This window comes from Homo sapiens, chromosome 8, assembly GCF_000001405.40.
Source record: "Homo sapiens chromosome 8, GRCh38.p14 Primary Assembly".
NCBI lineage: Eukaryota > Metazoa > Chordata > Mammalia > Primates > Hominidae > Homo > Homo sapiens.
In genome coordinates, this window is record NC_000008.11 from 41928817 (window position 1) to 42215536 (window position 286720).

General features: G+C 42.4%; 3 protein-coding genes, 2 long non-coding RNA genes, 1 other non-coding gene and 2 pseudogenes across 11 annotated transcripts, besides 26 other annotated features; 3 read left to right on the forward strand and 5 right to left on the reverse strand.

Annotated features, from left to right (window-relative positions):
* On the reverse strand, nt 663-123171 carry KAT6A (lysine acetyltransferase 6A). 2 transcript variants are annotated; one of them, NM_006766.5, is made up of 17 exons: nt 123085-123171; nt 119562-120486; nt 58639-58747; nt 53023-53138; nt 52030-52111; nt 49826-49961; nt 48192-48511; nt 45888-46006; nt 26480-26595; nt 20406-20547; nt 18935-19096; nt 17775-17868; nt 14932-15163; nt 13977-14184; nt 12026-12628; nt 8440-8752; nt 663-6051 (listed from the first exon to the last, which is right to left on the reverse strand). In NM_006766.5, exons 2-17 carry the CDS (start codon nt 120159-120161, stop codon nt 3389-3391), a joined length of 6015 nt encoding a protein of 2004 aa, NP_006757.2. In that variant the 5' UTR covers nt 120162-120486; nt 123085-123171; the 3' UTR covers nt 663-3388. The 2 variants fall into 2 exon arrangements, with proteins under 2 accessions (NP_006757.2, NP_001292807.1); NM_001305878.2 differs by lacking the exons at nt 663-6051; nt 8440-8752; nt 12026-12628 and having other exon boundaries at nt 13233-14184.
* Nucleotides 2255-2549: a silencer, noted in NCBI's record as "tiled region #1046; HepG2 Repressive non-DNase unmatched - State 14:Gen5'". NCBI's record gives its function as "represses a minimal TATA promoter and a strong SV40 promoter by Sharpr-MPRA in HepG2 cells {active_cell/tissue: HepG2}" and the evidence as "EXISTENCE:reporter gene assay evidence [ECO:0000049][PMID:27701403]".
* Nucleotides 28172-28221: an enhancer, noted in NCBI's record as "active region_27296". NCBI's record gives its function as "activates an Ori minimal core promoter by ATAC-STARR-seq in GM12878 lymphoblastoid cells {active_cell/tissue: GM12878}" and the evidence as "EXISTENCE:reporter gene assay evidence [ECO:0000049][PMID:35858748]".
* LOC124900271 (small nucleolar RNA SNORD112) lies at nt 114688-114759 on the reverse strand. The gene has a single exon (XR_007061209.1). It is a non-coding gene; the product is annotated as a small nucleolar RNA SNORD112 (small nucleolar RNA).
* Nucleotides 122265-122734: a silencer, noted in NCBI's record as "silent region_19150". NCBI's record gives its function as "represses an Ori minimal core promoter by ATAC-STARR-seq in GM12878 lymphoblastoid cells {active_cell/tissue: GM12878}" and the evidence as "EXISTENCE:reporter gene assay evidence [ECO:0000049][PMID:35858748]".
* Nucleotides 122835-123464: a silencer, noted in NCBI's record as "silent region_19151". NCBI's record gives its function as "represses an Ori minimal core promoter by ATAC-STARR-seq in GM12878 lymphoblastoid cells {active_cell/tissue: GM12878}" and the evidence as "EXISTENCE:reporter gene assay evidence [ECO:0000049][PMID:35858748]".
* Nucleotides 122835-123814: a biological region, named in NCBI's record as "H3K27ac hESC enhancer GRCh37_chr8:41909597-41910118".
* Nucleotides 122934-176171, forward strand: KAT6A-AS1 (KAT6A antisense RNA 1). The gene is made up of 2 exons (NR_136589.1): nt 122934-123169; nt 175248-176171. It is a non-coding gene; the product is annotated as a KAT6A antisense RNA 1 (long non-coding RNA).
* Nucleotides 123263-123784: an enhancer, noted in NCBI's record as "H3K27ac hESC enhancer chr8:41909597-41910118 (GRCh37/hg19 assembly coordinates)". NCBI's record gives its function as "activates a minimal SCP1, AML or CMV promoter by ChIP-STARR-seq in primed H9 embryonic stem cells {active_cell/tissue: H9 hESC(primed)}" and the evidence as "EXISTENCE:reporter gene assay evidence [ECO:0000049][PMID:30033119]".
* Nucleotides 123655-123814: a silencer, noted in NCBI's record as "silent region_19152". NCBI's record gives its function as "represses an Ori minimal core promoter by ATAC-STARR-seq in GM12878 lymphoblastoid cells {active_cell/tissue: GM12878}" and the evidence as "EXISTENCE:reporter gene assay evidence [ECO:0000049][PMID:35858748]".
* Nucleotides 123785-124305: an enhancer, noted in NCBI's record as "H3K27ac hESC enhancer chr8:41910119-41910639 (GRCh37/hg19 assembly coordinates)". NCBI's record gives its function as "activates a minimal SCP1, AML or CMV promoter by ChIP-STARR-seq in primed H9 embryonic stem cells {active_cell/tissue: H9 hESC(primed)}" and the evidence as "EXISTENCE:reporter gene assay evidence [ECO:0000049][PMID:30033119]".
* Nucleotides 125775-126069: a silencer, noted in NCBI's record as "tiled region #9305; HepG2 Repressive non-DNase unmatched - State 24:Quies". NCBI's record gives its function as "represses a minimal TATA promoter and a strong SV40 promoter by Sharpr-MPRA in HepG2 cells {active_cell/tissue: HepG2}" and the evidence as "EXISTENCE:reporter gene assay evidence [ECO:0000049][PMID:27701403]".
* RPL17P30 (ribosomal protein L17 pseudogene 30) lies at nt 172502-173024 on the forward strand (annotated as a pseudogene).
* On the reverse strand, nt 199342-200493 carry LOC101059972 (myosin light chain 9 pseudogene; annotated as a pseudogene).
* LOC107986939 (uncharacterized) lies at nt 210645-212789 on the reverse strand. Its single transcript, XR_001745885.2, has 2 exons — nt 212295-212789; nt 210645-212161 (listed from the first exon to the last, which is right to left on the reverse strand). It is a non-coding gene; the product is annotated as an uncharacterized LOC107986939 (long non-coding RNA).
* Nucleotides 210892-210951: an enhancer, noted in NCBI's record as "active region_27297". NCBI's record gives its function as "activates an Ori minimal core promoter by ATAC-STARR-seq in GM12878 lymphoblastoid cells {active_cell/tissue: GM12878}" and the evidence as "EXISTENCE:reporter gene assay evidence [ECO:0000049][PMID:35858748]".
* Nucleotides 210962-211041: an enhancer, noted in NCBI's record as "active region_27298". NCBI's record gives its function as "activates an Ori minimal core promoter by ATAC-STARR-seq in GM12878 lymphoblastoid cells {active_cell/tissue: GM12878}" and the evidence as "EXISTENCE:reporter gene assay evidence [ECO:0000049][PMID:35858748]".
* Nucleotides 211945-212172: a silencer, noted in NCBI's record as "fragment chr8:41998279-41998506 (GRCh37/hg19 assembly coordinates)". NCBI's record gives its function as "represses an EF-1alpha promoter that drives an FKBP-Casp9 reporter gene in an ReSE screen in K562 erythroleukemia cells {active_cell/tissue: K562}" and the evidence as "EXISTENCE:reporter gene assay evidence [ECO:0000049][PMID:32094911]".
* Nucleotides 223203-223322: an enhancer, noted in NCBI's record as "active region_27299". NCBI's record gives its function as "activates an Ori minimal core promoter by ATAC-STARR-seq in GM12878 lymphoblastoid cells {active_cell/tissue: GM12878}" and the evidence as "EXISTENCE:reporter gene assay evidence [ECO:0000049][PMID:35858748]".
* Nucleotides 224153-224762: a silencer, noted in NCBI's record as "silent region_19153". NCBI's record gives its function as "represses an Ori minimal core promoter by ATAC-STARR-seq in GM12878 lymphoblastoid cells {active_cell/tissue: GM12878}" and the evidence as "EXISTENCE:reporter gene assay evidence [ECO:0000049][PMID:35858748]".
* AP3M2 (adaptor related protein complex 3 subunit mu 2) lies at nt 224247-242367 on the forward strand. Of its 3 annotated transcripts, NM_001134296.2 has the most exons (10): nt 224247-224289; nt 225662-225720; nt 225800-226144; nt 229125-229296; nt 233465-233602; nt 236255-236340; nt 236611-236744; nt 238348-238555; nt 238850-238994; nt 240145-242367. In NM_001134296.2, exons 3-10 carry the CDS (start codon nt 225872-225874, stop codon nt 240243-240245), a joined length of 1257 nt encoding a protein of 418 aa, NP_001127768.1. In that variant the 5' UTR covers nt 224247-224289; nt 225662-225720; nt 225800-225871; the 3' UTR covers nt 240246-242367. The 3 variants fall into 3 exon arrangements, with proteins under 3 accessions (NP_001127768.1, NP_006794.1, XP_047277231.1); NM_006803.4 differs by lacking the exon at nt 225662-225720; XM_047421275.1 differs by lacking the exons at nt 224247-224289; nt 225662-225720; nt 225800-226144 and adding an exon at nt 227238-228056.
* Nucleotides 242835-243129: an enhancer, noted in NCBI's record as "tiled region #3603; HepG2 Activating DNase matched - State 12:CtcfO, and K562 Activating DNase unmatched - State 12:CtcfO". NCBI's record gives its function as "activates a minimal TATA promoter and a strong SV40 promoter by Sharpr-MPRA in HepG2 and K562 cells {active_cell/tissue: HepG2 | K562}" and the evidence as "EXISTENCE:reporter gene assay evidence [ECO:0000049][PMID:27701403]".
* Nucleotides 242835-243410: a biological region, named in NCBI's record as "Sharpr-MPRA regulatory region 3603".
* Nucleotides 242909-243410: an enhancer, noted in NCBI's record as "H3K4me1 hESC enhancer chr8:42029243-42029744 (GRCh37/hg19 assembly coordinates)". NCBI's record gives its function as "activates a minimal SCP1, AML or CMV promoter by ChIP-STARR-seq in primed H9 embryonic stem cells {active_cell/tissue: H9 hESC(primed)}" and the evidence as "EXISTENCE:reporter gene assay evidence [ECO:0000049][PMID:30033119]".
* Nucleotides 243411-243910: an enhancer, noted in NCBI's record as "H3K4me1 hESC enhancer chr8:42029745-42030244 (GRCh37/hg19 assembly coordinates)". NCBI's record gives its function as "activates a minimal SCP1, AML or CMV promoter by ChIP-STARR-seq in naive H9 embryonic stem cells {active_cell/tissue: H9 hESC(naive)}" and the evidence as "EXISTENCE:reporter gene assay evidence [ECO:0000049][PMID:30033119]".
* Nucleotides 244558-244637: an enhancer, noted in NCBI's record as "active region_27300". NCBI's record gives its function as "activates an Ori minimal core promoter by ATAC-STARR-seq in GM12878 lymphoblastoid cells {active_cell/tissue: GM12878}" and the evidence as "EXISTENCE:reporter gene assay evidence [ECO:0000049][PMID:35858748]".
* On the reverse strand, nt 245902-278749 carry PLAT (plasminogen activator, tissue type). 3 transcript variants are annotated; one of them, NM_000930.5, is made up of 14 exons: nt 278678-278749; nt 264298-264395; nt 262556-262598; nt 260118-260255; nt 259090-259200; nt 258582-258756; nt 256265-256356; nt 253903-254074; nt 253121-253206; nt 251674-251869; nt 251426-251562; nt 251110-251250; nt 250081-250247; nt 245902-247335 (listed from the first exon to the last, which is right to left on the reverse strand). In NM_000930.5, exons 2-14 carry the CDS (start codon nt 264367-264369, stop codon nt 247177-247179), a joined length of 1689 nt encoding a protein of 562 aa, NP_000921.1. In that variant the 5' UTR covers nt 264370-264395; nt 278678-278749; the 3' UTR covers nt 245902-247176. The 3 variants fall into 3 exon arrangements, with proteins under 3 accessions (NP_000921.1, NP_127509.1, NP_001306118.1); NM_033011.4 differs by lacking the exon at nt 260118-260255; NM_001319189.2 differs by lacking the exons at nt 256265-256356; nt 258582-258756.
* Nucleotides 250582-251406: an enhancer, noted in NCBI's record as "H3K4me1 hESC enhancer chr8:42036916-42037740 (GRCh37/hg19 assembly coordinates)". NCBI's record gives its function as "activates a minimal SCP1, AML or CMV promoter by ChIP-STARR-seq in primed H9 embryonic stem cells {active_cell/tissue: H9 hESC(primed)}" and the evidence as "EXISTENCE:reporter gene assay evidence [ECO:0000049][PMID:30033119]".
* Nucleotides 251623-251952: an enhancer, noted in NCBI's record as "active region_27301". NCBI's record gives its function as "activates an Ori minimal core promoter by ATAC-STARR-seq in GM12878 lymphoblastoid cells {active_cell/tissue: GM12878}" and the evidence as "EXISTENCE:reporter gene assay evidence [ECO:0000049][PMID:35858748]".
* Nucleotides 253880-254159: an enhancer, noted in NCBI's record as "active region_27302". NCBI's record gives its function as "activates an Ori minimal core promoter by ATAC-STARR-seq in GM12878 lymphoblastoid cells {active_cell/tissue: GM12878}" and the evidence as "EXISTENCE:reporter gene assay evidence [ECO:0000049][PMID:35858748]".
* Nucleotides 258247-258818: an enhancer, noted in NCBI's record as "H3K27ac-H3K4me1 hESC enhancer chr8:42044581-42045152 (GRCh37/hg19 assembly coordinates)". NCBI's record gives its function as "activates a minimal SCP1, AML or CMV promoter by ChIP-STARR-seq in naive H9 embryonic stem cells {active_cell/tissue: H9 hESC(naive)}" and the evidence as "EXISTENCE:reporter gene assay evidence [ECO:0000049][PMID:30033119]".
* Nucleotides 258819-259389: an enhancer, noted in NCBI's record as "H3K27ac-H3K4me1 hESC enhancer chr8:42045153-42045723 (GRCh37/hg19 assembly coordinates)". NCBI's record gives its function as "activates a minimal SCP1, AML or CMV promoter by ChIP-STARR-seq in naive H9 embryonic stem cells {active_cell/tissue: H9 hESC(naive)}" and the evidence as "EXISTENCE:reporter gene assay evidence [ECO:0000049][PMID:30033119]".
* Nucleotides 279250-279768: an enhancer, noted in NCBI's record as "H3K27ac-H3K4me1 hESC enhancer chr8:42065584-42066102 (GRCh37/hg19 assembly coordinates)". NCBI's record gives its function as "activates a minimal SCP1, AML or CMV promoter by ChIP-STARR-seq in primed H9 embryonic stem cells {active_cell/tissue: H9 hESC(primed)}" and the evidence as "EXISTENCE:reporter gene assay evidence [ECO:0000049][PMID:30033119]".
* Nucleotides 279769-280287: an enhancer, noted in NCBI's record as "H3K27ac-H3K4me1 hESC enhancer chr8:42066103-42066621 (GRCh37/hg19 assembly coordinates)". NCBI's record gives its function as "activates a minimal SCP1, AML or CMV promoter by ChIP-STARR-seq in primed H9 embryonic stem cells {active_cell/tissue: H9 hESC(primed)}" and the evidence as "EXISTENCE:reporter gene assay evidence [ECO:0000049][PMID:30033119]".

Sequence of the window (286720 nt, forward strand, 5' to 3'; positions counted from 1 at the left end):
GAAGTGTGGAGGCCGCTAAAACTTGAACCTGCCTCACTGCCTACCACCAGAAACTAAGGCCAATTTCCCAAAGTGAAATCAAATTTTCTGGACTCTGCCTCCTGTCCACAATTCTAAATGATGAGAGGCAAACACAACCCAAGAGACCACCAAAAAGTAATCAGCATTCAGGGCCTTGAATTCTGGCAAAAGGAGAATGACGAATCTTCCTAGATTACCCAATTAGGTAAAATGAAATGAAAAAAAACCCACAACGCTTTTAAAAATACTGTTACATTATAAAATAAGATCTATAAAAATTACTCCTCCCATTTATCACAAGTCTAGGAGCTACTTGTTATTGCAATTGCTTTTTTTTAGGGGAGTGGGGGGGACGGGAATTAAAATCCCTTTAGGAGGTTTTTATATGAATGCCCCTACAAAATCCAAAGTAGGGTTACCGTGCCATGTTCCTTGGAAATGGAAAACCCATCCATATTGTTGGCATTTAAACACAGACATAAATGAAAACTGGAATTTCAAAGCAAAGGCCATGGACTTGTACTCCTATAATAAAGAGGAAAATGAAAAGACTAATGTTTATAGGTCTCTGGGTGTAGAACAAGAATTGAAGAGTTCTGACATACTGGGAAGGGAGAAAAATTCCACATGCAAGACAGACATCCAAAATGGCTCAACATAATTTATTTTTTATGTTAAAATGTACAGAGTTCTTTTGAAAGTACTTGCTAGAAAGGGGAAAAAAAGGTATTACATACAAGGAGAGGAAGGGAGGCCGGCTGGCCCAGGAGCGCGTGACATGGAGAGATACAAAGGCATCTAGGCACCCCTTCCCCTTAGCTTACAAGTCACCATGAACAAAGTACAAAGAGGTTACAAAACAGGAAAAGCAAATATAAACAGACAGGATAGACGTGGCTTCCTTTGTACATGCGGCTTTTAGAGGCATCTGGAGCTCTATTCACACACGCTAGAGATCTCTTTAAAGAGAATTTATCTTTCTTAAAATAGTTTTTAATATTCTACAACAAAGATAAAAAATTTTAAAGATGGAATGAAATGAAAAAGCTCTTATTTTAAAAGGCATCAAAGTCACTAACAGTGAGTTTTTAAATTTCTTTTTTAGAAGATTACCCAAGTTATCTTGCTAAAAATACATTTTTTTTAAACAGAAGTGAAAAAATGACAGGTACCAATATTACTGTGTTGGATAATTTCTTTTATAATATAGAAAAGAACTTTTTTTTTCTACAATAGTTCTACAGTCACAAAGAGGCTTGTGGAAAAGGGAGCTGCCCGATTGAATTTTTTATAAAGAAACAAACAAAACCAAACACAACCGCAAACCAACAGAAACTGATTTCACGGCCCTCATTTCAACAGCTTCTCCTTCTGCCTTGACCCACCCTCCTCCCAATATACCTCCCTCCCGACCCACCCCGTCCCCACCCCAACCAGGAAGCAATGACACAGCTGAAGATGTAGGGCGATGGCAGCACAGTGCACTTTCTACATAGATGACTGGGAACTGGAATAGTATATACAGAGAAACTGGGTCCTACACAGCCTTGCACATGCTCAGAGCTGAGAGCGGGAAGATGTGGAATTCTGCGTTTCTACCTAGCACGCTTGAGAAAGTCAATTAAAGTGTATTAAAAAAACCAACAAACCTGTGCATTTGAAAAAAGTTAATGCCTAATTAGTACTTTAAAAATTTATCTATATAAAATGTACAAATAAAGGAGAGAATTTAATGCTTACAGATATTTCTCTAAGCAGTACTTCCCCCTTTTGGATATTTGACTGCACATACCAAGTGGTATAATAGTTTCCATCTTCTAATGATGGAATATATATATATATATATGTGTGTGTGTGTGTGTGTGTGTGTGTGTATATATATATATATATATTTTTTTTTTTTTTTTTTTTTTTTTTACCTATCCCTGGAGCAAGTAATAGGAAGAGAATGGGCAAACTGGTTGCACGAGAGAAAAGAGAATGGAGTTGGGAGCAACACATGAACTTGCGTTATAACATTCTGCTGTCCAGATCTGCCCTACTGTGCTGGTGGTCGGTCTGTCCCTCTTCTCATTAGCCACTCACAGGAGAGGTGCTTGTGCACTCTGATTCACAGGGGATGAACTCAGGATCTCAAAAGACATACAAAAACTAGAGGTATGTATCACTTAAATAGCTACGAAACTCACACCGTGATCTCCCTTCTGACACACATCTGCGCCATCTCTTCCAACATAAAATAAACTGTTTCAATGGTTTGTCAGTTATTTTTCAAATCACTAAAATGTACAGTCATCCACCAACAATTTAAGAAAGAACCTAAGAGGCAAATCACTGGGGACTGCTATTTGAGTTTTATCAGTCAAAGGCTCAAGCATCAAGACCCTCAGTTAGCATTTCAAAGTACATACTAGAAACAAGAGGCTGGGTGGCGTGTGTGTGCGTTATGGCTGATTCACCAGGTGGTAAAAAAACAAGAGGTTAATCTCCTCTTTTTGATTGTTAATTGACCATCTCTATTCCTCCAAAGGCTGGATTTGGATTGCAAACAGCTTTTCTCTGAGATTCTGCTGTTAATTGAGACTTACAGTATTTTTGTGTCTCTGAGTGCTGAGTGGGAATATTTTAAAAAAGAAGAAAAAAATTATATTACACTTGATTCAAGAACAACAAAGATTTCAATGAAGTCCGTCTATAAAGAAACATTCTTGGGGAAGGGTTTCAAGAGGTGTGTGTGTGTGAGGAGTGGAGGGGATTTTAAAAGGAGAAGCATTTTCCTGCCTCACTTTATTAATAATAATAATAATAATATTAACAATAATAATAAGTTTAAGGAGCTTGGGTTGTTCTCCATGTCCCCATCCGAGTCTCCCCTAAGTGCCTCCTGCTGGAATGAAGTAGGAAATGAAAGGTTGGGTTTGGAGGAAAGGGTCTGGTTAACCCTTGAGATGTATATAACATTTAAAAATGACAACATTGGGAGCTGCAAACAGTGAGGGGAAACATACATTTTAAAATAAAGATAATTCACTTTTACACAAATTCTGTCCATGTGGTATGTAAAGAAAGTAAGGCTCTTTTTAATTATGAAAAGATTTTGTGCATGTTTCCCCATCCCCAAATCCATTTTTAGATGAGTTCTACTGTAAAATGTTCAAGATTGTGAAGAAAACCAAAACCCAGAACAAAATGAACCCAAAAAAAGAGAAGATCAGGTTTTCTAAAAAATAAAATAAACCAAAGAAAAATTCCTCTAAATCTACAGCAATATTTTAACTGGAAAAAGGTCCATTTTTCTCTGGTTTGTCAGTATAAAAGGTTCCTTTATTTATATATATTTAAGTTTTTGATTGCAAGTTCATCTTGCTCATCTTCTCATGTAAGGTCCGTTGAGTGACTGCTTGGGCACGCCAGCAGCGTTCATGTAGCTGTGATGGGAGGGGCCTGTGTACATCATGTTCCCATGAGGGTTAGGCTGCATAGGCTGCTGGGTATAGGCCTGGCTCCCCATCATTCCCATCTGCATCTGCATAGGATACTGTGCTGTCTGGTTCATGTAGGCAGGGTTACTATGGTAACTGCTGTTCATCATGGGCTGTGTCATTCGATAGCTGTTCATGGCATTCAAGGTGTTCATATTCATGGAATTGACATTATAGGCGGGAGTAGGCATCAGATTAACCCCCATGTTCATGCCACGCTGAACAGCCAGTGCGCGAGGGCCAGCCTGCATGGCAACTGCCGATGGGCTACGGCCATACAGCTGCTGCTGGTGAGCAGCCGCAGAGGGCAGTGGCGCAGACTTGGAGCGGATGGAAATGTGCCCCTTCACTGGCATTTGCCCTTGCAATCTCTGCGTGTGAGGAATGCCAATGTTGGTGGCAGACATGTTGCACTGAAGCAGAGGAGATGTGAGGTTCATGGTAGTGGATGCCAAGTTTGGGGGTGGCGTCATGGTGGCTTGTGCTTGAGGAGTCCCAGCTAAGGGATGAGATGGAGCCAGCTGAGCCAGTCCTGTATTGGACAGAGAAACACTGGTTGCATAGGAAGTCACAGCAGGAGAATGGCTATAAGGCATGGCATGAGGGTCCATAATGGTGTTGGTCAGCTGCTGCAGCTTGGCTAGGCTGAAGGTGGCTGATGGTTGAGAGTAGCTGCCGGCACCAAAATCCCCTGGAATCCTCTCATAGATACTTATGTTCCCAGTGCTTCCAGATTCTGGTATCTCCATGATCATAGGAGCTGGGGTGAAACTGTTATTCATACTACACTGTGACAGCGGGGGCTGCTGCTGGGGAGGGGGTGGGGGTGGAGGCTGCTGGGGCTGAGGCTGCGGCTGCTGTTGCGGCTGCTGCTGGGGTGGTGGAGGCTGTGGTGCTGGTTGTGGTTGTGGCGGCGGCGGCTGTGGCTGCTGTGGAGGCGGTGGTGGCGGCTGCTGCTGCTGGTTACTGGGAGGCCTCTCCACCACGCAGCTCTGAGGTGACTTGATGCTGCAGTTGGCAGCAGGCTGGACGCTGCTCTGCTGCATCATGCTGCAGCTGCTGCCCATGCTGGCCATCTGCTGAGTGACCACACAGCTGCTCTGGGTGAGGCTGCTGGAGGACGACAGCCCACCGTAGGAGCAGCTGCTCTGGGAAGAGCTGTTCCCACAGATGCTGCCGCCCATCGTGGAGTCGTAACTGCTTGGGTTCTCATAGTTTTCAGTGGTGCTCTCAATGCTGCCCAGGTCACTGAAGCCGCTGTCCACCACCTGCTGAGAGTGGTCTGATACGGAAGGCACATCCATCATGGGGCTGGTCTCCATGTTCTGCATAGAGGGTGCGGACAGGGATCCTTGTTCTGGGCTGATCTGGGTGTAGCCACTCTCAAGGGCAGGCACGTTGGGACTGCTGACCGAACGGACTGACTGGCTGGGGTGAGACTGAACGGAGGAGATAGGGCTATTATGTTCTGACGCATGACAGTCTTCAACCATGGACATCTGAGGGTCCTCGTCAGCCTGGGTGTAACTCTGCAGGGTCTGACACGCCGCAAGAGTTTCCTCACAGTCCTGGTAGGCGCCCTCATGCTCACTGCTTTCTTCTTGAGTCAAAGACTGCACTGCCTGTACAGTTTCCAGATCCAGCTCACTATGAGGAATCTCTTCCTCCTCTTTTAATTCGATTAACTCTTCCTTAGTGTGGGAGTCTTCTTCGTGGTCGTCCTCAGACCCAGCCATCTGCTCTGACACCACGGACGTGTCATGGGAAGGCTGCTCCTCTTCGGAATCCAGCTCGGTTTCCTCTTTATCCTTTATCTTTTCCCTACTCTTCTGCATATTAGCATCTAAAAAAGACTCTTGAACACCAGGCTCCTCCTTGACATCTTCCCTCGTGGGCTGTTCCTCTAGCTCCTTTTTCTTTGTGGACTCCAGGTGGCCATCATCCTCATCATCAGCGTCGTGGTCGTCATTCTGGGCAGTCTCTGCAGCTGCATCTTCCTCCTCCTCTGGCTCTGGCTCCTCTAATTCCTGCTGCTCCTCCTCTGACTGCCTCTGCTCCTCTGAGACACGGGGCTTCTCTTCTTCCTCCTCCACCTCAGGCTCCTTGGTTTCGGTCTCAGGACTATTGCTGCTGTCTGCTGGAGAGGCTGCTGGGACTTCACTGCTGGCTGCATCCTCTTCCTCACCCTCTTCAGCCTCTTCTGCCTCTGCTTGCATCTCCTCCTCCTCCTTCCTCTCCTCGGGTAGGGGCATGTCTTCTTTTGGCTCAACAGTTTCTTCACTCTCCTGGATCTTGGGTTTACGTCCAGCTTTAGGAATGGAAACGATGGGCTCAATGACGCATGCTTGAGTAGAAACTGGCATGATTTCCCGACTCAACTTAAATCCTGGTTTTCGACCAGGTCTTTTCTTCCAGTGGATTGGTTTGCGGCTCTTGCCTTTGGGCCATCCCTTTTTCTTTTTCAAAGGTGTGGATGTATCTGGCTCAAGAGGAGAATTCTTCACATCACGTTTTCGCAAAAGAGATACTGGCTTTAAGATAGGAGTGTCTATACAGGAAGGAAAAAAAACAAAGACAGGTTACAAGGTCTTACATTTTCTAGTTCCTTCTTCCAAGACTAGCATATACAATAGAAATGACTTTATTAATCATTACTTTTATAAACTCCTGATTGTCTTCATTTTAAAGTTAAGAACCTAGAGGATAAAACTAATTAGTGACATATTCTAAGTCACACAGTGAATTGGCAGAACTATGAAAGAATCCTGGTCAACATTATGTTATCAGACACTAGTCAGAACCAATTCAAGACTACCATCATCAGCTGCATGTCTGTGGGAAGTTACTCTACATTTCAGTTTCATCATCTGTAAAATGGAGATGAACTTTATAAAGAGGCAAATAAGTAGTAAGCAGTACTTTTATCAAGTTGTCTCTACTAAAAGTTACAAATTAGCTTATTTCCTCTTTTTTTTTCTGCTTGTGATTTACTTTATCTCTCGGATTTTCTTACTTTCCACAAATCATCACTTCAGGTAGTATGATGAGCCAATTACTCTAGGCCATGACTGAGCCATCGTATGTGAACAGTTGTTCAATTAATGTTGTGTTTGTATGGGAATAGCTGCAAAGCATTTATTTAGTCCTAGACAAAAACTGACATTTAGACTTAGACAAACAAGAAAAAATTAAAGCACCAATTACATTCATTAGAAATAAATTTTATATTATTAGCATTTTAAAAAAACTATGGTAAACTATACGTAACATAAAACTTAAAATTTTAACCATTTATAAGTGTTAAGTTCAGTGGCATTAAGTACACTCACATTGCCTATTAATTTTTAAAGAATAAGAATACCAAGACAAGAACATGATGCAGTGGGGGCACGGCTAAAAAGGCACAGTTAGTAGTAGTAACTTGAAAGTCAACAAAGGAAATGGCTGCATCAGCAAAAATCTAAGTCCATGGGAACTTAATCAGGGGTACTATTTTAGTGTACAATGATCTAAGACAGAATATAAAGTGCTAAATTTACAAAATAAATTTTTAGTTTCCTAGTTATGTTATTTCAAAACATAGCAAGTTAAACTCTGTAGAATCATTCATGATAGAGCAAAGAACACATTCATCTTATCACTATATTAAAAGTATTTGTTGGCCAGGCAGGGTGGCTCACACCTGTAATCCCAGCACTTTGGGAGTCCAAGGCGGGTGGATCACTTGAGGTCAGGAGTTTGAGACCAGCCTGGCCAACATGGTGAAACCCCGTCTCTACTAAAAATACAAAAATTAGCCAGGCATGGTGGCGTGCACCTATAATCCCAACTACTTGGGATGCTGAGGCACGAGAATCGCTTGAACCCGGAGGTGGAGGTTGCAGTGAGCTGAGACTGTGCCACTGCACTCCCACCTGGGTGACAGAGGGAGACTCCATCTCAAAAAAATAAAAAATAAAAAATAAAAAAGTATTTGTTATATAGAAAATATGAGAATGGAGAAAATGTAAGTTTATCTTCTAGACTTGAAACTGACTGAATTTTTAAAAGAATTAAAAAGTTCAACCAGTTAATGCATAAAAGCTAAAGGTTTATGTACCAAGACTGGACAAGTAGATTTCTTCAAATTTGCCCAACAAAGTAAAAATGCTCATTCTGAGCCCATGCGAGATAAACACACTGCAGATGCAGGCAGCATGAGACACTGGCAAAACTTTAGGCTAGGGTGAAAAAGACTTGTTTCTGACCTGGCTCATATATATGAGACCTAGTTTCAGTGTCTCTAGAGAAGAAATGACAACTAGGCTGCTTTAAAAGTAAATAGTTGGATTTGTATCTATACTATAAAATTTATTTTGAGTTATTGTTACCATTTGTGAGAAATTTACTACTAGTTGGGTAAGACACATTAGAGATACAATTCAGGAAAGACTCCTGAACAGATGTGACACAAGTTCCAATTTACATGAATCTGCTCTTTCTGGAGAATTGTCTTCTTAGCATTCACTCATTTAACACTACTTACTGAGCGCCGGGCTTAAGCACTCAGCATACAGCAATGAGCAAAACAGACTAAGTCTAGAGAATGCACATTCTAGTGAAGGGTTATTACATCTTCCTGATGCTAAGTCCAACTCTCCCATTAACTAAAGATTCTGATAAAGGCTTAGAAAGGATTGGGCAAAAAAGAACAGTTGCCTAATAGTAAGATATTTTCTGCAGAGGCAAATTAATAGAGGTTCTGAGTTGAAGGGAAAACACATTTAAAAATCAAGATGGATATACTTGATACAACTTTTTAGAGATTGCCAAACGTTCCTTTTCTTGCTTAGTGGGTTGTGTTCATTTTTCAGCCTTTTTACTGAAGGGTCTGTCACTGCTACTGCTATATATCTGAAGACAATAAACCACAGTAAGTGAGTTCTGTAAAACATACCATCAGCATCATCTGACTCTTCATCTTCTTCTTCATCTTTAGACTTCCTCTTAGAAGAGGACTGACACCTGAGTACATCCTGCGAAGACAAACGACGGAAGTATTCTCTAGGGAAAAGTTCATTTTCATCCTCTTCCTCCTCTTCTTCATCGATCTCAAACGTGGGTTCTAATCTTGGCATTGGCCTCTCGGAGTCAGAATCTTCAAAAGGTTCATCTAACACTTCAGTGGTCTCAGAAATAGTTTCTGTGACTACACTGCTATTGTGGTGTTTGCGCTTTCGGACTCTCCTCCTTCGGTGGAGAAATGGTTTCTGTTTAATAGAGAAAGCAAGTATTTACAGTTATGAACACTATCTTTTCTATTAATAATACGAAAACAGTTTTAAAACCAAATAGAATTAGCACATATAAAATGAGGATGTTGTTTGCCAAAAAATATTTTGAATATTATTTCAAAATACTATAGTAAGATAATACACTTATTATAAATACAAAGGTATTAGGCAATTGAACACAACTTTGTAAAAGAATAGGCAGCCATCTCCAAATAGCAGACATTATAATTCTCTTAATAGTTCAGTTAAATTTAGCACCCTAGAGAGTTGCCCTGTTTTAATACTGAACTGACCCAGAGGCTAATCCCTTAACTTTTCCAACTTAAGAGCAAAAGAGAAATAAAAACACTTTGTCTTATAGCACTACTGTGAAGGTTTGCAGAACTATCAGTAAAGTTGTATGCCATTTTCATGAACTACTCATAAAAAGCTGTGGAATGTAGAAATATGGGGCTGAAATGTATTTACTCAGTGTTAGTGAAATATTTCAAAAGTAAAATAAATCTGTTACTGAAATTTGGGCACACTGAGCACAACTTTGCACTGGACTGACCAAATAGCTAAAATTATACAACTAATATCACAAAATAAGAGATGATGCCCCAGAGATTATCTAATCCAATCCCTTCATTCTATAGATGTCAGAGAGGGTATAGGACTTGCTTAAGTTCACACATCCAGTCAAAGCATTTATTCATTAACTTCAAAATTACTTTGCATGTGAGCTTACTGCCTGTTCTTTTTCTTTTTTTAACATGATTTGTTTTACTTCATAAATTGGCAATACAAGTGCTAGGATGACAAAGATCTATTCTTCATGATCATGCAATGAACAGCAGTTAGTCAATGTTCAATTTTTCTCTACTTCAAACTTAATAGTCCCAATCGAGAATGTAATTTTCAAATTAGATTAAAAATGGCCCTGGTCCTTGGAGAAAAGGCTGATTCTAGGACAAGGGCATGAAATATACAAGATGAACTTGAAGCATCTTGTAGTGCCAGAAAGGAAATGCTTAAAAACAAACAAAAAGACCCCACAATGACAACAACAGTATATATGTTAAACACAGGAGGCCAGGCGCGGTGGCTCACACCTGTAATCCCAGCACCTTGGAGGCCAAGGCAGGTGGACCGCCCAAGCTCAGGAGTTCAAGACCAGCCTGAGCAACATAGCGAAACCCTGTCTCTATCAAAAGTACAAAAAATTAGCCAGGCGTGATGGAACATGCCTGTAGTCCAAGTTATTCAAGAGGCTGAGGTGGGAGCGTTGCTTGCATCCCAGGAGGTGGAGGTTGCAGTGAGCTGAGATCATGCCGCTGCACTCCAGCCTAGGTGACAGAGTAAGACCCCATCTGGGGAAGGAAAAAAAAAAAAAAAAAAAAAAAGCAGCAGCAGCCCAAGAGGGAAACTAAAAGAAGGAGCTTCTAATGGTCAAAACTGGAACAATCTGAGCAACAAATTTTAAAAAGCAGTAGTATTGGATTATAAAGTGAAGTATCACGTAAATATCTGGGCCAATAATGATATAAATAAATGCTTGGATAAATAAACAGATGAGGGAGAAAGGACAAATCTCCCAAGCAGAAATTCAAATAATTTATGCTGAGCCTCCACTCTGAGGGGGTAGAAATCTTAAGTGTGGCTATGCACAGTGACTTCCTTCCAGTAAAGGGAAAAGAAAAGTAGAAACCTGACAAACAATATCTTAAGCCAGGTCATCAAAGTTAACTTCAATAGGGAAAAATCAAATTGATAATACCCTTATATTTGATACTTGCTTCTTTTTATTTTTACAGACGGAGTCTTGCTATGTCACGCAGGTTGGACTACAGTGGCTATTTACAGGTACAATCATTGTGCACTACAGCCTCCAGCTCAAGTGATCCTCCCGCCTCAGCCTCCCAAGTAGCTAGGATTACAAGAGTGACCACTATGCCCAGCTTCCCTATACATACTGATAGATATATGCCAACAGGTACCCTTTAATTATGTGATGAGAATGGCACTTTACCTCTATGGTCTTCCTCTCAAGAATATATTACCCCATTCTAATATCATGAGGGATCATCTACAAAATACCTGACCAGTCATTCTCAAAACTATGAAGGCCATCGAAACTAAGGAAATTCTGAGAAACTACCACAGCCAAGAGGAACCTAAAGACACATGACTACTAAATGTAATGCGATATGCTGGGTGGGATCCTGGAACAGAAAAAGGACGTTAGGGAAAACTATGGAAATCTGAATAAAGTATGAACTCTAGTTACTGATGTATCTACACTGGTTCAGTAACTGTGATAGATGTACCACACCAACGCAAGGGATTAATAATAGAGGAAACTGGCTGGGGTATGCGAGAACTCTCTGTACTTTCTTTGCATTAATTCTGTAAATGTAAAACTGCTCTGAAGATATTATTCTTAAAACAAAACAAAACAAAACAAAAGATCCTGTCTTGCTTTTTAAGACCCTGTAAGGAAAGGAACGATTGTGCTGCTTTGGCTGGAAGCTGGCTGAGTGGCTCTTCCAGGGAGCAGCCTCGCTTCAGTCTGGCTGCCTCCTGGCAATGCTTAAAATCCACTCCATAGCCTGGGATGTTTCTGGTAAACGGCTTAACAGAATTCATTATCATCATTGTACATTATTTAATAACTAATTGGCTATCATTATGATGGAATATAGTTTAGAAAATATTTTTAAAGCAAGAGAGACCACGTTAAACCACTGGAGGGATGTGTGAGAAGTGGGGAGAGTAGAGAGAAAACAATAGCACCCAAGATGAGCTACTGTACTCTGAGTACCCCAAAATATAGGGCAGCACTATGTTCACTTTCCAATTAATTATGTAATATTTTGGCCTCCTTTTCTAATATAAACACTTCTAATCTGTACATACTTTAAAAATATCTTTTAAAGATATTTTAGGGCTTTAAGCCCCTAAAAGTCATGATTTGAACATCAAACCAGTAAGCTAAAAAAAAGTTTGTTTGCATCCCAGGAGGTGAAGCCCTTAAATAAGCTTATGATTTCTAAGTGAATTCCCATGAATCAAAGAAGTCAAACACACACACACATCTCAAATGTTCACTGGGAAGATCTTGAGCTACAATATACAGAGGCTTAAGGTTTATAAAGCAATGCACTAGGAATTTCTAACTTATACTCTTTCAGAACTGTAAGCTAAAACGAGAAGGTGTAAGATAAACTGGAATTGGAGGAAGAGAAGACCTGGAAAGAAATGCGTTACCTTTCGCTTCAGCGTGGGCTTTGTGAGAATTGGTGGCGAGCTTGACCGAGGGCTTTCCGGCTCCTCCTCCTCCTCGCTGCTCTCACTGAAGCCCCTGAGGACAGCCCTGTCACCCTCACTGTAGCGACGGGGCAGCCTCTCACTTCCTTCTGTTAATCTGCACTTCAGAGCCTCAGGGCTTTTCTTGAGCTGTCCTCGCCAGGGCTCAACCCCCTCACTGAGTCTTCTCTTGGGAAGGTCAGGTTTCCCGTCCTGGCTTGGCTGCTCCTCAGAAGCCACCAGCTGTTCTTCACTTTCAGTGTATTGTTCCTGGGTGGCTTCTGATTTCTCCCCACATTCTCCATATTGTTCCTGAGGAGCTGAAGACGTCTCTTCCAAGAGCAGTTTAGAATCTTTATCACCAAAACGTTCCTGGGTTTTTCTGTTCTTCCTCCCCCAGCGGCCCCTCCGAGATGGCTGGCTATTTGCAGGAAGACTATCATGAGGAAGGACTTGTTTGCTCAAACGTGTAGAACTGACTGGAGCCATAACTTCTGGTTTCTTTTCACTTTCTACTGAATAAGAATCTTGTTCTTTGTTCTCATGAGACACAGACTTTCCCACCTGATTTTAGAAAATAAAACAATGCTGGTTAATTTTTCAGTCTTGTTTGCTTACATTTACCTATTCTGACCTTTTAAGTATTGAGAGAAGAAAAGGAAACTGAGCTTTAAAAAGAAAATGATCAGTTATTTAACATGGATATTTCCTGTTTCAGCACTGCTTTAAATTCTGTATATGCATTATTTATTTAATCTCCCCAACAATCATATGAAGTATTACCACTACAACTCCACTTTACAAATGAGGCATGTGGGGTAGAAAAAAATTTAAGTAATCTGCCCCAGGTCACGCAAGAGCAAGAGAAGATGCTGGGATAGAAAGCCTGGCAGTCTGACTCCAGAGCCTATGTTCTGAATCTTTCTGCAGTACCACCCTCAATAAGCAAAGTGAATACTATTGTTCTTTTAAATGTTAAATGAGATTGTTTAATAAAATTTCTCAGAAATAAAAATTTGTAAACAGGGTGGAGGAGACAGGATCTTGAGACATGGGCAAGAGGAAGGAGGCATTTGAGAAATATGAAAGAAAGTTTATGTAGTTTTTAAATTTACTTTTATTCTGAATAATTTCATTTTGAAAAATTAAACTGCACTAAAGAGAGGCATGGGATTTTTTATGTTTATTAAAGGAGGATACCGGTGTTGAAAGGATGAAGCACTGCTTAAAAAAAAGAGCTATAAAAGTATGCATCACATGAAGAAAAATACTGACAATGACACATGCACTACAGTTCACCAGCAACCCTTTAACGGCTAAAGAGATCTGTGTGTCCACAGGATGTTTTGGTGCCCCATCAGAAAACATACACAAGTTTACAATAGTTACTTAATATTCTATTTAAGGAAAATGTATCTCCATTTCATTTTGTTGTTGGGTTTTTTTTGTAGAGATGGGGTCTCACTATATTTCCCTGGTTGTCCTGAACTCCTAATCTCAAGCAATCCTCCCGCCTGGGCCTCCTAAAGCGCTGAGATTACAGGCATGAAACACCACACCCAACCTCCATTTCATTTTTAAAAACTGTCAGATTTGGATTCAATTCAGATTTCTCAACTACTATCCAGCTTAAAACTGAGCTGCTTCTTGGCACCCTGGTAACAAATATTTTTCTCACAAGTAACACATTATAAGAAATTTGATGGTCTCCTCCTAATTGTCCAAGGCTTAAAAATACTTAAGTAAACCAGGTCCAGTCTTCTTGAAATCTCTACCACTGAAATAAAACTCTTGACATTCTAATGTGAATTTACTTTTCTGTGAAAGATGATCATAATACATTATTATAAATACTCATGAAATCAAAAATATATCTTCTGTCATCAAAAATAGAGACTATTCATGCCCTTACACTGATCTCTAATTCTCTTTCCTGGCACTGTGGCTCTTCGTTTTCTCCTTCCTCAGCCTCCTCTTCTTCCTCCTCTGAGACCACAGAGTTGGACACTATGACTGGAGTCCAGCGCAAACATTCTGGATCTACATCTACAGGTCGCAAATTCAGCTGAAGCTTTGCCATGTGATCCTGGATAAGTTTTTCCCGGCGGATAATCACAAATCTGGAACCAGAGAAAAGTTTATAGCAATCAACAATGTACAAGGTGTACATAAAAATGAATGTGGAGATGAGACCCCTGGTGAAGCATGTAAGATGATAGGTGCTGCAAAGATAGCCTGCCTGGGACGATGGAATGCAGAAATGTGCCACCACATGAGACGGCCAGGAGTGTGAAGCAGGACAAATGCTTCGCTCTCTACCGTGGCCGCGGGCTGTTTTCACTGCCTGCTGTCTCACACGTCCCGCTCCAGAAGTTCTGCTGCTCTTCTGCACTCTCTTTCCTATTCTCCATTTATTTGGCTCAAATGCCTCCTTTCTTTGTGACCTTTTTCTGACCACTTTAGTGAAGGGTGAACTGTCTGTTCTTCCTTTCAATCTATATTTACTTTGTGCCATTTATATGAAAATTTAACATGGGCATTTTATTTAATGACTGTTTCTAGAGTGGTTACTTCTTGTATTGTGAAAGAGCTCCCAATACTAGAAGATGAAAGATTCAGTAGCTTAGGTCCAAAAATTAGGGGTATCAGAAAAACAATTCAGTTTAAAAAGCATATATATAGACTATATATAGACCATATATATAGTCAATCAAATAAAATATCCTAGAAAGGAAAATGATATCTCATTATCACCAAGTATATCATTTATATTAGTTAATGCCCTTTCATCAATAATCTGACTGGCTGATCCAAAAAACTTCAACCTAATTATCTTTCAAAGGTATACAAAAAGATGTGATACTCACTGGTCACTACGGAAGTCCAGCATTCGTAGGTGGTGGAGTGTGGAAGTGATGTCTTGAGGGCAGATTCCAGTCAACTTGCTTAACTTCTTAATGCTGATCTGCTTGTCATTTTGGTGATAAAGGCACTCCAATATTACACTTTTCCAATATGCCATGTAGGAAAGACGACCCAGATCAGATAACGGTTTCTCTGGAGACCCTGCTTGGCCTTCACGCTTTGATAACAAATAACCTAAAGAATCACAAATAACTCAAATCAGAACTAGGTCAGCAACTCTGAAAAACTGGATTCACCAAAATAACAATCCCCTCTTCTACAACCAAGAATAACTCCAAAGGTAAATTCCTTCCAAAAAAAAAAAGAGAGAAACAAATTGCAAAACTACTTCAAAACAAATCTGCAGAAAGAATACATAATTTATATATATTGAAGACTAAGTTAGTATTATTATGTCTACAGTTAATATCAATCACCTTGTTAAAATATTCGAAGTGTTAAAAATCAGGACTGTTAACAGTTTCGTTCAACGTCCTGGGGAAAACAAGCCTTGCATGCTTTATTTGGACCACTAGATGGCAACTGCTGTATCTGAACTGAGAAGTACAAAAGAATGCCTTCATTTTCACATAATCCTATTAAAATTGTAGTTCTGTCAGTGAATTAGATGACAATCTTTCACTTCAACCAAAACTCCTCACAATTACCTATCATTCTAACTCTAGGCAAGCAGGACTGCCAATATAAGTGTGGAACTGTGGACTCTGTCCTCTATAGTGCACAACTCTCAAGAACTGAAAAACAAAGGCCTAACTTCTAAGGAAAAGCAACGAAAATGGAGATGGCAGAGAAAGGTATTTTTACTGTCATTAAAGAAAACATAAAAGCAGTCTAAGAATGTTAATTTGGAAACGTATTACATTAGGAAAAGTAAATACAAACAATACTGTTATTGCACGGACTGTTTGTATACCATACACACACACCCCCAATCACCAAAAGTAAAATATTTTCCCTAACTTTGCAATTTAATGGCATATATAACATGTCTAATCATGAGTCCTATTTCAAAACAATATATTAACATTAAAGGAAGTAATCTGAGTTCCATCCCCTACTGCTCATCTAAAAAGACCAGAAAATGTGTAAAACAACCAGTAGCACAAGCTTCCAATAAAATATGGACAGAAGGACAGTCTAAAGCTAAGAGAAGGCTTAATTAACATCTCAAGACTAGAATCAAAATCCTTTGTTTGAACCATTAGTTCTGCATATATTCATCTAAATATCATTGTATAGCAATATCTGAGGTAAAATATTCCCTCAAATTACACAGATCCCACAATGATCTCTTTAGAACTGTGAGCTATCACTTTTGAACTCAGATTAAACAATTTTCTCTATCATTCACTTCTTCAGATATTTAAAGATGTGTTGCAGATGTTTAACCACTAGGTAGAGCCTAACTAAAAAAAATGCACACATTTTCTCAGATAACTGGATAACAAAAATACGGCAGGTATAGTACTTTTTTTTTTTTTTTTGAGATGGAGTTTTGCTCGTCACCCAGGCTAGAGTGCAGTGGCGTGATCTTGGCTCACTGAAACCTCCACCTCCCGGGTTCAAGCAATTCTTCTGCCTCAGCCTCCCAAGTAGCTGGGATTACAGGCGCCCACCACCACACCCAGCTAATTTTTTGTATTTTTAGTAGAGACGAGGTTTCACCATGTTGGGCAGGCTGGTCTCAAACTCCCGACCTCATGATCTGCCCACTTTGGCCTCCCAAAGTGTTGGGATTACAGGAGTGAGCCACCACACCCGGCCCACAGTACTTCCTTATTAGCTCTAATTGAAGTAGTTATACAATGTTTTTAGTATTATTAGTATTACTGCATGAAACTGAGTTCCATTGTAAATGAACAATAGGAAATTAAAGGTATGTGCTACACATCACACAAAATTTTATTCAATATTAGCTGTTTAAAAATATTTCGTGTCCAAGGCCACGCATGGTGGCTCACGCCTGTAATCCCAGTACTTTGGGAGGCCAAGGCGGGTGGATCACGAGGTCAGGAGATCGAGACCATCCTGGCTAACACGGTAAAACCCCGTCTCTAGTAAAAATACAAAAAAATTAGCCGGGTTGTGGTGGCTGGTGCCTGTAGTCCCAGCTACTCGGGAGGCTGAGGCAGAAGAATAGCCTGAACCCAGGAGGCAGAGCTTGCAGTGAGCCGAGATCACGCCACTGCACTCCAGCCTGGGTGACAGAGCGAGACTCTGTCTCTCAAAAAAAAAAAAAAAAATTCGTGTCCAACCAAAATAAAAGGAACGTGTGGCTTTAGGTTTTATTTATTTCCATTTTTATTTTGAGACAGAGTCTTGCTCTGTGGCCCAGGCTAGGGCCTGCAATGCAGGGGTAGCATTGCTCACTGCAGCTTCAACCTCCTGGGCACTCAAGTGATCCTCTCACCTCTGCTTCCTGAGTAGGTGGAACCCTAGGTACATGCCATCATGCCCACCTAACTTTTTAAATTTTTTGTAGAGACAGGGTCTTGCCATGTTGCCTAAGCTGGTCTTGAACTACTGGGCTCAAGCAATCCTCCCACCCCAGTTTCCCAAAGTGCTGGGATTAGAGGTATGAGCCACAGTGTCCAGCAGTGGCTTTAGGTTTTAAAGAATCATATAGCTATATGACAAAAGATACTAGCAGCCAACAAAGCACCTACAAATCTTTAAATATATATATATACACACACACACACACACACACACACACACACACACACACACACACACAGAGAAGGTCCACTGGAAAAGACCAATGAGAAATTAATATAATCCTTACTGAAATCGATGAGAAACCTGCCATAGCCCTTACGCTGGTATTGAGGAAGAATCATTATACAGGAAACATTGTACTTCTGTTGGCAGTGCTTTTCCTGGTGGAGAAAACACAAGTCAAGTTTGAAAACAGGCTGGTAAAAGTGAATAATAACGTGAATTAAGAAACAAAGACTAATGGCCAAAACCCACAGCCCTGGTCCTTTGGGAATAGCAACGTACATCAACAAACAACTACCCAGCTGGGAGAAGATAGGATAATGTCAAGTCACTGCCATTACCCACAAAGCAACCATCCCAGGAGAGTAAAAATATATAACAAAACAATGCCATCCAACACCATCTGCAACTCAAACACAGTACGCCAATGCCTAAGGATCAGCACCGGAATCTGAGTCCCAAACAATCCGTAAAGCTACAAATGATGAATCAGTGTGCCACTCTAGAAGTGAGAAGACTCATTAATTATGTCAGAGTTTTCTTTCTCTCCTGCTCTGGTGCTCCTCAGAGCAGTCCTATTAGTTGTATCTAACTTTACACAAAATAGTCACTTTTATAATTTTATAAATGAGTGAATATATTTTAAGTCACATCTAACTAATGAAGTAGCCTAAAGAATTCTTATAAATGCTTATAAAAAGCTAGTACTTCCCCTAACTGTTTTATACACTTGGATTTTACCACAGGCTTGCTTAAATAAAAGTATATCTTTTATGTTCTCTGACTAGAAATAAACTTTCTCCCTCTAAGGGAATGGAAGATTAAAAAAGGAGAAAATATCCTTTAACCAAAATGCCTTCTTACTCTTATTTCTATGCCTAAAGTTCAAATAAGGAAGAGAAGATTGAAGCTGAGACAGAACTCAGAGAGCTAATGACTGTTTATTTCAGAAGTTCCATGTTATTACCATGGGAAGAGAAGCCATTTAAAACCTTCCCCGTGAGTATTGCCAGCAGTCCATAATCCTAGGAGAATATAGGTTGTTGAATGTTACTAAGCACCTTCTAGCACCTGGTAAGTTTCCAAATGTTCCTTCTATTCTTTCCAAACAGCTAGATGACACCTAGGAGGTGCTGCATCTTGTTGTGTCCCCGAGTGAGAACCAGCAAAGATTCTTTCAGATTTCTATATGAGTTCAAACAAACTTTAAGCTGACATACTTACCTTAGAAAAGTAGCCAACAAGGTGGCAGCCCTTGACATCATTCTGTGTTAGTACATAAAAAAGAAATGGCTCCACATCGTAATAGAGGGTTTTGTGGTCAAGAAACAACTTTGCCAAAAGACACAGGTTTTGACAATAAATGGTACTCACATTCCCATCAACCTAGAGAAATAAACAGAACAAAACAGTCAGTAGAGGGTCTCTTTAGTTCTAGAATAATATGTATCAGTTAAAAGCATCTCTAGATATCCACAGTCCAGACTAGGAGAAGGTGTCCATGACCAGAACACTTTGGAACCTGGAAGCCATCCTTTGAAATGGCAGTATTATGCTATCTGCTGTTTTAAGACAACCAAATATATAAAACCTCATACCTTCAACATAGCAGGAACAGCCAGATAAGGAAGTGATAATCTGGTTTTAAAAGAGCAATTTTTGCTTTAATAAAAAGATGAATTGTAGCAATCCTTTAGATAGCAAGTTTCGTTTTCAAAGTACTTAACACAACAAAAGATCTAAATACAACCCTTCTAAAATACATTTATTAGGTAAAAGAAGATGTAACTATGTAGTCTAATCTATGCCAGCTGCCTGAAGCAATGCAATCTGACTACCATGATCGGGCTTGAACCCAGATAAAACTACTTAAGGGGGTACTAACTATTGCCACGCAGAAGCACCAAGCGGGTTCCTCAAGCAATCATGTGGTAAATGAGGCTCCAGGTTGGCCAGGCCCAGGAGCACTCTGCTGCTCTTTTGCTCCTGGCAGCCTTGTCTGTGTTCATGGAGTTGCCAGAGCTTTCTATCAAAACGCCAATGGATGCCCACATTAGCTCCCAAGACACTGTCTGCGATACTAACAGAACTCCTCAACAACCCAGGTAGTTTAATATTCTCTTCAAACAGTATATACCACACCTACCCCAGCTTCTCCCAAGGTAAAGAACTCCTCTACTGATCACTTAAAAGAGTCTTAGGGAGGACCAAGAAAAGTGAGAGACTGAGGGGATCCTGACAATCTGAAATTTTACTGTTACAGTAAGTAAACGGCACATAAGCAAGTACTCAATTAATACTTGGCACGAAAACCACAGAACTGAGGATCAAGAGCGCTACTAACAGCAATAGAGAATCACAGAGCAGAGGTCACACATCATCATCATCATCATCATCATCATCAAGATTTACTATTAAACAGATCTCTGTGAGATATTCCTTTTAAATAAGTGATAGAAATCCTTTCATTTAAATGCCATATTTCATAGATTCTAAGATGTACTTTTATCACATCTTAATATATGCAAAATCAACTGGCATTTTATAATCAAATGAAGTTTTAAAAATTATAATTAGTACTTTTTCCATTTTAGTGATACATAAAATAGACAATAGAAAGTTGCACAATAGATGCAATATAGGTGGCCCTACTTATGAAATGGATGAGAGGACAATTACTAAGTATCTACCTTACCTCAAAGACAGAAATATTATTCTTTCTGTAAATCTCATTGGCAGGAGGATGGAACCAACCACATTTCTTCATGTGCTGCTGCAGAATAGTTCTACTTTTCATATATTTTAGACAAAATTCACAAAGATACAATTTGGGCAGCCTGTAAACGATAATTAAACAAAAAAGACAGGGCTTTATATTTTAGAGTACTTCAAACTTCCACAATTATCATCTTTTTGCCTCTCATTACTACCCAGGTAACAGGTTAAAAAAAAAACTGCATATGCAAAAATACTGGACGGTAAAATGACAAAATATATAATTCAAATAAATTACTGTATCTTGTCTCATATTTAAGTACTGAGATGAAAAAATTAATTTAGTTGCTATCAATTTGGATAGTTATGCTTAAAATACTATCCTAGAATTAAAGAAAATAATATTTGCTAAGTAGATTAACACACACAAAAATGTTTGATTTGTGTGAAGACCATAACCATTTTTTCAAGTTCCCATTTTGAAAGCAGCTTTTGAAATATAATTTATCTGAGAACATCTAAAATTCTACTAAAGCTTTTCCCAAGGTATATTTATGGAACACAAATCCTGCAGGTACTAAGGATTTCGTGCTCAAATAAGGGCAAGAGGGCACACGCTTTTTCCCAACTTTCCTGGGGGACTCACAATGTGCATTAATTCTTCCCATATAACCTCACATCTTATTTTTTAAACTGTCATTCAATTCAGCACACTGAAAGTTTCCAAGGAACTTTTGTAGTATACTATTACTAAACATCTATGGTATACAATATTGTTTTTCAAAATCTCTCATGTTAGCCACACCAATACAACTTGTAATTATATTATTAGTACAACCCTTCCAAAATCAAGCACTAAGTGAAACAAATAATGACTGGCACTATAAATTAGAGTCAAGAAGCAGGAGCTAAGAGCATGGAAAGCAGTGTGTTGTTGGCTACTTTGTTTCCACTGCATTCTGCCTCAAGCCCCACTATTCAAGAGGAACCACTAGATAAAGAGGTTTTTCCTTCTTCACCACCACAGCTACAAATCACAGAATGAAATGGCTTGTTATAAACTTCATCATCTAATATGAGCACTAAATGTATTAACTAAGCCTTACAGGTGACCTACAACTGCCAGACCACCTTCCTGAATACCTGGATTCTGAGTAATTTCTTCTTCAAAGGAAGAGGAAGAATGAGTCTCCTTATGTAGATACAACGGGTGGCACCTCCCTCCCTAACTGTTTTACTTACCTCTTACATGTGCTAAATTCTCAGTGAGCAATCTTAACTTGTCACAGCATGAAGATACAGAAGTAACACTATCTGAGTACAGTTTCATTTTGAGAGCTAAATATTACAACTAAATACTTCCTATAATACGAATCAGAGAAACCTAAAAAATTTTGTGCTTTTTAAAGTATTTTTGTAAAAATGATAGAGTAAAAAACAGTGACAGACCATGAAGCTTTCCAAATTATGGTAAAGATAAATGCCAACTTTAAGGGCATCCAATCCAACTGTTAGGTCTCAGCACAGAGACATGAAAATAAAGTACCATTTATGTTAGCTAGATTTAGTCATATTTCATAATGTGTATATTTCAAAACATCATGTTGTACATGATAAATATATACAATTTTATCTGTCAATTAAAAAATCGAAAATATTCAATAAATGCTAATTACTTTTCTGGAAACAGAAGGGAGAGGGGAGAGAGGAAGGGAGGGAGGAAGGGAGGAAAATAAACTACAATTTATTTCCTAAGATCTGTGAGAGAAGGCCAAAAATGTTTAAAGCTCTTACAGTAACCAAATTGCTCAAGAAAACATCAGGAGAAATAAAATCTCTGAGAAAATTACTATCAAGTCTTCTCCAGTAAATGAAGAGTTCATGCCACTTCCTTAGAATGGCAAGATGTATGGCATTTTATTGATGATTAAAAAAAAAAAAACAAAACTTTAGTGAACCTTATTATGTGAAAAATAGTAAACTGAAAACAAGCATTATGATCTACTTTATTCCAATCTAGTTCTCACTGAAAACATTTTAAAAGCTCCTTACTTTATTAGAACCAAGCCCACTGGGATGATACTGCTAATCTAAAGGGAATCATCTAGAAAAAAAACTACTGGAAAACCAAAATATTTCTAGAAATATTATAAACAACTGCTGTTCTCTCACAGAAAAAAAAGATCTATCATATAGAAAGAACATGAGACTACAGGAAATGAAATGTAGTTATAAAGATTATGAATACTCCTAGCCCTAGAGAATCTTGTTGGGGGCTGCTTTTAGTGATCTTCCTGGCAGGACCTAGGTCTCAGCTATCAAACAGGTAGCTGTACGGTGGCTTTGATCAACTGCACATGAAGTGTCACCTCCACACTGGAAGTTGATTCTAAAGTCTGCCACAATGCTGATAACCCAGCCCATGGAATCAGGGCTGTGCTGCAGCTGGGCATGCTTCTCTAACTTCTAGAATGATGCAATTATTATTCTCAGGAATTTCTACAGTACCTTCTGGCTTCTGAACATGGCCCAACATAGTAGCAGTTTGTGCAGTCAACTTGTAGCAAATTTTTAATGTAACAATAAAAATTATACCAAATATTACTTAAATCTAAGATTATGGTACAAGTCAAGTGAGATCAACCTAGATACACATGCTACATGGAGCAGCGTAGGCCCAGTGATTAATGGTTATGGCTATGCAGTAAGAGAGAAGTGAGCTTCAAGTTCTGCCACTTATACACTGTACTGTCTGGGACCAGGTCTGCAAAATGAATACAGTAATATTCATCTCACAGAATTACACCAGAGATGCTTAGTCCAGTACCAAGCTCAATGGATGGTAATTACAGCTGCTATTACTTAACGATTATTATTTGTATTCTTCTTCCATCAATTTTACTCAATAATTTAATAGCCAAAGGCATTAGGGATTCTATTTGGTTTCTTCTTCAGTAACTGGGATGACGAGAATAATCAAACTGGTTCTAGTGACAATCTCATAATCTAAGCATCAAATAAAGTCCAGAGGAGAATCAAAAGGCAGAGGAATCTTCCTAGGCTACTCTATCACCTAGGAATCTACCTCTTTAGGATCTCAAAGCTAAGCTCAAAGCAGCACAGGAGCAGAGGGCATCCAATGATCATAATTTCTTTTGCCTTAAGCCCATCTATGTCATGCTCTTAATGGCAGAGTAGGTTTCGCAATGAACCTACTGATAAACCAAATGAAACAGTATTATTGCTTCATTGTTTTTGATTTTTAAAGACAGGGATACAAGATTACTTAATAGGCAATGCATACACAAATATCTGGATATGAAAGAACATTCCGTAAAGTATAATCCCACTTCCCAAAAGACGTTTTTCTTGTGATCTTTGCATTTTTGTTTGCTCCTATTGCCCTGTTTTTGTACGTTACAGTGTTTGAAACCTTTAATAAGAAAATAATTTATAAGCAGTTTAGCACGAAATAATAAATAGGCATTAACAAAATTAAGAATAGAGGTTTATTATTTGGAAAATGTAAGATCTCCAAACATTTTAGTCACCTCAAGTTTCAAGCTCATTTAAGTAAATATAATTTTTTTAAAAAATGTAACCAAGAGAACTACGAATATAAAGATAGAAAAAAAGTCATAATTACTCAAGAACCTATTAAAAATTACAGGATATTTTCTAATTGAAAACTCAAAGAACCCTATCCAATGGATGAAAAAATATACAGAAAATGTCTAAAACTGCTTAAGGAAGTTGATGAATTTTACAAGTTCCTATCCTGTTTCTGCTTTCTACTGGTTCCTATTATACTTTTTTTGGTTATTTTTTGATGGCATTATTTATTCTTTCACTGATAACTAGTCTCCTCACACCTGTTTCTAATGAAAATCTCATCAGAACAAAAGCTACATTTTCAATAAATCCTTTAAATATCTATCTTAAAAGAAAACAGTTTATGATTCCATTCTCATCATTCTCTTGAACAAAAGTAAATGCTAGCCCTCTATTTCCATTCCTGAATCTATTTCCTCTCCCCACCTTGAGTAGACAAGGGGCCTGTGGTTTCCATCTATCTGTACTATAGTCTCCGGAACAGTTGACAGACATGTGGAAAAGCTTTCTTTTCTAAGTTGAGTGCTCTTGTGATTTGGGCAGCTTGCAAAGAGCTCACTTAAAAAATGATCATAACAACTTATTTTAAACCTGATGAAAAAATTAATTCCTTGGCATATTTATTTTCTTTTCTTTTGAGATGGAGTTTCGCTCCTGTTGCCCAGGCGAGAGTGCAATGGCGCGATCTCAGTTCACTGCAACCTCCGCCTCCCAGGTTCAAGCGATTCTCCTACCTCAGCCTCCTGAGTAGCTGGGATTACAGGCACCCACCACCACGCCTGGCTAATTTTTATATTTTTAGTAGAGACAGGGTTTCGCCATGTTGGCCAGGCTGGTCTTGAACTCCTGACCTCAGGCGATCTGCCTATCTCGGCCTCCCAAAGTGCTGGGATTACAGGCGTGTCCTTGGCGTATTTCTTCTCGGTCATAAAAGATCTTGGCTATTCAGAATTCCTGAGGAATGAGTTAACTTGAACGCTGAGTTCTGTAGGTAGTTGAGGAAGTTCCTGCCTTCCTTTAACATATATACATATACAATACATACATGTATAATATATATGTATAATATGGAAATGCAAATACAATGTAACCTTATCTTAAAGTCACATTAATTGTTGTCAGCTCATGAAACAGTGTGCTTCCTTAAAGATACACCACAGTGTTTGGGGCTAACTGATCCCACAGTAAATGGCCCTCAATTGCTGTGTTTCATGAGCTTGTGTGTTAGTTTCCTGGGGTTTTGCTTTTTCTTCTGTTTTTGTTAGCTGTCACTTTGAGGTCAGTGTCTGAAATGGCATTCTTACCCCTATTTTTCTACTTCGACTGTAGACTAGAGAAGCAAGTTATTATATGGAAAGAAAAAGTAAAAAGATAAATAAGTTTTACTGGATGGCCCTTTTAACAACTATACTGGCCTATTCCTAGTTTCTTGGCAACAACCCATGTTAAGGCACTCAACATATTGTAAGGTACTAAATAAATTTTGCTAATATTTTGGCCAGGCAATGTTACTACATGGGTGAAAACTTACATGATGAGAATATTCTGAACATGTATTTAACCCACAAAGCACCATGATGTATTATTTCTTGTAACACCCTACTAAATGGGAAACTGAGGCATAAGTAGTTTATAGATTAGAGAGCATTAATGTCACTACAATTAACTAGTATTTAATTTTTTGATCTCATTTCATCTTTTAATTTTAACCATAAAGAAAAAATATAATAACTGACATTATTGAGCACTTACCATTTTCTAAGTGATTTACATGTTGTAGCTCATTTAATGTCCTCAATATCCCCACGAAGTAAGTACTATTACTATCTCTGCTTTACAGATGAGGAAACTGAGGCACAGAGCAGTTGGGCAGCTTTTAAGGTTACACAACTTACCAATTTCAGAGCTGAGTCATGAAACCACTTTAGCTCCACCAAGCTGGTGAGTGATCAATGTTTATTAATATATCTGGAAGCCCAAACTATTTATATATAATTTTTACACCAATTGTCCAATTATTTCTGGGAAAACAAACCATTTATTAAGTTTGTCAAATTATAAATATTTATTTACATCAAAGACTAATCAACTGAAACTTTATATTAATTTATATATGAGTTCTTCTCTTTTTCAAAATTCTTAGTGATAGGAGTGAAGACAAATTTCTCTTAAAAAAAAAATAAAAAAGCATTCCCCTTTTATTGTGACCATGCATTCGGGTTTCTCATTTTAAACATCAGCGTCTGAGAGGTTACAGAAGAGAACATCTAAAGCAAACTGGGATGAAGTGGCTGCCAAAGCCGCTGCTATTATGGACATTTAAAAGCCCCCAGTTTCCTCAAATGTAAAGGATAAGGTGGACTCAAACATCTTCAAGATCCCTTCCAGTTCCAGACTTCTATGGATCTCAAAACAGAAGGTCAAGGGTCTCTCAAAACATACCTTGAGTATTCTTGAGGATATGGGGAGGAGTACCAGGTGTGAATTTCATACTTCCCAAACTCAATGACAGAGGGACAGCGGACTTGTGGATCAGGGGGACCAGTCACTCCAACTTTCTGTGCAGTCAAGAAATACATTCAAAAGTTAGCTAAATTAGACACACTGAGATAACAAAGAAAGTTCTGAATCTAAATGTTGTCTTCTCAGGACTCCAAAGGAGTAAAACAAAAACAAAAGCCAGAACAAGCTAACATATTTTGAAATAAGTTATATTATTCCTTAAACAGAGCACCCAGATGAAAAATAAAAATGCTAATAAATCTCTTAGAACCAAATGCATTGGGTGTTGCTGCATTTCTACATTTAATAACAGTAAAAATATTTTCCTCAATTAAACTCACTCTTAATGACTTAATATTAAAGAGAAACTGCTGATACTTGGTGATATAAGATAAAGAATAATTTACAAGTGAGGGAGGGGGACACTGCATATTTGCTGAAGTCCTACCACACTGCCTCCGCTGACAACAATGGAGATGCCCTACTGAATATGTAAGCACACAAAGGATGATTTTTTAGTTTGGGAAAGTAGATATTTAAGAGAAATACAAAAAGAATCTGACAAAACAAGTATCAAGAGAGTCTTCATTTCATACTATGCCTAAAATTCCCTTCATTAGTAGCTCTGCATAGATTTAACCAAAGAAAGACACTCTGTTATATACAGACCTTCTCTTTTTTCTGCCTTCTCTTTACAATGAAAACAATCTCTATACCCCTCATCCCTGCAATAGTCTGAACTACATTATCTAAACAGAGAATAATTTTTAAAGCCTTTATGACTTCCCTGACTTTCCAGATCAGAAATTCAAACATAAGTACGTAGCTCAAGAAAATAAAGGCTGTTAAGGGTCTTAACATGTTAACTCAAGGGCAACATGACTTGCTCTGCACCCAGTCTAGCAACAGATGCATATACACACTCATGTCCATGTGTGTGAGTGCAGATATATCATGGATGCTCTACAAATACTAACTGACAAGAAAAAGACAAAAGAGTTTAGCCTAACCAAAAACAAGCATTAATAACTCTTCCCCAAAAGGATAACTGAAATTATCCTTCAATTTTATGCTTTAAAGACCACTAAGAGACTAGTAAAAATCCCTTGTTGGAGCATGCAGACACACATACATATTTTATAACAAAACTAAAAGAAATTTTTATTCATTGGTTTTATATAAATCCGTTTAAAGAAGCCTCTTCACCATAACTCATTAGAGACCTTCTGGTCTTTCTAACCATTCTCTTTTATAAAAGGCCAAGGGACTTATCTCAGGTTTCATACTGGAATGTAGCCAAATGAAACCTCAAGCTCTTCCTTAGACACCTCAAAACAAAAGACAAAGATCTGTTTGTGGGATGAATTGTGTTATAACACCACCAAGTACTGGGGCTCCTCCAAATACAAAACCAAAAACAATGAAGAATACATAATACAGGGTTAAAATAAGATTTCTTTCATTTCTCAAAACCCAAACAGAACTTTGTAAAAAGATTTTTTAAAGGCTGTTTTTAAACTACATTCTAGAATCAACTACTCTAACTCATAAAGTACTATCTTTTCATCTATCTTCACAACTCAAAGTAATAACAACAGTATAGGAAACTTTCAAAATAACTAAATACCAGAAACCAGATCTAACTTCCTGAGGCAAGGATCAGATAGAAAGCCCAAAAGCTGAAGTCATGCACCTGCTGCGGCACTGTCTGTTGTTTGAGGGTCTTCCCATCAGCTGCCCGCTGCTCTTCTAGGCGGATGCCCGATGTGAAAGTGGATATCCAGTTCCAGTACAGCTGTTTGCACATCACCACAACTGCGCACGTCTGTCCAGAATGGGACCTGTGGTAGGTTCCCCTCTGCCCACACCCGCCTTTAACCTTTGCACCGTGAAACGTTCCTGCACATGCGCTCATGTGTGAGCCCGCCTCCACTCCCAGCTCCCCTGAGCAAGCCTCCACAGCAAGGGTGTTTCCTTTTACGAAGATTTAGAAATCAGCAAGGCTCTCTACACAGGGAGGAAGAAATGGCTACACAGAAACCACTCATTCCAGTCCTAGCCAAAATCAAACTGTCATATCTGAACTACAAGGTTACCTTTGCTAGGTCTTTTTATTTTAACATTTCAACCAAAGTACGTTTTCGCTAAACATGTGACTTTCCAAAGCAGCAGGTGTCTAATATAATCAAGGGCACAAAATATATTTAAATGTTTAACTCAAATTCTGCCACTTCATGTCCTCCTAATTTAAATATGCCAAATTATTTAAAAGAAGACGTATGTTCCAGGCTAGAATTGACCTTTTAATCTAAGATAACTAACAGGGGGTAGCAAGGGGGTGGATTAAATACACTAATAATTGGGCTAAACCAAAAGAAAACTTTATGCCTACTGCTAGATAATAAAGCTTTTATTACCACCAGTTTATATGAAAAGAGTATTACTCTTCTACAAAAACTTAAGCTTCAATTAAATGACTCATCTAATTCCAGTTTGTAACATAAAAAAGGCCATTCTTGCAGTATCCCCAACTCTGGATCTGGTAGGGACACCAAAATTGTGTAAATAATTTAACAATTTCTGTAAACACAGAGCTGCTGCCTTCCCCCATCTGTCCACTGGAGCGCTCTCACTTGCCCTTCCCTCTCCATTCCCCAAGGGGGTGCAATGTTTTGAGGAGAGAGGGAGGTACCCCTTTATTATCAGTGTGAGGCTGGGAATGTGGGGAGAAGAGATGGCTTTCTGGCATTTGAACATTTTCCCACAGAAACACTACAGTAAGTAATTCCATTCATTAGGGATTAAAAGTTACATGATGAAAGAGGTATGAAAGAATGAATTCACATGCTCCACAACAGAGAGAGCATGAATTTAAGGACTAGAGAAAATCATGTTCGTGGAGCACCTATTGTGCTAGACTCTGACCTGAGCCTTATGTCGTTACCTCCTTTGGTCCCCACAATCCATCCTTCAAAGTAGAAAACAATATACCCACTCTGCAGATGAAAAAATAAGCCTCAGATAAGCCTCAGGTTAAGAGGCAAAAGCACCGGGCAGGAACAGCGAGTGAAGCATAAAGACAGAAAAGAATGACATGGGTTGAGATGTGACGGAAGTAACGACAGCCCTCAACTAATTCCTCCCTAAATTCCCAAAGTTTATGGGTAAGTTTTTAAAAACGGGAACTTGGTTTTCCAAAGAAATGAAGCTACAAGTCCACAAACTTTTAACCCAAAACCCTTGGACTGGAGTAGAATGTGTTTTGGAATTCTGAATTTTTCTGATTTTAGAAAAGTATTAGTACATATATGTGTATAGTACATGCATGTGTATAGCCCTAGTAGGATTTGGAGCAGCACTCCATAATCAGACACACTAAAATTTCTTTAGCAAAGCATATGAATATTCACATTAACTGGCATAAGTAAGGAATACAAATAGTCTCACATCAGCTCAGATCATGTTTTTGTCAGTAACTCAGTTCAGGTCAAGTGGGACTTTATTGCAAAATGAGTTAGAAAAGGCCGGGCGTGGTGGCTCACGCCTGTAATCCCAGCACTCTGGGAGGCTGAGGTGGGCGGATCACGAGGTCAGGAGATCGAGACCATCCTGGCTAACAAGGTGAAACCCCATCTCTACTAAAAATACAAAAAATTAGCTGAGGAGCTTGGTGGCGGGCACCTGTAGTCCCAGCTACTCAGAGGCTGAGGCAGGAGAATGGGGTGAACCCAGGAGGCAGAGCTTGCAATGAGCCCAGATCGCGCCACTGCACTCCAGCCTGGGTGACAGAGCCAGACTGTCTCGAAAAAAAAAAAAAAAAAAAAAGTTGGAAAAGTTTCTTTCCATTCTCCAAAGAAGATATACAGATGGCCAATAAGCTCATGAAAAGATGCTCAACATCACTAATAATTAGGAAAATGTAAATCAAACCACAATCAGATACTACTTCACACCCATTAGGATGGTTATTATTTTTAAATGCAAAACACCAGAAAATAACAGATGTTGGTGAAGATGTGGAAAAATCAGAACCCTTGTCCCATTGCTGGCGGGAATACAAAATGGCACAGCTGCTGTGGAAAACAGTATGATGGTTCCTCAAAAAAGTAAACAGAATTACCACATAATCTAGCAATTCCACTGCTGATTATAGACCCCACAGAACTGAAAGCAGTTCTTTGTATATGGGTATCTATTTGCATACTCATGTTCATAGCAGCACTATTTACAACCCAAGTATCCACTGACAGATGAATGGATAAACCAAATGTGGTACATACGTACAATGGAATATTCTCCAGCCTTAAAAAGGAAGGCAATGGTTGGGCGCTGGTGGCTCACGCCTGTAATCCCAGCACTCTGGGAGGCCAAGGTGGGCAGATCATGAGGTCAAGAGATTGAGACCATCCTGGCCAACGTGGTGAAACCCCGTCTCTACTAAAAATACAATAATTAGCTGGGTGTATGGCACATGCCTGTAGTCCCAGCTACTCGGGAGGCTGAGGCAGAAGAAACACTTGAACCCGGGAGGCAGAGGTTGCAGTGAGCCAAGATCGCGCAACTGCACTCCAGCCTGGGCAACAGTGCAAGACTCTGTCTTTAAAGAAAAAAAAAAAAAATACAAGGAAGGCAATTCTGACACAGGCTAAAATACATATGAACCTTGGGGACATTATGCTAAGTGAAACAGCCAGACACAAAAGGACAAATATTGTATAATTCTACTTATGGTACCTAGAGTAGACAAATTAATAAAGGCAGAAGACAGAATGATGCTTACCAGGGGTGGGGGTAGGGGTGGGGGGTTGGGAGTTGTTTAATGGGTACAGAGTTCCAGTTTTGCAAGATAAAAAAGTTCTGGAAATAGATGATGGTGATGATTGCACAACAAGGTGAATGTCTTTAATGCCACTGAATTGTACACTTAAAAATGGTCTGGTTAGGCCGGGCGCAGTGGCTCATGCCTGTAATCCCAGCACTTTGGGAGGCCAAGGCCGGCGGATCACGATCGAGACCATCCTGGCTAGCAAGGTGAAACCCCGTCTCTACTAAAAATACAAAGAATGGCGAGAACCCGGGAGGCGGAGCTTGCAGTGAGCCAAGATGACGCCGCTGTACTCCAGCCTGGGTGACAGAGTAAGACTCCGTCTCAAAAAAAAAAAAAAAAAAAAGTCTGGTTAAAATAACTTTTACATTATGTATATTTTACCACAATTATTTTTTTTCAAATTTTCAGGACTCCTTAAATTTCAGGATTCTGGATATTGTGACCTATCTTTCCCTTTTCCTAAGCCTTTTTGCTCTACACTCAGACTTCTCTTTATCCATCTCCTTTGCTAATTCTTTTACCATTAAATATTGACAAAATCTAGAATTCTGTCCTCGGCCATCTTACCTTTTCCATCCGGAGGACCCATAATCCAGTGCTTCCATCAGCTTTCCACTCTCCCCACACCCTCCTTTCTCTCTACGCAGCTTAGATTCTAAGGTCTTTTTCCCTGTAATTCCACCCTTTGCATAGACCTTTAACTCTCTAGTTTCTCTTCTAATTTCACAACAAAATCCTAACCCCTGTTAAATTCAACTCTTCACATAATCGAAGTTATTACCTTAATGTGAATATGGGTGGAGAAAAACAGAGAATCATGCTACCCAGTCTCACATTATACACCTACCCACAAACCTCAAGCAGGTCCTGATGCTTCCTACTCCATTCACTCTCCCGTTCTGAAAGACAACTGCACCCTTTCTCCTCTGCTCAAGCCTCCAACACTGCTTACTCCACCTTCACTTTCAGCCAATGCTTTTGCTTCCTACTGCACTAAACTGGACAAAATCAAAAGAAAACTTCTGCAATTTTTCCCACCCACATCTGTCTGCCTCCACCTTTGTGCCACACATCCTGCCTTTCACCAATACTATGGCTAAAGATTGAGCTCCTAAGCCCACGGCTTCCGTTTGTGCATGAGATAACATCTTCCTGCTCCCTAGCCAAAGAACATCACCCAGCAGTTCCCCTCCTATCTTCTGCATCATCAGCTTTCCCTCTACCAGAGCATTCCATCAGCATACAAACAGCTGTTATTCATTCCATATTTTAAAAAGGGGGAGAGGGGTGTGTGGGCATGGTGGCTCACCCCTGTAATCCTAACACTTTGGGAGGCCAAGGTGGGCGGGTCACAAGGTCAAGAGATCGAGACCATCCTGGCCAACATGGTGAAACCCTGTCCCTACTAAAAATAGAAAAATTAGTTGGGAGTGGTGGCGCACACCTGTAGTACCAGCTACTCGGGAGGCTGAGGCAGGAGAATCCCTTGAACCCGGGACGTGGCGGTTGCAATGAGCCGAGATGGTGCCACTGCACTCCAGCCTGGTGACAGAGCGAGACTCCATCTCAAAAAAAAAAAAAAAAAAAAAAGTATCTTCTTTAGCCCTCACAGCTCTATCCAACTCTCCCTTTCTCTGCTCCTAATTACTGTAAAAAACCTCAAAACAATGGCCACATATTACTACTATAACCAATTTCTCCTTCCATTCTTTCTTGAAACCACTCCAATTATCTCTTCACCCTCCCCTGTCCCCATCATGGAAACAGTTTCTCAAGATTACTTCCTTGTTGCTAAGCTGGACAGTCAATTTTCAGTTCTCTTCTTACTTGGCCTATTTGCAGAATTTAAAAACTGATCCTTCCTTCTTACAACACATTCTTCACTTAGCTTCTAAGGAACTACACCTTCATGTTTTTTTTCCTACTTCACTGGCCATTCCTTCTCAGTTTCTCCAATCTCTAAAAGTTGGAATAACCTAGACTCAAAGTTCTTCTCTTCTCCCTTGGTGATCTCATCTAGTCTCATTTTTCAAAAAAACAACCTACTTGCTGGTGAGTCCTGAATTGAAAATTTCAGCCCAGACCTGTTCTTTGAACTCCAGAGACACATATCCCACTATCTACTTGATATCCCCTCTCACATCAGGTTTAACACATCCAAAATCAAACTCCTAAATCTTTTCCCCAAATGTGCTCTTCCTATTTCCCCATCTCAGTAGATGGCAACTCCGTCTTCCAACTGTGTTCTGGCATCGTCTCGGACTCCCTGCTTTCACAATGCATCAACATATCCCAATGGGTCTACCTTCAAAACATACTCAGAATTCCAATTCCACCACTACCACCATGATCCAAACACCATGTCTCTTACTTCAATAATTTCAAGAGTTTCCCAAAGTTCTCCCTGCTTGTATACTGCCCCCCGCCCCCTCAATCTACACAGGAGCCAGAGAAATCCTGTTAAAACCAAAGTCATTCTTCTGCTCAAAACCCTCCCAGGGTTCCCATCTCATTCAGAGTAAAAGTCAAAGTCCTTACAATGGCCAAGAAGACCCTACAAAAGCCAGCCTTCCATTACCCTTCTGTCCTTGTCATCTGCTATTTTGAGCCTTATGTATTTGGCTCTAGTCACACTGGCCTCCTTGTACTTCCTTGATCATGCCAAGCACAAATTGTGACTCGGGTCTTTGCATTTCCTGTTCCTATGCCTGGAATGCTATTCCCCCGTTACCTACATGTTTCATCCCCTCACCTCCTTCAAGTTTTTGCTAAATGTCAGAGAGACAGTCCCCACCTGACCAATTTAATACTGCATACATTAATCCTCTCCCTCTGAATTCTCCCTCTTCCTCCCCTGCTTTTTCTCCATAACACTACCACATGGCATACCATTTATTTTAACCCATTCCAACCCAAACTAAACTGTAAGCTCCCAAGAGGAAGACATTTTTTATTTAATGTTTTGTTCACTGCTAAATCTCTAGTGCTTGGAACATGGTAGCCAGTATTTAGTAATATTTATTATTAGATAAATATTATCTTTGATAAAAATTTTAAACAATCACATGTGCTGGTAACACAGCAAATCTCCCACCCAAGGTCTCCTGTATATACATGTACACAACCATCTACCAAAGTTCTCCACTTTAGATTTCACACAATCCCACAACTGTGTAAGCATGGTCTCTTCTTCCATCTAAATAAGCTTCTTTTCCTATATTCCTACATGTAATACCATCATCTACTCCAAATAGAACACTAGAAGACCTACTTGGTTCTGCCCTCTCCTTCAATCCTAACTCCCAATCCAACAGCAGTCTTTTCCATTCTATCTTAAGTCTTTCTCAAAACGATTATCTATCTCTGTCTCCTATCTATCTCTTCTACCTTCATTTAGGCCCCAGTCACTTTTCATTTTGACTACTGTAATCATCTGACTGGTCCCTTGCTCAGGTGTTCCTCAATCCATTGCTGACAATATCACCAGACTTGAGTTTCTAAAATACAAATATGATGTCATCCACTTTTTAGAAATTCTTTAGCAGTTCCTCAAGAGCTATTTAGCTACTACTTAACTACTTTAAAGAGCTACTTTACCTGCAAGATTAAGTACAAACTCCTTAATATGAAACACAAAATCTTCATGATCTAGTACCCCTCCAATATCATCTCTTGTTTGAACTCCAACCAACTGCACACAGCTCCGAGAATACACGATTTCTCACACCCAAACTTGCTACTAGAAATGCCTTCTCACTCTTCTCCAATAGTAAACTTACTCATCCCTTCAGCACCCTACACAAATGTCACCTCCTCTACAAAGACTTAAAATTTTAGTTAACCACAATAACTAAAAATAGAACAATAACATCCCTAGATGTCTTCCTGTTCATTCTCACTGCAATTTATGCATATCTCCACAGTAATACTATATCATAAATTAAGCAGTTAAGGCCATGGAGTCAGAATACCAGGGTTCAAATATTGACTCTGAAACTTAACAATTTATAACTCTAGGTAAAACAATCCTTCTAATGTTTCCATTTCTTCATTTGTAAGATGAGGCCAAGTAATTAATAATAAAGTTGTATTAAATGAAACAAATTAATATATAATGCTGAATATAGTATTTTACATATAATAAGAGGGTATCTATTACTAACCACATGGCTTTAATTACTTGTTTATTCAATAGTCCCCCTTATCCACCCACTGGGAATACACCTTTCCAAAACCTACAGTGAATACCTGAAAACTGCAGATAGTATTAAATGTTATACAAGTTGAGTATCCCTAATCTGAAAATCTGAAACCTGAAATGCTCCAAAATCTGAAACGTTTTGAGCACTAATGATACTCAAACGAAATGCTCGTAAGAACACTGCAGATTTTGAATTCAGGATGCTCGACGGCTAAGCATATGATGCAAATATTCCAAAATCTGAAAAAAAAAAAAAAAAAAAATCAAAATCCAAAACACTTCTGGTCCCAAGCATTTTGGATAAGGGATAGTCAACCTGTATATACTATGTTTTTTCCTATTCATCCATACCCATGATATTTAATTTATAAATTAGGCACAGTAAGAGATTAACAACAATAACTAAAAACAGAACAATTAAAACGATGTACTGTAATAACAGTTACGTGAATGTGGTCTCTCTCAAAATATCCTATTGCATGGTATGCACCCTTCTGATGATGATGAGGAGGAGGAGACGATGATAATAAAATTCAGACCTTGGCAAGCCAAGGGTAACTGAAACCATGGAAAGCAAAACCACAGATAAAAGGGGGATTACTGTAAATACAGGAGATAGGGTGATTATTGGCCCATCAGATCAACAAATATTTGAGGACCTACTACATGCAAGTCACACTGTGGAGATGATATAGAAAACACAGTATCTGCCCATAAAGGTGTTGTAAGACAGGCAGTCCTTGTTTTTGATGGCACTGTGTTAATGGAAACAGGTACACATCAGAATTGTGTCCGTGCTTCTGAGGTGACAGATTTGACCTTAGTTCTGATATGCATGGGTTTTTTGTATGTTGTAATAAAACTTTATTTACGAACGCTAACATTTTTCACATAATTTTCACATGTCCATAAATATTATTCTTTTTATTTTTGTCCAACTGTTTAAAAATATTAAAACCATCCTCAGCTTGCAGGTCATACAAAACAGGCTGTGGATGGGACTGGGCCACAGGCCATATTTTGCCAACCCTAACACAGGTGAAGCAGTTTCTAAGCTGTATCTATGCCCTCAAAAATGACTTTCTGCATTACCTTTATGAGTCTTTTTATTATTCAAAACATCCTCTTATCTAGCCAAGATGAACTTTCCCAACTGGCTTCAAACCACTTTTTTTATTACAGCGTCAGAGAACCTGGAAGTCATCTTTGATCATCTCCTGTTCCTTCAATCTACTTTAGTTTGATAAGCATGGGTTTCAGTTAACATTGCACCATGCAAAGTGAGGAATAGCTGGAGTTTAGTTTGAGATAAGACAGGGTGGAACATCTGTTGGGCAATGGTAATACACTGAATTACTAGTATTAAGCTGCATTTTGGAGCATTTTGAAAGCTAGTAACAAGATGTCAGTTTCGGCATGACGGGATTTTAAGGTACCCCCATGACATCTTTTTGCTGTTAAGTGATGTCTCCTTGATGCTGCTGAAAGTAGGAATGGTAGGTGGGGCGATGTTTACTGTGTTAAGGCATTTACCCATTAAATATAAGTCACATATTAAAGGCCGCATAGATGTATTTTTAGTTCATTGGATAATTTAGCACAACTTATTAAAATAGTAGTTAAGAGCCTGGGAACTAGAAAAGGCTAGCACAGTTCAAATCCTATCTCGGCTGAATCACCTTAGTTGGGCAAGTCACTATCAGATTTGTTGAAAAGCTTAAACGAGTTGATATTTGCACAGAACTTACAGCACTATGCCATTCATGCAGTGAGTGCCAAATAAATGTGAGCTTCTGCTTGCTATCTCAGTGGCAGGTTCTTGGAATACACAGATAATACGTCTTTGCCCTCCAGCTGGAATTATTTATAGTAGTCTCCCCTTATCCCCAGCTTTGCTTTTCGAGGTTCTAGTTACCTGTCGTCAGCCTCGGTGCAAATTTTATCATCTCACACCGTCAGAAGAGTTAGTACAGTACAATAGTACAATAAGAGATTTAGAGAGAGACAGACTACATTCATGTAACACAATACAGTACATACAGGGTTCAGTACAGTCCACGGTTTCAGGCATCTACTGGGGATCTTGGAGCGTATCACTGGTGGATACGCGGGGACTCCTGTATAGTAGTCATTGCTTCCTCAAAGCTGAAGTTAATGTTGTTTACTCCATCTGATAAGCCCTAGTTCTCTCCATCTACCTAAATCCTCATCATTCCTTAGGACTGCTGCTTCTGTGATCATCTCAGGTTGCGCCAATTCTCACACATCTTAGTATACTGTGAACATCTGAGACAAGTCTGAATCATTTAATACAGCAATGCACTATGTTTCATTGGTACTCTAAGCTATTGTCTGCTGTGTATCTTCCTATGCACCTTTACCTGCCTGCACTTAGCACATGCCTAATGATTTTGCTACCCCCATGACATCCCGTATACAGAATAATGCAGGATGTTATTGTGATTAAGGGTACAGAATTAGAAGTCACATGGCCTAAGTTTTAATTTCGGCTCCACTAACATAAAAACTTACAGGAAGTCACTGAACTAATAGTGTTGGTTTCCTCATATGTAAAATGGGGTAACACCTCTACATCATGGGGTTAATAAAGTTGTTGAAACTAGCTTACTGTATTTTTAATAATGATTTAACTCTTCACGCAAAGAAATTTTAATAACCCGCACAGATTTCAAAAATGCTCTGTAACTTTCCAGAACCATACAAAAACCAAAGGAATCCTTCAGAATCAGAAAGCATTAAAATCTGTATGAAAATACAATGTGCTCTTTGATATTTTATGTAAAAATCATTCTATATATTTCAAGAAGGTGGTCATGCTCCACTGGAATGAACTGAATACAAACGCGTCTTTCTTTTTTTAAAAAAAAAAATTTATTTATTTATTTATTTATTTATTTATTTTTATTATACTTTAAGTTTTAGGGTACATGTGCACAATGTGCAGGTTAGTTACATATGTATACATGTGACATGCTGGTGCGCTGCACCCACTAACTCGTCATCTAGCATTAGGTATATCTCCCAATGCTATCCCTCCTCCCTCCCCCCACCCCACAACAGTCCTCAGAGTGTGATGTTCCCCTTCCTGTGTCCATGTGTTCTCACTGTTCAATTCCCACCTATGAGTGAGAATATGCAGTGTTTGGTTTTTTGTTCTTGCGATAGTTTACTGAGAATGATGATTTCCAATTTCATCCATGTCCCTACAAAGGACATGAACTCATCATTTTTTATGGCTACATAGTATTCCATGGTGTATATGTGCCGCATTTTCTTAACCCGGTCTATCATTGTTGGACATTTGGGTTGGTTCCAAGTCTTTGCTATTGTGAATAGTGCCACAATAAACATACGTGTGCATGTGACAGAGATATAGATCAATGGAACAGAACAGAGCCCTCAGAAATAACGTCGCATATCTACAACTATCTGATCTTTGACAAACCTGAGAAAAACAAGCAATGGGGAAAGGATTCCCTATTTAATAAATGGTGCTGGGAAAACTGGCTACCCATATGTAGAAAGCTGAAACTGGATCCCTTCCTTACACCTTATACAAAAATCAATTCAAGATGGATTAAAGACTTAAACGTTAGACCTAAAACCATAAAAACCCTAGAAGAAAACCTAGGCATTACCATTCAGGACATAGGCATGGGCAAGGACTTCATGTCTAAAACACCAAAAGCAACGGCAACAAAAGCCAAAATTGACAAATGGGATCTAATTAAACTAAAGAGCTTCTGCACAGCAAAAGAAACTACCATCAGAGTGAACAGGCAACCCACAAAATGGGACAAAATTTTTGCAACCTACTCTTCTGACAAAGGGCTAATATACAGAATCTACAATGAACTCAAACAAATTTACAAGAAAAAAACAAACAACCCCATGAAAAAGTGGGCAAAGGACATGAACAGACACTTCTCAAAAGAAGACATTTATGCAGCCAAAAAACACATGAAAAAATGCTCACCATCACTGGCCATCAGAGAAATGCAAATCAAAACCACAGTGAGATATCATCTCACACCAGTTAGAATGGCAATCATTAAAAAGTCAGGAAACAACAGGTGCTGGAGAGGATGTGGAGAAATAGGAACACTTTTACACTGTTGGTGGGACTGTAAACTAGTTCAACCACTGTGGAAGTCAGTGTGGCGATTCCTCAGGGATCTAGAGCTAGAAATACCATTTGACCCAGCCATCCCATTACTGGGTATATACCCAAAGGACTATAAATCATGCTGCTATAAAGACACATGCACACAAATGCTTCTTTCTACTGACAGAGTCTTTTAAGAAAAATAGTTTCTCCAAGCTCGTAAGATCATAGTTGAAATAAAATTCTAGAACAAAAACCTATACTACTAATTTTTTTATGCTTCCACTTTTGTATTCAGAGGTGGCTCTTTTTCATGGAAGTGTATGTTGTATAGCTAATGATGGAACACAGTACTAGGCAAACTACATCCATACTTACCCTACTGCCTGCAATAATTTTTTAAAAAAATTAAAACCAATAAGTGGCTGACTCCTTTTGAAAAAAATCTTGCTAAATATTTCAATTATCTTTGACTTAGATAATGTTCCATGCAAAGTTTGATTATTCAAGATAGTCCCTTCCAGACTATAAGCTCTAAGAGAACAGAAACTATGTCCTTCTGATAGCCCCTCCCCGTACCATAGTTTCTAGAACATAGCAGGCACTCAATAAACAATGTGTTATTAGTTGGATGGATTCTAATATTAATTCCTTTATCATGTCTTTTGCTGATGCTGCTGTAAGACTACCAAAGACACTGTAATAAAATCTACCTGCAAAATTTTTGAAACACAGGTTCAAGCATCATCTAAGCTATATCTATGCTCTCAAAAATGACTTTCTGCACTATATTTATGAATCCTTTCATTATTCAAAATGTCCTCTTATCTAGTCAACATGAACTTTCCCAAGTGGCTTCAAACCACTTTCTTTATTAAATTAAGTCAGAGAACCTGGAAGTCATCTTTGATCATCTCTTGCTTCCTCAAGCTACACATAAAACTCATCACTAAGTTCTGCTGATTCCAACTCCAAAATATATCTAAATCCATCCACTTCTCTCCCATTTCTACCACCACCCCTCTAGTCCTAGCTAACATCTTCTCTCATCCTGATCACCGGAAAAGCCTGCAAAGTGGTTTCCCAGCTTCCACTCTTGCTTAATTCTAAACCACTCTTTATGTAGTAGCCAAGAAAAACCATTTTTTAATGAAACAGATCTTGCTGTTTCCTTGCTAAAAACCATTCAATGTCTTCCCACTGCAATTATGATAAAAACCCCAATTCTAACTTCTGGCCTCAGTCTATTTCCCCAGCTTCACCTTATGCAACTCTTCTGTTCACTGTATTTGAGTTACACTGAACTTCAGTTCCTTAAGTTTATCAACCTCTTTCACACCCTTAGACGTTTACATAGGCAATCCACTTGTCTCTGAAATGTTCTTCTCTAGCTCTTTACTCTGCTGACTTTTGAATACTCTTTTGGAACTATGTATAAATTGTTACTTCTTCAAAAGTCTTCCCTTCTCATAAACACTCCAACCCCAACCCTCAGCAAGGTAGCCCAGCCCGTCAGAACCCCTCACTGCATTCTCATTTCCTTCCGACTATCAGTTTGTAAGTACAGTTTTATTTTTATGAGTGTTTATTATCTGTCTGTTTGTGAAACTAAAAGCTTCATGAAGGCAGAGTCTGTGTCTTTTTGTTTGCCCTATAGTTCTGGTACCAAGGCAGGTGCATGATGCTAAATGAATAAGCCTCATGGAGAAATAGCACCATCATCAGAATTTCAGTGCACTGCCAACAAAAATAAGCATGAACTAGACTTCCAAGATCTAGCTGTTTATTTCCTTGGTGCCAATACACACACAGACAATGCTGAGTTTAATCAAATGCTGGAAAGAAACATAGGATTAGCCCGATTACTGTCAATAAGCATTTACACTGTCTCCCCGAGCCTCAGCAGGGCTCAGCAACCCGTTTAACTCTCTTTGGTCATCCTTCTTGCACCTTTCTATTATTTCAACTCCTGCCCCATTTCTCCCAGAAGAAAATTTCATTCAATATCCATTCATTAAACAAATATTTACTGAGCCTTTACTATATTCCAAGTACTCAGTAGATAGCAGTGACCAAAAAGAAAGGCCTCGTTCTCACTTTTACACTGTTGGTGGGACTGCAAACTAGTTCAAGAATCATGGAAGACAGTGTGGCGAATCCGCAAGGATCTAGAACTAGAAATACCATTTGACCCAGTCATCCCATTACTGGGTGTATACCCAAAGGATTATAAATCATGCTGCTATAAAGACACATGCACATGTATGTTTATTGCGGCACTATTCACAATAGCAAAGACTTGGAACCAACCCAAATGTCCAGAAATGATAGACTGGATTAAGAAAATGTGGCACATATACACCAGGGAATACTATGCAGCCATAAAAAAGGATGAGTTTATGTTCTTTGTAGGGACATGGATGAAGCTGGAAATCATCATTCTCAGCAAATTATTGTAAGGACAAAAAAACCAAACACCGCATGTTCTCACTCATAGGTGGGAACTGAACAATGAGAACACATGGACACAGGAAGGGGAACATCACACACCGGGGCCTGTTGTGGGGTGGGAGGAGGGGGGAGGGATAGCATTAGGAGATATATCTAATGTAAATGACGAGTTAATGGGTGCAGCACACCAACATGGCACATGTATACATATACGTAACAAACCTGCACGTTGTGCACATGTACCCTAAAACTTAAGGTATAATTTAAAAAAAAAAAAAAAAAGAAAGGCCTCGTTCTCAAGGCACTTACATTCTAGAAATAAAAAATTTAAATTCAAGAGGTGGTAGGTACTATGCAGAAAAAGCAGGCAGGTCAGGGGATAGAGTGACACAATGGGCTGTAAGCTATTTTCGTGTGGATATGAGCAAGACCTAAATGGAATGGGCAGTGAACCTACTAAATCATCGACTCTAGAGGAAGGGCCATCGAGGCAAGGTGCAGCGACTGCAAAGGCCCAAGGCAGGCATGCTTGGTGTGTCTGAGGAAGAGGAGGCGGCTGTGGCTGGAGTAGCCTGAGAGCAAAAAGAGCAGCCAAAGAGGGAGGCAGGCACAAAATCATATACAGCCTTGGAGATGAGAGAACAGACTCTTTTTTTTTTTTTTTAATTCTAAAGAAGACTGTAAGACATGAAAGGTTTTCTAAGCAAGGAAGTGGTATAATCCAACCTACGTTCAAAAATAATTACCCTGGCCGCTGTATGAAGAAAATAGACTAGAGAGTGGGGTGGTGGCAAAAGCAGAAGCAAGTTTAGTCTGGAGGCAATTATAGCAGCCTAAGCCAGAGATGACAGTGGGTTGGCAGTAGCAAATACAGACATATTCTGAAGGCAGAACCATTAGGATTTGCTGATGGACTGAATGTGAAGTATGACAGAGAAAAAAAAAATCAAGATGACATCTCTGTGGGCCTAAGCAAGTACAGGATAGAGCTACCATTTACTCTTGTTCACCACTAAAAGCCAGAATCTATGGCTACAACAGTAAGAGCCTAGAACATCTTGCTGTGGCCAGAAGTAAATAAAAATGATGATGATGTGTTAAAAGGACAGAGGAGCTTCTAGAAAGGAGTTCCCCTCTGCCTAAATTTGGAACAATTTAAGCATCAAAATAAATACTAATAGCAATGGATTATAACCATAAAATAATCTATGAGTTTAAACAAAATGAATAAACAAATAGGAAGAAGAAAAAGCTTCTCCTTACAATAGAATGCCAATTAATAAATGGCAAAGAAATGATAGAATTAGAAAATAATGTTTGGCCACCAACAAAGTAAATGATTCAGGCAAAAATCATCTCTGGATGCTAAATGTGGTAGATAAAAGTTTGATGAAAAACAGGTTATCTGCATTTCTGTCTCAAAGTATGTCCCCCCAAGATACTTAATTATAGGTAGAAAGCAATGTTAGAGAAGAAACATGGATACCACCTAAACCAGGTGGTCACTGTTAGCAGCACTTGTGATGAGAACTTGGATATTACATGCCTTCTGATGTGACACACTGAGGAGGACACAGCACACCTGTGGAATTTTCTAATCATGAAAAATAAAACAAGCTCAAAGTGATGACATTCTATAAATGACCTGTGCACTTCAAAACTGTCAAGGTCATGAAAGATAAAGACTGAGGAACTGTTCCCAATTGGAAGGAGACTAGAGAGACGTGACAACTAAATTAGATAATAGTACTTAATTTGTGTTAAATTCCTGATTTGATGATTGGACCATGGTCATGTATGAGAACATTTCTGTTTTTAGGAAATACACACAAAAAATTAGGAGTAAAGGGATATTAACACATTATGTCTGCAACTTACTCGGGAGGAGAAAAAAAAATTCTTTCAGTCAGGAAGAACATAACTACTGCCTCCTTTCAGTTCCCACTGAAGTCCATGTAGATTTCTACTAGAGTACCTATAATAACTCACTAGCATGAAAGGAAACAAGCTTTGAGGGCAACCTGCCCAAAGGAGAAGTTAGTAAATGACAGATCAAGACTTGAACCCAGATCCACCTGAATCAAAGCCAATATTTTGTTAAATCATAATACAGCAGAATGCTGAGTAAATGCGTGCTGAGTATTTGTACTGCTGTTTTATTTTTCCAAAAGTACTCACATAATGACCGACATCAACAGTCTATTCACCACCACTGGGTCTCTTAATATGAAGAGTTTTCCCTAGAACCCTCGGCATCAGCCTTAGAATTTTTTTTTTTTTTTGAGATGGAGTCTCACTCTGTTGCCCAGGCTGGAGTGGTGTGGCACGATCTCGGCTCACTGCAACCTCCACCTCCCGGATTCAAGTGATTCTTCTGCCTCAGCCTCCCGAGTAGCTGGGACCACAGGCGTGTGCCACCGGCTAATTTTTGTATTTTTAGTAGAGACGGGGTTTCACCATGCTGGCCAGGCTGGTCTCGAATTCCTGACCTCAAGTGATCCACCCGCCTCGGCCTCCCAATGTGCTGGGATTACAGGGGTGAGCCACCGTGCCCAGCCTAGAAATTCTTCTTTTCAAGATAAAAGAGAACTTGGCTTACATGGTACATTTGTTGGTGGCAAAGAAGGAAAAGACAAAAAATAAATGAACATAATCTGGAAGAGCCTTTATGATCTAGCCCCTGCACTTTTCCAACCTCACCTCCTGCCATTCTCCACACCCTATATTCTTTATCCTGAGCCATTTTAATTCCCACAATTAAGCATGTTTTCCCCTATCTTCAAGTCTATTCCACCTTCACTTCTGTTCCTTCTGATTATATAAGAACCAACTCCCTACATATCCCTTTAAGGGATATGTACAACTCCTACATATCCTTTAAGGCCCCTCAATGAATCCTCCTCTGACCTCCCCAGGCAGAAGTAGAAGCTGGCTTCCCTATTCTCCCAAAACATCAAGTATTCTATAATTGAACTTTTCATATTAATGACATTACTTATTCACAAATCTCTCCTATAGTTCAGGGAAAGAATTCAGTCATTCACTGGCATCTCCAGCATGTGGCACATAGACTCTGTCTATATATTTACGATCTTGCCATGTGTCACAAAGAATTGCAATTTTTTTTTTTTTGGAAGACAGGGTCTCACTCTGTCACCCAGGCTGGAGTACAGTGGCATGATCTCAGGTCACTGCAACCTCCATTTCCCCAGCTCAAGCAATTCTCCTGCCTCAGCCTCCTAAATAGCTGTGACTACAGGTGTGCACCAACATACCTGGCTAATTTTTCTATTTTTTTTTTGAGATGGGGTTTTGCCATTTTGCCCCAGCTGGTCTCAAACTCCCAGACTCAAGCAATCCACCCACCTTGGCAAAGTGCTAGGATTACAGGCATGAAATACTTCTTGAATTAATAAATATAGGTGTTTTATCACTCATGAGAAGCTTGTTTTTTGTTTGTTTTTGGTCAAATCCCAAATTCTTCTTCATACAGTAAGACAAAAAATAAACCAAGCTTATTTAATATTGATAGTCAAAGCCATGTGCTTATCTGCAAAACCAAAGCAGTTATCATGGGTTTGAAAGGAATATTATAAACAGCAGAACTACATATACACACAAACCACAACTATTCTGAGATTAGGCAAACTGCTGTTACTGCTTAACCCACAATGTAATTAATCTGCTGTTTCTCAGCCATGAACAAGTTGCTTGATTGTCTAACCTGAATATCCAACTTTACCTGCAGTGCTTGTTCTTGGATATCACGAAATAATTCCATATCTTTCTCAGTCATGATTTCCTGGCTCCCAAAAAGTCGCTCCTCATTTTCTTGTTTGCCATCCCAGCCATCCTGATTGTCTACATATAAAAAAAGAGCTCACATGTTAACTGTCCCCAGATTAATACATGAACTAGAAAAAATTTCAGGTCTTTATTTCAATTTGAAGAACTTAATATATAACGAAGAATATAGCATTAAACTGACTCTTAGAAGAATGCTACTCAATAAATAATATTTATGTATTAAATCTGCCTTATAGTGGAAATCCTGAATTGTCTTAAAGCTTCCTAAAAATATTATATAACTAAATTTAAACTTCATTAAAGATTACATTTTAATACACAGAAAGGCAGACAGAAAAATGATATAAGGAATATAAATTTCATTTTGAAATAGTATAAATTTGACACTTTTAGTATAGGTTTAATGCATCAACGTTCAAAAAAACCTCTTGAGTAGCTACCTTAACTGATGTCAGCAGTACTAACTCCCATCACATTCTGGGTGCCCTTTTAAAGTTAAAGCACAAACTTTAAAACACTGTCCTTTTAAAGCACAAACTCTATTTACCCAGATGATAATCATCTGGGTAAATATGAAAACGTATGATAATTATCTACTAAATGATGGAACTTCCTCAAGTTGGCAAAAAACTAGTGAAGAGAGTATTTGGGACTTATGAAGATCATTATCCTTTGCATTTGAAGATGACACTGCTGTTGGGCTCATTTGCTCTCTTTATAAGTATGGCTGAAAAGACCAATTGGTGACAGTTCTCAAGTCAACTGCACATATGGGCCATCTGTTATTAACTTAACACAAGAAGAAAAAAGTCAAGGACTCACTGTTGACAACATTCTCAAACTGGAAGAAAAAAGTACAATCTAAAGGTACTATGTGACTTTAATGCCCCCTAGTGCATGATGCATGCACCTCTCTAATACAGCATTCGGTACTTAAACTTTATAATTCATAAAGAAAATGACAGAGCCTATTAAAGCAAACGCTCACACCACTGTCAAAAATTCAATATTGGTTCTCCATATACTTGATACACTTGCTCTAACAATTTCTATTTCAAAAGCTTTCTAGTAGATTCTTCTAATAAACCGTCTCCAGTACAAATGGTTAATTCAAAAATGTCTTTCATTAGGATTTGCTCTGAGATTCTTTCCTAGTTTAATCTAAACGGATTGCATATTTTCTTAGATAAACATGCTCAGATCAGGAACTTATCTACAGGTTGATAAAGACATGAAGAGTCTTGAATGCTTAAAGAGTAATTAGTTGATCATCACTATGGTAAAAGACCAATCAATAAAGCATACAAAGGGGACTCTGACAATTACAAGGACTTTCTCTCCTGCACTGGACAATCAACCACGAATGAGAGCAGTGAATACACTCTCCCTCACCAAGGAGACATTCAGGGAGGAAACCAAGGTCAGGGAATTCTCTTGTAGTAGATGAGACACTACACCTCTGGCCCTTGTGGTCCAAAAGAGTTCATTCTCATTCTACTTTCTTCAAGCCCTTTCTACTTCCTTCACAGGGTTAGTATCTCTAAATTCAAGGCTCAGCAATAAGACTATTTTAAGCTTTAATTTATTGGACAGTTAATCAAATTCTTCTCCTCTGACTTGAATGATTTGCCACATTATTAAGTCCTCTCCACAGATGTTTTCTACTTTGAAAATTAGGGAACTTAGCCTGATACATAAGCAGCCTGGAGCTGTGGTTCTGTCTCTCCCTTTTTAAGTGCAATCCATGACTTACAACTATATTTGTCAAGATCTGAAGTAGAAAAGTCAATGACCTCATCACATCTGCAAATATTTTGGTCTTTTTTTTATGCTTAGATCAACAGCATTTCACCCAGTTCTATTCTTTCCAGTTTCCTTCCTGGAATAAGCAGGCATCATAACATTCACCATATGATTTCTTTAGTAATTTGTGAAATGTAAAGTAATCCTCAAGGTTACACCCCAAGTTTCTCTAGGCAGATTCTTTGTGGTTCTACAAAAAAGCAGCTTCCTTTTGCCTAAGAGTTCCTACTGTCCCATTCTGCAACTTTATTTCCATCCTCTAAATTCCTGCCACAGTTATCACCTCAGTATCATCTACATGTTTTTTCAATGTGTTCTTATATTCTATAACCAATTGTTAATAATCAAATATAAATCCATTATAGATAATTAGTGTTATCCCGAATAATACATGTACAGAATACTATTTGTTTCTAAGTCTGTTCTAAACTCTTACCTGTGGGCCAATCTGAAGTGCTTGATTTCCTGTTGCCCCTCTTTCTGATTCGATATTGCTCAGAGTAGTCCACCACTTCCCCCCGAGCTTTCCGCCCATCAGGGGAAGGGGTAAAAAATTTGGTAAGGCCATCAATGAGCCCTTTGGTTTTCTTGTTGAACTTCAAGGAGACATTGCTATCTCTGCAGAAGTCCAAGCCATCTATCCGCTCTAAATATCCTTCTTCTGATGATGATGATGCTGATTGGCTGGAAAGAGTGATTTTTCGTTTCCTACCCCTTCCAGGGCCAGTTCGAACTTTGCTGAAGGGACCTTTTGATCTAAACAATTAAACAGGGGAAAGGGTAAGTATTAAAAAAGATACTTGTAAGGTTCCTTTTTAATACATAACATATAATTAGTAAGTAACCTACAGCTTTATTAAAATCTATATTATTAAGAATATTCTGCAAACTATAAATAGTACTCTGTGAATGAAAATTAATATTATTATTAGAAACATCTATTGCCAGGAAGCCTACTTATAGTGCAAAGAATGACAGGCCAGGAGTCAGAAGACTTGTTCTAGTCATAATTCTCTCTTACTAGCTGTACGACTTGGACAAATCACATTTTTTCTAAACATATGTCAGTGCCTTCATCTGTAAAATGAGAACTGGACTAAGAACAACTAAGATCCTTCCAGGTATAAAGTTCTACTACACTGTGATCTCTGCACCAACTGAAAGTTATACTTTTATCTCTAAAACACAAGGATGGGTTATTCTTCGAAGGCCAGGAATCAAAAGATCATTTTATAGGAAAATCAAAGCTTGATTTAAGATTTTGAATATAGACTACAATATTGGTTCTGTACATTTCAGGCTGCTAATGCCCATTCATTTCAGTTATATCACCTTCAAGATAGTCTTACGTGTAAAAAAAGTAAGTAAAACTTTTGATAATAAAGGGAGGTTGACAAGCCTGAAGACGTTTACATATCATCAAAGGTGAGTTACTACAGACATTTTTAAAAAGACAAAACTAGCTACTGAATCTTGCCCCACCTCCTCCAGACATAGCCCAGCTTTCTAGTCCACAATTTCTGATTTCTGCTAATAGATGAAAACATTCAAATTATTTTACATCCAAAGAACACAAAAATGGGACTTAGCCATCACCTCAATAGGAAGAACCTATCCAGTGATTTGTACACCTAATAGATATTAACAACTGAGACAAGATCAGGAGAGTGACATGTGAAATGTCACAGTAACAACTTTTTCTTTCCTGTTTTTATATAAGAGAAGCAACATAAAGCAATGGTTAAGAGTCAGACTTTGGTGCCAGACTACTCGGATTTTCATCCCAGTTCAACATTTACTATGCCTTAGTTTCTTCCTTTGAAAAATGAAAGTAACAGCAGCAGCTATATTTCACTGGGTTGTTGGCAGAATTAAACAATTCAATGCATATAAAGCACTTAGAATAGTGTCTGGCACTTATTAAGGGCTGAATAAGTGTTAGCCATTATTATTATATAAAAGTGCCAGATATGACAATGGAATTTTTTTCATAGAGAAAACAAGTGAATCCTACACTATAGAGAAGACCCTATCCTTTTCTCCCCTCACCTTGCCACAAGTACAACTTACACCGTGTTTTGTTTCTTTAACCTGTTTTTTGGACGTCCTATTGGATTAGTATAGCGCCGTTTTATCTGTGCTGCCTTCTTTTGTAGAAGTTTTCGTCCTTTTTTCCTAGGTCGACATATTTGACATATCCACATGCCTATAAAAAAATAAAATTCCACATAGAAGTGTGACAGACATAAATACACTGAAAGGTTTCAGATAGTCTTAAGTCAGGATCTTAACTTTTTCAGGTAAAAGACTGTCATTAGAAAATCTGATGAATACCCCCTCCAATCCAAAATAAACATTAAAACATATACACACAAAATTCTACAAATAATTGGAAGAGACTCACATACACCTTCAAGCCTGCACTGGAAGTCCACTGACTGCACTTGAAGTCCACTGAGGCTGAGGCGGGTGGATCACCTGAGGTCAGGAGTTTAAGACCAGCCTGGCCAACATGGTGAAACCCTGTCTCTACTAAAAATACAAAAATTAGCTGGGCATGGTGGTACGTGCCTGTAGTCCCAGCTACTCGGGAGGCTAAGGCAGGAGAATCGTTTGAACCCAGGAGGCGGAGGTTGCAGTGAGCCGAGATTGCACCACTGCATTCCAGCCTGGGCGACAGAGTGAGACTCCGTCTCAAAAAAAAAGTTTCCTGCCTAAAGCTGCTATATAATCTCTTTTGTAGAAGTTAAACACACAAGAAAGGAGTCCTAAGGAAATGTTTCTTGACTGGGCACAGTGGCTCATGCCTGTAATCCCATCACTTTGGGGGGCTGAGGTGGGCGGATTACCTGAGGTCAGGAGTTTGAGACAAGCCTGGCCAACATGGTGAAACTGCATCTCTACAAAAAACATTAGCTGCAAGCCAGGCATGGTGGCTCACGCCTGTAATCCCAACACTTTGGGAGGCCAAGGTGGGCTCCAGCCTGGGCAACAGAGTGAGATTCCAACTCCAAAAAAAAAACCTTTCTTAGGACTCTTAGAAGGCCCCTTGCTCAGACTTCACATAAATGGAAAAAGTGGGTATTTATTCTTTAGTATTTATAAATTGAAGACGTTTCAAAAAGTAACAATCAGTAAGTGAATTCAGGCTGGGCGCGGTGGCTCATGCCTGTAATCCCAGCACTTTGGGAGGCCGAGGCGAACAGATCACTTGAGGCCAGGAGTTCAAGACGAGCCTGGCCAACATGGCAAAACCCCATCTCTACTAAAAATACAAAAATTAGCCAGGTGTCGTGGTACGCCTGTAGTCCCAGCTACATGGGAGGCTGAGGCAGAGAATCGCTTTGAACCTGATAGGTGGAGGCTGCAGTGAGCCAAGATCCTGGGCGACAGAGTGAGACTCCATGGGTGAGGGGGTGGAATAAGTGAATTCAAGTAAAAACCTAAAGTGTTAACATGACTACAAAGTACGGTTAAGTCATTTTCTATCAACAGGAAATTTTTTTCCAAACAAATATTATGAAATATCCTATAGGCATTTTACTTAAGAAGCCTATAAATTATAAAATCAGAGTTAAAATGGAATTTGTGATAGGACAAAAAGAGGGGTCTGGCTGAAGTTTTTTTTAAAGAACCTATAAGCATATGAATATGGAAGTCCAACCATGAGGCAACTATGCCCAAACTAAATACCTCTCAATGAACAGGAATCAAAAGAAAAGAGTAACATTAAGCTGCGCCCTTACAATCTGGACACTTATTTGTTCAGAATGTATTTCATTAAAACAACAACAACAACAACAAAAAACCTTTTTATTTCATAAAGTATTTCATAAAAAGGTTTTTTTTTTAAGTTTTGAATAAACCATATCTCTATAGCTCTAGGGCCCTCAAAAGTGCTAAGCAGTGATATAATCAACACGACCTAATACTATTTTATTTCCTCCTTTCAATAAAGAGATATTTCAAGATATATTTAAGGCAAGTATTTTATCTTCTAGCTAGAGACTGGCAAATATGTATAAATGAACCACTTCACCATTGATGGATGCCTAGATATTGAAAATAACAATAAATCCGTATCATGTAAGAATGTTAAGATGCCCACTCAGAAAGACTATCCCCCCACCTTTTAAGGTGACAGTTCTCTTCCTACTTATACAACCTCAAAAAGAAAGATCCAATTATTATTTCATTTAACAAAGTAGATAAAATGTGCTTTCACTAACATCCTCCTTTATATTCCCAGTTTTATTTCAGAAAGTATTTCTCACCTTTTGGCATACGGGTGAGTGGCGGATCACAACACTCCATGTGAAAACCTCGGTCACATGAATCACAAAAGAGCATGTTATCCTATTAGAAAAAAGAAAGGACAGTTTTGCTTAACCTTATGAAGCAGAAACATGTTACGATCATGACTGCATAAAACCTAGAAAGCTTCAGGGATCTTAAAAAAAGAGATAAGCCAGGCGCAATGGCTCACGCCTGTAATCCCAACACTCTGGGAGGTCGAGGCGGGTGGATCATGAGGTCAGGAGTTCGAGACTAGCCTGACCAACATGGTGAAACCCTGTCCCTACTAAAAATACAAAAATTAGACGGGCATGGTGGCATGTGCCTGTAATCCCAGCTACTCAGAAGGCTGAGGCAGGAGAACTGCTTGAACCAGAGAGGCAGAGGTTGCAGTGAGCCAAGATCGTGCCACTGCACTCCAGCCTGGGCGACAGAGTGAGACTCCTTCTCAAAAAAAATAAATAAATAAAAGAGATGAGTGACCATAATATTAAAAGTTTCCTTAATTTGTATTAACTATGTAAATAGAGTTAGCAAAAAGTTATGTTCCAGCCAATCTTTGATAAAGAACTAAAGTTTCATTAGTTTCAAGTATATCCAATAACCAGAAATAAGCTAACCCTGGTCTGCTTTAATAATGAGAAAAGGGCGACTTGTAATTAATATATCAACTGACCATCCTAAATGAATGCCTCTGTACTGCTCAAAGAAATTTGGGGAGTATTTCTTTAATGTGGCTTAGTCTCTCTGCAAATATATAATTAAGTGCTTTACAAATTACCTAGACATAACTGAAGTCTAAATTAGCAAGCATTCTAAACTAATGACATGTAGTTTAAAGAGACTACCGGCTATTCTAAATGCTACTGGACCAAGTGTCTGAAAAATAACCAGTCATACTTAGATGAAAATGCTGGTCGTACATTCTACTACTAAATGAAACACCCATATTAGAAGGCAGAGATACTCACCGCATTTTTGCCTTGATCTCGACAGGAGCTGCATGTTTTACACTCGATGCACTGCCACCGTAAGGCCTTCACTCGAACCGTTAGTTCAGGGGAAAACTTTAAACAGGATGGATGGCCTAATACGAGGGAGAACATTCATGAATGAAACAATCAAGAACTATTTTGCTATTATAGTACTAAAGAAATGATGTAGAAAAAGGCAATCATCTTAAATACAAAATATATATCAAATAAAGCAAGATGCACCAGGAAGCCTGCCACACATTTCTCATCAGGACTTGGCACCACAATTCAGTTTTATTAATGTTAAAGAGAAGTTAGGACCCCTCCCCACAATTTGATTATTAAAAAAAACTTGACAAACTCCAAACTTTTATTAAGCCTACATCAAAGCATTATGTGTGTACATATCCGGTATATATGTATATATATGAATACATATATGTTCATATATGAGAAATGCTCATATATGCATTACTGAATATACAAAAAAGCTGTTTACACTGATAACATCCTAGAAAACTGAGCTATATATATCAAGAAGGATTTTATGTCTCAGTTTATACCCTTTTGTGCTGTCATTTTTTAAATGACAATGTTTTACTTTTGTAATTTAAAAAATACAGTTAGTCCCCTTATCCGCAGTTTTGCTTTCTGAGGCTTTAGTTACCCACAGTCTACTGCAGTGTGAAAATATTAAACAAGCAACTCCTAAGTTTTAAGCCGCACACTGTTCTGAGTAGCATAATGAGATCTGCTGTCCCAGCTGGGCTGCGATCACCCACACTGCATACACTACCCATTTGTTAGTCACTTAGTGGTTGTCTGGGTTATCAGACTGTTGCTGGTATCACCATGCTAGTGTTATTATCATGCTTGTGTTGGAGTCACCCTTATTTTACTTCATAATGGTCCCAAAGCACAAAACTAGTGATGGTGGCATGTTGTTATAATTGTTCTATTTTGTTATCTATTATTCTTAACCTCTTACTGTGCCTAATTTATAAATTAAACTTTATTATATGTATGTATGCACATGCACAGGGAAAAACATAGCACCATATACAGAGTTCGGTTTTATCCAAGGTTTCAAGCATCCACTGGGGGTCTTGAAACCTCCAAGAATAAGGGGGACTCCTGTATATAATAAAAATACCATCACTTAAAGTGAGTTATCTGCTCACAATTTAAGGCATGCAAGCTAAAACTAAAACCAAAAGCAGTATTTCTACTGTGCTCAGAATGAATAGCAAGAGAAAAAAATGCTTCCTCTTCCAAGAGTCAGTTATCAGTCTGATTCTCAAAAATTAAGGGTAGCCAATTTCCCCTCAACTGAAAAGAGCTGTCCCTCTCCTCTAAAAGTTGGTCGTGCTTATTTTTCTTTGGTGAGAGAAAGGGCTTGTTAAATCTTCTCCTCTCTTTTCTATTCCTAAAGGATTTTCTCTTTTATGAGATAGCAAGTTTATTATCAAAACATCACTAACACTGAAGGAAAATCCAAGAGGTGTGAAAATTTCACCCACAATCCTATCATCCTAGAATAATAGCCATTTTTATGTTAGACTTTCCTGTTTAAACTAGCTGAAAGCTCTGCATGACTGTAATTTTAGCAAACATACAGTTTTTGTTTTATTTTAAATTTTAAGTAAACTTTATATTCCTTAAACTGATCATATTCCACTGACTGATATACTATAACCTGCATGAACATTTCCCTATTGTTAAATACTGAGACTACGGAACACTAAAATGAATTATTTCATGTTTACAGATTCTTTACTTCTTTTAATCCCTTAGAATGAATTCCTGAAAGTGGGATTGGTGAGTCAAATGTATTAAACATTTTTATAGCTTGATATGCACTGCCAAAACATTTTCCAAAAACTATGATATAATATGCAGTGCCACCAGCAAAAGAACAAGTGTTTTAGCACAACTACATGAGCTCTAGGTCTGTTATATTTCAATTGTGATTATTATAAACGCTATACAATGATACTTCACTGCTACTGTGGTATGTGTTCCTATTACTACTTGAGTAAAACACTTTTCATAGGCTCAACTATTAGTTTTCTTTCATATAAATTGCCAGTTCACAGGCTCTGCTCTTTGGACTTCATGCTTAGAAATGTAAACATGTTCTTTATACTTATATAGCTTTTGGCCCTTTGCCATATTTAAAGCAGTTATTTTCCCCCAAATTATTCTTGCTCTACTTTAAGCATGTTACTTTTTAATTTAGAAAATATCAACGTTCATGTATCCAGCTATGCCCATGCTGTTCTTCTTTGGCTATTGTGACAGCCAGTCTCCAGGCTGCTCCCTAGGCATTCTTGCCTCCTGCTAGTCATACTCTTACAACTCCCTCTCATAATGAACTGGGTTGATCTGCATAACCAAGAAGATATTGCTGAAATAACACAGTGTGACTCTAAGGCCAGGTTATAAAACACACTGCAGATTCCACCTCACTCTCTCTCAGACACTCATCGGGGGAGGCCAGCTGCCATGCTGCAGGCATGCATGCAGTCCTGTGAAGATGTCCACATGGCACGGAACTGAAGCTTCTTGTCGACAAGCCCGTGGCAGCAGCAACTTGCCAGCCAGGTAAATGAGCCATCGTGGAAGCCTTCAGATGACTGCAGCACCAGTTAAAATCTTGGCAGCAACCTCATGAAAGATACCAAGTCAAAACCACCCAGATAAGCAACTCCCAAATTCCTGACCTACAGAAACAGTATGAAGTAAAAAATGTTTTGTTGCTTTAAGCTGCTAAGATTTAGAGTAATTTATTTCTGCAGCAACAGATAACTAGTAGTTAATTGTTCTACAATTTCTTTAAAAGTTACCGCTACAGGGGCTGGGCACAGTGGTTCACGCCTGTAATCCCAACACTTTGGGAGGCCAAGGCGGGAGGATCACGAGGTCAGGAGATCGAGACCATCCTGGTGAAGTAGAGATGGTGAAACCCCACCTCTACTAAAAATACCAAAAATTAGCCGGGCGTGGTGGCAGGCACCTGTAATCCCAGCTACTCCGGAGGCTGAGGCAGGAGAATGGCGTGAACCCGGGAGGCAGAGCTTGCAGTGAGCCGAGATCACGCCACTGCACTCCAGCCTGGGCAACAGAGTGAGACTGTCTCAAAAAAAAAAAAAAAAAGTTACCGCTACAGTAATAGTTTTCAAATTATGCTCATCCTTAGCTTAGAGAGACGCACAGACCACCTCAAATATAATGCTACTTAGACGGCAGGGCTGCAGACACAACACTTCCTCTCCTCGGTTTCATTCCCACCCCACCTAGAACAACTCATTCTATGTTTTATATATTTGGGTTTTAATTAGGGAATTTGGAAATAACTGCATTGTATGGCATGCCATTATATTTTCATCTAATCTTTCATGATTTACGGTTTATATTTAACTATGAAATCCATCCAGAGTTCATTCTGGTTTGTGACAACACGCTGGATATGACTACCTAGCACTCAAGATCTGTTCTCACCTTCTACTATGCATAAAAACTGAAAAGCTAAAAAATCATACTTCTTAAGACTCCTTTGCAGCTAGGCTCTAAGTTCTGACAAGTGGATGTGTTCTCCAGGGATATTCGAAAGGTAAAAACAAAGCAAAGATCATCCTCCTCCTAGTACTATTTTCTAATGATAAGCAAAGTCATGGTAACAACCGTATCCATGCTTCTCCCTCGTAGGTATCTAGAGCTATTGTAATGATGGCCAAACTTAGCACTTCAGCACCAACTACAGAGCGCAACTGTTGTGCAGTGGACTCCCCCCTGCTTGCACCTCTTCCAGATAGAGGCAGACACAGTAACTCCTCAGATGGGTCAGTTCTGCAGTGACCCCAGAGTCAGTCCTTAAAGCCCAACCTCCAGCTTGCTTCTTCAGCCCTGACAATGATTTCACAAATACCTAATTCTTATACTTAACTTCCTTCCTCTTGAAGTATGTAGTGTGGTTTCTGTTTTCTGAACTAAATCATGGTTGTTATCACTATAAAACACTGAAAATTAAGCCAATGGTCAAAGATAATGCTGGTTTGCTAAGGCCTTCCTGTAAGGTCTTGTAAGTTTTTTTTTTGTTTGTTTGTTTGTTTTAATTTAAGACAGAGTCTCGCTCTGTTGCCAGGCTGGAGTGCAGTGACGCCATCTCAGCTCACCACAACCTCTGCCTCCTGGATTCAAGCAATTATCCTGCCTCAGTCTCCTGAGTAGCTGGGACTACAGGTGCGAACCACCACGCCCAGCTAATTTTTGTATTTTTAGTAGTGATGGGGTTTCACCATGTTGGCCAGGATGGTCTCGATCTCTTGACCTTGTGATCTGCCCGCCTCGGCCTCCCAAAATGCTGGGATTACAGGCGTAAGCCACTGCGCCTGGCCGATCTTGTGAGTTCTTGAAATGTAGAGCAAGAATATCTCTGGAACTGGCAAATTAGGAGATTCTGCAAAATCTTTCTTAGGGCCTAGAATTTCACATTGCTCGCTAGACTGCAGTATCAACACTATTTCCCAATGTGACATATGTAAGTTTCCATCAAGAAAAACAAATCTGTTATCATCCTGGTTCTATTCATCAAGCCTGAGGCATAAATCAAGAAAGACGAAGTAGCGATTATTAAAGAAACCAGCAATAACTTCAAACTGATTGCTGTGATTTAAGCAGATGTTAAATACTGAAATGTAAAGACCAAGAGGAAAAAATAAACCCACAGAAAGTGTTTTATATATATAAAAAAAAACTAAGACCTGATTTAAATTAACTGAATTACACATTTCAGCTATATATTCAAATCCCTCCCTAGTACAGAAGCTCATCTCAGTCACCTAAAACCATAATCAAATTAAAATACAGTCATGCACCACACAATGACGTTTCAATCAAATACAGCCCACATATGGCCGGGTGTGGTGGCTCACATCTGTAATATCAGCACTTTGGGAGGCCAAGGCAGGCAGATCACCTGAGGTCGGGAGTTTGAGACCAGCCTGGCCAATATGGTGAAACCTTGTCTCTACTAAAAATATAAAAATTAGCCAGGTGTGGTGGCAGGCACCTGTAATCCCACCTACTCGGGAGGCTGAGGCTGGAAAATTGCTTGAACTCAGGAGGCAGAGGTTGCAGTGAACCAAGATCACGCCACTACACTCCAGCCTGGGTGACAGAGGAAGACTCTGTCTCAAAAACAAACAACAAAAAACCAGACCACATATGACTGTAGCCCCGTAAGGTCATACTACTGTATTTTTACTGTACCTTTTCTACATTTAGATATGTTTAGATACACAAATATTCACCAGTGTTACAACTGCCTACAATATTCAGTACTGTACGGGTTTGAGCCTATGAGCAACAGACTACACCACATAACCCAGATGTGTAGTAGGCCATCCCTCTTGGTTTGTGTCAGAACACTCGATGATGTTCACACGATGATGAAACCTTCTAAAGACATGTTTCTCAGAACTTATCCCCCATAATTAAAAGATGTATGACTGTATTAATCTCATAAGGATCAAGGATACAAACTCAAGTCAACATACTTTCCGCTTGCCTTCGTAACACATTTTAGAAGAAAAACAGAAGGAAATCACATACCACTGTTGCCACAGTCGGCACAGGAGATGAGTTCCTCTGGCTTCTTTTCTCGGTTTTGTTCTTTTGTACCAAGACAGAAACTACAGATGGGGATTGGTTCAGCAACCGGCTGTGAAGAAAAACACAATTCATTCCAGTACTAATACTTTTATTTAGTATTACTACAAAGACATCAAAATTATAGTTTTAAATTCCTACCAGAGTAAGTTTAGGACAATTGTATTACTCTCCTAAATTCCAGCTAAGTAGGTGAGTTTTTACAAAGCCTGCTCTGGCTGGGCCTTTACAACTGGTCCTTGTTATGACCATTTAGAAACTTTACTCCAAAAAATCCTATCCCAGTCATGTTCATCACTTAGAACCTAAATGATACAGTGTGGATTTTAAAAAGCAAACCCTTAAGATTGAAAAATTCAACTGGAATAAGTTCAAGAAGACACAGTGTAAGCGCTGAAAAAGCATGTGATCTAGTACAAGAGCAGTAAGATATATACAAGTAAACAGACACAGTGACTCCTCGGCAGAAGACATTAAGTGAGAGAAACAGTAAGTGTTTTCTAGCAGTACGAAAAAGAAATTCCAACTGTGGTGTGGAGGAAGGGAAAGGTTGAAAGGGGAAAACAACATGTACTAAGCATCAGTATTATGTTTTGGGATCTTTAGAAACTTGTCCAAGGACAGTAGCTAACAAATGTTAAGAGTGGTTTGTTTAATCTATGTTCCTCCTAAGAGTGATGGAGAGAAGGCAATAGAGGTAGTATAAGTAGCATAGACTTAGGTGTGCAGTCTGGTAAGGCCAATGCTTAAAGCACATAGCTTCTGCTATAAGGGAGGGGAAAAAAAATAAAAGAAAGAAGCTAGATAAGTTCGTGAAGACTGCCACCGAAGGTAAAGAAGTTGGACTCTCAAACTCATTAAAATGTATACATTAAATATTTGCTTTTTATATATCAATTATACCTAAATACAGCTTTAAAACGAAAATAAATTTTTTTAAAATTGGACTTTATCCTATAGGCAAGTTTACAGAACCAGGAGATAATCACTTGGAGAAAAATAATTATTGTAGCAATATCAAAGACAAACGGGGAAAACTCCAAAGATAGGTAAAACATTTAAACAGTGGTTACAATGATCTGGTGAAGACAAGATGAGAACTTGAACCAAAGCTAAGGAAATGAAATAGAAGAAATAGCAATGGGCTTAAAACCAGTTTTGAGAGTAGCAGAAAAACAAAGTGAGTTAAATATGACTAAGTGAACTGAAAAGATGGTGACGCTATCAACTGTGCACAGCAAGTCATTTTAAAGCAGAAAGTTTGGAGGAAAGCAATTTGGAGGAAACTGGTGAGTTCCATTTTAAATGTGTTTAGTTGGAGGTACCCTCAGTCACCTCTCAACTGTTTATGCTAGGCACTGTGCAGGATGGCAATGGAAAACCCTCAAGATGCATTCATTCATTGGTTCATTGATTTGCTTGCTTCCCCAAGGACAAAGTATCGAGATGCTTTTAGTCTACTGGGGAGAACAGATAAAGTACAATAAAATGTTTGTAGGTACCATGATAGAACTATAGTAATAGAAAACAGGAGGAAAGTGGGGAAGGAGGTACTTTCACAAAAGTACCCTTTGACTTAAGTTTTTCCAGAAGTATTTAACAGGCAGCCCCACCAGGTTCAAAAAGGTGTTCAAAAAGGTAGAAAATACACAATCAGGTTTGGGAAGGGAAGGTGAGCTTAGTTTGGGGCTTACTGAGCTTAAAAATGCTTATGTAGCCGGGCACAGTGGCTCACGCTTGTAATCCCAGCACTTTGGGAGGCCGAGGCGGGCGGATCACCTGAGGTCAGGAGTTTGAGACCAGCATGGCCAACATGGTGAAACCCTGTCTCTATTAAAAATACAAAAATTAGCCAGGCGTGGTGACATGCATCTGTAATCCCAGCTACTCGGGAGACTGAAGCAGAAGAATCGCTTGAACCCGGGAGGTAGAGGTTGTAGTGAGCCGAGATCGCACCATTGCACTCCAGCCTGGGTGACAAGAGCAAGAGTCCATCTCGGAAAAATAACATAACGTAACGTGACGTGACGTGACGTGACGTGACGTGACGTAACATAACATAACTAAAATAAAAAATAAAAAATACTTATGTAACATTCATGTAGCAATACCCACTGACAATATAATACAGAGAGATCTGAAATTTAAGACAGAGACTGGTCTGGATTTAAAAATCTAGAAGTCATATACATACAAAATGGCATTAAAGCCATCAGAATTGATGAGTTTTCTCACGGAGAAAGGTATGAAGAAGAGAGCTAAGGTGAGAATACCAATAATTAAGTGGCTGGCAGAGAATAAGCCAGAAAAGCAAACAGATTAATGAGAGAGTTGGGTGGAACACCAATATCAAAACATCCAACACAAATAAGCTAACAGTAGTGCTCAGCCAAGAGACTGAGAGATGAACGGCTAGTTGTCTTAATAATTATGGCTTAATCATAATTAAGACTACCACATCCTTTCCTCAAAAAGGAGTATGAAAAAAGAACTGGGGAAGTAAGTCAGGAAAGACTTTATCCAGCAGTAAAAATCTGGGGAAAAAAAAAAACCCAACAACTCTAAAGAAGGCCTAGGAAGAAGGTAGAAGCCAGTCATGAGATTTGAGCTTTATTCTGTAGCCTCTAAGGTACAACTGGGAGATTTTAGGCAGAGGAATAGTACGGCCAAGATTTAAATTTTAGAAAAGTCATTCTGTAAGCAGTTAAAAACTGATTGCAAGGGATGTGATCTATAATCCAGGCCATGAGCAAAGAAGGACTGTATTAAGGCGCTGAGCAAAGAAATGGAGAAAAGAAGATAAAAGATATTAAAAGATAAAATTGTCAGGACTTGATGGCTAATTGCTTTGGGGAGAGAAGCATAGTAAGGAAGACAAGAGACTGGGAAGACAGCACTAAGAAAATGAAAAGGCAAGCCACAGAATGTAAGACATTAACAACAAATTTAACCAACAAATGGCCCATATCCAGCATAAAGAACTTTTTACATTGCAGTAAGGAAGAGGCGGACAGTTCAACAGAGATGGCAAAGACTTCCACAGGTACTTTCCCACAGAAAATACATGAATAACACATGAAAGGCCAACAAACATAAGGAAAGATGTTCAACCTCATTAGTCACCAAGAAAATAGACTTTCGAGAATGGCTAAAATTATGAAGACCACTGATATTAAGGGTTGATTAAAAAGTGGAACAACAGCCAAGTGCAGTGGCTCACACCTGTAATCCCAGCACTTTGGCAGGCCAAGGCGGGCGGATCACAAGGTCAGGAGTTCAAGACCAGCCTGGCCAACATGGTAAAACCCCGTCTCTACTAAAAACACACAAAAAATTAGCTGGGCATGGTGGCGGGCATCTGTAATCCCAGCTAGTCAGGAGGCTGAGGCAGAAGAATCATTTGAACCTGGGAGGCAGAGGTTGCAGTGAGCCAAGATTGTGCCATTGCACTCCAGCCTGGGTGACAGGGCGAGACTCCGTCTCAAAAAAAAAAAAAAAAAAAAAAAAAGGTGGAACAACACATGCACTGCTGACAGGAATATAAATATAAATTGACAAGACCAATTTGAAAATGTTGACGTTATCTACTAAAATTGAACATGTCCATACCACATGATCCAGCACTTCCACTCCTAGCTATATACACAATTGAAGTACATATTAATAAAACATACACCAAAATGTTCAGAGCAGCATTATTCATAATAATACATTTTATTCAAACAAAATTTACCCAAATAATTAGGTGGTTAAACAGATAAACTGTGCTGTATTCATACAGTAGAATGTTAAACAGTAATAAAAATAAACAAATGCTGCCAACAACATGGATGAATATCACAAACTATATTGAAAGAACAGAAAAAAGAATACATCCTGTACATTTTTTTAATGTAATGTTCAAATATAGTTCTACATTGTTATGTCAGGAAAGTGGTCACCTTTGGAAAGGAAGGAAACAGTAGTGAATTGTAAACAGACTACTGAGGTGCTGGTAATGTTCTCTTTCAGGACCTGGATGGTGGTTTCATGGATGTTAATTATGTGTAGTTAAGGTGTACACTTATAATCTGTGCATTTTCTGTATGTATATTTTAATTAGAGTTAAATTTAAATTAATCAAAAAATATAGTATAGGACCATGGTACCTTTGGAATATTCTTCAAGAAACATCAATAGTGATTTGGACATTAAAGTTTGGAACTTAGGAAACAGGCTGAAGATGGACTGAAAAGATATCAACATACAGGTGATAACTGACAGCACTCAGAACGTGGAGGGGGCAGAAAAGGGTAGAAAGTAAGGAGAGGGGAGTACAGAAATGGGATAAAGACTGAGAGAAGCATACCAACATTCAGGAGCACCTGAGAAAAAAAAGGAGACCACAAAGGACCAATCTAAGAGAAAACAGAAACAAAAGAAGTAATGACACAAGAACTTCAACAAGTAGAAAGTAATCAATAATCAATTTTGGAAAGATAAAGTATCTACTGGAGCCTGGGCAACAAGCAAAACCCCATCTCTACAAAAAATACAAAAATTATCCGGGTACGGTGGTGAGCACCTGTAGTCCCAGCTACTTGAGAGGGTGAGGTGGGAGGATCGCTTGAGCCCAGGAAGTCAAGGCTGCGGTGAGCCATGATCATGCCACTGCACCCCAGCCTAGCAACAGAGCGAGACTGTCTTTAAAAAAAAAAGAAAAAAAAAGGTATTTACTAGATTCTGCAACTGAGAAATAGTTGAAGGCATCACTGTGAGAGAGCCCTTGTCAGTGACAGAATAAGAACTAAAGTCACAGGACCAACAAACTGCCATGAACGGACAGAGAGCAGACAAAAGGTAGCTAAAAAGAAATTGCAATAGGTTTTAATGTATTCTAAGTGTTCAAGATGGGAAAGACTAAACCTATTTAAATGTAGAAGAGAAGACAAATGTAATAAAAGAGATTGGACCTATTAGAGGCAGTGAAGATCAAATGATGTGTCAACTCTTCTTCCTGGGCCTCTCTCCACTACACCATCTTTTATAAAACAGGGGTGAGAGCATGGAAAAGTCATTCTCCTCGAGGGATATGTACACAATTCAATGTAATGACCTATGAATGGCAGGTCACAGTACCAGGTTCACATATAAAGCTCATTGTATCACTTTAGCAGTCTGGATTAAAAAAAGGAACAAAGTTGGGTTTAGAGCAATCACTGAAGAGAAGCCTACTTTAGGACAGGGAAGCTAGAGGGAAGACTGAGAACAGTATCGCAACTCAAACTAAATTACCAAAATTAACATATTTAAGTATAGCAAAGTACTTGGCCAATCTACTATACTTCTCAGGGACAGATTAGATCACTTTATTACTACTTAACGAAGCAAACATAAAAGGGAAAAAAAGGAGAAAGTCTGGAAAACAAATTATTGTTATTCTTCAGCATAGGAAACCTGTCTTCAAACATGTGTCTTTATCATCCAGAACAAGACAGTAAAGTTTCTAACTGCAAAAAAAATGGTATTCAAAATCATAACTAAGAAACCGCTAGCAAAATTGTCCCTCTATGTCCCTGTATATTCCCTGTAATATTACTACTGTTAACACTTCTTTTATATATGATCAGTTTCACATTACTAGACTTTGTCTACCCCAAACCAAATTAGCTTCAGCCATTCAAACCTATTCATCAAAGTGAAGGGTTGAGGCACAGTGATTCAGACCAACTGGCTGTGTTGTTACTTAGAGCTGGATAGACAGTTTAACCAAATTATTCTAGCACTTATCAAATAATCCCAGTCTTAGACCGTGCTTACTCATGACACAAAACAATTTGCTGATTAGTCCCAATAATGACAAGTTTATACAATATTGATATTTACAGTGTGAAAATAAAGCTGAAAAGCAATTTGTTAAGCCAAATAAAGGCGTTATTCCAAACAGAGTCAAGCTGTATAAAAACAGTTTTCAGTCACACATGGCATGCTCCCCACTGAAGATGCATATTCTTTGGCCAAGCATAAAAATAATAAACTTTTCAGCTACCAAACCAAAGTGAATCCACAGAGATATACTATTACTGACAATGATCATGACATTTTAACTAAGTGATAATTTCAGTTTGTTTTTTAAGTGCAATTTGGGAAAGAGTAACAGTACCTTGGGGGTTTAAGTCATTTCAGCTGATGAGCTACAGCAACAAATGGTTTAAATAAATCATCTAGGTTAAGACACAGTCTATCAGTTTTCTTTAATTTATTGGTCAAATAGCACTGCTAATCAGTACACCATGATTTGTTTTACAATATGCCAAACTATATTGTTAAAAGCATTTAAAAATTATAACTCCAGGTCACTCTCATTCCCAAACTATTAATGAGCATGAAAACCAGTGAGGTAGGGCTAAAACTATATTGGGTTCACCATAAGATTTGAATCTGAAATGCACTAAGGTGGTTATAGGAAAAATAGAAGAGATATTCAAAGCATTTTCCAAGAAAAACTCTACAAGCTGATTTCAATTGCTCTGTATCACAAAGACAAAAACTACTGATAATCAGTGAAAAAATCTGTGCAGAGACAGAAAATATGCCATATATTTCTCTCAGACCTATCCAAGCTTCTTTCTTATACCTTATTGTTCCCATGATCTATATAAAGTAAACCTGTTCCTACAACTAATAAAAGAAAAAAGGTTGTAGCAAATGACTTTACACACCATTAAACACAGCAGCCACAGTGAATCTGTTAAAAGGTAAATCAAAGCATGTCATTCAGCTGCCCCCAACTCTCCAGTCCAATTGCTTCCATCTCAGATTAAATGCCACATGAACTACAAGGTACTGTGTGATCTGTACTCCCCTGCTTTCCCCCTCAGTTACCTGCCTGACCTCATCTTCTATTGCTCTCTCCCTCTACACTCCACTCCAGCTTCCTTGCTTAGGTTTTCAAGGCAGTGGTTACAGGCACAGGGCCTTTGCATTTGCTTTCCTTCTATATCTAGAATGTTCGTCCCAAGATCTTTCAGATCTCTACTCAGGAAGTCACCTTCTCAGTAAGGCTTTTTTTGAACACCCCATCTAGCATTTCAAAGCAACCCACCAACCCCAATAATTCACAAGTTCCTTCCCTGCTTTGTTTTTTCCCCTTAACCCTTTTCACTAATTAACATGTGTGTATGTATATCTTATTATTTATTCTTAACTAAATGTAACTTCTATGAAGACTCTGATTTTCACCTGTTTTTTAGGACCATATTCTTACTACTAAAAGCAATGCCTAGGCTGGGCACGGTGGCTCACACCTGTAATCCCAGCACTTTGGGAGGCTGAGGCAGGTGGATCACGAGGTCAGGAGTTCAAGAGCAGCCTGGCCAACGTGGTGAAACCCCGTCTCTATTAAAAATACAAAAATTAGCCAGGCATGGTGGCAGGCACCTGTAATCCCAGCTACTCAAAAGGCTGACGCAGGAGAATCGCTTGGACCCAGGAGGCAGAGGTTGCAGTGAGCCAAGAACGTGCTACTGCACTCCAGCCTGGGCAACAAGAGCGAGACTCCATCTCAAAAAAAAAATAAAAATAAAAATAAAAACAATGCCTAGTATATAGAAGTCACTCAATAAGTATTACTGAATAATTAATTGAATTACCTTGTAGAACTAGATATAATAAGAGTACCTTACATAGAAAGAACAATGAGTTGGGTATGAGCCTGATAAAAAGCCATGTGTAGTGCAGTAATAATCACAGCAGTACAGAAATGCTCTATTGTTTACAAAGCAATCTCACAAAGTGATTTCATGGCCATAACTAAGTAAGATTTCTGCCATAGCAACTCAAAAGCAGAGGGAGATTTGAGGCAGAGGGCACCAATATTGTGTACCTTGTGTCGTCGGTTGCCCTACATCTCCTTTAAGCACCCTGTTGAGATCTCTATAATAATCACCAGATGGCAGTATTGAGGCAAACACAGGGTGGATGATTCGGTAACAAGCAGGCATTCTGACTTGAACTTTTAAAAACAGGAACAGTAAAAATTTTGCCCAATGCTCTCTGTTGAAGTTTATACCATGAAATAATTTTTAATCATAACCATTTAGAATATCTTAAATAATGACATTTTCTAGATACACAGATATATCATCTGAGATATTCCCATCTAAAAAGTCCAATTTTCATTTCTTTTTTTTTTTTTTTTTTTGAGATGGAGTTTTGCTCTTGTTGCCCAGGCGGGAGTGCAATGAGGTGATCTCAGCTCACTGCAACCTCCATCTCCTGGTTCAAGTGATTCTCTTGCCTCAGCCTCTCGAGTAGCTGGGATTACAGGCATGTGCCACCACACCCAGCTAATTTTGTATCTTTAGTTGAGACGGGGGTTTCACTAGGTTGGTCAGGCTGGTCTCGAACTCTTAACCACAGGTGATTCACCCACCTTGGCCTCCCAGACTGCTGGGATTACAGGAGTGAGCCACCACGCCCGGTCCCAATTTTCATTTCTTTCCCCCAATACTGTCTTTAATTTTTTAAAGGCCATAAACCTTATCTCTATTTTCTAATATCTTCTGAGGCACTCAAATCTAACTTTATTTTGTCTCTATTCTTAAACACTGACAAAAAGAACAGTCAAGAACCTGTTTTATTATATGCAATTATTTCTAGTTAAGACTGAATTGAATGATAAATTCTATAATTTGTCACCACTGAAATTTTCATGGAAAAAAACTGCACTTGTAAACTCAAACTCATAACTTTGGAAACCTCTAAGAGATCACTTAATAAGCAATCAGGCAATACAGGTATGTGGTTTCTAAAAGCTACAAAATTTCTCAAGTTTTACAGCCACTGGAAATTACTGAGACACACTGGCATATCCAATTAAAAGAGTATGGAAGAAGTACACATATAATTCATGTAATACTCCCTATAACACTCAAACATGCACTAAGCAACAAAAAAGGATAATGAGCACATCCTACCATAGATTTAAATACAAAACATCTATAAAGTATCTATGGTTTCAATGTCCCCTCCAAGTCTGGTGTTGTTAAGAGGTGGGGGCTTTCGGAAGGTAATTGGGCCATGAGGGCTCCACCCTCATGACTAGATTAATGCTGTTATCAGGGGAGTGGGCTAGTTATCGTTGGAATTTGGCCCCCTTTTCCTCTCTGTCTTGCGTGCTCGCTTCTGTCTTCTGCCCTTATGCCATGTTATAGCACTGCAAGAAGGCCCTCACAGAGAGATGAGGCCCCTTGATCTTAGACTTCTCAGTCTCCAAAACTATGAACCAAATAAACATATTTTCTTTATAAATTACCCAGTGTGTAGCATTCTGTTACAACAGCAGAAAACAGACTAAGGCATACACAAAACTTATGTTCAACTATAATTATTGCAACTCGTTTCTTTAAAATCTAGTAGTGTACCACAAAAGGACATATATTATATATTATATGATTCCATTTATATGAGGTACCTAGAATAGACAAATTCATAGAGACAGAAAATAAAACAGGTTACCAAAGGCCATGGGAAGTGGAGAATGGGAAGTTATTGTTTAATGGATACAGAGTCTGTTTGAGATGATGGAAACGTTCTGAATGGATGGAAAAGAAATTGATGGTATCACGACAGTGTGAATGTACTTAATGCCACTGAATTATACACTTAAATAGTTAAAATGGTAAATTTTTATATAAATTTTACAATATAAAAATGAACAAAACCAATTAGTATAGATTTTTCATATTCTCACAAATCAGATGATTTAAGTAATAGGTCAAAACCCATGCAATGAAAAGCAACTACTATAATTTGTTCTCATCTTGAAACCTGTATTTTTAACCATTCCTGTGGAACCCTAGGAATATGTTAAATCTGGTATGCAGTAAACAGAATTAGAAATATAATTGTAGCCCATCAAAAATGGAAAAAAAAGTTACTAATAACAATTATATTTGGCTACTGAATTTAAATGTTAGCCATTTTATTTTCACTGTACCTACATGGAAGTTAGTTATCTTTTAATCCAATTGCATAAAAACAACTCACTTTGTCTTAAGAAAAATTTTTAAGAATTAAATCTATAGATCAAACACTTTTCAGTCTCAAACAAAAAATTCTTTCTGACCACCATATATCTTATCCATCCAGGTTACTCTGAGCATAAACCACCATAAGCTTCTCTCAAATCTATCCCTCTACAACTACAACCTAGACTGCCTCTCCAGTCCTCTAGTGGCTCCCAGGTACTTCATCCTACTCCCTTCTTCTATAATCAAGTAAAGTAAATTTAACTTGAAATTAACTTTCTTCGGTGGGTATTTGTTTCACAGAACTTGAAACAAATAATTTTCAGCAGAGACATTATCTATAAGCTGATAAACATCTACTGACAAGCACTCTACTATACAAATACCTGAAGGATTAAGAGGAGTTAAGTCTTAAGCTTAGAAGGGTGGAAAATTGGACTATTTTCAGGCATGGTATAGTGAAGGAAACCAAAATGATGCTCAATGACTGGGCATGAGGAAAACGAGTATTGCTAGGTTGTCAAAATATAACCCAATACACAGTAAGAAGTCTAGTAAATGTTACTCCTTGGTGGGCATTTTAACATAACATAAAAATTTGAATCAATCAAAGAAAAGGTTGTACTCACATTTTCAAAGCACTTATAAATGTCAGTCAATTCAAAGACAAAATCCACACAAAACAATTAGAAACCAATTAAGTACCATTCATATTTTCACTCACACACCAAAAAAGTAAGCCTTCTGGAAGAATCTCTGCAAAATTCGTTATTTCCAATATCATAAGAGTAACAAACTGCACACATATTCCCTTTAGGAAACTCATCCTTTGTTGGAAAGTGTTCATACTTTGAGAAAGCTGAATGTTCTAAAACGTATGGTTCTCTTCCACTCAGGCAAGCTCTTCATGTCAATTTTACCAAGTTTTTCATTCTTTCACTAATAATAGCCTTTGATGAACTCATGCTCTGACCAAATCCTTTCTGACAGTTTTGAATTCCATTTTTAGCCACCTTTTCCAAACTGATATCCTAGGTGAGCAGATATCACCACTTAATTCACCTATGCCTTGCACTTAGTATATACTAAGTAAGCGTTTGTTGAAATTAAAATGCAATGAAACCATGCTTAGCTCCATTTATCATTACTTACTCAGAGCCTTTCCTCCTAGATTCTATATCTTCAAGGAAACTATATCTGGGTGGACTTTAATCTCTTTAAATTCTTCAGCATCCCATATACTATCAAGTACTCTATGGCTGCTTATTAAACATTTTTAAGGATAAGCTGTTCTCAAAAGTACACACCTGCAAAAGATTTATAATAATTAAAAAAAAAATGAATGGCCTGGGAAAAGACCTATAATTTCCATTACTTATAGTATATAACTTTCTATAATTTTAATCAATTCCAACATAACCCATTAGCCATTACAAAACTTTAATAGGGATGCTAAATTGAATTCATTTTTATTATGATGAGTTCATTCAATGACTTCTACAATTAGACATCAATAAGATTACTGGTGAAAGTTAATGATATAATTGGATCAGTAATGATAAACTTCAATTTCCACTTTTACTATGTATGTAGATTATTGGAAATTCAGATAAGAAATCAATCATCTATTAAGATACTCTAACAATCTTCTATTTCTTAATCAGAAGTGACATCAAAAATGACAATATCCATATTTGCTGAATTTAAATTCTAAGTTAAGAAACTGCAAAGCGTTATCTTCCTTTCACAGGTTTAGTGGTTATTTGAAAGCTCCACTTTCTATTTGTCAGTGATACATTTCCTCATTCATCCAAATACTGGATGATATTTACAAATTATTATTGCCTCTCCCTTCCTTTGTGGTCCTTTTCTTTCTACTTTAGTTTCTTTTACATGTTTGTACCTCTCTCCTGACTCAGTCATGTCACCATATGCAATCTCCTCCATAGACTGACTCCCTCTACTCTTTCTTTGACTTTTTTCTGCATATTGCTACCAGATTAATCCTCCTTAAATACTATTTTTATCCAGTCATTTGCCTGGCTCAAAACTTATAAAATATATCTCAACTGTCAACTCCCACAGGCTGGCATTCAATTCCCTCCTTTATATACTAAACTACCTTTCTCACTCTATCTTCCTCTATTCCCAATCTACTCATTCATCTTCAGAAATCATACTTTACGCTCATTCTCCAGGGTATTTTACCCCTTCTCTCAAAGTCGTTTGTATCTCCACCTACAAGAATCACCTCAGCAGCACTTAGAAACAAACTGGGTTCTGCCACTGTGGCATCACTTTAAGCAAGTTACTTAAGTGTTGAAAAGTACAACATACCTGCCTTTCAAGTTAATGTGAAGATTAACAGATAAAGTTATGGCTGTGTAATTCAAATGTAAGAAACACCTAGTAAGTGCTAGTTTCTGCTACACCTTTTTCAAAACTGTATCTATCCTTCAAAGCTTATTTTTGTTAACTGACTGATTGCCACTTCTTAACTCAGGGCAAGTTTTAGTTCTATTTTAACTTCCTGAAATAGGCAAGTTCATTAAAATTTCCTGTGGCCTAAGAAATTTTCTATATATGGTATTTACTTATGCAACTGCATTAAGAGTTTTAAAGTCTTTGTACATACACATTTGCCACACTGCATATTACCCACTTAAAAAAATAATTTAGTGGTACTTGAGTATAAGAGCATTAGCAAAAGAATATTTCTATGCTAAAATATATACAGAAGTGATGGTTGCCAGGCCCGGTGGCTCACGCCTGTAATCCCAGCACTTTGGGAGGCTGATGCGGGTGCATCATCTGAGGTCAGGACTTTGAGACCTGCCTGGCCAACCTGGTGAAGCCTCGTCTCTACCAAAAATACAAAAATTAGCGGGGTGTGGTGGCAAGCGCCTGTAATCCCAGCTACTCTAGAGGCTGAGGCAGGAGAATCACTTGAACCCAGGAAGCAGAGGTTGCAGTGAGCCGAGATCACACCATTGCACTCCAGCCTGGGCAACAGAGCAAGACTCCATCTCAAAAAAACAGAAGAAAAAAAAAAGAAAAAAAAGTGATGTTTTAGAAGAAGATGTTCAACAAGACTTTCATGTTCATTAAATTTTTAAAATATTGTTATTGTAGGCATTTATTTCGGCCAAAGGTTTAAGAACACGTGAACAAATCGGCATATAGCATCATTTTCTTCAAGACCTATGAAGAACAATAACTGATACATATCTGATAGAATGCAAGGTTCTGCTATCAGAATCATGATGTTTGGAACTGAAAGGGATCTGCAAAAATCATTATACGCTCCTCAGTTAAACAAAGAAAAAAAATCACTGTCAAACGGTGCACATGACTAGTAAAGTGACAAAAGTGACATTCAAAGTCAGGTAGATATTCTGACTCCAAGTTCATAACTCTAAATACATTATGCAGTTTTCAACTCAGTTGCTCAAGTGAACAATCTATAGATAAAACGTGAGGGAGGGAGAGGAAGGAGGGAAGGAAGGAGGAGGAAGGAGGCTTTACAGGTAGAAAATGCTCGGTTTCTATTATTGGTAAATAGTGATACTAACATAATATAGTGTAGAATGGTTTAAACTTGGATATTTAAAACAAATACTGACCAGAGGTTCTCTGCTGCCTTCCTCAAAGAACAGCATTATTCATAGCAAAAAGAAATCAATCTTTACTCCCTTTTTCCACTCCCAGAGAATTATTAAGAAAGGGGAAAAGATAGACAAAAATATGGAACCAAAGCAGGTTCCTAAATGTAACTAATAAGACCTTTTATTTTAACACAGCACATTAGTGTCTCTGTAACTAAGTAAGACAAAAACTTTTCTGCCTAAGAAACTAAGACAAGGCATTGAGAGGGTCAAGAAAGGTGGAAGGAGGTTGAAATGTAGAGTAAGTGGCAGCTAGTGACAAGTTCCTAAAGGCAACATGGTCAAGGGACTTTTCAAAAAACTGTCTAAGACTACATTCTAAAATTTTTCTATGCTACAATAAAAATCTTGAAACTTGCAGCCCACTAAAAAAACAAGTATGTCATTTTTCAGTAATTTTTTAAAAGGCATGGGGCTTAAGTTTGATTCTGTGCAGTGCAGAGCAGAGGGAAGAGACACACCCAAAGAGCTAGGGCAAAAGTAAGATGAAGGCCTTGGGAACCTAGCCAGAAGTAAGCTTAACAATGCAAGTTCCTGAGGATCTGTACAGATCTTGAGAAGAATGAAATTCTCCTACAACAAGGAATAGGGGCTTGTCAAAAGACAAGCCTCAGTTGTCAGCTATATCTAGGCTGCAGCAGGAAATGCTTGGTTACCTATAAAGAGAGCATCTTAGAGTTCTAGGTCTCCTACATGTATGCAAAGATACTTAGTACGTCTTTGTCTGCTTCATTGTTTTTAGTTTTAATGGAAAAGCTTCACTATTTACCCCAATTATAAAATCGTAACATTCATACTAAAATTTTTATAATAAAACGAGAGATAAGACTAAAATTCTCTCCTAATCTTTTGCTTCCTCCTCTTAATAGCCAGCATCTACTGAGAACTTAATCACAAGCACTGTTCTATATGCTCTACAGGTATTAACACCTTCAGACCTCACAACTGTCCTATGGGGAAGGTAATATCATCACCACTTTCCAGATAGGAAACATCCCCAGAAAGATTAATTTGGGTTACCCAAGTCATAAAGATGTAAGTGGCACAGCCCAGATACAAACCCAGGCAGTCTGGCTCCAGAGCCTGCATTCTTCAACCTGATGTACTGTCTCTTTTCCTGTATATTGTTTTCAGCTTTTTCTTTACATAGATTTAAAACAAAACAAAACAAAACAATCAGCCTGGCAAACACGGCAAAACCCCATCTCTTCTAAAAATACAAAAATTAGCCAAGCATGGTGGTGTGTGCCTGTAATCCCAGCTACTCGGGAGGCTGAAGCACGAGTATCACTTGAACCTGGGGGGTGGAGGTTGCAGTGAGCCAAGACAGCATCACTGCACTCCAGCCTGGGTGACAGAGTGAGACTCTGCTCAAAAACAAACAACAAAAACAGAACGAAACAAAACAAAACAAAAAACCCACACATAAACACAGACGAGTCCACAGCAGGATGGAGTATAATCTGTTTTTTTGTTAAATTTCTATTTCCACATCAACAAATCCAAATCAATATCATCTTTCTTAAGGCTATATAACACTTCACTAAATGCTATAAGGTAATTTGACCAATCCCATATTGATGAACATTTAAATTCTAATTTTTTATTATATGCAATATTGCAGTCAAACAGCTTTGTACTTACATCTTTACTACTTTTTGGATTATTTCCTTAGGACATATTCCTTGAACTGGAATTACTGGGCCAAAAGGTATGCACATTTCTAAGATTTTTGATCCATACTGCCAAAGTGAATTTCAGGGAGGCTGTACTCCTGCCAATAATAGTACCATCTATTAAGCTGCTGTGTCTCAAGTCCAAGTTCACTCTTCTCTACCGGGCCTTATGATGTGGGGCTCAGATTCTGCACACTTCATTTCTCCTGTCAGGCGGCTTCCCATTCATCTCCACCAGCCGGGAACACACTAGAGGAAGACTAGAACGTAAAGGTGACAAAAGAACGGACTTGCTCCTTGCTATCTCCTATCCTGCCACTGGAACCCTAGCATTGGCCCTTTCCGAGGAGAAACGGTTGTTTCCAGTCTTCAGCTTCCTTCAGCTCTCAGAACTAGACTTCCCATGCGCCCTCAGAAAGCCCAACAGCAGCAGGGCAAGACATCTTTTTGAGAGATCTGAGACCCAACTTTGTGGGGCCTCTCGCTCAAGTCTTTGAAAGCAATCAGGCAGCGGGCCTTCCTCCTAAGTCTGAATCTCAGCTCTGTGGAGCCCCTCCTCCAAGCTTCCAATAATTCAAACCTCTTTTTTTTTTTTTTTGTTTCCCCAGCCCATGGGGTTGTAGCTGATTCAGGAAGTTATTACCTTGGTGTTACTTCAATTTTCCATTTTGCATTTCAGTTCTCCAGCATCTGCTTTATCAATTCCCTATACATCATTTTCTTTACTGAAGTATCTAGTGTGGATTCTATTTAATATCTTAGCAACTTGGCATACCTACCTATCTTCAGGAGGTCATTGTTACAGGCTAAATTTTGCTCCCTGAAAAATTCATATGGTGAAGCCCTAATTCCTCAATGTGACTCTATTTGGAGAGAAGGCCTTTAACAGAGGTAATTGAGGTTAAATAGATCATAAAGCTGGGGCCCTAATCCAATAGGACTGGTATCCTTATAAGAGAAAGAGAAATCAGGAGTGTACTCGCAGAGAAAAGCTCGTGTGGACACAGCAAAAAGGTGACCATCTGCAAGACAAGGAGAGAGGATAACCTTGCCGGTGCCTTGATTTGCAACTTCCAGTTTCCAGAATTGTAAGAAAACAAATTTCTGTTGCTTAAGCCATTTAGTCTACGGTATTCTGTAATAACAGCCCTAGCATACTAGTAGTCAGCTAGTGAAATCACCTCATACTATTCATATCCTCAATGTTACCTACACAGACCATTATCTTTAGTATTTATTGTGTATAAGGATATTTAGTTAGGTGCTAGAGAAACAAATATATAATAAAACTAGCTCCCTGCTGCTGGGTCTTATGATCTAGTTGTAAAATTAAGACGTGTGCATTAACATTACAATACAGGATAGCATATGCTAAGTAACAAACATAATGAAAATATTACAGGTAAGTTGCCCAAATAACTGATTCAAATTAATGGTTCCTAAACTGTATAAGCCTGAAGGATTCAGGAAAAAAAGAAGTAGGAGCACACTTATTTTTTAAGTAACTACATAAAGCTTTAGTAAGCAAAGCCCTTTTTTTAGACATGGATTCAAGCACTCTCACCAGACTCTGCAAAGAATGAAAAGCTAATTCTTCCCTCTAAAACCACTGACACATTTTGCAGTCTAGATACTCAACTTTATAAAAAATCTTGAAAATAAGAACCCCAACTTTCAAGATCCTACATTACCTTCTTTAATTCAATAGACTAGTAAATGAGATCATTTTTTCTAGAAATGACTATTCACAATGCTGATCGACAGTTAAAAATCACTACTTCGGCCGGGTGCGGTGACTCACACCTGTAATCCCAGCACTTTGGGAGGCTGAGGCGAACAGATCACCTGAGGTCAGGAGTTTGAGAGCAGCCTGGCCAACATGGTGAAACCCTATCTCTAATAAAAATACAAAAATATTAGCCGGGTGTGGTGGTGTGCGCCTGTAGTCACAGCTACTCAAGAGGCTAAGGCAGGAGAATCACTTGAACCTGGGAGGCAGAGGTTGCAATGAGCCGAGATCACGCCATTGCACTCCAGCCTGGGCGACAAGAGTGAAACTCCGTCTCTAAAAAAAAAAAAGGCACTATTTCTGCATATAAATGGAATCATACAGTCAGTAGCCTTGTAAGTCTAGCTTCTTTTGCTTAGCAGATTACATCTGAAATTCATTCATGTTAATGGCTGTGTCATAGTTTGTTACTTCTCATCGCCAGTAACAATCCATTGTATGACTAGGCCACAGTCCATTCCCCATTTGAGGAACATTTGAATTGTTTCCAGATTTTGATTCTTATAAAGCCATTATAAATATTCGTGTTTAAAAAAAATCAGTACTTTTCTGTCTTCAAAGTCCTTTCAGAAGATATTCTTTTCTACACTACCCTAATGTTGCCCAGAAACACACAAAAGCATACTCTAAGTTAATATTGCATCAAATTAAAATTTCTGACTTAAATATATTTCATCTTCAATACTACCTCCGTAACAGTATAAATAAAGCCTTAAGTGTTTAACGAGTTTGAAGCCTGAGGACAGTAGCTTTCAAAAGAAAAGCCAGTGTGATAAGGGTGGAGAACATAGTGACGTAATGCTCAATAAGGAAAACCCTGACAAATGCAGACTGCACACACACAATAAGAGATCAGGAAAGCGAGGCTGAAGCAGCCAGCTTGGTTTCATGCTGCAAATTTTTGGCAGACATTCAACTCCTTCTGCTGTTTTCCTAGCCAGCACATTTATCTATGTAATGTCACCAGATCCAGAGAGGGAGTGAGGTTGGAAGGAGGGGGAAGAGGAGAAAAACTGTTTTACAGGCTGCCAGCCCTTCCACACATGCTGTTACTATACAAAGGATGTCTAGAAAGCCAATGTGCTGCACATATTCAAATGCTGCAAGCAAATACACACACACACACACACACACACACACACACACACTCACTCTCTTTCTCCCCATCCATCCATCCATCCAAAGAACAACTGCAGAAAAGGGAACTGCCTTTGAAAAAAAGCCCATAATTAAAGTCTTGATCCAGAAGCAATGACTCCCTTCTGAAAATGATTTCAGTTCTTGGGGGAAGAAGGTGGGGATACTAACCCTATGGGGAAATAACCTGTATTCTGCAAAAAAGCCTGAGCTGATCTGGTCCCTGACAACTACAAGCATATGCTACCACAGAAATAAACAAAGTTTCTGTGAAGCAAAAGTATACCATCAAATAACAATTACCTTATTAATACCTAATATACACCCACCACTTTGCCAAGGACTAGGAGGAATAAAAACGAATTTTAAGAAACAGTTTAGGGACCCTAGAAGAGTCTAGCCTTGTCTGCACCTAGGACAGTTTCCTGTTCTTAGCACTCTTGTAAGTAGGTGTCTGGGAGTATGTTATGTGTGTGTGTGCAGGTGCACATGTGTGTACACAATAGTAATATCAAAACCAAAACTGTACCTGGAATGTAAAACTAGAGATCAAAACTCTATAGCTCATAGAAACAGTCAGGCCTATTTGCTTCTATAAATGGACACTCCAACTCCGTAACATCTTACGTTACGTCACCTCAGGTTGGGTATCCCTTATCTCTGAAATGCTTGGGACAAGAAGTGTTTCAGATTTCAGATGTTTTTTGGATTTTGGAATATTTGCATTATACTCACTGGTTGAGCATCCCAAATCCAAAAATTCAAAATCAAAAATGCTCCAATGAGCATTTCCTTTGAGAGTCATGTGGACGCCCAAAGAGTTTCAGACTTTGGAACTTTTTGGATTTGGGATGCTCAACCTGTACTAGCAAGTATAATAAATGAAGATATAAACCAGGAGTATTTATTTAACCTAAGAAATCAGTTGACTGGGCACAGTGTCATGCCTGTAATCCCAGCACTTTAGGAGGCCGAGGTGGGCGGATCACCTGAGGTCAGGAGTTCGAGACCAGACTGGCCAACGTGGTGAAACCCTGTTTCTACTAAAAATACAAAAATTAGCTGGGCATGGTGATGCACACCTGTAATCCCAGCTACTTGGGAGGCTGAGGCACAAGAATCACTTGAACCCGGGAGGCAGAGGTTGCAGTGAGTCAAGATCATGCCACTGCACTCCAGCCTGGATGACAGAGCAAGACTCCATCTCAAAAAAAAAAAAAAAAAAAAATCAGTCAACTTACTCTAATCTAAAACCAAAAATGCCTTTTTCATAATACTGTATCTCCAAAACTATCATGCAATTTGCCCCTAAGAACACGTCATAAGAAACAAATAGGAAATACCGTGTGCTGAAATCAGGAGTTATAAATAACTTTATTATTCTACAATGACACAGTTTATATAGACAATATAGAATCCTCAACATAGAGTAGTGCTGAGAACTTCCTTCAGATTAATTTAACAATCAACCAATAAAGTAGATAGTCTGATGAAAGGCTAGTTCTTTAATCCTAATTCTCCAAATATGGGGAACTGACTTAACCTGCCTGGGTTCTTCATTTGTAAAATGAAAATATTTGACATGACTAGCTCTAAAGTCTCTTTCAGTTCTTAATTTCTAAAATTATAGTATAAAACAGGGTTTCTTACTTTCAAGGACCTCATTATCTAGTTAAAGATAATCATAAATGAATTAGTAAATTATGTAAGACAGTGACTGGTCCAGAGCAGTTACTTAAGAAATGTGTGGACTGAGTTCTATAAGGCACTAAACTGAGCTTTTAAGGGCTGAGGAGTCTAGAGAATGAGAGATGAAGTTGAGTTAACTTTAAAACACAGCAAAGGTTTCTCCTGGGACTAGGACTAGAAAGTTCATTAAAATTTTTATTGTTGGCCGGGCGCAGTGGCTCAAGCCTGTAATCCCAGGGCTTTGGGAGGCCAAAGCGGGTGGATCACGAGGTCAGGAGATTGAGAACACCCTGACTAACATGGTGAAACCCCGTCTCTACTAAAAATACAAAAAATTAGCCGGGTGTGATGGCGGGCGCCTGTAGTCCCAGCTACTCAGGAGGCTGAGGCAGGAGAATGGCGTGAACCAGGGAGGCGGAGCTTGCAGTGAGCTGAGATCGTGCCACTGTACTCCAGCCTGGGCGACAGAGCGAGACTCCGTCTCAAAAAAAAAAAAAAAAAAAAAAAAAATTTTTATTGTTAACTTCATAATCCCAATCAATTAATTCAAATTCCATATAGTCAGTATCTCATTACTTCATTTTATTGATAAGGAAAAGATACTAAGCATCAAGGCTTTAACTACATAAAACAAACATTTGCAAATTCTGTACTACTTAACCCCCCAAAAAAAACCCTCAGCCAAGTATGGCTGATATATACAGAGCCAGAGAGACTAGTAAAAGATTAGGCAGAGTGTGAACATGACAGGCTTGATCCACAGACAGTAACTCACAAAGCTCCCCTCATTAGGATAATCCAAAGCTAACATTTTCAACTCCAAAAATCCTAGAGCCTAAAAACTGAAACCCTATCCTTAAGTAATATTTTCTTTTTTTGAGACAGGGTCTCACTCTGTCGCCCAGGCTGGAGTGCAGTGGCACAATCTTGGCTCACTGCAACCTCTGCCTCCTGGGTTCAAGCGATTCTCCTGCCTCATCCTCCCAAGTAGCTGGGATTACAGGCGTGCACCACCACACCCAGCTAAGTTTTATATATTTTTTGAGTAGAGACGGGGTTTCACGTTGCCCAGGCTGGTCTCGAACTCCTGACCTCAAGTGATCCGCCTGCCTCTGCCTTGGCCTTCCAAAGTGCTGGGATTACAGGCATGAGACACTGCGCCTGGCCCCTCGAGTGACATTTTTTTAACACTGTTCTCAAGAACAGTGCCATCTAGTAGAACTTTCTGGGATGATGAAATGTTCTATATCTCTGTTGTCCAATACTGTAACCACTAGCCACATGTGAGCTAGTGGGTACTTGAAATGTGCTAGTGGTTATCATTACTTTAACTTTAATTAATTTAAATTTAAATAGCTACATGCACCTAATGGCAACTGTACTGGTTTAGTTCTAGAAAGTCTATATATAGAAGACATTTTAAAATTGTAATTTAAAAGTTGGTGAATAAAGCAATATAAAAGATGAAGAGAGCAATTTTTTACCTTGAAAATCAATTTTTAATGTAAACTCTACAGTAAATGACTCTGCATACACAGCACCCCTGTACAAGGCTGGCTTTCATACCAAGTGTCTCAAATCACATATCATCATTCACCTTTTAATATCACGCTCTCAAGTTTTAGTTTAATTCGTTGCGGAAAATACATTAGTGAGAACATTGCATATAAATAACTAGCTACATCAGAGAGAAAATCAGTTAGTTAACTACAATGTGTCTCTTTCCTTGACCATAAAATGGGGATAACAGTAACTAGATCTGCAGAACTTGAATAAAAGAACAGGAACCATAAAGTAATCTGAAGTAAAATATTAAAAGGTAATGCTATTAGTTTATATGAAAATAAAAATTTTAAATATTATCTTATGCTGTTATCTTAGGAAACTTCACAGGAACTGGATTCTTGCTGAACAACCATATACAGCACCACTGTGCTAGGTGCAGATAATCTAGTATGTAAGTTTAAAAAGAAAAAAACACCCTACATAAAAGACCATAACAAGTATCTTCATGGAAAAGGTGACATGTGACCCTGAGACGACTAATGGGTGCATGTGGGTGCATTTTACATTCTTCACAAAACCTTTAATTTTTTTTCTGTTTTTCCACAACATATTAAACATTAACATCCTTTGTCAGGCCAGGTGCAGTGGCTCATGCCTGTAATCTCAGCATTTGGGGAGGCTGAGGTGGGAGGGTTGCTTGAGCCCAGGAGTTCAAGACCAGCCTGGGAAACATATGAAGACCTTGTCTCTACAAAAAATTTTAAGTATTAGCTGGGCATGGTGACATGCACCTGTGGTCCCAGCTACATAAAAGGCTGAGGTGAAAGGATTACTTGAGCCCAGAAAACAGAGGCTACAGTGAGCCATGATCACAGCACCTACAGCCTGGCGACAGGACAAAGCCCTGTCTCAAAAAAAAAAAAAAAAAAAACAAAAAAAAACAAAACCACAATCCTTTGTAAAAAGCACAGGTCTCATTAAAGAAAAAGTACAGATTTACCCAACAGAAAAAAATAAATAAATAAATAAAACAGGATAGTCGCAGTAGCTCACACCTGTAATCGCAGCACTTTGGGAGGCCAAGGCAGAGGCAGATGGATCACTTGAGGTCAGGAGTTCAAGACCAGTCTGGCAAACATTGTGAAACCCTGTCTCTACTAAAAATACAAAAATTAGCTTGGTGTGGTCGCGCACGCATGTAGTCCCAGCTACTCTGGAGGCTGAGGCAAGAGAATCGCTTGAACCCAGGAGGCAGAGGTTGCAGTGAGCCAAGATCGCACCACTGCACTCCAGCCTGGGTGACTGGTATTGTCAATACCATCTATTGACAATAGGCCAGAAGACTGCAGATCAGACACTCTATGTACTTGTTGAGTAAACATTGTATCAGAGCACAGAACTAGTTTCCTATGAGAAAGTAGAAATTGGGTTCAGATTCTAGGACTTCAACTTTATCCATAAAGCAATAACATTTACTAATTAGGGCAGATCTACAGAAATCTTGGGTTGCCTCAAAAAGATTCAAGAAAACCCAGAGCTCTGCCTGGCTTTCTTCCACACACACGTAGGCAAGTCTCTTCACGATTCCAAACCCTCAGCCTCAGGGCGCCCTACTGTGCAACAAGTCTGATTATCACCTCCCCATCACTGGGGTATGTGAGACAGCCCAAGTTTACATCTGTTGTCCTAGTACTTCCCTTCATCTCAAAAGTGATCTGGCTTGTGTAACAAATCTTATGGCCCACACCTTCACTAACCCAGCAGTCACTCCCAGCCAGCATTATAAACTGTTTGTGCTCTACTATGTGCCCAACCATTCTTGACACCAGATTCTTCTTTGCTTCCCCAGGGTTTCCTAAGCCTACTGGCAAAGAAGGTCCCTTTTCTTCCTCTGGGGTCACTAAAATAGAAGGATACGAGTCCTAAAACACCAGCAACCATGATCCCAATCATTTGGAGAAAACTCATCTGAGACAGGAAACAATGTAATCAATTCAAAGAGAGAGCAGAGATAAGAGGAGATAATCCAGGCAATAATCTAATTCCCAGATCAGTTGTCCCCAAAAACCAATTCCATCCCTATCATTCCTTACAGTTTGGTCCTATGCACTAACAAATCGCCCTTTTTACTCAAGGGCTTCAGTCACTTGCAACCCCAGACCTAACATGCCCCTTACATGTTAATTTAGATTATATTTTATTTTCTGAGAAAGTCTATCAAAAGCCAGAAAAGAACCCAAGTCTAATATACCTAGTTTTAGAAACTCAGAATGAAAAGCTAATTCTTCCCTCTAAAACCACTGACACATTTTGCAGTCTAGATACTCAACTTTATAAAAAATCTTGAAAATAAGAACCCCAACTTTCAAGTTCCTACATTACCTTCTTTAATTCAATAGACTAGTAAATGAGACCATTTGTTCTAGAAATGAGTATTCACAATGCTGATCGACAGTTAAAAATCACTACTTCGGCCGGGTGCGGTGACTCACACCTGTAATCCCAGCACTTTGGGAGGCTGAGGTGGGTGGATCACCTGAGGTCAGGAGTTCGAGACTAGCCTGACCAACATGGAGAAACCCCGTCTCTACTAAAAACACAGAAAAATCAGCTGGGTGTGGTGATGCATGCCTGTAATCCCAGCTACGCAGGAGGCTGAGGCAGGAGAATCGCTTGAACCCAGGAAGCAGAGGTTGTGGTGAGCTGAGATTGTGCCATTGCACTCCAGCCTGGGCAACAAGAGTGAAACTCCATCTCAGAAAAAAAAAAAAGAATAAGAAACTCAGAACAAGTTTGTGGCAAGGAAATATTGAGGCATACAGAGGATTATAAAAGCACAAATATCTTCCCAATTCCCTGGAGCCCAAAACTAACTTTAGGAAGAACAGAGGTGTGGGGAAAAAAAGAAGAGGAAAAAAAAAAAAAAAGAATAACAAAGAGGAAATCCAACCCCCTGAAAAAGATAGGCAAACTACTTGAAGAGACACTTCACCAAAGAAGATATGTACATAAAACACATGAAAAGATGCTTCACACAACCAATCGTTAGGGAAATGCAAATTAAAATCACAATGAAATACCACTATCTATTAGAACGGCTTTTTAAAATGACAATATCAAGTACCAGTGAGGAGTCTGAATAAATGAGATACTCATACATAGCTGGTAAGCATGCAAAACAGTACAGCCACTATGGAAAACAGCTTAGCAGTTTCTTATAAAAGTTAAACATACCATTACCATACAACCCAGCAACACACCTCCTAGGTATCTGCCCAAGTCAAATGAAAACCTAGAGTAGTAGACTGAAATCCCCCACAGACAGCTCATCCTAATCCTTCGAACCTGTAAAGGATAATTTTATTTGGGAAAAGGGTCTTCACAAGTGTGATTAAATTAAGAATTTTGAGATGGGGGGGTTATCCTGGATTATCTAAGCAGGCCATACATGTTGTGACAAGTGTCCCTAGAGAAGCAGAGGAACAGGTGACACACACACAAAGGAGAAGACATGATGTGAAGAGGCAGAGATGGGAGTGATGCTGCTGCTGACCACAAGCCAAGAAATGCCAAGAGCCACCAGAAGCTCAGAATGCCTGCAGGGGCAATGTGTCCCTGCCAACACTTTGAGTTCAGTCCAGAAATACTAATTTCAGACTTCCGACCCTCAGGATAGTGAGGGAATAAATTTCTGCTGTTTTAAAGCTATCCAGTTTCGCAATTTTTTACAGCAGCCACAGGAAACTACTGTACTATATTCACACAAAAACCTATATATGAATGTTTATAGAAAGCTTATTCATAATTGCCAAAAACTGAAACCAAATGTCCCTCAATAGGGGAAGAGATAAACAAACTATGGTGTACCTACCACACCATGGAGTACTACTCAGCAACAAAAAGGAACAAACTATTGACAACTACATGGATGAATCCCAAATGCATGATGCCAAATGAAATAAGCCAAACTTAAAAAACTATACTTGATTCCATTTATATGACAGTCTGGAAAATGTAATATTATAGGGAGAATAATAGCTCAGTGGTTTGCCAGGGTTGGGGGAGGGTGATGACTACAAAAGTCAAGTTTTTTTTTTTTTTTAGTGGATAATGGATCTTTCCTATATCTTGATTGTGGTGATTGGTTATATAACTCTATCCATTTATCAAAACTCATAAAAGTAGACACAGAAAAGAATGCATTATTGCATGTAAATTTATAGATAAATAAATATAGCAATACAGAGGGAGGTGGCTCTGTCATTTTTCTTTCTTTCTTTTTTTTTTTTTTTAGATGGAGTCTCGCTCTGTTGCCAGGCTGGAGTGCAGTGGCGCGATCTTGGCTCACTGCAACCTCCGCCTCCCGGGTTCAAGCGATTCTCCTGTCTCAGCCGCGCATGCCACCAAACCCAGCTAATTTTTGTATTTTTTAGTAGAGTTGGGGTTTCACCATGTTGGCCAGGATGGTCTCCATCTCTTGACCTCATGATCCACCCGCCTTGGCCTCCCAAAGTGCTGGGATTACAGGCGTAAGCCACCACGCCCGGCCTTGGCTCTGCTTTTTTTCAATTACAAATGCTCATGCACACATATGTATGGTCACTTCTGTATTCATCAGCATTTAAACACAATATATGGGGTTCCTTGCTCCTATCCTAACCAAGATTAATGGTCCTTCTATAATTTTCATTCAAAACTGTCCTTGATATTTACTTATTTATTAACCTATTTTATCTAAACAGAGGGTGGTTTACTTTCTAAAAAGATCACTCCACTGACTGCAGATTTAAAGGGACAAGAACAGAAGCAAGGAGTTCAATTAGGAGGCAAGAACAATGACTTAGTCAAGAGGGAAGTAAAAAGTGCTAGATTCTGGATATACAACAGAGCAGGGTTTGGCAAACTGTTTGTAAAGACCAGACAGTAAATATATTCAGTTCTGAGGTCACAGGGTCTCTGTTAAAACCACTCAAGTCTGCCGCGGTACCGTGAAAGAAGCCTTGGACAACACAGAAACGAAAACAAGTGTGGCTGTGCTCCAATACAACTTTACTTATGGACACTGAAATCTGAATTACATATGATTTGCATGTGTTTGAAATATTATTTTAATATTTTTCAACCATTTAGAATTGTTAAAAAAAAAACATTTTTAGCTCATGAACTATAAAGAGGTGGGGGCCATAATTTGCTAACCCCTGTTCTAAGGGGCAGAGCCAAAAGGATTTGCTACTGTACTAGACGTGATGTGTGAGAAAAGAGATGCCAGATATGCTATTAAAGTTAACTATGCTTTTGCTACAGTTAATTTTCATACCAAACTGTTCCATACACAGTACAAAGCAAAAGAATTTCTGGGCCATACTCTGTAATCAGCTATTATAAGCCATTCACAATCATCTATACCCATACTATATATATCCAAGGCCAAACTCCACAGAAAAATCAATTGAAGATAAAATACCAGTTAAATGAACCACATTTTTGGCTTGAGATCAAGAGGCTATGCTCTCTTTTAAAACACACACGCAGAAATGCCTCAGGCAACCAGTTTCTTAAAACACATAGATAATTAAGTCAACAAATATACCTTCAATCCACTGTATGATCAATAAGGGGCAGCAGGTTACAGCAATAAGACAAGGACAGATCGGGGGGCTAAAGAGAAGCAAGGAAAATAAGAAAACAGAAAAAGATTAAATGGGGCTCGGAGGACAGCATATTAGCACTTTTTTAATAAATAAAGGAAGAAATTCAGAGATATTACTCAACTAGAATAAGTGACCTCATATACAAGGGAGGTAGAAACTGAAGTAGAAGCTGGAGCAGTATGTGATCCAATGAAATACTTCGGTACATGCAGTTATTACATGTAGTTACAGGTTCAGGATTACTTGAAATACTTCGGTACATGCAGTTATTAAATGTAGTTACAGGTTCAGGATTACGCTAGGAAAGGATAGATTATGGGTTCAGTTCTCTAAGGAGCTGAGAAATCACTGTCCATAACTGTTCAACTACTCCTCATCTTTAAGCCTCCAGAAACACTATTTCAAATGGGATAACCAGTGCATGAAGGGAGATAGTAAGGCAGAAGAGAGGAGAACAATATAACAGAGTAGGCTATAATGTCAAAGTCAGAGGTTGTCTGCCAATGTTATCCACAAAAACTTCTCAAAGCTCACAAGTAATATGTCCAATGTGGTCTCATGCCCCTTCTGTGCTAAAAAGAATCCGGACTACCAAGCTGGCAGCCCTATGCTACAGTAAGCAGAGTTGCAATCTATAGCCAGATCCCTTCAACATGGATGAGCTGGGGGGAAAGCAGAACTAGGAAGCCAAGAGGACAGACAGATAAGGAGGTAACTATGCAAACAACTTTCCAGATACCACGACAGCACTTAAAAGCAGATCCTATACAAAGTCTTTCTTGCCTTAAGTTCAGAATACAAATTACTGCCACTCATAAAACAGCATTTGCCTGTGGGCAATACAAAGATGTAAGAGACACTGAACACTTACCTTCAAGGCGCTTACAAATTAGTGATCTAGAAAGCTTTTGCTGCCAAACCACAACCTCCTATACAGTCGTATAAATTTCAATGTATAGATAAATTTCAACTCCTGGCATATGTACTATTCTATCCTTTCAGCAGAGAAACAGGTAATAAAGGGTGAGCTAAATATGTATGTTGAAGGATATTTTTCATTTGAAAATTTAGGTTTTCAAAAAGCATTTTGATTTCATAATTTTGTAGTAACCATCTTTTTGTCCCATGCAATGCTATGAACAACTGAGCTGAACATCAATTTATCTATTCCTACTGCAATAAGCCAAAACAGCCAAAAAATCTGACGTTCACACAGGGATTTAAAAATAGCAAAGTTTGCTCATGCATATAGACACACTCTAGACATAGACTTTTCCAATTGAAACAGACTAGCTCATTTTTCCCCTTGAAGTAACTCCCACAGACATTTTAATGCAAATGCAGATGAGGCAAAGACTCTTAACTCCCATTAAATAACCAAAAGGCAAGGTACCAGGACATCAGAGCCCCAGAAACTGCACGTTAACAGCAGTGCTTCCCAAACAGGTCTTAAGGGAGGCAAGAGATGAGGGAAGGGAGGTTGTCCTCCCTTACACAAATAAGTTAAGTTAGCAAAGTTAAACAGGTGTAGAGGTGGGAATTCCACAGTTCCTTCGCTATGTTTATGTGAAATATGAATATGTACCATTTGCTATGCTTATTCTGCCTTGGAATCCACTGTTCTCTGAACACATTCAGGAACTGCGTGCCAAGGAAGCAATTTGAGAAACACAACTCTCTTCTTACTGTTTTAAAATTACTATTAAATGCAGGCAATATAAAAATTAATAGCAAAGTTCATTTCAATTAGTTAAACCTTTCCCTTATAACAAATTTGCACACAATGTATATTCTAACAGTTGTTTTCAAAATAATATATTTATATTTGGTATATCCAAGGATATTTGTATAATCATATTTGAAAAACCATCATGAAGTACACAAAACACTTAACATGTCCACATAAACATAAAACAGGTTGAGAGATTAACAGTTGTAAATACAAAAGTCAAACTGTAATATCCATAAAATAAGGGTCAAAGAGAACTGTAATGTGAGAACAACTAAATCTACTGTTTAAAAAAGGGGGACATATATGATACAGAGATATACAAGTAGATGGCTTTACTATAAAGAGAGGAGGGAGATAGAAGAAATTTTTCTCCAAGGGTAGCACTTACAGGTCAAAACTTTGTTCTTAATTAGAAAAATAAAATTTTATCAGCCTTCACATTTTTAAAGATACTAAAAACTTAACAAACACAGTTTTTCAAAATATATTTTATATATTACTAAACTATCCAAATGACTCTGGATCTCTGAGGGATGCAAAAAAAAATTAGCACTACATACACTTTTATTTTCCCCAAATTTTTATCAATATCTCTTCAATAGTTTAAGCCACTACTTCAATAAAAAGATACTCTCAACACTTGTTTAGATACTTGATAGAGACTACTTATTAGTTTTCTAATAAATATATAAAAAATTTAAAAGACAGTATGCTGTGAAAATAAGGAAGCTGTCAGCCTTACAGTGGACTCATCTGAGGACAGATTATCTATGTATCTCTATCACTGGCACATAGTAATAAGCACTCCACTAATTTAAAGGGTTACTGAATGAATCCCCCGCACGTTGTCAGGTTGACAGCATTGAGATAGTAGAAGTCTGGGCTATTCATTCATTTGTTCAATTAATATTTCAAACCACTATGAGCCAGGCCCCTTGAGAGACACTGAAAAATAAACAAAAAAGCAGCCTTTGCCTTTAATTCTAGTAGGACAGGCAGATAAATGAACAGACTATCATAATACAGGGAGAAAAACGTCATAGTATCAGTATGCCTAATGGACCATGAGAATATATTTGTTTATAAAGGAAGGGAGTCATGGCACCAAAGCAGAGAGGTAGTAGTGGGTAAGTCAAAGAGGCTTAAAAGATGAATATTCGCTATTTTTGTTTTTGTTTGTTGGGGTGGGGGGATCTAAAGGAATGAATTTGCAGACAGAAATATATGTATAAAAATGTTAAGACAGTGTGGTGCCAACAAGGGACTACAGTGTGCTGGAAGGCAGAGGGTTAAGAAGAGCATGGCAAGAGATGAAGTTGCAATAAAGGCAAGGAAGCCCGAACCTTGTCCAAAAGACAATAGAAACCCACTCCACTTGCACTTGAGGATTCTGAACACTGGGAGGACATATTTTAGAGATAGCACTCAGACAAAAGTAGAGAGGGAAGCTCTCAAAGTACAGAGCTAGAGTCTGCTAAATAATAAGCTCCACGAGGGCAGGGAGGTTGATCCATCTGTTTACTGCTGAACTCACCGCACTTAGAAGTACCTATCATGTGTCACCACTTATTTATTGAATGACTAAAGGGAAACCATCTGAAAGACAACTACAATAACCCAAGAAAGAAAAGACGAGGGCATGAACCAAGGCAAAATGAGACAGATATAGGAGGCATGACTAAAGCTGCCAAAGAGCAATTACTTTATATTTTTTGCTTGTCAGTATTTAATGTCACCTTTCCTTTCTACTAATACAACTCAAAGAGACTAACAGTATTGTAAATTCTAAGCTCTGTAAAGAAATTCCAAGTTAGTTTAACTACAGAGCTACAAAAATGTCACAGAAAATTGTTCCTAGTGGCAATATTAAAGAAATAAAAATTATTAGGCCAGGCACGGTGGCTCACACCTGTAATCCTTGCACTTTGGGAGGCTGAGGTGGGCGGATCACCTGTGGTCAGGAGTTCAAACCCAGTCTCTACTAAAATACAAAAATTAGCCAGGTGTGGTGGCACATGCCTGTTAATTCCAGCTACTTGAGAGGCTGAAGTAGGAGAATCGCTTGAACCCAGGAGGTGGAGGCTGCAGTAAGCCGAGATTGTGCCACTGCACTCCAGCCTGGGCAACAAGAGCAAAACTATCTCAAAAGAGTAAATAAATAAATAAAAATTATTTAATTTACAGTCAGACCTATGAATAGCTACTAACCATCTCTGTTAAGGCCAGAAAATTATATGTATCAACACTTCCTAAGTATTAAAAACACATAGAACAGGCTGGGCGAGGTGGCTCATGCCTGTAATCCCAACACTTTGAGAGGCCGAGGTGGATGGATCACCTGAGGTCAGAAGTTCGAGACCCGCCTGGCCAACATGGTGAAACCCCATCTCTACTAAAATTACAAAATTAGCTGGGCGTGGTGGCCACCCCTATAATCCCAGCTACTCGGGAGGCTGAGGCCGGAGAATAGCCTGAACTGGGGAGGCAGAGGTTGCAGTGAGCCAAGATCGCACCACTGCACTCCAGCCTGGCGACAGAGCGAGACTCTGCCTCAAATTAAAAAAAAACAAAAACAAACAAACAAAAAAACCATGTAGAACAAGTTGTTCGGTGCTTAAACTGAAACGGATGAATTTAACTTAAATTCCTAACCAAGAGGCAACAGCATCTGGTTAATCAATGAATGTTAGAGAATAAATTCTCCACACAAAAAGGCAACATATCAGCATTTAGGGAAAGTCATTTGATCTCATCTGTAAAAATAAGGGTTTGAATTTAAAGAAGTCCTAAGACTTTTAGTTCTACAACTAAATGATATTTTTACCTGTTTGAGATACCTCTATTGAGAGGCCTTACATTGGTTTGCATGTTATTTTGAAAGTGTTCCTCTTTATTTTTATATACAACTCCAAGAAAATTTTAAGATTCTTATGTGCCAGGAACATTTTTTTCCTCAATTTCCTTCAGTACATTAGTATATTGCTCAATTTTAAGATTCTTATGTGCCAGGAACATTTTTTTCCTCAGTTTCCTTCAGTACATTAGTAAACTGCACTGCAGGCAGGTCAGAAGAGAAGAAAAGTAACATCTATAGAAGGCTCACTATTTTCTAGTGCTATACTAGTTGCTATCAAATATAGTGTGTTTTTTATAATTTTCAAAAGTATGTTGCAGTATCATTATCCCATGAAGAAACTGAGGGCAAAGAGGTTAACTACTCTGCCAAATTCACACGAGTTAAGTGATGAAACCAAAAGGTAAACTCCAGAGCCCAAATTATATTCATTACCCTAAATGATGGTAACTGATTGAGTATCCAGGGATGTCCTCTTCTGGTCTGGGGATTACACAGTTTTCAATATTGTCCAGAAAAAGCAATTTACAGATATGCTTCACTGCATACCTATACTCAAATTCTATAACTCCTTCTATGTATCATGGTTTCTTTCCCCCATATAATAGAAGGGAAAAATGGGCATTTGTGCAGCTCTTTAGGAGTTCTAACTAAAGTTCCAAGCAATAGACCTTAACCCTTTTTTTTCCTCCAATGATATACAAGACAAATGACAATCACATGTATAATATATTCTCAGGGGTATCCTTAGGTATATAAACAACTAATGTTCCAAGATAGCATATTCAAATGCAAATGAATCAGTGATGCAGTGATGTTATCAATGTAATTACCTTCTTTTTTTAAATAAATCATTCCTTTAAACTATTTTCATATCTTATAAGTGAAGAGTGATATGCTGCCAATCTAGAACTATAGCCTGCAAGCCAAATCCAGTCTACCACCTGGTTTTGTAAATAAAGTCTTTCTGGAACACACAATCATTTACATGTTACCTGGTTCGCAGACTTGAGTAATCAGCAGAGACTGTATGGCCCGCAAAGCCTAAAATATTTACTACCCTGCCTTTTATTTACAGAAAGAGTTTGCCAACAACCATTCTAGACTGATATCCAATGAATATCCCCCATTCTACGTCTATTGGGAACCTAGATGTCACGGTATCAGATAAACTAGGTTCACTGTCTTCATAAATCTGTCAAAAAGCAATTTTTGTGCTTAAGATTATCAGCTCCCTGGACTTTCCCATCACCAGTTACATATACTTTGTTGTTATTTCTTTGGCTTCCCCACTTGCCTGACAGCAGACTATCTACCCAGCATCCCTAGTAACCCCAGTACCTAGCATAGTGTCAGGGACATAGACGTTCAGCAGAAATCTGCTGAATGAATGTCTGAAAATAAGCATATGATTTAAGATAATTACTCAAGAGTAAAAGATGGGTTAGTGCTACAGAAACGTGCTACTCAAAACTGTGTTTTGTGCAGCACTGTAATACTGGGGAGCTTTTTAAAAATGCAAAATCTCAGACCTCACCAAAAATCTGGAACTTCATTTTAGCAAAATCCCCAAAGGAAAACTTGAGAAGCAGTGCTATACAACACAGTGCTTAATTACATTACAGTCACTAGTTTCATTCCTAATATGAACCAGGCCACTTTGCATGGGGAAAAAACAGCTCTGTAACTTGATCCTTACCCTAATCTTGAGCTTTCAAGATATAAAATAAAGACTTATTTTAACAACTTAACAATGGGGGGGGTACTCTGCTTGTTGTTGTTGTTGTTGTTTTTTATGAGGAAGTTTGCTGTCCTTGTTACTGTTCTTTTATTGAGGAAAGAGAGATATACTGTTACTTCCAAATAGGGCCAAACTGAGGGGGAATAGGAATATTGTTTAAATATTTTGCCTTTCCCAAAGGAATATGATCCAAAAAATCCATCCTAATTTAAATAGATTATAAAACGTGACAAATGGTTTTATGTTATCTGTCTACTTCTATGTCATATTAAAATTTATGTGTTCATGAAAATTTCAAATGGTCTTAAAATGTGATGGCAATATTTTGTGAGTTAACAAACTGATACTTTGTTTTGTCTTGTTTTACTGGAGAAAAGAGAAGGAAGTCAGCACTATTTCTTGCTCTCTATTTTTGAAACAGGCTAAAAAACCACTGCAACAATGACATGATCAGGCTAAACACAATCTTTAAAAAGGTAAGGTTGCTTTATGAATTTTGTAATTTAGGTACTATTATAATACTATCCCTCTTTTACAGAAAAGGAAACTGAAGCTCATGGAGAATTAAGTAATTTAAAGATCAAATAACAAGTAAATGGTGAGACTGGAATCTCTGCTCTTAATACTCTTAACTCAAGTCCTAAACTAATGAGAATTTGTGTTGTAAAAAACTCAGGGAGTACTTTAGACCAGGCACAGTGGCACACACCTGTAATCCCAGCACTTTGGGAGGCCAAGGCAGGTAGATTGTTTGAAGCCAGGAGTTCAAGACCAGCCTGGCCAACGTGGAGAAACCCCATCTCTACTAAAAATACAAAAATTAGGCTGGCTAATTAGACACCTGTAGTCCCAGCTACTCTGCAGATTGAAGTACAAGAATCGCTTGAACCTGGGAGGCAGAGGCTGCAGTGAGCAGAGATCGTGCCACTGCACTCTAACCTGAACAGAGTAAGACTCTGTCTCAAAAACAAAACAAAACAAAACAAAACTCAGTTAATACTTTTAATTATTGCACAAGTTTAACAATTTCAGTTTATCTCAACTCCAAATGTGTATTTTTCTCTTTTAATGACTCTACCAGCATCTACATTCTAATATACTACGGCAAATCGTTTGACCTCTATGAGCCTTCAACACAGACAATCTTCTTTAAAGAGTTGCTGTGATCTAAATATAATACCTAGCATATAATATGTATTCAAAATTATACAGGTTTTCAAATACAGGTACTACATAATGGGCACTTAAAAAGACTGACAAACCTATCAGTATCAAACCTGATACTGTATCAGGTTTGTAAAATACTGTACGTAAAAAGTTACACTGTGGTAAGGTTAACAGAAATTTATCAGGTCACTGCTTTCAAATCAGACCCAGCAAAAAAACCTAGATATTTCTAAAGCAACATAGTAACAGTTTAAAAAAAAAAATTTGATTACCTCTAAGAACTGTACATTTTTTTTGGAAAATCAGGGTTAAAACAGCCTAACAGTACAAATACAAATTAGATGTTGTCTTTGGTCATTAGGCTGGAAGAGCAAACTCCCCTGTGAGTGAAAGCATGTAGTCAAAAGTGGGTAACGATTTTTCACTTGTCAGACTGCCAAAAATAAAAAAATTTACAGTGTGTTGCAAAGGGTATAGGGAAGCAGTTACTCTCACATACTGGTGATGACTCTCTATGGAGAAAAATACAGGAATATCAAAATTATAACGCCATAACACTCTTTAACCCAATAATTCCACTTCTAGGGACTTATAAGTGAAATGATATACAAATGAGGTTATTAATGCAGCACTATTTGTCATCACAAAAAAAATTAGAAACAAATGTCCATTAACAAGGGGCTACATATAAAAATGTATAAATTATGATACACTCATACAATGAAACATTACTAAGCCTAATGTACTGATATGAAACATCCTTTAAGATACAGTCATGTGTCGCTTAATGATGGGGATTCATGCTGAGAAATATGTCATTAGACAATTTCATCATTGTGCAACATCATAAAGTGTACTTACACATACCTAGACTGTATAGCTTACTACACACCTAGGCTATATGGTATAGGCTACAGCTCCTAGCTACAAACCTGTACAACATGTTACTATACTGAATATTGAAGGCAATTGTAACACAATGGTAAGATTTTGAGTATCTAAACATAGAAAAGGAACAGTAAAAATACAATATATAAGATTTTTTTAAATTAGTACACCTGTATGGGGCACTTACCACAAATGGAGCTTGCAGGACTAGAAGTTGCCCCAAGAAAGTCAGTGAATGAGTGGTGAGTGAACACAAAAGCCTAGCACATTACTATACACTAATACAAACTTTATAAACACTGAACACCTAGGCTACACTAAATTTGGAAAAAAATTTCTATCTTCAATAATGTTAACCTTACCACAATGTAACTTTTTACATTATAAACTTTTTAATTTCTTTTACTTTAAAAATTCTTTTGTAATAACACTTCACTCAAAACACACATTGTACAGTACAGCTGTACAAATATATTTACTTTTTTTTTTAAGACAGGGTCACACTCTGTTGCCCAGGCTGGAGTGCAGTGGCATGATCTTGGCTCACTGCAGCCTCAACCTTCCAGGCTCAAGTGATCCTCCCACCTCAGCCTCCCAAGTAGCTGGGACTATAGGCGCGCGCCACCATGTCCAGCTAATTTTTGTATTTTTGTAAAGACGGGGTTTTGTCATGTTGCCCAAGTTGGTTGCAAACTCCTGGGCTCCAGTGATCCACCTGCCTTGGCCTCCCAAACTGCTGCGACTACAGGTGTGAGCCACCACGCCCAGCCTACTTACTTTATATCCTTATTCTACAAACTTTTCTCTATCCAAAAAAAAAAAAAAAAATTTTCTTTTACTTTTTGTTAAGCATTAAAAAACAAACATTAAACATTAGCCTAAGCCTACACAGGGTCAGGATCATCAATATCACTGTATTCCACTGTCCCCATCTTTCCCCACTGGAAAGTGGGGTGATACCACATATGGAGCTGTCATCTCCTGTGGTAACAATGCCTTCTTTTGGAATACTTCCTGAGGGACCTGTCTGGGACTGTTTTACCGTAAACTCTTTTTAATAAGAAGGAGTACACTCTAAAATAATGATAACAACTATAATAAATACATAAAGCAGTAACAGGTAGTTGCTTATAATCAAGTATTATGTAGTATACATAATAGTATGTGCTAAGCTCTCATAAGACTGGCAGCACAGGTTTACACCAATATCACCACAAACATGCTGAGTAGTGCACACTATGTACACTATAATGTCTATGACATCACTAGGTGTAGAAACTGTTCAGCGCCACTGTAATAATTTTTAATATATTCATAATTGTACATCTTTATGAGGTACACGTGATATTTTGATACCTGCATACAATGCGTAATGATCAAATCAGGGTATTTAGGATATCCATCACCTCAAACATTTATCATTTGTGTTGGTTAACACTTGAAATCTTCTAACTATTTTGAAATATGCAATATATTGCTGTTAACTACAGTTACCCCACTAAGCAATGAAATTAGAACTTATTCCTTCTAACTGTATGTTTGTACCCATTAACCTCTCTTCATCCACCCCACCCCTCGCCCATCTCAGACTTTGGTAACTATCATTCTATTCTCTACCTCCATGAGTCAACTGTTTTTACTCCCACATATAAGTGAGAACGTGACAGCTGTCATTCTGTGGCTGGCTTATATCATTTAAAATAATGGCTTTCAGTTCCATCCGTGTTGCTGCAAATGATAGAGTTTCATTCTTTTTTGATAGCTGAGTAGTATTCCATGGTGTGTATATATACATATACATTTATAAAATTTTCTTTATCCATTTAACAACTCATAGATACTTAGGTTGATTCCATATCTTGGCTATTGTGAATGGTGTTGCAATAAATATGGGGGTATAAGTATCCCTTTGATATGCTGATTCTCCTTCCTTTAGATAAACACCTAATAGTGGAACTGCTGGATCATATGGCAATTCTACTTTCAGTTTTTGAGAAATCTCCATACTGTTCTCCATAATGGCTGTACTAATTTACATTCTCACAACGATGTATAAGAGTTCCCTTTTCTCCCTATCCTCACCAGCACTTATTTTTTGTCTTTTTGACAACAGCCATTCTAACAAGGTAGAATGGTATCTTATTATAGTTTTGATTTGTATTTCCCAGATGATTAGTGATGCTGAGGTTTTTTTTTGTTTTGTTTTGTTTTTGAGATGGAGTTTCCCTCTTGTTGCCCAGGCTGGAGTGCAGTGGCATGATCTCGGCTCACTGCAACCTCCACCTCCCAGGTTCAAGTGATTCTCCAGCCTCAGCCTTCCGAGTAGCTGGGATTACAGGTGCCCACCACCATGCCTGGCTAATTTTTTGTATTTTTAGTAGAGACGGGGTTTCGCCATGTTGGGTAGGCTGGTCTCGAACTCCTACACCTCAGGTGATCCGCCCTCCTCAGCCTCCCAAAGTGCTGGGATTACAGGTGTGAGCCACTGCACTTTTGGCTGGGCATTTTTTTATACACCTGTTGGCCATTTGTATGTATTCTTTTGAGAAATGTCTATTCAGATCCTTTGCCAACTTGTTAATAGGATTATTTGGTTTTCTTGTCTTTGAGTTGAGTTCCTTGTACATTCTAGATATTAGTCCCTTGTTGGATGAATAGTTTGCAAATATTTTCTCCCAATCTACAGGTTGTCTCTTCATTCTGCTGATTGTTTTCTTTGTTGGGCAGTAGCTCCTTAGTTTAATATATTCCCATTTGTCTATTGTTTGTTTTTGTTATCCATGCTTTCGAGGTCTTAACCATAAAATCTTTGCCTGTATCAATGTCCTTAAGCTTTCTTGTTTTCTTGTAGCTTCTTGTCTTATGTTTTCTTCAAGTAGTTTTACAGTTTCAGACCTTACATTTAAGTCTTTAATCCATTCTGAGCTGACTTTTGCATAAAGTGAGAAATAGGGGTCTAGTTTCATTCTTCTGCTTATGGACATCCAGCTTTCCCAGCATCATTTATTAAAGAGATTGTCCTTTCACCAGTGTATGCTCTTGGCACCTTTACTGAAACAGTTGGCTGTAAATACATGGATTTATTTCTGAGTTCTCTATTCTGTCCCAGTGGTCTGTCTGTTTTTATACCAATACCTTGCTGAATTGGTTACTACAGCTTTGTAATATATTTTCAAGTCAAGTAGTGTGATGCCCCCAGCTTTGTTCTTTTTGATCAGGATTGCTTTGGCTACTCAGGGTCTTTTGTGGTTCCGTAAAAATTTTAGGATTGTTTTTTCTATTTCTGTGAACAATGTTGATGGTATTTTTATGGGGATTACATTTAATCTGTAGATTGCTTTGGGTAATATGGTCATTTCAACAACAGTAATTCTTCCAATCCATGAACAGGGGATGTCTTCCCATTTGTTTGTGTCCTCCAATTTTTTTTTAATCACTGTTACAGTTTCCCTTATAGAGGTCTTCCACCTCCTTGGTTAAATTTATAACTAGGTTTTGTGTGATTGTCTTGGTAGCTTTGTAAGTGGGATTGCTTTATTTTTCCATTCTTTTGTTATTGGTGTATGGAAACACTACTGATTTTTGTATGTTGATTTTGTATCCTGCAACTTTATTGAATTTGTGTTATCAGTTCTAAAAGTTTTTTTGTAGAGCCTTCATGTTTTTCTACATATGAGATCATGTTGTCTGCAAAGAGGGACAATCTGACTTCCTCTTTTCCAATCTGGATGCCTTTTTTTTCTTTCTCTTGCCTGAATGCTCCGGTTGGGATTTCCAGTACTACGCTGAATACGAGTTGTGAGAGTGGGTAACCTTGCCTTATTCCAATTCTTAGAGAAAAGGCTTTCAGCTTTTCCCCACTTAGTATAACGTTAGCTGTGGGTTTGTCATGGATGGCCCTTATTAATGTTGAAGTATGCTCCTTTTATGCCTAATTTGTTGAGAGGTTTTATCATGAAAAGATGTTGAATTTTATCAAATGCTTTTTCTGCATCTATTGAAATTATCAAGATATTTGTCCACTCTATTGATGCAATGTATCACATTTATTGATTTGCATAGGTTGAACATGAACATATTTGAATATGCATCCCTAGGATAAACCCCAATTAATCATGGTGTGTTATCTTTTTGATTGTTGCTGGATTGTTTGGATTGTCTATCAGTATTTTGTTGAGGATTTTTGCATGTATGTTCATCAGGACTATTGGCCTGTAGTTTTCTTTTGTTGTTGTTGTTGTATTCTTATCTGGATTTGGTATTGGGATAATGCTGGCCTTGTAGAGTGAGTTAGGAAGAATTCCCTCCTCTTTAATTTTTTGGAATAGTTTGAGAAAAACTGGTGTTAGTTCTTCTTCTTAAGTTTGGTAAAATTCAGCAGGTAGAATTGAGAGGAAAGCCATCTGGTCCTAGGCTTTTCTCTTTTTGGAAACTTTTTATTTCTGATTCAATTGTGTTACTCATTATTGGGTGTTCAGGTATTGTTTCTTCCTGATTCAATTTTGGTAGGTTGTACGTGTCCAGTAATGTATCCATTTCCTCTGGTTTTCCAATTTGTTAGCATACAGTTGTTCATAATAGTTGCTGACGATCCTTTGTACTTCTGTGGTATCAGTTGTAATGTCTCCTTTTTCATTTCTAATTTATTTGGGTCTTCTCTCTTTTTTCTTGGTTTGCCTCGCTAGCAGTTTATCAATTTTGTCTTTTTAAAAAACTTTTCATTTTGTTGATTCTTTGTATTTTTTCAGTTTCTATTTTATTTCTGCTCCTGCCTTTATTATTTCTTTCTTTCTACTAATTTGAGGATTTAGTTTGTTCTTAACTTTTCTAGTTCCCTGAGGTGCAGCATTAGGTAGTTTATGTGATATCTTTCTACTTTTTTAATGGAGGCACTTATTGGCTGTAAACTTCCCTCTTAACTCTGCTTTTGCTATATCCCATTTGTTGTAAGAAATTTTTTTTATTTCATTCTTAGTATCTTCATTGACCCAGTGATTGTTCGGGAGCATGCTGTTTAATTTCCTTGTATTTATATAGTTTCCAAAGTTCCTCTTCTTCTGGATATCTAGTTTTATTCCATTTTGGTCTAAGAAAATACATGATATGATTTTGGTTTTAAAAAATTTGTTGAGACTTGTTTGGTCTATCCTAGAGAATGATCCATGTGCTGATGAGAAGAATGTGTATTCTCTGGCTGCTGGATAAAATGTTCTGTAAATACCAGTCAGGTCCATTTGGTGTAAAGTGTGGTTTAAATCCACAGTTTTTGCTGATTTTCTGCACAGCTGACCTGCCCAATTCTGAGCGTGAAGTGTTGAAGTCCCCAACTATTACCATATTGGAGTTGTTCTCTCCCTTTAGATCTAATAACATTTGCTTTATGTATCTGGGTGCTCCTATATTGGGTGCGTATATATTTACCATTGTTATATCCTCTTGCTGTACTGATCCCTTTATCACTATGTAATGACCCATGTTATCTCTTTTTGCAGTTTTCGACTTAATGTCCACTTTATCTAATAGAAGTATAGTACTCCTAATCACTTTTGGTTTCCATTTGCATAAAATATCTTGTTCCATCCCTTCACTTTCGGTCTATATGTCTTCATAGGTGAAGTAAGTTTCTTGTAGGCAGTATATAATTGGGTCTTAAAAAAAATCAGTTTATCTACATATTTTAAGTGTGGAATTTAATCTGATTCAAGATTATTATTGACAGCTGAAGACTTATCCTGTATTTTGTTAACCTTCTGGTTGTTTTGTGTATCCTTGTTCCTTTCTTCCTCTCTCATTGGTTGTCACTGCAGTTTGGTAATTTCCTGTGGTAATATTTGGGTCCTTTCTCTTTTTCATTTGTATGTCTGCTCTTCTAGTGAGTTTTATGTATTTGCATGTTTTCATGGCGGTACATATTGCCCTTTCACTTTCAGATTTAGAACTCCCTTAAGCATTTCTTGTAGGGCCATCTAGTGTTGATAAATTCCCTTGATTTTTTTCTTATCTGGGAAAGAATTTATTTATCTTTCATTCTAAAAAGACAGCTTTGTTAGGTGTAGTATTCTTGGCCAGTAGTTTCATTCTTCCAGTATTTTGAATATATCATCCCATTCTCTCCTGGCCTATAAGATTTCTGCTGTTAGTCTGATGGGGCTTCCCTTATATTGTGATTCACTGCTTTCCTCCTGCTATTTTTAGAATTCTCTGTCTTTGTGACAGTTTGACTATAATGTGCCATGGAGAACACCTTATGGACTGAATCTATTTTGAAATCTTTTAGTTTTCTAAATCTGTATGTCTGTATCTTTTGTAAGATTCGAAAACTTTTCAGTTATTATTTCAGTAATAATTCTATGCCTTTGCCCCTCTATTCTTCTGGAATACCCAACACTCAAATATTTGGTCACATTATGGTGTCCCTCCCATATGTCACATATGCTTTCTTATTTTTTTGTATGACAATTATTTCAAAAGATCTGTCTTCAAATTCAGATGTCCTTTCTTCTGCTTGATCTAGTCTATAGTTAAAAGCACTCACAGTTGTAGTTTTTTTTTGTTTTTTTTTTTTTGAAACAGGTTCTCACTCTGTTGCCCAGACTGGAGTGCAGTGGCATGATCACAGTTCAAGAGACAGGGGTCTCACCATGTTGCCCAGGCTGATCTCAAACTCCTGGGTTCAAGCGATCCTCCCGCCTTGGTCTCCCAAAATGCTGGGATTGATTACAGGCATGAGCCACCATGACCACCTCAATTATAGCTTTTATTTCATTAGTTGAATTCTTCAGTTCTACAATTTCTGTTTCTTGTTTATGTTATCTGTTAAATTTCTCATTCAGATCATGAATTATTTTTCTGATTTCTTTACATTGTGTACCCTTGTATTTCACTGAGCTTCTTTAATATTATTTTGAACTGTTTCTCAGGCATTTTTCTTTTTTTCCACTGGACTCTTTCTGGAGAATTAATATGCTCTGCACTGCTGGGTCCAGCTGGCATTGTGATGCTGCAGCCCTCTGGATGGACACAGGAACATGTCATCAGAGCACTACGGATATGGAGATTCAAGGGCAATTGGGCGCCAGAGAAAGATGTGGTCTAATAGGGGCTGGACTGTCAAAATGGCACCCTGCTGCAGCTCATTGGGTCTCGGACAAGGGGGCTCCAGGCAGCTCCCTATTTTCCTATTCTAGTATCAGGGCCCATGAAGGCCAAGAAGCTCTCCTGAGGCCAGATTACAGGAGTCCATGGTGGGAACACAGATCACTGGGGATCTGTCTCTTACCTGTTCTCCACACTGGGGACTTTCTCCCGGCTCCAAGCCAATCCCAGCCAGGCCAGCTGTTCACTTCCCTCTCTTCCTGTGCCTCAGAGGTTCCTCATCCTTTCCGTGTTTAATTTCAGTGTTCTCTCTTAAATGCTGCATTCAAAATGTGATTATCTACTGGCTGTTTTGGTCCACCTTTGTGGAGAAGGTGAATGTTGGGGTCCTCTAGTCACCCATCTTTAAGCCTCCTTAATTTCACCTCTCTCCATTAAAATTTTATTTTATTTTATTATTATTTTTTTTTTGAGACACAGTTTTGTTCTGTCACCCAGGCTGGAGTGCAGTGGCGGGATCTTGGTTCACCGCAAACTCTGCCTCCCAGGTTCCAGTGATACTCGTGCCTCAGCTTCTCAAGGAGCTGGGATTACAGAAGCCTGCCACCACACCTGACAAATTTTTTGTTGTTGTTGTTGTATTTTTAGTAGAGACAGGGTTTCACCATGTTGGTCAGGCTGGACTTGAACTCCTGACCTCAAGTGATCTGCTTGCCTCAGTCTCACAAAGTGCTGGAATTACAGGGGTTAACCACTGTGCTCCGCCTCTCCGTTAAAATCTTATGGGACAACTTTTGTATATGTGGTCTACTGTTGACTGCAACATTGTTATGAAGTGCATGAGCATATATTGTTAAGTGGTGAGAAAAAAAAAGTAAGATGCAAAAGAGTATGTTAAGGTATGCTGCCAAATGCAAAAAAAAAAAAGGGGGGGGGGACAGGAGAAATGTATACATAAAGTGATCATTTGTATACACATACAATCATTTCAAAAGGTACAAAAGAAACATACAGCTCACCGGCTGCCTCCCAGAGGGGAGCCAAGTAGCTAGGGAATAAGACTTAGAATAATACTTTTCACAGAATTCTCGTTTTTGTACTTTTTGAATTTTACACAGTGATGAATACATTACCTATTCAGAAAAGTGTTTTTAACTTTTAAAAATATTATATGGGTAATACAAAACAAATACTATCTTGAAGGAAGTGGCAAATGGTACTTTTCAGCTGAGGTATCAAGCATTTCTAGAATACATCTGATACCCTATTTTCTCCTTTTCATCTAGAGGCTATAAATTTTGAGAGGATAAAGAGAGCTGAATAATTTTTTTAATCAACCTAATTTCTATCATCCCCCTTCTAGTTCAAACATGATGGTTTCAATTATAAAAACACTCTATGGGCATCGTTAGAAAGTGCTGCAAGCTGGATCCAAAGATGAATAATACCTATGATTTGATAAATGGTTTCACAGATCTATGAAATAAATATTGAAGGAGCATTCACTTTTTTTTTTTTTTTTTTTTTTTTTTTTTGGAGACGGAGTCTAGCTCTGTCGCCCAGGCTGAAGTGCAGTGGTGTGATCTTGGCTCACCGCAACCTCCACCTCCCGGGTTCAAGCAATTCTCCCTGCCTCAGCCTCCCAAGTAGCTGGGATTACAGACACCCATCATCACAACTGGCTAATTTTTGTATTTTTAGTAGAGATAGGGTTTTGTCATGTTGGCCAGGCTGGTCTTGAACTCCTGACCTCAGGTGATCCACCCACCTCAGCCTCCCAAAGTCCTAGGATTACAGGCGTGAGCCACCATGCCTGGTCGTACTTTTTTTTTTTTTGAGACGGAGTCTCACTCTATCGCCCAGGCTAGAATGCAGTGGCCCGATCTCAGCTCACTGCAAGCTTCACCTCCCGGGTTCACGCCGTTCTCCTGCCTCAGCCTCCCGAGTAGCTGGGACTACAGGCGCCTGCCACCATGCCTGGCTAATTTTCTGTATTTTTAGTAGAGACAGGGTTTTGCCGTGTTAGCCAGGAGTACTTGTTTTTTAATGCTTGTCATTTTCATGAACTGTAGTCTTGCACAACAGGCAGCTTGATGTGGCTCAAGGAGTACTAAGATTGAACAGACCTAGGCTCTAGTTCCATTTATTACCTTAACTATATAATTCTGACTAAGTAAAACTTGGCAATCATAGCACCTGGACTGCCTATCTTTTGTACCTATGTACAAAATTGTTATATCAAAAAATATATGTATGTGAAAGCAAAATTCTTCAATATCTGAAATATTTCAATATTACCATCCATATAAAGTTTTAGGGGAACAGATTTTATTTCCCTTTTTCCTTCTTCTCTAGGTTTGTCCCGATTGGCTAAAGTTATGAGAAACAAAACTGTATTTTTATCAGTCTTCTTTCAAAGTTAATAAATTATGAAGACAACCCATTTGCAAAGCAATCAAAGAGAGCAAAAGGTGAGTTTTTATTTTACTAAAAATTATATAAAGTCTCAAAAAGACAAAAGCAAATATTCAGTAGCAAATTAATAGTTGGAGCTTACACAGCACATTAACGAATGCCACGTTACTCTTACAATGGAGGGCTAATGAGAACAGGAAGTGGGATGGCATCAACAAGAGCAAAAAGAGCCAATACACAGTGAGGCTAAAAAAGTGACAACAGTTGTGGCTGGCACACTGGCTGCCTTCAGCCTTCCTAATGATATGCTTTCTCAATGGTCTAATGCTTATTTAAAACCTTGGCTTTTTTTTTTTTTTTTTTTTTTTTTGAGATGGAGTCTTGCTCTGTTGCCCAGGCTGGAGTGCAGTGGTGGTCATCTCAGCTCACGGCAAACTCTGCCTCCCAGGTTCAAGTGATTCTTCTGCCTCAGCCTCCAAGTAGCTGGGATTACAGGCACCTACCACCACACTCGGCTAATTTTTGTATTTTTAGTAGAGACGTTCACCATGTTGGCCAGGGTGGTCTCGAACTCCTGACCTCATGATCTGCCTGTCTCGGCCTCCCAAAGTGCTGGGATTACAGGCGTGAGCCACTGTGCCTGGCCAAACCTTGGCTATTCTTACTCAATAAGAGTAATGTGTTTACCTCTGTCACCACTGATGTGTTCCTGGCCCTGTGGAATAATTTTCAGACAAAACAAATCCTTTTTTCTGCTTTAAAAGGCAGTAAGTAAAAAGATGTATCCTGCTGGCTTGGAAGTTACCCTATCACACCATAACCATCTACTCAAAGTGTGATATCAAGTATGAAAACTGCTTTAAAAATACAGAAGCATATAAAATGCAATGTTTGCTGGGAAGGGTGATGTCTTCGAAACCGAGAGCTAAGTTAGACATGTGATTTTTAAAATTCATATCCAATTAAACAGTTACTATGTGCATACAATGTTTTGCTTCTAGGCCTTTGTACATGCTGTTCCCTTTTCAGGAACTACTCTCTTTCCCACCGCACCCATTTGCTTCCCCACTTCACTAACTTCACATGTGACTTCCTCTGAACAGACTTCCCTGACTTTTTCCACCCCCTCCTCTGTGTTTCCACAGTGCTCTATTTTACTTCATCAGAGCACTTATCACCATGTGTATTTATTACAGAGACGATGTCTGCTTTACCTACTCTGTCACTCCTAATCACTGTGCCGGCCCCTGGAAGATGCTTAATACATATGAAACAACCCAAACAAAACAGTTAAAAATTTTTTAATTAAAAAAATTAAAAATAAACAAAACAATCAGATACTGCCAGATAGATGGAAATACAAAGACGAAAAACAAGAACCTAAATTCACTAATAGGAGACAGGCTAAAAAAGTACTATGTAAAATGGTCTATGATGCAAGTGTGTACGGACATATGCAGCATGGAGATTAAGACAGGTCTTGAAGTCAGCCTGGGAGCAGGGTGGGTGATAAGGAGGAAGAAACAGAAAGAAACTTGACTAAACTAAGTCTGCAAGGTTGAAGAGCTAATTTATGAGGAAGAAAAAATGGATAACAATCATTCCAGACAGGAGAAAAATATAGGGGCAAGGGAAAACAAGATAGATCTGAGGAACTGCAGGGAGACTGATGCAGTACAATGGCTCTCGAACTCAAGCGTGCATCAGAATCGCCTGGAGGACTTACTAACATACGGGTTGCAAAGCCCCAAATTCAGTTTCTGATTGAATAGGCCTGAAATATGGCTCAAGAATCTGCATTTTAAACAAGTTTTTGGGGGATACTATTGCTGGTGCTGTCCTCTACATCCACACTTTGAGAACTGGTACAGTGGAACACAGAGGGCATTATGAAGAAGTGGCAATTGACAAGTTTGGAGCAACGCACGGGAATGGGTTACAACTCATATATACTATATCGCAGAATTTGGTACTGAAGGATTTTAAGCAGAGAAGTTTAATTTTAGAAAGATGGTAATAACAGTTAACATTTATGGAGCACTTATGTGCTAAACACTATTTCTAAGGACTTTACATATTCTGTACTGTCCATTATAGCAGCTACTAGCCACATGTGGCTATTTCAATTAAATTATAACTAAATAAAATTTAAAATTCAGCTCCTCACTCAACTGGCCATATTGCAAGAGCTCAATAGCTACACATGGCTCTGGCTATCACAGAGGGCAGTACAGATATAGAACATTTCCATCATTGCACAAAGTTCTGTCAGCCCAGATGTATATTAACTCATTAAATTCTCACAACTTCACTATGAGATAAGCACTGTATTATCCCCATTTTATAGAAGAAAATGTGGCAAAGAATGGTTAAGCAAATTACCCAAGGTCATAAAGCAAGTAGTCCCAGTGTGGGATAGAAAGCCCAGATGGTCTGGTCTTTGCGCTTGTGTTCTTAATCATTTCTTAGTAAGATCATTTTGGCAATAATGTGGACTAGACGAAGATGATACTGGAGGAAGGAAAATCAATGAAGAAACTACTAAGGTAATCAGGAGAGAAATGATGAGGACCTGCTCTAACAGAGGACCTCGAATACAGAAGAGGTTAAATAAGAGATGTTAAAAAGTGTAAGAGAGAAGACATGGGATGGAATAGAACTGAATCCAAAAGACAGACAAGTGAGGTATGGAAGATGACACCAAAGTTTCCATTTTAAGCATCAGAATCGATGGCAATGGCTCTTACCACTGTAAGAAATGACAGCCGGTTAAAGGAAGTTGATAAATTCCATCTGAGCCATTGTGAATCTGAAGAGACTGACATAAAATACTACACAATGGAATATACAAGTCCAGAGATCAGAAGAGAGCTCTCAAATTAAGATATGAAATTAGAGTCATCAGTAAAGAACACAGAGGTCTAGAAATAACTCAGGAAAGTTATCTCTAGATAACTCTCTAGAAAACAGTAAGAAATGAGTGAAGAACAGAACCTTAGGGAATCCAACATCTAGATACAGGCAAAAGATAAAACGCCAATAAACTGAAAAGGAATTACCAGAAAGATGGGAGGAAGGGGGAGACATCTAAGAATTATCCCAGAGGAAAGGGAAGAATGGTCAACAAATGCTAAATGCAGCTGAGAACTCAGGTAAAATAAGACTGAAAACTGTCCACAAGAGCAGTTTCAAATAGTGCTGCTCTAGGGCCAAAAGCCAGATTGCAGCAGACGTGGAATGAATATAGACTTTTTTCAAGAAGTTTAAAAATGAATGGAAACAGACAGGGTATACATAGAAAGAAGGATCTGCAGTGGTTTTTTGGTTGTTTTTACTCTAACGGGAGAGTCTTCTGCCTGCTAAGGACTAAAAAGTGAGCGAGAAAGATGATAGAGTCAAAAAATGGGACTATTTTTGATGGCACACGGCCCCTGAGGTAGCAGAGAATGGGGTCCTGAAAAAGAATGGAGAGATGAGCCTTTCACACTTCTTTCACTGTCCTATGACAAGGTAGCAAAGCGGGCAGAAATAAGCACAGATGTATTTAGGATGGCATGAGAGGGGTATAAACTCAATGAGCTCAATTGGACAGATTCCATTATCTCTATGATGTAGCATATGGGAGTATCTACTGAAAATGAGAAAAAAAGGTGGGAAGAAATACTGAATTTCTGCAGACAGAACAGACTATACACAGACATACATCTTCAAGCAGAGGGCAGAGCTCAGATTGGAGGCCACAAATTTGTAAGTGGCATCCCACCACATGGTCATGAGATTTTCCCCAAAGTTAAAGCAGAGAGGTTGGGCACGATGGCTCATGCCTGTAATCCCAGCACTTTGGGAGGCCAAGGTGGGCAGATCACCTGAGGTCAGGAGTTCAAGACCAGCCTAGCCAACATGATGAAACCCCGTCTCCACTAAAAAAATACAAAAATTAGCCAGGGGTGGTAGCAGGCACCTGTAATCCCAGCTGCTTGGGAGGCTGAGGCAGAAGAATCGCTTGAACCCAGGAGATGGAGGTTGCAGTGAGCAGAGATCGCACCACTGCACTCCAGCCTGGGTGACAGAGCAAGACTCCAACTCAAAAAAAAAAGGAGAAGGTGGTAAATGGCTGGAGTTTGCCAACATGATGCAGGAGTAGTGAGTGAGTGAGAATGTGCCATAAGGCCAAGCAATGAGAACAGCATTAGAGTGATGGCAGGGCACCTGTCGGAATCATGCAGGTAACTTTCTCGCAACTATATACCACACAAGATCTTCTTGAGATAAAGCAGTGAGGGTAAGGAGAAAGAAAGGTGGAAGATTAGAGTAGTTATAGCCAGGGAGGACAATAAAACAGAATGTACATTTCCAGAAGTACACTGTCCTGGGTCCAAAGTGTGTTCATGAGGGTGTGTGTGAAGCATGCTATTTCATCATTTGTTTGAATGTCAATTATGAGGTTAAAAAGTACCTGCTTCTTCTGTCTTCTGACTCTCTTAGCCAGTCCCCACTACAGAGATGTTGGTTCTAAGCATTAGAGCAATGGTTCTCAACCCCAGCTGCACATCAGATAAACATTCTTAAAAAAATAAAAAATAAAAAAAACTGAAACCTGGGCCTCACTACTAGTCAAATTTAATTAGTTTGGTATTTATTTTTTAAGCTTCCTCAGGTAATGCTAAAGTGAATTTAGTGCCAAGTACCACTGCTTTCCAAAGAATAAGGCTTTGGATTTATGTTACAGAATTAAAGAAAAACTGAGTGGCATGGAAAAAAGTAAGGCAGGAAAATGGTGAAAGAGGGTTTAAATAGTAAGTTAGATATTTAAAGATGCCCTGAATAGAAAAATTGGGAAACTATTAAAGTACAGAATCACACTCCACACACAAAAATAGTAATAATGTTTCTGAGAGTTCTGTTAAAGGTTCTAGAAAACTCAGGAGTTAAATGCTTCACTGTACCCAATGACTAAGAAAAAAGGAACCTAGACTTTACTAAGCTCAAAGAATTAAAAACCAACACTTAGCAGCTCTTCAGGTCAACTACAGTTCACAATTCCCTGGAGGAAAACGCAGCCCATAGTACAAGTCTGACAACACCTCTAGATCTGCGGAATCACCTATTCTACATAAAAGGTAAACGGCAAAAGAAGCAACTATCTTCTTTAACACATTGAAAGCTTTTTTTTTTTTTTTGGCTGCCAGATTTTATTTCCACACCAGTTATCTTCTTCTTAACAAGTTACACCTATAATCTTAAAATCGCCCAGTTATTTTACAAACATCTGTCCTCAATCTTAATCTTTATTTGCCACTATCCTAATGTACTTGCTAAGTTTTACAGCAAAGCAGAAGTGATGCAGAGATGAAGTGTTAGTCATAAAGACCAATAAAGACAAAAAATGATGTGCTGTCTGCGGTCTTCCCCACACGGTCTGTTTACAAGTAACATTACAAATCTCTCAAGCTCCTCCCAGACACTATGTTTATAGAAGTGCTAGACTATACACTTTTGGTCCACCCATATTTAATGTCTTTGGTAAAAATTACTTCATTAATTAATAGAAAGGTTTGTACCTTGCTATCTCTAGCTCAGTCTCAAGAATTTTAAATTCTAACCAATGATCCAAGTCACTCAGAGGTCATTTGTGTTGCAGACCTACTGAAAATTAGACTTACCTTTAAATGGACTTTTTTTCCCAAAACTCAAGGAGTACTTTTTCTTCCAGCATTAAGGTAGCTCAACATGTTCCCCTTCTAATATTTAGCCAACAACATAAGAAAACCTTGATTCCTCTAACTTGGGCCATAAGAAAGCAGTCTTTTCCCAAAAAGTTGTTTCAAAACTCTAACAAGAGTGTATAGCTATTTTCACACACTGAAATAGCAGATTTATATATTTGTGGTTTACGATACCACCAATATTCTCTAGACAAGGTTTATTCTATGGTTTCCATTAAGGAAGAGAATTCTAACTAAATTATTTTAGGCTCACTGCTCTCTAATACTATAAAGCAGTACTACAGCATAATGAAAAAAGCACAAAATTGAGAAGGGCCTGACCAATTCTTCCAGATGGTATTAACTGGCTGTGTGGCACTGGACAAGACACTTCAACCTCTTTGGCTCTCAAATTTCCCTATTATTTGTGAAATCAGATTAGAATCACTGTGATCCAAGATTGCTACTGGCTGAACATTCTACACAATGCAGAAGATACAAGTCTTTTTTTCTAATAATCTATGTTTCGTAAGCATAATACAATTCAACCATAAAAGATACCTCAATCAACACTACAGCCAGACTTACTTTTCCTTAGCAGTCTTTTTTTTTCTTTAAATTGCTGACAGTTAAAAACTATTTTGACCCAGAATGGCATACTACTATAATCTCTATGCTTAATTTCAACTCCTAATAAAATAGTGCCACACTACAAATGGTTTCTTCACCTGTTCCCTAATGAAGTTGAAAATAATTCCTTGGCCTTGAATTTACAGATACATGTACAGGGCTGATGAAAGCCATCTGCTGGGAACTATGACTTTCATATGAAAGGAAAAAACCAGAAGGAACTGCTTTCATTTTCCTGGGAACCAGCTGCAGCTGAATGAGTCCTAATCCTGCTCCAGCTGGGACAAGCAGAAGGGTGAAGTTACTCCTGGTCTAATTCATTCGCTGCAGATCCTTTGTGAAATGACTCCACCCCTGAGTAGCCAAGTGGTAAATAACTTTATCAGAGTGAAGCTCTTAATAATTCCTATACATAAATCAGAGCATGAAAAGTATTCATTATTATAATTTTAAGAAACACTCTCCAGGTCACCAGAAAAAAATAAATTTTTAATTCTATTTAAACCAGCAAACTCCGCACCTAGATTTAGTCCTCTTACATAGCTAAGAACCAAGTCAGTATGACAAAGATATTTTCTCCAAAACTTTAAATGCAAAGAGAAAATAAATCTAATAGATGTTAAGGAGATTCTTACAGCTTCAGGAAGACTGAATGATATAAATTTTCTTTCCAGATTCATCACAGTTCCTGTTATGTATTTGCTCTCCTAGTATTAAACATAACAAAAAAGTATTGGCCCACAAGTCCAGGATGAACTAAAGAAAAAACAGGCAGCAAGGGTAAAAAGAAATTTAATGTATTTTGCATTTCCTTATATTCATTTTCCATTTGGTTTTCTATAAGACATAATGAAAACTTGTATTATTATTATTAATTTTTGTTTTTTTTTGAGACGGAGTCTCACTCTGTCACCCAGGCTGGAGTGCAGTAGCGCAATCTCGGCTCACTGCAAGCTCCACCTCCCGGGTTCACGCCATTCTCCTGCCTTAGCCTCCCAAGTAGCTGGGACTACAGGCGCCCACCACAATGCCTGGCTAATATTTTTTTTTTTTCTTTTGTATTTTTTAGTGGAGACGGGCTTTCACCACGTTAGCCAGGATGGTCTCGATCTCCTGACCTCGAGATCCGCCTGCCTCGGCTTCCCAAAGTGCTGGGATTATAGGCGTGAGCCACCGCGCCCTGCCGAAAATTTGTATGATTAAATACTATTAAATACCTATTATATAAATATATTATGCCTATAAAATTTAATCATATAGAATTCTTTTGAGACTTCAATAAGAAAGTACATGTTAAAACACTTAAAAAAAAAAGTCCCTAACACATCATCAGCCCTTAACAAATGTTAGCTATTAATAGGTTTCTATAAGCAACTCTTTACGTTCCCTTAGCCTATTGATACAGAGCAAAGAAAAAACGAGGTTAAGACCATTAGAACCTCTGGATTTCTATTCCTGAAGCCATTTGTGGTACCCGATGTCTTCATTAATTCCTTCCCTTTATTTCACCAATTGGAAGGTAGACCAAGAAAGAGTAAAGTACTTATTCGCTAGAAAAATGTCTAGGTTGTAAGCATAAGAAAAATTGGTGGCTGGGCATGGTGGCTCACACCTGTAATCCCAGCACTTTGGGAGGCCAAGGCGGGTGGATCACCTGAGGTCAGGAGTTCGAGACCAGCCTGGCCAACGTGGCAAAACCCTGTCTCTACTAAAAATACAAAAAATTAGCCAGGCGTGGTGGCGGGTGCATGTAAACCCAGCTACTCGGGAGGCTGAGGCAGGAGAATCGCCTGAACCCAGGAGGCGGAGGCTGCAGTGAGCCGAGATCGCACCATTGCACTCCAGCCTAAGTGACAAGAGCAAGACTCTGTCTCAAAAAAAAAAAAAAAAAAAAAAAAAGAAAGAAAGAAAGAAAAGAAAAATTGGTTTGGTATAGAACTTTGGATTAGTAATGGCTAACCCAAGCTTTAGTAGCTCAGTAGCTTTATTTCGAGGTATGTCATGCACTGAAAATTACCAAAAATCATTGTGCTCATAGGTGAACCAGAAGATCAAAAAAATCTGCACAGTTGGCCAGGTACAGTGGCTCACACCTATAATCCCAGCACTTTGGGAAGCCAATCAGGAGTTTGAGATTCGTCTGGCCAACACAGTGAAGCCCCATCTTTACTAAAAATACAAAAATTAGCCAGGCATGGTGGCGCATGCCTGTAATCCCAGCTATTTGGGAGACTGAGGCAGGAGAATCACTTGAACCTGGGAGGCAGAGGTTGCAGTGAGCCAAGGTTGCGCCACTGCACTCCAGTCTGGGCAAGAGTGAGATTCCGTCTCAAAAAAAAAAAAAAAAAAAAACTGTGCAGCTGATTGTACTTAAACAGATACTATTTTACAAACATATCTCTGAGTTATTTTTAAATTTCTGAATTTTTGAAGAATAAATCTGCTAAGACAAAATTAATTCCTAACCAGATTTACAATTAATCCACCTCAATGACTTGTTAGTAACAAATTTTTATTTCTAGGCCACTGCTCCTGGTACATTTGGAGTCACAAACAAATGGTATAAACAATGATGTCAGAAATGTACGGCATGGGCCGGGCATGGTGGCTGACGCCTGTAATCCTAGCACTTTGGGAGGCGGAGGTGGGCGGATCACCTGAGGTCAGGAGTTCGAGAACACAACTGGCCAACATGGTGAAACCCCATTTCTATTAAAAATACAAAAATTAGGTAGGTATGGTGGCACACGCCTGTAATCGCAGACAGCAGGAGGGGAGAGGCAGTAGAATTGCTTCAACCTGGAAGGCGGAGGTTGCAGTGAGCTGAAACTGGGCCACCGCACTCCAGCCTAAGCAACAGAGCAAGACTCCATCTCAAAAAAAAAAAAGAAAAGAAATGCATGTCATAAAAAATGTTTAAATTATTAAATATAACAATTACTGAGATCAATCCATTTCACACTTGATAATAGCTACATTTTCCACGTCACTGTATCCTCAATATTTTATCTTTTGCCTTCAGAAGATTTTTTGTTTTTTTTGTTTTTCCAAAGTGAACAATCATTCTGTCAAGCAGTCCACATAGCCCTGAATTTAATAGCATGGACAACTATTTATTGCCTTTTTATACAGTATCAACGCAACAGAGTAATTGAAATTGAAATTTCCAAGCTTATATTGGTTAACAATTTTCTTATAAAATACCACCATTCTAACATATAAAATGTGCAACTATTCTACTATAAAGGTCATTTCCAAATAGCTAAATCAAAACTTCATCACTCTTAACTTTCAGTAACTTAAAAACATATCCCTGGCCGGGCACGGTGGCTCACGCCTATAATCCCAGCACTCTGGGAGGCCGAGGCAGGCGGATCATGAGGTCAGGAGTTCGAGACCAGCCTGGCCAACCTGGTGAAACCCCATCTCTACTAAAAATATAAAAATTAGCCGGGCATGGTGGCATGCGCCTATAATCCCAGCTTACTCGGGAGGCTGAGGCAGGAGAATCGCTTGAACCCAGGAGGTGGAGGTTGCACCACTGCACTCCAGCCTGGGCAACAAAGCAAGACTCCATCTCTCAAAAAAAAAAAAAAAATCCCCATTTTAATCAGTATCTCTACATCGAAAATTTAAATTCTAAATTCCTGTCAAAGCTCTACTTCCTCTATAATTTAAAATATAAATTCCAATAAAACAAAATAATTTGGACTCTACTAAGAGTTGACCAAATTGAGATGTAACTTAGAGTAGAAGGCAAGAGATTTATCATTGGATCTTTCTGCTCCAGGTTACCCAGCTGGGAGTAACCTGAACAATAACATTAGTTGACAATACCTACTCTTCCCTGTCCAACTGAACGCTTTAGCAAATTATAATTCTGTTCCAAAATACTATGCCACCAAATAACAATACTTTTAATGATCTGGCTGATTACCATGAAAGAGAATATTTTTCTGGGCTAGTAATACAGAACACAAACTATATATATTCAAGTAAATTATGTCAGTGTGTAAAAATGAACTCAGAAGTTTGAAATCAAGGTGAAAACTATTCTTGAAAGGAAATTGAATCTTTCCAAGACTCACTATATAAAGATAATTTTTTAAATGGACCATCACAGTCTCAAATAATTGCCTTGCCCACTAAACATATTATTATTTCTGAGTCATGATACTTAATTGTTATGAAAAAATAATAATGTAAAAAAATTACAGTTCATAAACTAAAAAAGGCTTTCAAAAAATTTATTTTGTATCTCTATTCTGTCTGCTTTAATCCCCTCACAGGACCTAAATCTTAAATCCACTGTTCATGGCAGGCATTCAAATGTTTGCTAAATAAATAATGAATAACTGAAGTAAATGGAACAAATTACCTTACAGTAATATCTATATTTCAAAAAGAAATTTACAAAGAGGAAGATGCTATTTAAGCCAGTTACACACTCTTCTCCTCACCTATAATCCCATGATTCAAGGAAAACAGTATTTCTGTCCCAAATTAAAGCACTCTGGTATAGCAATACAACTGATCCCTACCTTGCCTATCAGAAAATGTTAGTGACAACTGAAATGAAAATTAGTTAGCACAGAAATTATCTTTAAGGGAAAAAAATGGCATGTAGGTGAAACTTTTTTTTAATGGACCTCAGATATACAAAACTAGATTACTCCTAATCTTTGGTTCCTAACACATTCTTATCACTGGTCCAAAGTGAATTTTCAAATCTGTTCTGCAAAAAAAGAAAAATGGACACAATGAAGACGGGCGGGAATTTGTCCTTTAACAATTAGGAAATGTGCTATGAAGTTAACACCAAGGACATTCACGATTCTGTACTTGAGTGCAGTGATAGCCATCATACATTACTGCTCCTAAGAGGTGGTCAGTATGGCTATTACAAAGACTCTGGAGCCAGACTGCCCAAATTCAAATCCCAGCTCTGCCACCTAATATTTGTGTGACTTCAGCAAGTTACTGAAATCTCTTTTATGCCTCAGTTTCTTCACCTGTAAAATAACAGTAGCTATTTCACTGCTGGTACTGTTATGTTATTAATAACTAACTAACCTAACAGTAGCTAGTTATGTTAGAGGATTAAATGAGTTAATATATATACAGCATTAAAATAACGCCTGGCACATAGTAAATAAACACTTTAATAAATAAACTCACCATTAACTACCACACTCTAAAGTTAGCTCAAAAATTTCCCTTATAACATGGGTAAAAACTTTTTTTTTTTTTTTTTTTTGAGATGGAGTCTTGCTCTGTTGCCCAGGCTGGAGTGCAGTGGCACAATCTAGGCTCGCTACAACCTCCGCCTCCTGGGTTCAAGCGATTATCCTGCCTCAGCCTACCGAGTAGCTGGGATTACAGGCACCCACCATCATGCCGGGCTGATTTTTGTATTCTGTAGAGATGGGGTTTCACCATATTGGCCAGGCTGGTCCTGAACTCCTGACCTCAGGTGATCCACCCCCCCCTCGGCATCCCAAAGTGCTGGGATTACAGGCCTGAGCCACCAGGCCTGGCCTAAAAACTTTTAATCACAGTATCCCATGGATTCTCCTCAGTACTTATCAATGTGAAAAGAACACACTAAAGTTCCAATGTCTTCACAAAAACTCCTCTTAAACGTATTCCAACACAGTTGATCTCCCAAAAGGATCAAAACCACTCAGCTGCCGAAAATCTAACATACAGTTCCTTCCAAAGGTTAATATCACCAAAAAAAAACAAAAAGTTAGAATTGATACCAGAAAAAGTAAAGAGGAACTTGCTCGGGTTACTCCACGCAGTCTTTGAATTTCATCTTCACCTTACAGTTGGCCAGGTCAATAGAAATACCTGCATTAGCATCCCAGAGAAGACAGAACTGTTTCTGTTCCAAGCAGAGTGCCTGGCCCACAGTAGGTGCTCAATGACTATATGCTGAACCAATTAATTCCTAAAAGTGAAACTACTCCTGACCTATACACCTTCCTTTCTCCATCACTGTCAAATAAACTCTGGATAATTCTTTTCTTTTTTTGAGAACATCTAGGTTCGTAACAGCAAACTATCAATTCTGCATAGCAACTGACTGCGTAGTTCGAAGGAGAGGAAAGAAAATAGTTAAAATACAATAAAAGGAGCAGACATAATCTGTTCAAAGGAATAATCTCTCATCCTAGAGTTCACTGTATTACGATTTTTAATGTAAACTTTTCATATCTTTGGGGGAAGTCACACAGGAAATTCACTACTGAAAATAAGACTCCATTTAAAAATATAGAACAGAGCTCACCAACTCTAATTGAATAGATACTATCATGAAATTAGTTTTCCAATGAGATTAGTACATATACAAGTCTACCTGAAGAAACAAACTCTATTTTCCAACATGTCTAAATTTAGTTACTTCAGTTAACACTATAGGCAGGGTGGCTCATGCCTGTAATGCCAGCACTTTGGGAGGCCAAGGTGGGCGGATCACCTGAGGTTGGGAGTTCGAGATGAGCCTGACCAACAGGGAGAAACCCCGTCTCTACTAAAAATACAAAATTAGCCAGGCATGGTGGTCAGCATGCCTGTAATCCCAGCTACATGGGAGGCTGAGAAGGAAGAATTGCTTGAACCTGGGCAGCGGAGGCTGCAGTAAGCCAAGATCGTGCCACTGCACTCCAGCCTGGGCAACAAGAGCGAAATTCCATCTCAAAAAAAAAAAAAAAACAAAAAAACACTATATATGAAAGCTATGTAAGCAAATGGGCATTTCTTTTTCATTTTTTCAATTATTAAATCACTTTTGTTTTTCTTGCTTTATTTCTCCAAAATCAAATGTGGCCAGGTGCGGTGGATCATTCCTATAATCTTGGCACTTTGAGAGACCGAGGTGGGCAGGTCGCTTGAGGTCAGGAGTTGAGACCAGCCTAGCCAACATGGTGAAACCCTGTCTCTACTAAAAATACAAAAAAAAAAAAAAAAAAGTAGCCACACGTGGTGGCGCAAACCTATAATCCCAGCTACTCAGGAGGTTGAGGCAGAAGAATCGCTTGAACCCGGGAGGCGAAGGTTGCAGTGAGCTGAGATCACACCACTGCACTCCAGTCAAAGCAAAACAGCACATCTCTACTGAATTAAACTTTTCTTAATGCAAAGGTGCTATGAAATGGTCTCAACAAAGGTCCTTAGCTCAGCTGCAAAATAAGGACTTGGATTAGACGGTTCTCAGGGTCCCTTCCAAAAGTAAAATCTCAGGGTTCTAGGACTTGGATTTGTCTTGCACTGTACTATATTTACTACCTTTTAAAAATATGCTCAAATGACATTTTTATATAGCTAATATTTTTTAAAATTATCTATTGATAATTCAAGCAAGTGTAATTACAATAAAAGCAAACAACAGGCCAGGCACGGTGGCTCAAGCCTGTAATCCCAACACTTTGGGAGGCAGAGGCGGGTGGATCACTCGAGGTCAGGAGTTCGAGACCAGCCTGGCCAACAAGGTGAAACCCCGTCTCTACTAAAAATACAAAAATTAGCCGGGCGTGGTGGTGCATGTCTGTAATCCCAGCTACTTGGGAGGCTGAGGCAAGAGAATCGCTTGAACCTGGGAGGCGGAGGTTGCAGTGAGACTGCACCACTGCACTCCAGCCTGGGTGACAGAACGAGATTCTGTCTCAAAAATAAATAAATAAAAGCAAACAGGTGGCCTAACAGGAACTTATAACATCCAATTCACAGGTATGGCACTGAACTGATCTAACTATAAATTATTTCCTGTTTCCAGGCAGTTAACCTGTTAGATCATTTAATAATTGTAGAAATCCGATAACTGTATTTAAATTCAGCCACATGTGATAAAGTTTCTACAGGTAAGAGTTCTTACAGCACTTAAATATAGAATAAAGCATTTTAATTACTTGTCTACCCTGAATTTTTAATATATACTTTTAATAAATGCTCAAATTACATAGAGCCATTTTATGAATGAGATTCTCTATCAATTCATGACTGTATGAGAATCATTTCAAGGGTAATAACAGTAAGATTATGTTTTATTTCAATGTTCACAGGGAAAATTGAACCCTGAAATAGATCTCTAAAAATTTCATCAAAGAAAAATACCGTTAATTTTCAATTGTTAAAGAAAAATCTACAGGTATTCAGTGGGCTGCTAATAATACAACAAATTGAGATCAAATCTCCAATTTTCAAAATACATTCAATGTTAACTTTACCATCTTTCCACCCTAGGAGTATCCTCCATCATCTTAAGCAAAATGAAGATCATTTTACTTATGTCTACCAAGGTGTGCAGCAACTTAAAGCATCACTGCTCTCCAAGGAACTATAATTCAGAGCACCTTAAGTAAATTTACAGCTAAGATACTAGGTCAATGTAAAAAACAGGTACTAACAAAATTCTCCTAATCTCCAAATATCTATTTAAGCACCAAAATTTACTGTTTAAGAAGTCATAATTTCAACTATATACAATAACATCCTAAAACACAACAGAGTAAAGTACACATCTGGGCATCAAAACTCCCAACTCTCCAGAACTTTACCTTTCTTTTTGTTTTTAGAACAGGGTCTCAGTTGTCCAGGCTGGAGTGCAGTGGTGACAGCATAGCTCACTGGAGCCTCAGACACCTGTACTCAAGCAATCCTCCCCGACACAGCCTCCCAAGTAGCTAGGACTACAGGCGCGCCCATACCTGGCTAATTTTTCTATTTTTGGTGGACGTGGGGTCTCGCTATATTGCTCAGGCTGGGCTCAAACTCCTAGGCTCAAGACATCCTCCTGTCCCAGCCTCCCAAAGCGCTGGGATTACAGGCATGAACTACTGTTCCAGACCCTCCAGAACTTTTCTAGTTTAGGATACTGTATTCCTGTCCCATGCAACTACAGCTGTCATAAATAGCATTTAGGACTTCATCATATGCAAAGCCATAATACATGACAGAAAGCTATAATACAAACAGCAGAAACAAGAATTGCTAAGTTTGCTTAGTTGCGCCTATGGGTCATGAGAATCTGTCTCATTTCTGTCTAACGAGTAATCTGCAACAAAATGGAAAACAGAAAAATGTTCTCAGAGTCATCTGCTTGTTTCAAATTCAAGTCTCCATGATTTGGCTGCTCATCAACTTCCAGTAGTAAGGTGTTCTAAGAACCTTTAGTTAAAGTTTTAAAGTCTCACGCTGGAGTACTCCTCAAGCAAAATAATAAAAAAAAATTTAAAAAAAAGTTTTAAACTCATATGTCACTTTTTCATTGTAATGTAAATAAGTTCTTTTAGTCAGATTAACATTCTACATTTTTAATCTTAGGCTTCAAATATTTCAAAGTACCAGAACAAATCTATGAAGCTCTCATAGCTACAACTCACCAATAAAAAACCAGAGGTGATCACTCCACAGAAGTCCCCAAACAAAAAACTTGAATATAACTTCCCAGAAATGTGAATTTGTAGCATCCTATATCATCAGCTCTATAAACCCCGAAGCATATGCCATTCTTACCTTATCCTTTTCATGTGGAAGAAGGGACACTGGAGGTAAACAGGAAAGAGACTCACAACTCTCTTTCCCATCCACGTTGGTTGCTTTAGTGTTGAGCCGATAAAGAGGTCCATCTTTAAGGAGTCTGCCGTGGCCAATGGCACGTTTGATAGCCAATCGTAACTGCTGGTGAAAGCCAGAGGCAGCACTGCCTCCGAATAATGCAGACACATCCTTCTGACCTTTCAAAAAACGTTCAATGCTTTTCAAAGTTGAGCCACCAGACTCTGCCAAGCCCTCAACTGCCCGCTTTATCAGTTTATTCCAATCCACATTTTGTTTATTATCCAATTTTCCATGGTTCCGAGGCTTAGGAAGTGCTATTCGCCCAGGATTATCAGGATCTTTATAGGAATTGAGTCCTTTATTTGAGACTTTTAAAATTGTTCCATCTTTAACACTCAACTCCAATTGTTCTAAAACAGTTTTACGATCCAAGCCATGGGATGAAGACACAGCATTGCATATCCTTTCTTCTGAAGGACGCTGTTTCTGCTTTTTCACTTTTTTGATGGCCTCCAAAATCCACTCAGTATAAAGCGGGTTTGCGAGTTTTACCATGGTGAAGGATTCTGTATATCCATAGAGTCGTTATCCCTTATCCTGATGCTGAGTAAGTTTTACACCATGGAAAACAAGATTCTCGGAGGCTGGGAACCAGTTAACCATAGCATATGAGTTTTCTGGCCTAAGTCCTTCCTCCTTTCACAAAACAGAATGCCACCCCAATTGTACTATAGAAACCAAAACAACCTGTTGATTGAAATGTCTTCCAACTTCCCAATGAATTTCTCAATAGCACCACACATGGGTCTCGTCATAAAGTTGTAAGAACTCAAGAATATTTCATTCCCGGCTCCAGAGCAGAAAAATGTGCATCTTATGCCTGAAAAGCAATGAAAATAAGGTCAGTTTTCTACCAAGACCTATTTCGAATGAAAATAAGCATCCTCATCATAAAGCAATCAAACAGCAAGTGTTTACTAGGCACCCTTAAGAATTTCCAAACTTATCTATTAATATTCCAAAACAATCATGTATGTAAACCATTGGGATAAAAAAGAAAAAAAAAGAAAAGAAAAAAAAAAGATGAGTAATTAGGATACAATGAGGAAACACGATGACATGTTCTAAGAATGACCTTTAAGCTACCACTAACCAGAGTGGGTGATGGCTATTCTGTACTCCGCAATCTCTGCTCACCAGTCTAGGAATTTCAACTCTTCCTTGACATCTTTCCCCAAGAAACTAGTCAGCACTTCAACAAGTATCTGGATTAGTAGAAAGAATCCTGCAATGAAAGTAAAAGTGAATCTTTCATCTTTCAAAATTCTAGACATTCAGAGTAGACAAAAACAGTCAATAAGGCAGAAAACGACTGAGAAAATTTTAGTTCTTACATGAAAAGAATGAATACAATATGCACACCCAGTTTATAATTTAAGTACAGTATTACCTTAATCTCTCCTAATGGAAACAAAAATACTATTGAAAATAGCCTAGAGTAAAAGTGCTTACTGAATTTAACAATAATCCACTTTCATTCAAATTTTAAGAATTACATGCTGATAGCTTCTCCTAACCCAAACTAAGATGTTTCTATTCATATGCTGAAGAGAGTCACAACTGTCAAACTGCGTGTAAGTAATTCAGACAGGAAAACTAGAAATGAGGAAGGCCCAGAATCACTGGGGTCAACGCACATACTACATATCAAACGGACGGTACAGAAAAAGAAATACACTGGCTACTTGTAGGACTAAAGAGAAGCCCAAATAATAAAGATATAAATTCAAGATTGCTGTCCTGAAACGAACATTAATAAAACATAAACAGAAATGTACTGTCTCTCTGAATCAAAGTCAGTATCCCTATAAAAGAATCTGGTAGATGCAATCTTGTTTAATCACTAAAGTACTGAATTCTGAATCTAACTCTTTTGCCTCCAAAAATAAGTTTAACTGAAGTGTTTTTTAGAACTTCTGCTCTCATTCTGGAGATCATTTGCATTACAATATAAACAATGCTAGACAAATGGCTCCCACAGCAACTATTCTTGGTAGTGACATTAAAATCAAACGGAAAACTAATACACACTAGGAAAGAGATATTACTATTAACTCTGATAGGAAAGAAAAGAGTGAAGCAAACATTCAAACCTGAGCCAAGATTTGTTTTTAAATCAGCTGCCTAAAAAGAAGCCCCCTGGGAGAATCATGCTTCAATTTGGTGAGGGTCTCAAGAGGATAGAAATCAGAGTATCATTACTCCAAGTAAGCTCATTATACAGATATTAAGTCTAAACTAAATGAGAAGCTACATCCTGAGTTTAACAAGCTGGGAACGAACGTCCTAATTGACTAAGCTTCGCAGGTAAAAGAATGAGTGACAGTCACTCATTGTCTTTCCAGTCGGGATTGTCATCAGTCTCCAGGTCTTCGGAAAGTCAAGCGCCTGCAGCCTCGGATCTTAACTCCCGGAAAGTACACGAGCGGCTAGAGCGAGCGCAACTCGCTTCCGACAGTCCTTCCCGTCCCCATTCCCCACCCCTAAACACGTCTTCGCGCTCTCTTTTCAAAGAGCGAGAAACTTTAAAAACTTGGATCTGCACAGCCCGGCAGCTCGCCGACGGGGCGCTGCACCGTTTCCACGCGATGGAAACAGACCCCGAGCACAAGTTAACAATGAAATCACGTGAAGGAGTTCAGAGCGGTGCATAGCCCCGGCCCAGCTCCGCACCCTAAGCTCTGGGGGCCGGCTCGAGGGCGGCGCGGGTTGCTGGGAGCCTGACAGTCGCGCACCGGGCCAAGCCGCGAGGTTGACAGGCGCCCGGCCTCCCCTCGGCGGCTGGGCTGACAGCCCGGCAGACACAACACCACACGTGCTGCGCCTCGCACCACAACACCCGCCGGCCTGTCAGCCCCGCTCGCCGCCTCAGCCCCGCTCGGATCCCCGCGCCCCCGGCCGGAGCCAAAGCCGGAGCCGGAACCCGAGCCCGAGCCCGAACCCGAGCGCCCGCGAGCGCGGGGAGAAGCGGCCCGGCCCGGCACAGCCGGCACGCGCGCGGCGGGCGGGTGGGCGCGCCCCGAGGGAGAGCGGGCTCGCCGGCTCCGCCAGCCCGAGGCTCCGCGGCCTGGGCCGCTCGCCGCCCGCCCACCCGCCGGCTCCCCCAGGGCGGGCCCGGCCGGCGGGATCGGGGGCGCGGGGCCCGCGAGCGCGGGGCCGGGCGGCGGCGCGCGGGCCGCGGGCCGGGGCAGCCGGGCGCCGAACAAGCGAGCAAGCGAGCGAGCGAGCGGGCGGGCGCGAGGGGGCGGCCACGGCGCCCCAGCCCGAGGCCTGGCGCAGAGCAGCGGGAGGCGGCGCAGGCCGCGGCGGGGCCTGCAGCGGCCCGCCGACCCCGCGAGGCAGCGGAGTGGGCCCTGGAGCGGCTCGGCCTCGGGCTGGGCGGCCGGGGGCGGCCGGGAACGGCCCCTCGGCTACTTACCGGGAGGAAGGACAGCCGAGATCCCGGGGCCCCGGGCCGGACCGCGGAGATGCCCCAAACTGACACGGCCGCCATCTTGGAGACAGTGAGCTCCAGCCGGGGGGAGGGGAGGCAAGGCGGCGGAACAGCCGCGGGGGGAGGGGAGCGTCGCGAGGGAACGGCGGCCTGGGGGAGGGAGCTGGAAGAGCCTGGGCGGGCGGCGAGGGGAGGCGGAGGCCCGGCAGCGCGGGTGGGGGGCGGCCGAGAGCGGGAAGAGCTGGGCCGAGAGCCGGGAAAGGCCGGAGGGCGGGGCGGGGCAGCAGGGAAGAGCCGGCCGGCGGGGTCACGTGGGGCCGGTACAAAAGGCCAAAGCCAGGGGAGGAGGAGGACTTGGTGGGGCTGGAGGCTGGGGAGCGGGGGTTCCTCCTCTCCCGTCTCACGCGTTTAAGTCAGACGGCGACCCGGGAGAGGAGGAGCTGGTGCACCCCATGCCACCGCTGGGGAAACTGAGGGCAGGAGTCTGGGTGGGGTGGCTTCAGTGTGGCACGGAAATCCGGCAGCCACGCAGGATGGGAACTCTCGGCGGCGTCTGTTTACAGTTAGTGAGCCCTCCCTCCCCACTCATTTGCCTGCACAGCGACTTTCCGGAGCCCGAGGGCGGGGCCTGGGGGGCGGAGAGGAGGCGGCTTCCCGTCCTCACCCCTGGCAGCTCGCCTCAGCCCCCGACGGCTCTCCTGTGTCGGTGGGAAGAGTTGGGGAGAGGGTGGAACCAGAAGCACCCGTCTTAACCCCTTTCAGCAGTGACTTCATTTCTTCCCTCCCCCAGCAGCTGAGAGGGTTCTTGGAGCTCACTAGAGCCATTTTATGGGAGACTCCACAGACCTGGGTCGTGTGACTTGGACAAGGTCACACAGCTAGTATGTGGCGCGCACCTGAGCCTGGGACTGAGATTTGTCTTATTCCAAAGCCGGTCTTCCCTTCTTGCCCTGTGCGGAACTCTTGTCCATACTTAGGGCGTTGGAACCACGAGCAGGCGGTTCTTCATGGCCTGCCTGTCCACTACTGGCTGTATGGACGTTTCTTTGTCTTGCCTTTCATCTACTTTAAACTCTTTGATGCAGAGACTGAGTCATACTTTTTTTTTTTTTTTTGAGACAGTGTCGCTCTGTTGCCCAGGCTGGAGTGCAAGTGGTGCGATCTTGGCTCACTGCAACCTCCGTCTCCTGGGTTCAAGCGATTCTCCTACCTCATCCTCCTGAGTAGCTGGGACTGCAGGCGCCCGCCACCACGCCTGGCTTATTTTTGTATTTTTAGTAGAGACGGGGTGTCACTATGTTGGCCAGGCCGCTGGTCTCGAACTCCTGACTTCAAGTGATCCGCCCTCTTCGGCCTCCCAAAGTGCTGGGATTACAGGCCTGAGACACTGCACCTGGCCAAGTCATGCATTTTTTTTTTTTCTGCATTCACTAGAAAGACAGTAGACATGAAAAAGACACTAAATGTTTAATCGTTGACATGGACGTGTATCCTGCTGCCTGACCTTTATCTGCCCTGTCCCCAACCCCATACGACACACCCCGCCTAGACTGTCGCCCGCAATACCTCATTTTATCTCAGCTTTAGCTTTTAAGGGCCTCCCTCTCACCCACTGCCTTAACTTCCATGCTGACTTCCTTTTCTGAACTTCTGTAGTAGTATCATTTGCTCTAGTCATTTTGCACTTACATGTGATATATATATATATATATATATATTCCGAATACATTCACTGGTAAATGCTCTCCTATAATGACTCTGCATCTCCAGCACCTAGAATAATGTTGTACAAGTACTGTAGTAGGCGGTTTAAAATAAAAAAATGTTGCTCGTGAATGAACAATTTTTTAAGCCGTTAAGAAAGCCGTTTGTGGCGGGGCGCTGCTGTAGCCCAGCTACTCGGGAGGCCTGCTTGAGCCCGGGAGTTCCAGGCTGCAGTGAACTATGATCGCCACTACACTCCAGCCTGAGAGACACAGCAAGAGGGAACCCAAACTTTTCTATCTATCCCGTCTCCACTCTAATCCATAGCCCTACCCTCCATACGGTAGACTCTGGACCATTCAGTAAGAATAACGTAACTTTTCAGATCATGGTCCAGCCTAATCAATATCCTGACACTGACAGAAACAGAAGTGTAATGTAGTGAGGTTGACTGAGTTGCCATTCATCGCCTACTTCCAAGCCCCATCTCCAAAGCAGTAGAGAAATTTGGAATACATGATAATCCAATAGAAAGGATCTCTTTCATCCTAGATGAATCAGATAGACACATTCTCAGGTAAAATGGTCCCTGTTTGTAATGAAATCACCTCCAGGAAAAAAAAAAAAAAAAAAAAAAAAAAAAATATATATATATATATATATATGTATTTTCTTTTAGTAGAATAGGCAGATTTTTATTTCCCAAAGAGGGCAGATAAAGTCATATTAATGCAAAGACAATGAGTTCTTCATGTGAGACTAGAGTGTGTGGCCTTCAGAAGAAAAATAATACAGAGATGAGTTGTGTTTACTTTTGGATAATTTGGAAGAAAACTAGCCACAGCCATCCTGTGAAAAGACCAAACTGGGGATTAAACAGTAGCAAGAATTTAAAACAATTTATAACAACAAAGCACAGTTGAGCTTTTCACACAGCTTCCATAAAGAGTCTCTGCTTTACATTTGCATAACTAAATGGCACATTCAGGAGGTCTTCTCAAAATAAAAATCTTGCAACAAAGACGGATTAAAGTCCTCATCATTTGCAAGTTAAAAAGCAATCTGCACTCTGAAAGGATAGTTTTTCTTAGCTCAAACTTTACTCACGATTCAGCCCTGTGGAGCTGGCAACTAAAGGTTATTTCCCCCTTGCATATTTTGCTCTAGGAATCCCTGCCTTTTCACTTGTACTTGGTACTTGTGTCTTATACAGAGTCCATGCCAGCCTGAAATTGGAAGTTTGCTCTGTCCTGGTTTCAACAGGAAACATTTTTAGTCCATTTACATTTAATATAATTACTGGTATATGTGGATGTATGCCTACCATCTTACCATTTATTTTGGATCACCTATTTCACATTCCTTGTTCTCTGCTTTTTGCCTTCTTTTGAATTAATTAAAATATTTTAACTATATCATTAACCCCCTCTATTAATTTTTAAATTATACATTACTAGTTTTAGAGATTACAACATTGCTTTTTGACTTATGATCTTATACAAAATAATTACTTTTACCACTTCCCCGGGAATGCTAAGACATTAAAATACTGTATCTCCACCTACCCATCTCCCTTTTGTGTTTATTGTCGTCAAGGATTTTAATTGTGTGTGTATTTTAAGCCACACAAGAATTTATACTTATTGTTCTGTACAATAAGTACTCATTTAGATTAACCTCCATATTTATCCTTATATTGCTCTTCATTCCAATATGCATTTCTGTGCTTCTGTCTGAAGGTTTTCCTTCTATTTGAATAATTCCCCTGTTTTACAGCAGGTCTGCTGATGACAAGTTCTCTCCAAGGTTGTTTGAGTTTTTGCTTTTTGTTTTTTGTGGGGTTTTATTGCCTAAAACTTTGCATTATCCTTCATATTTTTGCTGGGTATAGCATTCTGATTTGGCAAGTTTTTTTTGTTTTTTGGTTTTTTTTTCCCAGCACTTTGAAGATGTTCTTCCATTGTCTTCTGGTTTCTGTCACTCCCTTTTATTCCTTTGAAAGTAATGTCTTTTTTCCTTTGACTCCTTTTAGGATTTTTTCTTGTCTTTGGTTGTCAACAGCTTTACTATGACGTGTGTAGATGTGGTTTTCTTTGTATTTATCCTACTTGGGTTCATGAGTGCAATGGGTGTATGCGGAGTCCCTTGCATTTGTGGGTTTATATCTTTTAGGAAATTCTTGATCACTGTCTCTTCTCTCTCCTTTCCTTTTAGGGTTTAAATTATACATATGTCAGAATTTTTCATTGTTTACCATCTGTATTTCCTATCATCTTTTTTCCCCCATTTTTTTCTCTATGCATGAGTCGGTATATTTTCTATTTAATTGTGTACTTTTAAACCCATTTGTGAATTCTTTATTTTGTTTATTATATTTTTAAGTTCTAGAATTTTCATACGATTCTTAAAATCAAATTCATTTGGAGAAATTATTTATTTATATATGTATTTTCTCTGCTGTTGCCTTTATTTTCTTGAACATATCAATCCTAGATTTTTTTTTAACCCTAGATATTTTAAAGCTCTTTCCAATCATTACAATAGCTGAATCTTCTGTGGATCTATTTCTATTGTATATTCTTTCCATTGGTTTCGGTCATTTTTTTTCCTGGCTCTTAGCTTGCCTGAGAATTTTTAATAGGATGTCACACTTTCAAGTATGAAAAATTGCAGAGGCTCTGGATAGTATTATCATCATCCAGAGAAGGATTCCTACTGTCCTTTGCAAAGCATTTAGAGTGAGAGCTAACCACCTTAATCAACCAGAGACTGAGTTAACTTGGGGTTGGGTTTTGGCAAGATTTAATTCACCTCTTTTTTGCTGCTGCTCCAGTAGCATAAGCCTCCAGGGGTTCCAACTGAGAGTCGTGTGTGTTCCCTGGGACCCTTCATCCCAGTGGATACTGAACTCTAATTCTTGTTTCTGCAAAACCATGAGACGGTCAAAATCTCTTCACTCTGCTTTTCAGAGCCTTTCTGCTAAGCTTCTTAACCTTCTGTCTCATGCATCTTCAGAATTTGGAAAATGACTTGAGGGAGACTGACATTATTGGGCTCAATTATTTACCCCTCCCTTCTCACTGGGAATCTGGCCCCTCTTGTTCTTAAGTTTGTCTCTCCAACTCTGCTGAACTGACAGAATCATCCCTGGTGGTGTCTTTGCCTGTTAGGGCCTCTTTCTATACTCAGAACCAAAACTCAGACTCTGGCCTTATGCCCAGAATTTCCCCAAGGAATGAAGGTACTGCTGAATGTCAGCTCACCTCTATGTATAGTTTCCCCTTCTCTGAGATTGTGTCCTCATAAGTTCTGGTTGCCTCAGCAGCCTTCAAACAGATGTTTTATGTTTTAGCTGGCTCTCCTAATTGTTTTCAGCTGGATTATTGGTTGGCTATAAGTACCCCCATCGTACTCAGAACCAGGAAATGTTTTTCATATGAAATGATCTTGCCTTCCCCCTCAGTAAAAAAAAAAAAATGTCTGAACAAGGCTCTGCTTGAGGTATCAAGATATGGTTTACAACACTCTCAGTGTATCAGAATCATCTCAGTACTTTTTAATAAGTAAAAGAGTCCAGAATTCCACACCAGACCTACTAGATCCGAATTTCTGAGAGATTAATTTGGCTCTGTATTTTAAAATGCTTTCCAGGTATGAACATTTGCTCTGACAACAATTGAGTCATGGGGACTGGATTTATCCTTCCCTCTTAAACATCTGGAAAAAAAATAATAATGGTTTTCTGACAAAATATATGAAACAATGGTTTTTAGACATTGGACAATAGACAGTGTAGGACAGTGATTAAGGTAAGAGAAGTAAACAAGTTGAGCCATCTAATTGCCCCAGCCTACTGCCTTGCAACAGTTTCCAGACCATGGGACAGGCAGTGGCAGAGCCCAAAGCCCAGCAATACTGCTGACTTGAGGAGACAAATATCAGGCTTCAGGGAGGCCGACGTAGCTAAAGTTTGGAGGACAGAGAACCAGAAAGGGGAAAGCTACATATGTATATACAACTCCAAATATCTACAGAGGGGTCCTTTTGCTTCTTTGGATGAGCATTGATTTGCACATATTTAAGAAGAGACTAATTGGAAACTAATTGGGAAAACAAACCACCAAAAAAGGGCAGGAAAAACAATTCCCAGAGCTCCCATATGAATGGAAATTGTGCCTGTTTTCACCAGCCGAATGGAAAGACCTATCTGTACATTTTGTCCTTAGTCCTCAGGAGGGTGTCATCTTGGTACTGAAAATGAATTTGCCTATATTAAAAGGAGCGTGGGAGATTTGAAGAAATAATGGCTGAAATAGTCCCAAATTTAATAAAAACTATAAACCCACAAATTCAAGGCATTCAAAGAACACGAAGCAGAATAAAAAATTGTAACCACAACAAGGCACATTATAGTAAAATTGCTGAAACCAGGCGAAAGTCTTAATATCAGCCAGAAAAAAAAGATAATACACAGGAAAGAACAAAGATAGGAATTACATTAGACTTGTTATTAGAAACTATTCAACCAAGAAAAAAAGTCTTCAGATTGCTGAAAGATTTTTAAAAATCAACCTAGAGTTCTTTACTCAGCAAAAATGTCTTTCAGAAATGGAAGAGAAAAATGTTTCAGACAAAAAAAAAAAAAAGCGGCTGGGCGCAGTGGCTCACACCTGTAATCCCAACACTTTGGGAGGCTGAGGCAGGCGGATCGCCTGAAGTCAGGGGTTCAAGACCAGCCTCTCCAACATGGTGAAACCCTGTTTCTACTAAAAATAGAAAACATTAGCCGAGCAGGATGGCGCACACCTGTAGTCCTAGCTACTTGGGAGGCTGAGGCAAGAGAACCGCTTGAACCTGGGAGGCAGAGGTTGTAGTGAGCCAAGATCACCCCGTTGCATTCCAGCCTGGGTAACAGTGTGAGATTCTGTCTCAAAAAAAAAAAAAAGAAAGAAAGAAAGAAAAAAGCAACTGGGTGCGGTGGCTCACACCTGTAATCCCAGCACGATAAGAGCCCAAGGGAGGAGGATCGCTTGAACCAGGAGTTCAAGACCAGCCTAGGCAACGTAGTGAGACCCCCATCTCTATCAAAAAAAAAAAAATTGAAAAATAGCTGGGTGTGGTGGCGCATGCCTGTAATTCCAGCTACTTGAGAGGCTGAGGTGGGAGGTTTGCTTGAGCCTAGGTCAAGGCTTCAGTGAGCCATGATTGTGCCACTGCACTCCAGCCTGAGTGACAGAGCAAGAACTTGTCTCAAAAAAAAAAAAAAAAAAAAAGGAAAAAAGAAAGGAAGGGAGGGAGGGAGGGAGGGGGAGAGGGGAGAGCAGGAAAGAATAAAGCTAAGATAGTTTATCATGAGAAAACATGAACTTCCAGAGCAAGACCTTGTCAGAAAGAAAGAGAAGAGAGAGAAAGAGAGAGAGAAAGAAAGAAAGAAAAGAAAGAAAGAGCTAAGATAGTTTATCACTAGCAAACATGAACTTCCAGAAATATTGAAGATACTTCTTCAAAAATAATGGGAAAGGATACTAGACTGAAATTTTGATTTGTAGATAAATGTTAAGAACTCTGTAATTGTGAAATGTGTGGATAAGTACAATTTTTTTATTTATAAGATTATTGTGTAAGGCAAATTAATAACAATGTATTATGGGGTTTAAAACTTATGTAATAGTAAAATGGATAATAGGGAGAATATGGAGAAATGGGAATAGTGGTTACAAAGTTTTACACTGTATGTATAGTGGCAAATTATCATTTGAAGGTAGACTGTAGTAAGCTAAAGATGCATATTGTAAACCTTGCAACAACCACTAAAAGTAATAATAAAACTAAAGTAGAGCTACTAGGCCAATCGTGGAAATAAAAGAGTCACAAAAATACTCAATTTAGAAGAAAACAGGAAAAGAAGAAAAAAAAGGAGTAAAAACCAGATTAGACAAATAGAAAACTATAGCAAGATGATACACTTAAACTCAACTATATTGATAATTGTATTAAATATAAGTGGTCTAAACATCAAACTAAGAGGCAGAGATTATCAGATTGTATATAAAAGCAAGAGCAAAATATGTGCTGTTTGTAGGAACACATTTTAGATAAACACAAATATGTTAAATGCAAAAGAATGAAAAATACATGCCAGGCAAACACGAACCAAAAGAATGATGGAGTGACAGTATTACTATCAAACAGACAGATTTCAGAACAGGGAATATTACCAGGAATAAAGATTAATATTTCAGAATGATAAGAGAGTCAATTTATCAAATAGACACAATAATCCAAAATGCTTATGGAACAAATAACAGGCCTACAAAATGCTGAATCAAAAACTGAGAGCCACCAGGGCACGGTGGCTCACGCCTGTAATCCCAGCACTTTGGGAGGCCAAGGTGGGCTGATCACGAGGTCAGGTGTTTGAGACCAACCTGACCAACATGGTGAAACCCCATCTCTACTAAAAATACAAAAATTAGCCAGGCGTGGTGGTGCATGCCTATAATCCCAGCTACTCAGGAGGCTGAGGCAGGAGAATCGCTTGAACCCAGGAGGCAGAGGTTGCAGTAAGCCGAGATTGCACTACTGCACTCAAGCCTGGGTGACAGAGGGAGACTCTGTCTCAATAAATAAATAAATAAATAAATAAATAAATAAATAATAAAAATACTGAGCGCCTAAAGGAAAAATAGAGAAATCCACAATTAAAGTTTAAGATTTCAACACTATGCTAATAATTGAGGTTTTTAAGTAGAAAGAAAAGGAGTAATGCTTGAGCAATATTGTCGATTAACTTGAGCTACTTGTTTATAGGACATTGTACCCAACAGCAAAAGAATCCATGTACTCTGCCAGTGTGCAGAAAATATTCACCAAGATAGACTATGTTCTGTGTTGTAAAATAAATTTTGATAAATTTAAGAGATTAGAATTATATTAAGTGTGATTGCTGATCAAAATGAAATTAGTCTGGAAAACCAAATATTTGCAAATCAAACAACATGAGTCAAACAGAAAATGACAAGAGAAGTTAGAAAACTTCTAAAACAGATGTTCAAGAAATTTGAACAGATGTTTCATTGAATGCACATAAAAAGAAACATATCAAAACTATGGAATACAGCTAAATCTATACCTAGAGAGAAATTTAAATGGTCATATTAGAAGAGATGTCTCAAATCCATTAACTAAGCATCTACTCAAAAAAACTGGAGAAAAAAAGAACAAGCCACATAATAAGTAGAAAGGAGGAAATAATGAAGAGCACCAATCAATGAAATGGAAAGCAGAAAAGCAATAGAGAAAATCAATGAAACCAAAAGACTTCTTTGAAAAGCTTAATAAAATTGATAAAGTTCTAAGAAGATTGACTAGGAAAACAGAAAATATAAATTAACAATATGAGGAATGAAAAAACATAACTATAGACTCTAAGTGCATTAAAAAAACAAGGAATATTGTGAACAACTTTATGGCAATATGTTTAAGAACTTAGATTGAATGAAAAAAATTCCTTGGAAGACAATGTACTAAAAGTCACATAAGAATAAGTAGACGATTTGAATAATCCTGTATCTATAAGAATGACAAAATTTATAGTTAAAAGTCAGGCACAGATTATTTCACTGACAAATTCTACCAAACAGTAAATAAATAAAACGAATTTTACACAAATTCTTCTAGAAATTTGAAGAGAAGGGAATATTCCCCAATTCACTTTATGAAGTTAGCATTACTCTCATTCCAAAAGCAGACAAAGGCATTCCAAGAAAACGGATGTCCTTCATGAACATGACCAGCTGGCTTTGTCCTAGGAATGCAAGGCTGCTTTAACATTTGAAAATCAATCAATGTAATTCATCACATTGACAAACTAAAAAGGGAAACTCATATGATTATCTCGATGAAGAGAGAAGCATTTGACAAAATCCATCTATTCCTGATAAAAATATGAGCAAATTAGAAATAGGAAGGAACTTCCTCAAAATGATAAAAGAAATCTCAAAAAACCTGCAATTAACATGGTACTTAATGATGAAAGACAAATACTTTCCCTCTAAGACATGATCATAGCAAAGATATCTGTTGTCACCACTTCTCTAGTCAACATGGTACTATAGTTTCTAGGCAGAACAGTAAGGAAAGAAAATAAAAAGGCATCCAAATTGGAAAGAAAGAAAGCTATCTTTGTTCACAGATGACATGATCGAATATCTAAAATATCCTACAAACAACTGCTAGAATTAATAGGTTTATCAAGGTTGCAGGATATAAGATCAATATACGGCCAGGCATCGTGGCTCATGCCTGTAATCCCAGCACTTTGGGAGCCGGAGGCGGGCGGATCACGAGGTCAGGAGATCGAGACCATCCTGGCCAACATGATGAAACCCCGTCTCTACTAAGAGAAAAAACTAGTTGGGCGTGGTGGTGCACACCTGTAGTCCCAGCTACTTGGGAGTCTGAGGCTGGGGAATCGCTTGAACCCAGGAGGTGGAGATTGCAGTGTGCCGAGGTCACACCACTGCACTCCAGCCTCCAGCCTGGCAACAGAGTGAGACTCCGTCTCAAAACAAACAAACAAACAAACAAAAAACAAGAAGTGGGCTGGACGCGGTGGCTCACGCCTGTAATCCCAGCACTTTGGGAGGCCGAGGCGGGTGGATCATGAGGTCAGGAGATCGAGACCATCCTGGCTAACACGGTGAAACCCCATCTCTACTAAAGATACAAAAAAATTAGCCAGGAGTGGTGGTGGGCGCCTGTGGTCCCAGCTGCTCGGGAGGCTGAGGCAGGAGAATGGCATGAACCCGGGCAGCGGAGCTTGTAGTGAGCCGAGATCATGCCACTGCACTCCAGCTTGGGTGACAGAGCAAGACTCTGTCTCAAAAAAAAAAAAAACAAGAAGTGTTGGTAAGCATGTGGAAAAATTGGAGTCCTTGTGTAGTGTTGTTAAGAATATAAAATGGTGCAGCCACTGTGGAAAACAGTATAAAGCTTCCTCAAAAGTGAAAAATAGAATTACCATAAGATCTAGCAATCTCACTTCTGGATATATATACAAAAGAATTGAAAACAGGCCAGGCGCGGTGGCTCACACCTATAATCCCAGACTTTGGGAGGCCAAAGCGGGCGGATCACCTGAGGTCAGGAGTTGGAGACCAGCCTGGCCAACATGGCGAAACCCTGTCTCTACTAAAAATGCAAAAATTAGCTGGGCGTGGTGGCGCAAGCCTGTAATGCCAGCTACTTGGGAGCCTGAGGCAGGAGAATTTCTTGAACCTGGAGGGCAGAGGTTACAGTGAGCCGAGATTGCACCACTACACTCCAGCCTGGGCAACAAAGAGTGAGACTCCGTCTCAAAAAAAAAAAAATTGAAAACAGAATCTTGAAGAGATGTTTGTATACCCATGTTCAGAGTAGCAGTATTCACAGTAGCCAAGAAGTGGCAGCAACTCAAATGTTCATCAACAGATGAATGGATAAACAAAATGTGGTATATACATACAGTGGAATATTATTTGGCCTTAAAAAGGGAAGGAAATTCTGACATACGCTACAACATTGATGAAACTTGAGGACATTGTGTCAAGCGAAATAGGCCAGTCACAAAAATATAAATATTGTATGATTTCCCTTACATAAAGTAGTCAAATTTACAGAAACGGAAAGTTGTATAGTAGTTGCCAGGTCCTGGAGGAAAAGAAAAATGAGGAGTTATTATTGAATAGGTACAGATATTTGGTTTTACAAGATGAAAAGAGTTCTGGAGATGAATAGTGGTGATGGTTGTACAATATCAATGTATTTTTAACACCCATCAAGTGAACACCTAGAAATTGTTAAGATGGTAAATTTTATGTTTTGTGTATTTTACCAGAATTTTTTTAAAAAAATAAAGTGTATTTCTGTATACTAACAACAAACAATTGGCGATTAAAAAAAAACTAGCTTTGTACAGTTGCTTAAAAGTATGAAAGCTTTGGGGATAAATCTGACAAAATAAGTGCGAGATCTGTTCATTGAATGCTGCAAAATATTGCCAAGAGCTAAGAACTAAGAAAATGGGGCCGGGCGTAGTGGCTCACGCCTGTAATCCCAGCACTTTGGGAGGCCGAGGCGGGTGGATCACCTGAGGTCAGGAGTTCAACCAGCATAGTGAAACCCTGTCTCTACTAAAAATACAAAAAAAAAAAAATTAGCTGGACCTGGTGGCGGGCACCTGTAATCCCAGCTACTCGGGAGGCTGAGGCAGGAGAATCACTTGAACCTGGGAGGCAGAGGTTGCAGTGAGCAGAGATCACCCCACTGCACTCCAGCCTGGGCAACAAAAGCAAAACTTTGTCTCAAAAAAAAAAAAAAAGAACTAAGAAAATGGAAAGATACACCTTGTTTTGTGGTTGGAAACCTCAATGGTGTTAAGATATCAATTATTCCCAAATTCAGCTATGGATTCAATTGTAATCATAATCCCAGCAGGCTTTGTTTATAGAAACTGACAAGCAGGCCGGGCGTTGTGGCTCACGCCTGTAATCCCAGCACTTTGGGAGACCAAGGCAGGCAGAATACCTGCAGTCAGGAGTTCGAGATCAGCCTGGCCAACATGGTGAAACCTTGTCTCTACTAAAAATACAAAAGTTAGCTGGGCGTGGTGGTGCACGCCTGTTATCCCAGCTACTGGGGAGGCTGAGGCAGGAGAATCGCCTGAACCCAGAAGGCAGATGTTGCAGTGAACTGAGATCATGCCACTGTACTCCAGCCTGGGTGACAAGAGTGAAACTCCATCTCAAAAAAAAAAAAAAGGAAAAGAAACTGACAAGCAAATTCTAAAGTCTTATGAAATACAAAGTACAGGATTGTCATAAACTTTGAAAAAGGACAAAGTTTGCTGGATTTATACTACATGATTTTAAGGATTCTTATGTTTTCTCATGCAAGGTTTATTAGTGAATAGCACTAATACCTACCATACTATGACATAGGATTGTTGTGAGAATTTTTAAAGTTACTACATATAGTTGTGGCACTAAACCAATCTAAGTTATATAGAGACCACAATGTAAGTGTTAACTCTTATTAGAGTTGTTATTATTTGTAGTATTTTAATTTGCATTTCCTTGATTACTAGTGAGATTGACCTTTGTTTATTGGCCATTTGAGTTTTCTTTTCTGGGAAGCTCTTCTTCAAGTCTTTTGTCTATTTTTCTATTGGATTGCTTATATTTTTCATAGTTCTTCATATATTCAAGGTACTGATACATGTCAGTTCATGTATGTTGCATATTATGTCCCCTAGTTTTAAGCTTTTCCTTTCAGTCTTTTTAAGCGTGTCTTTTGTCGAGTGGAAGCTCCTATTATTCGTTTACATAAAGGTATCCTTTCCCTTTTTTGTCATTTGTGCGATGATAATTGGTACCCTTATCTTGCTTCTAATCTTAGAAGGAATGCTTTCAAATTAAGGGTGATGTTTGCTATAGGTATTTTGAGGATCCTCTTTATGAGGATGAAGAACTTCCCTTCTATTTCCACATTGCTAAGAGTTGTTTTGTTTTTTGTTTTGAGACAGAGTCTTGCTCTGTCACCCAGGCTGGAATGCAGTGGCACAATCTTGGCTCACTGCAACCTCCTGGGTTCAAGCGATTCTCCTGCCTCAGGCTCCCTAGTAGTTGGGATTACAGGCACGCCTCACCACACCTGGCTAATTTTTGTATTTTTGGTAGAGACAGGGTTTCACCATGTTGGCTGGTCTTGAACTCTTGACCTCAGGTGATCCTCCCGCCTTGGCCCCTCAAAGTTCTGGGATTATAGGCATGAGCCACCACGCCCGGCCTCTTGCTTGGTTTTGTATCAAAGTTATGCTTGCTTCATGAAATGAGAAAGGAGCGTTCCTTCTTTTTCTATACTCTAGAACGTTTTATAGAACATAATTATTTTTTCTTTAAACATTTGGGAAAATTCATCAATAAAAGCATCCAGATGTAGTATTTTCTTCATAGAAAAATGTTTGCATCCTGATTCAGTTTCTTAATGGTCATAAGATTATTACGGTTTTCTATCTTCTGTAACCAGTTTTGATAACATATTTTTCTAAGAATGTATCCATTTCATTTTAGTTTTCAGTAAGTTGTTTATATCCTTCTGTAAGCCATGTGATTTCTGTTGTATCTATAAATAACGTTTTCTTTATTTTAATTTTTTATTTTTTTTTTGAGACAGAGTCTTGCTCTGTTGCCCAGGCTGGAGTACAGTGGCGCGATCTCAACTCACTGCAAGCTCCACCTCCTGGGTTCACGCCATTCTCCTGCCTCAGCCTCCCAAGTAGCTTGCAGAGGGGAGGAGGTTATGAGGCTTTCCTCCAAAATGTAAACTGTCCTGGTCCCTGTCGCTCTTACAGCAACCATCTTTGGCTTCCTATCACCTGTAGGGGAAAGCCCAGGTTGTGTGCCACCACGCCCAGCTAATTTTTGTATTTTTAGTGGAGACAGAGTTTCACCATGTTAGCCAGGCTGGTCTCGAACTCCTGACCTCAAATGATCCACCCACCTCACCCTTCCAAAGTGTTGGGATTACAGTGGGACCCACAAAGCTCACCTGCCTGCCCCATTTTCTGCCCTTCTCAACTACCTGCAGTGCCTCAGATATGCGGCTTTTTCGTATCCACATGATTCTGCATGTCCAGTTCCACTCGGATGGGAAAGTTTTCTCCTGCTTCATCTCTCTGTAGCAGCTGGCGATTACGTTATTGTTCCCACTTGACTACAATGGTCCATGCTACCCCTGTAAATGAGCAGCTAGCTGCTGTTAGGTGATTGAGTACACGGTAAGATCAATGAATCCTGAGAAGATAAACCCCAGCCCTTTTCTTTTTTCAGTGTGGACTGATTTTTTAGGTTACAGGTAATATTATTCAGGAGTCCTATGACAAGTATAACTTTCTGTAAGTCTGTGGATGGTGGTGCTACAAATACAACAGGCAATGAAAACAAATGCAAAGTAAGCATACGTGCCCCTCCTTGTGAGGATGTACTGTTGCCCCCTATGTCTCCTTCCGTGTGAGGATGGATTGTTAGCCCCTTCAGGACTGAAGAGGTCCTTTGGTTTGTAATCAGCCTACTACCACATAACAACTGATTCCCGGAAGTGATACCATATGGGGACTCAGGACTGGTGGCTGCTGCTGGCATGCTAGGCCAAAGCAATGGCCATGAGCCCATGATACCCAAGGCTGGCTTTGGTGAAGGGAAGTTCACGTTGATGAGGTTTTGCACAGCTCCTGCCTTGCCACCACTGCCACTTTATTCATGAGTCATTGAGCAAGCACTGAAGTGGTGGGAGAAGGAGGCAGGTAGCTCCAGTCATCTTGCCAACCTGGTTATTAGGGCTGTTGGTGAACATCTATCTGGGCACAGAGAGTTGCATACTCCTGGCCCATTCTGAGAGGTCTGTCCTCAAACCTCCTCCCTAAAGCTGCCACCCTCCAAATCAAGATCATTCCAAGTCACTGATCATCCAGTCCAGCCACCAGCCTTTACTCGTGAATTGAGGTAGGTTCTCATTTCAGGCTATTCTCTTCTTGATGAGCTGGACAAGGAGATGTGCTGCTTAATGTTCTATCTGGCTGGAGGATTTTTCTGCTTCACTGTCTTCAGGACAACTTCTTCTTCTTCTTCTTCTTCTTTTTTTTTTTTTTTTTTTGAGATGGAGTTTTGCTCCTGTTGCCCAGGCTGGAGTGCAATGGTGCCATCTCCAATCACTGCAACCTCCACCTCCTGGGTTGAAGCGATTCTCCTGCCTCAGCCTCCCAAGTAGCTAGGATTACAGGCACACAGCACCACTCCTGGCTAATTTTGTATTTTTGTAGAGACAAGGTTTCACCATGTTGGCCAGGCTGGTCTCCAACTCCTGACCTCAGGTGATCCGCCCGCCCCGGCCTCCCAAAGTGCTGGGATTACAGGCATGAGCCACTGCGCCCAGCCCCAGGACGACTTCTTAGTGAGACTACAGCACCACAAATTCCACTGGTAAGCCAGGCTCAAAATAGTTTTTCCTCATTCAGTTGGATTTAGTGAAGAATTCTCCATAAGGACACAGTAGTGTCCACAGTTAAGCGGGGGCCAGAGTGCACCATGAGTAGACATACTGCAAATATCATCCACCTGTTCTTTTTTTTTTTTTTGGTGGGGGCAGGATGGAGTCTCACTCTGTCGCCCAGACTGGAGTACAGTGGCGTGGTCTCAGCTCACTGCAACCTCCACCTCCCGGGTTCAAGTAATTCTCCTGCCACAGCCTCCCAAGTAGCTGGGATTATAGGCACGTACCACCAAGCCTAGCTAATTTTTGTATTTTTAGTAGAGACAGGGTATCACCATGTTGGCCAGGCTGGTCTCAAACTCCTGATCCCAGGTGATCCGTCTGCCTCGGCCTTGCAAAGCTTTGGTAATACAGGCGTGAGCCACCGCGCAGAGTCATTGATCCATCTGTTCTTGAAGCAGTCATCTTCCAGGACCTGTTCTGGCCTAATCCTTGTTACATGTACCCGTTTCTTTGGAAGATGTAGTACCAATGAGCAGTAGCAGTACAGTGGCTGATTGGATCCGCTGACACCTGGTCCATGTAAGGCAGCTCAGCTTACCTGTTGCCGTGGTGTCTAATGGCTAGATGTTCAACTCCTACCAAAGACCAGCGGCAAGGCAAGAGCTGTTTCTCAAAAAACTGCTGACCTGATTTTAGAAGCTATGGCATTTCCTGTGAGCTCCCATATTACGTGTTACTAGAGTTCCACAGTGTGTCCTCATCTACCCAACATGCACTGATGAAGCAAGACTGGGGGTGGAGGTCATTGGCAGCACATACCTGGTCTTTGTCCAGGATTAGCTGGAGACCTCCCTGCAACACAGAATGATTTCAGCACACAAGGCTCTTCATGACCTGGCATTGTCTGCCTCTAGAGATTCACCTCCTGCGTTCAGTCACATTCACCCTTCCTCTAACCATACAGATTACTTGAGCACTTAAAAATGGATTGTAAGAGGATCATTGAAATTTCTTGAGGAAAAAATTGTTTTAAATTAGTCTGCCCTTTTTTCTTCCCTGGCCGTCTAAGGATTGACCACCATCATGAATGGTACAGTAACTATCTGAATTAGAAAGTTCATGACCAGCCAGGCGTGGTGGCTCACACCTGTAATCATAGCTACTCAGGAGCCTGAGGCAGGAGAATCACCTGAACCTGAGAGGCGGAGGTTGCAGTGAGCCGAGATTGTGCCACTGCACTCCAGCCTGGGTGACAGAGCGAGACTCCGTCCCAAAAAAAAGGAAGTTCATGACCAACCGACTACTTCAGAGGAAATAAATGGTCATTGACGTCCTTCACCCCAGGAAGGCAACAGTACCTAATACAGATATTCAGGGCTGGGTGCAGTGGCTCAAGCCTATAATCCCAGCACTTTGGGAGGCCGAGGCAGGTGGATCACTTGAGGTCAGGAGTTCCAAACAGCCTGGCCAACATGGCAAAACCCTGTCTCTCCTAAAGATACAAAAATTAGCCAGGTGTCGTGGCAGGCACCTATAATCCCAGCTGCTCGGAAGGCTGAGGCATAAGAATCACTTGAACCCAGGAGGCGGATATTTCAGTGAGCCGAGATCATACCACTGCACTCCAGCCTGGGCAACAGAGGAAGACTCTGTCTCAAAAAAAAAAAAAAAAACCACACACACAAACACACACACACACACACACACCCCTATACATACTCATGCTGATAAATAAAACATTACTAGTACCTTTAATGTTCTCCCTTCAGCTGCATTTCCCTCCATTTCCCTCTCCCCAACTATAGGTAATCACTATCCTGTGTTGATAATTTCTTGCTTTTCTTTAGTTTTCCATCTTAATTTGTATTCCTAAATAATAGGTTGTTTATTTTTAAAAAGTACATAACAAATAAAAATCTAGTTCTGTAGAGAAAAGACTACTGTTATGTGAGGGTCTGTGGGTAAAATCATGAGTGAGGTGGGGTATCACAGGGCTCAGCATGGCTGGGCCATCAGGTTTGGCTGGAGCGTACATAGACTTGGTGGTGGATACATGACAGAAATGTGTGAGAGTGAGTTGCTTTGTATTTTATGCCCCGTTTTCTTTTCTTTTCTTTAAGATGCAGGATCTTATTCTGTCTTCCAGGCTGGAGTGCAGTGGCCCAACCACAGCTCACTGTAGCCTTGAACTTCTGGGCTCAACCAATCCTCCCGCCTCAGCCTCCTAAGTAGCTGAAACTACAAATGTGTGCCACCACACTCAGCTAAGTTTGTTTTCTTAATATTTTGTAGACATGGGGTCTTGCTATGTTGCCCAGGCTGGTCTCAAACTCCAGGCCTCACATAATCCTCCTGCCTCAGCCTCTTAAAGTATGTAGTATGTATTTTATGCTTCTATGCTTATGATCTATTTCTTTTTTTTTTTTTTTTTTTGAGACAGAGCCTCCCTCTGTCACCCTGGCTGGAGTCCAGTGGCATAACCTTGTCCCACTGCAATCTGCACCTCTTGGGTTCAAGCGATTCTTCTGCCTCAGCCTCCCATGTAGCTGGGATGACAGGCACATGCCACCACGCCCGGCTAATTTTTTTATTTTTAGTAGAGACAGGGTTTCACCACATTGGCCAGGCTGGTCTCGAACTCCTGACATCATGATTCGCTGGCCTCAGCCTCCCAAAGTGCTGAGATTACAGGCGTGAGCCACCGCACCCGGCCGCTTATAACCTACTTCTAGTGCTCATGAGTAAATCAAAACAGACCATTTCTGTGGGGTGAAGTAAATGTCTTCAGTTGATTTAGGCAGCAGGACGTAGAAAGAAGAGCAGAAATTCATTCTCATATGGCTTTAAGCCAAGCCACATTAGATAAGAATCAGTGCCAGGCCCTGGTGGCTCACACCTGTAATCCCAGCACTTTGGGAGGCCAAAGCGGGGGCAGGGGGTGGGGTGGATCATGAGGTCAGGAGTTCGAGACCAGCCTGGCCAACACAGTGAAACCCCGTCTCTACTAAAAATAAAGAAAAAATTAGCCAGGACTGATGGTGAGCTACTTGGGAGGCTGAGGCAGGAGAATCGCTTGAACCCAGGAGGTGGAGGTTGCAATGAGCCAAGATTGTGCCACTGCACTCCAGCTTGGGCGACAGTGGGAGACTCCATCTAAAAAAAAAAAAAAAGAATCAGTGCCAGGCTCACTGTGTCCTCAAGTTGAAAAGATGGCTCAGCTGGGCACGGTGGCTCACACCTTAATCCCAACACTTTGGGAGGCTAAGGCGGGCAGATCACCTGAGGTCGGGAGTTCGAGACAAGCCTGAGCAACATGGAGAAACCCCATCTCTACTAAAAAAAATACGAAATTAGCGGGGCATGGTTGTGCATGCCTGTAATCCCAGCTACTTGGGAGGCTAAAGCAGGAGAATCGCTTGAACCCTGGAGGCGGAGGTTGCGGTGAGCCGAGATTGCACCATTGCACTCCAGCCTAGGCAACAAGAGTGTAACTCCATCTCAAAAAAAAAAAAAAAAAGAAAAGAAAAGAAAAAGAAAAGATGGTTCAATGGCAACAGGGATCTTGGAAATTATAATCTTCAGTATGTTGGTAGTTTGAATGTGCTCAATATGTTGCCCTGTACATCTGCTGTGTAACTATGGTCCTAGAATGTCTTTTCATGGTTCTGCTTGTATTTGCTTTGCCCCTCTCCTGTCTAGAATCTTCTTTTTACTGATATATTTCCTGGTTCTTGACTAAGTTTTGTTTGTTTGTTTGTTTGAGAGCATCTTGAGTCAAGAGTAGATGGGAGGCAAATTTGGGGAAGAGATTTTTGAAAATCTGAAAATGTTTGTGATCCATCTATATCTCTATCTATCTATCTATCTATCTATCTATCTATCTATCTATATGTGTGTGTGTGTGTGTATATATATATATTTATATTTTTTTTAATTTTTATTTTTTTGAGACAGGGTCTTGCTCTGTCATCCAGGCTGTAATGCAGCGGCACAATCACAGCTCACTGCAGCCTCGACCTACCAGGCTCAAGCAATCTTCCTGCCTCTTGCTCCTGAATAGCTGAGACTACAGGCATGCACCACCATGCCCAGTTAATTTTTAAGATTATTTTTTGTAGCGACAGGGTCTTACTATGTTGCCCAGGCTATTCTCAAACTCCTGGGCTCAAGCAATCCTCCCACCTCAGCCTCCCAAAGTGCTGGGATTATAAGGCAAGAGCTACCACACCCAACTCTAATCTATCTTCATACATAAATGATAACTGACCTGGGTATAAAAATAAAATTATATATGAAAATAATTTTTTTTTTGAGACAGAGTCTTGCTCTGTTGCCCATGTTGGAGTGTAGTGACGTGATCTTGGCTCAGTGCAGCCTCCGCCTCCTGGGGTTTAAATGATTCTCCTGCCTCAGCCTCCCAAGTAGCTGGAACTATGGGCATGTGCCACCACACCCAGCTAATTTTTGTATTTTTAATAGAGATGGAGTTTTGATATGTCGGCTAGGCTGGTCTCAAACTCCTGATTTCAGGTAATGCATCTGCCTTGGCCTCCCAAAGTGCTGGGATTACAGGTGTGAGCCACCACACCTGGCCTGAAAATAATTTTCCTTCACAATCTTATAGTCTCTGTAGTCTTTTTGCTTCTAGAGTTTCTAAGAAGAAATCCAAAACCATGTAGATTCCAGATTTTACCCCCTCTCTTTTCATAATTTGTTTTTATCCCCTGTCGCTAGAGGCTTGTAGAATTTTCTCTGTTCCAAATGTTCTGAAAATTCACAGTGATTTATCTTGGTGTAAGTCTTTTAATCTATTGTGTCAGACACTCAATGGGGCTTTCAATTTGACAATTTGTTATTCATCCTGATAAGTTTTATTGAATTATTTCATTGCTGATATCTTCTTCTCATTTTCCCTTTTTCTAGATCTCCTATTGTTTGGGTTTTGGTTCCACTGGATAGATCCTCTTATTTTATCCCCTTTTCTCTTTAATTTTCTGTCTCTTTGTCTTTTTTCTCTACTTTTGGGGAAATCCTAAAATTTTATTTTTCTAATTTTTTATGGATTTCTTCATTTTTACTAACATTTAAAAAATTTCTTTTTTTTTTTTTTTTTTGAGACGGAGTCTCGCTCTGTCGCCCAGGCTGGAGTGCAGTGGCGGGATCTCGGCTCACTGCAAGCTCCGCCTCCCGGGTTCACGCCATTCTCCTGCCTCAGCCTCCCAAGTAGCTGGGACTACAGGCGCCCGCCACTACGCCCGGCTAATTTTTTGTATTTTTAGTAGAGACGGGGTTTCACCGTTTTAGCCAGGATGGTCTCGATCTCCTGACCTCGTGATCCGCCCGCCTCGGCCTCCCAAAGTGCTGGGATTACAGGCGTGAGCCACCGCGCCCGGCCACATTTAAAAAATTTCTAAGAGCTATTTTGTATTCTCTGAATGTTCCTTTTAATAGAAGGGGATCTTCTTATTTCATGAATGTAATGCCTTATCTCTCTGAGAATATTAATGATAGTTTCCCCCCCAGGTTTTTCCCCTTGCATAATTTCTAATTCTCTAAGTGGGGCTTTTTCTGTTTGCTTTGGTATCTATCTTGCCTCTCTGCTGTCTGTTTATGCTTAAGTGTGGAGTACTAAAGAGGTGATTGGAAGATCTGACCATGTGTGTGGGGCATAGAGTGCTATAGGAGTCATTTTCAGTGGGCTGTTGGGGAGAGAATTCCCCCAATTAAGTAACTTTAAGTCCTTCCTCTTGAGCTGCTCAAACTCCATAGAGAGAGATATTATTCTGTAGGGTAAGGATCTGGCCATAGGGCTTTCGATAGTCAATGGGTAGAGGCAGAAATGATCTGGTGTTCTTTGCATTCAGCATTCAGTATGCATATTGTCTCTCTTTAAAAAAAAAAAAAAAAAAAAAGCTTTTTATTTCAAATTTACATAAAAGTTGCAAGAAAAGTCCTGAGAATGCCCATATATTCTTTATCCGGATTTACCAGTTTTTAGCATTTTGCCACATTTAATATTTTGCCCCCCAACACACACACAAAAATTAGTATTTTTTTTTTTCTGAACCATTTGGGAGTAGAGATTGCTACATAATGTCCATTAACCTCTTCATACTTCAATGTATATTTCCTGAGAACAAATATATTCTCAGAAACTGTTTCTTAATCTTCTGGCTTTTGGATATGTTACCTAGACCCTCAAATGTGCTTGGCTTCCGCCAATCCAGAGACTTTCTGTTTTATCTTCTCTAGAGGATAAACCTAATTTATTGATCATATGTAGATGAGAAACAGTTGCCCAGTGGTGTACACCTGGAGAGGAAGATCTAGATATTTCACCTTCATACATGGCTTTACCCAGTCCTCCTTATTTTAGCCATTCCCTTACTCCCAAATTCCAGAGGTACCTAGTGCTGACGATTTTCCTTTGTTTTCAAGATTCTTCAATGTAATTTTAATTACTTCTGAGCTTGGCCAATTACTGTATTTTCTTGATACTATGATGCACTTTGGGAGGATTTGTAAATTCATCGTGGTGGTCTTTTTTTCATTTTCTTCTTTTTCTTTCTTCCCCACTCCCCCTTTCCTTCCTTTTTCAAAAAGCTGAAAGCGTTAAATAAATGATGAATCTTAAAATTGTTAGGTTCTTTAAATCTGATTTCCAATTGTCAGTAACTTCCCTCAAAGAATGTTATGTCATAACAAAATGACGGGTGAATCCTATTCCCTACTTTAAAGAGAGAGAAAAAAAAAAGAATGTTTAAGTGTATAGCCAATGATCCACAAGGCTAGCAACTGATCCATGATTAATAGCTCAAGGTCATAAAAGTAGTCAGGTATAAAAGCCCAGAAAAACATGATTGTCAGCCACACACTTTGACAAATCATCTTCATCCATGACTCTAGAAAGTTGTTTATTATAATTATTTTTTGAGATAGATTCTCAGTCTGTCGCCCAGGCTAGAGTGCGGTGGCGCCATCTCGGCTCACTGCAACCTCCGCCTCCCGGTTCAAGCAATTCTGCTGCCTCAGCCTCCTGAGTAGCTGGGATTACAGGCACCCACCACCACACCCAGTTAATTTTTGTATTTTTAGTAGAGACACAGTTTCACCATCTTGGCCAGGCTGGTCTCGAACTCCTGACCTCGTGATCCACCTGCCTCGGCCTCCCAAAGTGCTGGGATTACAGGTGTGAGCCACCGCACCCGGCCTAGAAAGTTTTTTTAAAAGGCAGACTCAAGCATGCACTTTTAAATTTAATATAATTTAACTTGCAGGAAAAATCCTAGAAATGTAGAGAATTTAACAAACATCTATTGACCCTCCATCCAGAATTAATATTTATTTTTTAAATTTAATAGGCAGATTTTAACAAGTTATCTTTAATAGGGAAAATTCATCAAAAACATAACATTGAGTGAAATAAGCAAGTCATAGAAAAAAAAACCCATTACAATAAGATCCATTTATATAAAGTTCAAAACAGGCAGAGCTGAACAGTGTATTGTTTAGGGAAATATATGTTGGGGATCAAGACCAGGAAGAGAAGCAAAGGCATGGTTATCGCAAAAGTCAGGAGCAGAGGGGGAAGGAAGGGATGCTTTGGGGCAGAGAGAGGGGGATACTATTCTATTTCGTAGCCTGATGGATGGAACACAGGTGTTTATATTATTGTTATCCTCAAAAATGAACATATCTTTTAAAATACTCTTGTGTGTGTTACATTTTATAGTTTAAAAAATCACTTGACTAAATATAAAGTCCTACACCATAGTCCAAAAAAAGCCAAACCAGAATAGCCTTATCCACCAGATATGGGGTTGTAAAGGGGTGAATCAGGTGATGGAGGCTCCATTTGGAGAAGAGTGACCTCTGATTTTCTCTGTGCGGCCGGCTAGGGTCAAGGCCAGAAACCATGCAGAGCCCAGGGAACTGCCCTTTTCCCGGAAGTAAGGCAAACAAGGAGAGTTGGGGGAACTTGGCCCATGTGATGTGAGAAACCCTCTTTGATCTTCAGGAACCTGCATCTTCCACTGTGTTACATGAGATCGTAAAGACAGAATTCATACCTATTGGGCCGGGCATGGTGGCTCATGCCTGTAATCCCAGCTACTTGGGAGGCTGAGGCAGGAGAATTGCTTGAACCTGGGAGGCGGAGTTTGCGGTGAGCTGAGATCGCACCATTGCACTCCAGCCTGGGCAACAGAGTGAGACTCCATCTCAGAAAAACAAAACAAAACAAAACAACAACAACAAAGACTTAATACCTATTAACCTCTTGTAATATTTGTTGTAAAAGTGTTTTTTCTTGTTGTTGTTTTTTAAATAAAAGGGTAAACTCTTTAAAGTTGGACTCAGGCTTTTTGAGGGCTTGCCCTGTCACTTAGGCTGGACTGCAGTGGTGTGATCATAGCTAATTGCAGCTCACCCCTGGACTCAAGGGATCCTCCTGCCTCAGCCTCCGGAGTAGCTGGGACCACAGGTGTACACCACCACACCTAGCTAATTTTTAAGGTTTTGTTTGTTTTTTGTTTTTTGTTTTTTTTGAGACAGAGTCTCACTCTGTCACCCAGGCTGGAGTGCAATGGTGCGATCTCAGCTCACCGCAAACTCCGCCTCCTGGATTCAAGTGATTCTCCTGCCTCAGCCTCCCAAGTAGCTGGGATTACAGATGTCCGCCACCAGGCTCGGCTAATTTTTGTATTTTTAGTAGAGACGGGGGTTTCACCATGTTGGCCAGGCTGGTCTCAAACTCCTGACCTTGTGATCCCCCCAACCCCCTGCCTCGACCTCCCAAAGTGCTGGGATTACAGGCGTTAGCCACTGTGCCCAGCCAATTTTTAAAGTTTTACAGAGACAGGGTCTTGCTATATTTCCCAGGCTGGTCTCAAACTCCTGGGCTCAAGCAATCCTCCCCCTCAGCCTCCCTAAATACTGGGAATACAGATGTGAGCCACCACACCTGGCCCCCATAGACTTATATTATAAATCCTTTTTATTTTGTAATGACTTCAAACATGTGGGAAAGTTACAAGAATAATTTAGAGAAATTTTTGTGTATCTTTTATCCAAAGATTTTTTAAAGTTTGTCTATTTGTCATAATTCTCTCTCTCTCTCTGTGTATACATATATATGTATGTGTATGTATATTATATTCAGTTACATGTTTTTATATTGTTTTATGTACATATATACACATGTTTATGTGTATGTATATTAATATATACTAATTTGATGTAAACATGTATATATTCCCTTTGTGTTGATTTTTACTCTGTCTGTGGTAGAGTAGATTGCACACATCATGCCTCTCACTTTAGGGTTTCTTCTTTATAACAAAGATATTGGCCAGGCACAGTGGCTCACTCCTATAATCCCAACGTTTTAGGAGCTGAGGCAGGAGGATCGCTTGAGACTTGAAGTTCAAGACAGCTTGGGAAACATAGGAGACACCATCTCTACAAAAAATAAAAATTAGCCAGGCATGATGGTGCACACCTGTCATCCTAGCTACTTGGGAGGCTGAGACAGGAGGATCACTTGTGCCCAGGAGGTCGCATGATCTCCAGTGAGCAGTGAGCTGAGTTTGAGCCACTGAACTCCAGCCTGGGTAACAGAGTGAGACCCCATCTCAAAAAAAGAAAAGAAAAGAAAAGATATTTTCTTACCTAACCATAGTACAGTTATGAAATTCAGAAATTTTAACATTGACACAATAGTTTAATCTCATCTATAATCCACATTCTAATTTTGTTGATTGTCCCAAATATATCCTTGAAGACATTTTTCTCTCCAGGATCCAGTCCAGGATCATATGTGGCATGTTCCTAATCCAGCAGATTTCCCCAACCATTGTTTGTCCTTCATGATGCTGGCATTTTTGAAGGATACAGACCATTTATGTTACAGAAAAGTTTGCAGTTTATTTTCTGTGTCCTCTGGAGGTATGTGACTTCTACTTGCCCCTCATTGATGAAGTTATTTTTTTAAAAAACAACTTTCTGAGTTATAAGTCACATACCGTAAAACTTACTCATTTAAAACCTACAACTCAATTCTTTTTACTAAGTTCACAGGGCTGTGCAACTATCACCCCAATCTAACTTTAGAATATTTTCGTCCTCCCTAAAAAAAAAAACAAAAAAAACATGCCCATCAACTATTACTCCCTATCTCCCTTTTACCACTCCAACCCCCATACCCAGCTCTTAACAACCATTCATCTAACTTCACCTCTCTAGATTTGCCTATTCTGGACATTTCATATAAATTGCATCATACAATGTGTGTTTTATGTGACTCAGTTCTTTCACTTAGCATAATGGTTTCAAAGTTCATTTGTGTTGTAGCATGTAGCAGGTATCAGTACTTTATTTCCTTTTTTCTTTCTTTCTTTTTTTGGAGATGGGGTCTCACTCTGTTGCCCAGGCTGGAGTACAGTGGTGCAATCACAGCTCACTGCAGCCTCGACCTCCTGGGCTTACGTAATCCTCCCACTTCAGCCTTCCAAGTAGCTGTACCACCACACCTGGCTAATTTTTTAATATTTTGAAAAGACTAGTCCTCACTATGTTGCCCAGGCTGGACTTGAACTCCTGGGCTCAAGCGATCCTCCCACCCCAGACTCCTAAAGTCCTGGGATTACTGGCATAAGCTACTAGACCCAGCCAGTATTTTATTTCTTTTTACAGCTGAATAATATTCCATTGTATGGTTATACTACATTTTATTTAGCCATCAACACATGTTAATGGACATTTATGTTGTTTCCAGTTTGGGGCAATCATGAATAATGCTGCTACAGACATTCATCCGTATACAAGTTTATATGTGGATGTATGTTTTCATTTCTCTTGGGTATATACCTAGGAGTGAAATTACTGGGTTATGTGTAACTCTATGTTTAAATTTTTAAGGAATTACCAAATTGTTTTTCAAAGAGTCTATGCCATTTTACACTCCCAGCAGCAAGCTATGAGGATTGCTATTTCTCCATGACATCTTTAAAACGTGTTCATCTTTTTGATTATAGCCATCCTAGTGAGTATAAAGCAGACTCTTCTTGCAGTGTTGATTTTGCTAATGATTAGTGAGGCTGAGCATCTTTTCATGTGCTCATTTGACCATTACGTATCTTCTTTAGAGAAAAGTCTAGTCAAATCATTTGCCCATTTTAAATTGGGTGTCTTTTTATTGCTGAGATTTTTTTTTTTTTTTTTTTTTTGAGACGGAGTCTTGCTGTCACCCAGGCTGGAGTGCAATGGCGCGATCTCAGCTCACTGCAACCTTCACCTCCTGGGTTCAAGCAATTCTCCTGCCTCAGCCTCCCAAGTAGCTGGGATTACAGGCGCCCACCACCACGCCCAGCTAATTTTTGTATTTTTAGTAGAGACGGGGTTTCACCATGTTGGCCAGGCTGGTTCCGAACTCCTGACCTCAGATGATCTGCCCCCCTTGGCCTCCCAAAGTGCTGGGATTACAGGTGTGAGCCACTGCACCCGGCCACTGAGTTTTTAATATATTCTGGATACAAGTCCATTATCAGATTTGTAATTTGCAATTTTTTTTTCCTATTCCATGGGTTGTCTTTGTGCTTGCTTTTTTTTTTTTTTTTTTTTTTGAGACAGAGTCTCACTCTGTCACCCAGGCTGGAGTGCAGTGGGGTGAACTCGGCTCACTGCAATCTCTGCCTCTCAGGTTCAACTGATTCTCCTGCCTCAGCCTCCTGAGTAGCTGGGATTGCAGGCACACGCCACCACACCCAACTAATTTTTGTATTTTTAGTAGACGGGGTTTCACCATGTTGGCCAGGCTGGTCTCGAACTGCAGACCTCACGATCTGCCCGCCTCGGCCTCCCAAAGTGCTGGGATTACAGGTGTGAGCCACCACACCCGGCATCTTTTTGCTTTCTTGATGGAATCATTTGCAACACAAGTTTTTAGTTCTCGTGACATCTAAATTTTTTTTCTTGTATTGCTTGTGTTTTTGAAGTCATAGCTAAGAAACCATTTCCTAACTGAAGGTCATGAAGATTTATTCCTATGTTTTCTTATAACAGTGTTTTTGTTGTTTGTTTTGTTTTTGTTCATTTGTTTTTTGAGACAGAGTCTTGCTCTGTCGCCCAGGCTGGAGTGCAGTGGCATGATCTCAACTCACTGCAACCTCCTTCTCCTGGGTTCAAGAGATTCTTCTGCCTCAGCTTCCCGAGTAGCTGGGACTACAGGTGCACGCCACCATGCCTAGCTAAATTTTTGTAATCTTAGTAGAGACGGGGTTTCCCCATATTGGTCAGGCTGGTCTCAAACTTTTGACCACCTGCCTCGGCCTCCCAAAGTGCTGGGATTACAGGTGTGAGCCACTGCACCCGGCCTCTTATAACAGTTTTATAGTAAGCTCTCATTTATGTCTTTGATCCATTTTGAGTTATGTTTTGTGTATAGCATGAAATAGAGATCCAGCTTCATTCTTTTGCATGAGGATACCTAGTTTTTCTGGTACAATTTGTTGAATACACTATTATTTCCCTGTTAAATAGTTTTGAGACCCTTTTCCAAAATCAATTTACCATAAATGTAAGGGTTTATTTTTGTTTCATAGATCTACATGCCTGCCTGTGTGCCAATACCTCACCATCTTGATTATTGAACCCTTATAACACGTTTTGAATTTGTAAATTGTGTCTTATTTTTCTTTCTTTCTCTCTTTCTTCATCTCTCCTTCCTTCCTTCTTCCCCTCCCTCCCTTCCTTCCTTCCTTCCTTCTTTTGTAAAGACACAGCTGGCCTCAAACTCCTAGTCTCAAGCAGTCCCCCAGCCTCAGCCTCCCAAATAGCTGAGACTATAGATGTGAACCGCGCCTGGCTCCTTTGTTCTTTTTACAAATTGTCTTGGCTCTTCTGGGTTCCTTGAATTCCATGAGAATTTTAGGGTCAGTTTGTAAATTTCTGCAAAAAAGCCAGCTGGAATTTTTCAGTGTAGGGATTGCACTGAATCAGTAGATCAGTTTGGGGAGTATTGCCATCTTAACAATATTAAATTTTCCCATCTATGAACATGTGAGGACTTCTCGTTTATTGCAATCTTTTTTTTCTTTCTTTCTTTCTTTTCTTTTTTTTCCTTTCTTTTTTTTTTTTTTTTTGAGACAGTCTCACTCTGTCGCCAGGCTGGAGTGCAGTGACGTGATCTCAGCTCACTGCAACCTCTGCTTCCCAGGTTCAAACGATTCTCCTGCCTCAGCCTCCTGAGTAGCTGGGATTACAGGCGCCCGCCACCACGCCCAGCTAATTGTTTGTACTTTGAGTAGAGATGGGGTTTCACCGTGTTAGCCAGGCTGGTCTCAAACTCCTCACCTCAAGTGATCCGCCCACCTTGGCCTCCTGAAGTGCTAGAATTACAGGCATGAGCCACATGCCCGGCCTATTGAGATCTTATTAAATTTCTTTCAACATTTTATAGTTCTGCATGTACAAGTCTTGCACCTCTGTTGTTAAATTTATACCTAAGGATTTTATTCTTTCTGATGCTATTGTAAATGGAATTGACCTTTTTTTTTTTTTTTTGACGGAGTCTTGCTCTGTCACTAGGCTGGAGTGCAGTGGCCGATCTTGGCTCACTGCAAGCTCCGCCTCCTGGGTTCAAGCAATTCTCCTGCCTCAGCCTCCCGAATAGCTGGGATTACAGACGCATGCCACCAGTCCCGGCTAATTTTTATATTTTTAGTAGAGATGGGGTTTCACCATGTTGGCCAGGATGGTCTCGATCTCTTGACCTTGTGATCCGCCGGCCTTGGCCTCCCAAAGTGCTGGGATTATAGGCATGAGCCACCGAGCCCAGCTGGAATTGACTTCTTAATTACATATTTAGAATGTTAATTGCTAATGTATAAAAATAGTTGATTTTTGTGTATTGATCTTGTATCCTGCAAACTTGCTGAACTCGGTTATTAGGGCTAATGATTTTTTTGTGGACTCCTTAGAATTTTCTCTATACGAGATCATGTCATCTGTAAATAGAAATAGTTTTACTTTTCTTTTCCAACTTAGATGCATTTTATTTCCTTATCTTGCCTAATTTCCATGGCTAGAACCTCTAGAACAATGTTAAAGAGTAGTGGCTAGAGCGGACATCCTTGTCTTCTTGCCAGTCTTAGGGGAAAACGTTTGGTTTTTTACCACTGGGTTTTTGTTTTGTTTTGTTTTGTTTTGTTTTGTTTTGTTTTTTTAGACGAAAACTCGCTCTTGTCTCCCAGGCTGGAGTGCAATGGTGCAATCTCGGCTCACTGCAACCTCTGCCTCCCGGGCTCAAGCGATTCTCCTGCCTCAGCCTCCCAAGTAGCTGGGATTACAGGTGCCTGCCACCATGCCCAGCTAATTTTTGTGTTTTTAGTAGAGATGGGGTTTCACCATGTTGGCCAGGCTGGTCTTGAACTCCTGACCTCGTGATCTGCCTGCCTCGGCCTCCCAAAGTGCTGGGATTACAGGCGTGAGCCACCGCACCTGGCCGTTTTTGTTTTGTGAGACTCAGTCTCACTCTACCGCCCAGGCTGGAGTGCAGTGGTGTGATCTCGGCTCACTGCAACCTCCACCTCCCTGGTTCAAGCAATTCTCTTGCTTCAGCCTCCCGAGTAGCAGTAGCTGGGATTACAGGCACATGCCACCACACCTGGCTAATTTTTGTATTTTTAGTAGAGACAGGGTTTCACCAGGTTGGCCAGGCTGGTCTCCAACTCCTGACCTCAGGTAATCCACCCGCCTCGGCCTCCCAACCTGCTGTGATTACAGGCATGAGCCATTGCGCCCGGCTACCATTGGGTTTTTTATAGCTTCCTTCTATCCATTATCAGGTTGAGGAAGACTTTTCTATCCCATTTTTGTTGAGCATTTTTATCATGAAAAGGTGTCAGATTTTGTCACTTGCTTTGTCTGCATTTATTGAGATGATCAAATTTTTTTTGCCCTTGGTTCTATTAATTTGTAATATTCCATTAATTGACTATCAGATCTTAAATCAACCTAGCATTCCCAGGATCGTTCCCACGTGGTCATGGTGTATAATCCTTTTTATATGTTCCTGCGCTAAGCTTGCTTGTGTTTTGTTGAGGATTTTTACGTCTATATTCGTAAAAGCTATTGGTCTGTAGGGTTTTTTTTTCCTTGTATATCTCATCTGGTTTTGGAATCAGAGTAGTACTGTCCTCAGTGAATGAACTGGGAAGCTACTTCCTCTTCTGCTTTTTGGAAGAGTTTATAAATAATTAGTATGATTCTTATTTAAGTGTTTGGTAGAATTCACCAATGCGGTGACCCGCGCCTGAGTTTTTCTTTGTGAGAAGTTTTAAAGTTACTAATTCAATCCTTTAACTTGTTATATGCCTATTCAGATCTTCTGGTTTTTCTTGATTCAGTTTTTGTACATTGTGTCTTTCTAGAAATTTGTCCATTTCATCCAAATTGTCTAATTTGTTGACATACAGTTGTTCATGGTATTCCCTTTTAATCCTTTTTTTTCCTCCTGTGAATTGGAATCATGTCCCCTTTTTCAGTTCTAATTTTAGTAATTTGAGACTGGGCGCAGTGGCTCGCGCCTGTAATCCCAGCACTTTGGGAGGCCGAGGCAGGCAGATCACCTGAGTTCAGGAGTTCGATACCAGCCTGGCTGACACGGTGAACTCCCATCTCTATTAAAAATACAAAAATTAGCCGGGCATGGTGATGTGCGCCTGTAATCCCAACTAATCGGGAGGCTGAGGTGGGAGAATCACTTGAACCTGGGAGATGGAGGTTGCAGTGAGCCGAGATAGTGCCACTGCACTCCAGCCTGGGCGACAAGAGCAAAACTCCGTCTCAAAAAAATTAAAAATAAAAATAAATTTAAAAATTAAAAAAATAATTTAATAGTTTAAGTTTTCTCTCTCTTTAATTCCTTGGTCTAGCTGAAGGCTTATCAATTTTGCTGATCTTTTGAAGAGAAACAACTTTTGGTTTGGTTTATTTTTCGTTTTTCTTTTCTTTTCTCTTTCCTTCCTTCCTTCTTTTTTTTTTTTTTTTTTGTTTGTTTGTTTGTTTTAGATGGAGTTTTGCTTTTGTTGCCCAAGCTGCTGGAGTGCAATGGCATGATCTCGGCTCACTGCAACCTCCGCCTCCCGGGTTCAAGCAATTCTCCTGCCTTAGCCCCCCGAGTAGCTAGGATTACAGTCACGCACCACCACACCCAGCTAATTTTTTGTGTTTTTAGTAGAAATGGGGTTTCATTATGTTAGCCAGGCTGGTCTCCAACTCCTGACCTAAGGTGATCCCGCCTGCCTCAGCCTCCCAAAGTGCTGGGATTACAGGCGTGAGCCACCTCGCCCGGCCTCTTTCTTTCTTTTTTTTAAGATGGTGTCTCACTTTGTCACCCAGGCTGAAGTGCAGAGATACAGTCTTGCTCACTGCAGGCTCTACCTCCTGGGTTCAAGCGATGCTCCCGCCTCAGCCTCCCAAGTAGCTGGGACTACAGGTATGTGCTACCAAGCCCAGCTGATTTTTTTAGAGATGGGGTCTCACCACGTTACCCAGGCTGTATTTTCTGTTATTTTTCTATCCTTTATTTCATTTATTCCCACTCTAGCCTTCATTTTTTCCTTCCTTTTGCTTGCTTTGGGTTTAGTTTGTTCTTTTTTTTTCCCCCTAGTTTATTAAGCTGGAAAGTGATGTTATTGATTTAAGATCATTCTTTTTCTTTTCATTTTCAAAAAATTAAAATTAAAAATAAAAAAATACATAAATAAAAGTTTCCATTTGCTTTTACATCTAGTGTTGGAGATCATAAGGCACCTCATCTTGGGAGTAAATTTTTTTTCTGAGACAACCATTCGAGTGGTTCTTTTTTTTTTTTTTTTTTTTTTTTCAGATAGTCTTGCTCTGTCACCCAGGCTGGAGTGCAGTGGCAAAAATCTCAGCTCACTGCAACCTCTGCCTCCTGGGTTCAAGCGATTCTTGTGGCTTAGCCTCCCGAGTAGGTGGGATTACTGGTGTGCGCCACCATGCCTGGCTAATTGTTTATTTTTATTTTTAGTAGAGACAGGGTCTCAAACTCCTGACCTCAAGTGATCCACCCGCCTTGGCCACCCAAAGTGCTGGGATTACATGTGTGAGCTACCCGCTCAGGGCCTTGAGCGGTGCTTCTTAATTAACCCCTTATTACCCTGGAATAAGGATGTAGCGTGACCATTTTTAAATGATTGGATAGAGGCTGCCATTCCCAATACTCCTTGCTATGCTGTGAAGTGGAAAGGAAATTTTGCATATGGTCCCGGTTTCTCCAAGGCATTACAGGATTGAGACCCTCATGCACACATTCCTCCTGTCTTGAGGTACAATGTTATTAGATTATTCCAGCCACGTTGAGTCAGGCCTGCCTGGGGTCCTCTATCGGGAAATGATCTCAAGTGTCTGCAGGCAGTTGCTTGTTATGAGGGAATGGGAATCTGAACCAAAACCCAGGCTGGATGATGAGGGTAGTGGGGTAAACAGGAATGTTGTCATGCAGGGGAGGCTGGCCACGCCTCCTGATGCAGGCATCCAGGCCATGTGGGAGAATGTAACTAGCAGAGGCAGGGTGCCTGGAGAAGAAATAAAGAGCCTGTACCTGAGGAACCCCAGGATAGGGAGTGGGCTCTGCAGCAGTGGAAATGGGGATCACTAGTGGATTGATCAGGGTCTCCAGTTCTCTCTCCGGTAAGGTAGATTACTTTGAATGTTAAAGGGATGTGACTTTGTGTGTGTGACTGAGCTGGTGAAGCTGGTCATTCCAGTTGCACTGTCTTGGTTGGTTTTTTGTTTCTTTTTATTGTGGCTACTTTAACTGATTTACTTTTCTACCATGTGGCACACCCAGAAAAAAGATTAGCTTCTCAAGGTAAGATAGAATTGTGAAAGGAATTCTGCTTATTTTTTCTTACAGATGTTAACAATCAGATAGGGTCTGCCTGGATAGATCTCCATATTTAACACCTCCGGAAGCAACTCTTTATAAAATCAAAAGACCATTTGATGAATAAAAAACACAGGTTGCCAGCAATAAGGCTAACCAGAGGGTCTACAAAAGATCTAAAAATCCCACCAAAATCTTAAAATCTCTCATTTAAATAAATGGATGCATCTGAAAAATGCAGCTGGAATTTCTCTGATGCCAGGAGCAAAGCAGCACAGAAGTCCATGGAGGGCAGGGAGTAAACACTGAAGTTGCTCCACAGCGACCCACAGCCTCTGCCCTCACAGAGTGGTACTGCCCCACAGCAGTACCAGCAGACCTCAGAGATACTGTAGGTTCAGTTCCAGATTGCCTCAATAAACCAAATATCACAATACAACAAGTCACAAAAAAATTATTTTGGTTTCCCAGTCCATATAAAAGCTATGTTTACACTATACTGTAGTCTCAGTGTGCAATAGCATTATGTCTAAAAAAAAAATAATAGTTTAATTAATTAATTTATTTATTTAATTTGAGACAAAGTCTCACTCTGTTGCCCAGGCTGGAGTGCAGTGGCGCAATCTCGGCTCACTGCAACCTCTGCCTCCCAGGTTCAAACAATTCTCCTGCCTCAGCCTCTTGAGTAGCTGGGATTACAGGTGCCCGCCACCAGTCCCAGCTAATTTTTGTATTTTTAGTAGAGATGAGATTTTACCATGTTGGCCAGGCTGGTCTCAAACTCCTGACCTCAGGTGACCCGCCCACCTCAGCATCCCAAAGTACTGGGAATACAAGTGTGAGCCACTGCACCCGGCCCATACTTTAATTTAAAAATATTTTATTGCTTAAAAATTTGACAATCATCTGAGCCTTCAGTGGGCTGTAATCATTTTGCTGGTGGAGTGTCTGGCCTCCATGTTGATGGCTGCTGACTGATCGTGGTGGTGGGTGCTGAAGGTTGAGGTGGCTGTGGCAATTTCTTAGAATAAGACAACAGTGGAGTTTGCCACATAGATTGACTCCTCTTGAGCTAAAGATTTCTCTGTAGCATGTGATGCTGTCTGATAGCCTTTTACCCACAGGAGAACTTTCAAAATTAGAGCCGATCCTCTCAAAGCCTGCTGCTGCTTTAATTATTAATTTATGTAATATACTAAATCCTTTGTTGTCATTTCAACAATGTTCACAGCATATTCACCAGGAGTAGATTCTATCTCCAGAAATCACTTTCGTTCCTCATCCATAAGAAGCAACTCTTCATCTGTTCAAGTTTGATCACGCGGTTGCAGTAATTCAGTCCCATCTGTAGGCTCCACTTCTAATTCTAGTTCTCTTGCTATTTCCACCACATCAACAGTTACTTCCTCTGTTGAAGTCATGAACCACTCAAAGTCATCCATGAGGATTGACTTCTTCCAAATTCCTGTTAATGTTGATATTTTGATCTCTTCTCATGAATCACAAATGTTCTTAATGGCATCTAGAATGGTGAATTCTTTCCAGAAGGTCTTCAGTTTGCTTTGCCCATATCCATCTGAGGAATCACTATCTATGGCAGCTATAGCCTAATGAAGTGTATTTCTTAAATAATGAAATTTGAGAGCCAGAATTACTCCTCAGGCCGGGTGTGTGGCTCACACCTGTAATCCCAGCACTTTGGGAGGCTGAGGCGGGTGGATCACTTGAGGTCAGGAGTTCAAGACCAGCCTGGCCAACATGGTGAAACCCCATCTCTACAAAAAATACAAAAATTAGCTGGGTGTGGTGGTGCATGCCTGTAGTCCCAGCTACTCGGGAGGCTGAGACATGAGAATCACTTGAACCCAGGAGGCAGAGGTTGCAGTGAGCTGAGATCACACCACTGTACTCCAACCTGAGTGACAGAGCAAGACTCTGTCTCAAAAAAAAAAAAAAAGAAAGAAAGAAAGAATGAGAGGTCAGGTGCTGTGGCTCACGCCTGTAATCCCAGCACTTTGTGAGGCTGAGGTGGGCGAATCGCTTGAGCTCAAGAATTTGAGACCCTCCTGGGCAACATGGTGAAACCTGTCTCTACTAAAAATACAAAAATTAACTGGGTTTGGTGGCGTGTGCCTGTAGTCCTAGCTACTCTGGGGGCTGAGGTGGGAGGATCACTGGAGCCTGGGAGGTTGAGGCTATAGTGAGCCATGATCGCACCACGGCACTCTAGCCTGGGTAACAGAGTGAGACTCTGTCTCGAAAAAAAAAAAAAATGTGGATCAGATCTGCAATGCCCCAGACACCTGGAAGAAGCAGATGTAGCTCCCTGGAGGAATGTACCTTCTACCTAGGCATGAAAGAGGTGTGAAAGAGAAAGATTCAGCAATACAAACCAATCAGCCCTATAGAGACTTCAGATATGGGAGTTAACAGATAATATCTAGATAAAATATGGGGTTCCCAGCTAACTTGGAATTTCAGATAAGCAATGAATAAATCTTTAGTATAAGTATGTCCCACGCAATATTTTGGAGAAATTTATACTAAAACATTATTTGTTAATTACCTGAAATTCAAATTTAATTTGGTATTTTGTATTTGTGTTTTTATTATTTTTTTAAAAATTATATATTTTTTGAGACAGGATCTTACTCTGTTGCCCAGGCTGGAGTGCAGTGGTGGGACCATGGCTCACTGCAAACTTGACCTCCCAGGCTGAAGTGATCCTCCCACTCCAGCCTCTGAAAGCATTGGGATTACAGCCCTGCGCCACCACACCTGGCCTACATTCTGTATTTTTATTTTTTTTTCATTTTATTTATTTATTTTTTTTGAGACAGGATCTCTGTCTGTCACCCAGGCTGGAGTGCAGTGACCCAGTCTCGGCTCACTGCAGTCTCCACCTCCCCAGTTCAAGCAATTCTCATGCCTTAGCCTCTTGAGTAGGGATTACAGGCATACACCACCATACTCGACTAATTTTTGTATTCTTAGTAGAGACCAGGGAGACCAGGTTTCACCATGTTGGCCAGGGTAGTCTCAAACTCCTGACCTCAAGAGATCCACCCGCCTCGGCTTCCCAAAAGTGCTGGGAATACAGACATGAGCCACCATGCCTGGCCCATTCTGTATTTTTAATTGCTAAATCTGAGAACTTTAGATATAGACTGTAAAGTAAATATATCTAAGATATTTGAGAAATGAAAGGAATTGGAAAGAGAAGTGATGAGCAAGAAATGACTGGGTATATGTGAAAGAGGAGTAAATGGACCTTTTAGAAATGGAAATAATGTAAATCTAAAATGAAAACTAAATGGAAGATTCAGGAGTAAACATACTGATGCTGCAACTTACTTTGGTGTGCAAAATGTTGAGATTATGCATAGAGGGGTCAACAGTGGAAAGATATGTGATAAAACAAGGATAGTAAAATACTAATTGTAAAATATAGATGGTGGGTATATGGGAGTTTAATGTAATATTCTTTCAATTTATCCTTATTTTGAAAATTATCATAGTAGAATGTTGAAAAAAAGGCAGAAAAGTTAAACAGCATACTGGAAAAGTTTAAATACCGAACTAGAGGGTAAATTTGTAGCAATTTCAAAGACTGTAGCCCAGAAACAAGAAACAGAGACTACGAGAGACTGCTCACTATGGTGTGCATGTTCATGTTCCCCAGAAATTCGTACGTTGAAATCTCAGCCCCTAAGGTGATGGTGTTAGGAGGTGGAGACTTTGGGAGGTGATTAAGTCTTAAGGGCATACGATGAGATTAGTGCCTTTTAAAAAGAGGTCCCAGAGAGAGCCCATCCCACTTCTTCCCCTGTGAAACAGCAAGAAGACAGCCATGTATGAACCAAGAAACGGGCCCTCACCAGAACCTGACCATGCTGGCACCTCGATCTTGGACTTCCCAGCCTTCAGACCTGTGAGAAATAAATTTCTGCTGTTCATAAGCCACCCAGTCTATGCTGTTTTTGTTATAGCAGCCTTAACAAACCTAGACACTCATTAAGGTAAGTGCTTGTAGGCCAGTGTGGTGGCTTACCCCTGTAATCCCAGAATTTTGGGTGGCCAAGATAGTGGATCACTTGAGGATCACTTGAGGTCAGGAACTCGAGACCAGTCTAGACAACATGGTGAAACTCCGTCTCTACTAAAAATACAAAAATTAGCCAGGTGTGCTGTCGGTCACCTGTAATTGCAGCTGCTTGGGAAGCTGAGGCAGGAGAATCACTTGAACCTGGGAGGTGGAGTTTGCAGTGAGCTGAGATTGCGCCGCTGAACTCTAGCCTGGGCGACAGAGCAAAACTCCAACTCAAAAAAAAAAAAAAAAAAAGATACGTGCCTGCAAAGTGAGAAGTTGACATACATGTCCTACAAGTTCTCGGAGAAGGTAACAAAATGAGGAAGAGGCAATACTAAAGTAATAGTTGCTGAGAATTTTTCATAACTGATGAAAGACAGTAATTCACAGATTCAGAAATTCTTATAAATGCCAAGAAGGATAAATAAAAAGCAATTTGCTTTCTACTAGGAATTTACAAAGGATATATTTCACAAGGAAAAAAAGTGTTCCTGGAAAAAAGATCTGAAGTGTGGGTCATTCTAAACAAACATTGGTGGTTAGAAAGCAGTAATAATGTCTAATTTGTGGGGCTAAAAAGAACAGCAAGAGCACCTTTCATAGTTGAACAGATAAACTGTGGCACATCCAAACAATGGAATCTTGTTCAGCAGTAAAAATAAATGAGCTATCACGTCATGAAAAGACATGGAGAAACCTTAAATTCAGATTGCTAAGTGAAATAAACCAATCTGAAAAGTTTACATATTGCATTATCCCAACTATACAACATCCTGGAAGAGGCAAAATTATGGTGACAATAAAAAGATCAGTGGATGTCAGGGGTTAGCAGAGAGGGAAGGATGACTACGTGGAACACAAAAGATTTCTAGGGCAGTGAAAAATACCCTGTATGATACTACAATGGTGGACACATGTCATTATACATTTATCCAAACCTATAGAATATACAATACCAAGAGTAAACCCTGATGTAAACTATGGACTTTGGGTGAAAATGGTGTGTCAATGTAGGTTCATGGGTTACAGCACAGGTACTGCTCTGGTGGGGGATGTTTATAATGGGGGAGGCTGTGCACATGTAGGGGCAGGGAGTGTATGGAGAACCTCTGTACTTTCCTCTTTTTTTTTTTGAGACAGAGTCTCGCTCTGTCACCCAGGCTGGAGTGCAGTGGCGTGATCTCAGCTCACTGCAACCTCTGCCTCCTGGGTTCACGCCATTCTCCTGCCTCAGCCTCCCGAGTAGCTGGGACTACAGGCGCCCGCCACCATGCCCGGCTAATTTTTTGTATTTTTAGTAGAGACGGGGTTTCACCGTGTTAACCAGGATGGTCTCAATCTCCTGACCTCGTGATCCACCTGCCTCGGCCTCCCAAAGTGCTGGGATTACAGGCGTCAGCCACCGTGCCCGGCTCCTCTTTTTTTTTTTCTTTTTCTTTTTTTGAGACATGGTCTCATTCTGTTGCCCAGGCTGGAGTGCAGTGGTGTGATCTTGGTGCACTACAACCTCCGCCTCCTGGGTTCAAGCGATTCTCCTGCCTCAGCCTCCTGAGTAGCTGGGACTACAGGTGTCCGCCACCATGCCTGGCTAATTTTTGTATTTTTAGTAGAGGTGGGGTTTCACCATGTTGGCCAGGCTGGTCTCGAACTCCTGACCTCAAGTGATCCGCCCTCCTCGGCCTCCCAAAGTGCCGGGACTAGAGGCATGAGCCACCACACCTGGCCTGTACTTTCCTCTTAATTTTACTGTGAAACTAAACCTACTCTAAAAAAAAAAATGAAGTCTTTAAAATTAAAAAGAAAAGGAAAGACCTGGTTAGACCCAATGGCAGTGTAACCCTAGAAGGTGGTGGCTGGAATTAAAGGATTATTTGGTGTAAAGCTAAAGACATGAATTATCATTAGGTTTTGTTAAGGTAGGTGGTGCAAATTTCAAGGGTAACTACTACAAGAAAAAAGTTTTAGTGCATATCTTTAAAACTAGTAAAGGGCAAAATATGGAAAGGTTTTATGTTTAAAAACTAAATTTATGTTCTTTTTGCAGATAAAGAAATAAATTCCAGTATATCAGTAATAATAAATGTAAATAGAGTGAAAAATACAGTTAGTGATAATAGATTTTCACACTGGATGTATCTGCCCAGTTCCTTATCTGCAACTGACCATTTAGATAACCTACTCCCACTCCCATAGAAGAAAGGTAGAGTCAGGTAGAGGGAAAGGGAGATTTCTGCTCTATCAGAAGCCCTCTACAATGGAAACCAGAAGCTACAGAAACCTAATAACTTTTCCTGCTCTTAGGTTCTAGATATAGTTCTTTCTGTCTTTAGATTCTTTCACGAAGTTCAGTAAAAGGTGAATCCAAAAGTATTTAAAAACCTATAAAGGATGTAGGAATCAACCACATATTTTAAAATTTTTCTTAGAAAAGTATCAATATGCCCATATAGGGAAAAATGAAACTCTTGCTAAACACAACAGTAAGGCTGTGAATTTATGTAGCCTTACTATCTATTTCCATTTCTTTCCATTTTCTCATTTGTATTTGACAAATTCCATTTTTACCATTTTTAAGATACTCCCATCCATGAGCAATAAATAATATTTTCAACCATTTGTCAACAACATTAGGCTGGGCGAGGTGGCTCATGCCTATGATCCCAGCACTTTGGGAGGCCAAAGCAGGCAGATCACACCTGAAGTCAGGAGTTCAAGACCAGCCTGGCCAACGTGGTGAAATCCTGTCTCTAGTAAAAATACAAAAATTAGCCGGGCATGGTTGTGTGCACCTGTAATCCCAGCTACCAGGGAGGCAGAGGTAGGAGTATCACTGGAACCCAGGAGGTGGAGGTTGCAGTGAGCTGAGATCACACCATTGCACTCCAGCCTGGGCAACAGAGCCAGACTTCATCTAAAAAAAAAAAAGAAAAGAAAAAGAAAACAAACAAACAACAAAAAAAATCGAGAACATTGTAATACGTTATATTTCATGATGAGAACACAGGAATATGAAAATGTCTTCTACTATGTTTGGGGGGCGGAAAATGCTATAGATAACATTGTCCTTCACCTCTCTCTAGCAGCAATGTGGTTGGGGAAACTGAAACGACCTAAAGGGGGGTGGCCCTATTAGTCTACAGGTGTTCTTATCTTTCCTACCATGCCTTGTTTAAGAAGGGGCATCTTATTAGCTGAGTGTGGTGCCTGTGTTCCCAGCTACTCAGGAGGCTGAAATAGGAGGATCACTTGAGACAAGGAGTTCAAGGCTGCAGTGAGCTGTGATCACAACATTGTACTCCAGCCTTGGCGACAGAGTGAGACCCTGTAGCTAAGTAAAATAACATTTAATGTAATTTAAAAAGAAGGGGCTCATGTGACTGATGAAAAGTTGCACCGAAGGTTTGCTGGGAAGTTTCTTCCTTGCACTTAAGGGAGATCACTGGAAAAACAGACTTATTCTCTTTCTGTGGATGTGGCGAAGAAACATGTGGCCTCAACTTTTTTTTGAGATGGAGTCTGGGTCTGTCGCCCAGGCTGGAGTGCAATGGCATGATCTTGGCTCACTGCAACCTCCACCTCCTGCGTTCAAGCAATTCTCCTGCCTCAGCCTCCTGAGTAGCTGGGATTACAGGAATGTGCCATCATGCCCGGCTAATTTTTGTATTTTTAGTAGAGACAGGGTTTTGCCATGTTGGCCAGGCTGGTCTCAAACTCCTGACCTCAAGTGATCCTCCCGCCTCAGCCTCCCAAAGTGCTGGAATTACAGGCATGAGCCACTGTGCCCGGCCTAGCTCCAACTTTTATCAGGAGTCATTCTGCCCAAAACACCTCCAAGGCCCACTGGACTTCACCAGCTAGCCTAATCAAGGTTTAAGCCAGTTTGTTTTAAAGTTAAGCCAATTTGTGTTCGATCTTCTCTCACTAGGAGTTAAAATGTCTCTAATTTATGTAATAATTACGCCTTCACATTAAGACATTATTGAAGCATTCTACTATGAATCTACTACTGAGAAAGCACACCTGCTTCTATTTATTTATTTATTTTGAGATGGAGTTTCGCTCTTGTTGTCCAGGCTGGAGTGCAATGGTGCAATCTTGGCTCACTGCAACCTCGGCCTCCCAGGTTCAAGCAATTCTCCTGTCTGAGCCTCCTGAGTAGCTGGGATTACAAGCATGCACCACTATGCCTGGCTAATTTTGTACTTTTAATTGAGACGGGGTTTCTCCATGTTGGTCAGGCTGGTCTCGAACTCCCAACTTCAGGTGATCTGCCCGCCTCGGCCTCCCAAAGTGCTGGGATTACAGGTGTGAGCCACGGTGCCCGGCCGAGCATGCCTGCTTCTTAGTGAGTTTGGAAAGTTTCGCAAGAACTGCTTGGCTTGCATATTAATGAAATGAGAATTAGCAGATTTCCCCCTATGGTTTCAAGTATATGTGAGACTCATTGTATGGCAAATACTGCTAGTTGCCCACCCAATATCTGCTTTCTCCTTCTTCCTTACTAACAAAACTCAATTATGTTATGGATAGCAAAATGTGCCCTTGAGATGACATACTCCCGTTTCTCCTGTATCTATGGAGAAGATCTTACATCAGTGAGATGTACGCAGAAGTAATTGGGTAGGACTTGCAGGGAAATTCTTCAAAAGGAGGGCAGACCCTGATAGGCCCCCTTTCGCTTCTTGTACCTTCTTGCTTTCTGGAATGTGGATGTAAGGTTTGGAACTCCAGGAGCATTTGGACAATGAAGCAACCTTGTGAATGGAAGTCACATGTTAAAGATGTGGACCAGAAAGATAGAAAAGGCCTGGGAACTTGATGATTGTGGAGCTGCCACCCCAGTTGTGAGCTCCCTGCCTCTGAGTTTCCATTACATGAAAAAGAACAAACCTGGCCAGGCACAGTGGCTTACGCCTGTAATCCCAGCCCTTTAGGAGGCCGAAGCAGGTGGATCACCTGAGGTCAGGAGTTTGAGACCAGCCTGGCCAACATGGTATAACCCTGTCTCTACTAAAAATACAAAAATTAGCCAAGTGCCTGTAGTCCCATCTACTCGGGAGGCTGAGGCAGGGGAGTCACTTAAACCCTGGAGACAGAGGTTACAGTGAGGCGAGATCACACCACTGCACTTCAGTCTGGGCAACAGAGTGAAACTCAGTCTCAAAAAAAAAAAAAAAAAAAAAGAAAAAGAAAAAGAATAAACCTGTATCTTGTCTGATCCACGTTTTGATTTTCCATTATGTGTGCCAACAAAATCTAATCCCAATTAATGTGTGGTGTGCCACAGTTAAGAATAAAAACTCTGGAGTCAGATCTGAAATAGAGATCTTACTGTGCAACTGCTTAACTGTGTAACCTTGGGCAAATTAATGAACTTCTCTAAGCCTCAGCTCATCATCTATAACAGGGATCGTGGATGGTACCGACATGGTGGGACCGTTGTAAGGATTAAGTGAGATAACACATGAAAAATGCTTAGTGCAGTGCCTGGCACAGACATTCAGCACTTACCAGTGGTATATCTGTTGTTTCCAAACAAATATAGAGGCTAGCTAAAGGCAGCACAGATATTATAGGGAGAAGCAAAGAAGAAGTTGGTGGTCTCTAATCTAAACTAAGCCCTTGGCACCCATGTTACCCTATCTGTGTATCTTTTGTCATCCAGCTCTATCATTCCTCACACTCCCAACACTTTCTCTCCAGACCTTGCCTACACTCAAGATTCCTACTCCTCTTGGTATATGACACTGCCTCCCACTTCACAGAAAAAAATTGAATTATCAGGAGCGAAACCCCTGAATGTCCTGCCCCCACACCAACTAACTTCCTCCCAAGGCATTTCTTCTGCCCAAAGCTAATCCTTCCATCTGTGCTTTCGTGGCAGTTCCTCCCATCAACTCAGAGATGTGGACTCATCGTACCCTACCTTGCCCTTGTGTCCCAGCTTACAGATGTGCTCGCATCTCTGCTATCTTACAAAAACCAAGACAAGACAAAATACTGTCCCTCTTTGAGACGTAGTACTGTAAGGATTGACCCTTCTTTCTCCTGCCCCTCCTAGCCAACCTCTTTATTGAGAGAAAGTCTATATTCATTCTATCCACTGTCAGTAGCACAGGCCGCTATTTACTAAATATTTACTCTGCGCCAGATTATATATATACTCTTCAATCTTCAAATCAATAATACAAAGACTATCACTGTTTTGTATGTGAATGAGGTACTTGAAGCTCAAAGAGATTGAAGTGTCTCATTCTGGTTCAAACAGCAAAAATGTGACAGAATCAAGATTGCAACTCTAGTCTCTCTGAATGCAGTTCATGTTATTTGCATTCTCTCAGTAGTTCCCAAACCTGCCAGGGCATCAAAATCATCTAGAGGTCGGATAAGGAAAAAAAACCAACAGATTCTTGGGTCTCACCCCAGAGCTACCAAATTATAGTCCCTTCACGAAGAGCCCAGGAATCTTAACCTTTGCAGCTTGTGGGTGGATCTGATACAGCCCCACTGACATAGGGCTTCCCCATGCTGCCTCTCACCCTTGCACTCCTCACTTCATCCCAGTTTGGCTTCTAGTTTCACTCTTCAAACCAGATTACCTTCCCGAGACCTCCTCATGGCCAGATCCACCAGGCATTCTCCAATCTTTGTCTTGCTTGACTTGTTAACAGTGTTTAACAAGCTGACTAATTTCTACCTTTCTTTGGTTTCCAGAATACCATGCTCTACTCTTGGATTTCCTCCTTTCTTTTTGATCTTTCCTACTCTTTGTCTTTCAGCCACCTTCTAAATGTTGGCACCCCCACCTTGGTTTCTAACTTCACTCTCTTCTCACTTCAAACACCATGCTTGGGTGATCTCATCCACTCCCATGGATCTAATTACTATTTGTATATTAATGACTCCCAAACTGGTATTTCTAGCTTCTCTCATGGCCACTGGATCTATTAGTTTGTATATGAGGAATTGCCAGTTGAGTGTCACTTAGATCCCCTAACTCAACAGGTTCATAATGGAATTCATGATCTTTCTGCTCGCAGGTCTGGCTCCACAGGTGCATTAGATGGCTCAGGCTGCCAGAACAAAATGCCATAGACTCAGTGGCTTAAATAACAGAAATTTATTTTCTCACAATTCTGGAGCCTGGAAGTCTGAGATCAGGGCATCTGCGTGTTCTGGTGAGGGCTCTCTTCCTGGCTTGCAGACAGCTGCCTTCTCATGTATGCTCACATGGCCTTTCCTCGATGCATGCTCATTGAGAAAGTGTAGTTTACTGTCTCTCCCTCTCTTCATTTTTTTTTTTTGAGATGGAGACTCACTCTGTCATCCAAGCTGGAGTGCAGTGGCGTGATCTCAGCTCACTGCAACCTCTGCCTCCTGTGTTCAAGCAATTCTCTCCTGCCTCAGCCTCCTCAGTAGCTAGGATTACAAGCGTGTGCCACCATGCCTGGCTAATTTTTGTATTTTTAGTAGAGATGGGGTTTCACCATGTTGGCCAGGCTGGTCTCGAACTCCTGACCTCAAGTGATCCACCTGCCTCAGCCTCCCAACGTGCTGGGATTACAGGTGTGAGCCACTGAGCCCGGTCTCTCTCTCTTCTGATAGGGACACAAGTCTTATCGGATTAGGATCTGCCCTTATGACCTCATTTCACCTTAATTACCTCCTAAAAGCCCTATCTCCAAACATAGTCACATGGAGAATTAGGGTTTCAACATATGAATTCTAGGGGAACACAAATATTCAGAACACAGCAACAGCTGTGCAACAGTGTAGCCACACTGCACGGTTGTTGGGTCACACCCTGTGCTCAGAAAGTCCCCATGCCTGACGTTTGATGCCCTTTGATAGCTGTTTTGAAATGCTTCATAATGTTATCTTTGAGTGTGTGTTTTGTCAGTGAAGTCCTATGGCACAATGGAGAGTGTGCTGGGTGCTTGGAGCTTCAGTTGACATACCATCCCTGTACCTCTGGGACAGGCTCTCAGCCCACTGCTCCTGCCCCCTGGCACCACACGGCTCCCCTCCCCATCCCCTGTGACTGCTGCCACCTTCTGCACCCCCTGGGGTGGAGTCCTGGGCATGGGTTGGGCACACGTACACTGTGGTATCTCAGGGCAAGGCATAGCAGTGGCCATCCAGTCCCAGGCTGGAGGTGCCATGGCACATTCAGGGTGCAGTTAAGCAAGGGAAAGCCTGTTGCCCACCACTATCCAGGTGCCTCGCATCGGCCTGGCACAGAAGTAGCAATACTCTTGACAGCCACCCATCTTCTGTGGGTTGGGACTACAGGCGACGGGGAAGGAGAGATGCCTGGCTTGACTTATAGGAACGTTGGTCCCTGGCTGGCAGAAGCTGGGAACCTACTAGCCCTGTGCTCAATCGTGAGGTATGGGCCTCAGGAGTCTGTGAGGGTCTGACTCACCCTACGAATATCTGTGTCCAAGGGAGGACAACCTTAAATAGGAAGTGAAGACCACCATGACAAGCCAAAAGACAGCGGTCATGGAAGAAACGGAAAAGAGTTTTTCCTGCATTTTCAGCAAGGGGTCTTTTAAAGAAAAACCTAAAAAAAATTTTTTTTAACAGACACAGGGTCTCACTATGTTGCCCAGGCTGGTCTTGAACTCCTGGGCTCAAGTGATCTTCCTACCTTGGCCTCACAAAGTACTGGGATTACAGGCATAAGCCACCATGCCTGGCCTCAACAAGATCTTGCATTTTTATTTCGCATTGGACCATGTAAATTTATGGTGGTGGCCCTGATCCTCCTCTTCTTTTTTCCTTCTCAATGATGCTACCCATCCAATCACTAACACCAAATCCACCAAAATGATCCTCCACATTCTCATGTCTCCTATCCCCCTCCCTGCACCCAGAACTCTATAGTCTATTTTCTAGATATTTCTAACATCTTCATTTCCAAATGCCATGGGCTTAGTTCAGATAACAAAAAGAAATTTGGAATTATCCTGTTTTTGATTAAACCACCCAAAAGACTCCCCCCAACATCATATAGAAAAGAAAGAAAGAAACAACCGTTCATGCTTAGTTTGTCATTTGGGGTGACTGGTTGTGGAAATGACCTCAGATGGATGACTGTGGAAGATATTGTCTAAGAAGACTGAATTCATAAGACCAGGGAGCACTTAGGACCCGTAAAGATCTGGCTCAGACATTAAAAAAATATCAGCCAAGGGACACCAATAATTTTTTACCTAAAATATAATTTATAGAACAACTATGGTATTTTTAAGACCATCATTTATTAAAATTAATTACTAACTAAATCCCAAACTTTCCTTCCGCTGCTTGGGCCACTGAAGCTGTCTTGGGCAGGACAGAAGGTTTAAAGTGGAGAAAGGCCATATGGCTGCCATGAACATTTGTGGGTGTTAAAGCGTCCTTTTATGGGCCAACTGGCAACTGGCTTGTGGGTGTGTCTGGTTGGCATGAAGGTGTGGGAGTACACCCAAAAAGTCCCCTCAGGCAGTCTTCCTAAAACATCACTGTCTCCACATCCCTTGCCTGCTGAACACCCTTCAGTAGCGTCTCAATTTTATTTACTTATTTTTTTGAGACAGAGTCTCACTCTGTTGCTCAGGCTGGAGTGCAGAGGCACGATCTTGATTCACTGCAACCTCCACCTCCCGGGTTCAAGCAATTCTTGTGCCTCAGCCTCCCAAGTAGCTGAGATTACAGGCATGCACCACGCCTGGCTACTTTTTTGTATTTTTAGTGGAGATGGAGTTTTGCCATGTTGGCCAGGCAGGTCTCGAACTCCTGACCTCAGGTGATCTGCCTGCCTTGGCCTCCCAAAGTGCTGAGATTACAGGCATGAGCCACAGCGCACAGCCGCATCTCAATTTTTTGCAGGTTACAGCCCAGCCTATTTAGGAAGCTGTTCAAGACCCTCCACCCTTACCCTTCCCTTACTCTGCTGATATTTGATGTCACCATCTCTCGATACCAGCTTGCACAGAACTGGAGCCAGTTTCCTTCCTGTGTTCCAGCCTTGCTATTCTTTTACCTACCTCGAAAGTCTCTTCACTCATTTGATAATGTGCATTCTATCCAACTGAAGTTCTGACTCCATTTTTATTTGATTTAATATACTTTTTAGGCCGGGCGCGGTGGCTCATGCCTGTAATCCCAGCACTTTGGGAGGCCGAGGCAGGCGGATCACGAGATCAGGAGATCAAGACCATCCTGGCTAACATGGTGAAACCCCATCTCTACTAAAAATACAAAAAATTAGCCCGGAGTGGTGGCGGGCGCCTGTAGTCCCAGCTATTCGGGAGGCTGAGGCAGGAGAATGGCATGAACCTGGGAGGCGGAGCTTGCAGTGAGCCGAGATTGGGCCACTGCACTCCAGCCTGGGTGGCAGAGGGAGACTCTGTCTCAAAATAAAAAAAAAAAAAAAAAAAAATATATATATATATATATATGTATATATATGCCTTTTAAAAGCATTACTGCTGGATGCGGTGGCTCACACCTGTAATCCCAGCACTTTGGGAGGCCAAGGGGGAGGATCACTTGAGATAAGGAGTTCGAGACAAGCTTGGTCAACATGGTGAAACCCCGTCTCTACTAAAAATACAAAAATTAGCTGGGCATGGTGGTGCACGCCTGTAATCCCAGCTACTCAGGAGGCTGAGACATGAGAATCACTTGAACCGGGAGGCGGAGGTTGCAGTGAACAGAGATTGTGCCACTGCATTCCAGCCTGCACAACAGAGCAAGACACTGTCTCAAAAAAAAAAAATACAGAAAATTAGCTGGGCATGGTGGCACATGCCTGTGAGGAGGCTGAGATGGGAGAATCACCTGAGCCCAGGAAGTGGAGGCTGCGGTGAGTCGTGATTGCATCACTGCATTCTAGCCTGGGTGACAGTGAAAACCCCGTCAAAAAAAAAAAAAAGGTATTATTATGCATCAAGCAGCATTTGCATGCTTTACATATATGGATTACTTGTCCCTATGACATAGAGACTATTATCAATTGCCAACTTATAGATGAAGTTAATCAACTTCCCCAGGACACAGAGCCAGCGTTCTAACCCAAACAGCTGCTCTTGACCAGTGTCCTTGCTCTCCCCGCCTGCCCAGTGCTGCCTCCAGCAAGCCTTCATGCCCACTCCAGGCCTTCGTGCATTCTTGTTTGTCTGTTTGTTTATATTTGAAAATGTCAGGAATTTCTTTCCTGACACATCGTTAAAGGTCCCTTGCATCTTCTTGCTTTCTGGGTATCTTTGCTTTGTGCTATCTTAAAAACCTTGGAGCAAGCGTATTACACATAATTCTACATACAGATTGACAGATGCCTCCATGAGTTAAAGGAGAGAGACAAAAAAATAAACAAGAGCTTAACACTTCTCATGGTTCGTTAGCACAAAATTACATTTTGTGCATTTTTTCAATGGCGAGATCATAGGGGATCAGTTCCTGCAGTGGCATGTGCGTCAGGCTTCAATCACAGATTAGAAACTGCTCTGGGTATCTTAAACAGAAAAGGAATTTAATCCAAGGAATTAGATGCTTACAGAAATGTTTGCAGTTGGAAAAGCAGGCTTTAGGCTGGACCTCTAGGAATGAGTCTCAGAATGACAGGGCCCAAGTGACCCTCTGCTTTTCCCGTAAGTGGCCTAAGTTAATCTCTGAAAATGGTGCATTACTCACTTGACCCAGAAAACTCCACAAGATTGCACAAATCCAATCTTTGTGTTCACTTCAGGAATACCAGTGAAACTGCCCAAGCCACCAAGGCTTTACCTATACCAAAAGCTACCCAGTATCTGAAAGATGCCGCAATATAGAAGCAATGTGTGCCATGCTGCCTTACCATGGTGGAGTTGACAGCAGTGCCCAGGCCAGACCGTGGGGGTAATGCAGGGTCAGTGGCCCAAAAAGAGTGATGAATTATTGCTGTCCCAAGATGCAGAGAGTAATGCTGACCTTAAGAATTTGTATGTAGATTCTCTAGTCATTGAGCACATGAAGGCGAACAAAGCCCCCAAGATGCCTATCAAACTGAGAGAGCTCACGGTCAGATGAGCCTCTTGACATTCTGAGATGACCCTTCCTGAAAAAGAACAAATTGTTCCTAAACTGGAAGAGGAGGTAGCACAGAAGAAAAAGATATGCCAAAAGAAACCAAAGAAACAAAAAGTTATGGCTCAGGAATAAATCCAGTAACATAAATGCAAATAAAAGTAAACTGCCTGGCCGGGCACGGTGGCTTACACCTGTAATCCCAGCACTTTGGGAGGCCAAGGTGAGAGGATTACCTGAGGTCAGGAGTTCGAGACCAGCCTGACCAACATGGTGACCCGTCTCTACTAAAAATACAGAATTAGCTGGGCGTGGTGGCACATGCCTGTAATCCCAGCTACTTGGGAGGCTGAGGCAGGAGAATTGCTTGAACCCGGGAGGCGGGGGTTGCAGTGAGCCGAGATCACGCCATTGCACTCCAGCCTGGGCAACAAGAGTGAAACTCCATCTCAAAAAAAAAGGAAACCACCTGGCTACTTCATCATTACTGGAAACTTTTGGAATCAGGACACCACCATGCAAAACGCAGGCTCTAGGACAGACATGGTTGACATTTGGGACAGGATAATTCTTTGTAGAGGGGGCTGTCCTGTGCATTATAGGATGTCTCACAACATCACTGGCTTCTACCCACTAGATACAGATAGCACACCCTCAGTCACAACAATAAGAAATGTCTCCAGGCCAGGCACTGCGGCTCATGCCTGTAATCCCAGCAATTTGGGAGGCTGAAGCCGGAGGATCACTTGAGCCCAGGAATTCAAAACCAGCCTAGGCAACATAGGGAGACTCCATCTCTACAAAAAAGTTTTAAAAGTTAGCCAGGCATGGTGGCACGCACCTGTAGTCCTAGCTGCTCAGGAGGCTAAGACGGGGAGGATTGCTTGAGCTGGGGAGTTTGAGGTTGCAGTGAGCTATGATTGTACCACTGCACTCCAGCCTGGGTGACAGAGGAAGACCCTATCTCAAAAAAAGAAAGAAATGTGTCCAGACTTTGCTAAATGCCCCCACTGGGAGCAAAATAGCCCCTGGTGGAGGATCTCTTGTATAGAGCATCATAAGCTTAGCCTGTCGGGAGTCCCGGGGGGCTGCTACCATATTGCTTTCACAGATTTTGAAGATCAGGAACACACTGCCTTGGCTGTGTCCTGTAGATCAGCAACACCACTGCAACAGTCAGCTCCAAAGCCGTGCTGCACCTGCTGCAATTCACACCCACGAAACCAATGCCTGCTGCCTTTCTTCCCACTTGACTCAGTTGCATATCCACTTCTGAAAAAAGAGGCATCTGATTGGTGGAAACTGAATCCCATCCAGACCCCCAGCTGCAAGGGAGTCTGGGAAGAATCATGTTTTAGCTTTCCTGTTTTTGCAGTGCAAGAAGGTACCCTAGAAGAGAGGTTGAAATAAGTATTGAGAGAACCAATCTACCGTATCGGCTATGGCATGTCAACTTTTTGTTCTTGTCAAATGAAGCGGGTAACGTGGGAATGTTAATCTATTTGAATGGAAGTGTTTTGAAAAGAAAGGTGGGCGGGGTAGAACAGCCTACCAGTGTCTATCATCAGGAACAAGATACTTTCTAGCATATCGTATTTTATACTCACTGTCTTAATCAGTCGTCTAAACATTAGCAATTCTACCCTGTGATTTCATTTTACATGTGTAAATGTCTTGTCTCCCTAAAAATTTGCAAGTTCTTTAAGGTTAGGACTACTCCCTTCTTTTATTATTATTATTATTATTATTTTAAGACGGAGTCTCACTCTGTCACCCACACTAGAGTGCAGTGGTACAATATTGGCTCACTGCAACCTCCGCCTCCCAGGTTCAAGTGATTCTCCTGCCTTAGCCTCCTGAGTAGCTGGGATTACAGGCACCTGCCACCATGCCAGCCTAATTTTTTGTATTTTTTTTTTAGTAGAGATGGGGTTTCACCATGTTGGCCAGGCTGGTCTCGAACTCCTGACCTCTAGCAATTCACCCACCTCGGCCTCCAAAAGTGCTGGGATTACAGGCTTGAGCCACTGGGCCCGGCACTCCCTTAATTCTTGAGCATAGTTATAGGCATATTGCCGATATTCTGTAAGAATTATTAAACATTCTTTAAGTTGCACTAACCATCAGAAACAGAGTCAGGAATACTTCTAGCCACCACTCTTTAAACAGGATTTGAGAGTCCCTTTCCTATCTGTTAGGATCATTTTTAACTCTCATAACTTGGAATCTTTATGGGATCTTTAAAATACCAGTTGTTGTCATAGAATCTGAATTGAGAAATATGTTGGGGGTTAAGAGTTTAAGAATTTTTAAAAATACATTTATCTTAAATATGTATTGCTATTTCTCCATTTCCAGTCACCATGGAGCAACCAGGGCCGCATTTACCCTTCCACCTGAAACAACAGCAACCACAAAAAACAGACATAATATACAAAACATTGGTTTTCAAGATGCTGGACATCAGGTAATGAAGGACAGTGACTCCTGTGAGATAGGAGGGAAATGAGCTGACCCTACAATTGCCTCAGCCTGTGAGGGTTCCCAGGCCAGGGCACAGGCAAGAGAGACTGAGGCAGAGCCCAGGGGATTCCCTGGGTCAGGGAGACGGAGCTGAGAATGGAGAAAGGCCACAGGGACTAAAGTTCTTGGGGCAAAGTCCCAAAGAAGAGAGAGCTGCGTGGAGAGAGGGAGAGAGCTCAGAGATCTGCAGAGGGTCTTCCTGAGCCTTCACTGAGTGCTGAGCAGTGCGGATGTGCCAGGGAACGATCAGACGCTGGGGACAGAACCACCCAACAGAATTCAAGATAAGAGTGCTCAGTGCTGACACGGGACCAGGACCAGGGTCTGTTTCCACCAGCCAGAGCAGAAGCCTGAAGAGTCCCAGACACCAGGGAGGCTTCCCAGAAGAAACTAGCCTCAGCAGTGAGGAATAATTAGCCTAGACTGAGCACAGCGCCAGAATCCCCCACCAAATCATGACAGCAACCCGAAGGGATTGAACTGTTTCCAACAAACTTAACTGCATCGCAGAACAAAGCACACAATTATTTATAGGAACACAAACATATCCAGCACCCAGCGAAGTAAAATTCATGGTGTCTGACATCCAATAAAAAATAACCAGTCATGCAAAGAAGGAAAATATGACCCATAGTAAGGAGATAAATACATCAATCAAAACTGACATAGAACTGACACAGAAGCCAGGATTAGCAGACAAGGACATTAAAACAGTTATTATAACTGTGTTCCATATGTTCAAAAAGTCAAGGAGAGACATATTTGCCTTTTTGCTTTTTTTCTCTGCTGAATAATTCTGTCCAAAAACTAAGATCACGGAGGCTCAAGTCGATCTGCCTGGTTCAATTTCCAGCTCTGAGACTTACAGGCTCTCATACAGTGTAGCCGGGGCTGGGGCTGGACACAGTGTCTGAGCTCTGGCAGGGTGAGGAGGTGCAGGTATTAGGAGACAGAGCACACACCCAAGCGTGGCCTGATTCAAAAGTAAATATGCATATTCATGGCTGGGCGCCGTGGCTCACGCCTGTAATCCCAACACTTTGGGAGGACGAGGCGGGTGGATCACTTGAGGTCAGGAGTTTGAGACCAGCCTGACCAATGTAGCGAAACCCCATCTCTATGTGGTTTGTAAAAATACAAAATTTAGCCAGGCGTGGTAGCGAATGCCTGTAATCCCAGCTACTTGGGAGGCTGAGGCAGGAGAATCGCTTGAACGCGGGAGGCGGAGGTTGCTGTGAGCCAAGGTCACACCACTGCACTCCAGCCTGAACAATAAGAGCAAAAATCCTTCTCAAAAATAAAAAAATACAAAAGTAAATATACATATTCAGAAAAATAGGAGCAGCTTTCTAGGGATCAGAAAAGGGAGATACAAAATGAGAAGGGAGAAATTAGACTGAATTAGAGATATTGGGCTTTGCATGGTGGCTCACCCTTATAATCCCAGTGCTTTGGGATGCTGAAGTGGGAGAATTCCTTGAGCCTAGGAGTTTGAGACCAGTTTGGGCAACATAGTGAGACCCGGTGTCTACAAAAAATGTAAAAAATTAGTTGGATGTGGTGGCGTGTGCCTGTAGTCCCCGCTACTTGGGAGGCTAAGGTGGAAGGATCGCTTGAGCCCAGGAGGTTGAGGCTGCAATGAGCTGAGCTCATACTACTGTACTCCAGCCTGGGCATCAGAGTGAGACCCTGTCTTAAGAAAAAAAATTAGAGATATTGGTGTGAGCTCATGGTTTTCAGTATATACAGATGGATAATAAAATAAATATAGATGTTGATGTGTGCACACGCACACACAGAGACACACACATTCCCCGGCTCTGTCCACCAAGCAGATCTAGGGGCAGCCTCACCGTCACCCTGACATGGAGACACTTCTGATTAGAGGTCAAAGAAGAGATGTGTCCAAAGAGGAGAAACCTCAGATCCAGTTATAACTTGGTAGTTTCGGGCAGCTTTTCTTCAAAGAATGTTTTTAATCTTTATAAGTCATAAAAACAAATCAAGTATGTCAATAAACACTACATTTCTACATTCGAAAAATTATTTTTATATACAGTAGCTTATTTATTGCATAGACAAATCATAGAAAAGTAATTACAGGCTTTGGGTTAGTCTTGGGATCCTATTTCAGCTCTAACATTCACTCACTTTGTAACTCTTGGGAACCACGTGATCTCTCTGAGCCTCAGTTTCCTCAAACATAAAACAAATATATTTACCTTCATAAGGTTTTATATTTTTAATTAGATTGTACAGATCCCCACCATGCATGGCATAAAGTAAATGCTCAGCAAATGATAGTTATCAGCACATTTGCACATGGTGTAAATTGGGCAGGTTTTTTTTGTTGTTGTTGCTTTTTTTTTTTCTTTTTTGAGATGGAGTCTGGCTCTGTCACCCAGGCTGGAGTGCAGTGGCACAATCTTGGCTCACTGCAACCTCCACCTCCCAGGTTCAAGCAATTCTCCTGCCTCAGCCTCCTGAGTAGCTGGGATTACAGGCACCTGCCACCATGCCTGGCTTTTTTTTTTTTTTTTTTTTTTTGTATTTTTAGTAGAGATGGGGTTTCACCATGTTGACCATGCTGGTCTCTAACTCCTGACCTCAAGTGATCCACCCTCCTCGGCCTCTAAAGTGCTGGGAATATAGGCATGAGCCACCACACCAGGCCAAATTGGGCAGTTTTTTCTGATTTTAGTTTAACGGGAGAAAAAAGACAAAGGTTGGCAAAGACGTCAGAGCAGAACATATGAATTCAGTTAACTATTTATTTATTTATATTGAGATGAAGTCTCACTCTGTCGCCCAGGCTGGAGTGCAGTGGCTTGATCTCAGCTCACTGCAACCTCCACCTCCTGGGTTCAAGCCATGCTCCTGCCTCAGCCTCCTGAGTAGCTGGGACTACAGGCACCCACCACCATCCTCCCAAAGTGCTGGGATTACAAGTGTGAGCCACCATGCCCAGCCACAAATTATTTATAAATAGAATATGCATGGAGGGAGGAAGACCTTCCAGAGGCAGGGAGAACAGGAGCAAATCCCCGGCGTGGGCAGTAGCAGGAGATATACAGGCTATACTGGCTGGGGCTGATGGTGGCAGAGGTGCAAGGAGGCACGAAGGAAGTGAGGATCCAGAGGATCTGTGCCAGGTTATGTGGGCTAAACTAATACAGGCTGAACTAAGCCAAAGAACTTTGGCCCGGCCAGGCACGATGGCTAACACCTGTAATCCCAGCACTTTGGGAGGCTGAGGCAGATGGATTGCTTGAGTCCAGGAGTTTGAGACCAGCCTGGACAACATGGCAAAAGCCTGTCTCTACGAAATTTTTTTTTTTTAAAAGCCATGCACCTGTAGTCCCAGCTACTCGGGAGGCTGAGGCAGGAGGATCACTTGAGTCCCGGAGGTCAAGACTGCAGTGAGCCAAGATCACATCACTGTACTCCAGCCCGGGCAACAGAGTGAAGCCCTATCTCAAGAAAACAAAACAAAACAAAACGAAACTTTAGCCATTATTGTGTTGCATGGACTCTCGTATTCATGATTTATAGCCCACTAGACCACACTTTGTCTAGATATCTCTTCATAGAGAGCAGCCTCTGATTTAGGGCAGTTATTCATTAGATTGTGCTGTGTCCAAGTCAGGAGCCCCCAGCTGCCCTTGGTTTCACGAATGAACACGACTTTTTGTTGTTGCTTGATGAGGCGTATTTAAGAGTGGGGAGCTATTGCTAACATGAGTAGAAGTTCTGTACATGTAAACTCCCTGGGGTGTTTCCCCAAGATTCACCGGCTGGGAAGATCCTGATGGGCAGCCTCTCCATAGGGGGACACATGCACATCTCAAGCACTCAAGAGGAATTCAGGCTCAGGGGACGCAACGCATGTCAAGAAAAGTATATGGTTCCAAAAAGGCTAAAGGAACTGGAAGTATTTAAAGATGGAATGATTTCAGGCAATAAACTCCCTCCCACCCAAACAACTAAGCAAGTAAAGGAATAATGTAAAGAGGGTGCTTGCACACCTCTTGCCCAAAATCTCAGAGATTCAAGATTTTGACATTTCTCCTTTTTTTTTTTTTTTTTTTTGAGACAGAGTCTTGCTCTATTGCTCAGGCTGGAGTGTAGTGGCACGATCTTGGCTCACTTCAGCCTCTGCCTCCCAGGTTAAAGTGATTCTCCTGCTTCAGCCTCCCAAGTAGCTGGGACTACAGGCACATTCCACCACACCCGGCTAATTTTAGTATTTTTAGTAGAGATGGGGTTTTGTCATATTGGCCAGGCTGGTCTCAAACTCCTGGCCTCAAGTGATTCACCTGCCTCAGCCTCCCAAAGTGCTGGGATTTCAGGGGTGGGCCACTGCACCCTGACATTTCCTCTTTGACTCTAATCAGAAGTGTTTCCATGATGGCGCGTGTGCAGTAGGACTTAAAGGACACTGCAGCTCCAGAGACTCCACCCTCAACTCAACAAAGACTTAGAATTAGCTTTACTGGTCATCGTAAAGGGTGGAACTTGGTCCTCCTTCCAGAGGGAGGGGTGGAGCTGGGCACTGTTTCTCCATCAATGTGTCTTGGCAGTTGGGATATTTAGAGATATTTAGAATGTATTATGATTTGGGGTCTGTATACTCCACTTTGAAAAATTCTGCACAGGGGGAGGAAGTACAGATAGGGGTAACTATTGTGGAGAGGAAAAAGAGGATATATAGCTCTAACAAGGAAGAAAGGCCTAAGGAGAAGGTGTTAGAGACTGGAATCAATGAAAGAAAGGCATGAGAAATCATTGAAAAATTAATAAGGGCTTGGCATGGTGGCTCACACCTGTAATCTCAACATTTTGGGGGCCGAAGAGGGCAGATTACTTGAGGTCAGGAGTTCAAGACAAGCCTGGCCAACATGGCAAAACCCTATCTTTACTAAAAGTACAAAAATTAGCCAGGCGTGGTGGCGGGTGCCTGTAACCCCAGCTACTCAGGAGGTTGAGGCCAGAGAATGGCTTGAGCCCGAGAGGCGGAGGTTGCAGTGAGCTGAGACACACCACTGCAATTCCAACCTGGGCAACAGAGTGAGACTCTATCTCAAAAAAAAAAAAAAAAGAAAAGAAAAGGAAAAAGGACAAGAAAAACACAATAAATATTCATTTTTAAAAACTGATGAGTTTTTACATCCATAAGGCTGTGCCTGAAAAAAATAATAATAAAAACAATTGATGAGTTTCTTAACATGAGTTACTCAGTGTTATGGGAGGCACCAGGGATACAGTAAATAACACAAAGCTGCCCTTGAGGAGCTCACATTTCCATGGGAAGTCAGACATCCATGCCATGAACTCTAATGCCATGGGTGGTCCTCCAGCATAGCTTTATGGGAATGTGAGTGGGGAGGAAGAAGCATCCACCTGCCTAGAGAGGTCAGGGAAGGCCTGAGAGCACCAAACACCTGGACTGAGGCCAAGATGGGCCCAGTGAGCCAGGTCCACCTGTCAATACAGAGTGCGGGTCCAGCTGTCAATATAGAGGGCAGGTCCAGCTGTCAATATGAAGGGTGGGTCCAGCTGTCAATACAGACGGTTGATCCAGCTGTCAATACAGAGTGAGGGTCCAGCTATTAATATATAGGGCAGTTCCAGCTGTCAATACAGAGGGTGGATCCACGTGTGAATACAGAGGGTGGGTCCAGCGGTCAATACAGAGGGTGGGTCCAGCTGTCAATACAGAGGGTGGGTCCACCTGTCAATACAGAGGGTGGGTCCAACTGTCAATACAGAGGGCGGATCCACCTGTCAATACAAAGGGCGGGTCCAACTGTCAATAGAGAGGGTGAGTCCACCTGTCAATAGAGAAAGAAGATTCACCCGTCAATACGAAGGGATCCACCTGTCAATACAGAGGGCGGGTCCACCTGTCAATACAGAGGGCGGGTCCACCTGTCAATACAGAGAGAAGATCCACCTGTCAATACGGAGGGAGAGTTCACCTGTCAATACAGAGGGCGGGTCCACCTGTCAATACAGAGGGCAGGTCCAGCTGTCAATACAGAGCAAGGATCCACCTGTGAGTACAGAGACAGGATCCACCTGTCAATACAGAGAGAGGATTCACCTGTCAATACAGAGGGCAGGTCCAGCTGTCAGTATAGAGGGAGGATCCATCCGTCAGTACAGAGAGAGGATCCACTTGTCAATACAGAGGGTGGATCCAGCTGTCAGTACAGAGGGAAGATCCAACTGTCAATACAGAGGGTGGGTCCAGCTGTCAGTATAGAGGGAGGATCCACCAGTCAGTACAGAGGAGGGATCCACTTGTCCATATAGAGGGCGGGTCCAGCTGTCAGTATAGAGGGAGGATCCACCTATCAGTACAGAGGAAAGATCTACTTGTCAATACAGAGGGCGGGTCCAACTGTCAATACAGAGGGCAAGTTCAGCTGTCAGTATAGGGGGAGGATCCACCTGTACAGAGGACGGGTCTAGCTGTCAGTACAGAGGGAGGATCCAACTGTCAATACAGAGGGCGTGTGTATTAGTTCATTTTCGCACTGCTGATAAAAGACATACCTGAGACTGGGTAATTTATAAACAAAAAAGAGGCTTAATAGACTTACAGTTCCACATGGCTGAGGAGGCCTCACAATCATGGTGGAAGGCAAAAGGCACGTCTTACATGAGGGCAAACAAGAGAATGAAAGCCAAGCAAAAGGGGTTTCCCCTTATAAAAACATCAGCTCGCATGAGACTTATTCACTACCAAGAAAACAGTATGGGGGAGACTGTCCCCATAATTCAATTATCTCCCACTGGGTCCCTCCCACAACACGAGGGAATTACGGGAGCTACAACTCAAGATGAGATTTGGGTGGGGACATAGCCAAACCATATCAGTGTATTGACCATTTCAGCTGTCAATACAGAGGGTGGGTCCACCTGTCAATACAGAGGGCAGGTCCAGCTGTCAATACAGAGGGTGTGTCCATCTGTCAATACAGAGGGCAGGTCCAGCTGTCAGTACAGAGAACGGGTTCACCTGTCAATAGAGAGGGCAAATTCACCTGTCAATACCGAGGGCCTTGTCTCAAAAAAAAAGTTTTTTTAGTGAAGAGCAAAAGTTTGGATTTTATTGTACTGTAGATACCCAATGGGGTTTTTGTTGAGGGGCAATGGTTTGAGATAAAGTCTCACTCTGTTGTCCAGGCTGGAGTGCAGTGGTGAGATCATAGCTCACTACAGCCTCAGACTCCTAGGCTCAAGTGATCCTCCGGTCTCAGCCTGGTGAGTAGCTGGGACTACAGGCATGCACCACCACACCCAGCTAATTTTTTAATTTTTTGTTGAGACAAGGTCTGACCATGTTGCCCAGGCTGGACTTGAACTCCTGGCCTCAAGTGATGCTCCCACCTCAACCTCCCAAAGTGCTAGAATTACAAACATGGGCCACCACCCAGCCCCAGTGGGGTTTTATTGAAGGATTTCCAGTAATGGAGTAAATCAGTCAATGCTTAGGGGAATGTGAAGGATTAACTCAAGTTGGGTAGGAATGCAGGCAGAGAGATCAGTTGAGGTGATGTTTGCAATAGAGCAGAAGAGAAATGACTAATGCTTTGGTGATGGGAATGGAGAGAAAAGAGCAAATAAAAGAAATATATAGGAGTTAGTTAGCCTGCCTGGGACATATGATGTGGGATAGGAGGCCAGGGAAAAGGGAGGAATGACTCCTGCAGAACATTCTCTCTGGCCTCATGGGGGCCTTTGTGGCCATTCCCCTGCTGCTTTCTGGATAGTGGATACACTTGATTTTCACTGATAGGGCTCTGATTCCATCATTTGGCACCAGATGCAATTTTGATCTACAAACTGCGCTCATTTTTTAGCAAGGTTACAGATGAGTTTGCAGCAACTGTCTCTACTCTACTGGCAGATAATTAATTCCTCTATATGGTCAGAAAATTAAGCCATGTAAGAACCTTTCAAATGGTCTCTCTGTCTTCATCATGTCTCTACACTGCCTTCTTGATTTTCCATTGTAGTGATTGAGGATCCCATGAAATTTAGGTTTTCTCAGAGAAGCAATAATCTTCATGAAGGATGAATTCCCTCAGATGCAATTCAAGTTATGTTCCTTAGCAACTGAGTGTAGCACAAGAAGACGACTGGGTCTGCATGTATGTGCAAGGCCAAATACTCTGCTGGCATAGTATAAGATGTGTCTAAGTGAACCACAGCAAGCTCCAGGGGACTCCACAAAACCTACTCAACCTGTGAGACCAGGTTGGAAGAGGTGTGGTTTCTTCTCATCCTGAGAAAACCAGCATTCCAGATGTGGATGCATTTGCAGCTCCATGGAGTGGTGCATGGTGACTGCAGCCGATTGGACCTCCCTGGTTTGCCTTCAGCCTTGTTGGATACCCTCTAAAAGTCTCTTTGGAAGAACCTGAACTTCTCCCCCAAGTGAATTTATTGCAGCAGTTATGTAGCACTTTAATCCATGCCATCTTTCATGAAATCCCACATGTAATTAGTTCCACAGATAATGGGACCAAGTGGCCACAAATAGTTTTAATTCATGGAAAGTATTTTATGAACACATACACCTCATGTTAAGTGGCTAGACTTGGACATAGACAACCTCCATTTGAAAAAAACCTCATTGATTCTATTTCTTTGCCTAGATGGGTATGTGAAACATTAAGTGGCTCTCAATTCCATGTTCCCACATTCAGACAATACCAGGATTTCATTCTATGCATTAACTTCTGGAAGCTTCTGGGAATTCTCTTAATTCCACCTGGTCAAAAGTCCTCTCTTCTCCCACAGGCTTTTCTTCAGATGGATTTGGCAGAGTTCTTCAGCTCCTATCTTCAGGGAATCCAGCTGAGCCCTAGACAATTTCTGGCCTCCTCTCTACCAGAAGCCCTGAGGTCATAGGAGGGGAGATTTGCTGGAATTCCCTCTCACTCACTCAGTTGCATTTCTTTTCTTGGCCAAAGGGTTTCTTCCCATGGCTTCTCTGGAGACCCCTTGCCCTGGTCTTCCACCGCACTTCTTCAGTATGAGTTCCATTTACAGTTGGGTTTCAAATATCTATTGTGTCAAGATGGTGTCAGTACCTCTTCACAATAGCTTTAATTTGCTAATTCTGAGTCCTGTCATCTCCCTAATTCCTGGAGCACAGATCTCTTCTCCTTTTTAGATCCAAGTTCACAAATCTTACAAGTACTTCTTGAGCAAAAACTCTACAGTATGGCTTTGTCTGCTTATTCACCTCACCTGCCAGGGCTACCATCTAACGAATGTCCTAGAACTCTGTTTATGTCATCTTAGAGCTCAGTAGGGGCTTGCCCCTGATACTGGTGCTCCCTGACCTCCTAGGCCTGCTCTAGGTACCTGGGCTGCTACAAAGGCTGGCTAGTAAACTCCTTCAGTCTGGTAAGGCTCAATGAAGTGATGAGTGGGACCCTGGTGTCTTAATCCATTCCTGCTGCTATAAGAAAATGCCACAGACTGGGTAATTTATAAATAATAGAAATTTATTTCTCACAGTTCTGGAGGCTGGGAAGTCCAAGATCAAGACACTGATAGATTCCGTGTCTGGTGAGGGCTGCTCTCTGCTTCTAAGATGGTGCCTTTTTATTGTGTTCTCTCATGGAAGAAGGGTTGGCAAAGTCAAACACACTTCCTCAAGCCGTCCCACGAGGGCACTGATCCCATGCATGAGGGTAGAGTCCTCATGGCCTAATCACCTCCTAAAGGCCCCAGCACTGTTTCACTGGGAATTCTGTTTCAACATGAATATTGGAGGGGACACAAGCATTCAGACCATAGGAGCTGGGTTACTGGTCCACATTTAGGGAACAACATCCAAATCCATGTCTACAACCCATCTGTTCAGATGGCTCTAGAGCAACTGAGTCAGCCTCAGCTTTACCTGCAAAGCTTGAAATATATGCATTTCACCACCCCCAGCCTCTGCCCTGGGATACATGTTGATTGAGCATGAGATCCAGTGGAATCAAGGACACCTTATGCTTCCCAGAGCTCACCAGATGTTAGAGGATTATGCATACATCTTTCAGTTGCTCCACCCTAAGAGCCTCTTCCAGGAACCTGCTTTTCCTTCTTTTACTCATAGGACTAAGATTCTGTCTTCTATCCCCTTCCTCAGCAGCTGCCACCTCCACTCTGGGTCAGGGATGTTTTTCTCTATCTTCTCTCTCCCCTAAAGCCTGCCAACCACTGGACCACAGTGTTCCTTACTCTCACTTGTAGAGCTGCCCCCTGGAATGAGCACATAGGACTTTAGGGCTTAATTTTTATTTGTTGCAGAGGAAACATGGAGAAGTTACAGCTGGAAGTTTGTCCATCAGAGGCTCCTGATCTAATGCACCTGAGAAGCTTTGGGGAAGGTGAGGCTTCACCTCAGCACTTTTATTTCCAGGGATGGGACTCACTACCTACCACCCTCCTCCATCTGACTAGTCCCTATAGGAGTGCCTTTTGGAAACCCCTTCCCCAACCCCAAATTGCAAACTGAACAATACATATTGCCTTGCTTCACAAAGGAAATGTGCATCTCTGGAATTATCTTTTGGGTGTTTTCTTACATTAAATATTATCAGCACTTTGTGGAGCCCCCTCCCTTACTAAAGGCCTCCCCCAGACTCTTGGGAGAGAAGCCATTCCTATCATTCTTACTATTCCCACCTGTGACTGGTAGAATAATGGTCCCCTACGATGTCCACATCTGTAATCCCAGAAGCCCAAGCCCTGATGTGTATGGGGTCTGAAACAAAAAGGATATGAAGTCTGTGGTTTAAACTGCAGTAGCTTTCAGCCTCAAAGTCACAGGTCATTAATTCATTCATTTATAAAAGACATTAAATGCCTATGATGACCCAGGGCTGAAATGAGGCCCTGGGTAGTATCTCCAATTGAGAACCATCTAGGATAGGGGTGTCCAATCTTGCTTCCCTGGGCCACATTGGAAGAAGAAGAATTGCTTTGGGCCACACATAAAATACACTAACAATAGCTGATGGGCAAAAAAACTGCAAAAAAAAACCTCATAGTGTTCTAAAAAAGTTTACAAATTTGTCTTGGGCCACATTCAAAGCCATCCTGGGCCGAATGTGGCCAGTGCACTGCGGGTTGGACAAGCTTGATCTAAAATGATGCAGGAATCACCTAGAATTTGGAGAAGAGTGTCTGGTCTTGAGGACTAGAGACTGGTAGGATCAGTCATCTGGGCTGAGGTTCAAGGCCGGGCTCCAACCTCAAAAGGCTACTCGGACCTTTTTCAAGGTGGATTGAAGATGAGGCTGCCTACAGAAAAGTTCAGAAAGGTTCAGAGAAGCATGCAACTTTCTCCCCTTCTCCATCCGCTGCCCCTGCCCACTACACCTGCAGGCTTAGAAGCCTAGCCCCCATCCACAAATGGGAAGAACACTCTCAATAGGCTTGCTTTTGAAGGCTTGTGACCTATTCTAAAATCTATTGCTGCACAATAAACCATCCCAAATCCATGGTGTAAAATAGCAGCCATTTGATCACACTCTTAGATCGTGTGCATCAGGAATTCAGCCAAGGCACGAGAGGGACAGTGCTCCACCTGGTCCCGTACCTCGGCAGGATTCAAATGGCTGAGGGCTGGAATTGTTCAGTGACTCTTTCCTTTATATGTCTGGTGCCTGGGCTGGGCTAACCAAAGGCTGGACTCAGCTGCGACCATCAACTAGAGCATCTACCTATGGCCTCTCCATGTCACGTGGGCTTATCACATCATGGGGGCTGGGATTCAAAGTGAAAATCCTGAGAAAGCAACTCTGAAGAGCAGGGGTTTTGGGGAGCTGGAAGCTGCTGGCCCTTACTGAGCTGGTGAGGTGAGTGAGCAGGTCTATGAGCAATGGAGGGTTCATGGAAGGACAGAGAATACACAACCCCTGTCCTCCAAAATATGGCCTTTGGGGTCACTCCAGAGTGTCCCTAGGTGACCATAGCTGGCCCAGGAAATGTTCATAGCTATGGCCACCAAACTGAATGCCCACTAGAGAATGCCATCTCAGAGGAGGACTGAAAACGGCGCTAGTCTTGGCCGGAGCAGGGATTCTTGTGTCAGGCCTCAATCATCCGTGTGCTCAGCTCCATTTGCCACCTCCTATTCCTCTACTCCTTATTCCCCATGCCCTACCCACCTCTAAGTTAAGTCCTGGGGACTTCACCTGTTTACCTGTGTGCAGGGCTCTGAGTCCCGCAAGCACTATTCGAGGCTTAGTTCTCTCCCTGGAGGAACCCCATGTATTTCTATAGTCTGGGTGTCTGGCAGAAGCCTGCAGCTCTAACACCCTGCACCTGGCCCTGGAGCATCCTCAGGTAGGAACCATGCAGAGGCGAGGCCCAGGCATCTATGCAAACTTATCCTGGGCCAGGGTCTTCTCCAAGGAATGATACATTCTGCCACCTATGGTCGTCAGTTCCACCTCTTCATCCTCCTGGCTTCCTGTCTGCTTCCAGGACACTTTTGACTTTGGGACCTCACCTTAACCAATTCTCTGGAGTACAACTCTACTTGTTACCTGCCTACCCTCTCCCCAAACTGCCTCCTGACTGCTTGTTGACTCTTTTTCTGAGAAAGGCAGGCAGACTCTGCACCTCTGACCCAGTTGGATTATGCAATTTGGCCCCCAGGGCGATTGATATGGCCTAGGAGTTTCTAGCCTAAACTAGCTAGCTGGGATCCTCCCTTTGGGGCCTGCAGGCAAGCCCATGTCCGCTGGGATCTGCCCCTTTCGGACTGACTTGCTACTGGATGAGGATATGACAGTTAAATATAAAAGGACTTTGCTTTGCTAGAAGTCTGGTGTCCAGAGTATTTAATAACTGCCCATCCCTAGTTCATATCTGCACTTCATCACATCTTTTCTTCTCTGTGATTGACCCCAGCTTTGCCTATTCATTTCTGGATATCTTCTGGCTCAGTAGGTCTTACTGACAAGCGAGATGACCTTCCATATGGCTAGGGCCATTTTCCCGCCAACAGTCCCCATAGCCATGCTGAGTGAGCCCACGTCCTGCTGTTTCCTGGCTTCTGGACTCTTCTCTGGCTCCTGGAGGGTTGGAGGCCCATTAACTCCTGGCTCACAGCCCCCAGCACACCTTCACTCCATAGCTACCCCGTGAGGGAAAATCAAGAATTTGATGGAGCAAATGGAAGACTGAACAGGAGACTCATACTCTTCACAGCTCTGCAAGAATGTAGATTTAGCAGGGCAATTGGCAGAATGAACTATCTTAGCAGCATGGGAAGTCCTCTCCTCTTCATTAGGTGGCTATAGCTGCCCAAAATTTTGGTCCTGCCCCAGTAGAACCAGCCACGAACTGGACATCCCACTCTCCACAGTGAGACCAGTAGCACCAGCACGGTGGGGGTGAGGAAAGCTGAGCTTAGGATTTGTTTTTGGTTTTGGGTTTTTTTTTAAGAGGTAGGGTCTTGTCCAGGCTGCTGGAGTGTAGTGGCACAATCATAGCTCACTGCAGCTTCAACCTCCTAGGCTCAAGTGATCCTCCTGCCTCAGCCCCTCAAGCAGCTGAGACTACAGGTGCATGCCACCATGCCTGGCTAATTTTAAAAATTTGTTTTGAGACAGGGTCTCCCTATGTTGCCCAGGCTGATCTGGAACTCCTGGCCTCAAGGGATCCTCCTGCCTGGGTCTCCCAAAGTGCTGGGATTAAGGGCGTGAGTCACCACATCCAGCCTAAGGTTCTCTTGACCAGGCAGAGTTTCTTACATGAACTGGTACGGCAAAAATAAAATCAGTGCAGTGGGTCCAAGAGAATTCCTTGAAGGAGAGCGAAAACTCAAGGTGCAGGGTTCCAACAAGGCCTCATGGTACCCCCTCATGATGCAACTGTGTAGGCTCCAGGGAGGGCAACCAGGTGGAGGCTAGTAGGGGCTGAGCTTCCACACATCTGCGTCTGCCTGCTAGACCCTACAGTTCTTGGGCTGGGGCTCTTGTTGCCAGGCTGAGGGTGCATTCACTTGGGTCTCCCTTGCTGTGGCTCTCAGAATCCCACACTGTCAATAGCATTGCTTGTGAGATATCTAAACAGACTTGGAGCCCAAAGTCATTTCTCATTTTGGGGGATAGTGTCAAATTTCAAAGCAATTCACAATCCCCTAGAGCCTACCTCTCCCAGTTTGCCCACCCATCAGGCCGACCACCAAGTGTGGAAAGAGGGCCACGTTGTTCTGTCACCTACTTCCAGGGGAAAGGGGTGCAGCAGTTTCTCAGAATTCCCAAAAGCCACTACTGATACCTCCACCCTGAAGTCACTTACACTGAACTGTGGGAGCTTTCACTTCTGCTATCCTAGATCATTTTCCTACCCCACTGCTGGTGATAGAGCTCTTCTTCCTTGCAGAGAACTCACACTATGTGTTGCAAGCGAGGTTGGCCGTCCACCCCCTCCCACTACAGAGCTGGGCAGATGAACCAAGTCTGGTCAATTCTGTGACACCATCCCCTGGTCACATGAATGAGCGTGTGACCCAAATCAAGCCAATCAGTGAAAGACTCAGGACTTTTGCTGGTGCTGCGAGGAAAGAGATCCTTCCTTTCTATGGGATCAGCGCTGAAGCCTTTAGCCATCTTTGGCTGAAGCTTTTACTCAGCGTGTTGCCTTTAGCCATCTTTGCCTCCTCAAAACCAGAGCTTGCCTATGAATAAAACAAACACCTCAAGCAAAAGCAGCAGATGAAACAAGAGACAGGGCCTTGAGGAAGTGTTTCCATCCTTAGATCCGTTGTACCTGCAGAAAGATGGCCTGTGTGCTCTTGAGTTACATAAGCTGATGGTTTCTGTTTCCCACAGTCTCCTGGGCTTTGACCATGGCAACTGCGAGGGTCCTCACTGATACATACTCTCCTCTGACTACAGTTTCTGTGCCCAGTTCTTTTTGTCCTCCACTCCCAGCTGCTCTGGCAGCAGATCAAGACTTAGAAGGTGGATCAGGCAGGGACAAGAAACGTAATATTTGAGAAGGGTTTATTTGCAAAGGGACTTATTCCCAAAATATGGGTAGGGTAAAAGCAAACCATGCAAAGACTAGACAGGACTCTGTAGAATGGAATCTGAGAGAATGGGGGGAAAGCATGCCTGTAGCCTGAAGGAGAGTCATGTGGATTAAGAGGCTTTGAGAGAACCAACGAGTTACTGTCCAAGGGCAGAGCATCACAGGAGAGTAAGGGGAACAAATACTCTGGCCTCATTCTCCTCCTTGCTTCCAGTTTCCTGATGGTGCTCCCTATTGACTGAACCCAACCCAAAGAGGGAGGGAACTGACTAACTTGTACAGCTGAGCCTCCCAGAGCAGAGGTCAGGGCAGGGAAGAGAGGGGGGTGGGTCCAGAGGGCCAAACAGAAGATGCACAGACCAAGGAATGATTTCCCACATCAGAGGGCCCAGGGATGACCTAATGAGCAGTTCACGGCTATAAGCAGTAAGCCACATTTGCCCCAAGAGAGGCCATTTTAGTGGAGAGCTGAGAGTGACCTAGTCTTGGTTCGTGAGGCTGTTCTTGGGATTTGGATTGGTTCATCTAATTTGGTCCACCTTCCATTTCTTTTCTTTCTTTTTTTTTTTTTTTTTTTGAAATGGAGTCTCGCTCTGTCACCCAGTCTGGAGTGCAGTGGTGCAATCTTGGTTCACTGCAACCTCTGCCTCCCGGGTTCAAGTGATTCTCCTGCCTCAGCCTCCCATATAGCTGGAATTACACGCTCCCACCACCACACTTGGCTAATTTTTGTATTTTTAGTAAAGACAGGATTTCACCATGTTGCTCGAACTCCTGACCTCGAGGTGTGTGCCACCATGCCTCAGCCTCCCAAAGTGCTGGGATTACAGGTGTGTGCCACCATGCCTAGCCCATTTATTTTCATGATCTTTCTCTTGCTCTTCCCACATTCAGCCTGCCAGACCCCCACCCTGCACACCACGCATCCCTCTTCCTGTCCCAAATGTCCCTCTTCCTGGATCAGAGATATTGAACCAATGTACATGGCAGCAGATCCAGTGATGAGTGGCCCTGGACACACAGCTCTCTGAGGCAGTTACAAGATCTAGTGGACCGGAAGAGGCACAGTCCTCAGGACACCCCAGGGGTCCACAGCTGGCATCGAGCATGGCCACACCTGTACAACAGCCTCTTACTGGGAGAACCCAAAGAATCCCAGCATATTTAGGCTGCAGAATGGGCTGGGGAAGCTGGCCGCAGAGGACAGCCCACAGCAGGACAACCCTGGTGGGCGATGCAACCTCCAGAGTGCCCCGCTGGGCTGGCCAAGCTGTGTTGGGCTCGCCTCCCAGTTTGCCTTCTTCCTCTGCCTACTCTTGCTTTCTGTTCATAGGTGTTGAACTCTGATAAACATCTCTGTCTCAGTGTCTACTTCTAGATCATCCAAACTGTGACAACAGTAATTAGAGCAGAGTTTCTGTAGGCACCTGGCACCCACACAGTCCTCTCTTCTGTGTACTGCAACTTGTCTCCTGCACTGTGGGTGAACTGTGTCTTGCTGTCACTGGGGCTGGCCTCTCCACTTGTGCACGGGTCCCTGTCCCAGCTCCCCTCTCACTCGCCCCACTTGCCCTGATCCAGGTCCTTCTCCCGTGTAAATGTTTCCCTTCCTCCTGGGTCATTTCTGTCTGCATATGAAACTTCTGCTCAGTCTGCCTTTCAGAAAACAGACCAATGCCCTCCTCCAGCCATTGTCATAATTCTCTTCTCTTTATAGGAAAACTGTTGCATGAGTTGCTTTAATCTCTCACCTCCCATTCTTCCTTATACTTCATCACTCCATTTAACCTTCTCTCACCTTGATCTCCTAGAACCTCCACGTTGTTAAATGGAATGAAAAATCCCCAGTCTCCCCCTGACTTAGCCTAGCAGCAACATTGGACACAGTTTATCTTTTCCAGGGACAATGGTTGTCTGGTTTTCCCTTCTGGCTGCTCTTTTCCAGACTCCTTTGCTGCTTCCTCCTCATCTTCCTTGCTTTATTTTTTTAATTTTAAAAAAATGTTTATTGAGACAGGGTCTTGTCCTGTCACCCAGGCTGAGTACAGTAGCGCAATCATGACTAACTGCAACCTTGGACTCCTGGGCTCAAGTGATCCTCCTGCCTCAGCCACCTGAGTAGCTGGAACTCCAGGCATGCATCACACAATGCCCAGCTAAGTTTTTAAATTTTTGGTAGAGACAGCATCTTGCTGTGTTGCCCAGGCAGGTCTCAAACTCCTCCCACCTTGCCTCCCAAAGCATTGGGATTATAGATGTGAGCCACCACACCCAGCCTTTTCTCATTTCTAAATGTTGGCATGGCCTCAGATATCTCTTTTCTGTCTATACTCACTCCTTAGAAAGCTTCATCCAAGTGCAGTGGCGTAATCTTGGCTCACTGCAACTTCTGCCTCCTGGGTTCAAGCAATTCTCCTGCCTCAGCCTCCTGAGTAGCTGGGATTACAGGCGCCCGCCACCACACCTGGCTAATTTTTTGTGTGTGTGTGTGTTTTTAGTAGAGACGGGGTTTCACCATGTTGGCCAGGCTGGTTTCATACTCCTGACCTCAAGTGATCCACTCGCCTCAACCTCCCTAAGTGCTGGGATTACAGGCATGAGCCACTACACCCGGCCCAACTCGCCCATTTTAACATGTATAATTCAGTGCTTTTAGTACATTCATGGTTGTATGAACATCACCACAATTACTTTTTAGAACATTTTCATCACCACCAAAAGAAACCCCACACTCCCAGTCTCTCTATCTCTCCCAGCCCCGGGAAACCACTAATCTACTTTCTTTCTCTGTGGGCTTCCCTATTCTGGGCACTTTATATAAATGGAATCATACAATATATGGTCCTTTGTGGCTAGCTTCTTTCATTATGACTTAACATAATGTCATAGGTTTTTACATTTTTTAAATGGCTGGAAAAGAATATTTTATGACACATGAAAATCCTATGAAATTCACATTTCAGGGTCTATGAATAAAGTTGTATTGGAACACACACACACACACACACACACACACACACACACACAAGAAAGCTTCATCCAGTCTTGGGCCTTCAAACAGCCTTCACGTGCTCATAGCTCACAACGCTTTCTCTCTAGCCTTGACTGCTTCCCTGGATCCCTGAGCTCAATGCCAGCCGACCCCTCATCCCATCTCCATCCACCTGCTCCTACAGCAATTGGGCACACTGCAATACCATTCAACCACAAGTTAAAGGGAATTGTCCCCAGTAGACAGCAGCCACAGTGGGGTCCCCATGTTACAGGAAAGGAGTCCTGATCCAGACCCCAAGAGAGGGTTCTTAGATCTCGTGCCAAAAAGAATTCAGGGCAAGTCCACAAAAATGAAAGTAAGTTTATTAGGAAAGTAAATGAATAAGAGAATGGCTACTCCATAGACAGAGCAGTGCCGAATGCTGCTAGTTGCCCATTTTTATGGGTTTTTTTTTGATGATATGCTAAACGAGGGGTGGATTATTCATGCTTCCCTTTTTTAGACCATATAGGGTAACTGCCTGACATTGCCATGGCATTTGTAAACTGTCATGGCGCTGGTGGGAGTGTAGTAGTGAGGACAACCAGAGGTCACTCTCGTGGCCATCTTGGTTTTGGTGGGTTAGAGCTGGCTCCTTTACTGCAACCTGTTTTATCAGCAAGGTCTTTATGACCTGTATCTTGTGCGGACCTTCTATCTCATCCTATGACTTAGAATGCCTTAACTGTCTGGGAATGCAGCCCAATAGGTCTCAGCCTCATTTTACCCAGCTCCTATTCAAGATAGAGTTGCTCTGGTTCACACACCTCTGACACCCAGGCCACCTGCTATAAATTCAGGGATTCCTGTTGTAGCAGGACAAGCCACAGGCAAAACCCCTCAGACACCGAGTTAAAGAAGGAAGGGCTTTATTCAGCCGGGAGCTTCGGCAAGACTCACATCTCCAACAACCGAGCTCCCTGAGTGGGCAATTCCTGTCCGTTTTAAGGGTTCACAACTCTAAGGGGGTCTGCATCAGAGGGTCATGATCGATTGAGCAAGCAGTGGGTACATGACTGGGGGCTGCATGCACTGGTAAATAGATCGGAACAGAACAGGACAGGGATTTTCACAGTGCTTTTCTATACGATGTCTGTAATCTATAGGTAACATAACTGATTAGGTTAGGGGTGGATCTTTAACTACCAGGCCCAGGGTGTGGCGCCGGGCTGTCTGCTTGTGGATTTCATTTCTGCCTTTTAGTTTTTACTTCTTTCTTTGGAGGCAGAAATTGGGCATAAGACAATATGAGGGGTGGTCTCCTCCCTTACTGTGACCCCTCCAGTTTCAGTAATTCCCTAACATGATGGACAGAGCTGACTGAAGGTGCTATACTTCCTATAAAGGATGCACACAGGATGAGGTCTGGGAGGGAGTACAGAGCTTCTGTGCCCTCTCCTGTCACATGACTGATCATCAACCAGGTGTCATCAACCTTGGTGTCCAGGGTTTTTACTGATTTTTGTTCTCAGGCTATGTGATTGAACTCTATCTCCAGCCACCCTCCCCTCCCAGGGATGAGGCTGACCCAAAGCTGCAACCCTCTATTCACAAAGCAGTTCTTTCTGGTGACCAGCCCCGATCCTGAAGCCATCTAAGGCCGCGAGTCACCTCATTAGCATAACAAGCGCATTCCTGTCGCTGTCACTCAGGAAATTCCAAGAGTTTTTTTGAAGCTGTGTGCCAGAGACCCAGAACAAAGATGTATTCTTTATTACACCACACTCCTCAACTGCTCCACTTGGAAGCATCTCAAATTTAACCTGTCCCAAGCCAATCTTCTAATATTTCACCTGTCCCTGCTCCTCTGGTCCTCTTCATCTTGGTAGAGAGTAACAGTCTCATTCTTGCCAAGTGCTGAGGCCGACTTCAAAGTCATTCTTGGCTCTCCTTTCTCCCATACCTCCCAACCAATATGTCAGCAAATCCTGTCAGCCCCACCTTTAATTATACAGAGAATCCAACCACTTCTGGGTATTTCACATAAATGCAGTCATGCAATACGTGGTCTTTGGTACCTGGCTTCTTTCACTTAGCATAATGCTTTCAAGGTGTATGTATCCTGCTGTAGCATATATCTGACTGCATTCTTTTTTATGCCTGAATTGGAGTCCATTATATGAATACACAACCTTTTGTTCATACATTCATTTGTTAATGGATATTTAGATTATTTCTACTTTTTAGCCATTTTTAATAATGCTGCTATGTACAGGTTTTTGTGTAGACATATGTTTTAAATTCTCTTGGGTATATAGCTATGAGTTAAACTGGATGATTTGGTAACTCTTATGTTTAGCATTTTGAGGCATGACCAAACTATTTTCCGAAGCGCAGCTGCACCGTTTTTCATTTTCACAATGGTATATCAGGAGATAAATGTTCTTACAGCCACATCCCACCCCCCGCCCCTCCCGCCGCCAAAAAAAAAAAGCAGAGAAGGGTCCAACTGGGAAAATATATATATAATTCAAGGAAAAGAAAAAAAAGGTCTTTGGCCGGGTGCGGTGGCTCAAGTCTGTAATTCTGGCACTTTGGGAGGCTGAGGCAGGTGGATCATTTGAGGTCAGGAGTTAAAGAGCAGCCTGGATAACATAGGGTAACCCCATCTCTACTAAAAATACAAAAATTAGCCGGGCGTGGTGGCACACACCTGTTATCCCAGCTACTTGGGAGACTGAGGCAGGAGAATCATTTGAGCCCAGGAGGCAAATGTTGCAGTGAGCCAAGTTCGTGCCTCTGCACTCCAGCCTGGTCAACAGAGTGAGACTCCATCGCAAAAAAAAAAAAGAATATGAACACCATAAAACAAGCTCAAAGATGAGACAGAGGGGGAATTCAGAACTAGGAATTAACTGAGGTCCAAGTCAACATTATTATAGAATAAATAAATTAGAGGCCTGGCACAGTGATTAATGCCTGTAATCCTAGCACCTTGGGAAGCCAAGGCAGATGGATCGTTTAAGCCCAGGAGTTTGAGACCAGCCTGGGCAACATGGTGAAACCCTGTCTTCACAAAAAACACAAAAATTAGCCAGCTGTGGTGGCACACAACTGTATTCCCAGCTGCTCAGGGGGCTGAGGTGGGAGGATCACCTGAGCTTGGGAGGTTGAGGCTGCAATGAGCTGTGATTGTGCCACTGCACTCCAGCCTGGGTGACAGATTGAGACCCTGTCTCAAATAAATGAATAAATAAGAAAGAACAACAATCAGAATAAACAGCATTAATAAAGGAATGAATGACAAAGGGGAAAGGCTGGAAATAATCCTAGCAAATGTAGATGAATAAGACAAAGACAGTAAAATAACTGGGCAATCTAAAACATATGGAAGATAGATAACAATAATCCAACATATGTACAAAGAACCCAAGAAGTAGAAAGTAGTTATGTTAAACTATGTCATATAAGATGACACAACTAAAACTGAAGAAAAAACTAAATCCACAGAGTATAGAAAATACAACATAATATAACGTACCAGGAGAACTTGATAAACTCTCTTCTCCAAGACATCTTCTGTGAATTTAAAGGATAAGGAAAGAAGTCTCTAGGCATTTAGACATAAAATGAAACTACCCAAAAGAGGGACACAACAGTGCTTAAAACCCCAGGTCATAGGAGCTGTAGCTAGAAAATTCTAACCAAAAAACAAAACCTGTGACCCAAGAATTAATAGCCAGGCAAGATGTTGTTCATGAGCAAAGTCAATAAGAAGACGTTCACAGGCATGAAAAATCTCAGGTAATACAAAACCGTGAGTTCTTCTTAGGAAAAAAACAAACTGCTTAACAATGAAATCCAGATGATTTCAAGATGAATCACCACAAATGATCCAGAAATGCAGAAGCCACAGTTAAAAAACAAACAAACCAAAACCGGCTGTGAGCACAAACTCCATAAAATCCAGCTCAAGAATGACTACCTATTGGGTTATTGTTACATAGGAGCATGTGACTGATACAAACCTGGACAGTATGAGAATAGCAATATAACTAATGATACCACAGAGGGCATAAAACATGGGGGCTGGACTGGGCACGGTGGCTCACTCCTGCAATCCCAGGATCAGCTGAGGTCAGGAGTTCGAGACCATCTTGGCCAATATGGTAAAACCCCATCTCTACTAAAAATACAAAAATTAGCCAGCATGGTCTACTCAGGAGGCTGAGGCAGGAGAATCACTTGAACCTGGGAGGCGGAGGTTGCAGTGAGCCGAGATTGCGCCATTGGACTCCAGCCTGGGAGACAAGAACGAAACTCCATCTCAAAAAACAAACAAACAAAAAAATGTGGGGGCTGGGAGAGAGTAAGAGCTATGCCCTCATCTTCCAAAGCAGGAGAACACTGGCCGCTACCTGAAATGGAACTATAGAGTTTTTAAAAATAGACACTAGCTTTATTTTTCATAATCTCTAGTGTTTTTTTCTCTTCTTTCTCCCTCCCTCCTTCTCTGTCTCCAACTCTTTAAACCCAGAAGATTTTTAATAATGTATTTTATTGTGCAGAAGCATTTACTTGAAAATTCAACAGTTCCTCTAGATGTATTTCACTTTCTTTTTACTCTATCAAATGCAAATAAAATTAAATTGTATACTTTAAAAGAACATCCTATACTTAATGCTATTCTAATAAAATCTTTCTCTTCTTTTAGGGGTGTGTGTGTGTGTGTCAGCATGTGTATGCTATATCTAGAACTAATATTTCCCTAAAGGTAGTAATTGATGGGATTTGGAGTGATTTTTTTCATCTTCAAACTTCTTTATATAAACTACATTATTTAAATTATTATGAAGACTTATTGTTTGTACACATATAAAGAATATGCTTAACAGGGTTAATACTAGATAATGGTATAATTAATGATTGTTATTTTATTTGGGATGCTTTTTTGTAATTTTAAACCCATCCCCATAATATTTTTTTCATTTAAAAAAATCAAATATAAATTACATGATGTAAAATTCACCCATTTTGAAGTATACACTTTAGTGGTTTTAGTTATAGTGAACATGCTGTGCAACCATCACCACTATCGACTCTAGAACATTTTCACCACCCCAAAAGAAACCCTGTACCTATAAGTAATTAGCGGCAATTTTCTCCCCTCCCTATCCCCTAGCAACCATAAATCTACTTTCTGGTTTCCCATAAGGTAGATTTCCCATTCTGGACATTTCACATAAGTGGAATCATATAATACGTGGTCTTTGGTGCCTGTCTCCATTCACTTAGCGTAATTTTTTTGTTTGTTTGTTTTTTGAGACAGAGTCTCACTCTGTCACCCAGGCTGGAGTGCAGTGGCACAATCTCCACTCACTGCAACCTCCGCCTCCTGGATTCAAGCGATTCTCCTGTCTCAGCCTCCCGAGTATCTGGGATTATAGGAGCCCACCACCATGCCCGGCTAATTTTTATATTTTTAGTAGAGATGGGGTTTCACCATATTGGCCAGGCTGGTCTCGAACTCCTGACCTCAGGTGAACTGACTGCCTCGGCCTCCCAAAGTGCTGGGATTAGAGGCGTGAGCCACCACACCCAGCCAACTTAGCATCATGTTTTCAAGGTTCATCCTGATGTAGCATGGAGCAGCATTTCATTCCTTTTTATGACTGAATAGTAGCCCACTGCATGAATGTATCACATTTTGTTTCTCCATTCATTGGTTGATGGACATTTGGGTTGTCTCCAGTTTTGTGCTGTTGTGAATAACACTGCTGTAAACATTTGTGCACAAGTTTTTGTGTGAACGTATGTTTTCAATTCTCTTGGGCCTATACCTAAGAGTGGAATTGCTGGTTTACACAGTAATTCTTTCTTTCTTTTTCTTTTCAGTGCTCAGCCCTCTATTGGAGATTCTGCCTCCCCTGGGTCGGATGTCCCTCCCTCTGCGTCCTCGTGAGTACACTCCCACAGTGGGTGGTGTGCTGTGTGTGGGTGTGCTCTGGTGCCGGACAGGGTGTAGGGGAGGGGTCTGGCGTCCTGTCCTTTGAGAGGGGACCTTGGTGAGCTTGTGTTTATGTGAGAATGCACGTGAAGTAGTGTCAGATCCCACAACTCAAGGCCCCTTCCTCCTAGGGGGCAGCCCAGGAATGGGCAGGCCTCGGCCAAGGCCTGAGCTCTCTTGAGGAGTCTTCCCTTGGTGCCTCCAGTTCCTGCCCTTGGCCCATCTCCCCAGAAGGTGATCTTTCCTTGGAGGGGTCTGAGGCTCCCTCCCCTGGTCCTGGGGTCATGGTGGGAACACCGGCCTCAGCTCCATAGTGTGCTCCTTGCCTGGCATTCACATTTCTTGGCCCGTTTCCTCCACTGGGAGCTGGGATCCTAACCTCTCAAAGGGGGGACCCCCTGAGAGGGTCTTGCAGGGTCGTGGGCATGGAGCTGGTACAGACTGTGTGTGCGGGGAGGGGTGACTGGGACAGGGCCTGGGCGTCAGGACGACTGGGATGGCCTAGTGGTCTCTGTCCTTGGTGCCGTGTTTGAGAATGCGGGTGAACTCCACATAGTTGAAGTTGCCTTTTTTGTCAACAGGCACCTCCGGGTACAACTCGCCCACTTGCTGGTCTGTGAGGTGGTCACCGTGGCGGGCTTCCTGGATAAAACCTGAAGTTGAGGCTTCCTCATCGAAGTGTTGCAGATCACATCCTTAGGGTCCATGCGGTTCAGCTGCTCCCCAAACACAGTGAGCAGCATGGTGAAGTTGATGGGCCCCGGGGCCTCACTCATCTCACCCTCCGGCTGTTCACCATGGGGTTCTTCCCCAGCGAGGCCAGGCCTTCTTTGTCAATGAAGCCATCACAGCTCTGGGCAAACCCGTGGAAGACCTCCTTAAACTCCCAGATTGGGGCTGGTCAAACATCACGAAGACATTGGATGTGGCCCACTGTGGCTTCTCGGTGGTCTGGCCATGGCCTGCCTGCTGGACAGCTTGGCTTCAGGTGAGTGGGGCTTTCCTGGTGCAGAGAAGGCGCTGGGCTAGGTGAGTGGGGCGGGGCCAGCCATCAGGTGTGGGCTCTCATATGGTAATTCTATGTGTAACTTATTAAAGACCCACCAAACTGTTTTCTACAGCCACTGCACCATTTTACATTCCCAGAAGGCTCCAATTTCATTATTTATTTTTGTAGAGACGGCAACTTGCTCTGTCAGGCAGTGGAGCACTATCACGGCTCATTGCAGCCTCCACTTCCTGGGCTCAAGGGATCCTCCCACCTCTGCCACCTGAGTAGCTGGGACTACAGTCACGTGCCACCACACGCAGCTAATTTTTTAATTTTTAATTTTTTGTGGAGATGGGGGTCTCACTATGTTGCCCCGACTGGCCTGGAACTCCTGACCTCAAGTGAACCTCCTACCTCGGGCTCCCCAAAGTGCTGGGACTACAGGTGTGAGCTACTGGGTTGCAATTTCTTCACATCCTCACTAACAGTTTCTTCTTTCTTTTTCTCCTTCCTTCTTTTCTCTTCTCTTTTCTTTTGATTATAACCTTCTTAGTGGGTGTAAAGTGACATCTCCTTGTGGTTTTCATTGCCATTTCCCTGTTGACTGATGATTTGGGGCATCTTTTCTTCCACCTATTGGCCACTTGAATATTTTCTTCAGAGAAATGTCTATATAAATCCTTTGCACATTTCAAAATTGGTTATTTATCTTTTTCCTGTTGAATTATAAATGTTCTTTAAATATTCTAGGTACTAGTCCCTTACCTGACACATGATTTGCAAATATTATCCCCCATTTTTGGGTTGTCTCTTTGCCTTCTTGATAGTATCTATTTAACTTGAATAAAGTCCAATATTTCCATTTTTCTTTGCTGCTCATTCTTTTGGTGTCATACCTAAGAAACTACCGCCTAATCCAAAGTCACACAGACTTACACCTATGTTTCCTTCTAAGAGTTTTATAGTTTTAGCTTTTACATTAAGATCTTTAATCCATTTTGAGTTAATTTAAAAACATTTTAGGGCTGGGTGCTGTAGCACATGCCTGTAATCCCAGCACTTTGGAAGGCCAAGGTGGAAAGATCACTTGAGCCCAAGAGTTCGAGACCAGCCTGTGCAACATAGTGAGACCCTGTCTTTACAAAATATAAATAATTATCTGGGCACAGTGGCACACACCTGTAATCTCATCTATGGGGAGGCTGAGGTGGGAGGATCACTTGAGCCCAGGAGGTCAAAGCTGCAGTGAGCCATGATTGCAGCCTGGGTGACAAAGTGAGACCCTGTCTCAAAAAAAAAAAAATTAGTTGTGGAAAAAATACACATAACAAAATGTGCCGTCTTAACAATTTTTGAGTGCATAGTTCAGTAGTGTTAAGTATATTCACATTATTGTACAATCAATCTCCAGAGCTTTTTCCTCTTGCAAAACTGAAATTTTATACCTATCAAGCAACTCCCTACTTTCCCCTCCTCCTAGCTCCTGGCAGCTGTCATTCTCCTCTGTTTCTATGAATTTGCCTACTCTAGATACTAAACGTAATCATACAGTTTTGCCTTTTTGTGACTGGCTTATTTCACTTAGCATAATGTCCTTAAGGTTCATCCCAATGACAGCATTTGTCAGAATTTCCTTCCTTTTAAAGGCTGTATAATATTTTATTGCACCATATATTACCACGAAATAATACCACATTTTGTTCATCCATTTATCCTCAATGGACACATAGGTTGCTTCTACCTTTTGGCTATTGCAAATAATGGAGCTATGGACATAGGTGTACAAATATCTCTTCGAGTTCCTGCTTTCTTTTTTTTTTCTTAAATTCCAGTGGCTTTAGGGGTACATGCGAGTTTGGTTACATGGATGAATTGCATGGGGTGAAGTCTAGGATTTTAGTGTACCCATCACCTGAGTAGTGTGCATTGTACCCAATAGGTAGTTTTTCATCCCTCCCCACTTCCCACACTCCCCCTTTCTGATTCTTTATTGTCAATTATACCATTCTCTATGCCTTTGCATACCCATAGCTTAGCTCCCACTTACCTGCTTTTAATCCCCTGAGGTATATACCAAGAAGTGGAAGTGCTGAATCACATAGTAATTCTATTTTTAATTTTTTGAGGAACTACCATGCTATTCTCCATAGTGGCTACACCATTTTACATTTCCACCAACATTGTACAAAAGTTCCAATTTCTTCACATCCTTATCAACACTTGTAATTTTCTGTCTGATTTTTTTTTAATAGTAGCCATCCTAATGGCTAGGAGATGACATCTCACTGTGGCTTTGCTTTGCATTTCCCTAATGATTAGTGATGCTGAGCACTTTTTATGGGCTTGTTGGCCATTCGTTGTTTTGTTTTGTTTTTATTTTTTCTCTCACTCTGATTGAGACATCATTGGCATTTGTATATCTTCTTTGGAACAATGCATGTTCAGTCCAAGGCTCACTGGGACATAGACAGGCAGGGAATCTTCAGTGCTCACACCTCTAATTTTCTCACCTAGAGATGTGCCTGGGCACAGACATTCTACAGCAGAAAGAGCTCCAGGAGAAGGATTCCACCCCGTGCTGTTTTGCAGGTTTATAGGGGAGTTGGAAAGTTGCAGGGAATGTTGAGTCAGTTAGGCAACAGTGGGAACCTCTTTGGGGAGAAGAAGCTGAGCTGAGGAGCCTCCAGAGCTGAGCTCTTAGTATCAGCCAGAGGCTGCTGGTTCTTCTGTTGAGCTAATTCAGACCTGCTCAGCTAGCTTCTTGATAAATTACTGTAGGGGTGCAGAGGGGGAGGAAAAGGAAGCCCCAGGCCCATTCCAGTTTGCCTCTTTTTATATTACAAAGATTGTAATTAAGAAAATAAGATTCTCTGCCCACCCACACCCACTAAGCCCCACACCCCAAGGCCAGACACTTGCAACTCTTTTACCTATTCATTTCAGGATTATACTTCCATATTCTTTTACAATTATTTCTTGACTCACCCCATCCCTACTTCTTTTTTGTTGTTGTTACTTTACCTATGGATTTTCTATTATACAGGAGGAAGCTTCAGCCTTCCTAAGCCTTCTCCTCCCACATTCTTCTAGTCGTTATATCGCAGTTAATGTTATTATTCAGTACTCATTCATTAATTCATCAGTATTTTTTGAGAGCATACTATGTGTCAGGCACTACTGTAGGTGCTGGAGATTCATTAGTAATCCAAATAAAGTCCCAGTGTTGATGGAGTTTATAACAATTAGTTAAATTATGTTCACTGTTGAGCCAATTAATATGCTATGACGACATTTTTTTTCTTGAGTTACTTTCTGTTTTTCCTGAAGTTAATGATTGCTTTTTGTTTGTTCGTTTGCTCAGGTTTGTATGTACCCAAATCATTCTTCCTTCATTCTTCAACAGAACTTCTCTTTCTTATTCCCCATCTGGTCAAAGGCACCAAGCAACCTATCAATTCTTCCCCTCCTCCTCCTTTTCTTTTTTCTCCACTTTAAAAAATTTGCATCCATGTAGGTTTTAGTTATTTCTTTGTTTTACTGTGGTTGGTTTTCATTCTTTGACCTAGACACTCATTGATTTATTTCAATTTAGATACTCAGTGATTTACTTCCCTTCAGTACTAGGAAATTTACTAGTTAAAAAAAAAACACCCAAAACAACTTCCTTTTCTCTATTTACAATAACATTCCTATTGATAAGGGCCAGGTGCGGTGGCTCATGCTTGTAATCCCAGCACTTTGGGAAGCTGAAGCGGGCAGATCACTTGAGGGCCAGGAGTTCGTGACCAGCCTGGCCAACATGGTGAAACCCCGTCTCTACCAAAAAATACAAAAAATTAGCAAGGCATGGTGGTGTGCACCTGTAGTCCCAGCTACTCTGGAGGTTGAGGCAGAAGAATGGCTTGAACCTGGGAGGCAGAGGTTGCAGTGAGCTGAGATCGCGCCACTGCACTGCAGCCTGGATGACAGAGCGAGACTCTCTCTCATAAAATAAAATAAATTAAAATAAAAATTAGACTTCCTGAATGGTCTTCTATTTCTCCTATATTTTATCTTTTGTTTTCTATACTTTTGTCTTTGTTTCTATACTTTCTGGGGGATTTCCTAGACTTACTCTCCCTAATGTTTTATTGAGTTTTTTATGTAGATAGTCATATTTTAAATTTCTAAAAGTTATTTTCTATCATCTGCTCTCTGTTGCTCCTTGTTTTGTATTATCCTGCTCTCATTCCATGGAGATCACTCTGACGATATTGATAATAGTTTTTATACTTCCTCTTCTTTCTTTTTTTTCTTTTTTGTTTTTTTGAGACAGAGTCTCACTCCCTCGCCCAGGCTGGAGTGCAGTGGCTTGATCTCTGCTCACTGCAAGCTCTGCCTCACAGGTTCAAACAATTTTCTTGCCTCAGCCTCCTGAGTAGCTGGGATTACAGGCCTGTGCAACCATGCCTGGCTAATTTTTGTATTTTTAGTAGAGACAGGGTTTCACCATGTTGGCCAGGCTGGTCTCCAACTCCTGACCTCAAGTGATTTGCTCACCTCGGCATCCTGAAGTGCTGGGATTACAGGCCTGAGCCACCGTGCCAGACTTGTTTCCTCTTCCTCTAATGAAAGATGTCTAATAACTTTTCCAATATCTTCTATGATAATGGACCATTCAGATTTTCCATTTTCTTTTGGGTCATTTCTGGTAATTTACATGCTACTGGAAGTTACCCATTTCCTCTAGATCTTCATATTTGCTGCCACATAATTTTGTGAAGTTAACATTTATATCTTTAATCTCTCCTGTATTCACGGTTATATCTTTCTTATTCTTTTTATTTTTACTTTCCCTCTTTTCAATTTTTTATTTTAATTTTTGTGGGTACATAGCAAGTGTATATATTTATGGAGTACACGAGATGTTTTGATGCAGGCATGCAGTGCATAATAATCACATCGTGTAAAATCGGGTATCTGGCCGGGCCCGGTGGCTCACGCCTGTAATGCCAGCACTTTGGGAGGCGGAGGTGGGCGGATCACGATGTCAAGAGATTGAGACCATCCTGGCCAACATGGTGAAACTGTGTCTCTACTAAAAATAGAAAAATTAGCTGGGCCTTGTGGCGCATGCCTATAGTCCCAGCTACTCGGGAGGCTGAGGCAGGAGAATTGCTTGAACCTGGGAGGTGGGGGTTGCAATGAGCTGAGATCATGGCATTGTACTCCAGCCTGGGTGACAGAGCGAGACTGTCTCAAAGAAACCCATAAATAAGTAAGTAAATAAATAAATAAATAAATAAATAAATGGGATATCCATCCCCTGAAGCATTTATCCTTTATGTTACAAGCAACCCAATTATACTTTTATTAATTTTTATTTTATTTATTTATTTTTGAGATGGAGTATCACTCTGTCGCTCAGGCCAGAGTACAGTGGCGTGATCTGGGCTCACTGCAACCTCTGCCTCCTGGGTTCTAGCAATTCTTCTGCCTCAGCTTCCCGAGTAGCTCAGATTACAGGTGCCAGCCACCACGCCTGGCTAATTTTTGTATTTTAGTAGAGATGGGGTTTCACCATGTTGGTCAGGCTGGTCTCAAACTCCTGCCCTCAAATGATCTTTCTGCCTTGGCCTCTCAAAGTGCTGGGATTATAGGCGTAAGCCACCGTGCCCTGCCCCTCTTTTAGTATTTTTTTAAATGTACAATTAAATTATTATTGACCATAGTCACCCTGTTGTGCTACCAAATACTAGGTCTTATTCATTCTTTCTATTTTTTTGTACTTATTAACTCTCCCCATCTCCCTTACTTTCTCTCTTTTTTGCTTGATCAGTTTTCAATTTCACTTTTTATTGTTATTTTCATTTTCTCTTCTTCAATTTCTTTTTTTTTCTTATTAAGCTAAATACGTAGCTCCTTATGTACTTAATCAAGAGACTTTTTGTGGAGCGGGGGATTAGGTTTAGGGTGTATTAGTATATGAATATGAAATATCAGTATATTAATAGAAAAAATATCAGTAAGCTGAGAAAATTCATTAGGTCTAATTAGCCAAACGTACAATGTTCAGTAGTCACTTCATATTCTTCTCTGCTTGTTTATATGTGTGCAGAAAAGGCTGAGAGGTGGACTGAGTAGAAGCTCAGGGGTAGTTTGGCAGCCGTAGGAAGAGATGGCAATGGATGTTTATTAGGGAAATGAGAAAAAATGAAAGCGGGAACTTCAACATCCTCATGGGTTGAGGCTTTTTGGGAACTTCCGGGAGACGAAAGTGTTCAAAGAGGGCTACTTGGGAGTTAGAAACAATTAAGTAATGGCAATTTAAGTCTGAATGGGAGGAGAACATTCCGCTCACACACACAATTAGTCTTACTATTATTCACTGATAATTTAAGAATAATCCTGGGAATTATTTTAATAGGAAATGTCCAAATGTTTTTCCCAAAGTGTTTTCAAGGCTTAGGAAAAGATCATTAACATTATCATAGCTTATGAATCTCATCTTGTATTTTTATTATTCATAGAATCCTTATGATCTTAATTGAGGTATTTTTTGGGGGAGAGGGTATATACGTTTTTACCTAAGTTCTAATATTTTCTCAATTTTGTTTTGTCCTCCAGAAAATTGGAGAAAAGACAGCTTTCAGACCGGAATCTAATTTTTTCCCAGCATTTGATTAGAAAAAACTTCAAACATACAGGAAATTCGTAAGACATGTACAGTAAATGGCTGGGTGCGGTGGCTCACACCTGCAATCCCAGCACTTTGGGAGGCCGAGGTGGGAGGATCACTTGATCCCAAGAGTTAGAGACTAGCCTGGACAACATGGTGAAACCATGTCTCTACTAAAAATACAAAAATTAGCCAGGTGTGGTGGTGCGTGCCTGTAGTCCCAGCTACTTGGGAGGCTGAGACACAAGAATTGCTTGAACCTGGGAGGCAGAGGCTGCAGTGAGTGTCACTGCACTCCAGCCTGGGTGACAGAGCGATACTTCATTTCAAAATAAATAAATAAAAATAAAAATTAGCCGGGTGTGGTGGTACACACCTGTAGTCCAGCTACTCAGGATGCTGAGGTGGGAGGATGGCTTGTGCAGCACAGCAGGTGGAGCCTGCAGTGAGCCACTGAACTCCAGCCTGGCCAACAGAGAGAGGCCCTGTCTCCAAAAAATATAAAAAATAAAAAATAGAAGAATAAGAGAGAAAAGAAAAAATAAATGTACAATAAACACCTATATACCCACCACCCAGATTCTATAATCAGAACCTAACTTTTACTAGCTAGAATTAACATTTGTCTAGACCTACAAGTGATATTGAGTAGTGATAGCTCTATCATAATTACATAGACGTACTCTGTTTCTGCTGGTAAGCCCAGTGCTTCATAAGAGTTTTGTACTGTGGCCAATTTCATGAGTGTTTTAAACAAGCCAACACAGGTCAGCTGTTAGCTGGGTGGAGGAGCTTCTAGAGAGTTCTTCCCAGCTTAAAAAAACAAAATTTCAAAGTCATCTGGCATGCTGCCTAAAGACACCCACAGCTTTTGGCTCTTAGAAGCAGGTGATGTCCATAAGCATAACCTTGGATTTCTGGTTGTGCAACAAGGAGCAACTGCCACCTCTCTGGGGCAGAAGGTGACAGAGACAGTGACAAGAGGAGGGGTAGCTGGAATTCATATCCCTTCACATCAGTTTCACTAAAAGTTCCACCCTGCAATTGGTGGCCATGGTCCCGACAGAGAGCCCTGTCCTCTTCTACAAATTCACACAATCTTCTGTATGTTTTCTAGAGCCATTAAAGCTTTTTTAAAAGGAGCACTGTTCTTTGAAATCTAAGGAAAACTGGCAATCATCTCTCTAAGCCAGTTCCAAGTACCGTATATATATCTCAAGCCATAATAATTACTTCATTTTGGCAAAACATCATCTATCCTTGGCTTATTTCTTTTCCTGGAACGTCTTTGCTTAAGAATAGAGTCAGGAGCAAAGGATGTGTGCTCATAGGTAAGCTAGCTCCTTCTCACAGAAAAACCAACCAAAAAACAAAACCAAAGAAGAGTCCTATTTCTTCTCAGCCTTTTGGCTCCGATCAAGCGTCGAAAAGAGGCTTTGTGGTTGAATGAAATCCATACCATATTCATCCTGTTAAAAACAGGTGTTATTTCCCCAAATGCTAAAGCTCTTTAGGTCAGCACTGAATATGCAATTTTGTTTTTGTTTTTGTTTTTGAGACGGAGTGCCACTCTCTTGCCCAGGCTGGAGTGCAGTGGCGCGATCTCAGCTCACTGCAATTTCTGCCTCCTGCGTTCAAGTGATTCTCCCACCTCAGCCTCCCAAGTAGCTGGGATTAGAAGGCACTCACCACCATGCCTGGCTAATTTTTGTAGTCTTAGTAGAGACAGGAGTCTCACCATATTGGCCAAGCTGGTCTTAAACTTCTGACCTCAAATAATCCGCCCACCTTGGCCTCCCAAAGTGCTGGGATTACAGGTGTGAGCCAACGCCCCTGGCCTGAATACGCAATTTTGAACAGGAATGGAGTACTTGGGTGAATATGAAAATAACACATTTAGAATGGGGCTGGTATTTTTAAATTCTAAAAGTTTTATTCTCTTTTGCCTTTCTGAGTACATGACCATCACTCTAGAACAAGGATCAGCAAACATTTCTGTAAAGGTCCATTTAGTCAATAATTTTGGTTGTTGCAAGTACTCAACTCTGCCATAGTAGCAGAGAAGCAGCCATAGACAACACAAACAAATGAGCTTGGCTGGACTCCAATCAAACTTTAGTTATGGACTGAGATGAAGACTACATCAGCTATACCTGCTATACTTTGCAACTGTTTCCTCAAAGGTAATCTAGTTCTCAACCTTTAGACACCTTTTATTCAATTCATGAAACCATAGGATGACAGACAGTCATACTGAGCCTGAATTTTCACCATAATTTTAAAAGTAATAAGTAGGGTAGAGGTTAAAAACTTAAGTTTTAGAGTCAGTCAGAAGTGAATTCAAATCCAGACTCTGTGGCTTTCTTAGTTGTGTTATATCAGGTAAACTGAAGAATGTTTCTACGTTTCTTCATTTGTGAAATAGGGAAATTGTTTTGAAGATTAAAAGAAATAATGCATATCAAACTCTTTTTTTTTTTTTTTGAGACTGAGTCTCAATCTGTTGCCCTCTTGGCTCACTGCAGCCTCAGCCTACCAGGTTCAAGTGATTCTCCTGCCTCAGCCTCCCAAGTAGCTGGGACTACAGGCCCATGCCACCATGCCCGGCTAATTTTGTATTTTTAGTAGAGTTGGGGTTTCGCCATGTTGGCCAAGCTGGTCTTCAACTCCTGACCTCAAGTGATCCACCCTTCTCGGCCTCCCAAAATGCTGGGATTACAGGCGTAAGCCACTGCTCCCAGACTGCATATCAAACTCTAAACCCAGTGCTCAATAAGGCACACAGTAAATTCTCAATAGATGTTAACTTACTATCATTAGTCAGTGAAGTCATTGCTAAGTAATGATTATTTTTATCTGTGTAGAAAGATCATCCATGGCCAGGCTCGGTGGCTCCCACCTGTAATCCCAGCACTTTGCGGGGTCAAGGTAGGTAGATCACCTGAGGTCAGGGGTTCGAGATCAGACTGACCAACATGGTGAAACCACATCTCTACTAAAAATACAAAAAAAAAAAAAATTAGCTGGGCGTGGTGGCGGGTGCCTGTAGTCCCAGCTACTCCGGAGGCTGAGGCAGCAAAATCACTTGAACCAGGGAGGCGGAGCTTGCAGTGAGCCGAGATCGCACCACTGCACTGCAGCCTGGGTAACAGAGCTTGACTCGTCTCAAAAAAAAAAAAAAAATCTATGACATTTGGTGTTCAATAGTCCATTTCACTGATTATATACCATTTTGTAACTAGGAAAATTTCCCTAATGTCATGTTTGTTTAATGTGAGATCCCTATGATTAATGTGATATAATAATAGATGGGTTATACAGCAGGCTCCTTGAATGACAGCTGGCTCCGTCCGTCTCGGCACCACAGGAAGGCAGGAAAGAAGTGTATCTTTTCATCTCTAACTTGCCACTGTCACTACCTTTACATATCTGTGGGCTAATAGCATTTGTGCATATATATTTTAAAAATTAATATTTATTAAAGCACTAAAAATGAGTTCAGATGCTTTATGGAGAGTGGCACATCTCATTAGACAGTGTTCAAGCAAATGCAACTTTATTTCAAAGTTCTTTTTTCTTTACAGGTAAAGACATAGTATAAACGGCAAAATTCAAAAGGTGCAGAAGATTCTAGTACGGTGAAAAGCAAGTTTTCTTTCTCTCCTCCACTCCTAGTCCCACAGTGACCATCCTAAGAAGCAACCACTTCCAGAGATGCAAACACACATACCACATACACACAGCCCTACTCACACTCTTCTGCACTTTATTACTTAGAATACACCGGAAAATTTCCACGTCTCAGCAAATACAGCTGCCCTGTACTCTTTAATGGCAGCTTAGTGTTCCCTCAGAGGGATGCGCCCCATATCATTCACCCAGCCCCCAGGGACGGGCTTTTAGGTTGTTTCCAGCTGCTTGCTCTTACAAGCAACATTGCAACGCTGCCCTGTTACTTTTAATCTTCTTTATCCTGTGATTCCGTTCTGCTTTTCCTTCCAGCACGACTGCAAAGTGACTGCGGGGTTTTCCCGAGTGCCCTCGCCCCAGACCTCAGCGAGTTATTTGTGGAGTCACCGGGTCCTGCTCCGCATTGTTATTCGAAGTCTCCCCGGGACAGCGGGGAGCAGGCGGAGCTGCGTGTCCCGGCCTGCGCGTCTGGGCCCAGGCGGGCGCGCGTCGCGCTCGGATTTCGGGCGGATAGTGCGTGGGAGGCGGCGCTGCCCTCCGTATGCAGCGCGCGTGCAGCCAAGGCGGCGCTGCGATCTGCGGCCTGGGGCCCTGGTGTGAAACTCCCGCGGAGACGCTCCCAGCCCCGGGCCGCAGCTCGCCCCTGCACGGAGGGAGGTGTCTAAAGGTGTCTCTTAGGAACAGGCACAACCCGAGCAGCCGGGCCCCAGAACAATGGGTGCTTTCAGCCGCCCCTTTAGATGCCTGGCCCGTCACCATGGCAACCACCCCATTATTGAAAGTCAGTGCCGGTCCCCGCCTTAGACGCTCTCCTCCCGGGCTCCCCTCCCCCGCCGGCCCCGCCGTATGGTGTGTGTGTCACTGGCAGCTGTTGTCAAAAGAAGGCACCTCTTTGTCTCCAGGGGATGAAAGCCATTTGGTTTCCAGCGCCACCCTTTCTCTCCGCCCGGCAACTTTTCTCCGCGTCCCGTCCCCAAGGCGTCCCTGGATGCGCGCGCTCGGCCCCGCGCCCGCCACCCGCGCTGAGTGCTGGTATCCTCCCCATCACTCAGCCCAGAGCCGTTCTGCCTCTGCCTCAAACTCTCAGAGTCCTTATAAGTCTTATTCTCAAGAGTTGTGTCCCAGCGAAGGGAATCCGCCTTGGAAATCGCGGCTTCCTCCTTGCACGCCGCTCGCTGTTTCAGCGCAAGCCGGATCTCCCCTCACACCCAACAGCACCACCTTCCGAGACTAGCGGCTCATTACCGCCCAGTCCCCGCGGCCGGCGCAAGAACTCCTCGCCGGGCCCCATTCCAGGCTGGGTCGGGTCTTTAGAATAAGGACCAGTTGTGTGTCTCCCTGTCGCTGGCAGCGGATCACTTTCTGGCTGAAGAAAAGACAAAACGACGAGGGAAACAATAGGACCTGTATGTTTTACACACAGTTCTCATTCGAAATGTATCATGATCATATTTTTAAAGATGCGTGTTACCTTTCATAAATACCTAAATAAAACTTACTTTCTGTTGTCTGCGGAGGAACTTGATAAACATTAAAAAAGCAAGAATATCTTTGGTGGCCATGTGTCTGGGATGTGGGGTTCACCTATCATCTGCCCCAGGGATCCTAAGAGGGGAACAGATGGTGTTTTCAAAACCTATCTGGAAATTAAAAAGGTTACGGTGCTGAGAGGAAGAGCAGAGTCCAAGAGGAGGGGGCTGTGAGAGAGAAACGCAGAGAGAGGATAAAGCTAGGACTTCCAGTTATTCTGTAAAGACAAACTTGAGATGCTGTGTGGGTAGGAAAAATAGAGGCGTCATAAAACTTCACTGATACTGAAAAGTGTAACTACTAGAGGAAGAAATTTAAGGATAATTTGTTCAGAACTCAGTCTATATTTTCAAATAAAGTTTAAAAATAATTACCAAATGATAAACACATTTTTAAAACTTTGTAAATGCTAAAAGTATGACAAGTAAAGAAAAGCAGGTGACTGACAAGAGGTAAGTTGTTCTGGTCTTTGCTTTCAATAACTATCCGTTCCATTTGATAAACAGGATGCAGGCGAGTCTGACACACAGGAAACAAGTGTTTGCAAAGCCCAGGGGTGTGTTTCCCTCTGCGTACAAGTGTTATCTGAGTAACTGTCTAGAAAATAGTAAGTATGTTACCCTGAAAACGTTTCCTGACAGTCCAACCTCTTTTCCTTTCCGATAAATTCTGGAGAAAATTCTGTCATTCTTCCATGAGATTTGATGAGTATTTCTCCAGTCATTTCAAATGAGGGTTTATTATGCAGTGTCAAAATTTGAAACGCTAGTTATTTAATGCGATGGGTTTGGTAAAAAGTGCGTAAGATTGTTATTACCAAGTAAAAGCAATTTTCCATATCTGATGGTAATCTCTGATTTTTAACCAATAAATGCGTCATTTTATTTTGTTGAAGTCACACATGGAACTATGTAGAAGTGAGCTCCACGGAACTCAGGGGCCACCATGGGAATGAAGACCGAGGCCAAGCAGACATTGCTCCGGAATTCTATTGCTGCGTCCTCTGGAGCACCTCTGCTTGATCTTTTTTGTTGGTTGATTGGTTGGTTGGTTGGTTGGCTGGTTTTGTCTTCAGAGATAGAGTCTTGCTATGTTGCCCAGAATGGTCTTGAACTCCTGGGGTCAATCGATCTGCCCGCAGCTTCCTGAGTAGTTGAGAATACAGGTGTGTGCTGTCTCACCCAGCTCTTCATCTGTTTTCTATGAAACCTTCCATTTGTCTAAAATATTTCACTTAATTAAAATAAAAGTTGCCCTGGTGTGGTGGCTCACACCTGTAATCCCAGCACTTTGGGAGGCCGAGGCGGAAGGATCTCTTGAGCCCAGGAGTTCAGCACCAGCCTGGGCAATATAGTGAAACCCTCATCTTTTAAAATAAAAAAAATTAGCCAGGCATGGTGGTGCACACCTGTGGTCCCAGCTACTCTGAAGGCTGAGGTTGGAGGATGGCTTGAGTCAAGGACGCAGAGGTTGCAGTGACCAGAGATCACACCACTGTACTTTAAGCCTGGTCAACAGAGCCAGACCCTCTCTTAAAAAAAAAAAAAATGACCACTAGAATTGTAGCGTTGGGAAAGATCTTAAAGATAATTTAGTTCAATCCTCTCATTTTACGACCCATGAGACCCAAGGACCTCCCTAGGTAACCTCCTGAGGTCACACCGCCAGTTTGTGGTGACCCTGTCACCACGCAGATGACCCTGTGATTGCTTATCATCCCCACAATGCTTTCAGACATGACTCTTACCCTGACATCACGTACTGTACCTTGTTTTCACAACGGACATGTTTCTGTCTTGTCTTCTAACAAGATTAAATAAAAAGTCGAGCACTGTGGCTTGTGCCTGTAATCCCAACTCAGGAGGCTGAGGCTGGAGGATCGCTTGAGACCAGCAGCTCAAGGCCAGTGTCAGCAGCAGAGCAAGACCCTGTCTCAAAAAAAAAAAAATTAAGTAAAGTCTGTTTTGTGGAACCTTCCTGTTTTCCAGTCCACCTTACCTAAGCCCTCCAATTCTAGACTTTAATTAAAATATTCAGTCTATTCATTGATTGTAATCACACTTCACTTTGTTAGTTGCCTATTGGATATCCATTCTCCTGTCTTCCTTATTCACAGAATCCATTTTGGAAGTGGGAGTGGGGGCAGTAATGTGCCCAGCTAAGAACAATCCCAGGACCTCCTTTAACATAATATTATCTGAACAAGAGAGTACCAGTGGGATTCAGGAAAAGTCCCTTAAAGGGAGCCTATGCAGTTGGCTCACACCCATTTGCTCTTTATCTTTTTTTGCCTGGAATATAGCTTGATGCCTGGAGCCACGGCAACAATGTTATGCACATGAGGATGAAAGCTCCACCCCCAGGAAGGGTAGGATGACAAGCTAAGAGATGCCTGAGTCCATGATGGAAGCTGCCATTCCAGCTCTGGATTTATGAACTTCTTGACATCTCATGATGTGGAGAGAAAACTAAACCCCTATCTTGTTTAAGCCAGTGTTATTTGGCTTTTCTGTTACATGTAGCTAAGCATAATCCCCATGGGCTCCAATTTAGGATAAGAATAAAGGAGAATTAGGGGGCCTGGCACAGTGGCTCACCCCTGCAACCCTAGCACTTTGGGAGGTCGAGGCAGGCAAATTGCTTGAGTCCAGTTCGAGACCAGCCTGGGCAATGTTGTGAAACCCTGTCTCTACAAAAAAAATAGAAAAATTAGCTGGGCATGGTGACCACACACCTGTAGTCCCACCCAGCCCAGAGGCTGAGGTGGGAGGATCACTTAAGCCCGGGAGGTGAAGGCTGCAGTAGTGAGCCAAGATTGCGCCACTGTACTCCAGCCTGGGTGAGAGTGAGACCATGTCTCAAAAAAAAAAAAAAAAAAAAGGTAGGATTAGGAATTCAGTTTTTTAAGGAAAACTTACTAGCTACTCATCTAGTAGCCTGTACATACAAATCACAGGGCTGTAGTATAGTAATTCATTCACTTAGTCTTATAATAAAATAATCTCTTCCCCTTACCCCCTGCCTCTGGCTACTATATGTGTATGTCTCTTGTCCAGATGCTATTATAGATCCATGTATGGTAAGAACTAAACTTTCAAGTGCAACCTTGACATTCTTGAAGATCACAGGGCCTGAATGCTTGTGAATTCCCCTCATCTTAGCAGACATCCCTGGCTAATTCTGTCAGCAGGACAAGCTGCACCCCATGCAGTTCTCAACCTAATGAGCTTCACCTTCCTATTAGCCCGCGAAATAATTCAAACAAACCAATCACATGCTCCAATGGGAACCAAGGGCCATCCTGCCCTCTTGTCTCTACCAAGGCTGCCTCTCTGGGGGTTTGCTCTACTCCAGAATGCAGCCCCCACCATCCACAATCTCCTCCTCCTGCAGCTGTGAGTTTACATTGTGAATAAACTGCTATCAACCTCATCCGTCCAGGGCCAGGTGTCATGTGTTTGGCTATCTTGTACTTTTTAGGGCAGGGATACCCCTCATTCACCAACAGTGGAAGGTGATCAGAACAGCCCATGTAAGCCACAAACATTTATTTATTTAAAATTTTAGATTCAGGGGTACAGGTGCAGGTTTGTTACATGAGTATATTGCATGATGCTGAGGCTTTAATGATCCCGTCAGCCAAGTAGTGAGCACAGTACCCATAGGTAGTTTTTTGACCCTTGACTTCCTCCCTTTCCCCTGCTTTTGGGATCCCAGTGTTTATTGTTCCCATCTTTGTGTCTGTGTGTACCTAACATTTAGCTCCCACTTACAAGTGAAAACATGCAGTATTTGCTTTTCTGTTTCTGCATTAATTTGCTTAGGATAACGGCCTCCAGCTGCATTCATGTTGCTACAAAGGACATGATTTCACTCTGTTTTATGGCTACATAGTATTCCACGGTGTATATGTACCACATTTTCTTTATCCAATCCACCATTGATGGGCACCTAGGTTGATTCCATGTCTTTGCTATTGTGAATAGCACAGTGATGAACATACAAGTGCATATGTCTTTTTGGTAGAACAATTTATTTCCTTTGGGTATATGCCCAGTAATGGGATTGCTGGATTGCATGGTAGTGCTATATTAAGTTCTTTGAGAGATCCCCAAACTGCTTTTCACAGGGCAACAAACATTTACTGAAACCTCCTGAATGCCAGATATTGTGCTAGGCAATGGCTACAAAGGTGAGCAGGACAGACACAGTGCCTGACCTCAGGGGGCACATACTCTAGTGGGGAAGACTGACAAAGAAGAAAAGACCACAGATAAATAAACACAGTAATTACAAGCTTCGATGGGTATTATAAAGAATAGAGACAGAATACTTAGGGTGGTAGAGGAAGACAAAGATGGGGGGTAGATTTAGACAAGGTGCTTAATGGAAGACTCCCTGAGAAGGTACCATAAAGGAAGACTTAAAGGAAGAACAGGAGCTTCCAAACAGAGGAAAGAGCATATTCTAGGCCCAGAGCTGAGAGTGGGGGTGAGTGGTGGAGGGGTGTGGCAAGAGATTCAACTGGAGAGATCGAGAGGACAGATAAGTGTTAAAGGTAGTCAGGTGTGGTGGCATGCCTGTAGTCCCATTTACTCAGGAGGCTGAAGCGGGAGTATTGCTTGAGTCCAGGAGTTCAAGGCTGCAATGAGTTATGATCACATCACTGCACTCCAGCCTGGGCAACACAGTGAGACCCTGACTCTAAGCGGGGAAAAAAAAGAAGTAGTAAAGGCATTTTTGATTTAATGCCATGGGAATGCATTGATGGGTTCCAAGCTGCACATAACTGTTTACAGTTTTAAAAGCTCACTTTTGCTGCTGTATAGAAAATGGATTGGAGGGGTGAGAGTAGAAATGGGAGACCAGTATGGCAGCGGTTATCATCTTTCAGGGAAGTGGTGATTGTGGCCTGGACTAAAGTGATGACATTGCATTGGAGAGATTCTGAATTCCTGATGTACATTGAAGATAGAATCCACAGGGTATGCTTCTGATTACATGAGGGGATGAGGGTAATGGAGGACTTGAGGATGACTCATGGGTTTGAGTAGCTGGATGGATGGTGGTATTGTTTACTAAGCTGGGGAAAACAGTTGAGGTTGGAGATACATCGAGAGCTGTCATCATTAAAAGGGTATTACACTCATGAAGCCATCTAGGGAGAGTGCAGAGAAAGAACCGCGGAGCGTCTACTAACAAGCCACAGAATAATGCCATGCCCCTGAGGTGAGGGTGTGGCCTCATGATTGGATATTCTTGTGGCTAATCATCTGGGGAAGGGACCATTTGGTGCAATAATTATGTCCCTCAGGAGACTGGAACCAGGAGGCCAGCCTGAGGCCACCAGGAGAGGGAGGCTGCTGTCTCCTTGTCAGACAAGGTTTGGATTTCAGGAACTCCAGATGGCTTGCCGGGGCTCCTAGGTGAGAGGAGGTACACAGCATCCCTGTCCCCTGGAAGCAGGTGTGCATCCCATAGAGACATCTAAGATGCCCGGATTGGATCACATTTGTGAGCTACATTTTTAGTTGCATGTTACTCTTTCTGCTCACTTCCTTTCTGTTATCTTCAAGTCTTTTTTTTTTTTTTTTTTGAGACTGAGTCTCGTTCTATCACCCAGGCTGGAGTGCAATGGCACGATCTTGGCTCACTGCAAACTCTGCCTTCCAGGTTCAAGCCATTCTCATGCCTCGGCCTCCCGAGTAGCTGGGATTACAGGTGGCCGCCACCATGCCCAGCTAATTTTTGTATTTTTAGTAGAAATGGGTTGGCCAGGCTGGTCTCGAACTCCTGACCTCAAGTGATCCGCCCACCTCTGTCTCCCAAAATGTTGGGATTACAGGCGTGAGCCACTGTGCTCGGCCTATCTTCAAGTCTTTAGACAAGCTTTGGATAAATGTCCATCCTGGTCTCTGCTCTGCTATAGGAAATTAAACAAACAACAAAAAATAGTGTGTCTTAAATGCCATTGAAGAGTTAAAGGGATACTGACCCTCCCAAAACCAGTATGGTGGTGGGAGCTGCAGCCAGCAGTGAGAGGTCCCTAAGGGGAAAGCGGATCTCTTTTTCTAGAGTAGGGCGTCAGGTTCAGTCTCTCCTCTCCACATGGACAGGCTCCTTTCATGGCCAGGCTTAAAGGAGCTGGTTTTTTTTTTTTTTTTTTTTTGAGATGGAGTCTCCCTCTGTGGCCCAGGCTGGAGTGCAGTGGCGTGATCTTGGCTCACTGCAACTTCTGCCTCCTGGGTTCAAGTGATTCTCCTGCCTCAGCCTCCCCGAGTAGCTGGGACTATAGGTGCATGCCACCACACTGGGCTAATTTTTTTTTTTTCTATTTTTAGTAGAGACAAGGTTTCACCATGTTGGCCAGGCTGGTCTCGAACTCTTGACTTCAGGTGATCCACCCGCCTTGGCCTCCCAAAGTGCTGGGATTACAGGTGTGAGCCACGGCGCCCGGCCTGGTTTTGATAAGGGGAGCAGTCTACACTTTAAATCCCCCCTCCACTTGACTGTATGTTCCTTGAAGTAACATAGAGTACCGCATCTTTGTACCCGCAGTGTCCAGGAGGTTGTAAGCACTCCATCACTGTTAGTTTAATAGGTGATTGTTCACTAGACATTGTGAGACACACTGTGGTTTCCCAAAGAGCTTAGAATCCAGATTTGGTCAGCAGATGCACATGTTGATGCATGGCAGAGTGTGCCCGCTCTGTAGGTTACATGAAAGAGCTGGGAAATGCTCTTTGATCACAGAGGAGGGAAACATTACTCCCAGTGTGGGGGCAAGAAGCTTCAAACAGACTTTGTGGAGGAGGAAACATATGGCTGGGCCTTGCGGGCTGGAGCGAATTTCCAAAATAGGATGAGTAAAAGACAAACATGTGCCAGGTAGAGGGCTCCGTGAGAAGGGAGGCATGAGGAGAAGGCATTCCATTGCTTCAGTGCATGACCGGTAGTGAGGTGTGTTGCAAGGAGAGCATACGTGTGAACAGGGAGGAAGTGGCAAAGACGCAGAAATGATGTTGCAGCTCTGAAAAAAATGTCTTTCTGGGTGGGCAAGGCCTCTCTTGTCTCAGACCAAAAATGAAATATAAATAAATAAATAAATAAATGGTTCCCAGTGAATCCTGATAGCTAGGATTAACTTTTTATGGTAGAAAAATTTCTCAGCAGTGAGAGCTGTTAAACATTAGAATGGTTTGTGAGTGGCAGCTTTAGGAAATCTTTCCCTAGAGATTTTTATGCACAAAATAGACTGACTTATCATTTGTCAATGATTTCCTGTGGCCTCTCTTAAAGTCATGGGAAAGTATTACATGAGCTCTCAGATTCTATGTTACTTGATTCAATTCAACAAACACTTGAGTGTCAACTTGGTTCATGCCCCCAGGCATTGCTATATACTGGATTCATGCGCCCTCCCCGCAAGGGGCCTCTCTTCCAGTGATCCCCATCTCAACACATGATGCTTCCATCCATGTCATTGCCCGAATCAGAAACCTACTCTGCCTCACCACTGACATTCCATTAATCCCTAATCCCTATCTTCTCTGGAAGGTGTCCACTTCTCTCTAATCCCTGCCTCATGGCTCCAGGCACTAGCTCTCTCCTAGGGATTACTGCAATTGTCTAAATAACCTCCCAGCCTCCAGGCTCAGCCTGTTACAGTCCATCCTGCACACATAGTCTTTCTGAAATGGAAATCTGAAAGTGTGCCACTCTCCTGCTTCACATTTCTTCAATGGGTTCCTGGGCTTAGAGGTAGGAAGTGTGGAATCTGAGCCATTCTGCTCAGATCTTCCAACGTCCTTGAATCACAGCTTTGCTGTTCGACCTTGGGCAGTTATTTAAGCTGTCTTTGCAGCTTCCTCATCTACGAAAAGGGGATCACAACGGTAATTCATTTTAGAGTAGTTGGGGGGATTAAATGATTTCAGATCCTCCTCTCTTATGTGAACTCTTAAATTTGGAGTGTCCCTGGAATCTGGTTCTCTTATCTCTCCACACTCCTTCCCTCGGTCATCTCAACAGGTCCTACTACTTTAAATATCCATATACTGAAAACACCCAAATTTATATCTCAAGCTCAGCCCACTCTCCTGAACCCTGGACTTATATGTCCAGCTGCCTTCTCAACATCTCCACTTGGATAGTTAATGGAGCTCACAGATATATTGATATACTTTGGATGTTTGTCCCCTCCAAATCTCATGTTGAAATGTGATCCCCAGTTTTGGAGGTGGGTCTAGCAGGTGTCATGGGGTTGGATCCCTCGTGAATGGCTTGGTGCCCTCCCCATGGTAATGAGTGAGTTCTCACTCTGTTGGTTTATGAGAGAGCTGGTTGTTTAAAGGAGCCTGGCACCTCCTCTCTCTCACTCCTGCTTTCACCATGCAACTGCCCGCTCCCCTTTCACCTTCTGCCATGAGTAAAAGCTTCCTGAGGCCTCACCAGAAGCTGAGCAGATGCTGGTGCCACGCTTGCATAGCCTACAGAACCATGAGCCAAATAAACCTCTTTTTTTTTAATATTATAAATTACCGAGTCTCAGGTATTCCTTTATAGCAAGCTTGTCCAGCCCAAGGCCCATAGGCTGCATGCGGCCCAGGATAGCTCTGAATGCAGCCCAACACAAACTCATAAACTCTCTTAAAACATTATCAGATTTGTGATTGCTTTTTTTTTTTTTTTGAGACGGAGTCTTGCCTTATTGCCCAGGCTGGAGTGCAGTGGCACAATCTTGGCTCACTGCAACTTCCACCTCCCAGGTTCAAGCAATTCTTTTGTCTCAGCCTTCCGAGTAGCTGGGATTACAGGTGTTCGCCACCACACCCGGCTAATTTTTGTATTTTTAGTAGAGACAGGGTTTCACCATGTTGGCCAGGCTGGTCTCGAACTCCTGACCTCAGGTGATCCACCTGCCTCAGCCTCCCAAAGTGCTGGAATTACAGGCATGAGCCACCGTGCTTGGCCTACCCATAGTCTTTCTAGTCTCAGCTGATGAAACTATCCTTCTCCATGCTGAAGCTCAGTGGCCCTCCCTTCTCTCTTGTTCTCACTCCCTGCATCCCATCCATCTGGAAATCCAGCTGGCTCCTCCTGGAGACTACACGCACAGTCCACCTCCTCCTCACCACCTCCATGGCTACAGCCTGGTCTGAGCTCCATCACCTCTCGCCTGGGTCACTGCAGCGGTCTCACTAGTCTTCTTGCACAGTCTTCTCAACCCAGATGACTGATAAATCAGATCCTATCACCCCTTTGTCCAAACCCTCCATGGGCTCTCTCTTTCACAACCATAATCTTTAAAAGAGCTTTCTAGCCCCTGTGTGATCAGGCCACCCACCCTGTAACCTTGTCTCCTCCTTTACCCTGCGCTCATTTCACTCCAGCCACACTGTCACCCTTCCTGCTCCAGAAACTCCCCAGGAGCATTCTGGCCTTACAGGCTTTGCAGTGCCTGTTCCCTTTGCTGGAATGCTCTCCCCCAAGATCTCCCTATAGTTAACTCTTCTGCCTTCTTCAAATCTTTGCACTAATGTCTCTTCTCAATGAGGCTTGTTCTCACTACTCTCTTAAAAACTGTAATTTGCCCTCCAATCCCATAACACTCCTGGTAGTTTTTTTTTATTGCACATGCCATCTTATAACCTACTATATACTTTACTTATGTATATTGATTATTATCTGTCTTTTCCCCACTAGAATATAAGCCTCACTAGGACAGGGTTTTTTTTTTTTTTTTTTTTTTTTTTTGAGACAGAGTCTCACTCTGTCGCCCAGGTTGGAGTGCAGTCGTGCGATCTTAGCTCACTGCAACCTCTGCCTCCTGGGTTCAAGCGATTCTCCCGTCTCAGCCTCCTGAGTAGCTGGGACCACAGGTACGTGCCATCACGCCTGGCTAATTTTTTAATTTTAGTAGAGACAGGGGTTCATCATGTTGGCCAGGCTGGTCTTGAACTCCTGACGTCAAGTGATCCGCCCACCTCAGCCTCCCAAAGTGTTGGGATTACAGGCGTAAGCCACCGCGCCCAGCTCCAAGAGATTTTTGTCTTTTGTTTACTGGTGTTATGTATCCAAGCACTGGAACAGTGCCTGGCGCATGGTAGGGCTCACTAAATATTTATGGAATGGTACTTACAAATTATAAAACACAGTGTATGGCACACAGTGTTTTATAAATATTAACATTTCCAAGGTTCACAACCACTAGGCTCCCTACTTACCTTTCCAGCCTGATCTCCCTGCGCTCTTCCTACCATTCCAGCTCAGCTATACTTAACTTGCTCATCTGCAGAGCCTTCCTTATGTACTTTTTTCTCTGTCCATCTATCCCTGCATTTGAGGGATCCTTTCTCATTTTCAGGTTTCAAGGTAGAGGGTCTTCCCTGACTCTAGGTCAGCCATCTCTACAGCACTCCTCCCACCCCCTATGCGTTCCTTATTCATCACACTGCATTGCAATCCCTTGCTTCTCATTTGTCTTTCCTGCTGGGCCCTGTAACCACAGGGACAATGCCTGTGACAGCAGTCATTGCAGCATCTCCAGCATCCAGCACAGGTCGATACGTGGGGGTTTTCGGCAAATGTTAATTCAGTGAATGAATGAGAAATTCTCACGGCAGCGACTGCATTTCTGCACCTTCGACACACATTATCACGTGTTATTGTATCTTGTGCTGTTCCTTAGGGCATAACAATTGCTAGCATTTTCTAACTCAATCCTCACAACTCTAGGAGGGAGGTACTATTCACGTTCTTATTTGAGAAGTGAGGAACTTGAAGTTTAGAGGAGTTACAGTTCTTTCTCACGGTCACTCAGGTTGTAAGTGTTGGAGCGGGTTCAAGCCAAGTCCTCTGGCACCAGCGTCCCTAAGCCCACCCAGAGTCATACCATTCTGCCATTTTGTTTCTGGCTTTTCTTCATAGTTCAAAGTCAGCCAACTACCTGCCCTTAGCAAGCGTGGAGAGAACCCCCCGCACCACCTCAGCAAAGGGCTTGTGTGTGGAGGAGCTGCCACCCACGCTCCATTTCACCAAAGTGACAACTAATGCTAGGGAGGGCGAACCTCTCATCGGCGAGGTCGCCACTGTCACCAGCGCCCACTGCTGGGTCCAAGGCTGGCGACGCCTCACCGCATCTGGGCTTGACTTCCTGCGTCACTGGGGCGACCCCTGGTCCTGACTTCCACTCCACGCCTTCGTGGATCAGGACGACTGGGACCACTCAAAAGCGTATCCAAGTCCTGAGGTCTCCAAAGCGGTGGAGAGACCCGCCCAGCCCCTCACTCCCCGGCTGGGAACTGAGATTGTGGAGGGTGGGCGCCCTGCCGCGGCCCAGTGGGGCTGGGGGCTTCCAGAGTCGGGGTCCAGGGCTCGGTGTCCGAGACTCCACCGCCAGCCGCGCCGACCTGACCCACGGCCGGGTACAACAGAGAAGGCGGCGCTTCCCAAAGGCACCGATGGAGTGCAGGGTAGCCGCCGCCCTCAGGATTTATCAACCGCGAGGCGCTGTCAGCAACTCGTGCCCGGAAGCCACCCCGCCCCGGCACACACATACTCCAGCGCCCCCTCCAGGCGCACTCCGCAAACACGCGAGCGCGGCGACCGCCCCAGCCCTTTGTGACTGGATGAGTGGGGCCGAGCAGCACGCACTGTCTTCGACCTCCAATCAGGACTCGGGGTCTCGGAGCTGTACCAATCGGAGATGACCGTGGCCTCAACAGGGCCAATCGGGGGACTCGAGCCCGACAACAGGGCAAGCCGCCAACAGCGATCAATCAGAGGGGAGGAGCGGCTCCCAGATACCCAATCAGCGGCCTTCAGGCGCAGATCGTGGGCGGAGCGGTAGCCAGGCCGCGGGCCGGCCAATCAGCGGGCGAGCGGCTGCCTCAGCGCGCGCGGCGGGCGGGGCGGGGCCTGTCCGCGCCTAGGAGCAGTGGGCGCTGAGAGCAGCAAGGCCAGGTGAGGAGTAGGGACGACCCCGAGCCTGGAGAGGGGGCAGGAGTGGGGGCGCGCGAGGGTCGGGGCGGGGTCTCAGGATGCAGCCGGGCGGCCTCTCAGGGCTGCGGACGCGGCGGGGAGAGGTGAGGGGCCGGGTTCAGAGTTCGGGGAGGGCGTCCTTCCCGGCGCCGCGGCTGCGGGCGGAGGGGACACTGTTGCCATGGCAGCGCACGTGCGCTCGCTGGCGCGGCCCGGCACCCCTGCGCTCTTCACCCCGGAACGCGCGTGCCCCTTCAGCCAGGCCCCTGCCCGCCTGCGCCCCGCGGCCTCCGTCGCCGCCGGCTCTGGGCCGGGGCCTGCGCAGGGACCGCCTGCCTAGGCCGCTGCCTCTCCCTCGCACCCCGGGCTGCCTGGCTGTCTCTCCCTCCTGCTGTCTCCTCCAGGCGGCGCTGGGCACCGCAGGCCTCTGCGTTTTGACCACCCGCGCCGGTTCGCGGAATGGCCACATCCTGGCGACTGGCACCAGAGAGATGCAACCGTCTGAGGGCCTTGGGGTGTCTGTCCCCCAGGGAAATTTTTTTTTTTTTTTGGAGGTGGAGGGGGCGGGGTTCTCCCTCTGTTGCCCGGGCTGATCTCGAACTCGTGAGCTCCAGCGGTCTGCCCGCGGAGGCCTCCCTAAGTACTGGGATCACAGGCGGGAGCCCCAAGGGATCTTTTTAAATGTCTTACTGCATTAACAAGTGCCTAAGGAGTGCTCAGAGAATAGCTCTGATTGGATGAATAAAGACCCCCAAGGGCAGCTTTCCATTCCTCCCACCAATTCTGGTGGGCAGAAATAGAAAGCAAACCACATATGTAATTGTACATGTTCTGGTAACCACTTTAAAATAATAAAACAGGTTAAATTAATTTTAATATATTTGATTTAACCCAGGATATCCAAAATGTTATTACAACATATAATCAATATTAAATTATTGGTAAGATATTTGAAATTTTTTTTTTCATGCAAAGCCTTTCAGATTTGTCGTGTGTCTTACACTTAACAGCACACCTCAGTCCGCACCAGCCACCTTTCAAGTGCTCGCTGGTCCCATAGTGGCTATCGTATTAAGCTGCGCATTTCTTGTGTATGTGTGAGCTGTTGCCAAAACATGACATCAAATTCAGTGTTCTTGGAAGCCCTCTTCAAAGAACACTGATTGTGTTGCAGTCAGGCAACGCAAAACATGAGGCACGGCCCTTTTCTTCAAGGAGTTTGCGGTTCGGTTGAGAAAATAGACACCCACAGATAAGTAGTATTTTAAATGGATGCAATTTGGGCGATAGTAAAGATAACTGGGAGTATATGATTGACAGTCAGATGACTGATCATTATCGTTTCGAATTCAAGGGAGGGCTATCTTCAGGCTCATGCAGGAGGGGAAGATTGGGCCTGGTCTTGAAAGATGGGTAAGTCTTGGACTGTTGGGAAAAGATGGGGAGGGCCTTTTGGTTGAATGGAACTGAATATCGCTGCTTTTGTTTTTAGAGTTGAAAACTTACAGAGTCCTGAGGCTTTCAGACTGAAAAAGGCTTTCTTCTGTCACTGACAATCGCCACCATGATCCATAGTCTTTTCTTGATCAACTCCTCTGGAGACATTTTCCTGGAGAAACATTGGAAAAGTGTGGTCAGCCGTTCTGTTTGTGATTACTTTTTTGAGGCGCAAGAGAGAGCTACTGAGGCAGAAAATGTGCCTCCGGTTATCCCTACCCCTCACCACTATCTCTTAAGTGTTTACCGCCACAAGATCTTTTTTGTGGCCGTGATCCAGACGGAGGTCCCCCCTCTGTTTGTCATTGAGTTTCTTCACCGAGTGGTGGACACATTTCAGGTTCGTGAATGTGGGAAAGTTCATATATGTAAACCGTAAAGTGTCTTTGTAGTCCTGTTTCCATTGTGTAAAGCCTCCATTAAGAAACTTAAAAAAAAAAATCAAAACTCTGGTATTACTCACTTCCTCTCCCATCTGATAAGATTCTGGTTTCTATTTATTGAATTGGCTGCATGCAAAATGACAAATGGAATACTTTTGAACCTCTTGCGTGGGAAAGTCATCCTATTTGCGATGACTATATATAGCCTTTCTAGCTCTGATTCTACTTTTTGCTCACAAATTAGAGTTTAGATTGTTTTTGCCTGGTGGTCTTGATCCTAACCATTGTTATCTGCATTGCTTTGAGTTGCATCAGAAAGTGATTGTATAAAGTTTTAGAAAAGAAAAAGTAGAAAAAGCTAAGGAATGCTTAATTTAACTCTCCCAGTCAGGGGTAACTCATGAACCTGTACTAGTTCTCAGGTTTGAGGTGGTTCTTTATAGTGAGAGAGTGGTACTGATGAGCTCTGCTTGCAAAGATGAGATTGGGAAATCTCATGTGCCTGTAAGAATTTAAGTGAGCCATTTTATGAGGCAGTTTTCATTTTAAGCTTTTTCTTCAGGAATAGATGTTAAGAACTTAGGGGGTGATGTCCAAGGGAGGTCAGTGATACCAGGACACGACACCATTTGCAGCACAGGAGTTCAGACAGCACCGGCCCTGGATTCACACAGAGGAACTTTCTCCCAAAAGAACCAATCAACTTCTAACTGTTGTGGTTATTTGCATAACTCAAATGAGAAGCGAGGGCCTTTTGGTTTAACTTCTGTGTCATATGAGGTCTGGAATGAGTCATATGAACACTGGAATTGTGGAATTGGAGAAGAGAATGAGGACCCACACACTATGATAAAAGTTAAAAAGCAAGTCAAAGAGTTCCTTCTCTTGTACTCATATCTGCACCACGTCTAGAACAACTTCCCTTCCCAAGAGAATTAAAATACATTTTTTGTTTTTCCCTGCAATACTCTGTAGTACTACTGTTCTGGAATTTCAGTTCTCATGCAACATACCGGCCCCTTTGCACAGTGAAAACGTAAGTATAAGTCCCAGTATGTGGAAGAACTAGAAGAACCCAGGAGTTGTGATCCTAAACAACTTTTAACTGGGCCTTGTTATGATTTCCACGTGTGATACTTTACTCATTCTGAGATTAACAGTCGCACTGGTGAAACTGACAGCCGCTATATGGCCATACTAATGTAACTTATTACAAGACAGGAAGTGAGAAGAGTTGTTTGATCTAGTTGAAACCATGGGGGAATTTGGGAAAGCAGAGTAAATTTGCTAATTTGGAAGTCTGAGACTTCAGAGCTTGTTATTCTTGAAGCAGTTGTTAAAAGTCAGTGGACATCCTGATTCTCAGGTCTCCGATGTGGATGTGCATCCTCTCCGGCAGCATGATTTTTCCAGGACCAGAATGTGACAGGAGCGGCCCCGCAATAGAATTGCAGGCTCACAGGCCGGCTGCAGCACTTGGCTGTATTGCGAGGCTCCTTTCCAGCTGCTTAGTTCACATGATGCCTGGTTTATAAAACCTAGTGAAGTGTTTTATTTTTTAAAAATAAATCACTTTTGGGAAGGAAATGTGTGACTTTTTCTTCTTTTAAATTATCATTCAAAATGAGAATTTTCCTCTTAAAGAGGAAATCTTTTTGTTTTAGGAATACATTCCTGACTCTTAGGTGACCCGGGTATTGGAATCTTGTGGATAATTGACGTTATCTAATGTAATTTAGACTCTAGTAGAGTCTGTTCAGTTTTGGATGTCAAAGAAATGGAAAGATGGTGAAACAACCTGGAAACCATACCTTATCATGAACAGCGGAAGTATCTTGAAAGTGTGGCCCTGAGAAGAAAAAAACTGAGGTGAAAACTCGTAGTTTTCAGATAATTGCAGGGCTGTTATGTACACTTGCTCTGCAAAACAGAGCTAGGAGGCAAATTTCAGTTTAGCAAAAGAAAGAACTTTGGAATGATCAGAGCCATTCATGAATAGAATGGACTTTCTCAAAAGGAGTAAATTTTCCTTCATTCTATGAGTTCAAGAGGGTTGCATGACCCTCTCAGAGGTCCTGGAAAAGACATACTGACATTGCTGGAAGGGAACATTGAATAGCCACAAACATTTCTTGCTAAATAATGATCACGCATTCCATTTTGTAGTGCTTTATAGTTTACAAAGTACATTCATGAGCGTTAGTGTTTAATTAGTCATGCCTAATTCTTACAGCCCTGTACCTCCAGTGGTGTTATCCTGATTATACCATTAAAGAATCAAGATCAAAATTAATTAACATGACTTAATCTACAAATGACAAAATTATAATCCAGGTCTTCTGGTTTGAAATCCAGTGCTTTCCCACAATGCAGATAATTTAGCACCTAACGTTAGCCTTTTAAATAAAAGGACAAAGAGTTCTTGGAATGCTAGCGTCTTAAAGATAGTCCAAAGGAATTTTCAGGTGTGCTAGCTTGTCCCCTTCATTTCATTTTTTTCCCCTCAACTCTTATTCACTGCATGAATGTTAAGAAATAGCACAGCAGTAGGGGTAAAGATTTTCATGTACTGTTCTTTGTTATATCAAGTATTATTTTGTATAATTCTTTCAAATTCTTGTTGATAAGCACATAATCAAGATTCAATTTTGTATTCTGTGTATTTTATCAAGTTGAGGAAATTAACCCAAAAGATTTAAGTTCCTCTTGTTTGTAGAAGAAGCTAGTAATGACAGTAGTACCATAAGCCAGTCTAGTGCTTTCTACCAAACAGACTGCCTAAGAGAACTATGGTTATGCTGCATTCCCTCGTTGTAGAAGAGTAGCCCAGAAACACATGGACAGGCCAGATCCTTATTCTCTGTAGGCACATTCTTTTATTTATTTATTTATTTTACAGTATCTGAGTGATCAATGTGTATATTCTGTCTCCATCAGGATTATTTTGGAGTCTGTTCAGAGCCAGTGATCAAAGACAATGTAGTTGTGGTTTATGAGGTATTGGAAGAGATGCTTGACAATGGTTTTCCATTGGCTACCGAGTCGAACATTCTTAAAGAACTCATAAAGCCTCCTACCATCCTTCGAACGGTTGTCAACACCATCACAGGTACGGCAGAGGGGGAAACTGATAGATAGTGGCCATCCTACAGCCTGAGTGGCTTAGTCGAGTGTCGCACATTGTTTTGAGTGTTTGTCTTTGGGGATCTCAGGTGTCCCAGTGCTTTAATTTTGCTCTTTGTAGTTGTTTTTTTTTTTTTTTTGAGACAGAGTCTCCCTCTGTCACCCAGGCTGGAGTGCAGTGGCGTGATCTTGGCTCACTGCAACCTCCGCCTCCTGGGTTGAAGTGATTCTCCTGCCTCAGCCTCCCGAGTAGCTGGGATTACAGGCATGCACCATCACACCCAGCTAATTTTTGTATTTTTAGTAGAGATGGTGTTTCACTATGTTGGCCAGGCTGGTCTTGAACTCCTGGCCTCAGGGGATCCACCTGCCTCGGCCTCCCAAAGTGCTGGGATTACAGGTGTGAGCCACCGCGCCTGGCCCCTCTTGTAGACTGAGTACAACCTGAAATAATATTTTTGCTTTGTGGAAAATACCCTGATTTTAATGACAAAATGAAGTGTTCTTTAAAAATATTTTTTTCTGATTACAGAAGAAACACATGATTATTGTAGAAACTTCAGAAATACAGAAAAGCACAAAGAATGCAAAAATTGCTTTTAATCCCACCACACTTTTAACATGTGATATTTTATGAACATTATCCCATGATGATGTCTTCTACATGGTTCTTTTTTTTTTTTTTGAGATGGCGTCTTGCTCTGTTGCCCAGGATGGAGTGCAGTGGTGCGATCTCAACTCACTGCAACCTCCGCCTCCCAGGCTCAAGCGATTCTCCTACCTCAGCCTCCCGAGTAGCTGGGATTACAGGCACACGCCACCATGCCCAGCTAATTTTTGTATTTTTTAGGAGAGATGGGGTTTCATCATGTTGACTATGCTGGTCTCTAATGCCTGACCTCAAGTGATCCACCCACCTTGGCCTCCCAAAGTTCTGGGATTACAGGTGGGAGCCACTATGCCTGGCCTTCATTTTTAATAATTTATAGTTTTCTTCCATGTGGAGTGGACCCAAAGTTACGTACTGAATCCCTATTTATGATGTTACTGATTTTTGTTCTTTTAAATAACAAGGATTACCATTCTTACACTTGAACCTTGGTGCACATCTGGGATGATTTCTTTAAAGTAGTAGAGGTAGCAATGCTGTGTCAAGGGGTGTATACATTTTAAGTACTGTAATGTGTTGCTCTCCAGAAAAGTTAGGCCAATTTATACTTTCAGTAACAATTTCAAAGCACTGTAGTGAACCCTGTTATTGTCATTAATAATTTTTTAGAAACATTGGCAATTTGATAGTTTATTGATATCTTGTATTTACAGTCATTTTTTGTTATTAAGGAGACTAAAATCTTTTCAAGTATTTATTGACTGTTTTTCCTCTATTGTGAATTACCTTTTCATGTCCTTTGTTCATTTTTTTGTTGTTGAAATGTATTTCTTTTTTCATGTGGATTTAAAATCTCTTTTATGGGAGATCTTTATGTCTTTTGATTACTGCATTACAGATATTTTCTTACAGTCTATCACTTGTGATTTAGCTTTGTTCTGGTGGTGTTTAGCCACATTTTAAATGTTTTGATTTAATCAAATTAATCATTCTTTTCATTAAGGTTTTACATTTTGGGTCTTGTTTAATGCATAAGCAAGCATTTTCATGGAATTTTATAAACTGATTGAAAAATACATTTTAAAAGTATAAATATTGCAAGAATAGCCAGGACAGTTTTGGAAAAGAATTACAAAGGGGTTGTTGGGAGGATTTGCCCTGTCAAATATCACGACACGTTAAGTTTGTATAGTACACAAGACAAATATTCATACAGTAGACATCCTACAAGACCCAAGAGAGTTTTGAAAATAATATTTTTAAAAAGAGGAAAGATAAAATGTGTCCTACCAGATATCAGATATATTACAGGTTTAACATCCCAAATCCAAAATCCAGAATGCTCTACAATCCAAAACTTTTTGGATACTGACATGACACTCAAAGGAAATGCTCATTGGAGGATTTCAGATTTTTGAATTTGGGATGCGCAACTGGTATAATCCAGATATTCCAAAATTTAAAAAAATACAAAATTTGAAACATTTCTGGTCCTGAACATTTCAGGTAAAGATTACTCAATCTGTATGAAGTTTGGGTAGTTTTTAAAATTTGGTATTTGTCTGTAACAGACAGATAGGTCATTGGGATAAAATAGTCCAGAAACAGACCCTTGCTTTTATAGGAATTTGGTGTAGATAGATGTGGTCATTTATCAAATCAGTGGACCAGGGGCTGGTTGTTAACTATATTGTATTAGGGCAGTCAGCTTCAATATGGAAAAAATTAAGTCCCTCCACTTCACACTATACACAAAATAAAGTCTAGCTAGGTTAAGGAGTTAAACACAGACTTTATAATTATTAGACAAAAACAGGAGAATGTCTTTTTGATCTCAGAGAAGGGAAGATCTTTTTTAAAAGTCTAGTTTGTGATTTTATTTTTGGATTTAATTATTTAATCCATTTGAAAATTATCTTGGTGTGCAATAATGTTTATTTCTTCAAGAGTTTTCCTAGCACCATTGTGTAATTTATCCTTTTCCCCTGTTTTAGAATGACATTTCTATCTTGTCCTGTCATTATGGATTCTTGGTCTGTTTTTAGGCTTTCCTGCCTTTTCCCTAGACTGCTTTGATTATTATATCTTGATGATACATTTTAATACATAGTTCCTCTTTTTAAGGAAACAAATTTGGTGGTTTCTTCAATATTCTGAGTTCATTTTAAGCCTTAAAAGCTTTGTTAGTGCCTGAATCATTTACGAATATTATGAAGTGAGTTAAGCCTGTATCTCACTTTAATCTAGAAAAGGGTATCTAAGAACCACTTTTGAAAAGTTGAAATGGGCCTGACATATTGGCTCATGCCTGTATCCAATACTTTAGGAGGCTGAGGCGGGAGGATCACTCATGCACAGGAGTTCGAAATCAGCCTGGGCAACTTGATGAAACCCTGTCTTTACAAAAAATACAAAAATTAGCCAAGCATGGTGGTGCATGCCTGTGGTCCCAGCTACTCTGAAGGCTAAGGTGGGAGGATCACTTGAGCCCAGGAGGTCGAGGCTGCAGTGAGTTATGATTGTGCCTGTGAATAGCCACTGAACTCCAGCATGGGCAACATAGGAAAACCCTATCTCTTAAAAAAATTTTTTAGGTGGGCATGGTGGCTCACATCTGTAATCCCAGCACTTTGGGAGGCCGAGTTGGGTGGATCATTAGGTCAGGAGTTCAAGACCAGCCTGGCCAACATAGTGAAACCCCGTCTCTACTAAAAATACAAAAATTAGCCGGATGTGGTGGCACGCGCCTGTAGTCCCAGCTACTCGGGAGGCTGAGGCAGGAGAATTGTTTGAACCCGGAAGGCAGAGGTTGCAGTAAGCCAAGACTGCACCACTGTACTCCAGCCTGGGCGATAGAGCGAGACTCTATCTAAAAAAAATTTTGTTTAAAGACAGAAAATAAAAGGATCCAGGTAATGGAAGAAGGAAATAGAATTTAAATTAATGTATTTTATTATGTCAGTATAAAACCTTTTAAATTAAAAAAAGTTTATGCCTGTAAAGGAAAAAACAAGTGAAGGAATTGATCTACAATTCTTAAAGACAGGGAGAGATCAACTTTGTGTTCTTTTCCTAAGTTTCAGTGTTGGAACTTGGGAATGAGACAGATCATATTGATATGTACATTTTAGTACCTACCATAAATGTACCTAAGAACCTATCTCAGGCTCAAATACTGTTTTTACCCATGAAATTTTTATATCAATATGTAGATTACGAACTCTACTGAAAGCCAATACATTATTTAAGCTGCATCTGAGATACTAAGTTCAGGTTACTTTCAAAACCAAAATATGATATCTGTTTCTCAGGTAACTTTTTCTTAAACCTTTATTCTGTTTGAAAAGGCAGACCAGATGGCAACAAGGGGTTTTAAAAATAGACTAGGTTACCCCATATAGAAGTTGGGAAAAACCTCATCTTCTGTTTGAAAAATTCTTCAATTGAGTGCATGAATAGTGGGAGCATAGAAACTTCTAGGGAGGTGTTCTGTGGTTTCTAGAGTCAAAATGGTGTTAAAATACAGTAATATTAATTGCCTCAGGAAGCACGAATGTGGGTGACCAGCTTCCCACTGGGCAGCTGTCAGTGGTGCCTTGGCGACGGACTGGGGTGAAATATACCAACAATGAGGCCTATTTTGATGTGATTGAAGAGATTGATGCAATTATTGATAAATCAGGTAGGTGCTTTTAATATGTTCTCAGAAATATGAAAATAGAAAGGGACCTCTTTCATATAATGCTTGTAGTTTCAGAATTAACCCCCATTCAAGGTCATCCACTTCAATTTAGTGCCTACTTTGTGCCAGGCACTGTGCTGGGTACTGGGAATGGACGTTAATATTATGATGCAGACCAGGGTTTATTTCATATGTTTACTTGCTTTATTGGTCTTATCCTCTTGAATAAAAAAGAGAAGTAACAGGCCAGATGTAGTGACTCACGCCTGTAATCCCAGCACTTTGGAAAGCTGAGGCGGGAGGATTGCTTGAGCCCAGGAGTTTAAGACCAGCCTGAGCAACATAGTGAGACCCCATCTCCACAAAAAGTGAAAAAAATTACCTGAGCATAGTTGTGCATGCCTGTATTCCTAACTTTGTGAGGGGCTGAGGTAGGAGGATTGCTTGAGCTTGGGAAGTTGAGGTTGCAGTAAGCCCTGATCATGACACTGCACTCCAGCCTGGGCAACAGCAAGACCCTGTCTCAAAAAAAAAAAAAAAAAAAAAAAAAAAAGTAACAAATTAATTTCTTATTGATTAAATTACCTTCTCGAAAGTATTTGGCTCCCAGTTCTGATGGCAGAACTAAAGTTGTAATCACAAAATTCAGGGAGCTGCCTTTTCTATGTGTTCTGAATTAGGTAAATATGACTAGAAGTCCTGGAGCTTCAGAATTTGTAGAAGCCAGTCATGATGGTATGAGCCTATAGTCCCAATTATTGGGAGGCTGAGGTGAGAGGATCACTTAAGCCCAGTAGTTGGAGACTGCGGTGAGCTATGATTATGGCTGTGAATAATAGCTGCACTCTAGCCTGGGCAACATAGTGAGATCCTGTCTTTAACTAAAGAAAAAAAATTGTAAAAAGTCCTTTTCACATTAGTGAACTTATTAAATTCAACAGATGTTTACTGAAAACTTGCATCATAGCACAGTGCTAGATAGTGGGCACTTGATGATGAATAAGACATAGTCTATGGCTGCAGAAGTTAAGTCTAGTGAGGGAGAGAGAAAGGTAAAAAGGTAGAGCATATGAGAGGTACCCACCCCTGAGCAAAGTGCAACAGAGAGGTGGGGGTGTTTATGCTTCATCAGTGGATTGAAATGAAGTTATTAAGATGTGTGGATTTGGGAGCAAAGTATGCGCAAACATCACAATATTGAGCAAAAAATCAGATGCATAAGATTATAGACAGTGGGATTACATGTATATGAAGTTTGAAAACAGATGCAATTTAGTCTAAGGTAATAGAAGTCAGAATTTTGGGGATGTGAATTACCTGGGATGGGTAAGAGGGAGTGCTTGGATGCTGAAAATGTTCCGTATCTTGCTGTAGCTAGTATTTGCATAAATGTATATATATTTAAAAATTCATTGAGCTGTACACTTTAAGATTTTTACATTTTACTGTTTACCTCAACGAAAAAGTAAAATATATATGGCCAGATCATGAAGAACCTTGCCTGCCAGTTTAAGGAGGGCAGATGTGAGTGATTGAAGAGTTTTAAGTTGGGAATGACTTGATGAGACTTGTAGTTTAGAGCGATGAGTCTGGCTGCTGTGTGAAGAATGGCCTGAAGTGGGGTGGGCCTGAAGGCAGGGAGCAGCTACGAGGCTGAAATCCAGGCCCAAAACATAGATGTCCATAGTGCAATGAGGACAGAGAGGAATGCACAGACCAGAGAGAGGTGAGTCCTCGAAAAGAAAGGAGCTGATCATTGGCTGGATGTGGGCGGGAGAAGTGGACGTTGTCAGGGATGCATCTGTGTTTCTGGCTTAGGCAGCAGGATAGATGGTGCCATCACACAGATTTGGAAATGGGAGCACCGGGTTCAGGGCATGAGAGAATGGACTCATTTCTGACATGTGCCTCAGTGTCATCCAAGTGGAGATGTCCATTAGGCAGGAGTGGGGCTGAACTTGAAAAAAGAATAGGTAATAATGGGCTGTAAATGAACATTGAAGCCTTGGGAAGTAGGTAAAATAACCCAGGAGAGTGTGTAAAGTGAAAGAAAATAGAAGTTCAGAACTGAAAAAGCATTTAAGGGATGTGCAAAGAAAGAGAACCTGCCGAAGACACTGAGGAAGAGGAGCTGGGAAAATAGGACACCAGGAGAGGTTAGGAGGGAGGGATGTTTGAGAAGGCAGAAGTGATTGACAGTGACACATGCCACATAGAGGATGTATAGAATAAGAGACTGGGAGTGACCACTCACTTTAGCAGCAGAGCTCATTGGTGACCTTAGGGAGAACAGTTTCTGATAGGAAACTTTCTGAACCATTGGCTAAAATAATGATGCTCTGTTTAATTCTGATATTAGACTGACAACTCCTTTAGGCTAATAACTACTTCATTAATCTTTTTATCACCGTTACCTCACCATAGTGTCTCATGCTTGATGTGCAGTTGATAAGTGTTCAGAATGATGGATAGATGGATTGTATAAATGAATTGGATGGCTAGGCAGAAGGAAAGAAAGGGAGAGAGAGGAAGGGGAGGGAGAGAGAGGAAGGTGAGGGAGAGAGGAAGAGAAGGAGGGAGGAGATAAGTTTGTTGAGAAGGACAGAGAAGTATTCAGTAATCTGTGTTCTTTTTGTCTTATTCCTGTCTCAGGCTCCACAATTACTGCTGAGATCCAGGGGGTGATTGATGCCTGTGTCAAGCTGACTGGCATGCCAGACCTTACACTTTCCTTCATGGTAAAATCCTGGGCCAGAGATTAAGTTCTTGGGATGAGAAATTAAATGCTGCTGGAAAGACAGAGTAGTGGGAATGGAATAGAACAAGAAGAAATAATTAGGACAGCCACGAAGCTTGTCTCAGGCTTGAATTTTCTAGAAGTCACTACATGATTTCTGTGTGTGTGTGTGTGGTGTGTTTTAATTAAAAACAGCATTTAAATTGCTTTCCTGAAAGCACTGCGGGTGTTTAATGCCCACTTCTTGCTTCTCCTCTCCTGATGACTGTAGAACCCTAGGTTGTTGGATGATGTCAGCTTCCATCCTTGTGTTCGTTTCAAACGCTGGGAATCTGAGCGCATCCTCTCCTTCATCCCTCCTGATGGAAACTTCCGCCTGCTGTCTTACCATGTCAGTGCACAGAAGTAAGCAGCTCTTATAATTAAGAATGGAATCCGTGTATGTACATGTATGTGGAAACCGTATCTGTGGTGATTAAGAACTCAGGCTCTAGAGTTACCTGGGTTCACATTCCAGCTTCTGTGGTTACTAATTGGGTAACCTCAGGTGAGTTGCTTAACCCCTATGTATCTCTTTTCTCATCTGTAAATTGAAAATAATAAAAGTGCCTTGTTCTGAAGATTGAATAAGAGAATCTGAATAGTGCTTAACACAAAGAAGTGCTCATTAAGTTTGCTGTTATTTTTGTTGTTATGTGTCTAAACAAGAACATTATTTTCTCAAATCAGAATCTGGGCATACTGTGTTCAATGTCCCTGGTCTAAAAGAAGCATTAAGTTATGCTATGAAAAAGCATAAAACGCAGTGATTTTTGGTCTTGAACATTCTCTTTAATTTGGAATCTAAAGGCTTTTGGAAGCAGTTTTGTATAGTATAAGGTATGCAGACAGAAGAGAGTCAGGAGGCCTCAGAGCCACCAGTCCCTTCCCGTGTGATGTGGAATGAATCATTTGGGAAAATATCTGAGTGCTTGAGGTCAAAGCCTCTGGAATCAGACTCCCTGGACTTAAACCCCATCTTCAGTACTTAGAACCTTGGGCAAGTTACTTAATCTCAGTTAAGTATAAGGACATCAGTATTCATCTATAAAATCAGTACCTACTACATAGTTACAGTAGCAGTATCTACTTCATACTTATTGGGAGGATTAAACACGGTAGGAGTTAAATGGATAGAAACCATTTAGCATAGTGACTGGCAAACAGGAAGTACTCAATACATGTTAGGAACTGTTATTACTTCAGGGTTATTCCGTGACTTCTCTGAATCCTTTTCTTCTGTCAAATCATGACAGCCTACCCTACCTTATGGGGTTTTTGTAAGGACCAGATGATGTCAGATGAAAGCATTCTAAAAAAATTATAGAGACAAGAGGATCACTTGAGCCCAGGAGTTCGAGACCAGCATGGGCAACATGGCCAAACCTTGTCTCTACAAAAAAAAAAAAAAAAAAAGTAAAAATTAGCGGGGTGTGATGTTGTGTGCCTGTGGTCCCAGCTACTCAGGAGGCAGTGGTGGGAGGATCACTTGAGCCTGGTATGTCGAGGCTGCAGTGAGCTATGATCGTGCCACTGCACTCCAACCAGGCTGACCGAGCCAGACCCTATCTCAAAAAAAAAAGAAAGAAATTATAAAAGGTCCATGAGCTATGAATATTATACTCCCCAGTGCAAATGATGACTGGTCACATGTTACAAGTTAAAAACATGGAGACATAATGACAATACATTTTTGTACATTATGCCTTTGTCATAGTAGTGTACTTTTTGATTTTGTTTGTATTATTCAGAGTCATTAGAAAAGTTAATTTAGTTACTAGACAGTAGCTTTTCAAAAAGAAAAAATTAGATTACTGGGGTTTTTTTCTGTTTATTTTTTCAGATAAAAAGTAAGGACATAGTTAAGGGAGAAGAAGCTACCCACAGGGCAGAAAAAGCATCATGTGAAAGGAAGAACTACCATTTTCCCAGTGCACGAATGAAATGACTCTTTGTCTCTCATTTCCAGTCTGGTTGCAATCCCAGTGTATGTCAAACATAACATCAGTTTCCGGGACAGTAGTTCCCTTGGACGCTTTGAAATAACGGTGGGACCCAAGCAGACGATGGGGAAGACCATTGAGGGAGTGACTGTCACCAGCCAGATGCCCAAGGGGGTCCTGAACATGAGCCTTACTCCATCACAGGGGACACACACATTCGACCCAGTCACAAAGGTAGGGATGAGCAGGACATCTTGAATTGCTGATGTTAAGCAGAAACCAGTCTGCAGGTTCTCTGTGTAGACTCTAGACCTTGTTTGGAAGGTGAGATGAGTCAAAGGGACCTTGTTTTCTCCTGCCAGGTAACTTAACAGTAACACGTAGGATTCTCAATGGAAAGATACCCAGAGGCAGCTTATAATGTTGTGGACAGGTGCCCTGAGTTTAGATCTCAGCCACCTCAAATGCAGGATTCTGCTGTAACTATTTTTTGGAAAGACCACTTCTCCATTTTTATTTTCTTTGAAGATGCTGTCTTGGGATGTAGGAAAAATAAATCCACAAAAGCTACCAAGTTTGAAGGGGACCATGAGTCTTCAGGCTGGAGCTTCCAAACCAGATGAAAACCCCACAATTAACCTGCAGTTTAAGATCCAGCAGCTGGCCATTTCTGGTAAGTGACCCAGAGCTCAAGAGGCTCCAAAGGGAACAAAAACGGCTTTCTGCCATATGGCGCAGGCACCAGGAAGCCTTTCTGGGCTTCCTGTTTACAAGGTTTAGTTTCATTACCTGATAAACAATCTTTAGTAACATCTTTTCTGGCATGTTTCTGGGGAAAATTTACAATCCTTCCTTTGAAGTTGGCATAAGTGACCTGAATAAAAGTGCCTAAGACACACTGAGAAAGAAACAGTATTGGTAGAAGGAAGTATTCACTAGCCATTTTTGGATCATCTTAGGGTTGTTCATTTCAGGTTCCCAAGGTTTTCAGTATGAGAATCCATGTGCATTCTCAGCTATAACTGAAGTGTAATTTCCACTCCTTTCTTCTGTTTTCAGAAGACTTTCATGTTTGCTCTTATTTCTATTTTGGAACCACTGGGCCTTTCCAGGTCAGTTCACTATAGTCTGTGCCGACCTTAGCACGGTAGTCATCAGTTACCACTTTGGGGGCATTTACCATGTTCCAGGCACTGTTTTAAGCTCTTTTCATGTGTTTTCTTTTTTAATCCTTAGAAACTCTGTGATGTGGAAAGGAGATGACTTTAGCTTTATATGAAGTTTCTGTTTTTCTGTACAAACGGGCCTTATACAATTTAAGTGATTGGAATTCATTTGATGTATAAGCTCTTCAATCTTAAAACAATAAACTATAAAGCTCTATACCATATAAAATATTCTTGGCTTAGTCTAGTGAGAATACTTAGGAAGCATTCATTTATTAATTACTTTCATTGTTAATTCCTTTATTTATAATTTACTTCATTATTCATTTGTTTTGTTATTCATTTTTTCAGTCCAATAATTTGAGAAAAATCATGCAGTGGTCTAATTTTTTCCTTATCCTCATTTTAGTCTGCACATTACTTTGTACCCTTTCCACTTCAGGGACAGGTCTTCTCATAGGTAGCTTGTCTGTTGGAGCCTTTTTTTGCTGTCAGTATCTGTCCCAAGACTGGAGAATCCATCTGCTCTGCATAAGTGGTTCCCTGTCACAGCAATGTCGGTCCCACTGACTTCAGTGTATTGAACAGAAACAGTTAGGCGACCTGCTCCTTTTGAATAATACTCATGTCTATTTTCCCTCTCTCCCTCCTTTCTAGGACTCAAGGTGAATCGTCTGGATATGTATGGAGAAAAGTACAAACCCTTTAAGGGCATAAAATACATGACCAAAGCTGGGAAGTTCCAAGTTCGAACCTGAAGGGAGCATTTGCTGAGGGAATAGTCTTGCACATTTTTTCATTTCTTACTTGTCTAAAAGTAAAAAAAAATATCAGCCTGTCTCCTAGGTCAGTCCCCTCCTGGACCCACCCGCTCCCTTTTTTCCTTAGCCTTCAGTGCCATGGAACTAATCAAGGGAGGAAAAGGTCACCAGGGAGAACTGGACAGAACTGAAACACAGCAACACCAGTTCTCAAGGACAAGGTGTGTGATGGGGGTAGGAAGCTTGGTGCTTATGTAACCATTTTAAACGTGGTTTCTATAGGAAAGACCAACATTTGTTTAGCTTGCTTGGCTTTAATTATCTAAAGCCAATGAAAGACTTCTTTGTTGATTTTTTAAGATAGAAAGATTAAAAAGAAAGAAAGATGGGAAGAAAATGAATGTCAGTCAAGGAAAGGCCACTTAAGGATCTGCTCTATGAAGGAGAAGAAAGAGGAAAAAGAAGTAAAGGAGTTAGGAGGAGACACTTAAATGAAAGATTGGCAAGAAAAGCAGTCGGACTCTACCTTAAGGAGGGATGGGAAGGAAAGAGTTGAGTTGGTTTCTTTCTGATTCCTCTACTCATGTAGAAAACACTTGTACTTCTGGAAATGGACTGGAGACTTTTTAAATTTGAGTCCACTATTGACATGGAAACCCCAGTGGAATCAGATTTTCCCTCAAAGACCATGATGGTATCGGACTAGTTTTCAGACACTGCCTGTTGCTGTCCATCAGCACTTGGTCTCTTATCTTCAGTGAGAAGGTGACCCGCCTTCTTCCCATGGTGGCTGCCTAAAGTGCTTCTTTTCTAACCCAAAACAGTTCTACTCACTTCCTTTTACAGAATTCACCGGCCATTTTCCTGTTACCTGATCCTTCTACAGGATTTTTAAAAAGTAAGAGAGTTTCAGAGAAGCCGATCCCATAATCCCCAGTGCAGCCAGGGTTTGTGTGTCATCGTACTGGAGTAGAGGGCCGACTCTTCCCATGAAGGTGAGCACAGCTGTGAGTGAGTGAGCTCATATCTCCATTTGTCAGTGCTGGACTGGTACCAGATCGTAACCTTCCCGTTGGTCGGAAACTTTTCCATCTGTCGCCCTAGAAAAAGAGAAAGCTTACCATCGAGGGTGTGGTTGATCCTTGAAGCTGCTTGGTAAAGTTATCATTTCCTCAGTCTTTTCTTTTGTACTCCTATCATGTATTCATTAATATCTACCAGTCCCTTTTCATTCTAAGACAAAACATTTCTCCTAAATCTCTGAATAAAATCAGTGCTGTAGGAAGATGGACTGTGTTGATCATGGGTGTAAGCAACCCAGTTTAAGAAACATGGCAACTAAAGGGATACCTCAGGCTTTCTTTCCCAGTGGGTCATTTTTGTCCTAGTTCAGTGTGTCTGTTACTATTTAAATATTTATACAAAAGGGTTTTTGTTTATAGCTTAAGGAATGATACTGTGCTCTGCTTGGTGCATGGAGAAAAAGGAAGACCCGTACTCTCCACACCCTAGAGCTTTTCTCTAAATATTGTGCAAAGTTTTTGCTAGTTTTATCTTCTGACTTTGGGACTAGTTTTTGCTGCAGAGTTGTGTTGCTTTGTGATTTTCCTCTGGGATAGTGTACTGTACACAACCAGATGTGTTCCACACTCCGTGACTCCGCAGTTTGTCCTGGAGTGACATACACATCCACCATGGAAAGGGAAGCATCTCTGCCTGTGGATTCTCAAGTACTTGGAAGCACCTCTCCTGAGGAACCTACAGGATTCTAAGGTTTCCTAGGTCACTGAACAACTAATCTTGGTCCCTGAATATTTCTAGGTTTGTAAGTGCAGCAGTTTTATTTCCTCTAGAACTCATCCTGTTTCAAGGGAAGTACCTAAGAAGATATAGAGTGTTTCTAGGGTAAGGGACCTGCAGGTGTAAGCATAGATGAAATAACTGTCCTGTCACATGTGCAGCAGGCCATGGAGTGTAGCGGGCATCGCTGCCGCCATTCCTGCAGCATCACCATAAGCAGTGCAGGGTGTCTCCATCGAGCTGTTTGGTTCCATGTGTGTTTAACATGTGCAGAAGTAGCTTCTCTGTTTAAGTTTAATAAAGTTGAGTTTCACCAGTCTTCTATGTCCTAAGTGGTTTGTTACCAGAACTAACAACAGTGCTATGCCACTCAAACCTCAGTAGAAGCAGTGAGTAAGGAATTCATCGACTCAGGAGGATCTTACTGCTTCTGTCCTGTCTAGCCAGCAGACCTAAAGCATGTGTTTTGATCGATTCTTTGGTCACATCTGGAAGATAGCAGATGCTGATATTAATGTCATTTTTAGGGTTGTGAGCATAAGGTCCAGATCCACCTAGTTATTTTTCACCAGAGTTTTAAAAGACGAAATCGTTGAAGCTGCCGGCATTTAGTCTAGGGCTTTCCGCATTCTCTTGACCTGCTTCTCTTGTCTTGTTAATTTAGGCATGAAACGGTGTCGCAGTACTCTGGCGTCTTTATTCCAGGAGAGGCTTCTTACAAGATAAGGCACTGCGAGTCGATTGTTACGCCACACCTGTAACAATTTTCTATAAACATCTCATGGCCATCAAAAAACCTTAAAACTCAATGCGTACTCACTGTGAGTGTTCAGTGCCAGCTAGTGCTCCACCCCTTCTCCCTCTCAGCCGGCGTCAACTGTCTCTTCGCCTGTGCTCCCGGGTGCTCTGACCCTGGTGGTGGGACAGGAAGTTGGTTGTATACATGTACTTTTCTCTGTGGCCGGTAGGTGGGGACTCCATGCCATCAATACTCATTATTTTAATGGTTAGATTTTTTTTTTTTTTTTTTTTTTGGGGGACGTAGTCTTGCACTGTTGCCCGGGCTGGTGTGCAGTGGCGGGATCTTGGCTCACTGCAATCTCCGCCTCCTGGATTCAAGCGATTCTCCTGCCTCAGACTCCCGAGTAACTAGGATTACAGGGCGCCCACCACCATGCCCAGCTAATTTTTTTTTTTTTTTTTTTTTGTATTTTTAGTGGAGACAGGGTTTCACTATGTTGGCCAGGCTCGTCTTGAGATCTGCCTGCCTCGGCCTCCCAAAGTGCTGGGATTACAGGCATGAGCCATTGCGCCTGGCCAACTGTTAGAATTTTTTTTTTTTTTTTGAGGCGGAGTCTCACTCTGTCGCCCAGGCTGGAGTGCAGTGGTGCGATTTCGGCTCACTGCAAGCTCTGCCTCCTGGGTTCACGCCATTCTCCTGCCTCAGCCTCAGAGTAGGTGGGACTACAGGAGCCCACCACCGTGCCCCGCTAATTTTTTTTTTTTTTTTTTTTTTTTTTTAGTAGAAATGGGGTTTCACTGTGTTAGCCAGGATGGTCTCGATCTCCTGACCTCGTGATCCACCCGCCTTGGCCTCCCAAAGTGCTGGGATTACAGGCGTGAGCCGTCGCGCCTGGCCCTGTTAAAATTTTTAAAAGGAAATTTGACCAGCCTGGCCAACATGGCAAAACCCATCTCTACTGAAAAATATAAAAATTAGCTGGGCCTGGTGGCGGGCACCTGTAATCCCAGCTACTGGGGAGGCTGAGGCAGGAGAATCGCTTGAACCCGGGAGGCGGAGGTTGCAGTGAGCTGAGATCGCACCACTGCACTCCAGCCTGGGCAAAAAGAGTGAGACTCCATCTCAAAATAAAATAAAATAAAAGGAAATTTAATTTCAAACTCTGAAACTTCCTCCAAGATCCTAAGTACTGAGGATTGCATGAGTCTTTGGCTTTTGAAGTTAAGTGGAGTGAAAAGTTTATGCACTTTCTGATAAACAGACATGACTGGGGCTCTGGGAGGGTACAGTGTCACCATCCCAGAGTTCCTCTAGGTTTTCACCCAGTAAGAAGAGTTGCACAGGTACCTGGAGATCTTGTTCTCCTGGACTGTTACCATCTGCTTGTTTTATTAACTAGCTGGGAATAATGAGGAGATGATATTTAATTTCCCCTGACACCCATTCCCGGTAATGATGTGTTGCTCTTTGAGCGTGTTTTAGAATTTGCATCACTGGGCTGGGGCCCCGTCTCTCAGTCAGGGGCCTCTTCTGAGCAATTGTCTCTATCTAGTCTGTGGTTCCAAGACTGCGTGGGAGGAATGCTGGGGCCTTTTTACCTCCCATTTCCATCCCCAGGGGCCTCACTGCCTCAGTTCATTTCATTAATCCTGAAGAAGAGCTTGTCCTGCAAAGGGGGAGGGGATGAAACCAGCTGAATTTCTGCCGGAGATTCAGTGGCTGGGGGTTCCTTCGCACTGGTCCTCAGTGTTTTTTTTTTTTTCTTTCTTTCTTTCTTTTTTTTTCTTGACAGAGTCTTGCTCTGTTGCCCAGGGTGGAGTACAGTGACACAATTTCAGCTCACTGCAACCTCTGCCTCCCAGGCTCAAGCGATTCTCCTGCCTCAGTGTTCCAAGTAGCTGGAGCCACAGGCGTGCACCACCACACCCAGCTAACTTTTGTATTTTAGTAGAGATGGGGTTTTGCCACGTTGGCCAGGCTGGTCTCAAACTCCTAGCCTCAAGTGATCCACCCACGTCAGCCTCCTAAAGTGCTGGGATTATAGGCATGAGCCACCGTTCCTGGCCTCAAACAATGTTTTTCTTAAATGGCTGAGACACACATCTGTCTAAAAACTGTAGAACATGCAAGTGAGCAGTCTGAAGTCAAGAAATCTGTGACTTAAGTCTCTGTGACCTGCATTTATTTACTGGCCTAGGTACTTCAACACTTCAGGGATGTCCCCCGCTGCCTCCCCCACCCCAGTCAAGCTCTTGGGAGTTAAAGAATCTCTTTCTTTTGTGAGTTTAAACGACTTTTGTTCCAAGAACCTCTAAACTGAGCAGTTCTGACAACTCCACCAGAGAGACGACCACCTTTCTCCTCTCTGAGGAGCTGTGTCAGCATATCCCCAACAGCAGCATTGCAGCATCCGATTTATTCTTGGAACTAGGATGTCAGTGAGAACAAAAGCTGCCAGACAGCAGCCAGGAATAGGGGTTGCATCTCGCGAGTAGAAAGTAGTCTAAGAGGGCTGGGTGCAGTGGCTCACGCCTGTAATCCCAGCACCTTGGGAGGCCGAGGCAGGCGGATCACGAGGTCAGGAGATCGAGACCATCCTGGCTAACACGGTGAAACCCCGTCTCTACTACAAATATGAAAAATTAGCCGGGCATGGTGGCGGGCACCTATAGTCCCAGCTACTCGGGAGACTGAGGCAGGAGAATGGCGTGAACCCAGGAGGCAGAGCTTGCAGATAGCGCCACTGCACTTCAGCCTGGGCGAAAGAGCGAGACTCTGTCTCAAAAAAAAAAAAAAAAAGTAGTCTAAGAGAAGCAGAATGCAACATTACTTAGATAACGTACTTGTGTGGACTGGTTTAGGGGTTCAATTTCTAATGAGCAGAAAATTAAGACAATGGGAAACAGATGGCCCAAATACCAGCTTCTAGGCCGAACCAACGGTTGGGATGTTGCTGTGTTAGCAAGGTCATGCGAGGTTCTTCCTCCCTATCCCCACAGCGTTCCTTTCCTGCTGTCTGCTTGCTTGCCAGCCACCCCCTGGTTAATTTTCCTAAGGCATGCCCAGTTCCTCACTTCCCTGAGCAGAATCTCCATGGCTCCTCGTTGCCTACAGAAGTCAATTAAGTCCAAACTCAGTTTGGTGTTCAGAGCCCCCATAATCTAAATTCCAGCCTATGTTCCTCTTCCTGAAGTTCACTTCAGACAAGCTCAACTCATTTCTCCCTGTACTCCCCTCTCTTGGCCCTCTACATATTCATACCTCCATGGAGAGTGCCTTTTCCACACCTGTCCACAGTCCACGTCTCACCCAGTTATTTTTTCCTTAAGATTCTATTTTTTCCTTAAGATTCCCCAATCCCTCTTGCAACTGAATTCTACTACAAGTCTGCCCTTTTGTGACCGGCTCCACTGTACCTTGGTACTTCTCTAAATGCCATATTAGCCCATCAGACCAAGCATTCCTGTCCCTCCTTTTCCCGGTCTGGAGCACCTAGCCCATTGCCTTGTATGTTACAGGTGTTGTGTATATGTTAAGCGAGTGAAGCAGAATTCCAAATGATTTTAAAATGTGAACATGAATAAAGAGTGGGATACAGCATCTATAACAAAACCATTCCACTCTGATTTTGGAAAAACTGTGAAAAATATATCTGAATTTATTAAGTACAGTATAAAACAGGGTTGTGGCAACAGAAAGTAAAAACTAACATGGATTGCTATAAATATGCTGAAGCCTAGTTGTTCAAATGATACAATTCTCTCATGCTACTCTAAAGTTTATAAAGAAAAAGGATTTACACTTTACACACTGTACACAAAAGGAATACCTTCTGAGAGCCAGGGAGTGGGGAAAGGGGAAGGAGACTTGACGTCAAGGGTGCTTTTGAGGAACATGACGGGCCAGCCAGCCTGCCCCAACTTTGAGGCCCTGCTGGGCTCTTGTGACTATAAATATACTGTCTATTTCTAATGCAATCCGTCTTTCCTGAAAGATCTTGTTATCTTTTACTATTGAGACATGCTTTCATTTTTGTGGTCCTGTTTCCAAAGCTGCTCACGGTGACAGGTCAGGAGGTTGGGCTTTAGCTGAAAACAGGGTGGCATGGCCACTTTCTGCCCAGGGAGGAGGCATTCCTGGAGAGGCTAGTGTGCATTCATGTCTTCCCATCTGACAGAGTATCCTGAAATCAGACCAAGTCCTGAAAACTTCCAAAATGGGAAGTATCTGGGAAAATGCACTCTTCCCTCTCCTGTAGGGTCTCGTCCCGCTTCTGCGGTGTGGTGGGTCTGGAGAAGTCTGTAGAGAAGCACTGCGCCTTTGCAGTGTCTTCTGAAGAAGAAGAGGCGGGATCTCATTTGCTTTTGAGGAGTCGGGTGTTCCTGGTCACGGTCGCATGTTGTCACGAATCCAGTCTAGGTAGTTGGTAACCTTGGTGTACACACCCGGGACATCCTTCTGTCCACAGCCCAGGCCCCAGCTGATGATGCCCACCAAAGTCATGCGGCCATCGTTCAGACACACCAGGGGGCCTCCCGAATCGCCCTGCAAAGGAGATAGCAGGTTTGGCGTTTGCAAAAAAAGCAGACTATCTGGAGAAAGTCAGTATGTGTAGCATGAACATCGTAATCTTCAAAATACAGCAGGCCCTTCAATAATATTCCATTCAGTGTCATTTCATTATAACTTTGATGAGGAAAACAAAAATCAATTCCTGTCTGGGGACACTGTCTGCCTGGGTTTTGTCCAGGTACCCCGGTTTCCTTCCACATCCCAAAGCTTGCACATTAAGCCAACTGAGGATGTATCTACGTGGGCCCAGTCTGAGTGAGTGTGGGTGTTAGTGGCTCTGCAATAGGATGGTGGCGTCTGTCCAGGGCTGGTCCCGCCTGGCGCCCTGAGCTGCCAGGTGGCTCTGGCCACCCCCACCCAAGACCCTGAACCGGAATAAGCACGTTGGAAAATGAATGAATACAAAGTGTTATAAAGTAAAAATCTGTCTAGTCTGTGCTAAATACACGAATGCATGATAAACTGTGAGGTGTGGAGGCAGTCAGGGAGCCTGCCCTATTTGTGATTGTTTTTGAACTTCATGGTAGTAAGAGGTGTTCCTTACCATTTTTGCTTTGCAAACATTTATTCCCTGAATTAACCCACCACTATTATGGCCGCCATCATTCACTTATTCTCCAAAAATTGGGTAAATAAATACCATGTTTGTTTTTATTAACCTTTCTTAAATGTTGTATAGCTCACATTTATTTCAATATTGAATGTTAGAAGTGTTTTGGGTCTTTATTTAGAAGTTTGCTGATGTTTTTATGACTAGAAATATTGCCACAAGAACTTCACTCTTCTTTTTTTGTTTTTTTTTGTTTTTTTGTTTTGAGACAGAGTCTCACTCTGTCACCCACCCAGGCTGGAGTGCAGTGGCGCAATCTCAGCTCACTGCACCCTCCACCTCCGGGGTTCAAGCAATTCTCGTGCTTATGGGCACGCACCACCACACCTGGCTAATTTTTGTGTTTTTAGTAGAGGCAGGGTTTCACCATGGTGGCCAGGCTGGTCTCGAACTCCTGACCTCAGGTGATCTGCCTTCCTCAGCCTCTCAAAGTGCTGGGATTACAGGCATGAGCCCCGCACCTGACCAACTCTTGTTTATATCAATTAGCTGGTGGTAAAATTGGTTTTGTTATACGTCATTTCACTTACAGTTGCAGTTTCTAAGAACCTATTTTTTCCAGGCATGCTGTTAAGTGGAGACTTACTGAAGAGTGGGTAGATTGTATCTCAGTTATCTTGGTCCCATGGAGGATTAGGCTGTATCTATTCTGGTAAAGTAGAGTTAATTACTCAAACGTTTCAGGCCTCAAAAACCCTGGCTTGGCTCCATCACTTACTAGCTGATGGCCTTAGACTAACCATGCTTTGGTTTTCTTATCTGTACCATAGAGATAATATTCATACTACCCATAGAGTGGTTATGGCATTCAGTAGAAGAATGCATGAAAAGCACTGGAAGACATCTAGTAAAACTCTTGGTAATTGTTAGCTGTTCTTATATTGAATTAAAATGATTTGGTTTTGCTTTTAACTAAGCTTGCAGATAGATAATGGTTTCACTTTGGTACAACCTTTTTGTTTCTGGACTGTAAGCTGGTACAGCTGAGGTTGCTGAAGAAACCATTCAAAAAGAAACTAAATCCTGTCAGGGAATCAGAGGGGAAACCGCCGATATGACTGCCTTGCGAAAACAAAGCCCACACATCCTTCAGCACCAGAGCCTGGCCTCACTTCTCTTTGTATCTCTTCTACCCCCAGCCCCTAAAGGAGAGCTTCGCACGCTGCAGGCACTGAAATGTCTGAGGAAGATCAATTCCTTGGCTCTGTGCAGGTCTTAATACCAGCAGGCTGGCCTGTCCTCCCATACCCCAGTATCTGGCTAATCATGAAATATAAGTACTAATTCTGATAAGGATGCCCACACAAAGGACCTCAAATAGTGTGCTTTCCCAGGGTATTAGGGCTGAATGTGAGTTTTGAAAACTTCTTTCTCACATCATCTAGATCCTGCTTCCCAGTAAGTTGCCTTTCTTCCTTCTCCTTCTACAAAGCAGACTCCAATTCTCTAGTGCCAACAGAGGCAAACATTTCTTTCTTTTTTTTTTTTTTTTTTTTTTTGAGATCGAGTTTCGCTCTTGTTGCCCAGGCTGAAGCGCAATGGCGCGATCTCGGCTCACTGCAACCTCTGCCTCCCGGGTTCAAGCGATTCTCCTGCCTCAGCCTCCTGAGTAGCTGGGATTACAGGCATGTGCCACCATGCCAGGCTAATTTTGTATTTTTAGTAGAGATGGGGTTTCTCCATGTTGGTCAGGCTGGTCTCGAACTCCTGACCTCAGGTGAGCCTCCCACCTCAGCCTCCCAAAGTGCTGGGATTACAGGCGTGAACCACCACACCAGGCTGAGGCAAACGTTTCTTAATTGTGTGGCTCTCTCCATCACTTCAATAGTCAATCAATTGCCTGGGCTGAAAGGAAATCCTGTACAGGTGGAGTTGCCTGTGCAGATCCTGGGGAAATTTCCTGCAGTTTAGAATTCTTAGGTTTAGGTGACTTTGATCTTCCTCCAGTTGCTTTATTCTGTGAGGCCCTCATCTAGAATCCCCAGGGGTATCACTAAGAGGAAATCACTCCACTCTGGTGATAACTTTTTTCTTTGGTGAAGAACCTGTTGTCCCAGGGGCATTCTCCCCTGGGTTGTGCCCAGCATGGGCGCGCCACTCCTGGTTACCTGGCAGGCGTCGTGCAAGTTTGCCTGGGGCCCGCCGCTCCGAGTGTCTCCAGCACACAGCATGTTGTCGGTGACTGTTCTGTTAAGTAAATGTTGTGATGTGCAGCGGCTGGATGGGTACAGTCTGACATGAGCCTCCTTCAGCCGCTCCGAATAGAAAGGAGACACTGAAAGGGGAGAACCATCATATGGTTTTAGGGAAAGTTATTTATAAACGTTTTTGAAAGAGAAAGCCAAATTTTCCAATAATAGCTAACATTGATCAAGATTCAACATGTATTAGGTCGAATCCTATGACACTGCTGGTATTTTATCGTTTTGACCCACAAAAACAGCAGGATTCCGGGATTGAACCCACAGCCTCTCCGTAGTGGCACTGCTGATGCTTCGGACCAGGGAGGTCCCTGTTGTGGGGGATGGGGACAGTCCCGAGCCCTGCAGTGTGCAGCATCCCTGGCTGCACTCACTGAAGGCCGGCGTTAACCCTCACCCTAAACTGTAACAACCAAAAACGTCTCCAGACCTCGCCAAACGTTTCCTGGGGGACAAAATCACCCCAGCTGACATCCATTCGTTCAATATTATCTCATTTAACCCTCCTAATCTAATTAGGGAGATAGTTCTATCTCCACTTTACCAACGAGGAAACTGAGGCTGGGAGCAGTTCAAAATAAAAATCCATGTCCACGGTCACACAGCTCAGCAAGTGGGATTTGAAATCGGGTCTTTGTAACTCCAGCTTCCCAGAACCCACACGCTTAGCGACTGTACTCCACTTCCTACTCAGAACCTTCCCAACACCTGCAGCACTTCGAGGCCCTCATACTGTTGTGTCCTTTCCTGGCCTGCAGTGTCCCTGTGAGGCAGAGACAGCAGAGACGGGCCCCCACGACACAGGGAGACGGGACTGGCGTCAGTGCCTGACCCGGGGCTGGAACTTCGGTCTCCTGACCCCATTTTCCTCTGGTGGACCGCAGCCTCCCCTGCTGTCCCGCAGACAGGATGGGGCCGAGACTTCCTTCCACTTACAGGCCTCATGCTTGCCGTAGCCGGAGAGCTCACACTCCGTCCAGTCCGGCAGCTGCAGGTCCGCCGGGGGAAGGCACACAGTGCGGACCACGCTGCTCTCCTGGGCACAGCGGGACGAATCCGATTTCAGCTGCAGCAGCGCTGGGAGGGAGAAAGGAGGAGTGAGCTGGCGTGAGGGCCGCGTCCCCGGGAGGGGAGGAACACGCAGGAGGGGCAGGGGCTGGAGGAGGAGGCCCGTGTGTGTAAACATAGGTGAGTGCATGTGGGTGTGTTGTGTGATCTGTATGAACTGGAGCCGGGAATGACGAGCTCTTACCAATGTCATTGTCGTAAGTGTCATCATCGAATTCCTTATGGACAATGTATTTTTCGACTTCAAATTTCTGCTCCTCCTCGCCAGGGACCACCCGGTATGTTCTGCCCAAGATCACCGTCAGGTGGTGGGGCGGAAACCTGGTGGAGAAACAGCCTTAGAATGCTTTTTTTGCTGTGGGATTTCCCCTAAAGGGCTTGGTTTCTAGGCGTTAGAGGGTGGAAAAACCAACTGGGTTTCCGAGCCCCTACCTCTCCTGGAAGCAGTGGGCGGCAGAGAGAATCCAGCAGGAGCTGATGAGTATGCCCCCGCACAGGAACCGCTCTCCGGGCGACCTCCTGTGCTTGGCAAAGATGGCAGCCTGCCAGGGGTGGGAGGCGATGTCGGCGAAGAGCCCTCCTTTGATGCGAAACTGAGGCTGGCTGTACTGTCTCAGGCCGCAGGTGGCTGGGGAGGAAAGGACGAGGAGGCAGTCAGTCCCACAGGCCTCCTGCACGTGTGTAGGTAGAGTGAGGAGGCCATCAGCATGGCTGTAAAACCACAACTTTCACTTGGTGGGATCAGCATGCCGAATGTTGTCCATACATTCTCTTTAGTTCCCACAGCGATAAGTTTCAGGAGGCGGAGACGTTTTTGCCCAAGGTTGCAATGGCACCTGGATTAGTTCCCAAGTATGTTTGACTCCAAAACTGGGGATCTGCCATCCTTCATTCCTTCTAATGTTTTCCTACAGCCATTTCCTGGCCTAAGAAATGAAGAATTGCAGCTTCCTTCTGTGGAATGTCTGCTCATTTCTTTTCCATCTGTCCAACCTTACCCATGCTTCAAGGCCCAGGTGCAATCCTGCCTCCTCGCAAAGCTTTCCTGACGTCCCCACCTGCTCAGCTCTGAGGAGCTTAGGGACACGGACCACTGAGGACTCACACTAATGCCCTTGGGTGTGAGTTAGCTGGTGGTCTGTGTCTCATCGTCCCAGTTGGACTTGTGTTCCTTGGGGAACATTCTGGCTGATCTGTGTTCACAGGAGGTGATTAATAACCTACTCTCTGGCCATTTCCAAACTAAAGTTTCATTTTTTAGCAATATGCACCAACTTGAATCTCCTATCTCTCACCCACATCATGAGCCAGCTCCCCTGTGTGAAATAGGTCAACAGGAAACGTGGAAGATCTCACAGTGGAAGTACATGCCATTGGGGTCAGAGGGCATGAGGGCAGGCCCTAGCTTTACCTCCCGGTGCCCAGCGAGCTTGGGCAGGCCACCTGGCGTCTGGGAGACTGCTTCCTACTCAGTAAACTGGAGGTAGGAAGACCACCTCCACCACGCTGTTGGACAAATGTGGTGAAGGCACTTTATTATCTAAGGAGCCATGCATGCGAGGCCTCCTCCTCATTCCCCATTACTCTCAGCAACACCAATAGAGGCGTCTAGAGAGAGCCGGGTAGAGCCTACTGACTTCTCAGAGAGGTTGCTGTGTTCTTTTCTTTCTTCTTGCCCCTCCCCACCACCCCCATGCATGGGTCATGGACACCCGCCCACCCACCGTGGCTTCAGTCATGGAAGCCCCCTCCCCACCCAGCCTGGAAGTCTGGTAGGCACACAGTCTGCACCAGACAGCCATGAAGGCCTAGAAAGTGGCGAGGAGATGGTGAAGAAGGGAGACCAGGTGCAGGGAGGCAGCCGGGGCCCAGCCCTTACAGCAGGAGGGCACATCACAGTACTCCCACGTCAGCCTGCGGTTCTTCAGCACGTGGCACCAGGGCTTGGCATCCCCATCAGGATTCCTAAATGATAAGAGAGTTTAAGGTTTCCTTTTTATCTTCTTATTTTTTAATTTTTGTAGAGATGGGGTCTTGCCATGTTGCCCAGGCTGGTCTTGAACTCCTGGGCTCAAGCAATCCTCCTGCCTCAGCCTCCCAAAGTGCTGGGATTACAGGCATGCACCACCACACCAGGCCAGGAGTTTAAGATTTTCAATCCCATTTTCAGCCACATCACAGGCCATGTAAGAGTAGAAGGAGACTCAGTCAACCAATGAAAACCACTGAGCTGGGAGGGAGGACACCGAGTTCATCTTGACCTTGCAGCACACCCCCACCCTAGGAGAACTTCTCTTTAACTTTGTTACCCAGTCAGTAATGTAGTGTTCTAATCTCATAGGGTTGTCAGACAGAACTGTGAGCTGTCCTGTTACGGAACTCTTACAAATCATTGCAATAAAGATGTCAGGAGAACAGCTGAGGACTAAATGGTTACAGGCCAGGACCCTTAACTTGGGATTTAGGTTGGAAAACTGGTAGACCTTGCTTTTCACAATATGTGTTATTCTAGCAAGTGAAGAGGTTGGATTAGATAATATCCATGGGTGCTTCCCACGCACTGGGTCTGTCATGCAACTTGAGACATTGGATCTTCCCCCGTCTCACACCCTAATCCCACGTTCTGCCAAGACCTGAACCCCCCACCCCTGTGCTACCTACCGGCAGTAATTATGTTTGCCCAGGCCCAGTGCCTGGGCACTGGGGTTCTGTGCTGTGTAAACCTTGCCTATCAGGATCATGGAATTCCACGGGAGGCAGGAGGCACCCGACTCGGTGAGGCTGTGCGTGCCACGGTAGGCTGACCCATTCCCAAAGTAGCAGTCACTGTTTCCTAGAAGAAAAGAATTCTCAAACTGAAACAAAAACAAATTCTGAAGCACGCAAGTCAGGGCTGGGGCTTGAAGCGGAGCTGCCGGTCGAGGAAGCTGGAGGCCGCTAGCCCGGCACTGAGAAGAGTGTAACACCTCACACTTCCCCTTTTGTTGCCCAGGCTGGAGTGCAATGCGCGATCTTGGCTCACTGCAATCTCCACCTCCTGGGTTCAAGCGATTCTTCTACCTCAGCCTCCCGAGTAGGTGGGGTTACAGGCATGCGCCACCATGCTACGCTAATTTTGTATTTTTAGTTGAGACAGGGTTTCACCATGTTGGCCAGGCTGGTCTTGAACTCCTAACATCAGGTGATCTGCCCGCCTCAGCCTCCCAAAGTGCTGGGAGTACAGGTGTGAGCCAACACGCCCGGCCTGAGCCTTTTTCCCCCTCTTTGAGTCCTTTTACTTAGAGATGGCAAGGGGGTTTCATCTCCACCGGAAGTGGCTCCCTAGATTGCTATGTTGAGAGAGAGTCTGGGGACATCTTCAGGTTCAGCAGGAAGAACCACTTCCATGAGTGGGGGCTGTTTCTGAAGCTGCTTTGAAAGCCAGTAGGGGTTTCCTTGTGTTACTTAACAGGCTGCAGTGAACCAACGTGCTTCAGTGGGGCTGGGGTGGGGGTTATTTCTCGGACTGTGTCTGCCAGTGTCCTGAGGATCTGATGATGGGCTTGGGAAGGAGGAGGGTATGAGCCGTGGAGTGCTGCCTGTTTTCATTTATTTCCCCCATTTTTCCATTTTTTTCTCCCGACCTGAAACTGACAAAGCATACCTCTATACATAAATACCATAAATGGAAGGGATTTTCAAGATTATCTAGATCTGCGAGTCCTCATTTAGACCAGACCATGGGGGATGGGGAGGATATTGTAGAGTGACTGTAAAGTCTTCAGAGTCACAGGCATCACCCGTGGACCTGGGTGCTGAATGCATATAGCTGGTGCGTGTTTATATATATCATATATAAATTTAATATATGTGTATTACATATATATATACACACACCCACACACATATTTATGTATTTATTTTGAGGCAGGATCTCACTGTCACCCAGGCTGGAGTGCAGTGGCACAATCATTGCTCACTGTGGCCTCAACCTCCTGGGCTCAAGCGATCCTCCCACCTGAGCCTCCCAAGCAGCTGGGACCATAGGCACAAGCCACCACACCTGACTAATTTTTGTATTTTTTGTAGAGATGGAGTCTCACTTTGTTGCCCAGGCTGGTCTCAAACTCCTGGGCTCAAGCAGTTCTCCCGCCTCAGCCTCCCAAAGTGCTGGGATTATAGACACGAGCCACTGCACCTGGCCCTATATATATTTAGAACTTAAAAAAAATCTTTCATAGTGCTGTGATAAATGTGATAAGTAACGTAATGATTTGTATAAGCACCACTGAATTCATAGTACCTTTCTGTAACTTAGCATTTCATTTTTTTCTTTTTTTTGAAACAGTTTTTTGTTCTATCACCCAGGCTGGAGTGCAGTGGCATGATCTCGGCTCACTGCAACCTCCATCTCCCAGGTTCAAGCAATTCTCCTGCCTCAGCCTCCTGAGTAGCTGGGATTACAGGTGCCTGCCACCGTATCCGGCTAATTTTTGTATTTTTAGTAGAGACAGGGTTTCACCATGTTGGCCAGGCTGGTCTCAAACTCCTGACCTCAGGTGAGCCGCCCGCCTCAGCCTCCCAGAGTGCTGGGTTTATAGGCATAAGCCACTGTGCCTGGTCTTGTAACTTAATATATATTTTTTCAATCTTGGAAGTTTTTTTTTTTTTTTTTTTGCATTAAAAAGTTTGAGAGGGAGCGAAAGAGAGACAAAGCCCCATTCACCCATTAATCAAAAAAGGGAGAATCTCCATTCATTCTCAAAAGGACTGAAAACCACTGATTCAGCCCCATCCTCTCCTCCATAGAGGAGGAAATTGAGGGTCAGAGTGTGAGGAGATCAGCTCCAGGTCAGACAAATAGCCAGTCAGAGGCCAAGCCCAGGCACAGACCTAAGTCCTGTCTTTCTTCCCTCTGCAACCAAAATGACTCACTCCTGGCCTCCCCCTTTCTCCCCTCAGGTGCAGGAGGGCTATCGGCCTGTCCTCCTGGACTTTCCTCCCCCAGGGACATTCAGGGAAAGGCGGGGTGGCTGCCACTTACCCTCAGAGCAGGCAGGGGTGCTGCAGAACTCTGAGCTGTACTTCCCCGCCTTAAAGACGTAGCACCAGGGCTTTGAGTCTCGATCTGGGTTTCTGAAAAATCAGCCAAGGGAAGGGCCAGGGTAGGTCAAAGGTGAAGCCTCTCCTTTAGGACCCAAGGACTTTGGTATCCTTTTCTGGAGGAATGGGGGGTGCTTTTTTTTTTGACAGAGTCTCGCTGTTTATCCCAGGCTGGAGTGCAGCGGCGCATCTCCTCTCACTGCAACCTCCGTTTCCTGGATTTGGGCAATTCTTCAGCCTCAGCTTCCCGAGTAGCTGGGATTACAGGTGCCTGCCACCATGCCTGGCTAATTTTTGTATTTTTAGTAGAGACAGGGTTTCACCATGTTGGCCAGGCTGGTCTTGAACTCCTGACCTCAGGTGATCCACCTGCCTTGGCTTCCCAAAGTGCTGGGATTACAGGCGTGAGCCACCACGCCCAGCCGGGAGTGCGTTTTTGGTTGTACACTGGTAGTTCTATCATGTTAGGCAGGAGTATGATTTTGTTCCTGTGTTTACTTGGAGGTGAAGGATGGTTTAAGGAGATGCACATGGGTGCCAAATTGACAAGGTGTGGACTGGAATAGTCTTATATGTCAACTTGGCCAGGCTGTGGCACCCAGTCAGTTAACCAAACATTCATCTAGGAGTTGTGAAAGTGTTTTATAGATGTGGTTAATATCTACAGCCAGTTGACTTTAGAAAAGGAAATTGTCCTAGATAATGTAGTTGGGCCTCGTCCAATCACTTAAAGGCCTTAAGAGCAAATATGAGGTTTCCTGAATAAGAAATTCTGCCTTAAGAGAGCAGCCTCAGCTTCTGCCTGCACTTCCAGCCTGGCTTACCAAGATGTTTCGGACTTGCCAGCCCCCACGATCCTGTCAGCCAGTTCCTTAACATAAATGTCTATCTATCTAGTGTGAAAGGAAAATAAATCTCAGGACCCCAACGTCATGAGCCAAGGGAAATGTCAAGCCGGGAACTACGTCAGGCAAACCTGCCTCTCATTTATTCCTCAATAAGATAGCTGCAAAGTTTTTTTTTTTTTTTTTTAATTCTCTACAAGGACATTCCTTGCAGGCCTAAAGATCTTTACCCTAAAACAGTTCTGTTGACTTTCACCTTGGCATTGTAAATGGATAGCTTATCTTCCCAGGTGCAGGACAGAAAATCATCCCTCTGCTCATCTGAGACAAATGCGTATCTGATTGCTTCCTCTGCCCTATTTTTTATGTAAAAATGCAGATGAACTGAGCCAGACTCAATTGTGTGTTCAGTGAAAAGCTGATCAAGGACTCAGAATACAGCCTTTTGTCTCTTATCTACCTATGGCCTGGAAGCCCTTGCTTCGAGTTATCCCAACTTTCCCGACCAAACCGATGTACATCTCACACATGTTGATTGATGTCTCATGACTCCCTAAAACGTCTAAAGGCAAGCTGTGCCCTGACAACCTTGGGCACATGTCCTCAGGACCTCCTGAGGCTGTGTCACGGGGGTGTCCTTAACCTTGGCAAAATCAACTTTCTAAATCGATTGAGACCTGTCTCAGATACTTTGGGTTCACACACATTCTCTCTCTCTCTCTATTTCTCTCTCCTCTTTCTCTATCTCTATCTCTCTATCATCTATCAATCTGTCTATCATCTATCTATCTATCATCTATCATCTTACATCTACTATCACCTATGTATCTATCATCTATCAATCTTCTATCATCTATCAATCTATCTATCACCTATCATCTATCATCTATCATCTATTTATCATTATCATCTATGTATCATCTATTTAATCATCTATCAATCATCTATCATCTGTCAATCTGTCTATCATCTATGTGTCTATCATCTATGTATCTATCATCTATCTTTCTAATCATCTGTCTATCATCTACCACCTATCATCTATCATCTATCCATCTATCATCTATCTACCATCTATCATCTATGTATCTATCATCTATTTATCTATCAATCATCTATCAATCTATCATCTATCTATCACCTATCATCTGTCTATCTGTCATCCATCTACCGTCTATTTATCATCTATCTATCATGTATGTATCATCTATTTATCTAATCTATCACCTATCATCTATCATCTATCAATCTATCATCTATCACCTATCATCTATTATCTGTCTATCATCTATCCATCTATCCATCCTGTATTGGTTATGTTTCTTGGGAGAACCCTGACGGATCTGACAGAATCTTTCCCCAGCTGTAGCAGCTTCTCACAGGGGGAATCCCTCCTTGGGGATGTGCCCTCACCTGCAGTAGTTGTGGTTCCCCAGGCCCAGCCTGATGGCGTCTGGCCTCCGCCCGCTGTAGGGCTTCTGGGCCAACGCGCTGCTGTTCCAGTTGGTGCACTCGGCGCCACTCTCCGCTGTGCTCCACGTGCCCCTGTAGCTGATGCCCTGGTCCTCGTAGCACGTGGCCCTGGTATCTGACAGAGAGCAGGGCATGGATGCCTCACATGGGAGTCCCCTTTCATTCAGCCCTCAGGAGGCTCCCCTCTCTGCCCCGTCCTCCCCCAGGCCTGATGCAGGCTGGCTCGGAAGCCACAGGCTGGGTGGCAAGGGTGCCAGCCTGGATTCAGGGTCACACCTAGGCTCTGCTTGCTGTGTGGCACTGTGCTTCCTGACCCATGGCAGAAGCGCCTTCCCTGTCCCTGGCCCCCACCCCTGGCCCTGCCATCGCACCCTGCCTTTCCTTCCGGGGGCGGGGGAGACTGGAGAGGTGGGATTTCAGCTCGTTTCACGTGCTCTCACCTACTCACCTATTTCACAGCACTTCCCAGCAAATCCTTCGGGGCACTGGCACACGAAATCTGAGAAGTACAGGGCCTGCTGGCAGGTGCCCCCGTTGAAACACCTTGGCTCGCTGCAACCTGTCAAGTATAAAAAAGGAAGCCCCTAATGACAGCCTCCTTCTGTGTGCTCAGGCCATGGTTCCAGGAGCCCTGTCTACCACAATCCACACACACTCAAGTCCTGCAGCGTGGAACACGCGTATACCAGTTCTGCATCCTACAAATACTGTTTTCATCCTGCCTTTGGTTGAAAAAAATCCATACATAAGTGGACCCTGCAGGTCAGACAAGTGTTGTTCAAGGGTCCCCTGTATTTTCAAAGCAGCTCCAAGGATGATGTGAGTTAAAATATTAAGAATGTGCTCTATGTGCCAGGCGCTGTTGTACAGTCTACAAAAATTAGCTAATTTAATCCTCACAGCAAACCATGAAGTGTGTACTGTTATTCCCACCTCTTTATAGATGAGGAAACTGAGGCAAGCGGGCATTTGCCCAAGGTCACTTGGTCTTGCTCCCTTTTCTGCTTGTACCTTCACCTCCGCCTAAGGCCGAACAGGCCTGGAGGCTCCTTTTGAAGATTTGAACTTTCCGGGGACCATGAAAGACAGGGTTCATGACTGGACCCCTGAACTCGAAGTCTCAGTTTGAAGTCGATTTGTACTGGGCTTTTCTGTGTTTTTGTTTTTGTTTGTGTTGTTTTGTTTTGTTTTAGAGGTGAGGGCTTGCCCTGTCACTGAGGTTGAAATGCAGTGGCACAATCGTAGATTACTGCAGCCTCCAACTCCTGGGCTCAAGTGATCCTTCTGCCTCAACCTCCCAAGTAGTTGGGACTACATACCAGGTCTGGCTAATTTTTTTATTTTTTGTAGAGACAGGGGACTTGCTATGTTTGCCCAGATTGGTCTTGAACTCCCGGGCTCCAGCGACCCTCCCACCTTGGCCTCCTAAAGTGCTGGGATCACAGGCATGCACCACCTCCCAGCCTCAGTACATACTTTTGACAGGCACTGAGTGGCACTGTGCCCTGCCACTGTTGCACCAGCAATATTCCACCCGGTTGCTTCTGAGCACAGGGCGCAGCCATGACTGATGTTGCTGGTATATCATCTGCGTTTTTTCATCTCTGCAGATCACTATGAGAAAAGACAGGCCAGCCTCATCAGAGTATGACTCAAAATGAAATGCCTCACTACCCTTGCACCTACTGAGAAAACTCCCTCACTTGCTTTCTATAGACTCCATTGCATACTCCCTTATTGAAGAGACACAACTGGAAGACAACAAGATAATGAATACTGGCCAAACACGGTGACTGATGCTGGTAATCCCAGCACTTTGGGTGGCCGAGGTGGGTGAATCACTTGAGCTCAGGAGTTCGAGACCAGCCTGGCCAACATGGTGAAACCCTATCTCTACTAAAAATACAAAAATGAGCCAGGCATGGTGGCAGGTGCCTGTAATCCCAGCTACTCAGGAGGCTGAGGCAGGAGTATTGCTTGAACCCAGGAAGTGGGGGTTGCAGTGAGCCGAGATTGTACCACTGCACTCCAGCCTGGGCGACAGAGCAAGACTCCATCTCAAAATAAAATAAAATAAATTTGCATTTCTTTTCTGAGTGCCATTGAGTATCTTCTCATATGATTTATTTATTTATTATTTATTTATTATTATTATTTTTGAAACAAAGTCTCACTCTGTCGCCCAGGCTGGAGTGAAGTGGCACAATCTCGGCTCACTGCAACCTCCACCTCCTGGGTTCAAGTGATTCTCCTGCCTCAGCCTCCCGAGTAGCTGGGATTACAGGTGCCCGATACCATGCCCGGCTAATTTTTGTATTTTTGGTAGGGACGGGGTTTCACCATATTGGACAGGCTGGTCTCGAACTCCTGATCTCAAGTGATCCACCCACCTCGGTCTCCCAAAGTGCTGGGGTTACAGGCATGAGCCACCGTGCCCAGCCTAATTTTTTCTTTTCTTTTCTTTTTCTTTTTTTTTTTCGAGGGTCTCTGTCACCCAGGCTGGAGTCCAATGGTGCTGTCTTGGCTCACTGCAACCTCTGCCTCCCAGGCTCAAGCAGTCCTCCTGCGTCAACCTCCCAAGTAGCTGGGACTACAGGTGCACACCACCACACCCAGCTAATTTTTAAATTTTTTTGTAGAGGCGGGGTGGGGTGGGGGAGGCAGAGGTGTCTCACTATGTTGCCCATGCTGGTCTTGAACTCCTGGGCTAAAGCCATCCTCCTGGATCCGCCTCCTAAAGTGCTGGAGTTACAGATGTGAGCCATTGCACCTGGACTTTTTCTCATTGTAATTCACCAAAAAATATATATATGCATAACTGTCTACCAGAGTTTTTTATCCACATAAGTATTACCACACAGAAATGATGCATTTTTGGCCCCAAAGAAAATTGACATTTTAGACTTTGCAGAAAATGTGCTACTTCTCCAAGTATTTTTGGCATAATGAAAATAGTTGAAGTACTCCCATTAATATTTTCATGCCATCTTTCTGTTTTCAAGCCAGAATGCCAACTTAAAAAACAACAACTTTACTTTCAATTAATTAAAGAAGTAGCACGTGCCCACTGTAAGTCAGACCCTTGCTGCTTCTGAGGTCACTGAGGCCAGGATAACCTGGTAGGAAGCAGGATGCCATCCAACAACGAAGGCATTAAGAGTCCAGGTGTGACTCGCTCTGGGGAGTGAGTCACCCTTTTTAACACCTTCACAAAGGGTATTGCAGAGTCTTCCAGACTCGAAGGAACTGGGTCGTGAAGGAGGGAAATCGAGGGCCTAAGTTGGTAGTTTTGGACCTGAAGCTGGGCCTCGCATTCCTCAGCCTTCTAGAGTCAACTCTAGATGTGGACTTAGAGACCCCACCATGTCGAGGGGTTGCCTGGGTGGGACATCCCAGTTGGGACATCCCGGTTGGATCAACAGAGGGAAATGGATACACAGGGATGTTGTTACCAAAGCTGCCGGTGCACTGTGGTGGGATCACAGCCTAGGATGAGACCCAGAGCATGGGCCTGGCCTCGGCTGTGACTGCCCTGGCCGTGCTGCTGGCGGCTGTGTGACCCTGGGCAAGCCACTTGCTCTCTCCTGGGCTCTGCCTTTTGATCTGTATAACCAGGACCTTGGGCCAGTGGCCGCCCCCCCCAGCCCCCGCTAGGTTGTGATCCCTGACAGCCTGGCTCCTTGGGGGGGAACACCTGTTTCTGCTCCCCTCAGAATCAGAACCCGCCCAGTGGCCGCAGCTGATGGGAGAATGGTGCCGACACAGGCATCTCTGTAGAATCATGCTGCAATGGCACTGTCACACCGTAGGCAGGTGGTGGGTGGAAGAAGGCAGGTGGTGGGTGGGTGATGCACCCTGCACCCCGCCCTGCCTCCCTCCCTGATGACCCCATGCACCCCTCAGCTTCACCCGACCTTGGTAAGATCTGGCTCCTCTTCTGAATCGGGCATGGATTTCCTGCGAAGAAACCAGAGGTGGAGGAAGGATCAGCACATGCCAGGTGTACTAAGAGTAAAGGCGGCCAACCCAGAAGCCCATGTGAACCTGCCGGCCAGATACCTCTGCTCAGAGACCCCCTCGGGTAACTGGCCCAAGTGAAAGTCCATCTCCTGCCTTCTAGTCCAATTCTTCCTCTCCTTCCTGACTGGCTCTGTCCAGAAGAGCTTTCTGCTTGGTGGAAATGTTTTCTGTCTGTGCTGTCCACGACAGAAGCCACACAGGGCCACCGAGTGCTTTGAATGTGGCCAGTGGGACTGAGAAACAATTTTTAACTTTAATTATTTTAAATTTAAACAGTTGCACAAGGTAAGTGGCCACCATATTGGGCAATGGAGTTGCAGCTGGCTGTCTACTCCACGCAGTCACCTGGCTCTCCCCGCTGTAGGGTCCTGTGGGAGAGGTGTGGTTAGTTTGGACTTCCGTGAGGCCCTTTATTGCTAGGCATTTTCAGAGAGTGTGTGTAGCGCTTCCATCTCAGCTAGAGAGTAGGCACCATGAGGGCAGTTTGCCTCTGCTGTGGCTCATGGCACTTGCATTGCCTTTTTCTTTTTTTTTTTTTTTTTTTGAGACAGGATCTCAGTTTGTCACCCAGGCTGGAGTGCATTGGCGTAATCATATCTCACTGAAGTCCCAACCTCCTGAACTTAAGCGATCCTCCCGCCTCAGCCTCCTGAGTAGCTGGGACCACAGGTGCATACTAGTACACCCGGCTAATTTTTAAATTTTTTGTAGAGACAGCATCTCACTATATTGCCCAGACTGGTCTCCAACTCCTGGGCTCAAGCGATCCTCCCACCTCGGCCTCCCAAAGTGCTGAGATTACAGGTGTGAGTCACTGTGCCCTGTCCTGCATTGTCTTTTATAAATACAGTCCACTTTGTATATCTGCAGGTTCCATATCTGTGGATTCAACCAAAACAGAAAAATAAAAAATAATAATATAAGCTGGGCTTGTGGCTCACACCTGTAACCCCAGAGTTTTGGGAGGCCAAGGCTTAAGCCTAGGAGTTTGGTGCTGCAGTGAGCTATGATTGTGCCATTGCACTCCAGCCTGGGTGACAGAGTGAGACCCTGTTTCCAAAAAATATATAAATAAATAATACAACAATAAAAATAACACAAATTAAAAAATACCTTATAACAACCATTTACATAGCATTAACATTGTACTAGGTATTATAAGTAATTTAGAGATGATTTAAAGTATACAGGAGGGTGTGCATAGGATATGCAAACTCTACACCATTCTATATGAGGAACTTGAGTATCCCTGGATTTTGGTATCCTTGGGGGTCCTGGAACAAATACCCCATAGATATGAGGGACAACTGTACTTTATGGATTAATTTGAATACATTCTTTAAAAACAGCTGCAAAAAAAGGCAGTCACAGGCAGGGAGTGGCATGTTAATTCCGCTTACTCAGGTCAAAATAAGTGCCTAGGGCCCAGCTACACACTGGGCCCCCAAATACAGAGTTTGCTGTACAGAAGGGAGTGTGTGCTGTGTGCTCCACAGCAATGCCAGCCCCTCGTCCCTGTGCCTCTCTGCTCCCTGACAGCATTCCAACCTCCGTGGCCCAGATGGACACAGACCCCTGGAGCCTCCGGAAGCATCACAGCCTTGAGGGGCGGGACACAGGGATCCTGCACACCAACCTGGCTGGGCGAAACGAAGACTGCTCCACACAGCAGCAGCACACAGCAGAGCCCTCTCTTCATTGCATCCATGATTGCTTCACAGCGTCCCTTAAATTCTGGAAGGAGAGAAAAAACAGCTTGATCACGGGGTGCGAGAGGTCCATGATGGCAACAGAGGAGGATAAGCCGCAATGTTGTCCTGTCTGGCTTCCTCCAGTGCCAGCCCCGCGGCAGAAACGCCAGACATGCATCTAGAAGAGGATTCTAGAAACTACATATTTTTTATTGTTGCAAAATATATATAACACAAAATTTACCACCTTAACGATGTTCAGTGCACAGTTCAGTGGCATTAAGCACGTCATATTGCTGTGCGGCCGGCCGTCACCACCGCCCATCTCCAGAACTTCTCCATCACCCCTAACTGAAACTCTGTAGCCATTAAAGAATAACTCCCCATTCCCCTTTTCCCCAGCAGCCACGCTGCTACTTTCTGTCTGTATGAACCTGACTGCTCTACATACATCCTAGAAGTGGAATGAGACAGTGTTTCTTCTTTTGCGACTGGTTTGTTTCACTTTGCAAATGTCTTCAAGGTGCATCCATGCTGTAGCATGTCCTTTTTTTTTTTTTCTTTTAAGATGGAGTCTCGCTCTGTCGCCCAGGCTGGAGTGCAGTGGTGTGATCTCGGCTCACTACAAGCTCCGCCTCCCGGGTTCATGCCATTCTCATGTCTCAGCCTCCTGAGTAGCTGGGACTACAGGCGCCTGCCACCACGCCCGGCTAATTTTTGTATTTTTAGTAGAGACGGGGTTTCACCGTGTTAGCCAGGATGGTCTCGATCTCCTGACCTCGTGATCCGCTCGCCTTGGCCTCCCAAAGTGGTGGGATTACAGGCGTGAGCCACCGCGCCCCCGCTGCCTTTTTTTCTTTTTCCTTTCTTCTTTCTTCTTTCTTTTTTTTTTTTTTTTTTTTGAGACTAGGTCTCGCTCTGTCATCCAGACTGGAGTGCAGTGGCATGAACATGGTTCACTGCAGCCTTGACCCACCAGGCTCAAGAGATCCTCCTGCCTCAGCTTCCCAGAGCTGGGACTTCAGGCATGTGCCACTGTGCCTGGCTGAGAGAGAGAGAGAGAGAGAGAGAGAGTGTGTGTGTGTGTGTGTGTGTGTGTGTGTGTGTGTGTGTGTAGAGACAAGGTTTCTCTATGTTGTCCAGGCTAGTCTCGAACTCCTGGGCACAAATGATCCTCCTTCCTCAGCCTCCCAAAGTGCTGGGATCAGGCGTGAGCCACCGCGCCCAGCATTTTTCCTTCCTTTTTAAAGCTGAATAATACTCCACTGTGGGATAGAACACATTTTGTTTATCCATTCGTCTGTCAATGCTGGGAGATAATTTTGCCCAGAGATTTCTGTGGGCTGAAGGGCTAGACCATTTCTGAGACATCTTGGCAGCCCAGAGACCACAGCGCTCTGGCTTGGTTTCCTGGAAGGGAATTCCTGCCCTGGGCTTGACTAGATGGAGCCGCAGTCATGTCCTCTTGGACTTCTGCAGCGGAAGCCATTGGGATTTTATTGCCAGCACATCATAGAGCCAGCCTGCCTTAGACTGCTCAGGTTCCTCCACGCAGGATGGAGCCTACTCCCCTGCCTGAGGTTCTCCCCACAAAGCAGAGGCCCCCCAACCCAACCTCCACGCCCACCCCCCCCACCGCTCTGCCAGAACATCTGTCTCCTTTTTCATAGACTGCAGCAGATCCGGCAATGTGCATATTTGCAGGAAGGAGGGGAGGCAAATGATGTTTGGTCGGAAGACTCAGATCTTCCTGGACCCCAGAGCCCCAGTTTCCATCTGCCTCTCCTCTGTGATCCTGCCCTCGGCAGCTAAAAGTAGGTTAGTCGGCCGGGTGTTATTTTGTGGTCTGGCGGCCTGTTCCCTCCTTCATCCACAAAAATTAAAGCATGGCATTTCTTTCCCTGACTCATTTCCCTTCGGTCACAACAACTTCAGGTCCCACCCTCCCCCTCCCCCTCCCCCGAGCGTCCTAGGGGCCTGGAGGCACAGGGGCTTCCAGGCCTTGCCTCCCTGCCTGGGTCCGGCTCTGGATCTTTGATTGTTACTTCGAAACGAACTCCCCCGTGGGAGGTGCTGATCACCCTCCTTGCCTCGCTACATTTCATGCCTGACAGATTCTCCCCGGGCTCCTGTGTCAGGCAGAGGAGCTTAGGGAGAGGGCGAGGGAAACCTGCAGGAGGCTCCGGGTACAGCAATTCCAATGAGAAAACACAGCTCAGAGGGAGGCTCGCCAGCGTGGCATCCTCTCAGCCTCCCTGCACCTGTCCCATCAGGAGGGAACAGAAGTGCCATCTCCAGCCTTTGAGCCCGCAGTGCCCAAGGTCTCCCTGGAGTGCGCTCTTTGGGTGTCCCTTTCTCCCCGGGAGGAAGCAGCTGTGCTACTCCCTGGCTCCAGGCAGTTTCAGAAGAAAGGGAGTCAGGAGCCAAGGCCACCCAGAACAGGAGTGCGGGGTGGAATCTTCTCATCACAGAGACTTACTCCAGATCTTCTCTTTCTCAGCTTTCCTCAAATTTCCTGTTTCTCAAAACTGCCCAAAATTCCTCTTAAATTCCCCTTTTAAATTTTATCCCATTACTTAATCTTGTAAAAATAGCTCATGTGAAACTCCCTCCCCATTTCTCCTTGATGTTCATGTATCTCTAGGTTGCCCCACTCCTTACTCTTAAGCAAGACCCAAGGATGGTGAGAGCTCCCACCTCACAGGAATTGTGAATGAAACAGCAAACGAGTGAGTACAAGGAACTTGACCTTCTTCATCACGCTGTCCACACCACCCAGCCCTCTCGATAGGCTCCTGCACCCCAGCCTGGGATACAGTTTGGGTGTTTTTTCCAGATGCCCACCAAGTTACTTCTTTATTTCAAGAACTCAAAGTCCTTCCAAAAGGAATGCAATCCCAGATGCCGGGAAACTGCAATGTGAAGAGTGCAGTATGGACATGTTGGCATTGCCTGGGAACATCCCCCTTTCTGGATAACTAGGGGTGGGGGGACCAGATGGAGGAGAAGCACGACCTAGGGCTGGTCCACACATACCACCCGCTGCATCATGTTCAACCCTTTTGCAACTGAACGGTCTGAATAAGAGATAAGAGAGCAGGAGCATATTTTTGTCTTTGCTCCTGAGAGAGTTGGAGACTTGTCTCTTCTCTTCCTTGGCTTCCCTGGACCTTCCTGCGCCTTGAGCTGATTCAATGCAAGTGAATCTCACCCCAGCAGGGCGATAGCTCTGTCCGCATCACACAGAGGCGATTCGAGCAGCTGAAAAGGCCAAGTGGGGTAAGAGATGACAAAGAAATGAGTCATCCGGCCAGCAGAAAAACAGTGCAGTCTGAAAACAAGAAAGAGCGAAGAGAGGGAGGAAAAATGAGTCCTTGTTTCGCCTTCGCTGAAGAGGTGGGCGTCGAGGTCTGGGGCCAGTGACGGGATGCAGAGCAGAGTGAAAGCCAGAACAATGGACTCAGACTCGGGACCGCAGGGCGTGGCTGGGATGGACTTTGGGCCTCACCAAAGGGAGGTCCATGAGTGCTCTGGCGAGACCCGGGTGAGAGATGACATTGGCGGAAGGGATGGAAGAGGCTCATTTTTATAAATAGACTTCTAATTTTGTTCTGTGTTATCTCCCTTTTGCTATATTTAGTAGCTTCTCAGGATCATCAAAGAACTGAAAAAAAAAAAGGCAAATGAGAAGAAGGAAGGAAGGGGGTAGGAAGGGAGGCACAGAAGGATAGAAAAGGAAAAAAAAGAAAGGATGAAAGAAAGGAAGGCCCCAAGGTTGGCTGACTTTTGCTGGGCTGGAATCCAGAATCACTGTATGAGAGGAGAGGTGGAATGCTGGTCCCCAAGACCCCAAGGCCTAGCCCTGTCAGGCCACCCTAGCACACAAAGTTGATTTTTGCAGATTTGCAAAAGGTACCCTCTCTGTTGGATGAAGTTCAGCAGTCTCAGGGCATGGCAGGTTGACAAAGAATCTGTGCAAATTAGAAAAAACAGAGTCCGTGGGTTGGCTGATAGAGTGCAGCCCGGATCTGAAGGATGTGTGTGTAGGCACCTGTGTGTAGGACACAGCCAGCATATCTGTGCTCGGCCAGCCCTGTCTGCTTCCAACCTGCATGTGCATCCTGCAGAGCAGCTCTGACCTTCCTGCCTGGAAGCCGTGTTTGGTCTGTTGGCTGTAGCAACCAGAGTGACTCTGTTCCTGGGCCCTGCCAAACAACCTGTGAATGATGACTGTTCTTGGGGAAAACGGGAACAATAGTCTGGTAACCAGGAAGTGGGGTACCGTGCTGTAAGCTCACTTTCCTGGGAGATGTACTGTTTCCCAGAGCCAAGGATGCATGCCGTTTTGGCTGAGAAATTGATGATCATGCCAACCAGAAAGGTGGTGTTCATTTCTTTGGTGGCCACATGGGGAAATGATGGTCGATGGGCACCAGTGAGTAACTGATTCTGGATTGGGCACAGCCCCTGGAAAGGAGGAGGCCAGCTGGAGGAGGGACAGGGGAAAGTCAGTGGGGTGCTGTCTCAGTGCCTGTGTATTACATCCCCCTCTATCTGCCTCTACCGGCCCCATCTTCCCTCCATAAAAACCAGCTCCTAGGAAAGGAACTAATCAGCTTGTTCGCATAAGGTAAAAATGACTGAAAAATAATTAATGTGCTGTCCTTCCAAAAAGCATCTATATTTTGAGGCATAAAATCTCCTGCCAGCAATGCAAAACCAAGTGGGCTGGATGCTCCAAGGTTGCCTCCGGTGCTGACATCCTGCGGTTTCTGTTCTGTTGTGAGAACATACGACATGGGGAGTGTCACATGCAGTATAAACTGGGAAACTCTTACAAATGGCACTATAGTTCTATTGTTTAAATTATATAGGAAAGCGAGGCCACATGAGGTGGTTCACGCCTGTAACCCCAGCACTTTGGGAGGCCAGGGTGGGAGGATCACTTGAACCCAGGAGTTCGAGATCAGCCTGGGCAACACAGTGAGACTCTGTCTCTGTTTATTTTCATATAAAAACATTTTAAAAATAGATTATATGGCCAGGCACAGTGGCTCACACCTGTAATCCCAGCACTTTGGGAGGCCAAGGCTGGCAGATCTCTTGAGGTCAGGAGTTCAAAACAAGCCTGGCCAACATAGTGAAACCCCATCTCTACTAAAAATACAAAAAAATTAGCTGGGCATGGTGGCGGGCGCCTATAATCCCAGCTACTCAGGAGGCTGAGGCAGGAGAATCGCTTGAACCCGGGAGGCGGAAGTTGCAGTGAGCCAAGATTGCGCTACTGCAGCCTGGGCGACAGAGCAGGACTTCGTCTCAAAAAAGATTATACAGAAAAGTGACTTGCAATAAAGGAACTGTACACATGTAGTCAATCAATGAAATTGCAAACAGTGCAGTCGCTCCAGATGTTAGTGAACTGGAGAATTATAGTCTGTACTCTTGCCAGCAAGAAGAAGGCAGAAACGTGAGCAAGCTAGAGGAGGAGGGAAATTGCAAGGGAAAGACAAACGTAAATTGATACTATTATCAAATGTTGCACCATGTGCAAAGTTTGCTACATTTATCTTTGGTCAAGGAGATTCTTAGGTTATTGTTGCTTAGCAAAAGGTCTCTCTGAAAACCTGAGCAAGAGAAAGTCAGTCTTCAAGAGTACCAATACCCTAAAATGACTCATGGATTTAAAACAACACACTCTCCACTGCCACCCCCGCCACAACCACCATAGCCCAGATGAATGCCAACAATTAAGAAAAGAAACGGCCAGGATTCCTTGGACCAGCAAAGGCACGTTTCTAGAGCAGGACGAGAGCTGAAGTGAGATGCTGGGAGAGGAACTAGCCTTGGAAAGGGTGGCGTGCTCCCACGAAAGCAACCCTTTGTTCGGGACAGGAGCTTTGAGCCTGGTAGCTCTCATCCCACTTCTCCAGGCCCTGCATAGTACAGAGGCCATGATCTCAGAATAAAAACCACTTTCAAAAACTACCATCACATAAGTAATTCTTAACTTTTCGAAAAGGTGATTTTCTATAGGCTAAATGGTTATTTTCCCTCTCTTAACAGAACTGTTTATAACTAGGGGAGAAGAGAGGAAGAGTCTGTTTCTTATCTAATTTCACCAATTCCAATGAAGTGAAGAGTATAGCATCCTCTCAGAGCTGGGTGTGGTGGTTTGCACCTGTAGTCCTAGCTACTCAGGAGGCTGAGGCAGGAGCATCACTTGAGGCGAGGAGTTCAAGACCAGCCTAGGCAACATAGCAAGACCCCATGTCTTCAAAAGAATAGAATATTTTCCTGGCAGACCCTGCCCCCCACCCATCAGAGCAGAATTTTCTCCAAAACATCTTCCAAATGTAGGCATATGGCCTGTGTCTAAGCTATATGGAATTAAACTCAGAAAAAGCTACAGCAGGCATGTCCAGCTGTCATCTCCTCAATGCTCCACCCTCTGCCTGGTAATCCCGGTTATTTGGAGGAGTGGGGAATTTTGGTTGTGGGTCTAGGAAAACAGAAGTCTATCCCGCCTCCTCCCACAATCAAAACAGAAGAAACCCTGTCCTAATACACTTAGATCCTTCTGAAGCAAACACAAGGACCACCTGGTGAAAACTAAATCAGTCAGTGCAATAAAATGTTAACTGCAAAGTCTGCATCTAAACAAGCCCTGAAATCTAAAGTGAATCGAAATGAATGTCATCTTCCGTGATGAAGGTCGTTCGTTCCTCATGTTCCTTCCACTCCCTAAAGCAAACATCACCACAAGGTAATTAAATACGCAATGATTTGACAATTCTCCAGCCCAACTCCACATTTCAACACACTTGAATTAGGAAATACTGATCAGAAACTTTCATTGTATCATTATATGACTTTACCCACATTTTACTGGCCTTAGGTGAAAGTGACATTATTGTTGCCTGAGAAATGTACACATGGATGAATGCCACTCACTCAACAGATATTTGAGTAGCTTCTACCTTTCCAGGCACAGAGTTTACTAAACCCTTTCACATCCATTAAGTCATTTGAGGCAATATTATTACCTCGTTTTTACAGATGGGAGAACTGAACTTCAAAAAAGTGTAAGGGGCTGAGAGCAGTGGCTCACGTCTGTAATCCCAACACTTTGGGAGGCTGAGGAGGGTGGATCATTTGAGCCCAGGAGTTCAAGATCACCCTCGGCAACATAGGGAGACCCTCGGCTGTACAAAAAATACAAAAATTTGCAAGGTGTGGTGGCTCACATCTGTAATCCCAACACTTTGGGAGGCCAAGGAGGGTGGGTGGCTTGATCCTTGGAGTTTGAGACCTCCCTGGGTAACATGGCAAAACCCCATCTCAACAAAAAAATACAAAAAATTATTTGGGCATGGTGGTACATGCCTGTAGTCCCAGCTACTTGGGAGGCTGAGGTGGGAGGATGGCCTGAGCCTGGGAGTTTGAGGCTGCAGTGAGCTGTGATCATACCACTGCACTCCAGCTTGAGACAGAGCAAGATCCTGTCTCAAAAAAAAAAAAAAAAAAAGTATAAGCGTCGTGCTGTACGGTGACACATCTTGTGAGAGTTGGCATCAGGACTCAAGCCCAGGAGACACAGTTCTCTTACCCCAAATCTAACACTCTTTCCACTACTCCTCACTGTCTATGTGACACCCAATTGTAACTTTTTTTTTTTTTCTGAGATGGAGTTTCACTCTGTTGCCCAGGCTGGATTGCAACGGTGCAATCTCAGCTCACTGCAACCTCCGCCTCCTGGGTTTAAGCGATTCTCCTTCTTCAGCCTCCCGAGTAGCTCGGATTACAAGTGTGTGCCACCATGCCTGGCTAATTTTTGTATTTTTAGTAGAGACAGGGTTTCGGCATGCTGGCCAGGCTGGTCTCGAACTCCCAACCTCAGGTGATCTGTCCACCTTGGCCTCCCAAAGTGCTAGGATTACAGGCGTGAGCCAACACGCCTGGCCATAACGTTCTTAATGTGTTCCACATGGTATACGACAGCAGAATGCCACAAAGAAGGGGCGTGGTCACTGGATTCTCAACCTGGAAATCTAACTGCATTTACAGCACACATTCTGTGTGGGCAACTCACTCTCTCTGAGCCTGTTTCCTGGTTTTTGTCATGGGCTAATCATTTCCGTCTTGCTGAATTGTAAGGTAACTGGAAAAGAAGCAGGAAAGTCCTTCCCCCACACCTGGGTGCACGGCAGGAGCGACCTGCACCTACTGTCATGAACATCCTTCCTCAACAAAAGCACTGAGGCTTCCCGCTTCTCCCTGGAACAACTTGAAGCTGCTGATGCAGAAGAGATGCCACGCTTCATGGGGTCCTCATGGATCCCCGTTAATACTGAATCCTGCTTCCTAGATCATCCGACCACCTGTGTTAGCCTATAACCAATTCTCTGCAATTGATGTAGAATTTTGTGCCTTCATCTGTGTTCGTAGAACAGTATCAACAGGAGCCATTATTTCCTGAATACAGGGTGATGTCTTTAATCTGGTTTTTAATCTGCTTTTTTATTTGCCTTTCCCACACCATGCATGCAGAGGCCACTGTGGACTCCCAGCAGAAGCCAGAACTAGCAGCTGAGATGACACAGCTGAGACATCAGGCCATCTCTATTGATAAGGCCCATCTGACCAAGCCACACTATGAAAGTCAGAGGCATCATGTGAGAGAAATAAGGAAATTGGAGCTTCCCAGAAAAAAACCCTTCGCTTTCTCTCAGTAGCCCAGGTGTTAGACACCGGCTCTTGCTACAACAAGATAAAATACAACGGGTTTCTCTTTTTGGTGAACATGACAGAAAGAGAATAACCAGCAGAAATCAAGTTGACCAGTAGTCTCTCTTTCTTATTTATTTGTTTTGAGACAGGGTCTCGCCCAGTCACCCAGACTGGAGTGCAGTGGCGTGATCACAGCTCACTGCAGTTTCAACCTCCCTGGCTCAAGTGATCCTCTCACCTCAGCTTCTCAAGTAGCTGGGACTACAGGTGCGTGCCACCATGTCTGGCTAATTTTTTTTTTTTTTTCATTTTTTTGTAGAGACAGAGTCTTCGCTATGTTCAAGACCCGGGCTGGTTTCAAACTCCTTGGCTCAAGCAACCCGCCCACCTCGGGCTCCCAAAGTGCTGGGATTACAGGCAGGAGCTGTGTGCCCGGCCTCTGTTAGCTCATCCATACTGGGTTATCGGGTTTAGCATCCCCTCCCAGTCCCTGTCCCCTGCCTTCTGGAGACTCAGCTGAAATAAAAACTGCCCACATCAAGAGTCCCATCTATGGGGCTGGAGAAGCTGCAGGGATGTCCTCCTCCCAGCGCCTACCAGACCCCCACCCTGCCCCCCCAGCCCTCAAGCACCCACATGAGCTGCTTCTCTGTTAAGCATTCACAGACAATGATCTACCCATGCTATATATTCACCATCAACGTGTATGGAGCACCAGCCGTGCCCTGGCACAGGCTCTGGTGATGCAAAGACACAGCTCTTATCCTGAAAGAGCTCATAGTTAGGAAGGGGCCTGATGAATAACTAGACACTCAGGGTACAGCAGAGCAGCGCCATACCACGCAGCAGGGTGGGGACGGGGGTGGGCTTGGAGTGGAATGTGGAGGAGGTTGTCCATCCCAGGCTTGTTGAGGTTGGGGTGGTCAGGCAGGCTTTCTGGAATGCATAACACAGAAGCTGTTCCGGGAACACACGAAGGAGTTAGGCAGACAGTGAAGGGGTCTGCTCCAGACAGAGCACATCCCCACGGCTTGGCTCTGGGCCACAGCAAGCACAGAGCCCCCTACCCATCAGCACAGCTCCCGACAGCAGGCAAAGGTGACAGTCGCCCCCGGGCTCTTCTGCCAGGGTGTCCTGGGAGGACGTGTGCTTTGGAATCTCTGAGTGTTCTAAGGATCTAGGGGCCTTTGTAGGAGTCCAGCATGGATTCTCTAATGCCTAGCTGTATGTTAATGGAATAGTTGTGACTACATAAAAAAAACAAAAGGCTCTCAATACACAGGTCTCCTGGTATCTGGGTTCAGCCTAACCTGGAAGTGATCACTTCAGAGGCTCCAGGTGGAATCAGATCTTCTGATCAATCCTCAAAAAAACTTCCCTAAGCCACCAGTGCGTGTGTCAGGAGCATCGCGTGGTCACCCATGCACATCGGCTGGGCCTGTTAGCCAAGTCGCTGCTGGGTCTTGGCCATTGGTGTGTGCAATTCACAGCCGGGCAGCTGCTGCAGACACCCAGTCATATACTTGTATAGGAAGAACAGCTGGCTAGCATTTCCTGGCAGCCATGATCAGCACCACAACTCAGGCAAAGTTGAGTTCAAAAATGTTTCTAAAACACTTGCTGTGTGCCCAGCACCTGTTTCATCTTCACTCTGTCACAGGTGTTATTTTTGAGTGGATCAAGAATTGGGTTTATCTGTCCCTCTATCCCATTCTACAGAAGTTTCCCAAGTGGCATACATAGAAAATATTTTTTGAATATATAATATGCAAAATATCACTAAGAGGGACTGGGCACAGTGGCTCTTGCCTGTAATCCCAGCATTTTGTGAGGCCATGGCAAGAGGGTTGCTTGAGGCCAGGAGTTTGAGACTAGCCTGGGCAACAAAGCAAAACTCTGCTTCTACAAAAAAATTTTATAATTAGCTGGATATGGCAGCATGCCCCTGTAGTCCTAGCTACTTGGGAGGCTGAGATGGAGGATCACTTGAGCCCAGGAGTTTGAAGGTTCAGTGACCTACGATCACACTGCTGCACTCCAGCCTGGGTGATGGAGTCAGACCTTGTCTCTAAATTATATATATATATATATATATATACACACACACACACACACACACACACACACACACACATACAAACACATATTGCTAAGAGAATGTGCTGTCTTTTTATGTAAGTAGAAAACTGAGCCACTATCGGAAGACCATGTGGCTTGACTTAGGGTTGGAGCAGGGTGGATGAGCTTTAAATTTATTTCTAGCTCTAATTTTCTTTGAGTCTAAATCATCCTCACTCTTTTACCTGGTTTGATGTGAGACCCACCATATGGTTTTGTGAGCTGCTTGACTAGGACGAGGTTTATAGCCTGACACTATAGACAGACATTTTCTCCCGTATATACAAAAGAAATGGCCCCAAGAAGGAATGAGCAGAATGCACTGGTCCCTTATTGTCCGTCCCAACAATCTCATCAAAGCAGAAGCGAAAATCACTCAGAGAAAGTAAAAAATTTATTCTGAGACTGCAGGTGCATAATGCCAAATAATCAAAGAAAAACCTGTCTGGGCATGGTGGCTCACGCCTGTAATCCCAATACTTTGCGAGGCCAAGGCGGGCAGATCACTTGAGGTCAGGTGTTCAAGACCAGCCTGGCCAACATGGTGAAAACTTAGCTGGGTGTGGTGGCGGGCGCCTGTAATCCAAGCTATTTGGGAGGCTGAGGCAGGAAAATCGCTTGAACCTGGGAGGTGGAGGTTGCAGTGAGCCAAGATTGTGCCACTGCACCCCAGCCTGGTGAAAAAGCGAGACTCCATCTTAAAAAAAAAAAAAAAGAAAAGAAAAATTGGCCGGGCATGGTGGCTCATGCCTGTAATCCCAGCACTTTGGAGGAGGAGGGCAGATCACGAGGTCAGGAGTTCGAGACCAGCCTGATCAACATGGTGAAACCCTGTCTCTACTAAAAATATAAAAATTAGCCGGGCGTGGTGGCTTCAAGTGACACTACCAAGGTATGAAAGGAAAATAAATCTCAAGACCCCCAAATCACTAAGCCAAAGGGAAAAGCCAAGCTGGGAACTGCATGAGGCAAACCTGCCTCCCATTTTATTCCTACATAAGACGGCTACAAAGATAAAAGGCTACATACCTCTCTCACAATTTACCCACAAGGAAACTCCTTGTGGACTTCAAGATCTTTACCCTAAAACAGTTCTGCTGAACTTCACCTTGGCAATGCAAATGGGTACAGGACAAAGGACAGAACTCAAAGTCATCCCTCTGCTCACCTGAGACAAACGCATATCTGATTGCTTCCTCTGCCCTATTGTTTTTGTAAAAATGAAGATTCAGGCCAGGCATGTTGGCTCATGCCTGTAATCCCAGCACTTCGGGGGGCCGAGGTGGGTGGATCACCTGAGGTCACGAGTTCAAGACCAGTCTGGCCAACATGGTGAAACCCTGTCTCTACTAAAAATACAAAAATTAACCAGGTGTGGTGGCAGGCGCCTGTAATCCCAGTTACTCAGAAGGCTGAGGCAGGAGAATCACTTGAACCTGGGAGGTGGAGGTTGCAGTAGCCGGGATCATGCCATTGCACTCTAGCCTGGGCAAAAAGAGTGAAACTCCGTCTCAAAAAAAAAAGTAGATTCACTGAGCCAACTAAGGCATAAGTGACTCTTCCTCTGCCCCCCTCTCATATGTAAATTGTGTATTCAGTGAAAGGCTGACAAAGACTCAGAAGAATGAAGCCTTCTCTTATCTACCTATGACCTGGAAGCCCCTACTTCGAGTTGTCCTGCCTTTCCAGACCGAACCGGTGCACATCTTACATACATTGATTAATGTCTCATGTCTCCCTGAAATGTATGAAACCAAGCCATACCTTGGCCACCTTGGACATATGTCCTCAGGATCTCCAGAGGCCGTGTCACATGTGTGTTCTTAACATTGGCAAAATAAACTTTCTAAATTGACAGACCTGTCTCAGATACTTTTGGGTTCACAAAGGAGTGCCTGACTGTTTTTTGGAATCCTTTGAAATCTACTGGCCGCTGGCTCTGCTCAGCAACGTCAGGCCCTGGGGGAAATCAAAGCCTCAGTGAACTCAAAAACCAACAAAGGGGAACTGCTATTCCCAGCTATTCCCTGGCTGCCTGGACTGTCCCAGGCCTGTGATGAAGCAGGGGGAGCCGCAGACACTGGGAGAATCCGACGCGAGTCATTGTGAAATAAACCAAGCTGGTCTTGGGGAGTCGGGCAGAGAAGGAGCATTTTGGAGACAAGGGCAGCTTTCATTTGCTCCTGAGATTTTGATCTGGGGCTTTATCATTTGATCCAGAGCTTGGAGGCTTGCATCTTTGAGAACATTTTAGGTGGAATAAATGGGTGGGCAGGATGGAGCTATTCATATCTCAATACTCACAGTGTCCCTGCCAGTGCTGGAGTCCGACTCTGCCTGCACAGGAAGCACGCACCCAGCAGCTCATGCTGACCGTCATGGATTGAGTCTAGATCCCAGAATGAGCGTTCTTGCCACAGCAAGTACTGCTAGGAAGTCACCTTTGAGGGGACTCCACCTGACAATGGTATTTGCAAGACCCCTTCCCGGGACTGCAATGCACACGCATACACACACACACGACATTTTTTCTGTCATCAAGCAGCTACAGGAGACCACCATATTATTCCCAATTGGCCACCAAACACATCCTTGTTACCACACTTCTTTGAGCTTGAGTTGTCATTAGTTACCTGGGACCTCGGCGTGTTTTCGTCTTCCCTCCCTCCCTTCCTCTCTCCCTCCCTGTGAGGTTAAGAAAATAAAGATAATAACAGTGAAAATCTGGAGAACCCCACATGCTTCCTGCAGAGTGCTTTAGGAATAAAAGACATTAATGTCAGTTTTTTCCCCTGTAATTAAAATGTCCTTTAAGGAGGACTGCACACTTGACTGATGCACCCTGGGCAAAAAGCCAGAGGGCCAAACTGACCTGTGGAGACTTGTAGGGGTGGCACCTAGGGAGATCAGAGGCATTTCTCTATCCCACGGGGTAATGTGGGGTGTGAAAGCCACCTGCTTCTCTCTCCCAGCACCTAGCAAATAGTGCTCTGGAAGTAAGTCCCCCTCTGCCCCATCCACAGCCTCAGTTCCTTTCTGGGGGTTCATCGGGGGAGGGAGGAAACTAGGGGACCCAGCGGGCCCTCCCAGCTGTCACAGGCACGTGTCCCAAGGCAGCCGATTTTGCTTTTATTGCTTGCTCGTCTTGAGGTACTCCCATAGGCTATTTGGGGCTTTTCTGTATCGTTCTTTTCACTTTCCCCTTTACTCTGTCAGCAGAGGCTTCTCCAATGAATGCAACCTCCCTAGTCTCCCTTTCCCCGACTGCCTCTCCCCTCCAAAACACTCCAGCCTATCCCAATCACATGCAAATGCAAACAGACATCTCCCCTCTGGAGTGGATTCTAGCGGATCCTCTAGTTGCCTGAATTACAAAGTTGGTCCCTTGGTTAAAGCATTCCTTCACTGGCTCAGCTTGCTGGAAAGACTTTTAAGAGAAAGAAGAGGAGACAGACCCCAAGGTACAGAAACCCGACCTACCACGGCTTGCTCCTTCCCTTTCCTCGCAGAGGTTTTCTCTCCAGCCCTGGACTCCTGTAGGATCTCAGCTCTGAGCTCCCCACAGCTCCGGCCTCCTTTAAGTTTCCAGGCAGGGGGTGGGGTCGGTGGCCCCGGCTGGGCGGGTTTCTGTGTGGCGGGAGGATGCTCAGTGGACAGGGCCATGAGGGAGCTGAGGCAGGCCTGTTTTTATAAAGCAGGGGGAGGAAGTTCACGGTGGAAGCAGCACAGCCCATCCTGGCTTCGGGCCAGGCTGATTATTCACAGCCGTGATGTCATTGAATCGCAGGAATTTGGAAGTGGGATGGGACCTTAAGAATCATCTTCCTTTAGAGTCCTAGTGTCCCAGGCTTAAAAGGGACTTTCAGGACCCTGTGATGACAAGAAGTGTTTATAATTCTAAAGGCAGCAGGTTGGGGCTGGGAGTGGGGTGTCTTCTGGAATCTGTGGCTGTAGCTCTGGCCTCTCAGGACATGAGAGGTTAAAAGGACTGGAGGATGCACAAGGATTGGAACACTTTGTGTGGTGGCGGGAGCTCAGGGGGGTAGCCACTGAGAAGGCAGGACCAGCCTTGGGCTCACCTGCGGTAGGAGGTGCCCCCATGGGGGTTTGCTCCGGTAGGCATCTTTGGCCCTGTTCTGTAATTTTAGGGAGAATCTTTCTCTTCTTTGTAAAGTGCAGGGCTGCAGTAGGTGGCCTCCGGGGACTTTCCGGCTCCAGCATCCCCTTGAGTGGGCCCAGGGAATATACACAGGGCCTTGGGGCCAACATGCCTGAAATTCGATCAAAGCCATCAGCCCTTAAGCCCACCGAAGCCTTTCAGTATTTGCTTGTAAAATGCCCCTGGAAATAGACAAGCCATTTCCCTTGCTGACACCTTTTCAGATGACTGAGAAATAAAAGCCCTGTCGTGTAGGGGAAAGTCTTAGGTTTAAATCCGGCTGTGCCAGTAACTGGGATATGACCTCAATCAAGATTTTCAACTATGCTGAGCTCTGGCTTTTGCATCTGCAGGTCACGTGAGGATCAGAGAGAAGCCACGCATGTCAGGGCCCTGGCACATCACAGGGCTCAGCAGGAGCATCTATCATCATTGGTTCATGTCTGGCTGAGACCAGACCTTGTAAAAATGAGAGAGAGGTGAAAGAAAGAACGCAGGGAGGGAAGAGAAGTTTGGCAGAGGAAATTGTGGGATGACCGACTATTCAGGAGAGGCCAGATTTCATACATTCTGATCCTAAATATACTCATATTTGTCAAACCATGAGTGCTGAGTTTGAAGTTGAAAGGCACCTAACTGCTTTTCACATTGCTTTCAAACTGTTTTTCACATTTTTATGAAGCTGCAGCCCTGCTGATGGTCATTGTAGAAAAGGGGCACTGGGGTGGGTTGCCTGCTGAGCACGGGAGGTAGACCTCCCATGAGCAGCAGCAGCTGTGGGCCTGTCTGGTGGGCATGGGGCTGCTTTCCTGCAATGTGGTCTAAGATGGTGAGGATGGAGGCTTTTTTGGGGGGTGGGGCATTGCCGTTCAGCAGGGAGTGCTGGTCATGAGGACTCTCATTTGAACTCTTGAGAGGATGGTTTTCCACTGAATGGTTGCACTTAAATCCTGGATCCTGAACCTCTATGGAAAACAATATGGAGATTTCCCAAACTAAAAATAGAACATCCATTTGACCCGGCAATCCCACTACTGAGTATCTATTCAAAGAAAAAGAAATCATTACATCAAAAAGACACCTGCACTCACACGTTTATCACACACAATTCACAACAGCACAATTCACAATAGCAAAGGCACAGAATTAACCTAAGTGTCCATCAATGGAGGACTGGATAAAGAAAATGCACATATACACCGAGGAATACGACAAAGCCGTAAAAAACAATGAAGTCTGTCTTTTGGAGCAACATGGATGAAACTGGAGACCATTATCCTAACTGAAATAACTCAGAAACAGAAAGTGAACAACCACATGCACTCACTTATAAATAGGGGCTAAACAACGGGAGACTGAGAGGAGAGGGTTTGCAGATCATTAGCAGGGGCCCTGAGCTTTGCTGAAATATACCCGAATGATTAAGACCCAGCAATATCCTGCAGCCCTAGAAACTGGGGCCTCTGTGTTCCTTCTGAATTGAGATTGGTTTCCCTCGGACAGATTCTGGGGAAGCCTGAGAATGCAGAATTAGGCATGGGCAGGCTGATAAGGTGACAATGGGAGCCTTGATTTTAGTCAAGGGATCACTTCGAGGAAAAGAAAAGAACAGAAAAAAAGGAAAAAAATCTTGGTGACCTCACATCCTGTGAACATTTCATCAAAGCCCTTCATTTTCAAAAAAGAGAAATAAATCCAGGCCTAGATAACACGGAGACAAAGTGGGCACAGAGAAACTGGACGGGGAATTGCTGCAGGGCTTTTCCCAGCCAGCCTGGCTGTTTCTGCAGTGGGCGCCTCCCCCACAGAATGCATGAGTCATGGAGGTGGCGGGGGCAGAGAACAGGGGCTGCTCCAACCCTTCTCACTGGGGCAGGTGGCAGGATGGGTATTCGAACGAGAGCCATGCTGGGACTCTGCTCAGCTGGGTAAGAAATGATGTGATGTCTCTGGAAACTCAGAGAAAGGAAGAGTGGGCAAGAAACTTGTTTTTTTTTTTTTTATTTTCTTTTTTTTTTTTTTGAGACAGAGTCTTGCTCTGTCGCCCAGGCTAGAGTGCAGTGGTGTGATCTCGGCTCACTGCAACCTCCACCAGGTTCAAGCAATTCTCCTGCCTCAGCCTCCTGAGTAGCTGAGATTACAGGTGCCCGCCACCACGCCCAGCTAATTTTTTTGTATTTTTAGTAGAGACGGGGTTTCACCATGTTGGTCAGGCTGGTCTCAAACCCCCGACCTCGTGATCCACCTGCCTCAGCCTCCCAAAGTGCTGGGATTATAGGTGTGAGCCACCGCGCCCAGCCAAGAAACTTATGACAAGGATGTTTTGGACCAGAAGACGGACATTCTGTGTCTAAACTAAGATTTAATTTTGGTAGCCATCTGGCTTTGCAGGGGATGGGGTAAATGTCATGATGGATCTAAAATCGGTGTTATTGTCGCACGCCTTGTCTAGGTCTCCATCTAGACTGGGAATCCCCGGCCCTGGGGCCATGGGCTGGTATCTGTCCGTGGCCTGTTAGGAACCAGGCTGCGCAGCAGGAGGTGAGTGGCTGGAGAGCCAGTGAAGCTTCATCTGTGTTTACAGCCGCTCCCCATCACTCGCATTACTGCCTGAGCTGCACCTCCGGTTGGATCAGCAGTGGCACTAGATTCTCATAGGAGTGCAAACCCTATTGTGAACTGTACATGCGAGGGATTGAGGTTGTGCACTCCTTATAAGAATCTAATGCCTGATGATCTGTCGCTGTCTCCCATAACCCCCAGATGGGACCATCTAGTTATAAGAAAACAAGCTCAGGGTTCCCACTGATTCTACATTATGCTGAGTCATACCATTATTTCATTATATAATACAATGTAATAGTAATATAAATAAAGTGCACAATAAATGTAATCCTCTTGAATCATCCCGAAACTATCTCCCCTCCCTCTGTCCGTGGAAAAGCTATCTTTACAAAACTGGTCCCTGGTGCAAAAAAGACTGAGGACCACTGATCCAGACTAGACGCCCATGGTGGTAACAGCACCAGTTGTGTGAATTCCACACAAACAATGAGAAACATCAAAACAGGACAAGCTGAAGGCATGGGAAGGACTCTTACAAATCTTATTCTTGTTAAGAGCTGTTCACCAAACTGTAGGAGGAGGTCTTTATTCTTGCAACTCTTTGGTAAGTTTGAAATTATTTCAAAATATTAAGTTAAAAATTGGATTATTTTCTTGGAGCAGTAATTTTTTGAATATTTAGCCTGCTGACATGCATTTTTTAAATCCCCATACAAGATAATGATAAGTATTCAACATTGTTTTGACTGTCTAAATACTGAAAATAACTTAGATGTCAAAACATAGGGGCCTAGTAGACTAGGACATGTTAGAATACTGCAATATTGTGTAGCCATTGAGATGACTGATAACATAATTATACCGACATACCAAAATAAATCATAAAATTGCCTTGCCCAAAAGAAGAAGAAAATAAATTTGTACATGAGCTGTGATATAAATAATGTAGATCAGGCATGGTGTCTCACACCCATAATCCCAGCCCTTTGGGAGACCGAGGCAGGCAAATCACTTGAGATCAGGAGTTCGAGACCAGCCTGGCCAACATGGTGAAACCCCATCTCTACTAAAAACACAAAAATTAGTCAGGCATGGTGGCGGGCACCTGTAATCCCCGCTACTCGGGAAGCTGAGGCAAGAGAATCACTTGAACCTGGGAGGTGGAGGTTGCAGTGAGCCAAGATCGTGCAACAAGAGTGAGACTCCATCTCAAAAAATAATAATAATATAAACACTACATAGATGTATGGATAGAGATTAGAAGATAAAACTAGGTGTTGGAGTACTGTCATTATTGGTCAATTGTTTTTCAGTTCCTTTAGTGATGCTTCTAAATGACTTTCATAAAAGTAGATGTACTGGCTCCACACTGGGTGTGCCCAGCCCAACACTCTCTCTCTGGCACTGGAAGGACCTGGTTGTTCATGGAAGCGTGTCAGAAGAATAGGAATTTTCCTTAATAACTTATGATGGAGTATCCATGAGTTTATTCAAGTTATTTTTGAACACATCTAATTTTCAATCAATTCCTTTGTGGAGTGAGTTGAGTTTCTCAGGTTGGTTTGCTGATTCTCCGACACAGAACTTTCTTTCTCTGCTCCTAAATCTACCTCTTTTGAGCCTCCTAACACATCGCCAGCTATCAATCTTCAAATACACCCCCGTGGTGAATGTGCAGGCTACTGGAATGAGCCTGGGGTTGGAAGTCAGAAAGTTTCCTTTCTCTCCTCTGAGGTCAGTTGCACGACTCTGGTCCAGTCCATTTACCTTTGATAAGCTATAGGTTCCTTGCGTTTCAGATAAGAGAAGTAAAGATGGAAAGAACTTTGCAAGGGAAAGCCTCGTACTGTTTTCTCAAAGATGAAGAAAGGAACTTTAAAGAGCCCCTGACTCAAATTTTTTCCAACTGCCTCCTAAGCTATGTTAGTGTTACACACATGAACAAGAACCAAGGCTACCAAGTTAAAAATTGAAGTACTCTCTTAGAGCAGTACTTTTTTTGAATATTTAGTTGATATGGTTTGGCTCTGTGTCCCCACCCAAATCTTACCTTTAATTTTAATCCCCATAATCCCTACAGGTCAAGGGCAGAAACAGGTGGAGGTAATTGCATCACGAAGGCGGTTTTCCCCAAGCTGTGAGTCTCATGAGATCTGATGGTTTTATTATCGTCTAGCATTTCCCCTCCTTGTGCTCATTCTGTCTTCTGCCGCCATGTGAAGAGGTGCCTTCCTCCATGATTGTAAGTTTCCTGAGGCTCTGCCAGCCATGGGGAACTGTGAGTCCATTAAATCTCTTTTCTTTATAAATTACCCAGTCTTGGGCATTTCTTTACAGCACCATGAGAACGGACTAATACATTAGCCCAGTGAAATACATTTTTTAAATTCCCATACAAGATAATGATAGGTCTACAACTTTGTTTTGACTATCTAAAAACTGAAAAACAATAGTAGTTTAAAAAAAAAACAATATCACTGGACTAAGTACAAGATAATAACAGGGGAAACTGCGGAGGGAAGAGAAGGGATAATAATATGGGAACTCTGTGCTTCCTGCTCAATTTTTCTGTAAACCTGAAACTGCTCTAAGGAATGTCTATTAATTTAAAAAATATTGACAGGAGGCAGTGGCTAACATCTATAATCCCAGCACTTTGGGAAGCCAAGACAGGGGGATCGCTTGAACCCAGGAGTTTGAGACCAGTCTGGGCAACAGAGCAAGACCCTGACTCTGAGAAAATATTTTTAAAAAGCCATTCAGGGCTTGAACCTGGGAGGTGGAGGTTGCTGTGAGCTGAGATCGCGCCACTGCACTCCAGCCTGGGCAACAAGAGTGAAACTCCGTCTCAAAAAAAAGAAAAAACCATTCAGGAGGCTGGGGCAGGCAGATCACGTCAGCCCAGGAGTCCAGGGCTGCAGTGAGCTATCATCATGCCACTGCAGTACAGCTTGGGCAACAGAGCAAGACCCCCAACTCTAAAAATAAAAAGAAGAAAGTACTTGCAAATGAAAAATATGATCATTTCTGATATTATAAAATTATATCTAGAATATATTTATGTATGCATATTTTACATAAGAATTTAATTTTATTTGCAGAAATATTTGGTCTGTAAGAATATTCACTGCCATCTGCTTATTTATCCAACATATCATAGCTAATGAATATCTGTAGGAATTCTATCACAGTCGTATAATTTTAAGGGTGTCTCTGGTCAATCTGTTTAGGAAAATTGCGCTACTCTTTATTTAACTTAATTAATTAATTTTTTGAGACAGGATCTCACTCTATTGCTCAGGCTGAAGTGCAGTGGCATGATCTTGGCTCACTGCAACCTCCACCTCCCCAGTTCAAGTGATTCTCTCACCTCAGCCTCCTGAGTAGCTGGGACTACAGGCACACACCACCACGCCTGGCTAATTTTTATATATTTTTTTTATAGAGACGGGGTTTCACCATGTTGGCCAGGCTGGTCTCGAACTCCTGAACTCAAGGTATCCGCCTGCCTTGGCCTCCTAAAGTGCTGAGATTACAGGCATGAGCCACTGTGCCCAGCCTACTCCTTATTTTAAATGTGCAAACTCTGCAAAGTGGCTGTGCTGAGGCACTTCCAAATGCCACCCAGGTGGTGCTCAAGCTCTGGTTTCTGCTCTATGAGCCCTTCTTCTTCTGGACCTGGTGCCACCAACCCTTGCAGCCTCCTATGGAGGATGGTGCGTGTTTCCTTTCAGCCTTTCTGGTCATTTCTTTTCTTGTTTTAAAATAACAACACCAGGCCAGGTGAGGTGGCTCACTCCTGTAATCCTAACACTTTGGGAGGCCAAGGTGGGAGGATTCCTTGAGCCCAGAAGTTTGAGACCAGCCTGGGCAACATGGCGAGACCCTATCTCTACAAATAATTAAAAAATTAGTCAGGTGTGGTGGCACATGCATGTAGTCCCAGCTACTTAGGAGGCTGAGGTGGAAGGATCCCTTGAACCTGAAAATTTGAGGTTGCAGTGAACTGTGATCCCATCACTGCACTCCAGCCTGGGAGACAGAGTAAAAGCCTGTCTCTAAAAATAAAAAATAAATAAACACATAAATAACACTGACAATAACCAAAACCAAGTGAATACAGATAATTCCTTCTGACCCCAGGGTGACCCCAGAGTCCCAGGCCATGGCTGTGTCTGGGGCAGGCTCCTTTGGGAGAGCGGCCAAAGCCCTATTCACCTCGGCAATGAGATCACTCAGACCTGGGGGGAGGCGCGTTCTGGGAGAGCGTGGTGACTTCCACAGCAGGGGCTCTTGCATCAGTTCTGGTTACCCACGGGAGACTGCATGTGCTCAGGGTGACAGGAACACCACTGTTTACATGGGACCCACCTCCCGCCATGGCATCACAGGACTCGCCGCTCCGGCCTCCTTCCTGAGTCAAGCATTTTTGTCCAGTGAATACAGCTTTGGTGTAGCTTTCCATAGCTCCTCTCTCCTCCCCGCCAGGGAAGTGATGCATATTTTATAGAGATGTTCTTTCACTTCACTCTAACTGTACATTTTTTCCTCTGTGAGGAGTTTGCGCCAATCGAAATGAACTTGAGATCATTTTCCCCCCAGGCTTTCTTTATCTAAGGGGCACAGGGCTTCCTGTCTGATTTTAGTCACCGATTGGATTGATGGGCTTAATCACATCCCAAATGTTCGTTGTCCTATCTCCCTGTGTGTGCAGGACTGGCTCAGTCTGCAGCTTTTATTAGAAATCAACGGAAGCCACCAGAACACAGAGCCCTGAATGAACACTGTGGACCTGGATC

Excerpts from the sequence above, each read along its gene's own strand:
- AP3M2 (NM_001134296.2), top strand. The coding sequence starts at position 225,872 with ATGATCCATAGTCTTTTCTTGATCAACTCCTCTGGAGACATTTTCCTG. Across the intron at positions 236,745-238,347 it reads TACCATGTCAGTGCACAGAA|TCTGGTTGCAATCCCAGTGT; the intron begins GTAAGCAGCTCT and ends TCTCATTTCCAG. Across the intron at positions 238,556-238,849 it reads CATTCGACCCAGTCACAAAG|ATGCTGTCTTGGGATGTAGG; the intron begins GTAGGGATGAGC and ends TTTTCTTTGAAG.
- PLAT (NM_000930.5), bottom strand. The coding sequence starts at position 264,369 with ATGGATGCAATGAAGAGAGGGCTCTGCTGTGTGCTGCTGCTGTGTGGA. Across the intron at positions 259,201-260,117 it reads CCACTCAGTGCCTGTCAAAA|GTTGCAGCGAGCCAAGGTGT; the intron begins GTATGTACTGAG and ends TATACTTGACAG. Across the intron at positions 251,563-251,673 it reads GCCCACTGCTTCCAGGAGAG|GTTTCCGCCCCACCACCTGA; the intron begins GTAGGGGCTCGG and ends TTTCTCCACCAG.
- KAT6A (NM_006766.5), bottom strand. The coding sequence starts at position 120,161 with ATGGTAAAACTCGCAAACCCGCTTTATACTGAGTGGATTTTGGAGGCC. Across the intron at positions 20,548-26,479 it reads TATCCTCAAGAATACTCAAG|GCTGCCCAAATTGTATCTTT; the intron begins GTATGTTTTGAG and ends TATCGTTTACAG. Across the intron at positions 15,164-17,774 it reads CAGGTTTCTCATCGATTTCA|GTTATTTGTTATCAAAGCGT; the intron begins GTAAGGATTATA and ends GTGATTCTTTAG.